Source organism: Peromyscus maniculatus, chromosome 9, assembly GCF_049852395.1.
Source record: "Peromyscus maniculatus bairdii isolate BWxNUB_F1_BW_parent chromosome 9, HU_Pman_BW_mat_3.1, whole genome shotgun sequence".
Lineage (NCBI taxonomy): Eukaryota > Metazoa > Chordata > Mammalia > Rodentia > Cricetidae > Peromyscus > Peromyscus maniculatus.
The window spans coordinates 76643200-76881149 of NC_134860.1; the positions used below are offsets into that span (position 1 = coordinate 76643200).

Sequence of the window (237950 nt, forward strand, 5' to 3'; positions counted from 1 at the left end):
TGAGTTTTAATCCAAAGATTTAAAGTTACTCTTTAGGAAGGGGAAAATGTGTCAGAAATATTATTTTAACAAGACAATTTAAAAAATTCCCCACTCCCTCAGATAAGGCCATTTTAAAGGCTAATTTAGAGTGCTTTTTGAAATGTTTGCAGCTCTCATGATGATTAATTGAAACAGCTGCTTGGTGTTGCTAATTTAGATGAACAGAGGGCTCAACTCCAGCATCCTAACATATTAGCAGGATCATAAATCAGCCCGACTTACTCTAGCAGGCAAGTGGCTGTGGTCCCTTGTGCTAGCTGTGCGGAGTGCTGTGGATGTAAAGTAAAAAGAAAATTTTACTTTATTTAGTATCTATCTCCTACAGTGTCCCTAGTTCTTAGATTCTTTTAAAACATCCTACACACACACACACACACACACACACACACACACACACACACAGAGTTTTACTCCAATATAATTTACATGCCATACAATTTCATGTTTTCTGTATATTTGCAGAACTGTGCAGCTATCACTGTAACCTAATTTTCAAAATAACTTTGTTCTCCCTTTTTAAAAAAACCTGCCTATTAGCAACCAATAATCCCCTATCTCACCCTCAGCCCTGAGCAATCGATAATCTTGTTTCTATAAACTTGCCTAACCTGGGTCCTTAATATTAATGAAATTAAATAGTATATGGCCTTTTATGACTCGATTTATCCTCTTAGTGCACGATTTTCAAGGGTCATCCATGGTGTGTCATGTATCAGTATTTTATTTTATTGACAGATGATGATTCTATTCTGTGTATATAGCATATTTTATTGATCCTTTTATTAGTTGACATGTGGATCATTTTCACTTTGGGCTGTTATGAACAATGTGCGTTGAACATTTAACCACACATTTTGTGACAGATGTTACTTCCCATTCTTAATTTTAAAAAATATGTAACATGCCAGATGGTGGTGGCGCACACCTTTAATCCCAGCACTCAGGAGGCAGAGGTAGATGGATCTATCCGAGTTCAAGGACAGCCTGGCCTACAGAGCGAGTTCCAGGACAGGCTCCAAAACTATACAGAGAAACCCTGTCTCAAGATATATATATATATATATATATATATATATATATATATATAGGCTCCAAAACTATACAGAGAAACCCTGTCTCAAGATATATATATATAACACATTATAGGGTGGAAGAGATGTCTGAGAAGTTAGAGCACTGGCTGCTCTTCCAGAGGACCTAGGCTTGGTTCCCAGGACCCACATGACAGCTCACAACTATTCATGACTCCACTTCCAGGGGACCCAATGCCCACTTCTGACCTCTGTGGGCACTGCATGCACCTGGTGCATCTACATGGATGCAGTGAAGACACATAACAAATCTTTCTAGAATCAAAAAACACATAAATGTATCTAGTTACAAAGTCCTTACTTCCAGTCCAAGCATGCGTTCTTTGTTCCTATGGCTTTTCTTTTTTAGCCTACTCTGTTAAGCATGTTTAGTCTATTCACAGGAATATTTGTCCTCAGGCCGTTCACATCTGACCATGTCGTTCACCTGCTCACGATCCTCCTGATGGCCTGCCTTGATTTCTTTGCTCTCGATTCATTCTCCCTTTCAGAGTCTCAGAACAGGACCAGGCTCTGCCTCAGACCCTTCCCTCAAACTCTGCCTTCAGCATCAGTATTTTTTCTGTCTACCCCCTCCATCTATGACTGCCCAGCATCCATGGTCCTTCAGCTCCGCTGTCATTTCTGCAGGAACTCCTGCCCTGACTCCCTCCACGAAGTGCATTCCCCTTTACGGACGACTCTGCCTTCTCTCTGAATCACTTGTGTGATTACAGCTAACACCTGTCTCTTCAACTAGACCAAAGGATCCAAGCAGGAGTCACATCTGCATTTCTTAGCAGTGCCAGGCACACAGTAGGTACTCTGTAACTACTCACAGGAAGGAGGAAGGGATGAGGTGGGGAGAAAAAAAAACAGGTCTCTTCCATGACGGTTCTAGGTTCTATTTCTCGACCTAGAAGGACCCATTATTAAAGTCTGGGTAAAAATTACAATCTAAACTTAAGTTGGGCTAAGGGCAACTAATGCCAAGGACTGCTGTAGGTTTGTTCTGGTACAAAGAAGAATCCAAGTGTCCAACCCCACAGAAAAGGAGTGAGAAGGAGGCCAGTGTACAAAAGACCCAAGACAGCAGGCTGCCAAGTTACCGAACACACTCTGAGGGCACCTATGATAGCATCAGAGAAACCCTCTTCTGGCCATGGAAAATGTTTACCTCTTGCTTTTATTTATTATAGCCCTGGGAATTGAACTGAGAGCCGCAGGAACACCAGGCAAGCAGTCTTAATGCTGGGCTATGTCCATCCCCAGACCTGTTTTTATTTTCTAAGACAAGAGTCCCACTAAATTAACCCCAAATGGCCTGAAACTCACTCTGTAGCCCAGGCAGACCCTGAGCTTGGCATCCTCAGGCCTCAGCCTGCTGAGTAGCTGAGATTACAGGCCAGGCCTGGCTCCACAGGGATATTGTAGTAGACTAAGTTTTCAGTAGTCATATTGGTAGTGTCTCCTCCACTGTCTTGTGATTAATGGAAATGGAAATGGTGCTTTCACTTGTAGACATGGTCCAGTGGAGCCAAGATACTTGGGTGAGAGGCACATAAAAGAATTATCCCCAGCAACATTGAATGATCTGCTCTTGATCACATCCGGCACTAAATGTCATAGCTCATGCTAAAATCAACTAGTATGGTCTGGTTCTGCCTTCCAGTGAAACTGAGCACATTACACAAACTGACTCCTGACTTAATCCTGCAATGCCTTTCTGACTACAAAGGAAGGCATCATCTTTCCCCAGAAGCTTTGGAGCTTTACACCAACTACCTCAGACAGCCAAAGCAGATTCCATGTTGCTTCCTGTTTGAAAACTTGACTCTCCCCTTGGCTGAGTGGCTGGATTCCTCCCTGAGCCATCCTGCATGAGTGATGGACCCAGCTGTCAGTTCACTTGTGAAAAAAACAGGACAAGTCCCCATACACATCCTTCAGTTCTTCTATTTGGTTTATGTTTTGTTTAATGGGTGTAAGTTAACACATACTCATTGTGGTGAAAATCCAAGAAAGGACAGTGAAACCCTTTTGTATAGTGGCCGCTTTGCATGCATCATTACTTGATAACAAGCCAATGTAAGGATTCTGTAAGAAGAAAGATAAAAATTATATAAACCATTTCAATACACTGAGTGCTTTTCAAATTGAAGTGATGAAGTTCTTACAGCATTTTTGCTTGCTCATTTGTGCTTTCTTTGAAGTGGTGGGGGGTCCAACCCAGGGTCTTGTATTCTACCACTGAGATAGCCCCTTAGTCTCCATGCCTTTGTTTAAAGAGTGTTTAAAAGTGTTAGTTTTCCATTGTTGTGATAAAATACCATTCATGACCAAAAGCAATTTTAAAACAAAACATTATTTCAGCTTACAGTTCCAGAGGGCTAGAGTCCGTGAATGGTGAAAAAGCATGGCGTGGTGGCAGGGGCAGGAAGGAGATCACATTTTGTCCACACACAGGAAAGAGAGTGAAAGCAAGAAGTGTGGAGTGAGGGATGAACCATCAAAGCCTAGTGTGTGTGTGTACATTTCTGTATGTATATATACTTGTATATATATATACATATATATATATATCATACATACATATACATTCATATAAATAACATACTTCTTCCAGCAGGACTCCACCTCCTGACCTTTCCATAACCTCCCCAAACAATAGTCACAAACTGAGAACCAAGTGTTCAAATAACTGAGCCTATAGGGTAGGGGGGCATTTCTCATTCAAACCACTATAAAGAACATATATATCACATCACAACCTATTATAATGTGTATAACTTATACAGCTAATTATTTTGTAGCAAGTCTCTGCAACTGTAAAAACACAACTGCACCATTATTAGAATATAATACCTAGTAATGTTTTAACATATAGGAAGAGGTCATGAAATACTCAAAGGATTCTAAAACCATGACTCTTCTTACCACTTGTGTGTAGTCATACATGTATGTGATGTTTACAGAGGCCAGCAGAAGGTATCAGATGGTTGTGAGCACAATACATGAGTGCTGGGAACCAAACCCCAGTGCTCAGGAAGAGCAAGCACTCTCCAGTGCTGAGCTGTCTTTCCCATCGACCATGACTGTATTAACATACAGCACAGGGACTAATTTAGAAGTGCTGCTCCAGGTTAAAGCCTTCTTGACGAGAAAAAACCTGAAGTGTTATTACATGTCATACTCAAATATAATTCTTTGATTAAATCATCAGAGTCTTAGCTAATTTGTAACTTCTAATGTATAAGTCAGGTATACCTTCTTTTAAGAAAATGTAATGTGCAATTGTCTGAAATTCAAAAACAAACATTCTTGAAAGGATGTACTCAATGCAATTACTTAATAAGATGGTTTATTTAATTATTATTGCCCTGGTTACTTTAAATGGACAGTATATATTGTAGTTAATTGTAAAATAGAAGCACAAAGCCTTATAAAGAGATATTTTTAGACATTACAAATTCAAAACATTATGAAGGTCACCAAGAACTCTAAGAGGACTTAGGGATATCTAAATGGAAAAATAATTTCCAATTTTCCATTCAGTTTTTCAAATATGGCTTCCTCAAAGGGTGAGATAAACATCTTCATCATGTGACTACCTATGTTTATTATAAAAGATTCTAGGTCACTCCCCTTAGATTATAGGTTTATAAGTCAAGGGCAGTTGATTTGTTTGTTTGTTTTTTGGCATGCTCTTGAAGCTACATTATGAGAAGAGCTACAAGAACAGATCGTAGAGCGGGATGTTCCTGTAGCCACCATTCCCAGTCCATGCCAGGAAGAGCCTCTTCTTTCATTAGTTAACAGGCAATGCCCACACGAGATGAAAGCTTTCCTTAGTGCTCATGCACATGAAAGATGGATGTTGTGTGTACCCTCCAGTCATTGGACACTATGGTAAAAGTCTAGGGCAAAAGGAGCAGAGCTTGGAAGACACTCCGGCTTTAGGGAGTCTCCGTTCTCCTCAGAATGTTAAGCCATTAAATTATACTAGACAGGGTTAGCCTGGCTCTACAGCATGCTTTGTCCCTGTTTTAGAGTCTTTGGAGACATCTAAAGAGATGTGGCCGCTTCCCACAATGGCGTTTATGAAAGCCAGTTTTATAGCCAGCCTTTATGAACATGAAAGTAACTACCATCACTGGCCTGCGTCATTCCATGGTGAGTCTAGGCTCTGTTGTCTGAAGGATGTGGCTATGGGGAAAAGAGCTGTATGGATGTTAGTGTCATGCTCAGAACAAAAGAGGTATAGACTCTGGTAGTCTGAGCTAGTCATTCCTCACATGAACCAAGTGAGCTAATACCAGAGGAAACACGTTAGATACAGATTTTGTTTAACCTATCCAGTGGAGGACCCAGACAGCTCACATACACTGAAGCTGAAGGGCCATCGTTCAAGAAATGCCCGAAGCCTCTCTTCCTCTTCCAGGGGAAAAAGACATTTTCAGCCCAAATATAAGGTGAAAAATAATAATTAGAACTATCTTAAAATGGAAGGGGTAAACTAGGCTGGCCCTGAACTCAGAGATCTGCCTCTACTTCCAGAGTAATAGGATCAAAGGTGTGTACCACCAAGCCTGGCAGAATGGGTTGTTTTTATGAAAAATGGCTTATCAAAATTTTTTCCAAGACAGGGTTTCTCTGTGTAGCCCTGACTGTCCTGGGTCTCACTCTATAGACTATGCTGGCCTTGAATTCACAGAGATCCTCCTGCCTCTGCCTCATGAGTGCTGGGATTAAAGGCGTGTGCACCACTACCACACAGCCAAAATACTTCTTAATATCTATAGTTTTTAAAATATATTCTTTGTAGAGTCCAAGCTTATAGGCTCTTCCTCTATTATTCTGTCCTGTTCTGTTTTTATTTCCACACTGGTTTTAAAGTTCTTCCTTTGTATGTCCTTATACCACGTTTGATGGTGCCAGTTGCTGCCCTTCTCAGTTGGTGTAATAAGATCCCAGAGACCTGTTATCTGTGGCAGAGTAGAATGAGTGTAACACGATTCCCCCAGACCTCTTGTTTAACAGTCAAATACCTTGTAAGTGTTCTCTTCCCTTTGTAGATGGCCAGCAGCTGATCCGAAGTCACCATGTAAACTCCAGGGGGGACTGAGATCTGCAGTAAACAAGGTCTCATTTTTATGTCTGGCTGGAAGACGTGACATTCTCAAATGGGAAAGAAAGGTCGCTGTTTCTAAGGCGTCCCTTGAGCTCTAATGTTAAATTCAGTGCCTTCAAACTTTGCTACTAGTTGACATGTTCTGTAACTTTTAAGAAAAAGTCCCACATTTCTTGTTCATTTCATCTGTGCGATTCCGCGATTTCCCCAGCAACTAAGTTCCAAGAATCTGCTCAACTGATCTGCCCAGTTTCCCGTTATCCTATTAAGTTTGTATTATTATTTCTTTTCCATCCTGGCATCCTTGGAAGCACCTACAGCGCTGGCTGACCTCTAGCGGTTTGGTCAGCGCTGCTTTTTGGAACAAAAGCCTCTCATTTGGACGTTACCAGTGCCATTTTATATGTGGGTACCCCTCTCTGCAGACACGACACTCAACTTCTTAAACACCGTACAGCACAGTGTAGATGCCAGTCATTTCTCTGAGTGTGTTCTCCTCCTACCCATGATGAGCCGAGTCCTCCATGAGACACAACGTCTTCTGTCACTCCGGCTTCATGCTATGATTCCGCTGGCACTGCTCTCTTGGTTTTTGGTTTTTGTTTTGTATTTGTTTTGAGACAGGGTCTCACCAGGTAGTTCTGGATGTCCTGGAACTCACTCCATAGACCAGGCTGGTCTCTAATTCAGAGACCCACCTGCCTCTGCCTCCTGAGTGCTGGGACTAAAGGTGTGCGTCACTACATCCAGCTGATCCTCCATGTTTTTCACTCAAGAATGACAACAATATATCAAAGCCAAACCAGTTCTTTGCTTGCCCTGGGTCAGCAGTTCCTCTCCAACGCTTGCCAGTCGTAGAAGAGGGTCCCGAATCCCACCCTCTCTTGGTTTGTTCACTCCGGTCAACTTAATCTTCTACTTTCCCCCCAAACATCTGACAATTCCAGTTCTTAAAGTAATGAGATGTAAAGATTTACAAGCCATGGCAAGGACAAAAGCTGCTGTTGAAAGCTTTCTGTGCTCTGCTCTGTGCTCTGCATTCAGCTTCTCTGAGCTACCTTTGTAATGGATTCTTCACTAAGCTGATTCTTAGAACCATCGAGCACCTCTGTAGCTATTCCAGGAACACAAGGCTCACTTCCTCTTGTACCAGAGGAACACAAAGGCATCATCTGAGTGGTCACATGGTTCTTCTTGAATGCCACCAAGTGTGTCTGCTATTACTCAGTGCACTTCTCTGAGGACAACCCTTGTATTTATGTTCAAGGAGACTTTGTACTCTGTTTGGGCACTACAGTCACAGACATTGACTGTTAGTCCCTCTCTTCTTTCTCAAAATTGAATCATTATGGGAGAGAAAGTATATAGATACTCTTAGGAAGAACTTGTTTTGAGGCGGTCTGTCAAAATGTCTTAGGAGACCACGGCCAAGATGCTGGGCCACAGAAAAACAGCCAAACCTCAATATGTATCATCACTGCCTCTTTTCTCTCACCAAGATGACTAGTCACCTTCCTCCCTTCCATCTAACTTGCTTGTTTAAATATCACCTACCCTTATCTCACAATGTCCATCACCTACATTTCTAAATTAGTGGGCTTAATTACCCTTGTCAGTGTTGGTAGCTATAGAATACACTCTGGGGAATTCTAAGGTAACAGGCATATTTTCTCAAAGAAGTTAAGAAGTTCAAATGGTGTAGTACCCAAGGACAACCCCAAAGAATCTTGATCCTCTCAATGACATCTTGGCAACTGCTCTCTCTGCAATTCTTCACAAAGCTTCATGTGTGGTCCATCTTCTTATGACAGTCTCACTGATGACTATGGAAATGATAGACTAAAAGGCTAGATTATTGAATCTACTTTTTTTTTTTTTTGGTTTTTCGAGACAGGGTTTCTCTTGTGTAGCTTTGCGCCTTTCCTGGAACTCACTTGGTAGCCCAGGCTGGCCTCGAACTCACAGAGATCCACCTGGCTCTGCCTCCCGAGTGCTGGGATTAAAGGCGTGCGCTGCTGCTGCTGCTGCTGCTGCTGCTGCTGCCGCCGCCGCCACCACCACCACCCGGCTTTTTTTTTTTTTTTTTTTTTTTCCTTTGGTGAATCTACTTTTAAACCAAAGAAGAAACTACTAGTCTTAAGTACAGGTTTTACAGGTACAGGTATGGATTTTGGTATATCGATACAAATTTAAAATTAATTTTGTTATGCTGAATGTATGTTTCTACTTTTGTTTAAGTTATTTTGTTTAAACTGCTCAATTAAAAATGTAATGTATAATTAAGAAATACAGGCATCTATAACAGTCAAACTTATAGTCATGTTAGGTATGTTTTCAAGGTTAAACAGATATATTTAGATAGAAATATGATCCTCAAACACTTAAAAGACCTACAGAATATGGCATTTAATATGTTTAATAACCTAAGGCTTTTCATAACAGTGAGACATGTCTGCTCCTGGCAGGCAGCATCAATCTACTTCAGGGAAGATGATGGGCATTGAAGAAACTCTGTATGGAGTTTGTTTTCTTTATGGCAAAAGCTAGCCATGTGGGCAAAGAAACTTCCCTTGCCTCAACTGCTGACAGTTACTGTCCAAGCAGGACCAGCAAGATGTAAGAAAAGTAACTGCTGAACTTTGCCAAGACAAGGTCGGATAGACCTTCAAAATTCTGTGCTTCACAGGAAAGTCTGTCAGATGTGGTAGGCTTGTAGGCCAGAGTTGGATGCCTCAACATTGCAGAGGAACTTGAGCTGACTGTTCAGACAGCCTAATGTCCCTGTCATTTCATTTTTCTGGGGTCTGTAATGAAGTTGAAGACCTAATAGTTATACTTATAGTTTCCCTTAGCTATAATAGGAAGTAACTTAAATACAAAACTTTAGACTCACCAAGATAAGATAGATAATTATTTTTCTCTAATTTTGCCAAATACAAATGGATTGGATATTGTTACTGTACTTCTTAATAACTGTTTTTTTGTTGTATATAGTTTTTATTATATTAAGGTTAAAACCTTCCTTTTTAATTAGACAAAAAGGGGGGAATGCTGTGGAACAATCCTTTTCTACACTATGAATATGTATTACTCTCATTGGTTAATAAAAAGGTGACAGGCTGGTAGCTGGGCAGGAAGTTAGGTGGGAAAGCCAAACTGAGAATGATGGGAAGAAGGAGGGTGGAGTCAAGAGGAGTCACCAGTCAGATACAGAGGGAGCAGGAGATGAACATGCCATGAAAATAAAGGTGCCGCCATGTGGCAGAGCATAAATAAAGAATATGGGTTAATTTAAAATGTAAGAGCTAGTTATTAATAAGCCTGAGCTATTGGCTGAGCATTTGTAATTAATATAAGCCTCTGAGTGATTATTTGGGACCAGGTGGTCGGGATAGGAAAACTTCCAGCTACAGGTGATAGGTTTCTATAGTTCCTGATGCCCTCCAATTCTGCAGTGGACTGCATCAGTAGTCTCTGCTTAATCCTGCCCTATTCAACTCTTCATACTCATCAAGAAGACACAGTTCATGTCATAACAGAATCCTGAAGCCACTAGAAGCAGACATGCTTCAGCAGATACAATCCAAACACAGATGCTAAGAGGCTGACACTTCATCTCTGCAGGCCATCTGGAGTCTTTGGGCACTGATAGAAAAGACTCAGCATGGTGGTTTGGATAAGAACCATTCCCCGAGTGGACTGTCTACGCTCTGGGCAGCCAGCCCTGAGGCCTCGGCTTTCTAAAGAGGTTGGACCAACATGGCACTCCTAAGCAGGACACAGACATACCTGCTGTGCTACATCCTGTTACCACCTGGTAATATGAAACCTGGTTCGTTTTGGCCAAAATGATAGCATATTGAATTGTTGCTGGAGAGCTTCTCTCCAGATTCCACCAAGCTCCACAGTCCCACAATTCACATATAAAATAATCACTCAGGGGCAAGATGGCAGAGACAAGCAGACGCAGGTAGGCCTGTGGCGGCAGCCCGCGGAGGTGGACGGGCCCGGCGGCTGCGGCCAACGGGGACATTCAGGCCCAGAGGCGGCCCACAGAGGTGGACAGGCCCTGCGGCGGAGATAAGCAGACGGAGGTGGACAGGCCCGGCGGTGGCGGCCGACAGAGACATTCGGGCCCGGCAGCAGCCCACAGAGGTGGACAGGCCACGCGGCGGAGACAGGCGGACACAGGTCGGCGACCTGCGGAGGTGGACGGGCCCAGTGGCAGCAGCCGACAGGGACATACAGGCCCAGCGGCAACCGGCAGAGACATACAGGCCCGGTGGCAGCCGGCGGAGACATACAGGCCCGGTGGCGGCCCGCAGAGGAGGATGGGCCCTGCAGCAGTGACAAGCAGAGGTAGGTAGGCCCGCGGTGGCAGCCGGCAGGGACATACAGGCCCGTTGGCGGCCCGCAGAGGCAGACAGACCCAGCGGCAGCTGACAGGGACATACAGGCCCGGCGGTTGAGACAAGTGGACGCAGGTGGGCCTGTGGCGGCGGGCCACAGGAGTGGACAGGCCCGGGGACGGAGAGGGGCGGACGCAGCTTGGAGCGGGGACGCCCCTGGCCCCAACACCTGGGGAAGAGGCTATCTCCGTGGGTCGGAACCAGGGCGAGTCTGGGCACTCTGTCTGGGGACAACCCAGGGCCCAACTGCTGATCCTGTGAAACCCAACAACTTGGAGGTGTTTGTGAGACTATCCTGCTCAGCTGAAACCCATCTGGGAGAGGATTCAGATGCCTACAGTTTGAAGTCTGAAGAAACAAGATCAGCTGAGGAGTTGACAAATGAACAAAACGTGACCTGGGAACACAGAAGAAGGCGCTACCCAGCCACTAAACCAGATCACCAGAATCATAAGTATAATTCACCGACTGAAATCAGCTGTCCCTGAAGAAACAGCCCAATAGCACCAATTTAACCAAGAACCCCTACTAAACCAAGACTAAAAATTAGAACAAGAGAGGCACTCTCAGACACAGACACCACCTGCACCGCACAGAGGAAGAGATGAGTAGACGCCAGTGCAAAAATACAGGCAACAACATAAAGACCTACATGGCAACATCAGAACCTAGTGATTCTACACCTGCAAGACCTAAACATACCATGACAGAAGAAACAGAAGAAATCAACCCTAAAAATGACTTTAAGAAGATGATAGAGGCCCTTAAAGAAGAAATAAAACATTCCCTCAATGAGGAAATAAAAACTTTCCTTAAAGAGGAAATGAAAAACTACCTTAAAGAGGAAATAAAAACTTTCCTTAGAGAGGAAATGAAAAACTCTCTTAAAGAGGAAATAAAAACTTCCCTTAAATAGGAAATGAAAAACTCCTTTAAAGAGGAAATAAAAAACTCCCTTAAAGAAATGGAAGAAAAAATGAACAAAAAATGGGAAGAAATCAAATCAAGCCAAGAAAAAGCAATTAAACAGATGAAAGAAACATTCCAAGATCTGAAAAATGAATTTGAGACAATAAAGAAAACACATGCTGAGGGAATGTTGGAAATAGAAATCCTGACAAAACGAACAGGAACTACAGAAATAAGCATAACCAACCAATTGCAAGAGATGGAACAGAGAATCTCTGATACTGAAGACACGATAGAGAAAATAGATTTGTCAGTCAAAGAAAACACTAAAGACAAAAAAGTCGTAACACAAAACGTCCAGGAAATTTGGGACACCATGAAAAGACCAAACCTAAGAATCATAGGGATAGAAGAAGGAGAAGAATACCAACTCAAAGGCACAGAAAATATATTCAACAAAATCATAGAAGAAAACTTTCCTAACCTAAAGAAAGAAATACCTATGAAGATACAAGAAGCTTACAGAACACCGAATAGATCCAAAAAAAAAGTCCCCTCGCCACATAATAATCAAAACACTAAACACACAGAACAAAGAAAAAATATTAAGAGCCGCAAAGGAAAAAGACCAAGTAACATATAAAGGTAAACCCATCAGAATAACACCAGACTGCTCAATAGAGACTATGAAAGCTAGACGATCATGGACAAATCTCATGCAGACACTAAGAGACCACGGATGCCAACCCAGACTATTATACCCAGCAAAACTCTTAATCACCATAGGCGGAGTAAACAAAATATTCCAAGATAAAACCAGATTTAATCAATACCTGTCTACAAACCCAGCCCTACAGAAAGTACTAGAAGGGAAAATTCAACCCAAAGAAGCTAAACACATCCATGAAAAATCAAGCAATAGATAATCCCACACCAACATACACCACAGAAGGACAACACAACACAATCACAAAAAATAACAGGAATTAACAATCACTGGTCATTAATATCCATCAATATCAATAGTCTCAACTCACCTATAAAAAGACATAGGCTAACAGAACGGATAAGAAAACAGAACCCATCCATCTGCTGCATACAAGAAACACACCTTAACTTCAAAGATAGACACTACCTCCAAGTAAAGGGCTGGGAAAAGGCTTTCCAAGCAAATGGACCTAAGAAACAAGCTGGTGTAGCTATCCTAATATCTAGAGAAAAAGGATGTTTCAAAAGAGAAGAAGTCTTGTGGCAATGCCTCAGTGGTCCAGGTAACTATCAGAACTCGGAAATCCGCGACGGAGACTAAGGCAGCAGAGATCTAGAGTGGAGTGCTGAGTTCTAGCAAACAGCTGCATCTTTCTTCCAGTAAGTACCTGAACAGGGCTGATGTGAATTATGTACAGTCCGGATTTTAAGAATCATACTCTCTCAGGGATCTCCACAAACTAGTGGGTGTCCTCCCTCACTGCCCCTGTGAGACAGTCTCTGTACGGGAAAGGCCTCATGTGACTTTGTCTCTGATGTTCCTCTGGGGACATCTGTGTGAGAAACTGTATGCTCCAGAACCAGCTCTTGTGTCCTTTGGCCAATGCCGGAGTGTGAAATAGTCCAACGTGGGAAACAAAAGATGATCCCAATCGGGAATCGTGACTTTTTTTTTTTTTTTGGATGATGGTCATGTTCTGTTTTGAAATAACCTCTGTGTATTTCATTTATTTTCTTTTACCTGGCGATCTCTGAGCAGGCTTCAGATTTTGACAGTTGATGAAAGATACAACAAGCATTAATGTGTGGGTGAAAAGCTTGGTGAAATTCTGAGTGAAGTTTTAGTTAAAGTTGGTTGAACTTGGGATTGACTGGGAGGCCAAAGATTTAAAAAGCAGAAGATTCTCTCAAGACACAAGTTGTGTGATAATAGTGTGTTTTGTGTGTGTGAATGAGAATTTGTAAATGTTGAATTCTAGGCTTCGACAATCATTGTCAGTGCAGATCAAGCTGCAAGTATTTTTTCAAATATCTTAAGTTATATTTTCTTTTTCAGAGCTGCTTCTTATTTGGGGCTACTTTTTTTTTAAATTGAGGCGTAATTCATAAAAGGGTATATTGTTTTGATGAGACTTTTTACAACTGTGGCTGGATGTCTTTCTTTAGTCTTCCAAGAAGGGCCATTTTACTTTTTTAGAGTTACTTTTTAAAGTCATGAGGTCAACAACTTGGACTACTATGCATGTAAGTGCTAATGCAAATTAAAACCCAAGTTGACCTCCAGCAGCAGTTCATTCTATGTTGACAGTGAGAGAACACTTTGCCTGTTAGGATACTGTTACTCCTGGACTGAAATGCTAAAGAAACCCCTCCCCCTATTTTGTTTTTTGCAAAAATCAAGGTATATTCTAGGGTTTCCTGGTTGACCTCAACAGATAAAATGAGATGATAGTCTTAGTTTAGAAATGATCTGAATGTAGATTTACAGTCTATGTGTACAGCTGGCTAAGTGAGATCGCTTTCACAGTTCTGCATGTATCCCATTGGCTCCCCATTAGTCACTGAACTCTTAAAACTGGTATTGTAACATTATCACAATGTTTTGCGCCAATTTTATAAACTTTACAGTGCAATATGTGTTCCTTTTCTGAGGCAAACCAAAGGTATATTTCTCAAGGTTCTGCTGCTAACAGCAGCGTTGATGGAGGATTTTTTATACATTTGTAATAGATAGAAATAAACCAGAAAGAAAGAAGAAAAAAATAGTGGTGGAGGAAAAGGTGAACATTGCAAGAATACTCAAAAGGGCTGAGAGTTGCAAACGCCAAGAATGGCTTTGCATAGTAAATGGAATAGAACAGCTCTGAACTATAGCTTACTTTTCCTGGTTTGGTCTGACAGAATGATTGAATGCTTTTGTATAAAAATCAGAGCCTTAAAAACAAGGATTTGGTGAGATTGTAAAATGGTGTGCCACTTTGGCAAAACAGTTTGGTGGTTGGTCAAAATGCAAAACATTGTTACTCTGTTACTCAACAATTCTACCCTTAGGAATAAATCCTCAAACTACTGAAAATGTGCACCTATGAAACATGTACATGAAAGTTTACAGCAGTGTGTTACTAATAGTAAAAAAGTTAAAACAACTCAAATAGCTATCAAATACTGGAGAGAAATAAAATGTGGCTTATTCATACAATAGAATATTATTAAGACATAAAAATGAATGAGAAACTGACTGATTAAATGACTTTGGTGAACCTTCAAAAAAAAAAAAAAAAAGAAGAACCATTCCCCTTAGTCTCAGGCATTTGAACACGTGGTCCCCAGCTGGTGACAGTGTTTGGGGAGACTTAGCTGGCCTTTCTAGAGGAAGTATGTCAATGGGGGCAGGCTTTGAGAGTACATAGCCTTGTTCTTCCAGTTCAGTCTTTCTGCTTTGTGCATGCAATAAAGATGTGTGTTCAGTTGGAACCTAACCCCTGCACGATCCTGAAAGCCCCATTCCTGTCTCTCTTTCCAAACTCCACCCACTCGGACTCTATGAACAAAGGGAAGGCACCAAAAAGCCCAATTCGACAATCTTGGCAGCTACTACAGCTTCCTCCCCTGAAGTTGCTGCCGCCCAAGTCCTCACCTAAAGCGCTCAGCTTTTGACCATACTTGGGCACAAACTCAGCTTGTGGTGGACATGTCATCAACCCTTGCCTACAACCTATATAATCTCCCTGCTTTAGTTTGGGTAGGTGGCCTCTCTGGCCTTAATTTCGGGAACAGAGGTCCCACCAGGGAGTTGCTTTGCTCAATATGCCTGTTGTTAGACTTTTTCAATTTGGCTTGATCTGGCTTACTGCATTGGCAAAATGCAAATGGACTAGTCATTGTTGATGTATTTATTGCCTGTATATATTATATATAGTTATTGTACTTATTGTATATAGTTTTTCTTATAACTTTTTTTTATTTTAGACAAAAAAAAAAAAAAAAGGAAATGTGGTGATATTTTATTTGTGCTCCAACAAATAAAGCTTGCCTGAAAATTAGAAGGAAGAGTTAGCCACTAGTTAACTATAGAGGTCTAGAGGTCTGTATAGACAGATAGGAAGTGATAAAGCTGGGCGGAGAGAGGAAGTAATAAGGCTGGGTGGAGAGAGGAGCTCACTGTCTTTTGGTGGAGGATTTCGTAGGGGTAAGAACTAGTGGCTTGCTGCTCTGCCTCTCTGATCTTTCAGCTTTTACCCCAATATCTGACTCTGAGTTTTTTATTAATAAGACCCTTTAGCAATTTGCTTTCCATCTGGGGCAGGGGATGGGGGGAGTGGGAGCAGAAACTTATTAATGTGGTCTCTCAGCTCCCTGCCCCTGCCTCCTTGCCTGAGGCTTGCTGCCATGCCTTCTGCCATTGACTCAATCACCTCTCCGGAAGAGTAAGCCCAAATAAACTCTTCCTCCTAGAAGTTGCTCTGGTCAGGCCATTTTATCACCTCAACAGAAAGCAAAGCTGGAATTTCCACTGCCTTTGGTCTCCAGAGAGTTCATTACTCATCGCCTTCTATGCTCAAGGCTCTGATTCTCCTCAAGACTTCCTAAGAAATTGTTTGTTAGGAAGTCCACATGAGATAAATTTCCCCTAGACTGTGACACTGGTTAACCTTCTATTTTACTCATTAGCTTTGCTTCTACAAAAGCAATCTGATCACCTTGCCACTTAAATGCAGTCAGAAATTGAGCCTTCTTATCACTGATACCAGGATCTAACACAGAATTGGGAAACAGGCATTAACCGGAGTCCAAGTATATCTCCACTGCTCCATAATATCTTCCAATTCCCTCTTTTCATATGCTTTCTGGAGTCTCCCTCTTTTCATATGCTTTCTGGAGTCTCGGCCTGCAAAACTGTGACCAAGCCAGGAGCAGACAAGGAATGTGACACTGGGGTCCTGGAGAAAACAGGACTTCCAGTATGATGTAGTCCAGTTGCTAAAGAAGCTAAGTTAGGTAGATATGAGCGGTCTGTGATGGAGTAAGTAAGTAAGCTTGGTGAAAAGCAAGAGATCAATTTAGTATACAACCAGAGAACTCTTCAGGTAACAGAAAAGTCAAGTTCATCCAATGCAGAGCTGAAGGCAACAATATGCCGTGTCTCACAAGGCAAGGAGCTTTGGGTGTGCCTTCTCGAGTGCAATTTAAAGGACACATGTGCCTCGATCATTCAAGGCAGAGGGTTTCACTTCCGAAAGGACTTCATCTCTAGATCTACATCATTTAAGAGGTACTGAGGGACAGCTGTGTCCTAATAAAGTTTCTATTTTCAGAGTCTGGCTCTCAAGAGCGCTTCATATGATTAGTCTGACACAGGTTAGGACGGAAGTTTGGAAGCTTAGCAAGTTCTGCGAGCTCTACATTTTCTTTGCTCTTATCCGGGGCTCTCTTGCACACTGCACTGAGTGGGGACAGGTTTCAGGCAACAGAGCTAAGTGAAAATCCAGGCTGAACCGGCTCGGAGTGCCATATCCCAAAGATAGCACACAAATGCGGCAGGTGACAAACAGTTCAACACCAAGTACGAAAGGTGACCCAACATGCAGACCAAAGGGGCGCCAGGGAATCTGGGTTTAAGACACTCAAAAATACAGGACAGTTGGACTTTTGACAGAGGTGACAAAAAACACACATTAAGAAAAGGACTCCAGGTGGATCTCGGTGAGTTTGAGGCCAGCCTGGAAGCACATTCCAGGATAGCCGGGACTGTTACACAGAGAAACCCTGCCTTGAAAAAGAGAAAAAAAAAAGGAAGAAAGAAAGGAGGGAGGAAGGGAGGGAAGGAGGGAAAAGGATGCATTTTTAACAAACAGCACTGGAAAGCTAAGAGTGAAAGATCTCCATCTCTCACCCTGTACAAAAATGGATTAGAGGCACTGATGTAAGACCTGAAACTCGGAGAATACTAGAGGAAAAGTATCATGGAAACTCTCTAAGGCATAGGCATGGGTCTGCTGGGGACATGGCGCAGTAGGAGAGTACTTGCCTTTCATGCACAAGGCCCTGGATTTAATCCCTGGTACCTCCGAAACACACACACACACACACACAGAGAGAGAGAGAGAGAGAGAGAGAGAGAGAGAGAGAGAGAGAGAGAGAGAGAGAGAGAGAGAGAGAGAGAATGAAATAACAGAAATGATAAATGGGCTTACATCAAATTAAAAAGATTGTATAGCAAAAAAAACAAAAAAACAAAAAAACAAAAAAAAAAACCTCAGTGTGAACAGACAGCCTACAGAATGGGAGAAATTTTTATCAGCTATTCAACAAAGAATTAATATCCAGACTATATAAAGAATTCCATAAATATATTGAATTCTTTATTCAGTAAAAGGACATGTGAACTTAACAGACAATTCTTATAAAATGCAAATGGGACCCCCTCCTGTAAGAACCTGGAAGGCTCCATTCCTGTCCAGAATCATGGAGAGGACTGCATGTTCAGGAGGCTCCAACACAGGCGTGAGAGCACACTGTGCCCAGAAGGCTCCTCTCACACCCATCACATGCACAGGCAGCTGGGAGGCCCTGTGCCCACCTTCACTGCACTGTGCACAGCATACCCAGGAGGTTCCAGCCCGGCCCGTCACCCCAGAGAGAACTGCACATCTAGGAAAGTTCAGCCCCACACACGGGCCTAGAGAACACAGTGTGCACAGAAGGCACCACCTGCTCACAATCCCAAAGAATAGAGCACGCCTCTAGCTTAGACATAAGTCACAGATTAAACCCATCCCAACAGTAGTGGGAGACTTCACTATCTTACTGTCATCAATTGACAGCCCAGGGAAAAATATATCAAAACCAAATGACATCACAGACAAGTGTGGGAGCCCATTTTCAGGTTCCTCGTGGCTTTACCCAGCAGGTCTGCATAGAGAGGATGATTGGACCATGGACCTGAGTGCAGGTGTCTGAGATGGTCTGCACTTGGCTGTGCTGGAGGGAGGTCTTTTGCTCCACCCCTTGGCATTCCTTTAAAAGCCCTTTGGCAGAGACAGTCAGGGCCCGATGGGTTAGGATCTAGGCCCTCTCGAAGCTATCCTGTATTTTCTATCTGTTTCTCTCTCCTCTATACTTCTAACTAATATTTCCTGCTGCTTCTACTCAAGAGTCCTCTGGGGGGAATGTGGGGGTGGTGGGATAAATCCCCACAGACAAGTGAATTTATCAGACATCTACAGAGCATTCTATCTGGACACTGAAAAATACACATTTTTCTCAGCAGCTCATGAACATTTCCTAAAATAGATCTGACATCAGGATACCACACAAGTCTTTTTATGTATGTATGTATGTATGTATGTATGTATGTATGTATGTATGTATTTGTTTATGTTTTTTGAGACCGGGTTTCTTTGTCCTGGAACTCACTCTGTAGACCAGACTGGCTTCAAATTCACAGAGATCCACCTGCCTCTGTTTCCTGAGTGCTGGGATTAAATGTGTGGGCCACTACACCCAGTTTACAACATGAATCTTAAAAAAACATAGAAAAGGAAAATAATTCTTTGTATTTTATTTGATCACAATGGAATAAAAGTACAAATCAACAGCCAGAGAAACTATAGAATAATCATAAACTTGTGGGGATTAAACAACACTATTGGATCGTGAATGGGTCAATGAAGAAATCAAGTTCCTTGAGATGAATAAAAATGCAAATACAACATATTGAAACCCACGGGATACAATGAAAGCAGTCCCAAGAGGGAATTTCATAGTTCTAAGGGGCTATCAGGAAATCAAAGTGGGGGGGGGGAGAGCTTAGCAGCCAAAGTGCTTGCTGTAAAACTAGCAAGAACGAGGACCAGAGTTCCTATCTCTAGCAACCACACAAACACCAAGTAGACAAGCCTGTAAATCCAGTGCTTTGAAGGCAGAGGCAGGTGATCTCTAGAGTAAGCTGGCTACCTATATAGGCAAGTTGTGGGTTAAACTGAGACACCATGCTTCAGCAAATAAGATGGGAAAGTGATTGAAGAATGCTCTGAACATCATACCTGGGCCGCCCCATTCATGCAAATATGCATATATGGACATGTAAGAAAAAATCAGAGAGACCTTGAATAAATTAACAGCATACCTGTAGCATGAATCTTAAAAGTTCTTATTAATGAAATCAAACCTAAGGCCAGTTATTGGGGTGAATGCTGGAAGATCAGAGAAACAGAACAAGCCACAGCTTCCTCACCTCGCCAATTCCTCAGCTGATCCTGATTCCTCAGACTGGAAGCTTCTGTGGTTTGGAGCAATCACAGTCTGATAAACATGTCTCTTGGAACCATGAATGTTCTTCCCTAGAAGGGAAAATCTTCACAGCAATTTCTCCCCACCATTTGTCTTGCCAAACTTTTCCAAACTGACCTTTGTCGATGATTTCTTGTAACATGATGGTCCTGACAATTCTTCTCTGAACCAGCAGCAGTAAACCTTTTGTTCCACCTAGCAGCATCACCACAGTCACCAGAAATGTAATTTGTGACTGTATATATTGTACATATTTATTGGATAGTTTTCCTTGTATTAGTTATAAGTTTTTTTAAATTTTAGGCAAAAAAAAAAAAAAGTCTTCAGGGAACCATGACCACACCTAACAGCAACTTTGAAATCTTCAAAAAGATGATGGGACCCTACAACGATTTCACAAAGACTATGGTAAAGCCATTAAGCTAATTAACACCACAGAAAGATTGACTTTGGTCTACAAACTGCTCAGGACAATTTTGAGATGGCTAGCTGAGATGATTGAGCCTGACAGACTACTTGAACAAGGACTTGAAACAAGCCCTGCACTTTCTCATTATGCAGAGACTGGACAAAAGATACAGGACTTGACAATTAACCCAAAATTTTCTTTTTGGGATTCCCTAAAGATGTCTTCACCCCCAGAAATCAGGAAGTAATTTTAAGAAAACAACATCCACATTCCCAAGAGGTTTTTGGTTGTTTAATGAGTTATGGATATTGTCATTGTTTATAATGATTGGTATTGAGATTAAAGGTGTGTGTCGCCATACTGGTGGTATCCTTGAACACACAGAGATCTGCCTGTCATGTGATCGGGATTAAAGGTGTGTGCTACCACAGCCAGACTTCTGCTATGGCTTGCTATCAGCTCTGACTCCCAGGCAACTTTATTTATTAACATACAAATAAAACCACATTTCAGTGCAAATAAAATATCACCATACATACCTTAGAGCCTTAGAATATCAATAGGCCAAGTCCCAACTCAGTAGACAGGAAGAAATGATAGATAAGGGCAGAAGTTAATGAAATGAAGAATTCTGACCTACAACAGAGACAGCGGTGCATTCATGTTTGATGTTTCTCTATTCACAATAGCTAAGAAGCAGACTCAGGACAGACACTCATCATCTGATAAAACAGTTAATAAAAATGTGGTATACACAATGGCATTTTATTAACCCATAAAAATGTGACTATGATTTTGCAGAAAAATGGACGGGACTGGAAAATACTGTACTGAGGTAAGCCAGGCCTACAAAGACAAGCAATGCATGTCCTCACCCGTACGTGGTTGCTAGCGACAGCTCTATAAATTTGTGTTGAAATTGAACAGAGTGCCTGCAGAGGAGAGGGAGGAAGAAGGGCACCACGAGGAGGCAGAGGCCTTTCAGTAGGGTGTGGGGGAGTAAAATACGTGCTATAGGAAGCAGGAAGAGAGAATACTAGGCAGGGAAGGGTTTAAATGGAGATAAGGATGTGGGGTAAGGTGGGGTAGCAGAAGGGTAAACTGAAGCTAAGTATGTTTGAAAAAGCCCTAAAGGAGCATACTACTCTACAAGCTAATTGGACACACACACACACACACACACACACACACACACACACACACACACACACAAAGTTTAAACTAAAGTTCCCTGCATGCATGGCTAAAGGTGTTCCCAGAAGCCAGGATTTTTAAAATGAAAATCTCAGTGCCAAGTTATTGGCCATGGAGGTCCCAGGAGATCCCAAGACACCATAGGCTATGGACATTACTTCTGGTTCCCAGCAAGAACCAAATGGTAAAGACCCCTATTGCTGAAGATACCATACCACTGGGTCGCAGAACACAGAGCAATTAAGATACACCTGAGCTGGCAGCTCCTTTCCTGCTGGCTAGATTTCGTAGTCCTGGCAGTTACTATGCAGCTGCTGGGGTGAGGGGGCCATCAATGAATGGCCTTACCCACCTATGGACACTGTGTGCTGCATGTTGAGCAAGCTCTGCCAGCTCAGGTAAGATATGCTATTCAAGAGAGACCCACTGCCAGATAAGATAGACCCATGGCACATAAGATATGCCCATGGCACATAAGATATGCCTACAGCAGAGTAAGATATATCCACTGACACAGAGTGCTGCAGCTGCTTTGGGGGTAACCAACCACTGGGGTTGGCCATTTAACCATTGAGCCCTGCTCCTTAGGAAGGAAGTCACACCTAATACTGTAAACCTGTCAAAACCCCATGCTCGGGTGGCCCTAGGTCCAGGGAGGACCCTCCTACTGCTGTATTACTAAATGGACAAATTCCAAACTGCCCTCTACATATTTGTGTTCATATATACAGATTAATGATGTCTTCAATCTTAAACAGAGGAGCTGCTTCTCCTCCTCCTCCTCCTCCTTCTTTACAGTGGACAGTGGTTAATACAGAGACTCATAAGTGCTCAATGCCAAAGTGACCGCTGAGCACTCAGTTCTAAATAGAATACCCATTACACACACACACACACACACACACACACACACACACACACACACACACACGAAGTTAAAATGGAGTTACCCCAATAACAGGAAAACACTGCCCCACTAGATACCAGAAGAGAACAAATAAAATGATAATTATGGTAAGTATAATAATAATTATCACCAAAGACACCACATATTTGAGTCACAGAAGAGAAATCAAGCTGGTGCTGACCTGGGAGCTTCGTGTCTGCTGTCCAGCTTTCATAGTGCTAGAAGGTGCAATGCACAATATCAGAGAACCAAAGCAATCGTCAGTCCTACCCAGCTGTGAAGTGTGAGCTATGGTAACGACTAGCCTGGCAAATGACATAAACATGGGAGTAACCAACCACTTTCAGACTGGATTTAAGTCCTACTTGTGGTGGTATTGTGTTCCCCAACATATTGTGCACCCTAATAAGCTTATCTGGGGTCAGAGAACAGAGCAGCCCCTAGATATGGGGGCCAGAAAATGGTGGCACGCACATCTTTAATCCTAGCATTCTGGAGGCAGAGATCCATCTGGATCTCTGTGAGTTCAAAGCCACACTGGAAACAGCCAGATATGGTGACACATGCCTTTAATCCCAGGAAGCAATGGCAAGAAGCAGAAAGGTATATAAGGCGTGAGGACCAGGAACTAGAGCCTGGTTAAGCTTTTAGGCTTTTAGCAGCAGTTCAACTGAGATTCATTCCGGAGGAGGACTCAGAGGCTTCCAGTTTAAGAAACAGAGTCAGCTGAGGAATTGACAAGGTAAGGAAGCTGTGGCCTGTTCTGCCTCTCTGATCTTTCAGCATCCACCCCAATACCTGGCTCCAGGTTTGTTTTTATTAATAAGACCTTTAAGATTTGTGTTAAACCTATTCAACAAGATGAAATCACACCGGGTACCATTTTCAGACCAAGAACCTAGAACTAGACAGTTCACAGGCCTTCAGAGACAACCTTCTCCTATTATTCCGCCAGATGGACATCATATTGAACTGATTTTTAATGACTTATCACTGTACCCATAGAAGAATGTATTTCTTAACTTTTCTCAGAGAAGCTTTTATTTGCAGTAGATGGTGAGTAACACAGAGAGCCACAATTTTGCATTTTACATGTCTTTTATCAGGAATTTATATTTTGAGTTTTAACTTTTTCCCCTCCTTAATTAAAAACAAAAAATATGTCTCACTATGGAACCCAGGCTACTCTGGAAGCCGCGACATAGCCCAAGCTCACAGCATTGCTAAGTGCTGGGATTAGAGGAGTGAATTACCACACCTGTTGTAAAGCATCAACTTCCTTAAAGTCTGAGGAACATGCTTATCCTAGCCCTAATTTAGCGATCCACATACTTTAAAAAATATTTACTTTTTATTTTTAATTACGTGTGTGTGTGTGTGTGTGTGTGTGTGTGTGTGTGTGTGTGTGTCTGTCTGTCTGTGTGCCATGTGTGTGGGAGTGTTAGAAGGGGGTGCAGACTCCTGGAGTTACAGGCCATTGTGAGCTTTCCACGTGCATTCTGGGAACTGAACTCAGGTCCTCTAGAAGAGCAGGAAGGGACTTAATCACTTTCTAGCCCCCTCCCCTCACATGGCATTCTCTAAAATAACATAGTGATATTTTACAATCAAAACATCCCACGTATTTCTATAGCAGAGAACACTGACCAGATTCAGTGAAATAATGGAAGTCATTGTTTCCTTAACCTCCTGTGAGTTCATATGCTGTGTTTTAGAACAAACATTCTAGAAAATATCTCGAACTTACAGTGTCCGCACCCAAGAATTTTTAAAAGTTATTATTCATAAAAAAGGAAATAAAATTTTACCGAGTGTCATGGTGTATATCCCTAATTTGAAGGTAGCTCAGTGATAAATAGCTCACATTCATGAGTGTGAATCCTTACAAAAATAAATCCCTATTCATGTTCACAAAATATGACCAACCTGCTAAGTATTCTGTGGTGGATATGGAGTAGGTTATACACAAAAGACCAATATAATATCATGTTTATAAATGACAGCTGTTTTCTCCTAGATCAAGGCTTCTAAAAACCCCTTTTCTACTTTGGATCCCTTTTTGCCAGAGGAGATTTTATAAGACCTTATACACGTGGCTATGTAAAACAGGTATTCTAATAAAACATTCGCTAATGATAAATCACAAAGAAGTCTATTCCTTTACTAACATTATTTACTTCATTTACATAAAGTGGATGTTTTGAGACAAGGTCTGTTGTATTCCAGGCTGGCCTCACATTCGCTATGTAGTCAAGGCTGACTTTGAACTCCTGCTCCGTCTTCCTGCCGGATCTCCCAAGTGCAAGAATTTTAGCCATTCTCCCTCACACCTGGCTTCAAACTATTTATTTTAAAACAGGTAAAGCCAGGAACCCAAAGAATTTTTCCCATGTTACTTTATATGTATGGGGGTGCTTGCCTACATGTATGTCTGTGTATCACATGCATGAAGTGTCCAAAGGGGCCAGAAGAGGGCCCGGGGTCCCCTGGAACTGGGGTGGCAGGCATTTGATTGCTGTGGGTGCTGAGAATCAAAGTCGGGTCCTCAGGAAAGTGCTCTTAACTGCTGGGTCATCTCTCCAGCCTCTCCAACACTTAAAAAAAAAATTAAACGTCCTAACACAATAGACTCCAAATATAAACTAAATACATACTAACATGCCAAGGAAAGCAGGAAAAATACTTTGAGCCTTTGTTTTCTGTAACTAAATCATGTTTTCAGAAGAGAAGATTTTGTAGGTACAGTAAGAACACTATCATGCAGAACACACTGGAATTTGAGCTGGGCTGTTTCTGGAAGCTTCTATCAGCACCACACGGTGTGAGAGCATGCACACGACATGCTACGTGTACAAAGCCAACACTGCAGTGAAGTGAGCTGCAACACAGGTGAGCTCTGCCCGAGGAACATCACATGTTTAATTCTGATTTAATGGGGGGGGGTGCTGCACACTCAGACACCTTATTGCTGCCATGTGGTTCTTGACGTGCACACTCAGTTACGTGTTTAAGACACTGTGTAACTATGACTATACACTGGATTATTCAGAACAGTCTAACTATATGGCCCAATGCGAGCCTCGTGGAATGGAGTAGAGTAGGGATAATTTATAGCACTCTGTGTGTTCACACATGTGTGCATGTGTGCAGTGGAGAGTGAAGAACAAGAAACAGTTCAGGAGGAGAAAGTCTTAATGTTCCCTTCTTTATTCGCCTCAGTACACAAGGGAAGCAATACAATCAGTGAATATTTAAAACACTATAGCTAACAACTGTTGGAGACTGAAGAATAAATGTGAGCAGGAATAAAAAGGAACTCGAAAGATGGATCTTGGGTTTTGTTTTTTGCCTGTCTTTGAGCCCATTTTCACCCATTGTGTCTCGACAAACTGAAGTCTCTAAAATTTGTATTGTGATGATAATAGAACCAAATTATACTTTTAAAATTAAGAATGCTTCAGGCAAAAAAAAGTTGACACATTTGTCAGCAGCTGTAATCATTTTCAAACCAGCAGATAGTCTTTAACAATTTGATTTCCAGTTGGAACTGCATAGTTCATCAAATTATAATTAAACTAATGAGAGTGTTACATGTTAGTGGGTTTTGTCAATTGAAGATTTGTCATTCTGGAGTAATGAGCCTTCATACATTTCACCCTTGAGATGCTTAATCTTCTTACTATCAGTGCAGGGGCATTGGCTTCCGTCCTTTAATTAGTTATGAACAAATTCTGAGATGAGCTACGTTAAATTTCAGATTTCTCGTTAATATTGCTAGTGGACTACACTGTGCTTAGAATCTCCAGTTTGTATGTCCCAGATTCTTAATACTTTTTCCCTTTCATGCTGCTGAGGAGTGTGCCTTAAATTTTGTGCATACCAAGCAAGCGCTCTATTTATTTTTATATCTATCCCTTCTTTCATATTTTTTGTTGTTCTTTTGTTTGTTTTGAGATAAGATCTAAGTTATCCAGGCTGGTTTTGAACTCACTCTGCAGTCAAATCAGGCCTCAAACTTGTGACCCTCCAGCATCAGCATCCCAAATAATTTTACATACACATATACGCAATATGTACATTTATGATTAATATTAATGGTCAACAAAACAGCACTTATTTTCATGCACTGTGCCTTCATTTCCATTCTGTTTTTCTCTGTGTGTATGGTGTATGTGCATGTGAATACAGGCACGCATGTAACGTGTACATGTAGATGTGCCTATGGAGGTCAAAAGTCAACATTGAGTTTTGTTTCTCAGCTTGTCCACCTTGTTTTTTTTGAGGCAGGGCCTCTCATTTGAACTAGGCCTTCACAGTTAGGTTAGACTGGCTGGCCAGTGACCTCCAGGGATCCTCCTGTCTCTACCTCTCAGTGCTGCATTAGAAGCATGTACCCCCTGCACCCGGCTCCTTTAGCATGAGGTTCTGAGGATTAAACACTGGTCCTGATGTATCATACTGACTAATAGCTAGGGTTTCTATTACTTCGAACAGATACCATGACCACGGCAACTCTTATAAAGGTAAACATTTAATTGTGGTGGCTCACTTACAGTTCAAAGGTTTAGTCCTTTATCATCATGGCAGGAAGCAAGGCAGCGTGCAGACAGACATGATGCTGGAGAAGAGGTTGAGGGAGGGTTCTGACATCTCAATGCACAGGCAACAGGAAAGTCTGAGACACTGGGCGTGGCTTAAGCATATATGGGATCTCAAAGTCCGCCTCCACAGTGACACACTTCCTCCAAGACCACACCTACTTCAACAAGGCCACATCTTCTAATAGCACCACTCCTTTGGGGACCATCTTCTTTCAAACCAGCACACTGCCTGAGCCATCTTCCCAGCCCAGAATTTTAATTTTTGCTCAGAGTAATAGTAAAAAATAACAAACTTCAAAAGAAATAACATGAGGAGGAACGTGACCTCTCTCACTCATGGTCTTGCTCAGTGACACCGTGTTATGTGAGTCGGATAGTGAACTGCATCAGGGGTGGAGCTGCACAGAGAACATGGTCTACTTGATTGTGATTTTTAGAGCTGCTTCTACCTATTAGTGTCACTCTCCCCAAGGACAGTGCCCCAGTGCCCACTTTTATTAAAAAATATCATCACATGGACCTGCCTGGACTGAGTCTACCAGGTCAACCCCGGTCCTCGGGGGAGACCTTGATCAGGAGGAGGTGGGAATGGGGGGTGGGCTGGGGGGAGGGGTGGGCGAGAGGGGGAGAACAGGGGATTCTGTGGCTATTATGTTGAACTGAATGGTGTTGTAAAATAATAATAATAATAATAATAATAAAACCAAAAAAAAAATATCATCGCTAAAGAAACACTAATGCCATGGTGTGAGGATGTTCAAATGGGTCTAACACTAAAGTCACAGTGTTATGAGGACTCGCTGTAGACATAATGTCATAAACTGAAAACTCCTGCACTCTGCTAGCATGCTACTGGTTTCTTGTTTTATTTTTCGTTGTAGCTTCTCATTCTTGCATGCAGCCATTGTCAGATTTTGTGACTGCACCAGTGGTGGCACCAGGCAGAACAAACACCGAGGCCAGAGCAAGGAAAGGAAAGATCCTAGGGCGTTTGAATGGCTCTTGATTTCCTCATCGGGAACCTCAGCTATAGTTAGATTTCCTGCTGCCCTTAGCAGCCATTAGCTTTTGAAAGCAGGATCTGGATATGATGATTATCCCCGACTTAGAGCTACACAAACAGATTGAATTTGTATGTCAGACAATATAATTTGCATTTGGAAGTGACCTGATGTTATGATTAGAAAGTCCAGGAGAATCAGATGACACCATGGGATCTTCATGTAGATGCATAGCTAATCATGATTTATTGTTAAAGGGATAACTAGACCACTCTTTGAGAGTTTAAGTTCTGGTTCATCTATTTCCAAATGTAGTTAGGATGCATATTTTGTGTCTATATATGATCAAACTGTAGAAATGAAAGACCTAAGATTTGACACAATCATTTCCAATTTAATCAGCTAATTAACATGTGCTTCATGTGTCGAGCAATGTTCTGCACATTTGGATAGATAAGAAATGGTTCTTTTCCCCATATTCTCATGGGTAGGGTAATGGCTAATCTTGGTTATAACTTTGGCATACCTGGGAAGAGAAAAATCTCAATTGAAGAATTACCCCATCCTGATGGCCTGTGGATGTGTCTTGGAGACATCTTCTTGGTTGCTAATTGATGTAGGAGGGGCCAACCCACTGTGGGCAATACCGTACCTAGGCAGGTGGGCCTAGGCTGCCCCACAGGAGCCTGGGAGAGCCTGGGCAGCAGGATGGGCTCTTGTTGGCTATTGTTGCCAGCATCGATCGGTGTGAGTTCTCATTCAGGCTGAGGCAGCTGGCTCCATTTCCTACCGTCTTCCTCTAGAACTGTCAGAATAATCAGGACAACACCCTCTCCTCCACATCTAATGCTGTGGACTCCCTTTCTGTGCTCACAAAGGTCTTTTGGACAGCTTCACTCTCTCTTAGGACTTCAGCTCACCAGAGGTTGACCTTCAGATCTGTCTTCCCTTTAGTAACTCCCTCCAGTTTTGTTTGCTATCACCATCCTATAGTCACTTTAACCCCATGGGAAAGTGACCCAGACTTCTTCTCGAGTTCATCTTCCTCATTCATCTATTGCCCATCTCCAAGTCCAGGCCGTAACAATGAAGAATTCTTTATTGTTCCCTCTTGTCCATCCCACTAAAACTGACCTCAGTACCCTCTAACTGATCGCCCTGTCCTCAGCCCTTTTCAAATTCATTTACCCATATTCAGGGTGGGATCCAAACTCTACAGTTATTTCCCTACCCACATCCCCCATGTCTGTCTTCGGCTTCTCCCTGCGGTTATGTCCTAGTCACACACTACACTGTCTTCCCCACTGCGCTGTTTTGCGTTCTTTTTGCGATTTTTTTTTTTTTTTTTTTTTTTTTTTTTTTTTTTTTTTTTTTGTGATATATATTTTTTATTTTACAATACCATTCAGTTCTACATATCAGCCATGGGTTCCCCTATTCTCCCCCCTCCCACGCCCTCCCCTTACCCCCAGCCCACCCTCCATTCCCATCTCCTCCAGGACAAGTCCTCCCCCGAGGACTGTGATCGACTTGGTAGACTCAGTCCAGGGAGGTCCAGTCCCTTCCTCCCAGACTGAGCCAAGTGTCTCTGCATAAGCTCCAGGTTTCAAACAGCCAACTCATGGAATGAGCACAGGACTTGGTCCCACTGCCTAAATGCCTCCCAAACTGATCAAGCCAATCAACTGTCTCACCTATTCAGAGGGCCTGATCCAGCTGGGAGCCCCTCAGTCTTTGGTTCATAGTTCATGTGTTTCCATTCATTTGGCTATTTTTTTTCAATAATTGAGTAAAACTGAAATTTATTATATGCCACAGTCGTCCTACGGACCTCCATGCTATATATATATAGCCTCTATGGTTCTATGGGTTGTGGTCTGATTGTTCATTTTATATCTAGAATCCACCAATGAGTGAGTACATACCATAACTGTCTTTCTGGGTTTGGGTTACCTCACTCAGGATGATATTTTCTAGTTCCATCCATTTGCCTGCAAATTTCATGCTTTCATTGTTTTTCTCTGCTGAGTAGTACTCCATTGTGTATATGTACCACATTTTTTTCATCCATTCTTCCGTTGATGGGCATCTAGGTTGTTTCCAGGTTCTGGCTATTACAAATAGTGCTGCTATGAACATAGATGAGCATGTATCTTTATGGTATGTATCAGCATTCTTTGGGTATATGCCCAAGAGTGGGATGGCTGGGTCTTGAGGTAGTTCGATTCCTAATTTTCTGAGAAACCGCCATACTGATTTCCACAGTGGTTGTACAAGTTTACATTCCCACCAACAGTGGAGGAGTGTTCCCTTTGCTCCACATCCTCTCCAACATTGGTTGTCATTGGTGTTTTTGATCTTAGCCATTCTAACAGGTGTAAGGTGGTATCTCAGAGTCGTTTTGATTTGCATTTCTCTGATGATTAAGGATGTTGAGCATTTCTTTAAATGTCTTTCAGCCATTTGTAGTTCTTGTTTTGTGAATTCTCTGTTTAGCTCTTTAGCCCATTTTTTAATTGGACTGTTCAGTGCTTTGATGTCTAGTTTCTTGAGTTCTTTATATATTGTGGAGATCAATCCTCTGTCAGATGTGGGGTTGGTGAAGATCTTTTCCCAATCTGTTGGCTGTCTTTTTGTCTTATTGACTGTGTCTTTTGCCCTGCAAAAGCTTCTCAGTTTTGAGAGGTCCCATTTATTAATGGTTATGCTCAGGGTCTGTGCTGTCGGTGTTTTATTTAGGAAATGGTCTCCAGTGCCAATGCGTTCAAGAGTGCTTCCTATCTTCTTTTCTATTAAGTTTAGTGTAACTGGATTTATGTTTAGGTCTTTGATCCACTTGGACTTGAGTTTTGTGCATGGTGACAGATATGGATCTATTTGTAATCTTTTACATATTGACATCCAGTTATGCCAGCACCATTTGTTGAAGATACTTTCTTTGTTCCATTGTATAGTTTTGGCTCCTTTGTCAAAAACCAGGTGTTCATATGTGCATGGATTAATGTCAGGGTCTTCAATTCGATTCCATTGGTCCGTATGTCGGTTTTTATACCAGTACCAAGCTGTTTTTATTACTATAGCTCTATAGTAGAGTTTGAGGTCCGGGATGGTGATGCCTCCAAGGGTTGCTTTATCGTATAGGATTCTTTTAGCTATCCTGGGTCTTTTGTTTTTCCATATAAAGTTGAGTATTTTTCTTTCCAAGTCTGTGAAGAATTGTGTTGGGATTTTGATGGGGATTGCATTGAATCTGTAGATTGCTTTTGGTAAGATTGCCATTTTTACTATGTTAATCCTACCTATCCATGAGCATGGGAGATCCTTCCATTTTCTGATATCTTCTTCAATTTCTTTCTTTAGAGATTTAAAGTTCTTATCAAAAAGGTCTTTCACTTGTTTAGTTAGTGTTATCCCAAGGTATTTTATATTATTTGTGGCTATTGTAAAGGGTGATGTTTCTTTGACTTCTTTCTCAGCCCTTTTATCATTTGTGTATAGGAGGGCTACTGATTTTTTTGAGTTGATCTTGTATCCTGCCACTTTACTGAAGGAGTTTTGCGTTCTTTTTGCGATTTTTTTAAAAAAGATTTATTTATATCAGACAGTGGTGGTGCATGTCTTTAATCCCAGCACTTGGGAGGCAGGGGCAGTGAGATCTCTGTGAGTTTGAGGCCAGCCTGGTCTATACAGTGAGTTCCAGGACAGCCAGGGCTATGTAGAGAAACCCTGACTTGAAAAACCAAATATATATAATGTATATGAGTAACTCTATCTGCATGTATGTCTTATGTCAAAAAAGAGCATCAGATCCCACTCTAGATGGTTGTGAGTCACCTTGTGGTTGCTGGGAATTGAACTCAGGACCTCTGGAAGAGCACTAAGGACCTCTTAACTACTAAGCAATCTCTCCAGCCCCCACACTGTGAACTTAACAAGTACTTTGTAGTGAACTTCAAGGGCTTATTTCTGTAGGGGTAAACCAAATTGTGCTTTTAATATTAGTAACTCGACCACATGGAATATTATCCATCAATAATTAAAAATTAAAATCCAAAAATTAAACAGCTCCAAAAATCCACACTGATATGTACATTGTTTTGGATGTATCTTGGGGATAAATCAAAGTCACACATAATTCTAATATAATGTACTTGAAATAATAAACGTTTTGGAATGGAGATGGATTAGCAGTTGCCTGGGGTTGGGAACTGGGTGACGAAGGCATAAGGGAAGTAGATGTGTTCACAAATGGGCAGCAAGAGAAGCCTTGTAGTGGGTCCTTGGGGTGACTCAACTGTTGAACAACTTGACCATATCAGTACCAGCATCCTGGTTTTGATGCCGTCTAGACTATTCCTGTTTTTCAAGATGGTGTGTGGACGTGGGGTCAGTAGTGGTAGCTAAAGGTACAAAGGACCCCTTTGTACTGTTCTGAAAATCATCCGAATGAATTCCCTCCAGAAAAAGCGCAGACCTCACACCTTCAAACACAGTCTTTTTTTATTTGAGAAGGTTGCTCTGAAGGCAGTGCCCTTTGGGAAAGACGTCTCTCATCATGTACACCAACCATTACTCTCAGCAAAGTACAAAAATACACACATCAGTGACTTCCTTACAATAAATACATAGTCATGCACCCCACAATCGAAGGCACCGAAACTGGTCACTTAGTAGTCATAAAAATTATTAGCTACGTTAACAAAGCCACCCAAATTATCTGTACAAGGAAATGTAACAATATATTCCAAAGGTGAAAACACATTCAAACATCTTTAAAATAGTATGCAATAAATATCTCAATTGTCATATAGATTTTAAAAATTATGCCATTGTAAACAGCATGTAAACAAACAAAACTCACGTCTTATCATTATTAAAAGTAAGTAGAGCCAAAGTTATAACCTCTGCTCTGTCAGGTATATTTCAATGGCAAGTGTGCTAAGCAGGTAAAAGTTTCACTCTTTTCTGTAGCAAACAGAGCCCATTGTGTAATAAATAGGCAGACTTTATCTGCATCTTTCAGATATAAGGATTTAGTTTCAAAACGGACTACCAAAATGTAGTAAATTCTTAGCTATAAATATGGCAAGACTAAATTAAAACTATCTTTTTTAATATACAGAGGAGAAGGAACTACGCTGTTAGGTTTCTACCATGATGGTAACAGGAGGGAAGTTAGTTCTGATTATCTTTATTGAAAGTGAAATGAACGCGCTGGGCAGAAGGTTACAGTGCCCAGCCTTCCTTGTCCAGTTCCTTTTTAGACCTTTTACAAAGTTGAACTAAGCCTAAAGTTATCAAGTGGAGACCTTTCTTTTGCTAAGGGACACAGAAATGGTTGGTATTTTATATGATGGGAAATAGTGATATCAATATATGCTTATCGAAATGTGAAAATACAAACCAACAAAGCCCTCCCCTCGAAACCTTATCGACAGTAAAGATAAAGACAGTTTATTCATTCTCATAAAGGAAACCTATAGCCTACCCATCAATAAGTACTTAGAAGTCAATATCATAACTCAAACGTTTGCTGTGTCTCATCTACATATCAGAACCTTGTGGTGTACAAATACTAGTGTATTACTGTATGCCGAGATACATGTGCTACCTGTTAAATGCCATTACTTTCTGCTCTCCATAGCTAAGGTGCTAATCTAAGGTGCTAACACCAACCTGCAGCTTCAAACAGAGCTTTTCCATCTCCAGGGAAACATGACAGTGCGACCTCCATCCTCCCCTGGGGGTTTATAATGTTGCCCCTCATGCATTTTGCTATGAATGTCATGAATTTCTGCCTTCCCAAAATAAACCTGAGATTCACCCTTTTCTATAAAGGGGACACTGGAGTTCCAGCACAGCTCCTCTAGTGGCAGAAGTAGTGTAGTGCAGGGTTAATGAAGCGTACACTTGATCAGTCACGGCCCGGACTATGGCCGACATGAACATTTAACAGCTGTAGAAATAAAAATGGGATTGCTTCATGATGACTCAGATTTGGTTAGTTTTGGAGGATGGTGGGGAGGAATTAGACTCGACTGAAATAACCTGAGGAAAAAACTTTTTTTTTTTTTTAAATTCCTCCTCATTTCTTAATACAGACTGTAGGAAAAGCAAATTGAGAACAAATTTAAACTCTACCAGACAGGAATCCTGTCTTATTTTTCCATCTTCAGCATCTAAGTGAGTGCCAAGGTTATAGCAGGTAGGAAAAGTTTACCAAGTGCCTAGAAGAGAGCATTGCACTTTTATTATATGCACTGACTAGTGTTCGTTTGAGAAATTTAACTTGAAGAGCGCTGTGCTAACTTTTATCATTATCTGGGTGCATGGCAGAACAGCTTCAGAGAATCACAAAGGAAAATGGGCCCAGAGGTAACAGCAAGGTTTTCACTCTCTATGTCTTAGAAGGGCAATGGCAGCCACAGATCTTCCTCTACTTGTAATACAATAATCATTAATAGTAAGTGGCTTGAAATCATACAAACTTCACCTCTGCCTTCTTGAGTGAACATCGCTTTAAAATTTTCACTTTTATTATTGTTTTTTATTCCTTTCCAAGTCTCATCATCAATATATATATATTTGTCTGTGAAGATTCTAAGTATTGAGTGCATAGAACAGAAAGACAATCTGTAGGGCAAGTGTATGAACACAAGCAAGACTCTGGCAGCAACGTGGAAATTTATGTCTCACTTCCGGAAACAAGAATTCAGATCTGGTAAATACTTCTGATGTAAAGACACGTGATTAACAAATGATGATCCTTAATAAAAAAAACAATTGCTTTTGCCTGTTGACGTTCTATTTGTCTGCTCAGAGGGCATGTGTCTTTGCTAACACCAGACTTTCACCGGTGTTCTGAGCTTTTATTTGTGACAGTATAAAAATATAATTCAAAAACATTAGTCAAAGTCCTATTATGTACTAGCTAGACTCTGGGACTACAAAAAGAATAGAGAAATTCAGCGGGAGAGGTGTGTCTGTCTGGGTATGTGTAACTAAGTATGATATTAATAGAAAAACTTTGACTATACATGAAGCATGGATGAAATACTGGCCCGAAAAATTAAGCTGTCATTGAGGTGGATTAACAAAAACAACTAATAAAAACATGCTATAGGAAGGCTGAGGCAAAGCATTACAAGTTGGAGGCTATCCAACAGTGCTTCACAGAACACTGACTTTGCACAGTTCCTTGGATGAGCTGACCTGTGGCATGCCACTATGCCAAGGGACTGAACCCCCACACTGGATCTCTTCTACATTCCTGGGCTAAGAAAGGTTAACGAAGGGTGGAGGATGCCTACGGGGTGGCAGGGCAGCCAGCTCTGAAGTCACTGATCAGCCCTTTGCCCCCATGCAGCATGCTCAATAAGCCATGCTTGAGGAGAAGTCCAGAGTCCATGCTGCTAAGGGACAGGAAAGCCTACTCAAGGACTTTTAGCAAAGAGAAGACAAAACATATGTGTGTCTCTGTACTCTGGGAAGAGAGAATGCAAGCAGGAAATTGGGTTGCTGAAGAATTAGCAAAAGAACAGGAAAGAAAAATGGTGAAGACAGAGACAAGGCAGTGGAATTATTACTTTAGTTCAACTAGGGAGACAGAACTCAAGATGCCATTTGAATTTCTGGGATGGTAAATATATATGTATGTATATATATATATATATATATATATATATATATATATATATATATACATACACGGCTGCAATAAATACCAAAAACAACCTATAAAATAATTTACTTGCATAATCAAAACCTCCATTAGGATGAAGCACTTGTTTTGTTCCATATTTCATTTTAAATTTCTTGTCAGAAAAACACAATTTGCATAATGTTGTCATCAACACAGCGTCATCTTTCTGAAGGCTTTTCAAGTAAAAGTGGAGGGAACAAAAGAACTGTGGGTCCCAAGACCTGCCCCATTTGCACATTCAAACACGGGGGCCTCTCACCTGACATCTGTAACAGGACACGTGCTGAAGTTATGCTGAATATCAGCTGTAGTGGGGTCAACTCCAGGGCAGGTCTCTGGGGGAAACAAATTCCCAGCAAAAGACTCTCCCTCCGTGAATGTACCAAATCTTTCTACAATAATCACTTAGAGATCAGCCATCATGAAAGTTCATGAAAGTCATTATTGTGATAGAGAGAGGAGGCTGGGCTAAAGAGTTACAGGTTGGAGGTTATCTTGAGCTACATAGTGAGTTTGAGGCCAGCCTGGGATAGGACCATGTGTTAAGACCATATCTCAAAATGCAAATAAGCTCAAAGAAAAAGCATGCAGATGAATTCCAAGTTAGTCTTTTTCCTTATGTCATATAGTGTTCACGTTTCCAGAATCCCAATTTTGGGGGAAGGGAGACCACAGGAGCTCTGAGGCACCAAGCTATGCTGTTAATAAACTGCCATATTGGACAAAGAACTTTCCAGAGCAGAAATCAGCCAGTATGGCTTCTTCACCAACCGGCTAAAATCAAAGGAAAAATTAGCTAGTCATTACATCAAAATGTCCTATGAAAATAAGCTCACACTTTGCTTTAACTGCAGTGATTTCTAATGGATTTCTCTTGGATTTCCACTGTGGCAATGATTAGGACATCTGCTTCTGTTTCTCTGTGGGATGTTTTTGGAGGTACACTGCACAATGGAATACTATTCCAAGTCAGAGAAGGTAGGGACGTGGCCGTGCTCTATCTAGATCAAAGATGCCATTTTGGAAGATGTTGAAATGTCAAGAGGGTCTTAGCACAGGGAAAGCTGGCAAAGAATCCCGTTGCTTCACTTCTAAGCTAGAGCCTTCATGAGGTCTCTTCTTGGGGTAATTACCCTAAGGAAGTCGGTGAAAGCCTTGCTGAAAACTCTATTTATCTCCATAAAATAGACACTTAACATGAACATAGAAAACCTGAAACTACCCTAAATGTTTGAAGATTTCAGGAGTGAGTTTCTAGCTGAAATGAATGTTATATAGATTAAAAGACCCATGACCTATTCCGGGCAGATGTTACTCATTCAACCTCACTTTATTTGGGGGGGGGGTTGTTTGTTTGTTTCTACTCTTGCAATGTTGGAATTGAATCAGGGCGGCAAACTTGCAGAACAAGCTCTCTACCACTGAGCCACCTGCCCTTCGTGTCCATGTCTAAATGGAATGTCAAGGGTTACTAGGGTTTTTTTTTTTTTTTCATGTTATAACTGGGATGCCTTTCTTTATAACTAAAATGACACTGAGAAAGAAATGGTAAATCAACGTAGGACTCATGCTGATATCTGTCCTTTCTTATAGCAGAAAAATGATTAATTACTTGTAACTGGCAGTGTGGGGCAACTCTTTGAACTGGGAACCCAAGGCATCAAAATATATTAGGTGTACAAAAGACCACGAGCCACTGACAAGGTGGAACAGAATGACCCTCTTCAGGATCCAAGAGGTCAGTTCTACATAAATACTATAAATAAAAAGTATTAAGGAAAAGGTATCACAGCTAACACATTTCAAGGCTCAGCGAATTCAGGAAAATTTCTTTGGTGTTTATGGTATGGACTGAGTCACCTTTATCTTGTCCTTTACAGGAACCATCTAAACCCCTGTGACTGGTTACCACTGCATCTATTGCTGAGTTGAGAAAGCACAGACATCTCTACCCTGTGAAATAAACATTTGCAGGAGCTGTTCCAAATGTCATGGAGATTAGGTCACCCCAAGTGCCTCCTAACTAACCTATAAATTTCTGCAGTAAAATGGGCTCCCTGGAGAGTTAATTAGCTAACTTCTAGGAAGGATTTCAGACATGACCAATAGGGCACTTTCTGAGGTTCACTGCCCACCATGTCACACATTTCATGTGTGCTCTGCCCTACAATACAGCATGAAAAATGTGTTCAAACTCTTTGTTCCTAGGCCTTGTCAAACTGCCATAAGTTCCTGAATTATCTATGCTTCTAACATATTCTCATTTTTTCTATCCTCAATAAATGCATCTACAACACTATAATACAAAGCTCTGTCATTAAAAGCAAACTAATTCTTAATTTCCTAATAGGTTTAAATAACTTACAATTTACCTGCTGTTCACATCATAAATAGAAAACAGTTGTATTTAGGGATTAAAGTGTTTTCTTTGATTTACAACTTTCAGTGCGATTATTGAAAACAGAAATCTTTGTTTCCTTCCCTGAAAACAAGTGATTTTATTCTCCATGGTATGTTGTGCAAATGCATTTGGAATGTTTGGGTTTTTGAATAGTTGAGTCAAGAATATATCCAAATGGGAATCATGAAAAACTTAGTTAAACTTTCTCGTTATTTGACAGAAATAAGCAAACAGTATCCATGGATACCATTTGCAGTATAGCCCCAAATCACAGGGAAACAGATTTCAAGCACAGACTTTGGAACCAAAGGGTAGACATTAGAGGTGTGAGGTCTTTGGGAGGATTCAAGATTCAATGCTTATTGGAATTGGCCAGTGCAATCACTGACATGTCCCCACCACAAAAACTAAAAATTCACTACAAGAAAAGACTTACAGAATGAAGACATGACATATATTGGGCAAAATATAGCTTAACAGATCTCTTGACTATGTTATTCATTTTCGTGCTTTCTTTCTGCTTTGTGCCTTTTTAGATATAAAAACCATTTTGTAGAAAAGTTCCTGTGACTGTTCAGTTACCTAAGACAGGAAAGAAAATAAGGTTTTTTTTTTTTTTTTGGTTTTTTTTTTTTTTTTTAAAGAAGGAAAACACTGGGCATCTGTTTGACAGAAATGAGCATTTCAAGTATATAAGTCAACCATTAACAGAGCTATTACACTCCAGGCAACAGCAGTAAAAACGAAAGGAGCTCAGATACGGATTCTGTATAAAGAGTACATTTCACAACGTAATAAATAAGGGCACTGATTTATACAACCGGTTCTAAGGAATACTGCCTTTAAGGGACGGTGCTGACGTCAGCACTGTCCCACAGAGAGAAATTCAAAGGTGCAATGCTTGCCCCTAAAGCCACAAAATATACAAAGCTTTTATATCTGTTTGTTATTAAATATTTTATCTGCCAAAAGTCTTGCAAACTCAAATACATCTTGGCAAGGTTGAATAACCAGCATGACAATTCTTTTGGTATAAAAAGGTAAGAAAAAGTTGTAATATGAAAATCAATAATACCAGTAAAGGAGACAGTTGTGGTACAAATAGATTGAAACATACAAGTGACTTTTATCCCATTGAAAGAGAAAAGTCAATGCAATTTACTTGAAGGCTTGAAAATAATTTTCATATTTACCAGCTCTAGATAAATATATTATTCCAATGTGTTAGTCATCTTCAGTATACAATATATACCTCACAAAACTGGGTGTGCTGTGATACCCAAGCCTTTCACACCACTAGCTAGCTCCTATCAGCACTGTAGGCAGCCTTCGGCTGCACGTCTTTAGTACTCAGATGTAGAAGTAGGAACGGCTAAGCTGTGTAGAACAACAGTACAATCAACTATTAAGGGTCATAAAACACATTCTCCTTCCTTGTCTGCTTATATATTTAACTGCATTCACCTACTTTGATAGCATCAGTTGAGTATGAAATGTCTTTATTTTAATGCACTTTATAAGTAACCCTGTGTTCTGTTGGTTAATTTACTCTTGAAATCTAGATAGTAAGAAATACCCAGACTATTCACAAAGTCTTACACAATTTGTAACTTGTAGCTAGAAGGAAATATTTTTATGTGGATTTTTAAATAAGTTTAAAGCTGTGGCTTGGTTTTTATTTCCCAGCTAAAACTTGGAAGTGCAAAAAATGAGTATATTAAATAATGTAAATACAATATATTAAATTACATAAAAGGACGTGAGTTGTTCATCTATAATATATACACTGTGGAGCCTATCTTAAGCATTGTTATTGAGTTAATACAGTCTCGGCTACTCTGTCTAATGGCTCTACCTGAAAATAACAGACAACTACAGAGAAAGGCAGGTACAGTCCAGCTGTCTTTAGCTCTCCGTTCCCTGTATCGACAAACCTTTATATATTTTCTTCTAACATAAACATCTCTAAACAAAACCTGGGAAAATAACAATAAAGAAAAATAATGCTTTGCTTATTATAGGAAAACAATAATTATCACTCTCTAAAGTTCTACTTGCATCTTTGTGAAGGAACCCTATTACTAAGGCATCGTTACCAATATGAGGAGATTGTAACACAAAAGTCCACTGAGAACACCACAGCAGGAACAACCTAGAGGGAGGGCTCACTACGCTTGGGGTGGGGTAGTGGCAGGGCAGCCAGGCAGCCGAGTTGGGGAAGCCGCTGGCAAAGGCTATCCCACGAAGCAGCAGTCCCCTTTGAGGAAGTTTCATTTCTAATTCCTTTTTCCCCACCTGTACTGGGGAGAGTCTGGTATTTGAAAAATCAACTTCCACCTACAGAGAATGTGTCCATTGGGGTGGGGGAGCTGAGAGAGAGATTCTAGATGTCAGAGTTGAAAAGGAAGTGATTTTACAGCTGAGTTAAAATAGACATTCCCCCAGGAATTCATCCTTGGAAAATGAAAGTTCACTGGCTCAGCTGGAGCTGGAAATGGTTTGCTCTAGAAGTGATGCACAGAGGGATCGATCACCTTTAATTTCTCAGTTCATAGCTTGTCAATTCATGTCAAAACAACCCATGGAGTCAAAAACAGTAAGATTCTTGTATATCACAGTAGCTAGGAAGCTATGTTTGAGTAATTTATATGAAAATATAAAAATTAAGGGTCAAATTCCTGGCAATAAATCACTGGGAAAAGATCTCATTATAGAATTGAACAATTTGAGTTTGGAGGCCAAGAACATATTGTTTTTCAGGAACTATTTTTAACAGATTATGAACCATGTGAAAATCAAGATAAGTTAGCATAAGACAAAGAGATCCAAACCTAGCAAAATATGCCTGCTTTCAGGCATATTTTTATGTTTAAAGGACATTTACTTTTCTTGAAATCATTTGGATTCTTCATCCTTTTTTTTGTACACCTAATGAGTCATTTAATGTGTGTGGGCTGCTATGAGCCTTCAAGCATGAACTATGGCAACAGGATAATCTACTGATACAAGAAAATGAAAATGTGCAAGTTGAAGGAGACTGCCTAATCTTCATCTCAGTACATATTCTTCTGGAATGTTCAGTGTGAATGAAGTCATGAGCAACTGAGTGTATCACCTGAATAACAAACTGAGCAAATGTGGGTGGCTCAGTGGTAGCTTAAAGTCTCTAAGGGCTGGAGAGAGGCCTGAGGGATATGACTGAAAGGAAGATTTGAATTCAGCAGACCTGGAGTGGACCTGAGGTTCTCCAATCAAAAATTGCATTTATTTATTATTGTGTATATATGCATGATAATATGTGGGTGAACATGCCATGGTGGGCATAGTGAGGCCAGAGGACAAGTCTATAAGAGCTTTCCCCCCCCCTCCCACTTTTATGTGGCACCTGGCGTTAAACTTGTTGCCAGACCCGCTGAACCATCTTGTCAGCTCCAGGATTCTGCAATTTTTTGTAAGCTCCCAAATAACAGTAATGCTGACTGCCCATGGACCACATTTTCAGTAGCAGTGACCCAGGCTACTGCTGTCAAATGGAGTATTTTTGCAATGGTGAAAATGTTCTACATCTGTGGTTACAGGGCACTCAAAATGTGGGTAATGCAACTAATAAATGAAGTTACTGGTAAGAATAAACTTAAATGTAATAGCCATAGGTGCCCAGTGGCTGAAATACTGGAGAACACAGATCTGAACATCCACAGAACATCTCTCCTCCACCACAGCAATATGTCTCCAAATGGCCTAACGTTTCAATTATCTAGCAAACTGAAAATGTATTTAATTGTCCCCAACATTTTGCTAAATGACCTGTGACATTAAAATAAAAATCAGGGAGGTGAAAGGTTTCATGGGGTAATGGAGAAAGGGGAGCAGAAGGCAGTGAGAATTTGGGCAGACCTGGGGTTTTACTTAAACTTAACTCTCTTCCTTTCCTTTGGGGGTGGGGAGGACAAATGAACATTAAATAATTTGGAGGAGAGAAGAGCAAGCTACAGGCAGGTGCACAGGAAAGCGTCTCTTTCCACTTAAGCAAGGATCAAAGACACATCCTCTGCATCCCAGATATGACTGAATCTTAGTGAGAGGCATCCCCCACTGTCTTGTTTTTGAAACCCTACCTCGGATGAGATGGTTTCTTTCTGACACTAGCAGAGACCGATGGAGTCTCTGAGAGCACACTGCTGGTAAGCTGAACTCACTGGCATCCAGCCCTGATTCATGCTGACATGGATTACAGAGAAAAACATTCACATTGGACAAAACCGCTCATTCAAACTGTCATCTTGAAGGATGTCCGTCTTCCCAAAGCCATTCTACTTAATGAAAGTTTTCATGAGTTGGGATTTTACAGAACACATAAAAGGTGTTAGCAGGAACTGGAAAGATTACCAAACAAAGGAAAAGCCAATCACTGCCCACCCCTAGGGAAGTAGCCATTAGAACTTTTTTTTTTTTTTTTTTTTTTTTTTTTTTTTTTTTTTTTTTTTTTTTTTTTAATGTGTGTTGATAGAGATGTATTTGGGGGCAGGTGAAAACCCAGTAATGGTTTCTATATTAACACAGGCCTGGAGTGGTCTTTATGCTGGAGTCCCTCCCCACCCCCAGCCCTTTCTCCTGAACAATGATCTAGGGAGACTTCTGGGAATGTGGCCTCTGATAATCTGGTTTCACAGGAAGTATTGGCAGGGCACTCACCAGGCGGTATACAAAAGAGACCTTCTACTTCACAGGTGTGCAGAACATCAAAATCACTAAGGGATTGGCTGATCGTCAGCTCAAAAGCCTCGATATGAATTATCTTTGGAAAATTTCCATTGTGCACAACTTAGGTAAAAAATATATAGTCAGACATATTTATATGGTCAGGAACCCTTCAAGATTGTCTGTAGAATTTTTTGTTTTTGCCCTGCTGTGGCCAGGTCCTCATTTATTTTAAAGGTATCTAAATTTTGTGATATTTTTTACTAGTAAATACCCAAGTTAGAAATAAAATGTCAAACATTGGGCAAATGATTGTCTAGAAAGTATCAGGGATACTGTATCTCAAGACAACATGTGAGTAAGTGCATTTATATAGGTAAAGGTATATGGGCATGTAAGTGTACACGTGTGTGTGTGTGTGTGTGTGTGTGTGTGTGTGTGTGTGTGTGTGTGTATCTACTGGGCACCTAGCAGATTACTATTAAAACTGTATCCGCTGGATCAACAACCTGCTTGCTTCTCATATCTCATAGAACTTCCAAATATTCCAATTGATTTTTGGCATATAATGACCAGAAAACACTTATAAAGATAGTTGTACTTTTTTGACATATATACCTTTGGCTTTCAAACTTGGTAATTCTATTGAGCAACACAGACATACAATGGTTTAAAAAAAGGAAAATAATTTCTACCTGGTAGACTATCAAAATGTGTGTGATATAATAATACAAAAAGCCCTTAAGAAGCAAAACTAAATTTCTTCCATTGGGGAATTCATGTCAATAATTGCTTCAGCTGGTGCAGATAACTCAGGGTGCAAATCTTAGCTGAGACTTTGGACAATTCCTAGATGTCCACAGTTTTACAAATTCAAGCAGAAACTCAAAATGGTTATTAAATTGAAATGAAAAAAATGGGAACAAAATGTGAGGATTTGAGTTTGGAAAGTTGTAATAAGTTCTGTTAGGCAACAGAACATGTAAAGCTTATGAAAATTGCCCAACAAGTCTCTTAATGCATATACCCATGGTTTGGGATAGGCAAAATAAATTTGGTTTGCATAAGATATATATCATTTGCTGATCATGGCACAGATGAATGTTCACAGAGTCTCAGTATGGAATCTTTACTTAAAAGTCCACACTGAAGAAAAGTGCCCTTAACCAACAAAAAGTGCTTGGGTAGCTGGGTGGTAATAAATTAAATTTCATTATAACAGACATTAAAGCTATTGAAGTACTACAATAATATATATGACATGCAAGAAAAAAGAAGGACAACTCAGGCAGGAACATCGTGCATTAAATTTGCATCATTCATAGTATGTGATGGGTTGGTCTCACCACATTCTTTGACCAGTGGATACTGGGAACTTAGGGTGAAAAGACTCAAAACCCAACTCCTATCTTCATCTCCTACCCAGAGGTTTCTAGGAAGGAGCCAATGCCTTCACTAAGGAAGCCTGAGAAGTTTCAACTGCATACCGTCAACACAGCTGCAGGTGCACGAGAGAGCCTCCGGTCCGTCAGCCGGCTCTACGGAGAATGGACAACGAGCAAGCAAAATCCACCTTTTAGACAAGGCAACTGTCTCCAGTCCTTCTTCCTCTTTTCACTGCTGCAAGAACTTCCTAGCATGTCAGGTTTGCCCAACAAGAAAATGGCTTTGTGGAATGGGTTGAGTTGGGTGTTTGTTTGTTTGGGGTTTTGTTTTTGGCACAAAAATGATTTTGTAATACCTTAAATCAAAACTTTCACCCACAGCAAAACATCAATCCAGAGAGGTGCTTCGGTGGTGCTTATCTACCAGAAAATCACAAGAACAGCCAGCGGCTTCCAAGAACGCTGTATTGAGTCCCGAGAACTCCTCTTCCAGGAAATAGCACCAGTGCGACCACACCTCAGTCCAAGTTGGGAGGGTTCCTTTCAAGCTCTTTAATTCCCTGGAGAATTCGCTTCATATGACCCACTTTCGGTATCCCCAGGTCCTAAAAAGAAAAAAAAGAAAGAAAGGAAAGAGGGAGGAGGGAGAAAGGAGACCAGTTTACCAATAAGACTAGAAATTAAACTATCAACTAGTAATTAGCATAATTAGCACTTACTTTATCCATTTTATTAACAGTTTATATTCAATGGTTCTAGAAGTGATAGCTAAAAAACTAAGCTAATAAAACAGAAATAGCCTAATACTGGGGGGGAAAAATGACCAATCAATAAAAAGATACCATACTCCATACAAATCCTCTTGGTATCTTCATGGATTATGTACAGCTAGGAAAACTGTTCAAGAGTCAAAACTAATATGGTTTCTTCCTCTCCCTTTTCATTTTTAAAGACAAGCTCTTTTGTGAATTGAGGCAAATGATGAAGGATAGCTGGGCTTTTAAGGCACACGCTTTTTTCATGTACACACACACACACACATATTCTTCTTATTTTGGAGACAAGGTCCTGTTGTCTTGTTCAGTCTACTCTTGAACTCTTTGTGATTCTCCTGCCTCAACCTCTTGAATAATGCACCACACCCACCTTTTGTGCTTAAAATTGTGGCCTGCCAGACACAGTGGCACATGCCCGAAGGCCCATGACTTAGGAGACAGAAGTTGGTGGATAAAGCACTCAAGGCTGTCCTTGGCTATATTACGCTACAGTGACCATGTGGAGGCCTTTCGAGGCAAGGAAGGTGTCTCTTGTTTCAGATCCTTTTCAGTGCAGCCCAGGCTGGCTGGGCCCAGCACGTGTGACCAATTCTCCTGTTCTTCTCTCCCGTCTTTCCCAAATCCCGCCCAAAAGTGAACTACAAGATGACTTGTTTACAAAATGGAAACATTCTAAGAAAGTTCACTCAGTTCTATAATGTAAGGGCTGGTTTTACTTATAAACTTAGAAATGAAGCATATCAAACTGATTTAAATCACACACATGGAAACAGCATACACTATCTCTCTCACACTTTAGAGTAGTAATCATAACCATCGTTCTAAATCCTCCTGGAAAACAAGTTTTCCATAGCTAGTGCTATTCAAGCTTGGGATCATTTCAGGGTAACATTTTTATCAAACTTAACTGACCCAGAAAAACAAATGCTCTCATGTGCTACCAGGGTAAACACAATTAGTCCCAAGGCTCTACACATTTCTTGGGTATGTGATAAATATCAACTTGAAGGCAAGCCCAAATCCATGTCAGCTGCATAAATTTGGAATGTAAGTGAGTATTTCAATGGGGCTAGGGAGATGGCTCAGTGACTACGAGAGCTTGTTACTTTTCCTGAAGACACAGGTTCAATTCCTAGCACCCATGTCAAGTGGTTTACAACGACCTGTAACTCCAGCTTCGGGATCCTACGCCTTCTGCGGGCCTTGTGGGCACGGTACACATGGCTTATATTGACACAGATGTACACATAAATAAAAAATCATTTTCTTGCAAAAAGAATGTAAATCTACACGTCAGAGTTCCCATTCAAACAGAAGACTTGTTCTTTAGACTTTGTAATAATCTAGTACTGTACTTATAAAATAGATTTCAATATCAGACATCTTCTTTTAGGCCATACAAACACTGCGTTCTCCAGAATGCAGACACTTTGGGGATTCTACTCAGAAGTACTGCGTTGGTACCATGAGAGGAATGTCTTCCAGAGGGAACGCAGTTACAATGGCTTCTTAGCTCCCTGTCTTTCCTTGGACCAACTTCAGTATCTACTTGTCTCCTGTTGTTGGGTTGTAATAAAAGATTTGCTTTGACATTTGATATAGCTGCCATTTTAGCAGGTATCGTATGCATGCATCATTGTCTATTTAGTTTTTATGTGGGATGTGTTTGTGTGTGGATGTATGTGTGCAGACAGGTGTGTGGTTTGTGTGTGCATGATCTAGCCAAAGATCAACACAGTGTCTTCTCCTTTTTTTTTCTTTTTTCTTTTCTTTTTCTTTTTTTAGGACTCTGGTTCCCGGCCCTCCAGGCAGTGTCAGGGGTGGGCTCCCTCACGTGGCATGGGTCTCCAGTTGGACCAGTCATTGGTTGGCCACTCCCACAATCTCTATGCCATCTTGACCCCAGCACATCCTGCAGGCAGGACAAATTGTAGATCGAAGGTTGTGTGCCTGGGTAGGTGTCCCAATCCCTCCACTGGAAGGAAGCCTTGAGTCGTTTTGAAATGGGGTCTCTCTGAACCTGGAGCTCATTGATTTGACTAGATTCCTGCCCAGTCTCCATCTCTCCAGACCTGTATACTTATTTTATTGTATTTATCATACCTCATTTCTAACTTTTTGTTTCTTTGGATGAATAGACACAATTTTGCCAAAGACTCCTGTGCAGATGTTGAGTTATCCTTCCGGGTACCCACACACACCTTTCAGAATGTGGGAGGGGGGAGCCTTCACTGTGTCTTTTCCATCCTCTCCAGCATCCCTCCCCTACTGTGTCCCAGCACGGGAAAGGTCACTGCCGGCTTCCTGCTCTGCTAAAGCATGTTAGAAATGTTTCTCTTTGCCAAGTGTCTTCGGTTGTTTAGTAATCTCCAGTGATAAGGCAGGGACATTCTGGCCAAGCCCTGGGAAGGAGCTAACTGGGTGAGGGGTAGTGAGAGAAACAGGCTATGAGGACACACCCTTAGGGTCAGTAATAGTAGTTTTAAGCAACTGAAAGAAGGCCAGGGTGGATGGGCCAGGGGCCAGTGATAAGAAGGTGGATTAAACAGGCAGGGCCTTTGGGCCTCCACAGAGATGGACGCCATTGTTCTCCCAAGAATGAGAAGCTGCTGGAAGATTTGAAGCAGAAAAACAACATGCTTGGTTGAAGATGACATCCTCGTATCATGGTGATTCAACACGAACTATGGGCTGGAGAGACAGAGGACCAGTGACAAGACCAAGACGAAAGCTACTGATCTTCCACAAGAAGGTGGGATGTGGGATGCAGTGTGGAGGAAACTCCTGGGAAGAACTGGAGAGCAATGATGGTAGAGGATCTACTGTGTCAGAGTTTGGCTGGGATGGCGAGATGGATCAGGAAGAGGGAGGTGCTAACTCTGACTCTGGGTGTCTCTGCTGCCGGGCACCCGAAGGGCGAGGGGCATAGCTGAGAACAGAGCAGAGCCGGAGAGGGACAGAAGATCAGAGTCCCTCTTGGGACGCGGTAAGATCTCTGCCCTCTGTGATACTCAAGTGTCCGGAGCCAGCTGGCAACAGTTAACGTTCACTAATGAGGCCAAGGGCTTCGAGGAGACTGAGAATCACTGACATATCCAGGAGGAGGAGCTGAAGCAATGGGACCATTCCACAGTCGGTGGTTCTTCCCCAGTGTCTTTGAACCAGTCTACAGTCTGCTGCTCCTGACAGGAAGGCACAGAGGACAGGGAAGCGGCTCTCCAGTCTCACGGTTTTGTTCTCTAGAAGGCTCTCTCTGTAAAAATGTCCTCTCCCCATAGCCCGCACCCTATTTTAAAACCAAAAGGGTTAAGTGGTGATGCAAATTTCTAAAGGAAAGTATCAAGGGAGAGAACATAATTGGCCTTAAAAACACAAAGAAAACAAACCCAAATCATGAGACGCTAATGAGAAAGTTTAGCAAATTACTTCTTAATCATCTCCTTTCTTCTCTTACTTTCTTTTTTTCTCTCTCTAATTTGGCTTCTGTGTATACATGAGCTTTAACATTTGGCAAATCTTGCTACATTCAATATATGTGTGTGTGTACATCTCTGTGTTGAGTATATATCTGTATATGTAGTCACATAACATGAACATGTATGTATCTAGGTGTCCTTTAACATACACGAGTTCAGCATATGTATGATGTGAGCCTCTAGAAGGCAAATGACACAGAGGGATCCTAGAACAATCCATTAACAAGCAACTGACTGTTCAATAAATATTGCAACCTGCCAATGTTATCAGACGCTACATAAACACTAGCTATAAAAAGGTCCTATAGTCCTGTGTATATGCCATGTGTGTGCACATGCGCATGCATTCATGTCAAGTTCTGAGGTCAATCTTTGCTTTATGAACTTAAACACAGTATATTCTAAAGTGCATCCATTAGGACACACAGAATAATTAAGCTACTTTATTATTATCACAGCTAACAATGTTTAGAAAGGAACAGCATTCTCCTTTTGATCTGCTAAGGTACTGTACAACTCCTTAATAAAGACATGAACTTTATATTATCCATTACTTGGACCAAGATCTCTGCTAAATTGTGCAGATGAAAGCACGAGAGTTATAAATAAGCTAGAAAAGTCATCACTCCGTACACTCTAGAACATTATCTATCAGTAAGGGATTGTTTCAGCAATGTTATTTATTGTAGTTGTAAAATGGCAGCATGTAGCGAGCAAATATGATACAGTAAACTCCTACTGTGCATGCTTCTCTGTGTGTGCATCCCTGTGGAGGTCCGGAGTTGACCTGTGCCTTCCTCCATCACTCATGACTGCATTGTTTTTGGACAGGGTCTCTCACTGAGTTTAGAGACCATTGGTGAGGTTGGCTGGCCAGAGAACCCTCCTGTCTCTACTAAGCCCCAGTTCTGAGGTTTAAGAAATGCCACCATGCTGCCGTTGTCTGCATGGGTGATGCGGATTGACCTCGCATTCCTATGCTTATGCAGCGGGAGCTGACCGTATCTCTCCAGCTCCTGTCTTCTGGTCATATATCCTGGACAGAATAATCCTGCCTTGGCTGTTCAACTGTTGAGTATGTACCCAAAGTAAACCAGGGTATTACCGCACATCATCAATGAAAGGATTTCTGGCTTTGGCATACATGACTGAGAAAGCAGCTATGCATATTTTAAACTCCATTTACTAAATAATAATAATAATAATAATAATAATAATAATAATAATAAAAGTTACTTTTTTTTTAAATTTTTTTTAGATTTATTTATTTATTATGTATACAGCATATATGACTGCAGGCCAGAAGAGGGCGCCAGATCTCATTACAGATGGTTGTGAGCCACCATGTGGTTGCTGGGAATTGAACTCAGAACCTCTGGAAGAGCATTCAGTGCTCTTAACCTCTGAGCCATCTCTCCAGCCCGTTACTTCTTTTTGAAACTAATAAGACATCAACTATGTGTCATGGAAAGGGAGTTTTGATTTACTGGTCTAGTTATTCATGTGACCTCTAGAGTCCAGCTGAGAAACAGAACAAAATCCCAGGACTCAAAATTATCACTGCTGTCTCAAATGTACTTTCATAGACTAGAAAGACTTTCTTACTGGTATTTTACATTGATTTTTAGTTAACCTTATATTCAATTCATTTTCAGTCTTTTCCAACAATAGCCATCACCATCCATGCAGCCCCAACACAATGAGATGGTAGAAACAGGTCGCACTTGGAAACGTTAGGGCAGTAACAGCCACACCAGTGGCTACAGAGAGAAGCTATCAGGTGCATGCTGGGCTTCAGCTATGAGAGTCAGTCAGAGAAGGGCTCTGACAGGAAAATACTGCTGATGTTCTCACTGGAAAAGCACACAAGGAAAGTCAGAGCACAAACAACGAATGTGTGAGATGACTGGACATTTGCGTAACACAAGCCAAGCTGAAAGCACGTGACAGAGGACACACGGGAGGAAAGAGTCTATGTTGCAAGAAATGGTCCAAAACCAAAGCTCAAAAAAAAAAAAAAAAAGTATACCTTAAGATCTCGTCTTTCCAGATGCAAAAGTTCCGCCCCTCTGATGTCATGACGGATGAAGATTTCTTTGTACTCTCCCAAATTGAGCAGATCCAGCCAAGCAGCAACTTCCTCTGTGCCCCAATTCTGAACTACCAAAGTTAAGAGCAAAACCCCCTTAATTTCTACATGCGCAACGCATTACAAAGCATGGGTCGGCCATAGAAGACGCAAGACAGACAGACAGCAGCAGCAGCACTAGCCAAGGGCGGGTGGTGCAGTGGTTCTTCACAATGCCCCCCGCCCCATGCAGGTTATAGACTGCCAAAGGACTCGAGGAGGATTTGACCATACAAAGATGTGCGCCAGATGTGCGCACCTATGCCTCCAGCTCTAGTCCAGCTTCTCATGTAAACTACACAGCGCGCATTAGGGCATTAGCTTTGCGCCATTAGAATCCATGATGCAAAAACCATCATGAGCTCTGATGCCTTAAGGCCACAAGTGAAAAAATGTTTAGTTAGAAGTGAGCTATAAATGTTCATTAGAATCTGATCTGGGCTACTTGGTTTTACACATTTTTCTGCTTGGGTCTTGCTGACTTCAAGTGTTGGCCTCTATTGACTGTACTGTCATGGACAATTGCAACAATAAATGGCTAAAGATCGCTTTAACGTCATCTAAAAACTGTTTAGGCTGCTACCAAGACTAGTTGAATTATTCTACTTTTCAGTATGGATATCGTTCTTTCAAACCTTTTATTCAAGATGATGAGTTAGCATAATACAACCCTATTTTTTTTTTTTTTACTGTGTTTGGTTTTTACACACATCTAATAACTCTCCTTATAGATGTAAGGTTTTACACCACTTTTTATAAAGACCATAGGACTAACCCAGAAGAATCAATGAAATTCTTCTAGAAATTTATAAAGCTATTTCATTGCGAAAGGCAGATCTAGACCCAGAACTCCCAAGGTATTAGCACAGAGAGCATCAAGTTCAACTTGGAGGGAGGGGAACCAGGAAAGTAGCAGGGCGCAGGAGAAACGTGCACCTGTGTTATCAAAAGTGGAGTACTGTCCTTAAAACCAGGGAAAAAGAGGATTTGTAACTTCAGTGAAAAAAGACAGTTAGCAAGCAGAGTAAAAGAAAATGTCTATGTTCCCTTTATCAAAGCGATTTGGCTTTTTAACTCTGAGAAGAAAACACAGTTATACACTGATGCCTGAAGCAGCTGTTGAGAAGAGAGAGACCCCTTTGAATGGACACACTGACTCAACTGGACAGAACCAAAAGAGGCTGGTGACCCCCTCGTCCTCTCAGTCCATGTATAACACCACATTCTCATCAACAACAACACGTTGGGTATGATATGACTTGTATGGTTCCATGTACCATTTTAACCATTCTGAAGTGTACAATTCAATAATATTTAGAGTATTGACAGTGCTGGGCAGTGCTCGCCGCCGCCGCTACCTAATCCTAGCACACTCCCCCCATCCCCTCACCGATACCTTTCCAGTGAGTTATTTTCCCCCCCGCCACGGGACCACCTACCGGGCTGTGAACTTGACTTCGGTTTCTGAGCCTTTTCCTTTTTAAACTTGGGCACGATACGAAAGACTGTGCTTCTGCTGTTTCTTTTGGTGCAGTCCATAGGAGGCTCCTGTTCAAATCAAGAAAAAAAAATCACTATTTTAGGAGGTTATGGGGAGAAAACACCATTCCGTTAATGGAGTTAAAGAACAGTGTCCTAATTAGGGTTTTCTATTGAAGGAGGGCTGCTTACTGGCTTGCTCCCCATGGCTTGCTCAGCCTGCTTTCTTATAGGCCCCAGGACCACCAGCCTATCAATCACTAATTAGGAAAATGCCCTATAGGCTTCCCCACAACCCAACGTGGTAGGGGCATTTTCTCAACTGAGGTTCCCTTTTCTCAAACAACTCTAGCTTGTGTCTAGTGAACACAGAACCAGCCAGCACCACTGGGTTCTGAATACTCAACATGTACCACTCTACTAAACGCCCATGTTCACAGAAAGGCCCTTTCTCTCTTAACAACAAAAACATTTCAAAGTAGTACTCAAAATTCATTTCCCTGAAATGTCTCTTCTTAAGTCCAAACTCTAAAGTCGCACGGTCTGCATTCGTCAATGGGCTGAGTTTTCCATACCTCGTCCTCATTGGAGCGGAGGATATAATAAAGCCAGGGGATCTCCGTTAACTTCTGCAGCTCCACCTCCACAGAGTGTAGGGCACTGGATACCCGCTCTTCGTGGGGAGACTCCAACTGCTAGTCACGGGCAGGGGGAGAAATCGAAACAGAGAGAGATTCAGCGACCAACTTCACAGAACAACAAGGTTACTCTGAGCATCCTTCCCTCTGATCATAAGCTGTCAGCTTTCCTTCTAAGTCCTGATCCCGAAGCTGACACACATAACTGGTGCAGCTGAGGAAATCCACCCCCCCCCCCCACCAGAAGTACTGCTTTTGGTGTTTCTTAGATGTGATATCCTTCCCTTCCCCATTGTGACTTCCTCCTTCACTGCTTCCAAGCACATTCTCTGTGAACTGTCATACCTGGGTCAAAAATTCTTCTGACTTAGAGACTTTGGTCCATGAACAAATAAGTTTTAAAAACTCATCAAATACCTGTCATATAAAAAGCACATCACACACACACACACAAAAAAAAAAATCTAGAAAATCAAAAGAGCAAGTTTAAGGGAAAAACGAATCTCAGAAAAATTTGTGATGAAGAATGAAGAACTATTACAAAAATCAGGATTAAGCCAAAAGCCAAGGGGCTGGTAATCTGGAACAGGATGTAGATATTTTAAAGAGGATATAATTGTCATTTGTTATTTCCATAATAACTTACTTAAGGCAGTTATTACAATTCATAGAACTGGAATGCAGAAGATGAGATTCTGGTCATGGCTTGGTTACTAACTATACGAAGTTAGGAAGGGTACTGACATTGGACACCTTAGTTTCCTCTGTGTTAGAAATGGCACCATGTGACTAGAACATTTCTGAGCAATCTCTCCGCTAACCAATACCTTTAGAGACCATTTAAAAACTCCACAGTATCTACACTGATGTTCTCAGAATATTAGAAAGAAGAGTTCTGAGATTATCCTTATAGCTTATTATATAAGCATCTTTTTGTTGTTGATTCTCTGTGATACTGCAAGTATCTCCCAGTAGTTAATAAAATAAGATTTTTCCCACCCTACTGTATTAGATGGTTTTTCACATTTGTTCTATAAAATGAAAAATAAACTTCAGCTGTTCTCAAATACTATAAATTCCTTATTGTCATACCACTTATTGTTAAGAGTATGGGCAAAATTTACCGGGACATATTTCAAATCAAGCATGAACATTTGAGAATCAAAGAGAATTAGAAATGGAGGGGGATGTTCTTATATTTTAATATAATCACTAAATATAATAAATTAGAGCAAAGGAGGTATTTTGGTGTAAAGGACAAAGTTACGCTTCTATTTCTTATTATAAATGACCTTAAAAGTCTTTCAAGTGACACACAAAAGCCCTTCTCCATTTAAAAATTGGGACCTTAATCATAGCCCACAGGATTTCTGATAGGCTTATTTTGGAAAGAGCAATAGAAGATTCTGGTTAACAAAAGTGTGTCAATGATAGCCAAGAAGGAGCCTCCACTGATCTTACCAACACGTAACCAACGCTTCTTCCTACGACTTCTATATAGCAGGCGTGGTGACAGCCACCCTGCGGCCTGGGAAGCTGTGTTTCAGTTCCTTAGGAGGTGGCGAAGAACACTGGCCCTAAGGAAGCCTCGGGGTTTCTTAAGCAGAAAGGAGGCTCCAGTGGCAGCATGCTGCTGGACCACAGCCACGACCCAGCAGGAAATCTAATTCCCCATCCCACCGCTTCAAGTACTATGACATGAATGACTTTTATCATTTTATTTAGGCTTATATTTGCCCAAACAGATGAAACTACTATGGAAAGAAATTCTTTGAGATCATTCAAAGGGATGTAAGGAAGGGGAAGACAGCTAATGTGCTGGGCCTCCCACATGCCTAATGCCACAGTCCAGCCACAGGTGGTGACAAGAGTCAATGCTAGAATAGTCAAAAGCCACTCACGTGTTTTTAAAGAACGGGTTGCTCTGTACTTATGCTCCGGGCCTGTGGGCTTTAGCCACATTCACACTTTCTTATACTTGATTTCCAGGGCCAAATGAGTTAAAACAGAGACAGTGCTTGAAACACAATGTTTATAGAGCAAATTTGGAAGACCATGCCAATTCATATTCCCAATATTCACTGGGAGAATGAAACTGCAATTTTGCCTAAATGCGTGCATGTGCAAATAGCTAAGAAACGTCTACTCTACCTAATCCAGCTCAAAACTCTCAAAGCTTGTCCAGGGAGAGAGGAGTGGCATGAGAACATGACGGCATGAATTAGTATAGCATTGCTTCAAGAAGGCAAAAGGAAGGTCAAGAATGGAGGTCAGAGGTCTGCTCAGCACACGCTCACTAATGAAGCAAGGCTCAGGTTTTTATGTCACAGTTAAGCTTCAGGTGTCAACTGACACAAACCTAGAGTCACATGGGAAAAAGGAACCTCAAGTGAGGAATTTCCTTCATCAGACGGGCCTCTGGCATTTCTGGGGGGGGGGGGCATTTTCTTAATTGCTAATTAACAAAGGAGGGCCCAGCCCACAGGAGGCAGTGCCATCCCCAGACAGCTGGTCTGAGCTGTAAGACAATGGCAGTTGAACTTGAGGATGGAAACAAGCCATGTTCCTCCATGGTCTCTGTTTCATTTCCTGCCTCCAGGGTCCTGCCCTGATGTCCTTCAGTGATGGATTATGACCTGGGAGTTGTAAGATGAAACGATCCCTTTCCTCTCTAGTTTGCTTTGGGTCACAGCGTATCACAGGCAAAGAGGGAAACCGGAACAGGTAGAAGCCGTTTCTTCTCCTTACCAAAGGAACCCTGCCAACCAGCAAAGACTCTGTTTCATTATAGAGCGCCTTGACATTGATGGCTATTTCGGTGGCGGTGTCTCTCGTAAGACTCTGGAAAAAAGAGTGACAAGGACATACATGTATTTCTCCATGTTAAATGAGGATTCCATCTCAGTTAAGGAAAGTGTAGACAAACGTAAAGGGCACTATGAAATCATAACTTGGTGAAATGAACCGCAGGACGGATTTTACTAGTGGGACCATTTTGGCTGCTTTCTGTTGCCCTTGTGGTGAGCTCACGTACTGACGGCATCCGCTTAAAATTCCACAAGACACAGCTTATCGCTGCCTGACCAGTTATCCAGGAAATTGTGTGTTGCAGCGAAAGTGTTCTCCCATGAATCTTGAGTATCTTTCACCATATGCAATATATAAAATATACATGAAGGGGCTAGAGAGGTGGCTCAGTAGTTAAGGGCACTGGCGGCTCTTCCAGAGGACCCAGGTTCAATTTCCAGCACCCACATGGCAGGCAGCTCACAATCATCTGTAATTCCAGTCCCAGGGGATCTGATGCCCTCATCTGGCCGCCAAGGGTACTGCATACAAATGGTGCACAGACATACATATTCAGGCAAACTCATACATTAACATAAAATAAATCCACATAATATATAATGCATACACATAAAATACAAATAAGTGAAATCGTTTAAAGTGTGTTAAGTGACTTTTAACATCACTGGTCACCAGCAGACAATTATAGCAGTCAGGCTGTGGGAGAATCAAAGGTTATACACAGATTTTTCTACTGTGCAGAGAAGGCGGAGTCCCTTACCCCTGCGTGTTGTTTCAAGGGCTCACTGCAGTTCTCTTTTCACTTGGTAGTTCCAAATACATTGACTTTTGAACTTTCATCATCAGTAATACTATGTAGTTGAACATTAGTTTGGGTAGTTTCAAATGAAGAATTAAAAAGAATAAAATGATGGTATCAGCGTTCCCTAGACTACCCGACTGTATAGCAGGTCACACTCCAGGAGTTACATTGTGTCCACTCCATTATCAACACCTACGCTGAAAACTACGGAAGCATCGACTCACAATTTGGCAAAAAAGCGAAGCTCAGTGTCAGAGCGCAACCAAGAAATGACTGAGCCTCTCCAGCCAAGCGCATGTGGTCAGTTCGAGGTTTGCTTTTGTCTAAGATGCAGGGGAAGAGGGTAGAGGAAGAGGAAGAAGGAAGAGGAAGAAGGAAAGATGACAGCAGGTGGGAGACGTCAGCCCGTGAGATGACTCAGCAGGTAAAGGTGCTCGCCACCCAGCCTGCTCACTCAGTTCAGCCCCCAGAACCCACATGGTGGAAATAAAGAACAAGCTCTTGCAAGTTGTCCTCTTATCTCCATGTGTTCTGTGGCTGCCCTCCATCTCCAGATGAATGAATGAATGAATGAATGAATGAATGAATGAATGAATGAAATGTAATAAGACAGTAGAAAGACTTGAAAGGGGATGTCAAGTGATTAAAAGTGAAATAGAAGTAAATTTAAGAGCAGAAATTACAAAAAAAAAAAATGTGCAGGAACAGGCCAACAAAATTTGTGGCCACAAATTTACCCTACGCTTCTTGTGAAACTCATGAAGAACCTGTGCTGGTTATTTGTCAACTTGACACACGCTAGAGTCTTCTGAGAAGAGCAAACCTCCATTGCGAAAATACTTCCATCAGACCTGCCTGTAGGCCAGTCTGCTGGAGCATTTTCTTGATGGATGATTGTAGTGGGTAGCCAGTCCAGCTTTGACCTGGAAGTGCCACCCCCATTGAGGCTTCTGTAACGGTCACGCCTATAAGGCGGAGCTGAGAGAGGACCCCTGAAGACCCAAAATCCGGATGGGCCAGCTCTCTTGGTTCCTGCATCCTGGACGCTGGAGGTAGACCGAGCAGAGTTCTCCAGAGAACACCGCCAGACTGCGCTACGTCTTCCCCAGACCCTGTTACTTATCCCTTCACTTGTAAGTTACCCCACAAAATAAACCTCCCTTTTAACTACGTGAGTTGCCTTAATATTTAAACTAATAAATGATTGCTGTGGGGGGCCCAGCCCACGGGGGTCAGTGCCACCTGGGGGAAGGTGGTCCTTGGAGGTCTAAGGCAGCTAAAGGTGAACCCGAGAAGCAAGCCAGTAAGCAGAGTTCCTCCATGGTTTCTGCTTCGGCTCCTGCCTCCAGGTTCCTGCCTGAGTTACTAAGCTAACTTCCTGATGGACTGTCATGGAGACCTGTACGTCGAATAAACTCTTTCTTTCTCAAAGTGCTTTTGGTTAGCATTTTAATCACAGCAACAGAAGGATACTGCTGTCTTTCACAGAGAGGATCTCTATGGTATTTTACAGTAGTTGAAATACCAATGGAATCTGTGGAAAGAGAATTTACCATCAAGTCCTCACCTCCGGGAAGCGTGGGTTGGCTTTGTTGAGGGCGTGTGAGCATGCATTGACTGCATGCGCCAGTTCCTGCTCCAGGAGACAGTGAATCGTGGCTGCATCACAAATCCTAAGGGTAAAAATGAGACGAACGAACAATTTAGGGCATTGCTGAAGGCCAGCCTTTTGAAGAGTCTCCCTTGCCTGGCGACAGCAGTGCTGACAAGTGAGAAAGGCCACAAACGCAGTGTGGCTTTCAAGTCTCTAGGACATCCACTTGCCTGCTGGTTTACTGCGGGGCTGGGTTGTTGAGCCGAGGGCCCTGCACACACTAAGCTGGTGCTCCATCAATTACACCCCAGTGCGGAAATTGCCAACGCAATACACCAAGGGACAACTTGACCGTATTTATCGTCTATATGCTAACTGTTTTTATATGTGTTATAGAATTTACTCTTCACAGCCTATGATGATAAGTCTTCTCAAGTCTGCAGATGAAGACACGGAGACAGAGACTGAGTATGTGTACAGAGCCACTAAGTGGCAGGCTGAGAATTCATCACTCCCACTTGGGAGGCTATGTTAGGTGAGGAGGGGTCAAGGATCTGGTCGCAGCCTCTCTTCCACTCTGAAGAGCGCTGCTGTGGTGATTTTTCTATCTTTCGTTTGTTGGTTTTGTTTTTTTCAAGACAAGGTTTCTCTCTGTGGAGCCCTGGCTGTCCTGGGACTCGATCTGTAGACCAGGCTGGCCTCAAACTCACAGAGATCCGCCTGCCTCTGCCTCCCGAGTGCTGGGATTAAGGGTGTGTGCCACCACCACCTGGTCAATTTTTTATCTTTTATGTTCATCAAACTCATGTTTTTAAAGATCTCTTCCCTTTCTGTCTAGAAAGATAACTTACATGTGGTCTCTCAATCTTGGTGTGTGTTGCTAGAAGTGATGCTACAACTGTTTATTCAGTCTCGTGACCCCTTGTGGGAACATGGTTCATGTTCTGACTTCTTCCAACATCTACCCACAGTGAGTGGGGCAACACGTGAGTAGCTAGTACAGAAATACTAATAAAAACTGCCCTGTGTGGCAGGGCAAATTCACCATCATTTCCCAAGCTATGTAAGATATAGATTGCAGAGAGCATGTGTGGAAGACCTGATAAAGGGGTGAAACATGGCTGAGGCCCACAGGAGGCAGCTAATGAAATAAGCGAACACATCCCTTAGTAACACCCCAAGCAGCAAAAAACGACCCTCAAGAGGAAAACACAACCGGCTAAGATCGGAGTTCTCCCAGGCAAAGCTCCCGCCGGAGCACTTCACCTCGTAATGAGTTCCTCTGCAGCCTGGGAGCAGAGCCGCATCTGCGACAACTCTTCTGTGGCCAGGTCCACAGCGGGATGGATGTACAGGTTGGTTCGGAGAACTGGCTTACTGGAGTCACACTTCTGCTTGTCTTCCCAAGACTTGAGAGTGCTTTCAAAGGCCTGTTCAAACCCAGGATTGCAAGGAATGGTTGAGTTAGAGCTCAGAGACTAACACAGCTAACTAATTAACCATCTATCTATCTGTGTGTGTGTGTGTGTGTGTGTGTGTGTGTGTGTGTGTGTGTGTGTGTGTGTGTATTTGAGACGGTCTCACTGTATAGCTCTGGCTGGCCTGGAACTGAATATGCAGGCTGGGCTGCCTTGAACTAACAGAGGCCGACCTGTCTCTGCCTGCCACATGCTGGAATTAAAGGTGAGTGCCACCACGTCTGGCAGTTAACAACCAATGTGTTATCAGATTACCAACTGTAAAAACTGTACCGCTAGTGCAAAATATCAATAGTAGGAATTTATGTGTTCTGGGGTAGAAGGAAAGAAATACATAGGAACAGAATTAGAGTTCTATGTACTTTCTGCTTAATTGCTCGGTGAACCTACAAATTGTAAAAGATAAAGTATTTAATTTAAAATAAAAATGAGTAAACCTTTGCTTATACTTAAAAATACAATGAGCTAAATGTTGCAAATGGGCTAAATGGCATATTTAAGAGATAATTTAAATTCCTTTCAATGTTTTCTAATTTTTGGGGGTAACTTTCAACTTTTAAAAAGAATTTAATAAAATATTTGGAGGACAGAAAGATGGCTCAATGGTTAGGGCACATACAACTCTTGCAGAGGACCCAGAACTCACATTAGATGGATCACGATCCCTTCTAACTCCAGCTCCCTGGAGATGCGCTACCCCCGCCTGACCTGTGTCGGTGCTGAACTCATATGCACAACACTTGCCCCAAGGTACACACAATTAAAGGTTAGAGTGAAAAGACTGTCACGTACTCTGTCTCTGGTTAGCATCTGAGCTCTGTTTTTGTGCACAATTTTGATGATCCCTGGAGGCTGAACCCACGCTTCACCATCCACCTGCACCGGGACTCCCTCATCACCAAATATAGTGATCTTGACTGTACGGCACTGAAATAAAGCCAATATGTCATGTGAGAATCCAGATCAGCCTGAGAGTCTCTGTGGAACAGAACGTTACCCTTTACCGTTGCAGTGAAACAGTGACATTAATAGTGCAGTGCTTTACAGTTTATGTGTGCAGTGAGAGGCAACACTTTACAGTTCATCTGTGCAGTGAGAGGCAACACTTTACAGTTTATGTGTGCAGTGAGAGGCAACACTTTACAGTTTATGTGTGCAGTGAGAGGCGGTGCTTTACAGTTTATGTGTGCAGTGAGAGGCAGTGCTTTACAGTTTATGTGTACAGTGAGAGGCGGTGCTTTAAAGTTTATCTGTGCAGTGAGAGGCAACACTTTACAGTTTATGTGTGCAGTGAGAGGCGGTGCTTTACAGTTTATGTGTGCAGTGAGAGGCGGTGCTTTACAGTTTATGTGTGCAGTGAGAGGCAGTGCTTTACAGTTTATGTGTGCAGTGAGAGGCGGTGCTTTACAGTTCATCTGTGCAGTGAGAGGCGGTGCTTTACAGGTTATCTGTGCAGTGAGAGGCGGTGCTTTACAGTTCATCTGTGCAGTGAGAGGCAGTGCTTTACAGTTTATGTGTGCAGTGAGAGGCGGTGCTTTACAGTTTATGTGTGCAGTGAGAGGCGGTGCTTTACAGTTTACGTGTGCAGTGAGAGGCAACACTTTACAGTTTATGTGTGCAGTGAGAGGCAGTGCTTTACAGTTTATGTGTGCAGTGAGAGGCGGTGCTTTACAGTTTATGTGTGCAGTGAGAGGCGGTGCTTTACAGTTTATGTGTGCAGTGAGAGGCGGTGCTTTACAGTTTATGTGTGCAGTGAGAGGCGGTGCTTTACAGTTCATCTGTGCAGTGAGAGGCGGTGCTTTACAGTTTATGTGTGCAGTGAGAGGCGGTGCTTTACAGTTTATGTGTGCAGTGAGAGGCGGTGCTTTACAGTTCATCTGTGCAGTGAGAGGCGGTGCTTTACAGGTTATCTGTGCAGTGAGAGGCGGTGCTTTACAGGTTATCTGTGCAGTGAGAGGCGGTGCTTTACAGTTCATCTGTGCAGTGAGAGGCAGTGCTTTACAGTTTATGTGTGCAGTGAGAGGCGGTGCTTTACAGGTTATCTGTGCAGTAGTCATCTGGGACCGCTTCCTCCTACGCTCCATGACCCAGGACACAGTGCGCCTTGCTCTGGAAACCCACCTGTGCTATGCGGTGATGCTGAAGTTTGATGACCCTGGAGACCGCCATCTGCACACTGTCAAACACGGCAACAACTTCCAGAATCTTGTCATCAAATGACGGTGCGGCAAATATCTAGAGGGGAAAAGGGACCCCGCTCGTTCCCACCAACGGATTAGGTAGAGCGCCGCACCAAGCCCCCAACCCTGCCTTACAGATACCAAAAACCTGAAAACAGGCAGTGAAGAGGTAAATATCAGAAAGTAAGAGCCCAAGGAAGTAATCACCGAAGACAGCTTAAAATAAACATACTTCCAAAAAGGGTTTCAACATCCGGAGGATAGTCAAACGTCTCATCTGGTACTTTCTGGACTAACACCATTCCTAAATATGTCATCTTGGCATGAATGTGGTAAATACTTCACATATAATTTGTAGACATCTTGATAAGATGACATATAATTTTTGAAAATCCACAGGGGCCCAAAAGTTGATGCCGAGAAACATGCACACCATGATCTTGTGCACTTGGCATGTTTTAAAGACATTCTTTCCAAGTGTTCTAAGCAATATACATTTGTGCTGTTATCGTTTTTGAAGATTATTGTTTATTTTTTAATTATATGCATGTGGGTGTACCTGCATGTCAATATGTGCAAGTGAATGCAGACCCAAAAAGTGTGTTAGTTTTTATCGACTTGATGCAGGGTCACCTGGGAAGAGAGAACCTCAATTGAAGAATCACCTCCATCAGACTACCCCCAACAGGTAGTTCTGCCTTGTGTAAGAAAGCAGGCTGAGCAAGCCACGGGGAGACAAGTCAGTTAGCAGCGTACTCTATGAAGTTTCTGCTTCGGGTCCTGCATCGAGCTCCTGTCCTGATTTCCCTCCATGGTCAACTGTGATCAGGACATGAGGGCCAAACAAACCCTCTCCTCCCCAAGCTGCTGTTGGTCATGCCGTTTATCACAGCAATAGAGCAAACTAGGACATGTACCCAGAAGCTGCAGTTCAAGTGATTGTGCGCTAGTGCTGGGTGCTGGCAACTGAGCCTGGGTCCTCTGCAGGAGCAGCCGGTGCTCTTAACTGCTGAGCCATCCCTCCAGCCCCGTGCCTGGTGTCTTAATATAACAACTTCTTAGGGCGTTTGTGAGCAGGGAAACAAAAAAAAAACCTCAAGGACAAAAACTCCTCGGGAGTACTCTGCTTTTATGTGAAATGCAGATGTTCACAAAACTGATTCCCAGAACTGAAGTTCAATGTCGCTCTGTTCCTGTTACTTTCTCGCTTACTATATCATAAACAATTATGACTGAAAAATACTCACCCTAAAAGAATATCCTAATTAACACCTGTATGGAAATGCCAGCCCACGCACTTGCTGACACTGATAATTTGTTATCAAACCACCTCGAGTCAAGTTGCTCCTCTGTTAGCAACTGTGGAAACTTTGTCTCCAGTTTTTCAAGGCTAAAATTAAGAAGTTACAGTTTGGGACTGAGGATGTAGGTCAGTGTTACAGGGGTCAACTAGCATGGGCAGGGACCTCACTTCTGATTGCTGACACACACAGCAATGAACATAAAGCTCTTCTGGGGGCCTGGTGGGTGTTCAGGAGTGCCAACCTGATCTTACTCTCACTGATTTCACATTTCAGAATATTTGGCAGAAAGAATGGGTGACTCTGTCGTTACACTTCCAAAGAGCCACAGTCTGTCCACAACGTGAACATTATACCTTGTATGTTCATTTAAGCCTCAAACTGAAATCAGGGTCAGACTCTTCTGGATCACGACAATACGTCACTCTCCCTGGTACGCCCACCTCAACAATTGTTCTCTTTTTCATTCTTTTTAGAGCAACTGCAAACACCACACAAATGTGACTGTGTTTCTTTTTTCTTTCATAATACAAAGAAAACAGAAATAGTTCCAAACCTTGTCAGGTGTGGTGTTGCATAACTTGAACGCCAGAACTCTGAAGGAACTTTAGAGTATATCCATGAGACAGAATGTTGAAATAAGATGCTACCAATCTACCTCTCACCCTCCAAACATTTGTCATGCAAATACTGACATGAAGTTAATATCATGAAGCACATTTCAGAAAGTTAGACAGACTGGTAATTTTATGACCGTCGGGGAAACAAACTGTAACCCCATTGTGCTACTTACATCATCCTCTTTGGTTCCGCCCCAGAAGTTGGTGCCTCCGGCATAGCTAGGGATGTTCAATACCGCTATGCCTTGTAAACTGGGTAGAGGAATATACTGCCCATCACACTGCAAGGTAAAGAAAGAGCTGGGAGGTTAGAACGCCTATAATCCCAGCACTTGGGAGTGGACACAAGAAGAGCAGAGGGGTTCATGGACATCCTCATCTACACAGCAAGTACAAGGGCAGCCTGGGCTACATGAGACCCTATGTCAAAAATAAAAAGCTTAGAGGTCAGAGAAAAAGAGCAAAGCTGTTCCTTCGGGGTTACTGGGACAGGAATGTGTCCACGGCGCTTGCTTTCATGTAAGGACACTCTTCCACAATCCACAGGGTGAGCTACAATGTAATGCGTGCACAGTACCACCTTTCTGCAGACAGACTCAAATGTCACAAAGGCCTTCACCTTCCTTTTTTCTTAATGAAACTTTTTAAAGTATTAATAACTTCAAGAAATGCTATGGAGTAGTGGTGCACACTTTTAATTCCCAACATGAGGGAGGCAGAGGCAGGCAGATCTCTGTGAGTTCAAGGCCAGCTTAGTCTATAGAGAGAGTTCCAGGACAGCCAGGATAATCACACAATGAGACCCCTGTGTCAAAATAAAAAATAAAAAACAAAAAACAAACAAACCAAGGGGGAAAAGTCTATATAAAGAAGAAATTTTCATAAAAATTGAATTAAAAATACGCTTTCCTTCGCGGTTCCTCCCAGATCAGGCAGTACTTCTCTGATCTGTGTCCTCAGATCACTTATAAGATTCTAGCCCAGCGGTTCTCACCCTTCCTACGGCTGTGACCTTCCATACAGTTAGCTCTCCATGTGTGGTGACTCCCTAACCACACAATTATTTCCTTACTACTTCATAACTGCGATCTGGCTACTGTTACAAATCGTAATGTAAATATCTGTGTTTTCCGATGGTCTCAGGCGACCCTGTGAAAGGGTTGTTCAGTCCCCAAAGAGTCACAGCCCGCAGGTTGAGAAGTGCTGTTCTAGCCTGTATGGCTGAGGCCTCTCTGGGCTTGTTTTGGGCACCCTGCTGAATTCAGGCCCTGTAAGGGCAGGCTCTGATCCGGTCCATCACAACTGGGCACTCGCGTGGGTTGGTAACTAACCAGCAACCATCTACACTGAAAGCTGAGTGGGGGTGGATGAGTGGGGGTGGATGGTTAGGTGGGTAAAGGCGCTTGCCACAAACCCTGACAACCTGAGTTCAATAGGCGTTCCGCCTGTACACCTGTACACGAAAAGAACAATTTCTTCAAGTTGTCCTCTGACCTCCCCATGTACACTTGGCACACTTGCACATGTATGTACATACACACACGTGTGCATGCACACACACACACACACATATACTCTCAAAAATTTTAATCAAAGTGGTGTTATGTAGCTAGATACAAAGGCAATGAAAAACTATGCATATTGAATCGCACTGTACACTCCCACCTTCTAATTCAACTTAATGAAAATTAAATTACCACTTAGATGGGAAACGCGGGTTATGACTGTTACAGTAATTACACATAGTAATTACTGAGTAGAAGCAAACTAGCATTTTCATCAATATTGCTCCTCAAATGTATTTTGATTTTTTTTTGTTTTATTCTATTTATTCATTCTTAAATGCAACTTAGTTAGATACTGAGATGGACACAGCAGTTAAGGAATGAAATGTCTGAAGAGACAATTATGTCTGAGCACTACACCATCTATAATGCACCAAAACAACACCGGTGCCCCATAAATCTGTGTGTCAAGAATAAATTTTATGTGTCAAGAGTATTTCATATTATTTTAAAACACCCCTTATAATGAACATAGTTAAGTATTTAAACAGAGCCATATGAGGTTGATGGGGTTAAGCCATCATTTCAAGAGAAAAGTGCTTATAGATGCCATATGTAAAATAGATACTGTGTCTCCAAATTTCGTAATTCTTACATTAAGACATATTCATCAAAAACTACATTTTAATGCCCAATCAGAACTATTGCTAATCTTTAAAACAAATGAAGACTCGGTATGAACCAGTTTTTCCAAAGTAAGCAAACTGAGATTTCATATTTAGTAAAATATGATTTTACTAAATATTGAGTAACTGAGTAAACTGAGTAAACTGAGATTTCATATTTACCCATGTGCCTATTCAGGGCCACATGTATTTCTTACAATCATTTTCTTTACCATGAGGCCATAGTGCTAACCATTAACCAGGGAGCTTATTTCTCCTTCAAAGATCCATGCTGCTTCCTAGCACTCAGGAACACACCTGGCACTTGGCTAGTACTCAATGTATACCTTGAATGGAAATTTGTATTAATCATTTAGCAACATGTTTAAAAAAAAAAAACCAGCCATCTTTACTTGAGAAAGTGCTACTTAAAGTCACATGACTAACTTAAGATATTTTAAAATGCTAATTTTGTAAACAGAAAAGAAGTCTTTTTGTCCTTTTTTGTATTTTTAAGACAGGCTCTCACTCTGTAGCCCAAACTAGCCTGGAATTGACAGCAATCCTCCTGGCTCAGCCAGCCCCACAAGTACAGGATTACAGGTGTGTGCCACCACACACAGTTTAAAAGGGCTTTTTGCTTTTTTTTTTTTTTTTAAATTAGGAGAGGGTTGGGGCTGAAGAGATAGCTCAGTCTTTAAGAGCACTGGCTGCTTCCAGAGAATTTAGATTCAACTCACAGCACCCACATGGAGCTAACAGCCATCTGTAACTCCAGTTCCAGGGAATCCGACACCCTCTTCTGGTCTCCACGGTCCCTGCATCATGCATGTAGTGCACATACACACACACACACACACACACACACACACACATGTACAACACCCACACACATAAAATGTTTTTAAAAATATGGAGATGTGCTTAAAGGTTTTACAAATGGATGTAGTTTATTTGCATCTACCAAAGATGAACATCCCCCCCACACACACTACTGAATATAACATATGTGCATTGGACATAAACCTCAGAGTTATGTGCACATCTCTATTCCACAGAGTTCATGAGAAAACATAGGCAGTACGGATTTGATAAATTAAGACTACATTCTGAAAAATGTCTTATATTCTGGAAAAGCTTCAGGAAATCTGTGAAAACTAGGAAGGTAGGAGAGTCTCTGTAGAGTGGGAAGCCCATGTCAGGGTAAGGATTACTTTGCTTAGGATTTAGTAGGTATTCAGAAATGGGGTAAGTTACAGATTTGAGTCAGAACTCAGACAAGTTAGCAGGCATAAATATTTGTTTCTCATTGCCTTTGTCATGATGAATTGCATTTTTCCACTTATTTATTTTTGTTTACATTCTCTTTGTACTTAAAGTACACAAAAGATTGTCATGTCGGTCAGAAAGCAAGGCTGCTTCTCACATGCAATAGACAAGTCACCCTTGATTATAGAATTTAAATTGTAATGAAATCTCTCATTTATACTGCCAACATTTTTCTATTATAAAGAAGCAAACACGGTATGATCCTATCCCGGAGTTCCCATCATTGGGACAGGATCATAAACCTCCCATGACGCTCTGAAAGTTGGGGTTAGATGAGCACCCGGATGACGCATGGGGTGTTTACACACGCACCTTGCTTCTCAGTTTGCGCCGTGGCTTCAGTCTCACTCAGTGAATTTGCACCAAGCACCCTTCCACCCATTTGCAGGCAGAGAAGCCACCGTCTAAGCCTTCACTGGCACAGACTCAACCACCACACATGGAGTCCATCTCCTTCCATACCAAAGAAGAAAACTTACCTGTGTGAAGTGATGAACACCAACAGGACTAGCACACAAGGCAGGCGTCTCCTGGGAGACTCTCTACCCTGCCTTTATCTCACCCACACCATCACCAAGGAGAAAAACCACCAAACAGGCCCTCCACGCTCACACTCTTAGAAAGTCTCACTTTTCCTTACTTTAAAAAAATGGCAAAGAATTCTGAGGCTTTCTATTTCACTTTTTTAATATATATATTAGCATGTTTTCATTTATCCTATTTTACTAATTTTAGTTTTCCTTTCTATCATTTAGCATATACTTTTCTTTTCTTTCTTTTTTTTTTTTTGAGACAAGGATATGTAGCCCAGGCTGACCCAGGCTCATGATTCTTCTACCTCCACATTTCAAGTGTTTTGATTATAGGTATGAGTCACCAGGCTGACCTAACACATACTTGTAAATATAAGTTCTTAACTTGAGGTTTGAAAATCTGGGTCTATGGATAGACTCAAGGAATGGAAACCTGTTCATTAAAAAAAAAAAATCATCTTTTTATGTCCACCAACTAACCTATGGACTTAGCCTCACCCTCTGTTCCAAGTGTAGGCAAGAAGCCAGATATGACCTGTGATTGCATCAACAGACATTCAGACTTTGATATCAAGGTAGAGATGTAGATAGCATTGGTCTTCATTTGTATTATACTTGTTTGAGTGTGGGGGGGAGCATGTCTGCATCACGTCACGTGTGTGTTGGACAGAAAGTGACTTACAGGAAGGAATCGGTTCTCCCCTTCTATCATGTGGGCCCCAGGGACTGAACTCGGGCCATCAGGTTTGGCAGCAGGTACCTTTACCCACGGGGCCACCTCACAGGCCTCTCATTTGTTTATCATTTGAAATATTATATTTATTAGACACCCTATTAGATTCTTCTTTGATTTGGTAATAATGAAATATATATGTTAGTTTAACAAAAATATTTAACTGATTTTCATACGACTTTCTGTTATGTCTACATATCTTATTTAATATATTAAAAACTTTATACAAGTGATCCATAGTTTCAACAGAAAGGGTCCACACCATCAGCGCCTTTTAAAATGGAAAGGAAAAAGCTCTAGGTAAGATGTCTTCTTCAAAATTTGGGCTAGCAACAAAGACCACTTCCAGTGACAAAGACCTTTCGGCCACCGAGGCTGACAAGTAGCCATTCTGTCTTTCATTTTTTGTATAGCACTCTATAAACTTACATGAGACAGTCGACACTTCGTTACAAAGCAGCCTTTGGATCAGGACATCAACTATGGGCCAAGGAAGCATCTGAGCATGTGTGAGGTTGGCAAGCCCTTGATAAGTTGTTTAGAAGGTTAGCTGAATCAAATGGTTTTGTAGTTGTTTTGTTTGTCTTTTAAATAAAGGGTCACTCTATGCAGCCATGGCTGGCTTGAAACTCCAGACCTGAATGTGGGCAAATGCCCTGTTTCCATACCAGAAGAGCTGGGGTTACAGGCATGTGACGCCAAGCCTGGCTCTAAATGTATTCTTGAGGCCTCACCTTCCCCCACTAATGTATGATCAGACTCATCTGTAGGAAGCAGAGGAAGCCTGGGTGAGTGAAACACAGAGGGAATGTATGTTGTTGACACAGGTACAGACATGTCAAGGACCCAGCAGCCTCAGGCTCAGAGGCATGGTAAAGGCTCAGAAGGCATGGCCCTCCTCAGGGGACCAAGTGCTAATAGAGACTGTATGTGCAGAAAATATCCACCATAGCTTTCTGCCCCCTGGATGTTTACGGCCTGAAGACTGTATGCTTACAGAGCATGCTCCCACCAAGGTTAGCTGAACCTGTCTCTTTGATCCAGCTGTTTACCATCAATCCCACCTCCTTGTTTATCAACATGTAATAACCATGCCTCCCTGTTCAACTCTATATACTGCCGACCTCCTGGAGTGCTGTCCTTCATTTCTTCATTCCCTCATGCCTTAATCAAGTCGGTCCCTAGAGCCATGCTGGAAATGTCACTCATCATAAATTGAGGAGCATCTTTCATACTAACTTATCAATTCACTATCTACTTCTGCAACAAGACTGTGTCAGCTACTGTGTTACACACTAAGGTTAACAACAATGACTATAGCTCTCTACCTGTTCTTAGCGAGTGTGGCCAACTGGGGACACGGAGCAAAAGTGAAGGAACACATACAATGCAGTACATACAAGGGCACCTAAATGGACTTGGGGTGGGACTGCAGAAGAGAGCCTTGGCGAAAGGTGGACCTTCCTGATTTTGTAGCCACTCACCGAGTAGTGTGTAGTGTAAATTTACAAGCAGCCAGGAATCAAAGCAGCTGATCACCTAGTGATATTTTTAGAGTGAAAAGGACCCATGTGCTTATCTTTATGACATTTAGTTGGTAGTGACTGACTCACCTGTTTAGCTTACGCCCCAGTGTTAAGACAAGGCCAAGAAAACAGTACTCAGCTTAGTTTATTTACTCAAGTATTTAAACCTTAAGAGTTATAAATTTCTCTGTATTAGTGTATTAGCATTTTAAATAGAAACTGCTCTGATCACAAAATGAAATGAGGTAGAAAATATATGCCTTGGACCAAGGATAAAAGAAATCAAGTTTACAGTAACTGATAGACTCCAAGGATTCCCAACCATCTTTTCCCTGCTGCTGCAAGAAATTAAATAACTTTCATTGTCTGTAAGTTTCTACCCCAACTAGAAAAGATTGTCAAAATCCTATTTTTAACTGACTTGTTAGAAATAATTGGCTCAAAATAAATTATATTTTAAATTAAAATGCATGTACTGCAAGTACTACTTCCAAGGACTTTATAAAACTTTGGGCATTGTAGAATTGGAACACTTAAGTGGAGAAGTCCACTATTAAAGACACTGTCCTATAAAAGTCCTTACAAGGCTTCATGTTGGTAGCCCCAGCTTCAGAAATGAATAGGGTGATTTAAGGTTAAGCCTATTGTTTATACACAGGGTTGACACTACCTTTAGAAAACATTTAATCACTAAGAAGAAATCACGTTAACTTAGCTCTACAAATTATCTACGTAGAATACACTAAATTGTCTTTGCTTCAAGATTAACTCACCTCAAGCTGAACCCTTTGTTCCAGATTCTTGTATGATCTCTGTAATAACTCCCGGGTCCCAAGGACTCCATACCACATCAAGTTTTTAGTTCGGCTTCTAAAAAACAAATATTGTTGTGCAATCTCAGGAAATGTTATTTATTTACTCCTTAAAGCAAGAGAGACAATAAATGAAATTAAAGTAAAATTACCTTCACGTAACAACATTAGACCCATTATTGAAATTACCTGCATTTTTCAGGGTGTTCTTCTCTCTTATTATTAAATTCTAATGAAATTTTTGCATCTAATCCAATCCCAAAGTAATTGTTCATGACACATTTTTCTGAGTATCCATCTCTAGGACAATAAGGGAAGGTAGATAAAAGTCAATTTCAGGTTCATTACAACATGAACAGTTTATTGACAGTCACACTTAAAACCCCTCAAGTGCCCATTCTTTCTAGAGGACTGGAAAGCACAGGTCATTCCCCACATACATGCCGTCTGCACAGTCACAGGGCATGTGCATAATTTGTGGTCTGAGGCAAAGCAAACGGAGACAGTTACTGTCTTGTTTTCTATTTAAACTGACGGCCGTAAGCCTTCTGTCTCCACCTAAGGCGCTGACCACACAGGCCCACTGATGCCGGCCTCTATGGGAGGCCTCCGAAGTCAAGTGCCATAGTCCTCTTTCTTAATCGTGAGAAAGTCTCTGCCTCTCAACCCTTAAAAATGGACCAAGAGTAAGGGAAAACTTCTGATTTCAATACATTATTATAAATATTGTGAATACTTGATTTTATTTTTATAATTACGTTTTTATAGGGTGGGTGGGTGTTTCACACACGCCATGGTGTATATATGGAGACCGGAAGACAATTCGAAGGAGTCAGTTCTCTCCTTCCACCCCTGATAAAGGTGCTTGTCACCGAACTTGACAACCTGAGTTCATTCTGTGGGATCCACATGATAGAAGGAAGAAACCGATGTCTGCAAGATGTCCTCTGACCTCCAGATACATGTCATGATATGTGTGTGTACACACACACTCTCTTAAATTTAGCTAGATCAAAAAAAAAAAAAAAAAAAGCTTGGTGGTGGTGGCACACACCTTTAATCCCAGAGCTTGGAGGCAGAGGCAGGCAGATCTCTGAGTTTGAGGCCAGCCTGGTCCATAGAGTGAGCTTCAGGATAGCCAGGGCTACACAGTAAAACCCTCTCTCAAAAACAAAAACAAAACAAACAAAATAAAAGGAAAGTATTTCCAAAAATAAAATAAAATATACTAAATGCTGCCCTTGAGAAAGGCCAATACAAAAATAAGATTTAAAAAGAAAAAGCATCTTTGAGCTAGGGAGATAACTCAATGGGTAAAGCGTGTGTGGTGCAAGAGCAGGAAGACAGAGTTCAGACTGCCAGCACCCAGGGAAATGCCCAGTGGTCAGGGCAGCCAGTCTGCAATCTTAGGACACAGGAGGAAGAGACAGGGCTACTGCAAGCTGCCTACATAGTCTCGACTAGCCGAGCTGACAGGCCAGCTCTGGGTTCACATGAGAGACCCTGCCTCAACACACAAGAGGGGAAGTGGGGGAGGAAGACTCGCAACTTCAACTCTGGCCTCCACACATGTACATGCAAGGCACCCATACACACGTGGATGGACACACATACGCATGCATTCACAAAGCAAATTTTAAAATGCGAACAAGAGTGAGTCTATCTCATGCTGCCAAACGTGTTTTTAGGGAGTCTAGAAAGATGAGATCTATGTGGGTTAGAAGCTGGAAACCAGGAAACCGTTCAGCGGGATGTGGAAAGATCGGGATTAGTGGACTGAGACGAGAAGACGGCAGGGGAAGATGTAGATACAGGTGCAAACCAGCACTAAGGTAGACCTTCCGGGAGAGAGAGAGGCAAGGAGCACCGCACCAGAGAGTGGCCGCTGAACAGCCGGTGAGAAAGGGACCTGTCTCAGGGACGGACCACAGCACTGGGCATTATCAACTTCGGAGCATGCTCACCGCCCTTTCTGCAGATGGAACCCAACACTTTGGGACACATGCAAAACGTCAGGATTTGAACCAAACGGACAAAAAAAAAAAAAAAAAGGTTGAAGCGAAATAAGTACACAAGTGTTTCTTACAGTGAATCAGGATCTGGGTCAATAAACGGAGTCGCACCAAAAGGGTCGATGTTTGCCAGCAACATTTTGTTGATGATAGAACTCCCAGCGATTGAGGCGGCAAGTCCTGCTCTTAAACCTGACAGACATACATCAGGATCACATTAAGAGAAAGGAGAGACAAATCCGGGCCACTCAGAGCCTGGCCTTGTCCCAAACATCTTGCTACCAAAGCCTGTGACCACTCAGTAGCCAAAACTCAAAGGATGATACTTAGAAGTGTGAAGCACTTCAATATTTTCAAATGTTTGTATGTTGTAATAAAGAATTACGGAGAGAATAACATGAAAAGCAGCATCTGTGATATTTTCTCACTTACCATTCAGCAATTCTACAGTTTGTAGTTTTCAGTGTTTCAATTCCTGGGTTAAATTCATTCCTAAGTGTTTTGCCATTTTTGATGCAATTTCAAGTAGAACTTTATTCTTAATTTCATGGTCAGGTGGTTCAGTTGTGGTGTATAGAAATATGATGACAAAAATGTGATTTCTGTGTATTGATCATTTACTCTGTAATCTTAGCATACTCCCTTATTAGCTTTAGTGGTTTAGCTTACTTGTGTGCATGTATGAGTGTGAGTGCACATGTGTGCGTCCCTTGGGGTTTTCTACATGCAAGAGAAGTCTGGGAAGGGACACAGTTGTCTTTCCTTTTCCTTTTCTCTTACCCCTTTCTCTCCCTGCCCCACCCTTTTCCCTTTCCTTTCCTTTCCTTTCCTTTCTTTTTCTGGCTTTCTGAGACAGGGTCTCTCTATGTAGCCCAGCCTGTCCTAAAGCTTGCTCTGTAGACCCCTGTCCTGGAACTTACCCAGATCTGCCTGCCTCTGCCTCCCAAGGCATGCGCTACTGCCTGGCTTTTCCTTCTAGGATTTTATTTTATTTCTATTTCTTCTTGAATGGGATTTCTAGTTCAAGTGTTTTTACACATTTGCCTGTTTCCTCTGGGTTCATAGTACCATCATAATCATGTATGTTTCTCCAAGCTCCATAATGATGCCTCACGATTTCCTCATTCCTGATTTTAGGGATCTGAATCCTCACTCAACGTCTTTTCATTTTCTCTACTGTTTTTCTTTTTAATTCTCTTATTTATGTCCACCCTCATGTTTATTATTCTCTTTCCTCTATTAGCTGTCATTAGTCTGCTCCCGTCCTGGTTGATCTTGGTGGGTGTCAAGGGACTGACCCAATGATGGATGAACATTTTCAAAGCAGCATTTACAGTTACACACTCCGCTTTAAGCACATTTCAGCTGCATCAGCTAAGTTTTAGGACAGTGCATTTCTGTTCTCACTCATCCCAAAGTATTTTCTCTACTTTACTAATTATTATTTTCTCTAATGTATTCCCCTCCATGTTTCCACAGTTGTGTACCTGCCCAAACCTCATTCTCTCATCGGCTCTTCCATTCCATTGTACTGAAAGGAAACAGTCATGAGATTTTGATCCTTTTGATTTTATTTAAGAATCGTTTGTGACCAAATTGGCTATGGTCTGTTCTAGAGAATGTTCTACATGCTCTTGAGAAGAGTGTGTGTTCTCCTGTGGGTGGGGGTTCCTTAGATGTTGACTGGGTCCTACTGTTTCATGTAAACCTCCAGGGACTCTATTTCCCTGATCGACTGGTTGTTACATCACTATCGAAAGGGAGGAACAAATGTCTCCAACCATTATTTGAATTATAGAGCTCATTTTTAAAAAGAAATTCCACGAGAAGCTACTTTTCAGGCTCTAAACGGACTCCAGCATACTATGAATGAAGACCGAAGGAATTTTGAAGCCACCATAAATTCAGGAAGCTCCGAGACACGTGTTTTTCTCCTCCAACTCCTCCCTGTAGTCTCTGGTGTCGACTTGTATTAGTCTAATCCAAGGGAAACTGGTTCCATCAAGGCTGGAAGAGATACTAGGCTAAAAATCTCTGCCGAGAAAGCAGTGGCTTAAAAGAACAAGGAAAGCTGTAGAGATGCTTGGAGGTGACAGACAGGAGGTGAGCTCCTGAGCTCCAACCTAGAATACGTTTATCACTAAGAACGCCTTTCTACGGCTCATGAATAAGAGGAGTTACATTATTTTCAGAGACATATTAAAACATATACCATGTCACACGACTGTACTACCTGGGCAGATAATTCTGGTGTTGAGCACAGGGAGATTTTCTTTGGTGGTGGCCACAGCTGAACCAGTGACAGAATCAGTTTGGAAATTGCCATGACTTGCCTGGGCGTCAGGAGACTGAGATGTGGATTTGGCTGTTGACAAAAAGTCCAGATTAAAAATGGCAAATGAAACCAGTATAAAATTAAACAAGCTCCTATAAACTCAAAACACACAACAACAACCAAATGCCTATTTAAATCAATGAATGGATCTGAAGATATTAATTATATTTACCTACATTTATCATTTTATTTTCATTTTCTTGGGATATTTGGAGAGTATCTACCAAGGGAGATACATTGATCTCTGGCTTTGAATAGGTGCTATCAGAACATAGATATCTACCATCATTAAAAGTCAATAATATAAAAAAAGTCAATAATATGCTTAATTTGAATGTGATCAACCCAAACTTGGTAAGTAGAAAACCTAAAGCCTGAAAACCATTATGATGCATATTACCAACATTACCTGTTAATCTTGAATATTGGGTAAATGATCATATTTAAGTGATATGACTCACAGTAGAATATATGAATTCGTGTGAAACAAGGGTTAATATAGCCTTCAATTAGTGGAGACACTTGGCGGGGACTCAGATCAGTGCATCATTTAACCCTCACCAGAGAAGCTTCTTCTTGCAGTATATGGCAATTGACACAGAGACCCACAACTACACAACGTATGGAGAGTGAAAGACTGTGGAACATTCAGCCCTAAATGAGATGTCTTTATCAAACTCCTCCTCTGAAGACTCAGGGAACTATGCAGAAGAGGAGGCAGAAAGATTCTAAGAGCCAGTGGTGGTGAGTGGCTCCAAAGAAAAAGTGTGTTCCAGACACACGAAGGCTGATTACACATGAACTCCAAAGGAGACATCATCTACAAGACTACCATGAGTTCAAATCAGGCAAAATACCAGGATGAAGAAGAGGAAGAAGAAACAAAGTCCAACTTCTAACCAAGAATTTGTTTGCAATGATACCTGGTAGGAAAGAGGAAAAAACAGTCTTCTCCAGTGGAATGTCACTGGGTGTATCAGCCACACTCCAGGGCAGACCCAGGCATAGGCGGTCAACACAAAATAGAACCTCGTGTGTGTGTGTGTGTGTGTGTGTGTGTGTGTGTGTGTGTGTGTGTGTGTGTGTGTGTGCTTTTTGTATTTTGTTCGTTTTATTGGTTTGCTTGTTTTGATCTTTGTTTTTATTAGGTGAGGGAGAGAGAGGAAAAGAGGGAGATCATGAAATCAGGTTTGCAGGGAGCTGGGGGGATCTGGGAGGACCTGGAGGGGGAAAGAATATGATCAAAATATGTTGTTTGTAAAAATACTTTTAAGAAAAAAAAAGAAAAAATAATATATGGAAAGATATCATTTATCTTCCAATAAAACCAAAGTATTTTACCTGCCATCATTTATTCAAATGATGATAAGCTCCAAATGGTTTTGTTGTATTCTTGTAAAAGCTCAATACATTTGCAATATTCAAGAAAATAACAAAAAGGAAGATTTAATTCTAATAACATGAAGCAAGTTAGTAATGGAAAAACAGTACCTTAATCTTATCAAAGGCCATTAATAAGTATTAAAAAAAAACCAACCAGTAGTCATTAAATTCAATTTAAAAGTACTCTAAAACTTAATTATCTTCACTCTGCCTCAGACTAATTACAAACTTAACTATATTAATCTTGCATGCTATTTTCTCTGATCAAACACTGTCCAGCTGCACAAAACTAATAGATGTCACTCTGATGTGTGTGACAGACACCACTTCTGGGGTGAATCTCTGACACAAAGCAACTTTTGATGTTTACCTCTGCTGAAAAGCAGAAAATGTACTAACGTCTAAGATCGATGCTCCACTGCAGGTAATTCAATCAGTCCTTCATGTTTCTTCCTAAATAAAGCATTACCTTGAACACATTAATATACTGTGTTCCTCACATCTAAGACATTAATTGCATAATTTAATAATGACACAATATAGATGATTCAATAAAACCACTGAACACAGGAACACTTCTATTGCCAATGATTTTCAGCAAGTTGGATTACAGCCCAAATTGGCATCAAATGTGGCAACGTTAAAGACTTTCCTAAATCTATGCTTGCCTCTCTACAGAGCACTCTAACAGTATCTTTCAGTTTCCTTTCTAACTAATGGGAATGTTGAGTTGATGAGAGTATGGTAAAGCGGAATGCTGGCTGGTTGGAAGCCATGGGCAATGAGCGTATACATATGGAAGAGAGCAGATGTATGGACAACCCACTGTAGTAAGTAGATTTTAACAGATAACAATTTCAAAGGCCTAACTACCAACTTCACAGATAAAGTACATTGGAGATGACAGAAGAATTAAAAGATTTTAACAGGTGGAAGTGATAGATCCAAATAAAAAAGATGAAAGGTTATAAAGATGAGGGAAAGTTATCGCAATTAAATCCGAAAAGAAATCCAGCAGTTTGGGCAACAACAAAATGTGCTGGATGAGCAGCATGAATATCTATGTTCTTTCCTTACTGGAGTTTGTTCAAAACATTTTAAGACAGACAACACTCACCAAATGGATGCAGCCAGAAAAACAAACAACTCAAAAATCATCAAATTATAGGCAGTGGAGGAAGCTATGAGACACCAGATAAGGAGGAAGACATCAGATGTAGCAAGGAAACATGATGCTGTAAAGGCCACTCACAGCTTGATTTAAGGAGTGCTATAGAGAAGGAGGGAGATACAGCCACAGAAGACAGAGTCATCTCGGCACTGGTGAAATACCATGTGAGGAATTAGGCCAATCATAAAAAATACCATACAAATACCAACATCATAATACATAAATATCCTCTATCAGGGGTTGAATTTTAAGGCCGAAAAATGAAGTTCATCATAAAGAACAGTCTAACAAGTCTACTTCTAACAATTACAGCCAAACTTGAGAAAGAAATGTACTAAAACTGAATGGCCTGAGAGAATCAATGGCCATTTGTGAAGAAGAGAATTTCAGAACATGCCTGTAGATATATATGCCGAATATCCAACTTTACAGAAACTAATTTTGATTTTCTTAAGAATTTTAAGTACAGGAGCCGGGCGTGGTGGCGCACGCCTTTAATCCCAGCACTTGGGAGGCAGAGGCAGGCGGATCTTTGTGAGTTCGAGGCCAGCCTGGGCTACCAAGTGAGCTCCAGGAAAGGCGCAAAGCTACACAGAGAAACCCTGTCTCGAAAAAACCAAAAAAAAAAAAAAAAAAAAAAAAAAAAGAATTTTAAGTACAACCAAATTTTTCTCAGCCAATAATAATAATATATAACAATGGTGATAGACAGCAAACATTTATAAAATACTGCATACCAGACTCTATTCTGGGAACTTTGTTACTGTAAATTAGTCAGCCTTTACTACAATCCAATTAAAATGGCATATTATTATCTTCATTTTTACAGATAGGAAAACTTCAGAAAAGCTTAAAAACAAATCAGTCCAAGTTTGAAAAGAAAATCTTAATAAACTTTAAGAAGGAACAGTTCTGATACATTATGCTGACATCTCTCGAGTATATTATAATTATATTCATACTACTACATATCATTAATATTATACCTTGTGCTTATATTATCCAATGGTAATTAGAAACTTTTCACTTATATGAAATACTAAAATGACAAATTCATTTCCTATTGAAAGCCAAAAGGCAGGGAAACAGTTAACAGTCTTCAAGCAATAATATAATAATTTCTAGGCAAAAATAATTTGGTAAAGAAAGGGTTGTAATTAGAAATCTTGTGACTTTTAAAGCTTAATTTAACAACAAGCATTGGCCAAACAGCAAAATATAAGGGACTGTTGAATCCCTCAAGAGCCAAACTTGGTGCGTGTGAGGCCAGCAATTTCCCAAGGAATCAGAATGCTATGTTAGGCTAAAACTGGGAAATGTGGATGTTTCCTTTAAGGTACTTAATCATATTAATCCCATAATGCTTAGTTTATTGTTAGTGTCTAGACTACACACGAGAGATGAGAATACTTGACAAGCCAACCTAATCTGTTAACATTATTATTTTAGTGCTCATCAATAACATAAACTTCCCCAAGCCTTTGGAAGAATAAAAATTCAACAGTTCGTCTCAAACAGAAAAACTAAGTGCAAAGTTAGTTGTGACCGATTGTGATACCATCACAATTTCCTTACCTGCTGACGAATCTTTCGTATCATCGTCCTTAGATTCATCTGCTTCTGGGGTATCATAGTCACAAGGCTGACTAATCGATTCACAGGACTGAACTGTCTGTTCATCTATAACTTTAAGCAGTAAGAAGGGAAACAGATTTGCATTAGTGAAAAGAAAATGAACTCATTAAGATATGGCTAGGAAAGAAAAGCTGAACTGGGTGTCAAAAGCAATTCTACATTCACAAAGAAATGTCCTTCAGTAACAATATTGGGAGTGATGTCTGTGGACGCTGGAGAGTACAAAAATCAAACACATTTGTTAAGATTATATATGTACCAGAATAAAATTACATACCAAAAGCAAAATACAAAGCTCGATTACAAGTTATACACCTGGAAGGTGATTCCCAACATTATTCGTATTGCAGTCAGCTTTTATCTAGGACTAAAATTCTAAGCAGCATATACATTGTACTCATATAAAAAATGAAATCTAGGTGCCGGATACACGGCTCGGTGGCTAAGAGCACACACTGCTCTTGCAGGGACTCAGGTTTGGTTCTCAGCATCCACACCGGGCAGCTCACAACTGCCTGTTAACTCCATCTCTGAGGGTCCAGTGCCTCCTTGGGCACCTGTACCGCCATACACATATCCACACACAGACACACACGCATACACAGAATTAAAAATAAAAAGCAAACCTTTGAAAACACAGATAAAGATTTATATACTCTTAAACATCAACCATGTTAGGAAACCAATGTTAAGAACTTATTTTCTCTATTATAGGCAGCTACGGGGTTGATTTTAAGAATTAAAGACAAGCCCAAGAAGTAAAAAGATTGAAGTTTTTAGACTTGTTCTATCAGCGCTTTTTGTACTTAAGCTGGGACAGAAATATTGCAACTTAATGTACTTCTGCAATCTTATTTTGTGCGTCATTGCTATGCTGACTCTCACTACTGAAAGCACAGATAGGACTAAATTCAAATCTCCCTCTACTGAACATATTGTCTTCTACCATGCCACGAGACTTTTTTTTTTAAAGTGTACTGAATCCGAGCATTACGCACACTGGTCACGCTTGCAGCAGGGATGTTGCCGGTCTCTTTAAAGCTAATTTTGTGAGTGTGTACCTTTTCCAGCCTCTTCAATGACTTGCCTCACCGCTTTCTTTAGACTGTTGGCCCGCAGCATTATCTCCCTGGGCTTCGCGGCTTTCTGGGAGGAGGGTTTGGCAATGTCATTCACGAGCTGGTCCTTGCTTTCACCCAAGGACTCTTCACTGGACGACTCCACAACATCTTCTTCGGGAATTGGAGGGCCAACCCCTGGGGGAGCTCGACTGGACTGAGCGTCTGCATGCAGGGCTTGGAGCAGCTGTTCGAGCTTCTCATTGAGGACTGAGCACTAAGAAAACCAATAAAACATCAATGACGGTGACAAGAAAATAAACAAACAGCAACAACAGTGATGAGGAAGAAATTCAAGTCTATTAGATTGGAAGACACAATGTTAAGATCGGTTTTTATGTAAGACAAATCTTGAATGATTCTAATCACTGGAGATGAAAACACCAACATTCAGGTAGCTATGGTCTTTTCTTCTGTAGATGTTTTGGGTGGAGAATACATCCACTTTCAATTTAGTAACAACAGAAAATTATCTTAATAAAATAAATAAAAAAAAGAGTGGCTTTTAATGTACAGAAATGCTTACTAATAACTGACAGATAAAGCCCAACTGTATAAAAGACTGAAAATGTTTACAACTCTGGCATCTATCTGTTGATTCATACTTCTGGATCACTCAAATTCTACCTCAGGGTTTAAAGTCTTTCTAGAACATTTTTTTTTACATATATGAGAGTTTTGCCTTCATGAATGTATGTATGCACACCATGCATGTGCCTGGTACCCACAGGAGCCAGAAGAGGTTCTCAGCTCCCTCGGGACAGGTGTTATGGATTGTTGTGTGCTGCCACATGGGTGCTTAAAACCAAACCTGGGTCCTCAGTGTTCATAACCACTGAGCCATCTCTCCAGCCCTTACAAGTTCAAATTTTTACAACCTATGTCAAACTGCTGTTCTTTCTTAGAATGCAACCGATGCTAAGTCGAAGAGATATAGTACACAAAACACCAGGCTTTCTTTTGAAGTCACGGACACAGGGCACCCTTAACATCGTGAGTTGCAGGCATGGCTGAGCTGAAGACCTGTGAGTGTCAACAGCCTTGCGGTGACCAAGAAAGAGCAAGAAGGAAAACGCACAGGACGAGGGTAAAGGGAGTGTGTGCAAAAGGAAAAACAGGCACAGAGCCCCTCTGCTTTTCTTCTTTTTTCTACACGTGAAGAAACATTTGGGATCAAGACTGTTAATGCTATCACCAATGCACCTTCAATCGCCACAGAATTCTTGGTCTCGCCCCTCTCCATTTCTCTGTCTTTGATGAAAAGCCAAGACAGGGTCACCGGGGAAGGACTTCAGAGCCAAACACGTGGCTAAGAGAGAGTTCCTGCCTTCTGAAACGCCCCATAGGGGAGGAAATGACTGGAATACCTCAATGTTTAGTTCAGTGATGTTGTCCTTGGTACACAAGAAGGCTACTGGATTTTATGTGTTAGTTTTGTATCCTGCCACTTTGCTGGAAGTTTTCATCAGCTCCGAGAGCATTTTGGTAGCATCCTTAGGGTCTCGTGTAAAGAATCATAACATCAGGCTGGAGAGGTGGCTAAGAGCACTGGCTGCTCCCCGAGAGGTCCTGAGTGGTGGCTCACAACCATCTATAGTGGGATCTGATGCCCTCTGGCATGCTGGCATAGATGCAAATAGAGCACTCATCATACATAAAACATATAAATAAATATATTTAAAAAAAAGAATCATAACATCTGAAAATTGGGACTGTGAATGGTCAGCGGTGGGTGGGACATTAACAGTGATCCCACCACAACCCCCAAGGCTCAGGGAACATGGCCAACGAAGAGGGTAAAAAGAATCTAAGAGCTGGAGGACAGGGAGAAGCAGTATGAAACGGTGGCCTCTAGACGTGACATGGCTGTCACACACATGAGCTCAGCAGCTGTGGTTACCAACACGAGACCTGCATAAGACCAACAGTTACATGTCCCAGCCTTGAGGAGAAAAGGGGTTCCAGAGGCCTCAGCCCCAGGCTAAGGAGCTATAGGAAGCTGATGACTTCTTGGGGAAGGACGGTCAGTTTTCTTTAGGACTGTGGCCACTGATGAATTTCCCCAGTCTCCAGAGGATGACCTCACATCCATGTCCACATGAGCAGCACTAACTGAACTCAGTGGGATTTAAAAAAAAAAAATTATGAAAGGAAGAAAGGAGATATGGTGGGGGTGGGGGCCCGAGAGGAGTAAGGGGTGAATATAATCAAGATACAGTGTGTATGGTTATGAAAATTTTCAGACTAAATAAAAATTTAAAGGAAGAAGGTTTATTTGCATTTTCTTTTTCTTCCACTCAATCCACTAGCTACAGCATGAACTTTAGGGGGAGAAATCCTTCCCAAGCCCAAACTATCCAAGCCTTACGTCAAAAGGCCCTCTCGTGAACTTTAAAAGATGCTGGTTGTAAAAGCAGTATGCTATTCTTAGCATCAGAAAGCTCATAAAGGGAAGGAAAAAATCTGTAAAGGCAAGAAATAAATAGAACTTGGAAGGAGACGAGGACTGCCCTCTAGAGAATGGGGGACTCATGCTGGGAGGGAACTGGATCACCAGATTTTGTCTGACCTGGAAAGCCAGGCCTCACCCAACTGGGACCACGGGCCCCATGGCATCCTCCTGTCAGGTTGACTGCATGTCCCTTTACGATGTCAATCACTGAGAAAGGGATCTGAATCATAAAATTTGATTGGCTGAATACTCTCCAACAATGCAGCTTTTGTGCACATTAGAGGATAACCATAAACTAGAAGGTGTTTTTTATAAATCCTCATATATAATTTTAAAAAATCATTTTAGATATTTTGGCAAAAGCACACCGAGGCAGTCTTTAAAAATACAACACAGCCGGATGGTGGTGGGTATGCCTTTAATCCCAGCACTCGGGAGGCAGAGACAGGCGGATCTCTGTGAGTTTGAGGCCAGCCTGGTCTACAGAGCAAGATCCAAGACAGGCAGCAAAACTACACAGAGAAACCCTGTCTTGAAAAAACAAAAAAAACAAAAAACAAAAAAAACAAAAACAAACAAACAAACAAACAAAAAAACCACAACGCACTGCTCATAATGTCAATAAACACCTCCCATGCCCCTGGTGTGTCCCCTTACTTTACTGGCCACGGCTTCAGCTACTACTGTATTTTCCAGTGTTTTCTCCTGTGCCTTCTCCACTTTGGCAACGAAGTCCCTCACGGTTTCACAGAGTATCCTTTGAGGAAGAGAGATCGCACAGTTTAGTCTGTAGGCTCTCGCGTACAAACGCATTTATAAGTAAGTACAAGTAGGCAAACTCAAAATACCCAGGATCATTTTTACATAAGACTACACACTTCCATCTGTGTTAGTATATCTTAGATACACTTAGGACTTCCTAACTGAAAAATGTATGCACGAATAAGCCTCGTTCTCCATACTTATTATAGTAAGATTGCAGTGAACTAGTCTTGAATGCTTAAATAAGCCTTAGAGATAATACGTTCAGATCCCCTAGAAATAATGTAGTATCTTCCACAGCTTGGACAATTTTCTTCATGTATAACAAACAGACCCAAGTTCTCCATCATCTACAGGATCTACTGGACCTACTAGTCAGCAAGTGGACAGCTTGGTAGCACATTGCTCCTAAAGAGGAAAAGAGGTTGTGTATTGTTACCAACCAATCAGACACTTGAATTGAGTTATGTTCTCTGTAAACCCATCCATTTTTCCCCCTTAAGATAACCAATACAATAATACACAAGCCTAATCCAATTGAGATCTCATTAGTGTCAGCAATATATGGTTTACTTGTTTGTTTCTTTTAATTACATTTGGTGTCTTTGCAAAAGAAATGAAATAAAAGAAAGAATAATTCATAACGTATCTGCCTCTCAAAAAGTTGTGTTAAAAAAAAAAATGCCCCGCAAAATGGCATATGAATAGATTGGTTTTGGCAACATGTGTACATTGACAGAAACTTCTTGAATGTAAAGCATTTCTATCACTGATATAGATTAAAGAATTTAAAGAAAAAGAGAAAGATGTTCCAGTAAGGTTTTATTTCTATTAAGTTTACAACTTTCTCTGGTAAGCAATGGCAGCTTCCAGACATTTCAATGTTATGAAAATTGAACAATGCAATAGATACATGGAACATGTATATGCACCCACATAGACTCCAAACTATTGAATTGGTCACCCAGGTGTATTATTCCTAACAATTTTTGTTTTATTTGTTGCTTAGGGGTTAGATCCACCAGCCATCTAGCCTTCAACCTGCTTCCTGATGTCAGGGATAGAACCCAGGTCTCCCACATGCTAAGCAAACACTTAACCACTGAGCTATAGGCACAATTCTCTTGGCATTGGCTGACATTTTAAATTCTAGTTTCTGTTCTCTATTTTTCTTTAAGATTAAAAAAAAATCTGAGTATGTGTGTTTGCATGTCATACATGTACATGTACAATATTCATGCAGTGTCCAGAGGAGTCAATAAGAAGGTGTCAGGCCCCCTGGAACCGGAGTTATAAATGGTTGTGAGCTGTGTTTTAGGATCTGGGAACCAAACTAGAGTCCTTAGCAGGAACAACAGGCTCTTACATGCTGAGCCATTGTGCCAGGCCCTTAAATCCCAATATTTAAGGGAATTAAGAGAATCTAGCTTACCATTTATTAGAGACTCATTCATGTACTTCACATATAATTTTTACTCTTTGTTAATATATACTTTTATAGAATTTCTTCAAATATGATATCAGGCTACCATGAAATTTCTTGTATGAAGCCTGAAGGAAAAACCTGATCCTATATACACCTAAAGGGCTGATGGACTGATGTGCAATTTAGGAGAGTGCTTGATGCTTAAACTGTGGGACTAATCAGAAGAAATGTCCCGCCTCGTGCTCCTGTGGTTCCATATTACAAAAGGAATAAAGGCTATTCTAGAGGAATGAATTCATCTAAATAGTGAATTTATAGCGTTTCCATGGTGAAATCTATACTTAAGGTGGGCCAGGTGGTATAGGTCTGTGCTCTTATCTACTTCATGCAGGAGGATTCCAGTTTCAGAGACTGTCTGGAACACAGTGAGTTCGAGGCGGTGTCCTTTTAAGTTTTCTACAGACAGACTTTTGATCACAGAGCGAGGCCAGCAAAGCCAAATACCTACTGGGGCCCAGGAAATAGTAGGCGGGTTGAACCCAGGACAAGAGAGGCGCTCCAAGTGTTGAGGCCTGAGCAATCTGAAAAATGTATGCCTTTCTGTAAGCAACACCGTTCATTAAATCAACACAAACCAGCCAGTGGCTCTGCTCACTGTGCTACCCATCTCTCTCCATCAGCCACAGTGGTCCATTGCCTGAGGCCATTTCTCTTTCCTATAGTTCAGTGCAGTTTCCTGTTCCGTGGGGACACATCCTCAAAGGCAGTCGTTAGTACATTTACACTTCTGTTTGAAGGAAACTTGTCCTGTCCCATCCCCTCCCCATCCCCCACCCTCCAGCTGAGGACCGAACCCAGGGCCTTGCGCTTGCTAGGCAAGTGCTCTACCACTGAGCTAAATCCCCAACCGGAAACTTGTCCATAATGACTTTCTTTATGTTTCTTCTTCATTACAAATTAAGTATGTGATAAACTGAAATTTGCATTTTCCTTCTCGGGTTTTCTACTTTCCATCAGTTCTTCTACCCCATCCTTTCCCTCGGTTCCTGCATAATGGCAATATAGTCACTGAGCAGAATCTTAAAAAGCATCCCCTCACCTATGAGCTGAAAATCTCAGCTGGCACCACCCCCTTCCCCTAGCTGACCTCGATGAGAGCATAGGATACTTCAAAAGTAAATTTGAAATTCCACATTTGGGATAACAATGTAACAGAGCTCCAGCTCCATGTACGAAATTAACTAAAATCTGATAACTTTGAACTAAAATATAATTATGTAATTTAAATATGTTGAGAAATGTCATTTTGAAGAATCTTATTATTTTCCTTTTAGTGATATAAACAGTTGCTAAATAGAAATGTGTGTACAGGGAATAATAAATAAATTATAATGATATAGGATTTCCATGTTATAATTAATCATTCCAAATAGACATTTAAACTCAAAATACTTTTTTACAGTTTCCTGACAAAAGCCTTTCAAAATAAGCAGCAAAATCTTCTCCCTCTGAATAGACTCCATGCAGATGCTAATGTGACTAAAGAAACCAAGTTCAAGTTGCTCTATTTAATTCCTTAAGTCACTTCACACACATTACTAAGGAAAATCAGGAGAGATGGTGTCATGGCCAGGAAACACCCTTCCCTTTCATGTTCTCACACAACTAAGCATTTCTTCACTTCAGCCCCACAACTCACTTGGCAGACGATATGACCACTGCATGTTCATCGGAATTGAGGATTTTCGTGAGGTGATTTGCAACAGAGTCTTCATAAATTGTCATCTGGAAAAGAAAACCCTATACTATATGATTGTCGTTGGTGTCGACACAACCCAGTTACGACTGCTTCAGAAAAACAAGACTGGGGGGCAAAGGCTGTCATGAGAAGTGTGGGGGGGCAAAGGCTGTCATGAGAAGTGTGGGGGCAAAGGCTGTCATGAGAAGTGTGGGGGTCATTATTCAAAAAGTGTGTGTGGGGGGGGTCATAATGCAAAAGAAAACTTCCTCTGACTCCCATTTTCAGGTTCTGGAGTGCTTTACATTTTTAGAAAGTCCAATTAAAACTCCATATTAATTTTTTAAAAATATATAAACGAATTTTATATATATATATATATATATATATATATATATATATATATAATATGATTATAAGAAGCATTATTAACATGAATACAGTAAAAGCCAGACTAGAGCATATAAAATAAGGATGAAAAACCTAGAAATCCAAGTGGAATCACCCAGTGAGTGACTCAGTTTCATCCTGAACCTGGAGAACGCACACTGAAACCACACACACAATGGCTGAACTGCCAACAGCAGCAAGCGGAAGCTGACAGCTGGCACAGCGTGATGGCAATGCAAAGCTCTCCTACAGAAAACCTGATGGGTTCTGGGAAGCCACTGGACATCGTCCGTTAAAGATGAACACAGGCCAGACACCAGAGGACCAAGAAACTCGAGTCTACACAGACAATCCAAAGACACAGATGTTCACCAAAAGTCGTGGACTAGGTGGAATGTACTCACAGGGCTAAATGCATTTTATTTGTGCTATGGATATGCGACAGGACACCGGGAAGGAAAGAGTCACCATGACCCCACAGTACAGATGAGTCTGACGAGCTTCGTGCCGGGTAGAAGGAGCCAAAGCAAAAAGCACGCAAAATGATTTCCATTTTATATTCTATTTTCCCATTTTCCTAAACCAGACAGAATTAGTCTAGGCTGTTAAAAGTCAGGATGGTGATCATCCATGAGAAAGGTGTGGAGGGCAGGAGAGGGGCCTATCAGACACTGAAATGTCGTCTTGTGATCTGGGTGTCAGTAACATAAGGTCTGCCTAATTTGTGAAAACGTCCCAAGCTGTACATCTAAGATATGCACACTTTTCTGCCTACATATTACACTTCAGTAAAAAATGGTTTTTAAAAATTCAATGGTGTAGCCATGTGAACTGGTAAGGAACCACCAAATTATGTAAGTAAATACTTCTCCTAGACGATGAAACACACTACATTCCCCAGTGCCCCAACTCCTTTTCTACTGGACTCAAACCTTACGTGCTATTCAAAGAGCCCATTCTCTCGATATGTAAAAATATGCACACTATTTAAACAGCCTTATGCACAGAGTCTTCTGCCAAGTGTCCTTCAAGGGCACTCCCCGTCATAAACTCAGAATTTTCCAGTAGACCTCACCTCCTTCAAATACAGACCACACCTGCAAAAGCAATTTCACACCAGAGTAGCTACAGGTCTCCCAAGTCACACAGTATTGCACTGACCCTCTAATCGCCTGGTTTCAATACAAAAATCTGTATCGCGAAAGATCAGAACAGTGGAAACATAGCTTTTAAAAATGCAAAATAGGGCAATACTCTTCAGAGATCAGCTCATTCTCTTCACCACAGAGCAAATAATATATGACATGGCCAGCATTTGCATTAATTAATTTATTAGTTACTGTCGTTTAATTGATTTGTCATTTGCTACTTGAAGCTTGTATTTATTTTTCATTACAGATATTCAAAGACAAAAATATACCTCTTTCTGAAGAAAATAAATAAGTTTATGTCCAAGGACAGAATTTATAGATGCCACATTTTAATCTCCTACAGTGTCACTTAGCAGGGTCACATGACTTCTTTCCTCATTTGGGGAAAAAAATAATAATAACATTTATAAAAAGTTACTCCTGAGAAGATTGGCTTCTAGAAAAACAGCCATGACGGGTATCATCAGAGAGACTAATATTACGATTGAAAGTTTTGCTATAAATTAAACAGTAAGTATATTAACCTCAACAGTGAGTATCTCTAGGTGACCCGGCTGTACATCTTTTCCGTTTTCCATTTCAAATGATTTACTACTTTTTCAAGTTTTAGAACACTTTTCGATACTTTCGTATCTGAAAAATATATTCGTCTTCTCTAAGGAATGCCCCGCGTTTCTATTTGCCGTGCCTTGCCTTAGTTTTGACGAGATAATAATTTTCTCAATGGCAAAACAAAGATTTCAGGCCTGAAGACGAGAATTTTCCTAGAGGGAAAAATACACTGTTGTAGATCAAAAGGTCTCAATAAGTCAGAGATAATCTCCTGGAAGGCCAGACTGTTTTAAATTTCCATTGCTCTGAGGTTTAAATCGGTTTGAAAATTTTAGACATTGGTGGCCCGGAAGAGGGGTAGAAGGGGTAAGCACAGTGTTTCTTCCCTTGCTTGCTCAGGATCAGTGGGCTTGACATGGGACTGCTGTCCATTCAAAGAGCAGACTAAGAGAAACACTGCATGAGCTTCCAGCCAGGAATCCTGGGATGTGGGTGGGAACGTGGGTGGGAACGTGGGTGGGAGGGGCTTACAGGAGCTGGTCTAGCACCTACTAGCCAAGCAGGCGCTCAGGACCGATGCAGAGGATGCGTGAACACCTACTAACTAGAGGGTGCTATCTGCTGGCGTTTTGGGTCATGAGGACCAGACCTGGCATGCCTGGTGACTTATACACATCTGCATCTTGAAATCCTCACAGCACTGTGGCCTGTGTTACAGACAAAGTGGTGAGGTCCACGGAGGCCAGTGACTTAGGGTTCATGGTCACAGAAGGATTCTAACCTGGATCCTCAGGATTCTTTACTCTGAGGGAGAAGACGGGAGGCAGTCAGGGACACCACGAAACAAGCATGCCGCCACTGACATCTCCCCTGTCCCCAGGATACCCCGCTTCAAATGGTCAGTAGACAAAAAGAGATTAGTCTTACATAAAATCCTTCGGACGCTTCTGTGGGTTCAGGAAGTAGAGACGTCTTTGCTGGCAATTTGAGTTCATAAGTCATTATACTCCACCTGATGAGAGAAAATCCTTTGGTCTAAAATTTCTTTAAATCTTAATAATCTATTTCTATCTTATATATATTACATATATATACATATATTTGTGGCCTACAGTTTTAATCTATCTTGAACCAAGGATGGAACAGAGACAAAACTGTGATAATCCCATAAAACATTGGATTCACAGTTTATCATTTTCACATCCTACCATTTCTCCAGTTAGCAGCATCCAAACATGCCAACACCAGGTCAGAGCAGGAAAAGCTGGTCATCCCCTGACTTACCACCCTTTTTTAAAAGTTATTTTTATTTTGTGTTTATTGGTGTTTTGCCTGCATGTATGTCTGTGTGAGGGTGTCAGAAGTCCTGGAACTGGGGTTACAGAGAGTTGTGAGCTGCCACGTGGGTGCTGGGAATTGAACTCAGGTCCTCGGCAAGAGCAGCCAGTGCTCTCAACAGCTGAGCCATCTCTCCAGCCCCAACCTACTGCTCTTGATGCAATACGTTTTGGCTTTTTCTTTTCTCCTCTACTTTCTAAATCAGTCAAGTAGTGACTAAATTATACATTATTAATGAACCAAAGTTCTAAAGTGATGTCTTAAAGAAATGCATATTACCTATGAAAATAAACCATTTCACATTCATCGACTGCTCCTGGCAAAAGAAAATGTGAGTGAGTGAGTGTGTGTGTGTGTGTGTGTGTGTGTGTGTTTGTGTGCGTGTGTGTGTGTGTGTGTGTGTGTGTGTGTGTGTGTGAGAGAGAGAGAGAGAGAGAGAGAGAGAGAGAGAGAGAGAGATGAAAATGTTGTAAATGCTCCTTAATTTAAGAAAGAGTGATGTAAACATGAGATGGAAGAAAATTATTTATGGAAATAAAACTTAATTCAAGAAAACTTATTCCAATTATTAGTAATTGGAATAAGTTTTCTTGAATCATTTGAAAAAGCAATCAATGAGATAATTCCAGAGTAATATTTAAAACAATTCCAAATTTGGGGAGGGGCTAGGACATTAGTACAGTCTAACAAAATGAGAGATAAAGTTTTTTTTATAGATACAGAGCATTATAAAAGCACACATACACACACATGCATGCAAAGAAAACATTACAAATAAAATTATATAATTCTCCATCCATCCGTACAAGAGATACATATATTGAACATGCCAAAGTGAAAGGCAGGGTCTAGATCCACAAGAGTGGACAGGCCTCCGAATGAAGCACATATGAATGAAGCACAGAAACTCGAAATCACGTAAGTATTAGTGACATCCGCAGAGAAGTAAGAGAACACAGCAATCAAACGTGGAAGCCAAGCTCCTTGTAGCTGAACGACTTCTCTAGCCAAAAGACAAGAAGTGGGGAAGGATTCCACCCCAAACCACAACCTTCCAGACGCCATCTCCCTCCTGGATAGGGAATTCCGGGGGAACAGGGAGAAGGGGCAGCAAAAGTGGGGGCCTGGGTGAGCGTTAGCACTGGCTATGAGATGCTCCAGGGCATCTCTGCGGAGGGAGAGGCTGGACTCTGTTAAAGTGCCAGCCCCACAGCTGACTGGCTACGTGACTCCGACCACGTCCAGCACAGAGATGACAATATTAGCTCATTTGGGACGGTAGTGTCGGCAGCATAAAATGAGGACAACAGAAGGCCAGGCAAACGGTCTGAGCGGTTCCTACTCCCACCGTCTCCAGAAGTCTGTGTCTGGTCTATGTAAAACAGTCATAATGAGGCTTTTACGAACCAAGTCCCAGTATAGCTCTAAAGATCAAATAAATATTATTGAAAAGCCTACATAAGGCAGAAGATTAAATTGATTTCTCATCCCTTTTTTTCTATGGGGCCAGGATCACCTGTTTTTCACAAACAGTAACGTTACAAAGAAAACAAAATGGTTCTAATAAAGATCCTTGGCTCCCTTGTTTTTGGCATGCAAATAGATGTCAAGTGTGACCACAGGGGTGCTATCTCTCCGCTAACCACTAGGGGGAGTGGGTTTCTAGAGCGCATGTTCCAGGGGGCATCAAGCCCGACCTTGAAATCTGTCTCAAAAGGCAGCGTTTCAAATACTCCGTGCTGCAGCTGGTAAGGTGGTTCGGTGGGGAAAGATGCTGGCACAGAGACTGATGAGCTGAATTAGATCCACAAGAACCACATGGTTCCAGGAGAGAACGAACTCTGGAAAGACCTCCACACTCTCCATGGGGCAAATGCAAAAACATGCACACGATTAAATAGTCAAAAAAATCTTTAGTAAATACTCTTGAGTTGTTTAGTAAGCACAGCATTGGAACATTTAGGAATTTCTTCCAGGCTCGCTTCCAGGCAAGCGCATGTTCATGTCTGTGAGTTCAAGCACGCATGTGCCACAGCCTGTGAGTGGTGATCTGGGGACAACTCAGTGTGTCGGTCCTTTCTCCATCTTGTCGGACACTAGGGCTCCGGTTCGCTACTGTACGTGCCAGGCAGCTGGCTGCCAGCCTCTGGGACGGCTCCTATGCCTTCCTCCCTTTTCACGTAAGGAGCACGGGGAAGACGGGCAGATGCCACTTCCCTCAGCTTCGAAAGGGTGCCGGGAACTAAATCCAGGCTTGGACAGAAAGGGCTCCACTCACTGAGCCACTTCCCCAGCACTCCCTTCTTATTTCCCTTCCCTCCCTCTCTCTTTTCCTTCCTTCCTTCCTTTCTGACTTCCAGACTCTTAGGGACTGGAGATTCTGAATCTAGCCCCAGCCCAGATTATAAATCATTATGGCCCAACTAAGTGAGTGTCACCTTCATGCCATTTTGGATAAATACAGGCTAAGGTTCTACCGCCCAGCTCTATTTTTCAGTATGCTGTCAGCAAAGGAATCAGGCCTCACAACATTACAGTATGACCGACAAGGTTACGGTACTGAGGTTATCGCTCATCTTAGGATAATTACATTTTTGACTGGTGGCTCCCTGATGCGATTTTGTTTTCAGGAAGAGTTCCACAGACGGCTAATCCTATCAAAGTTGTTCTGACTCATGCGAGCTCAAGTCTGTAATGATATTTTGATATTTGTCTTGTGCTCTTGGGGGCGGGGTAATTACGGCTTACTGAATCTTCTTGTTCCTTAAACTCAAATGCTAACTGCCTTCACCCCAGCCGTCAGGCTACAGACGCTGTGAGTTCTGTTTTATATATGACCATTCGGAGTGGGGGAGGGGAGCAGAGGGAAGAGGGGAGGGGATGGCAGGGGATGGGGAGGGAATCAAGGATGGTGTAAACACAGTGACAGTTCTTCATCTTCATGTGTGTTCCAAATAATTCCCTCTGTCTCTGACACAGGATTCATATTCTGTCCGTCCTTCGCCCCCCCCCCCCCTCTGCCCAGGGCAAACACTCTATCATTGAGCTATAGCCCCAGCCTGGGCAGGGTTCTTTTATCTTTTTACTATCCAAATAGTGAATGAATTAATGCAGAGAAGACCTTGTAGCAAACAGAACTTGACAATGCTTTTCTTAGGTTCTGGAACCACAAGATGGTGGGTCTTACTATTCCGTTCATCAGAAGCTCTAGCTGCAAAGTTCACTTTTGAGCTTCCTAACTTGAACACTGATTAAAAGTGATTGGCATCCCCGGGCATGGTGGAACACCTCTATAATCCTGTCACTCCGGGACGATGAGACAGATCTCAAGTTGGAGGTCAAGCTGAGCTCTGCGTAGTGAGATCCTATCCCCAAACTACGACAAAACAAAGACTAATAACTCCATAATCATTTACATTTAAAATAATGAATTCACTGGAACCATTTTTCAGGGGTTTTGTTGTTGTTGTTGTTGTTGTTGTTGTTGTTGTTGTTTTTGTCATTCATCCATTCATTCAAAAGCATCTTTTATTGAGTGTCTACTTTACACAGGCTCTATTCAGGATCTCAGAAATCAATAAACAAGACCTGGAAGTTTGGACTTTCAGACTTATAGTTATTGAGACAGAACACATCAAATAACTTGAGGTTGACATTTTCCAAAGGAGATTTTCTTTTACCTGTCCAGCATCTTGGTGCTGGCTCGTTCCAGCTTCTCTAGGATCTGAGGGAGTTGGGTGTCATCGTCATATGAACCTCCCCAGCCAAGAACTCGAGCAAGGTCATTGCCTGTACCCAAAGGCAATACCCCAAGCTGGCACTGCAAAAGGACGCAACAGTGATACTCTGAGAGAAGTTGGGAGACAAGGACCCGGGTTCGAGGCTAGCTTAAGCTACACAGCAAGACCCCAACACCCCAGTGAGCACTTGCCTGTTTATTCAAGTTCAGTTTATCGATCTCTGACAAGACCCAGCCTACACTTCCATCTCCTCCACAGACAAGAATCCGGAAGTTGTCAAACTTCTGAAATAACCTTAAGCTGAAAGTAAAATGTCTATTTTTAGTGTAAATACATAAAAAAAACACTTTCTCCAACTACTGTTCATTTTATAGTCATTATTAACACATTCATATTGAATATAAGAATTCTTGCATAAAAACTAACTTGAGTGCAATAGTTGACTCAAGGAACTTTTGAATAAAAATGTGTTATAAGCAGAAACGAAGATAAATTAAAAGGGGAAATTAAAAATGAGAAAAACAAAGGTGAAGCAGAATCAGGAAAGCAAACTGAAGGCAAAGTAGACAGCTTCTCCATTACCGGACATGCCATTTCCTGAGGAATTACAAGCCAAGGGAGGAGCACCTCAGGAGTGTGGGGGGGAAACTGAGGCTGTAACTAAAGACAGCTGCCAGCCCTCGCCCGCCCGTGCACAGCTCTCAGCATCCCCCACTCTCCTCGTCTCCGCCCTTCCTTTTATTTCTGTCTCCCTTAGAAGACCTCAGGTCCTGTGCAACAGTCTCACAAGGAGAGACGCTCAGAGATTTAGCGAGTGAACGGCCCCTTCATGAGAAGAAGGAGCATCGGCTCCACAGAAGAATCACACACGGGCACTGACGGAGGATGAAGGACCCCAAGGCATACTCCCCCCAGTGGAAATGCCAGGTAGTCATGTTCATTTGGGGACTTTAGGGTACACAACCCCACAGAAGCTCAAGGGACAGTCAACCCAAGTCCCTTATCTCTATCTGAAGTCGGCCTGAGATCCTTCAGGAACGGCCCCTGTGGGCCTAGACGGAACCCACTTTGGCTAAGTAGCTGACTATGTGCATTGATATAAACGAATCTTAGTTTTTCATGAAGGTAATTCTCTACTAGCAGTTTGTACTTTACATCTATGCACGGTTCTCTTGCCTACAGCTAAGCGTTTGTTTGAGGTAAGACACACACTTAAAATCTTTTTATGCACATTTTAGAATTTGGAAGTTTTGATAACAAGTTTGGAACGGATATAAGGAAGCTGAATAACATCGGAACGGTTGTGTTAAAATGTGAATGAGGGAGCACATCTTTAATCCCAGCGCTCAGGAGGGAGAGACAGGTCATACCCTGTGAGGCCAGCCTAGTCTACGCACAGCTCCAGGTCAGCGTGGGGCCTCATAGTCCTGTCTCAAAAATAACAACAGCAAAAACACCCATCACCACCACCACCACAACAAAAAACCCTACAACAACAAATAATTAGAACTCACGCTAGAGACATAGCTTAATGACAAGAACTTGCCCCCGGTGAGCACATCTAAAGGTTCAATGACCAGCACTGTGCAAAAGAACAATGCAAAACCAAAATCTGACAAAGCTCGGACGAAGGCAGGAGTGAGAGATGACACCAGAGATGTCCACAGAAACCGTAATTTTCTGTTGTTTTGTTTGGTTTGTTTTAATAAGGGTTTCTCTGTGTAGTCCTGGCTGTCCTGGAATGTGCTCTATAGACCAGGCTGGCCTCGAACTCAGAGATCCACCCGCCTCCGCCTCCTGAGTGCTGGGATTAAAGGTGTGCGGCACCACCACCCGGCTTGGAAACAGTAATTTTCGCGGGGGGGGGGGGGGGGGGGGGGGGGGGGAAGGGCCAGACACAGCTCACGCTTAGAAGCGTATTTTACTCAAGTAAGATTTATCCTTAAGGCATTACCCTAGGTGTGGCCCTCCGTTCATTAGATCAAACACCTGAGCCGGGTTGAGCAGCTGCTTAAAGCGACGGAGGAACTTGACTCCCTGGTTATCTCCGCTCTTAGAATTGACGAACACCAAGAGAGGGCTGACACAGAATGAAAACGTTGCTCTACAGAAACCTGAAAAACAAACCCAGGACAGCATCAATATGGAGATTTTTCTCTCTTAAATGACTAACAGACATTTAGAGAAAGTAAGAGAAATGGGCAAAAACAAGGAACCTTTCTTACTGCTGGCACATCACTATAATCTAATCCCCCAGTGGAGCTAAGGCTATGATTTACATCCTAGCCATATAAAACTTTCATTTCAGAACATGCTCTGCAGTGAAAAATCACACCAAAGACAATGAAAACCTCAATCACAGAGTATTTGAAATGGACCACCAACCTTACCAATATTTATAAGAAAAGCAAATCTAGACTATGGCTTCCCAGTTGTCAAATAATCCATGTTCAGACTCGGTATTTTAAAATACTCCAGTTGTTCTTTTGCAGAGGCCTGAGAAAATACTTGATGATTCATAATAAACCAAAGATCTATCCGGGGTGGGGAGAACTATCAGGAGCTCATCCTTCACACTTTCCATCCATATATTCTTGTATCAAGAATCTGCACATGAAGTGTGGCAGGGACCGGAATGACACACTGCAAAAGCCATCTGTGACATGGCTGATGGGAAAGGAAGTAATGAATGTTCCTTCCCAAACTAGTGATGTTAGGAAGTTTCCTCAGCACTACAAAGAGCAAATGCATTTAGAGGACCACAAGATCCTGCAATGAAATTACAGGAGAACAAATTTTAATAGGATCCCATGCTGATGGGCAGTTTCCACTATGGTGAAAGAACACACATAAATGAACCTTTTAGTACTTCAGTAAAAAATGATAATCTTCCTTCATCCATTGGGATGCAAAAAAAAAAATCTAAAAGTCTTATGTATGGTGATATGACTAATGTGTTCATGGTTACACTACAACTTTCATTTCAAAATATTCATCTGGGCTGGGTATGTAGCTGAGTGTTTGGACACATGCCTAGCTATTCAAGATCCTGGGTTTTTTTTTTTTTTATTCCCAGCATCACAAAAAATTAATTAGTTAAACAATCAAATATGTCTCCCAGCATTTATAAAAACTGACCAGAATAGCAAATTACAGTTTATCATAGAAAATTAAATATGTCAGAAATACACATACTTACACTACTGCTACGTACCATCAGAATCTGTGCTATTTAGTGCAATTGGAGGTATGATAGATACTTTACACTGGCCAAGTGGACAGACGGGATGGTACAAATCTTTGCAGGCGGTGTGTACCTAATCAACAAAGAAATTTTCGAGAATCATAAAAAGAGTAAACCAATGCTTTCCTGTGTTATGAGCTCTATCTACAGACCTGCTCGTTCAGGATCAATACCATCACAAAACGTTCAGAGATTAGTCAGGCCCTATAGGCACATTACCCTGCCGAGGGACAGGCTAGCACTGTACATAAGACTGGCCTGAGCAGTCTGTGCCTTAGGCTGTCTAGAAGAAGTAATATGTATTCAGTGGATGCCTGGTGAAGGAAAGGAGAAAGAGATAGGGTGTGGGAAGAAAGGTAATGGGGAGGGAGGGAGGGACAGATGGACAGAGGGAGGGATGGACTGAGGGGGAGAGGAAGGGAGGGGAGGGGGAAGGAGGGGGGAAGAATGGGAGGGTGAAAGAGACTATCATAATATCATAGCCATAAACTTTAATAACGGTAAATAAGACCTGCAATGGGCCAGCTCTTTCGGCAGTGATCCTACAACCGGCCAGTCAAATTGATCTTAGTTTCCTTATGTATTTGCATGTGGTGTTACATGCACACCCCTGACTATCTCCTCAGCTAGAGCACTGCCCCACAAGACAGGAGAGGAACAGAAGACTCAAGCCCACCCGAGACATTCTGAGTAAGAAAACCCAGGGCCAGTTCACCGTGGAGGAGCCTGGCTGCTCGGAGGGCTCTGTGCACCTATGTGTTAACTAAGCCCCACCTTTCCGGAGGAAAACTAAAATTGAATGGAAATTTTCATTCTCCCGATGACAATTTTCAATTACGACTTATAATAATAACACAAATACATTTTAGAAAAATGAGGGTGCACAGGTAGTTTTTTTGTTTTGTTTTTGTTTGTTTGTTTTGTTTTGTTTTGTTTTGTTTTTTGAGACAGGGTTTCTCTGTGTAGCCCTGGTCGTCCTGGAACTCACTCTTGCAAGCCAGGCTGGCCTCGAACTCACAGAGATACACTGGCTTCTGCTTCCCAAGTGCTGGGATTAAAGGCGTGCTCCACCACCTCCTGGCCAGACAGTTTTAAAGGAAGAAAGTGTGAGACTCGTGGGGCAACACAGAGAGAGAGATCTGTGACAATGTCGCCGAGAAAAGCCGGGCTAAGTGCACAGGCACTGTCCTGTCAATTGCATGCTGAACCTCCAGGGTGGTGGAATGTCAGGCTTTGGTGCGGTTCTCACTTGCTTTGTGTGGCCCTTTGGACTAGGTGACGGGAGGAAGCACTGGCTACCCTCCAGCACCAGCTCAACCATCTAAAGGCAAAACAACAAGCACACCAATAAAGGATAGTGGAGGAAGGATGAGACCAAAAGAGCTGCCACAGGGGGTCGGGGACAGAAAACGGCGTGTGTAACTGACACAGACTGGGGCAGGAATAATTAGGGTGAGAGTTCAGCTTGCCAGGGAATAAAAGGGGGAGAAAGACCTCCCAGAGTGCCGCCATGCATCATCACCTTTAACAGCCACACCATTCTCTAGAACTGACGCCAGTGCAGTGCAGAACGTACCCTCAAGTACGGTCTCATCAGCTCGCACTGCCAAGTACCTGCCGAAAACTAGTGAGTCATAAAAGTAAACGCATAGACACTGCAGACCAGGACAGCCTCTCTCTGTCGCCACACAGATGATGTGCTTCCCTTGCAAAAGGTGAGACGTGAACAGCTAAACCCCAGAGGAGGGAAACAGCAGTAAAGACGCGGCGGCTAGGGACAGCAGCAAACGGGAGGCGTGGCGAGCTGCCCCCCGGACATGGTAGCTGAAAGGACGGTTTTAAACGACATCTGTGCCGGGAACTGGAGAGATGGGGAGTGCCTGAGAGCACGTGCTGTTCGGTTCCCGGCACAGACAGAGTGACGTACAACCTTCCGAGGATCTGGCACCGTCTTCTGGTCTCCATGGGTACCAGGCGCACGTACGCGCGTACACAGTGCACATACACACATTCAGGCAAAACCACTCAAACACATAATACATTTAAAAAATAATGTTGTTTGTGTGTGAGTGTTCCTTTAAAACAAGGAATAGTGTGAGAGGGCTTTGGGGGCTAGGGGTGTACTGAGATGGAAAAGACACCCGTTACAGTCTACACGTTATTATGATGTTGTGCTGACTGGCTTTTTTGTGAGCCTGACACACACTATGGGCATCTTGGAAGAAACCTCAGTTGAGAAAATGCCTTTGCAAGGCTGGCCTGTAGGAAAGCCTGCAGGGCATCTTCTTGATTGATGATTGATGGGGGCGGGGGGGGGGGGGGGAGGCACGCACGTGGGAAGTGGCACCCCTGGGCTGGTGGTCCTGAGTTGTATAAGAAAACAGGCTGAGCAAGCCACGGTGAGCAAGCCAGTAAGCAGCACTCTTCTGTGGAATCAGCCTCCTCCGCCTCCGGGTTCCCTTCTTAAGCTCTTGCCCTGGCTCCCATCAGTGATGGATGGTGATAGACCCTTAAGCCAAAGAAACCCTTTCCTTCCCACCTTCATTTTGGTCATGGTGTCTTTATCACAGCAACAGAAAGCGAACGGTCTGAGACCACAGTGAAACAGAAGGAACAGCAACACACTTACGGTTTATAAGGCAGACCGATGAGAAACGCCACCGCGCCGGGACAAAGGGAGTCATGGCTAATTTAAAAGCTGGGAGGAAGCACGGCTCAGCTATCAGACCTGCCTGAAACGCTGCAGGGTCTGCTCTGCTCGGAAGTCAGTCTCCTTAATTATACCATTGACTCACCGGCTCACATCCCTTGTGCTGTGTGCTGATCTGCTTCCCACTTAAGAAAAGCAGTGGGTTTTCCCCATTTTAAAGTGTGTGTGTGTGTGTGTGTGTGTGTGTGAACTTCCAAATTTAAAACACCAACATGAAAAAGACTGTAAGACTCAAAAATACCGCCAAACAAATCTACCCCCAGTGGAAGGCAGTCGCTGCCGTTTCAGAACAACACAGCCAACGCTAGGCAGAACTGCACACAGCTGCCCGCCCCGGCTCTGTCCACATGACCCCTTCCTCACACTGACTGTCCTCATTCAGTCAGAAACCCTGTCCTTACAACAGCTGGCGGAAATGAGACAGAAATGGGAATCAACTCCTTGATTCACAGGCAAATTTTTTAAAAATATTTACCTATATAACACGCCTATAATTCCAATCGCATCAATGCGTAGCCTATGGAGTTTGGTCTGGTGTCAGGGGACAGACGGAGGGCTGCAGCAAAATTATTCAGATATCAGTGATAACCTGGGAGCACACTGGGGCAGGGCTTTCTGAGGGCACCACGTAGTTTGGGGGGGGTGGTTGGGGGAGTGTACTGAAAATAAATTACAATGTGATGAAATCAATACAGAAAAACAATTAGCTATGAAAAGGGGATCCTGTGATGTAAGAAATATCTGAACACAAGCAACTACTATAAATGGGCCATTTGAAAAAAGACCCGGGCAGAAGTGAGAAACGTGCGCGCGTATGCACACACGCACGCACACACGTCATTGTCACACATTAGAGGGAATACACTTTAAAAACATAAATGAGCACTATTACGTCACAAAAGGGTGGTGTGCACAACCAGGGTCTGCTCTTCGCAGGAATTATTTGCTTTGCCCCTGGAGCACATAGAAGACCAAGTTAGAAAAAGAAGCTAATTTAAAGGCACAGAATCATTCCAAGCCCTCACCATTGTCTTACACCAGAGGCATTTCCAATCTTGCAGGCGGAGAACACTGCCGCACGTCTTGTCGCAGACCGCACACTTGGCACTCACAGGCAAGTTGCCTTCAAGCCATTGGTGAGGCATGGCGACCTATGGACAGGAGGAAAGAGTGGTCAGAGCGAAGCCTGAGGATGCCATCCTCATCCTGCGGAAGATGGGGAATGGCTTCCTACTCTACAGACTCCGTCATGTGTATGCTGAGAGTCCATCACTCATTTTCTCCATACCTATGGACCGCCTACCATGCCTGAATCCTAAAGGTATACAAAGAGAAGACAAAAGGCTCACCCTCTGAGATTCAGCAGAAATCTAGCTGAGGAGAAAGGCGTGCAAAGGCTTTGGAAACAGTGACCTCTAAAGGGTTCACAGGCAAGAGACAATGGAGTCCAGGTTTGAAGGGGGTACTGTGGAGAGGAAGCCCAGAATCCGCAGAACGAACATCTCAGCTAAGGCTTGAAGACCACTGAGTTTGTCAGACCAAGGTCCTTAACGGCAACCCAGCCAAGAAGCCCTCCCAAGTCTTACTTAGAACAGATTCCCCTACAAGCAGAGAACTGAGGAACGCCATGACGCCATCAACTAAAAATCAACACTTACAATCAACGAGCACTTGACATCTAACCCAAAGAACCCACACCCCCGTTTCACTCTCCGCCATTAAGTTCTGCAAGAGCAGGGCATGAGAAGAGTTGCCAGGGAAGGGGGCGGGGCCACAGCAGCTTACACCATCCTCGTCCTCAATGATATCCTTCCCGATGGAGGCCAGCGTGGTCCATTTGCAGTTATTAGTTGCCCTCACCGCACATCTTTTGTGAGCCTTGAACTTACACACTAAAAAAAAAAAAAAAAAGTAATCATAAAAAGTCAGGGGTTTCCACGTGAAGGAAGTTAGAGCATGAAACTTTCAAAGGGGGGGACTTGGGGGATGGAGGGGAAGTGGGGGGTGAAGGGGAGGTGGGGGTGGAAGGAGGCAAACAAGGGTCAAAGAAAAGGTGTAAGCTCCAGAAGCGGTAACTGAAATCTTAAAGGTTAAGTGTCTTGATATTTATGAAGCCGTTAAAATGTAATATAATAGATTGCCGCTAAGAAGAGAAATTAAACAAACACAGAGAATTGGTTCTTCAGAAAAGAAAAACACAGACACGCACCCACGCTCAGAATAATCCAGTAACAAGAGTACTTGTAAAATACCACTTCTCGATCTAGGTATAGATTGGATGTGTTTAATTTGAGAAAATTCACTGAGGTCTGCATTTGCACTGCTGTGTATTTACACTAATGGTTTGAACCTGTCATAAGGCAAAGGTCACCCAGCAATATTTGCAAGTTCAAGTACATGAAGAAAACCATCAGACAGCATGGGAAGCAGTCACAAGGACGGGAGAGTAACAAGCTGGAGCTGGGCCTGTGGCGCATGCCTTTAATTCCAGTACTGGAGCTGGAGGCGGGTGGATGCCTAGGAGTTCAAGGCCAGTCTGGAATATAGTGAGTTCCATGCAAGGACATGCAATATAAGATGTCAAATCCTTCATTACTTCAAAAATCCTGCCATGAAATGAAACAGCTCGTTTAAAACAAGCAGCACACTTTATAATAAAATGCTGCGTGAAATAGGCCTTGGGACTAACAAGCCGCAACGCAAGCAGTGCTGGGAAGCCAGACTGTTGCTATGGTCACCAGGAAATGCAAGTGACTTTTCTGCACCTACATTTTGTTAGGCGGCAACTGAATTTCTTCTGAGAGGGATGGAAAACAGCGAGTTCCATGGCTAATCATGTCATTAACTAAAACCACAAAACTTCACAAATACTGCGGTAAAATTAGGACTTTTATTCCAATGTTTAGTCTTTGCCATGCTGGGTCCTCCTAAATATTAAACAGTAGTTAAGATAAGTATCCATATTTATACATTTGATATTATCGATTTCCTGAGATTACCACTTAAACTTGTTTCGTTCAGATACTATTTAAATAATTGTGAAGGGTAATTTCTCCCTAGGATGGTACTTAACATTCTCAATGAAATGAAGAAATTATGAAAAGTGCTGTGTTAATTTTTTTATAGTGAGTCTATGCCTGTCTGACTTCTGTTTACATGTCTTAAATGCGGTCACAGTCTGAACTGGCGGGAGAGGAAGAGGGTGCCATTGCAGAGCTCCATCTCGACCCGCAGACTCAGAGTAAACAGCTGATCCAAGGCCAATCCCAGGTTTTTCCACCTGAAAACCACTAGGAGTGAGATTCTATCACTACTTTAACTTAAACCCTAGCTCCGAGTGCTCAAAATCACTTAAGATGCGGCTGCATTTTCGAAGCAACTGGTATCGATTCTATACATGGTTCAAAGATAATACCCAACACTCTCTGTTCTTCGCCACCGAAGAGGCACGAGCTTTCCCTTAGGAGCCATTGACTGATCTGCCTTTGGTACTCACAGTTCCTAAATTAATAACTCACACATCTGATAATTAAAATTATAGCATTTTAAAAAAGAAAAGAAAAAGAAGCACTAGCATGGATGTAGTGATACTGTGTCCCTCAATATATTGTGCATCCTAATAAACTTATCTGGGGTCAGAGGACAGAACAGTCACTAGAAAGAAGACACAGAGGCCAGAAAATGGTGGCACACGCCTTTAATCCTATCACTTGGGAGGCAGAGATCCACCCAGATCTCTGCAAGTTCAAGGCCACACTGGAAACAGCCAGGCATGGTAGCACACACCTTTCATCTCAGGAAGTGATGGCAGGAAGCAGAAAGGTATATAAGGCGTGAGGACCAGACAAGTGCAGCTGAGATCCATCAGAGACTTTCAGATTGAGGAAACAGGATCGGCTGAGAAGTTGGTGAGGTGAGGTTAGCTGTGGCTTGTTCTGTCTCTCTGATCTTTCAGTGTTCACCCCAATACCTGGCTCCAGGTTTATTTTTATTAATAAGACCTTTTAAGATTCGTGTTACACATGGGCCTTAATTTTAAAGAATCTTAAAGAAGTTTTAGTTGGCAGTAGGAGGATGAGATGGTGTACAGTGTTCGCCTAATGTACACGGAGCTCTGGGTTCAATCCCCAGTGTCGTGCAGAACAGAGCAGGGAATAGCAACAGAATATCCATTTAAATGAAGCTTAAGTAAAGGAAAATATTTCAAATAATGCAATATAAATAACCATTAGGAATTCTGCCAACAAATGTACACTCATCTCCACAGTCAATTAGAACAAAGAACACTAGAATGTTACCAAGCTCAAGGGATTTTTAGATAGTACTAGTTTTTTCAAGAGAACATGGAATTTTGACATATGCTTCCTTTCAAATGATTTCTGTTGAGCAACAGTATTTCCCCAAATCAGTCCCACGTGTGTAGAGCCCAACACTGAACTAGAAGAAAACTTAAGTCTTGATTTAAATAAACACATCTCCCAGGCCTTGCCCCTCACAGTGTTTTTCTGCAGTCTGTCTGTCTGCTTCTTTCATGACCATGCAGTACCCAGGATGAGGTGTCTACGGTACTTCGGCTGTTGGTAGGGCATAAATGCGGAACACTACGGTACCTTCGCAGGACAGGCCATGGGAGGTAACTCCGGAGAGGCTCTCTCTGCACACGTTACAGAAGGTAGGCCGGGCATGGGAGCAGGCATACCAGTTATGCATCCCTGAGAAATGTTCCACATTAAACTGAGCCACCTAGAAAGGAAATGTTAGGTCAGAGTTGCCAAACAGGAGACCAAGGCTAGAGACTCATGACTATCTGCAAAATTCATTCTCCAGCGGGGACCCAACTATCGACCCATTACTCTGAACAGCAAAGCACTTGAAGTAAAAAAAAAAAAAAAAAAAAAAAAAAAAACGAGATCTACACAAGTTCTAATAAGCCTGCCAACACTTCCTTCGGCACAGGCTAGCTTGGGCTGTGGCAAAGGACATGAAACAGGTACTTTACCTCATAGGGTTCTCTGCTCTGTACTGACTTCAGAGAGCTGATCCAATCTTCCATCTCCTTCCTGTTCTCAGCACATAGCATCAGCCTTCTGAATGGAGTGATTATCTGAAAGGAACAATTCAGTCTAGTGATTATGAATAACCAACAAGAGGGATTTTGGAAAGCCCAGCCTCTTACAAGGCAGTTCCGTCTCTTCCCGGGTCTTTATTTCCTCGATGAAGGAGGGGTGTCTGTAACACCGAGGAGTCTCGTTCCGTGTGACAGAGTGTGTTCCAGGGAAGGATGGCACTCGGGACTCTTGGCCCATCTCTGACTCTGTTGCTACTAACCAGGCCTTTTAGCTCTTTCTAAAGATGACTCCCACAAATAAACAAGCATTCTTACTGTACAGAATGCATCTTGAAACCTGGTTTTAAAATACACTTCAAAGTAATTTGTAATGAATGACACAGAGCTTTCAAAATGGAAAAGAGTTTTAAATTGAAAAGGTAGTCTTAAATTTCATAACCGACTGACTATGAGATTTCCACTACCTGTGAAAGAGTCCTATGAAGGCTTTTTCCTCTCACTGTGTAGAAATTTATTGCACTACTTTTTAGTCAGAGCGAAGTGGGAGACAGCATAAAAATTCAAGAGGAAAGAAAATATTTGTGATTTTCATTTCTTTTTTTCACGACACTGAGAAAAAGCAAATTAACTGTATTAAGAACCTTAAAGAAAGTGGAGTGGAACTCAAGCGATTTTAGCACCAAAGGTGCTTCAGAATAAGCTTCCAACTGAATTCTGCTTATCAATATAGCCTAGCGTGGCTGCTGCCTTGAGATCACTGAAACCTAAGCACTCACAGCAAAGAAGGGCCCATTTCTGGCCTGCCAGATAACAGCAAAATACTGCGTTCCTCCCAAGAAGTTACTTTCAGATCGTAAATAAGAGATCTATTTATACAACAAATATAAAAATTGCCTGAGTCCAAACTCTTGATCAACTAATAAACTAAGTATCTTACCATATATATATAGCAGATATCATGAGTGATTTGGAAGAAAAATCATCTATAAGAAGAAAGGGGCCCATTCCCTAAGAGGGAACTGGTGGACTTAACCACCCCTGATTTAAGCGCGCAAGTCTACCGCACAAGCAACAGAGAAAGGATCCCGTCTGGGCCACTCACCAGCCACTGCCGCCTCATTAGACTACACCATCTTCCAGAAGCCCAGCAGCTTTCACTACTTCTGACAGGCACTCGCACTTAAATAGAGCCAGCCCACCGTCACATGGCACAGGGGGGCACCAACCGCGCGGCTCTGCCTCTTTGTTAATTGCACATGAAATCGAAGACAGCCTCACTTTCGAATTTTCTTGTTTCAAACGACCTTCTTTGGGTAAAGCTTATTAGCAGTTGGTCACTTCTCTTCCTGAATAAATAGTTAATGCAAAGAGCAATGCCTCTCTCATTACTTGGAAGCCAAATGGATGCTTTATTGCTTCAAAATGTTTTTCTAGGGCAGTTCATCAAATGTGGCAGAGAGGTACCATTAAATCATAATATACTCCTGGCTCTGGAGGCTGGCACAGCGTCCAGAAACCGCCATGTTCCGCTGGCTCACTAATGTTATCTGAATAAGTATTGCCTCTATCATTTATTTGACTTTAGCCATACGACAGGGGGTAAATAGAAGGGTTCCTTTCACCTGTCATTCCCTTCTTTCATTTTGTTCTTTGTGAAATTCTAGGCAAAGCTCGGGACTGACAATCAAAACTAAAGAAGCTTTTAAAGCCATCACAAATTTAAAAGGCAGGGGAACAAAAGGCAGGCGTTGGCTTCTAAATTTTCTTAGAGATTTTGGAACTAGACAGATACTTCACTTCTACGTGATTCCAGCAAGACTGCATAACTCACTCACGGGCACACCTTACATGCTAATGAAGAGTACATATTTGCGATTTCCACTTTTGAAGCAAGACTTGCTTAAAGATGAGCAGTCATGAGCAAGCGAAGATCATCATACACAAGAATTCAGACCCCAAAGTAAGTTTTTAAAGGCAAAAAGACAGTAGAAATATTTTGATGGGTAGGCCTTGTGATTAATCACAATTAAGAATCTACTAATTGTTGCCGGGCGGTGGTGGCGCACGCCTTTAATCCCAGCACTCGGGAGGCAGAGCCAGGCGGATCTCTGTGAGTTTGAGGCCAGCCTGGGCTACCAAGTGAGTTCCAGGAAAGGCGCAAAGCTACACAGAGAAACCCTGTCTCGAAAAACCAAAAAAGAATCTACTAATTGCAAAACCACACTCTCAGAAGTCAGTACGAAAAGAAATCAGTCCTTCATAAAATGTTGTGGAACAGAGACAGCTAGCTTTGTAGCTACAGAGCTCAAGAGACCAGCTGTCCGGGCTAAGTCAGGCTCTGCTCGGCCAGCAAACCTGCAGCCTGCAAGCCTTGCCTCTCCCCTCCAAGCTTCCACGTACTCGGTCTCCTCCCACAGCCATAGGGCTGACACACAACACAGGCCCTGGTTATTCTCCAGCTGAACTCCATCACTACAGCCCTGCTTCTCACCAAATTTTATATGGGAGAGGTAGGAAGGGCAAGTTCAGAAAAGCATTTGCTTCTTAGCTGGCAGTGTATCTGCCTCGGACTCTATTATGTTCATAGGCAGCCCCTGGCCTAAAGGGGGAGCAACAAGAGCTCCTCTCACACACTGGGGGGCTAGGGGGAGAGCTATCTTCCTACATCTGTTGGGGCAAGTCCAGGAAGTTTCTGGAACCAGAGGCTGTGCTACCCATCCTAAGATCTGAAGCTTACCCACCCTAAAGTGTTCCCTATCCCCTATCTGTAACTCGCTCTTCCTGTTACCCCAATTATCATTGTTTCCACGCACATCTGAACTAGTAGTGTCCTTGAACGATGACAGCCCCCGGGACTCTGGAGCACACACATGTGTTCACCTGTCGTTCACTAAGTATGTGCACACTCTGCCAAAGCCAGAGAAAACACTACAGGGTTGGCCACAGGAGTCTGTAAGGGGGCAGAGGAAACCACCGATTTACTTGTCTGGAAAAGTGCTAGGGTACCAGGCAGTGGCATCTAAATTGCTTTCCTAAATGGTACCTAGGAAAGTAGAAAAACTTCCATTAGTAGAATGGTTAACAGTGAGAGTCACTGGCAAAAGATCAATCCAACCACACTATTACTCACTTCCAAGGCTCAAGAATCTCCCAGTCTGGCTGGGTAAGGAGACTCTCTTACCCAGAAATAGGGATGGCTGAGGCAGAAAAATGTTTGAGGCCTTCCTGGACAAGATAGTAAGTTCCTCTGCCAGGCTGGGCTATGTACAGTGAGACCCTGTTTCAAAACACCCGCTCCCAAAAATTAACTCAGTCTGATACAGCATTAAATATAAAATCCGATGGAACTGGGACACCAAAGTTAGACTGTAAATATGCTAATGTGTACAGAAAAAAAGACACAAAAACAAAACCCAGATATATAGCCAAATGCAATCAAGAGATTAAAGACCAATTTAATTTTTTGTTCATTTATCTACAGTTTTTAAAGCAAATATATAGTGCTTCAGTGATAAAAACAATTTGATTTTTTTTTTTTTTTTACTGACAGAAAGATGGGCGGTTTAGAATATAAAATTGTACAGGAAGGTTTTGGTAGGGAGAGGGAGGAGAGGAGAGGGAAGGATGAGGGAGCCAGGAAGAGGGACAGCTAATACTAAAGATGTTTGGCAAAGCTATGTAGAAACCTACTGTTTTATATGATTCCTAAACAGTTTAACTGGAGTTATCTTCCATGAGGGATAAAGGTTGTCAAATAAAAAGTCCAGGGTCAGTAGTGGATACCTGGCCTCCAGGTGTTGATCACCAGTGTTCCAAAGAACACCACCACCACCACTACCACCACCACCACCACCACCACCACCACCACCACCACCACCACCACCACACATACACAAACAATACAGGTTACTTCTGTTGCTCTTGGCTGTCCATCAGAGCTTCATGTCAAGGCCCTATTGCTGAAGATGCACCATACACTTTCGTCTCAGGACATGGAGAAATCAAGTTGGTTTTGACTGGAAATCATCCCCTCTGCTGGCTAGCTTTCATAGCACTAGAAGGAAAGCACTATGCAGGGTGCCTGGGACAGGAGCCAGGGAGAGGGGTGGGGGGTTCACAAACAATCTTACCCGGCTGTGAACGTTGTGAACTAAAATGATGGCTGGTGTGGCAAGGTATACCCACAGGCGGCACAAATGTTACAGAGGTAACCGACCATTTTCTGATTGGACTTTAAAGCTCACTCTATAGGAGGAGATGCCTGCTGGTACTGTGACCCTAGCCAGGAATCCATGGTCGGAGAGTTCATAAGTCCCTGGGTGAACCCACTACTGTTATTCTGCTAAGCAGGTACAATGTCAAACTGAGCTTTAAGGACACATCTCCAAAACCATACATTAGTGCAGACCTCAGACCTCATCGCAAAAGTTTCCTTGTAGCAACGGATAGTGGTTAATGCAGAAACCCACAACTGATCAAAGTACAGAGAATAAATATCTGTGGGATGCTCAGCTACAATCTATATCACTCCACCACCGCCACCCCATAATACCCCACGCAGACCCTTCCACACTGAGGCTCAGAGAAAATGGAGGAAGAGGGGATAGAAAGTCTGTAAAGCCAGTGGTTTGGAGAGGTGTGGAGCAAAGCAGTTCTTCAGATGCAATGTAACTGCGCTCACAGCCGCTGTGGTTCCCTGCACAGGGACCTGCACGAGATCAAGACAGCGAACAGTATAGCATGGTACAGGAGGGCTCGTGAGTTCCCATGCCGGACTAAGGAACTGCTGGGGAAGACAGAGTCAGTGTTCCTCAAGCGTGTGACCCCTAGTAGACCAACCACGTCGCAGTGGATGGCTCGACACCCAGGAGGAAGTGAGTGGCACAAACTGGACTGTGGAAGGGAGAGGAGGAGGAGATGATAAAGACAAAAGTTGGGAGGGTGTGGAGAGGTGGGAGCTGCATCTGGGAGGAACGGGGGGGAGAAAGGCGGGGGATGAATTTGATCAAAATATACTGCGTGAAATTTTTAAAGAATGAAATTGCGTATGTTTTAAAAAGAATAGTAAAAGGTAGGGTGGACCTAAGTAGCACCCCTCAAGCTCTTCTATAGCTCCCAATCACCTGGTTTGCTTGCTTTTCAAATCCCAATTATAAGCTACTATCCTCTCATCCAAAGAAGGCATGGGTACCAATTAGTGAGAAAGAGGAGGGTTTATATGAGCGAGAATTGTTGAAACCAAGGTTGGATAAAGCACAGGGACAAATAACCAAACAAATGGAAACACGTGAACTATGAACCAATGGCTGAGGGGCCCCAAACTGGATTAGGCCCTCTGAATAGGTGAGACAGTTGATTGGCTTGATCTGTTTGGGAGGCATCTAGGCAGTGGTACCGGGTCCTGGGCTCCTTGCATGAGTTGGCTGTTTGAAACCTGGGACTTGTGCAGGGATGCTTGGCTCAATCTGGGAGGAAAGGACTGGACCTGCCTGGACTGAGTCTATCAGGTCGATACCAGTCCTCGGGGGAGACCTTGATCTGGAGGAGGTGGGAATGAGGGGTGAGCTGGGGGGAAGGGGAGGGGGCAGGAAGGGAGAGAACAAGGGAATCTGTGGCTATTATGTAGAACTGAATAGTATTGTAAAATAAAAAATAAAATAAAATATATATGGAAAAAAAAAAAGAAACAAACAAACAAAAACCCCTCCAGGTGATTCCAAAGTGGAGATAAGTTTGAGAACCAATGTCTACTGGTAATTTTCATTCTATGCAACAATGTTTGAGCTCAAAAATGAAAGGAGTTTCTAAAGAGCAGTGAATCAGAGGGAATTGTCTGGCGTCAGGGTAATCTAGCCTAAATTCCGCCAGCATCCTCTTTTGTCTCTGGGGCGGAGACGATGCTTCTGAGCCTCAATGTTTCTGAAGCTAACTAGGGACAGAGCGGTAGCTCAATGGTGGTCCGGGGCCCATTGATGAGACGATTCAGGTTAGGCTTCACTAAAGGCGGTCTGTCTCTCACCACTGACGGAGACTACACCTGCACTGTCATCTACAGGTTTCATACTTATTCCTTGTATTTGTGGTCCAAGATGAAAGTCAGGAGAGCTCTGATTAAAAATGGAGGTCTCTGCCAATAAAACCCCAAGCCTAGTAAACTAACATCATCAGAATTATGATAGTGACCTAGTGACAACCTCCTTGGACAAAGAAAATAACCAACAAATTAAGGTTGGGGGGCAGGGGGGGCGCGGGGGGGGGGATTCTTCTATTGCACTACACCCAACCTTACCTAAAGCAACAGTGGTGAATGAAGAAAGCATGCAAAGATGAAGAGGTCAGAGTCCCTGTACAGCGAGAGAATATTTTAACACGCCATTGTTACTATCTATCATACCTAAGCTATAGAAGACAGAGACTTCCTTATTTTAACTCAGATATCCGGCTCTGCCATAAAGGACATTCTCTGGTCATTTTCCAAGTCCAACAGCTTTTTCTGTTAGGAAACCCTTATTTCTGATCTAACGTTCTACCTGACTGCATCCACTCTGCTCGGGACAAGCTGTGTTTTAATCTGGATCCACCTTGCTGCAATATGAGTTCACACAGAGTGAGAAGTCTTTCCTGGAGAGCGGGACAGCAGGAGTTGTAATTGAGCTATAATAACTTTATCATCATATTTATTAGAATTTGACTTTCTCCACAGACTAATCAGATCCAAGGGTGAGCCTTTTTAACACTGGCTTTGCTATCCCTGTAGACTGACGTCTTAATATACTTCCATCCTTCCTTATGAAATCTAGACCCAGCTCTTTAATTATACATGGTGCCTTTTTTCTCATTCTTTTTTTATGGCATGAAATAATTCACTTTGACAACTGAAATGTGCCAAACTGCAATGTGATCACGCATCTTAAGTGACTATTTTAGGAACAGAGATGCCCCCATTTTTTCAGAGTACACTGGGGACCTTTGCTGCCCAAGAGCACAGACGTGCAAAAGCACAGGTGTGCACCTTCATCCAAAACGAGCCCATCCGAGCCCCAACACGACTCTCAGAAGCGCCATCAGAAAGCTTCGAAGGAGGTGAGGATCATTTCAGTTGCAATTTTGGATGTGCTCTGGCACAGCCACCTAAACGATTCTGTCACTCACCCAGGTTATCAACCATGAGAGGTGATTTAAGTGCCTAACTTTCCTATCAGTAAAGGCAGTGCCTGGTCTCAACGATGTCAAAAAGGTTCTCTTAACCTTCCCATTTCTCTGTCTCTTTTTTGGCATCCTTCTGATCCCAGACCACAGGACTCTGATCTGCCTGCAACATTACTCCTTTTGGGGTCACCAGCCTAACAGAGCCTTCCATGCCCAACACCTCACATAATACACCACGAGACTATGATCTCTAATGTCTTGTTTGACTCTTCTGTCTAAAGTTGGTACCACAGTCTTGTTTAATATACATTGAAACCAGAATTTAATAGGTAGAAAGACAAACAGCTAAGGTCCCTATCTTTCACCTGGCCAATTCATCAGCTTCTAATAATACCGGTCCCTTTGGGGATGTGCATTTGAGTCTTAAATTTAGCTTCCCAAGTAGTCTAGTGTCTGGGGTCAGTATTTCGCCCAATTGATTACCTCACTGTTCAAGCCCATCTGTTTTCTAAGATGACAATTATTTACCTATTTTTTTTCTGGGATATTAATAGATAATAGAGGTTTAAAATACATTTTCTTCCAAGGTTGCTTACATTTTAATGGAAGATATGACATTATAACATTAGTAGTACAATACATTAGTGGTACAGCACATAATGGAACTGAAGTGTGACATAATGTCACCGCGAGTTCATTCAGGGCACTTTGACCAAGGAAAGTGCCCTGAGCATTTTCAGCTGACAGTAAATTTAAGTGAGCAGAATTTCAAAATAAGAACAAGCCTTACAATTCTGGAGACATGGCTTAGTGATTAAAAGCACTTTTATCCAGGGGGCCTGGGTTCAATTTCCGGCACCAAAAGGATGGCTCACAACCTCCTGTTATTCCAGCTCCAGAGGATCCAGCACCCTCTTCTGGCTGCTCTGAGCACTGCATGAGTGTGGTGCATAGACACATGCATGTAAAATACTGATAAACATAAAAACAAACTTTAAAAAAGAAGACACATTTATCAAATTGATGGAATGTACACACATTCATTTTTTTTCTGTGTGAACACTACAGAAGCTACACCGAGTGGTCAAGGAGGGGAAAAAAGTCCTCAAACACAGATTTCACCATATCCAAGATGAAATGGAATAATTTATAAAGACATTATAGAGCTCTGATAAAACTAAAGCTGACTTACTTTAAAGTAAAGCACACACATACTTCATTACTAATTTACAGATGAAATTCACTCAAAAATTTTACGATGTAGGCAACATACTATGCAAACAGGACTCTCGATCATTCCTTATGGAACATCAGCACAGAACCATGTTTATATTTGTACATCAAACACATGGACGCATGCGTGCACGCGCACGCACACGCACGCACGTACACACCTTTCACTCTTAAAGCCCTTTCAAAGTCAATTTGCACTTCCGTTCTGACAGACTCTCACTGGTCAATCACGTTAACTGAATAAGAAACAACTTAGAGATCTCTGGTGGGCGGGGGGACGATGAAGGGGGGGTCCTGTTATGGAGATTTGTAATCTCAAAAGTCAAAACAGCCCCCAGAGGTGCTGAGAATAAAAGGGTGGGCTTGTTATGAACACAAGGAAGTCTGTGCCATCCATGCCTGCCAAGTTTTCTGGCATGGAGAAGCTGTGTACCTTCGGGATGTAATATTGGTTTCAACAACTGAACTGGAAATCGAGTAATTACCAATACACAATGACACTGATCTAGGAGAATTCTACAGCAGAATCAAACACATGACTCACTTGTGGCAGGGGTCGGTGAGGACAGGAGTCAAGTATTGAAGAGTAACTTCTGGTGGGAACTTTAGAAGTACAGAACACAGTTACTCTAAGAAGCCGCTGAGTGACAGAGTCCATCCTTGCCAGGAGTGTGCCTCTCTTCCTTCTTGTAGGAATACCTGACTCCTGTCCTTGGCAGAAAGGCACTGACTCCTCCCTTATCTCACAATTAAGTATGAATTAATTCTGTACAACATATTGCCAAAAAATAAAACCACTAAATGATCTGTCCACAATTTGTTGTTTCTTACGTAAACATAAAAATAGCAATGGTATACTGTTCTAGCAAGGAAAATGAAGTGATTTAATATTCCTTCACCATACGACGGTGAACTGCACAGCTGTATTCAGCTCAGCCTTTCCCCTTCACAGCTGGAGGGATGGTTCCCAAAGAGTGTGGGGGTGAAGTGTTCTGCTGCTCCAGCAATATTTGGGGTGAAAGTTGGGTAGGAGAAGAGCGAGAGCCTCCCTGTGGTAACTGAGGGATGTTTCCCGGAGAGTGTGGGGTGAAGTGTAATGAGTGAGATTTGCCTTTCCGCTTCAGATGAAACAGGCAAGTAGCACGAGGAAGTAATGAAATAAAAGAGGCAACAAGAGGTGGGTAGGGCAAGGGGTAAGTGGCATCCAGGGCAGAATCATCCTAAACGCTGGTCATTTTGAAAGGACTGTGATGGCTAATCTTGGATGCTAACTTGATACACTGAGCAAGAGGGACCCTTGAGTAAAGAACTGCCTCCATCAGACTGGCCTATGATCATGCAGGTCTGTGGGGCATTTTCTTGACAGTTAGTTGGCACAGAGGGTCCAGCTTACTGTGAGTTTTTAATGCCCCTAGGCGGGTGGGCCTAGGCTGTATAAGAAAGGCTGCTGACCATGAGCCTTGCAGTAAAGCCAGAAAGCAGCGCTGCTCTGTGGTCCCGCCCTCTGCTCCTGCTGCCCTCCCTGCCAGGACTCCCCTCAGTGGTCAACTGTAACCCAGAATTGTAAGCCGAAGAATCCCTTTCTTCCCGCAAGTGGCTTTTGGTCATGTGTTTATCACATCAACAGAAAGCACACTGAACGAGCACTGATACGTTTCCCAACCCCAACCTCGACTCTTTAAAGGCTAGGGTGAGGGACTTGAGAGTCCTGGTCTCCCTACACGTGCTAACATCCTAAGCAACGTTTGGCCCTGAACTCAAACAGCCACCAGGCCAAGTGTCTGGCCTCCTACCTCCTCCTCTAAGATCAAACCCATATTTCTCAAATAATGTCATCTTCCTTGTCCAGGCAGTAAGTGTGCGCAGAGGCCCACAAGTTAAGGCCTCTGAGCACCGACCGTAATGGGAAGGGGGTATTGACGGACAGTAGCTCTCAATCCCACTGCCAGAATTCATGAGTGTCAACGGTTTTTCCTAAGACAAAGTCAGCGTGGCTCCCTCCTCACACAGTCTCCTTGGAGCCAGGGGTGGAGCTCAGTGACCTGGTGGGGTTAGCATTGGTGAGGCCTTCAGTGTGATTTTCAGCGGGACAAAACCGAATTTACCCCGAATTCTTGATTAAGGAATCGTGGTTTCTTGACAATGTCACTTTCCATGTTAACCTGACTCCCATATACAACTGAAGTTATTTTTTCTAATTGCCTTAATGTAGAACATAAATTCTACCGTCTATTTCCATGAAACAAACAAACATGGATCTCAGTGTTATCTCTCACTGCCAATAAATATTCCCTCATAGTCTCTCAACTGTGGGAAAGGCAAGAGAAGACACGTTAGGATGCAGGCGGGCTGCTGTGCCTGGATCATTCCATTAAGATCTGAGTGTGTGCTAGAAGTGAAAGGCATTTATTAGCTACTTCGGAGGCAGAATTAATGGCCTGGAACACAGCTTCAAGTTCAGATAGTTCTAGTGTGGATGTTTAGAATTTTATACATCCAGATATTATAAGTAGCTATTTATGGGATCATTGGAACAGGCCAGGAATATATTCCTATTGTATAATATGTTGGCATAACTCAAAAAAGTAACAATCTGTTTTCCTTGCAGGACCATAAGGCTCAAGGGTTTTCTAAGTCACCAGGGCCGTGGACGAGATTTGAACTGAATTCTTCCCGCCTTCCTAGTCACCTAGTACAAAAGAACGGGAAAGACTGTGCTGCCCATTCTGGAAGGCCAGGCTGGTAGTCCACACTACTCATTTGTTTTTTATTTAAAAATGATGACGAGAGGAGGTTGGAGAGTCGGCTCAGTGGGCAGGATGCTGGCCTTGCAAGCACGGGGACCTGAGCGTGAGTCTTCAGAACTGAAAGCCAGGCACGGTGCTGTGTGCTTATCCAGGTCTGGTCAGGGGGAAACAGGCAAATTCCTGGGACCTTCTGGCCAGGCAGCCCAGTCCACTTGATGAGTTCCAGGCTAATGAGAGACACTATCTCAAAAAATAACCTGGTGAGTGGGACCTGAGGAACGACAGCCAAGCAACGATGTCCTCTAGTGTCCACACACACGCACACATGCACACACACACACAGGCACACAGGCACCTGTACGTAGGCAAACATATACACAGTGATCATAACTCAGCTATAAGCAGCACTATCTCAACCCCACAGATATATGCGTGCTCTTTGAAGATGAACAACAAAAAGCATAAGAAAGGTGTTGGCGAAATGAACCATAATGATCACAATCCGCTTCGTTCACTCATGGATAGGTCACTGGAAACCAGGCACCCTCGGGAAACACAGCATTTACACAGTACATACTCTCGGATGGCGTTGTGTCCAGGTATTACACTGTACGTGAGAAACAGGATTTTCTGCATTAATTGTAATGCTGAGGAGCATGGTGTATCAGAAATTATTTATGTCGGTTGTTGCAGACACACCCACTGTAAATTAGTGGTAATTAGTTAATGAGCACATTAAAAGTGTTACCATTCACTTAGCATTTTCAGAATGTACCGGAGATCGGAACAATGCATTAGCCTCGTTCCCTTGGCACAAGCTGTTTGGTTTCTAACTGTAAATGGCTTTGTACAAAATACATAGGCGATGGGAGATTTCAAAACAAAATAATCATCTTGCTTTGTACTGCTCGCTACAAAATGGGATGCTTCTAAAACTTAAATTTCCCATTAGTCCATGCTCAGACTTGAGTAGTGGAGAGGACACTTGGCTTTGCTATGCACTTAAAACAAGCCATGGAAATAACACCCTCCAATCACTTTAATAGAGTTGAACACACCTCTCCAAGTGCCTGCTCGATGTTCCCAGGAGATCTTACAATTACTTGAAGTTTATATCGTCCAGGACTTAAGTCCCATTTTCACTTCTTGCCAACCTGCGTTTGTATCTATTTCCTACTCTTGATTCAAGTACTACTTACACCCCAAATCCAGTTCTACGTTAGCTTCCTCCTCTCCATCCCCCTCACTCTGACCACAGCCCTCGAGCCTTCTGCACAAGGCCTCCTGTTTCTTCTTTCCTTCCTTCACATGGCAAACAGCCAGGCCATCCTCCTATCAGGCTTCCTTTGGATGGAGCGCTGTTGCCCAAGATGCTTCTCATGCTAATCCCTGACTCTTGTCAAGTGCACCAGATGGGAAGCTGCCAGAGAGGGTCGGGAATACATAATTCTTGATAGAAAATTCAAAACACTTTTAGAATGGAAATGTCTGCAGCTTAAACCTGCCCCAGTTACCAGCTTCCTTTCCTAAAGATAAACACTGGTCAGCTTCTTTGTGTATCTCTCCAGAGACAGTCTATCTATATGTGAGAACTGTGTGCTCCCTTGCAGTTTAAACACACAAAAAATGCATGCATACACAAGCACACAGTAATGTTAGGGAATCTTAACTGTTCTGTAGCTGAGTTTTCTCATTGAATAAAATCAGCCTGTATTGTTTACACACGCACATCTAATTCAAATGGCTGCATAGCATTCTGCTGTGATGTGTTTCATAATTCAATCGTCTCCGTTTGACATATCTGGGTTCTTTCCAGTCTCTTGCTATGACAATGTACAACCGATGCCTCTATTAGATAGATAGATAGATAGATAGATAGATAGATAGATAGATAGATAGATAGATAGATAGATAGATAGATGTGTGTGTGTGTGTGTGTGTGTGTGTGTGTGTGTGTGTGTGTATCTGCCTATATGGAACGGTTCACTATCCTTCCTGATTCCAGAGGCTGAGGCAGTGAAGACTCAGATCAAGACATGCAGCAATCTCTTTACACTCTTTCCTGTGAAGTGTGTGTCCTGCTCATAGCAACTCCCTGGTTAGAATCTGCCAGAGATTTTTTTTTTTTCTACAGCCATTGTGAGGTTAACAGTTTCAGTCCTTGCTAGTGGACCTATCTCTACCCATCATGAAAACGTTGCTAAGTACAGTCACACGAAAAGTTACCAAGGCTCCAGGAAGGCACAGCTGCTCTGCAGCGGCCAGCACAGTGGCCCCAACAAACACAGTGGCTTTTGCAAGACCTGCCGGCCACCGGGTCACTCTTACTTGTTCACGGGACTCCGGCACAGAAAATGAACAAGGTTTGTGCAGAAGCTAGAACACAACTGGAAAGACGCCTCAGCCAGTAGTGTGCTTGGGGGTCAAACTTCTATCCCCAGGGCTCACATCAAAAGCTGAAAGGGTGCTAGCTTCAGCAGCCCTGGGCAGGTAAGAACAGGAGGACCTCTGGGACCTGCTAGCCAGGCCAGCGGAAGAGTAAGGAGGAGGAGGCGTGGCCACATCTGGAAGAAGAGAGTAACTTGAGAAGACAAGATGTAGGATGCATAACTAAGCAGTCCTGGCTACATTGTGCTCTCACCTGCTCTCTTTGCTTTGGCTCCTGTCTCTCCTGCAGCAAGGTGCTCTGACAGGTTGTCAGAGCTGTGTGAGATCTCTTTCTTAAAGACGAGTTCCTCCTCTAGCTGGCGCCAGGCTTCCACAGCGTTGTCTCCCAGCATAAGATTCCCAGGGAAACTGCAATTTTTTTTTTTAGGGATTACTCTTTCAAAGACATCTCTCATGACAGGTGTACTCTTGGTTTCTTGTGACTAGCCTGTTTCCCCTCAAAAATCAAAAGACTAACTTCTGCCTAGAGTTCCCTGCCAGTGGGAACAGTGTACCAGAAGCTTCTGAGAGGGCTGGCTGACCCTCAACCCTGATTAGCTAATGCAGTCTGAGTTTCAGGACTGACCCAAACCCTTTAGCTCTAGCTCACCTACCAGCCGGTGTCAACGGATGAAACCAAGGAAAATGACAAGTCGCCAGCTTGCCTGCGCTCCACCTCTCGGCCACCAATCGGCGTCCAATCTCACTGGTCCACGACAGACTGGGCTATCGGTTATCCTTCTCGAACACATACCTATCTCTGTCATCATGAATCAAAATCTAGTTTGGACCAAGTGTACACTGAGTCCAAAGACTATGAAAATGAATAAGGCAACAACTACTAAACTGAAACCCTCTTTTGGGCAACCTCTAACTTAATAACTTTATCAGAAAACTCAATTATTACCTGAGACTAAAAAAAAAAAAAAAATACCGAGGAAGATTAAAATGTCTATTCCTCACTTGTCCAATGAAAACAGTCAGCCTAGCAACCAGCATAAGAATTGGCACCAGACCATAAACAAGTACTCTGATCGTTACTAACTGGTATCCCTGTTCCACCCTACTTCCTTCTTGCTTACCAAGGGGTGATGCTTCACTATGAATGGCCAGATCTGAACACATTCTACCAACAATGGTGCTCCTTGGAGTTGGAGAAAGGGCCCAGCATTAAGAACACTGGCTAAGGTTCAGTTCCAAGTACCCATACGGCAGCTCACAAAATCAGTAACTCCAGTTCCAAAGGACTGGACACCCTCTTCTGGTCTCCATGGGCACCAGGCGTGGGTACTGACAAAATATTCATAGACATAAAATGACATCTTTCAAAAGGTGATCATTTACCAGGTTGCTACCATCATATGAACCTGAAAATTCTAATAGGCCATTCATTCTCATGGAACGCACTCAATATTAAAATATTAGTGATGCCTTTAGATAACTACAAAAATGTACCCAAAGTAAGTTCTCTGAACCCCAACCCCTTTAATCTGACTTCTGGAAGGAAGAATATTCCATGGGCTAATTGAAATAATCAAGTGAGATATAAAATGAGAAGCAGCTACATACTCACTATTCATTCTGTTTTATACAGCCAAGAGGTTTCATAAATAAATTTATTGCTTTCTGCCTTCAATCGCTAAGATCTTGTAAAAGAACAGGCTTTCCTTGGTGCTATTTAATTTTTTTAACATTCAACATAAAAGAATTGTTAAAATACATTTTTAAAAACTAAAAGGTTGATTCTTGAAGTTGTCCAATGAAGCTATTATCTGTGAGGTATAAGGATGAACTCTATTCCCTAGAACATGTCATCCAGGATGCAAGGCTCCACAATTCAGAGTTCTGCTGCTTCATTCAGATGAATATCAGCTAGCAGGCCCTCTTTAGACATACTCAGATATTTAATATTCTATTTTTAAAATTGTTACTCTGACCAGTAACTCGTTTGCCCACATTAGGCCCCTATTCCAGGCATTGGCATGAGGCAGGATACATTGACCTGAGTACAGAGCCCTAGAGTCTGTACCGCCAATGGGTATCAGAAATCAGAATTCACCTACATGAATACGGGGCCCAAGCACTTTTGAGTGAACCCTTCCTCCAAATAAATGCACTAAAGTTCAAGTAAAACATGCAGCCCTTTCTCAAAGAATGCATCTGCATTTGACTGAGACTGTCAGTGACATGCTGCCTGGACATTTTTAAATCCTCTGCAAAGCAGGATGATTGGAGAGGCTGTAGCCCCGCCCTGGTTCAATATCTGAGACAGGCACCCTTGCCCGTTTTCATGCAGAAACTCTACGGAGAAAAGATGGGTTCTTAATGGTTAACTAACTGCATATAGTTACAAGGGACAACTGGGGGCCAGGGTGACAGTGATGTAATCAGCTCAGAACCTTGTATTTGGAACCTGTGAAGGGCCTTGTACATGAAATATCTACAGAAAGTACAGATTCCTCATTTGTCCCAAGACTCAGTGTGGCAGGCTGCCATTCACTGGGCACCACAATATGGCAGAAACACTGGGGAGGTCAGTCCTCTAAGACAGTCCGCCAAGGTTCAGGAAACTTCATCTCGACAGAAATTCTCTATTGGTCTTGCACAAAATGGCTCAGACTAAAGGCCACCTAGGACACCAGCTTCATAAAACCCTGGCAATGGGCCCAGTGATAAGAACTTGTTTGTTTGTTTGTTTGTTTGTTTTTTGGAAGAAAAGGAAGGCTGGCCTGGAACTCACTATGTGAGTTCATAGCAATCCTCCTGCCTCAGCCTGTAAGTAGTATGTTAACATAGAGTCATTTTAAAGTATTATAAAATATTTGAATCAACATAGACATAAAATAATTAGACTGGCTAAAATAATTAGACTAGGTTCCTAAATATTGTGTAATCAAAGTCGAGACCACTACAATGATTCATAAGAGGCAAGAATCATGTCTGTAAGACTTATTGCTTTAAAAATAGTCTGAGTCACTGCATATAATGTAAAAATTTCATAAAGATGCAAATATTTATGGAGATATGAAAAACCAAACATCATGGAGGAAAATGGGAAAATTCTGTGCCTATGCTTAAACATGAAAGGCTGCAGTTTTCCCAAAGGAAAAAACTTCATAAATATCACTCATTTGTTGATTCAACACAAGCACTGCTTTCATTCATTTGACAAACCCAGGCTATTTGTCAAATTAGCCTTGGGCAATGAGCGAAGACACAGAATTTAAAGCTGGAAGGACATTTCTGTTTCCATCAGCACATCTCACTGCTCCTCCACACTGACACCAGGTCACTGACCCCTCCAAGCCCTCTGGGGAGGTCACTGATTCTTGCTGAGTGGTATCATCCACAGCACATGGGAAGGGTCGAGGCCACCGTGAAATCAGCCACTCCTGTCCATGCTTCCTTGACTATCCCAAACCAAAGAGAGCCCCACATTTACACAGCTCTTGGTCTTCCAACCTTGAGGAGTTCATGTCGGCTCTGAACCCGGGCCTGTCCTGAAGGCTCTCACAGCCCCTGTCAGCTACAAAGCAAGAAGATAACTGAAGGTTTCCAACAATGGGCAAGGTCATTACCTCACAAGCGGCCTGTTCTATCACATGATTCTAGTTAGAAAGTTCTTTCATGTTGAGTTGAAATCAACCCTGTGAATTCAACCACACAAACCTATTGCTGCCTCTTCTATGTAATAATTCCTCAAATATCCCAAAAACTTTAAAATACCGTCGTCATCATCATCATCATCATCATCATCATCATCATCATCATCAGGATGCATATGTATGGAGTTCAGAGGACATCTCTGTGGATTCAGTCCTCTCCTTCCACCTTTATGTGGGTGCTGGGGCTTCAACTCAGCTTGCCAGCCTTGTGTGACAAGATCCTTAGCCTGCTGGGCCCATGTTGATAGCCCATATTCCCAAACTTCTTTAATTTAAAAAAAAAAGAAGAAGCCCTTACATGCCATTCAATCTCAGGATTCCCAGACAGTTTTAGAATATTGATCACCTTCTTCTGTGAAATCTTTTAGCCAACACTTCTTTTTAATATCTAGTATCCCAAATGTACTGTAATACACACGATTTGGAGTGTGACCAGCATGTGCTTGCTATGTGTCTGGTAGTGAAGCCTAAGATTCTCACTGACTTGATGTAGAAAAGACAGCTGAACACGGGGCCAATCAGAGGATCACTATCACAGTCACGTCTATTTAAACAGCCAGATACAGAGGCAGGCCAGCAGAGTAGTCAAGAGTGCAGACTGAGGCTACATATCTGACATGGGTTCCCATTTCAGAGGCTTGCTTCTCTGTTTCCTTGTCTATCTAATAGCAATAGCAACTGTCTTGCCTCCCTGGATTGGTATAAAAATTTAAGTGAGATATCAGGGACAGAGTGTTTAGAACAAGAATCGGTATTGGTAACTAGGGTAGGTAACTTGTTTAGCTACGGATCATTCGCTCAGGTGATTATCTATGTACCCTTTACATGTCATGCTTTTCACAAATCACATGGGAAAAAGGCAAGTTTCAGTCATTTCCTTAGGAATTAAATATTGAGACATTGCTGGATGAAAGCAAACTGACACTTTCTTAGGTTCAAAGGATGTGCTATCCCTCTTCAGAGAGAGACAAGCTGAACTTTGTCGAGTGACAGGAAGCCAAGGGAAAGCAGAATAAACAGAAATCGACTACTACAGAAACAAACTCCCAGGGACATCTTTCCTTCCCATTAAACCCAGCCTGCTCAGTCAAAGATGGCATGGATGCAGAATTCCTGGGGTTGTAAGGCCCACCATGGTATATTCTCTTGGCTTACTGGTTTCTTTGAATGCAAACACTTTAAACTCTCCTGCCAGAATCATAATCAAATGCCATACTGGTGTCTTTTCTGGCCACTGTGACCAAATGCCTCACAAGAAGCAACTGAAGGGAGGAAGGACTTATGTGAGCTCATAGTTTGAGAAGAGAACTCACCACAGCAGGCTGGACAAGGCAGCAGTGTGCAGTCAGCTCCATGGGTGCAGGAACAGGGGCGTGAGCCTCCCCCATCTCCTCAGACCAGGAGGTGGAGAAAGGAGAAGGCTAACACTCTTTAGGCTGTCGTCTCTTGTTCAGTCTAGGCTCCCAGCCTAGGGGATGACACCACCCACATATACAGTGCGTCTTCCCCTCCTGGGTAAACCTCTCTCTGTTAATGCCCTCAGACCAAGAAAGGTATGTCTCCCAGGTGATTCTAAAGCAAGAGGAAGTAGGAAGAAGCAGCTTCCAGCATACCTGCTTGAGCAAGTAACCCTGGGCAATAAAAGCTCTCCACTCCAACACTCAGATCTAGACATAGGAGCTTCCGTTCACAGGGTGCCTGCATCTGACCCAGCAAGGAACCCTGTGCACATGCACCAACAGAGGAGCTCCACACACAGCTCAATGAGTACTAAAAGATGCTAAGGATGGCTAAATTAACCATGAAATCTTTGCATGCCCTCTAAGCACAACAAATAAGCACACACAAAAATTCCATGCTGCTTGCTGTCTGCCATCTATTACCACTAGCTCCCAATGCTGGGGACTGGTCCTAGGCCCCCCTACATCCCCGATAAGAGTTCTCTCACAGACAGACAGCCTCCCGCCACTTTTATTTTACATTATACTGGGAGACAAGGTCCTACTAAGCTGCCCAGTTTAATCAGCCTTGAACTGTCCTGCAGCCAGGCTTGAGTCTTCTGCCTCAGCCTTCAACTGGGATTATCTAGGTCTGTGACACAAAGCCTGGCCAGTTATCTCAGAGGAAGATCTAAATACCAATACAGCTTCTTTAAAATGGTGATTCATCTTCCAGATACTTCTCAAAGAAAGGTAGGATGGAATGTTTCCTCAAGGTGGAAGTCATCTACATCACCTTCAAAGTTCCCACACTTTCAGAAATTGGCCATATACTTACTGCCAATCGTGAGGGGGAAAGATGGGCACTACATTCAGGATAACAGCCACTAGCACCTACTAAACTGCACGTGCTCCTTCCTCCCTGCCCCAGGTATTTAATACGTTACCACATTCATTCGATACTGAGAGCCCTAGGGAGCAGGACCTCCACCACTGCAGGTCTCTTTCAAGGGATTAACTCATATGGCCAAGGCCACATAACAGGGCTGAGCCAGGATGTTTGACTTCAGAACCTAAACTCGTAAGCTCTGCCCATCGTGGCAAAATTTACACTAGAAATAACTTAATGAACACCAACCTAATTTACTCATCAGATAGTTACACGGATATTGAAAGGAAGACTTGGAACGGGACACTATGTTATGCCCAGTGTACTCAGGTCTTAAGCCACGCCCACAATCCCGTGGCTCCACGGTCTTGGGGCCCATGTGCCTCAGTGGGACTCAGACACTGAATGCAGAGGTGATCTTGAGCTGCTTCGGGCATAGGCCAGCAGCTACCCCGCACTGTAGGACACTCACTATAGAAACCATCTTAGCAGAGCATTCATTTGAGCATTCATTTTCAAGCAAAGCGTACGTTTTCCATTTCCCATCAACTATTTATAGATTGTCCATGCACCACCATTTCTTGTCAATATATTACCCTTAGGGACTTCAGGAAGACCAAACTTTGGCCACTCCTGGTCTCCAACCGCAATCCCATCACACGGCACCATTAACCTCTGACACCAACCCGCTAAAAGAGCGGTGTCAGTAGCCATCAAGACGATCTAGGGAGGCAGGATATTTAAATATTTAAACAGGAGGATTGCCAATTACCACTTGAAAACATGCCTTTTGCTCCATTTTATGCTGTGGAAAGTTCTACCAAGTAGTAGAACTTTCTATTGCAGTACAACGCGAAGCAGCCTACCTTTTCAGCCTCTACATCTCTAGTCTAACAAACTTCAGAAAGACCACGTCCCCTCATGCTGACAGACACTTTGATCTTAGGAGTAAGGTGCTATGAAGTGCAAAGAGAGACCCAGTCCCTGTCCTCCGGGAGTCATGATAAAAATACAGACTCACCTAAGGCAAGTCCTCTTTACACCAGGGGTAAACAAATGCAACTGGGGGGCAAGGGACAGTTGCATGGGTGACCTGCATAATCTCAGGCTTTTCCAGGTCCTTTGCCTGTATCTGCCCTAAGCCCCTCCCCCCAACCTGAAATTATTCTAACCCTTACACTGTAAACTTTGGGACCCTCCTTCAGATTAACTGTACGCACACACACACACACACACACACACACACACACACACTTGTTTGGGACCCTCCAGATTAACTCTACACACACACACACACACACACACTTGTTCGCTCCCAGAGGAAGGCAAATGGCTAGTCCCACCGGTAAGACTAGCAAGGTTCTTTCTGTCTTACCTAGCCCACCCTCACTTGGAGGATTGGATAACAAGCAACAATTCAGGCTTGGAAGCCCCAAGGTTCCTCGTGTTTATCGGAGGCTGCTTAGATAATAGCAAGGCTATTTCTGCCTTTCCGCTGTTTTATCCTCCATCACTGAGCGCAGAGGAGGCGAAGCTATAAGCTACTGACGTTTCAAGCGTCCAGCATTACCTTTACCCCTCTGCCCCAAGGCCTTATAAACCACCGCTCTGGATCAATCTATTTGCTTGCTCCCTATTAATTTAAAGACTATCCTATAAGCACAGATTGGATGGACATTACAAGCCAGTCTTTAGTGGACATAGTTTACAGGTCCCTGATGGTTTCCACGCCGTCTCTCCACAGAAGCTATTCTCAGCCTTCCCAGGCTCCCACTCAGAGCCTCGCAACCTGGTCTTCAGTTTCACTGAGAAAATGGTACCATTTGGGCTTGAAATACGCATGCTTGCTGCCCACACCTGCCTCCCTCTCGGCTCTGCGCTCTGCTGTGCCCTGGTTCTTCATCCATCGGCTCACTCGGCAGTCTTGCCTCATCTAATAGCTCTTTCCCTTCCTCACGCAAACAGGCTCAAAAGCACAGTGAAAAAGAACAACCAAACCACGATGCGGTCGTTACGCAAACACCCCCTGTCAGTCTGTGCTCCCGACAGCCGAGCCTCAGGAAAGAGCCCGTGGTCTCACTCTGAGTTGACAGTGCAGCCTAAGGCATGCCAATCCACCCGGGAAACCACTCGCGGCCACGTGACCACACGAACCCCAAGTCCACAGACCCAAGTCACCTTCTCAGTTCCTCCGGGACTCGCCCTCTCCACAGCACCTGAGGTCTAGCAACTTCCATCTTGAAACCCTCTGACTCCGGGGGTTCCTATGACATCACCGCCTGGTGATTCCACTTCTTCACGTAAGAACGCTCTTTCTTGCTCAGCCCTCTGGTCGAAACCTTACATTTTAACATTTTTCCCAGGATTCTATTCTTGGCTTTCCTCTTCTCAAACTAAACTCTCCCCGGGGAGAAGGAGCGGAGAAGCACTGTTTACACTATGAATTATCCCACATGCCCATAAATCAATCAGACTACATTTGAATCCATTCGCTTCCTCTCCCCACTCAGCTCCACACCAGAGCTCACCTCTGGCGTGGTCCTCTCTGTGTGCTTACCCGGCTGTCTCCCATGCTCTGTGCACCCAAGGGACAGACACCGGTGTCAGTGGCGGCGACTTCCTGGTGTGAGGGCTGGGAAGTGTGGGTAGGTGTGACTTAGGGAAAGCAGTGCATCATCACAGGGGAGCTAAGGAGTGTGCCACCGCAGGAAGAACCACCAGAGCTCCCAGAACTAGGGAAGATCTAGAGGGAGATTTACATATGCAAATCGATGATATAGATACACACATCTACATCTCCTTTGCGGCATTCCTCTGCTTTATCATAAATGCCAGTGATATAATGGGAAGTCAATTTATATTTTGATTTTGTACATGAAAGAAGCGGAGGGATGGGGGAAGGGGTAAGATTTCGGCAACCACAGGTAGAAGGAAATCAGTCAGGGGGAAACAGGAAAGCTGGGGCAGAGCGAGCTGGGCTGCAGGGTGGAGAAGGTCAACATCCGGACACTGAGAGGCATCATACAAGATCTTTTTTTTTTTTTTTTTTTTTTTTTGGAGTGGAGATGCAATTTGTAGGTGATGGCGAACAAGCTATTCCTTTAAGTAATGCAACTTTGATTAGTACAGAACAGAAGGGCCCTCTTTAAAAGTTCCCTGATGAGTTGGAGAGAAATGGAAGCTTGAGCTACAGCAGCTGCCTGAACAGCAGCTGAAATGAAAGTACAAGGAGAAATGTTGTTTTCTAAGACTGAAGATAAATAACAAAGGTTCTGAATGCTTAAGAACAATAGAATTAAGTGAAGGATTAATTTAAAGGAAGTACAAACTTTAAAAACACAAAAATGAAAAAAAATGAAAAGGAGCTGGGCAGTGGTGACACACGCCTTTAATCCCAGTATTCAGGAGGCAGAGGCAGGCGGATCTCTGTGAGTCAACTGGTCTACAGAGCAAGTTCTAAGACATCCAGAGCTACATAGAGAAATCCTGTCTCAAAAACCAAACTAAAACAACAACAAAAATAAAAGCGAAAAGGAAAACAATCCTTTTTGTTTGTTTGTTTAAAACAGTTTTTTTTTTTTTTTTGGTTTTTCGAGACAGGGTTTCTCTGTGTAGCTTTGCGCCTTTCCTGGAGCTCACTTGGTAGCCCAGGCTGGCCTCGAACTCAGAGATATCCGCCTGGCTCTGCCTCCCGAGTGCTGGGATTAAAGGCGTGCGCCACCAACGCCCGGCTGTTTAAAACAGTTTTACTGTGTAGCCCAGGGCTGCCCTGGAATTCATGGCAATCTTCCTGCCTCAGCTTCCTAGGATTTCAGGTATGAGCCACTGTGTGTGTGTGTGTGTGTGTGTGTGTGTGTGTGTGTGTGTGAGAGAGAGAGAGAGAGAGAGAGAGAGAGAGAGAGAGAGAGAGAGAGAGAGAGAGAGAAAGAGAGAGAGAGATGTATAAACATATTTAAACGTACATATTCAAAAATATATATTTGAAAAACACATTTAGACTCAAGTTTACTGAGCCAATAACTGATCATATATTTGTTGTTGGAATGTAAAACATATTGATTAGAGTTCATTGTGTCAGTAAGGACTGAACTAAGCACCTGCACATGCTTAAGAACTGCCACCCCACAGCCCTGGGACAGAGAACATAACCATACCGTAAAGCTGTTGTTGACATTTTTGGTACTTGCTTCAGCGACGCTGGCATCTGAGAGGTCAACTTCATCAAATATCAAGGACTGTTGATAAACAAGAACACAAACGCATTATGTAGAAAGCCAGCTCTTCAGTACCTTTTCACTCTCAGCCCACGACGACGAAAATGATGTCAAGAATTAGGAATCAAAAATGAACTCCAACTTAGGGATGCTACACAAGTCTGCCTCAGGAAGAATGAGTCCATTCAACATGGCCACCCTACACAACTGACCGCTGTCTTCTGGAAGCCTGTCTGCTATGGTTAGAAGAACCAACTGAAGAACCAACACACACACTCACCCTCTCATACCCTAAAGCCTGAGGCAACTCGGTGGGCAGTCGAAGGCATTGTTGCCCACAGGTTTGTTGAGTGGAGACCGAGAACTAGCCCTGGCTCAGATCACGGTGATCTGGACCTTTGAATGCTTTGGACCTTGTCCTTGTCTATCAAAAAGTGTCCAAATAAGATGGTGACCGTATTCTGCAAACAGAAGACCGTGTTTCTCTCATGCTCTTAAACATTATTTTAATCAAAAACTGGTGAAAGCTGCAGCAGGAAAAAATGGGACTTCTTTCAAAGGACAAATTAGGCATTAGGAAGTATGAGCACATGCATGCATCTTTCCCATTTTTAGTGAGTTGGTCACTGCTCAGCTTTCAAGTCAGTGAACTTCCCACACAAGTGGAGTTCACCTCCACAGCTGCAGAGAAACATGTCTCGCCTTCCTGATAGCTTCCACTCTCCCAAACAGGGAGTTATACTAAGGGGGTTACATTAAGTTTACTGTATCGTTATTAGTTTACTTTAATTCAACTAGGCTTGCTCCCAAACTGGAAGGGGTGTACAATGTGGCCAGTACATGAAACAGACAATGTTCACTGCAAAGAGGACTGGAGTCCCAGGGAAAGGCTATGCAAAGTCACCAACAGTTTTCTCAGCAGAAAACAAATTCGTCATCTCATATATGGGACTATTCGAGGGGCACCTTCACAGGGTACACTGCCACAGTCACAGGTAACCAAGAGGTCGATGTTTCTACAGAGGAATGTGCAAAGACACCATGGAGCCGCAGCAGGGACAACAGTCAACATTAGGCTTTTAAAATAAGATTACTGGATTTTGTTATTACTTTAACCTGAGCATTCAGTTATTCAGTTCGACTGCTGTTCCACAAACCAAGAATTAGGTTTGCTGACTGGTTGCATTCTCAGCTTCTACTAATGACTCTACTGATTATATCAGGAACATGCATTTTTAAAAATGGAAATGATTATTCCTCTGGCATCCTAATGATTTCTTTTCAGGCAACATTAAAATATCAGTTTTAATAGGGAATCTTCTTCCCAAACGACATTATTATCTCATGCAACTGTTACATAAAAATTACTTTAAGTCTCAATTTTATTACAATGTGATTTTTTTTAACTCTTAATTGCTACCATAATGAAGAGATTATTTGTGCCCAGGACTGTGAAAGCACTCAGCATGTACATTGTCTTCAGACTTCTCTCGGTAGCACATGATAGCCACAGGCACATTGTGGACTGTGCATGCGTTGGGCTATGAACTTACATCTGCCCACAGAATGTACATTTCTAACAGCTACAACCTCTCACTTTCTTATAGTCAGAAGAAGATTTAAAAGGGAAAAAAAAGGAGGAAACCCAAAGTTTTGAATTCATTCTAAGTTATTTATAACTTATTTTAATTAGAAGAAAAAATCAAAACCTATTAGGCTAGCTGCCCCTATGCCTCGATAGCTCCCCCTTGAGGTGGAGTGCAAGATGACCACACTTATAATAAATCCCTATGAGGGCAGCTAAGCTATAACGAGGATCCAAGACATGTGCAGCTTGGATCTAGGTTTAGATCTAGTCATGACACACAGTGCTTGGGGTCCGTCCCGTGGAGTTAGTTACCTTTGAGTCTTTTGCGTAATAAAGTGTCCGGCCTCGAAGTTTGAAGTATCTCTTTTTCCACCTTTGGAAGGAGCTGGTTTGCTTCAGCAGCTGTCCCTCTTTAATGCTGGTCTGGGGACAGAACAGAGCACAATGACAGTGTGAAAACCCAACCCAGAACCAAATCCCATTCAGAACCCGGAATTCCCAACACCGTGACGCACATCTTACAAATGCCAGGAGCAAATGTTTCATTCACATCACAGGCCAATCAAGAGAATGCACATAAAGCACCAGAAAGTAAAAGTGAATTTTGCATGGTTCCCAAAGAATTTGCAGGTGGAATCGGCCACTGATCGACTGTGGGAGACAGAGAGTCACTGTCTTCAGCTGCGTACCCACTGGCGAATCCACCAGGCTCCCCTGGACAGTCCCAAACCCAAGGCCACACAGACAGCCCCAGTTAAACTCAGTGGGCCACCAAACAAAACAAAAAGACATGAATGTGAGAAAGAGACAGGGGTGGGGGCAGGGTAGAGAAGGAGATAAAAGAAGGTTGGGGTGAGGATAATCAAAATTCATCAATGAAATTGTCAAAGAACAAATTTAATGAATTTAACAAAAGCATCCGTAGACAGGATGAAAGGCGCACGCACACAAACTAACATCTGCAATGGGTGTGACTTCCGCACAGCTTATATAAGGTGAGAATGTTAGAGGTGCGGGTCTAACCTCTGGAGCAAATGGCCTCTGGAGCCAGACCCATGTGTAATTCCTAGCTTCAGTACAAGTAACTGATGAACTTAGGCAAGTTATTAACATCTGCATATTCCTTTGTACAAAGGGGACGTCAGCAGGATAGAATGGACAGGCTAGTGTGATAAACAACAGACGCTGTTAGACGTTAGTTATTACGGCAAACACATACACAAAGAACTGTGTGTGGTAGCTCAGACAGGAAAGAATATTTCAGCCAGCCTAAGTGGGAGTCAAGGAAGGACTCCCTGAGGCAGCCTCCATGGAAGGCCTCCATGCAACAACAACAAAAAGCATAGTTGGGGTATACAAAGGTTTGGATCTGAAGTGCCCCTGAAAGGCTCACATGGTAAAGGCTTGGTCACCAATGTGTCTGTGTTTAGAGGCAGAGGTCATTCATGAGGGCTTGGACTTCACTAATCCATTGATCTATTGCTAAGCCATTAGGAGATGGAAGAGTGGGGCCTACCTGAAAGAATTGGGTCATTCACTGGGTGGGGGGAGAACAGCAAATGGATACATCTGGTCACCAACCTCTCTCAATCTCCATGTCCCCACACCCTGATACCCGGAGATGAGCAGCTTGGCTCAGCCATGTGTTCCTTCCCACAATGCTCCATTTTACCACAGGCCACAAGTAATAGAGCCAAATGACCACAGACTGAAACTTCCAAAACCGTGAACCAAAACAAAACCTTCTCTTTCAACTACTCTCCCCACGTATTTTGTCCCAGCAACAGAAAGCAGATTGGGACAGACTCAAGACACCATAGACACCTGGGGACTCTTCAGAGGGCATTCTGGAGCAAATATCTAGAAGCGTTTCCAAGGGAGACAGCGGGCGATGTGCCTGGAGAGGTAGGAGGGCCTCTGTGACTCCGGACTGGATTCTGCTGAGTGCTTTATAGAATGTCAGTTCACTCCCACTGTCCCCAGCAAAATCCTCCAAGCTCTCAGACCCCACCTAGTCTTTGACTCTCTTGGACCCTTCCATCCACAATTACTCTTTTTGCTTTTAATTGGAAAAGCGTGGCTCAGGCCTAGGTACTGGCTACTGCTCTTCCCTCATCCGGTTAACTCTCGCACTTCAAGTCTTTGGGCCAGGGGAGGATGTTCATTTCTGTCCTGATACAAGTCCTTGATGCATGCACCTTGATGTGTGCATGTGAGTAGAGGCCAAGTGATATTTGTGGGTGTCATTCCTCAGGCACCACCTACCTTTAAAAGATGGGGTTTCTCACTGGCCTGGAGCACACCAGAGAGACAAACCCGGCTGACCACCGAGCCCCAAAGGTTCTCCTGTCTCTGCCTCCCCGACCCTGGGATTACAAGGGCACACCACCAGGTCCAGCTTCCTTCAAACCTTGATCTCAGTGAGACTCATCTCAATGGCCACCTGTTCGATACTACAGTATGTTCTCATTCTCTGTGCTTCCCCACAAAATATGTCCACCATGGAATTCACCTATTTTACAACCTGTATTGAAATACTAAGTCCCTGAGTTTATTATATGTAGTAAAAATTTAATGTTTCACTTTAATTGGAAGAAAAAGAGAAAGGAAAGAGAGAGGCAGACTACTCCAGAGCCTATCTATAAGACTGTCCTCAGGAGACACATCATAACACTGTCTTCAAGAGGGGTCCAGGACAGCTCACACTTATTCTGAATTCAGTGCCAGAATAACAATACTACAGTGAGCCTCCAAGGCAAAAAACGGTGCGGAAAACCAAAGTTAAAAATTGTCCCACTAGACTGCCATGGGGGTATCTCAAATGCCCAGGACATTACCTCCCACGTGCCAATGGGGCCTGTATGAATGGCTGAGATGAACCTTGTGTGATATCAGAGTTCATTTGTAAGTTTGATAATAATGCCTTATATTATCAATAAGCTAGAAAATCTGAGAGAAGTTTCTTGTTCGGAAGGTAATGAGGTCATGTTGATGTTTACTTGGAGTTTCAGGTTCACTTTGCAGTGTGTTCTGAGAGCGTCCACCGGGAAATCACTGCAAGTCAATGGTAACAAAATACTTCTGAAACTTCAGTACCAGAGAACAGGCCTAGAATCTTGACTTCAAGCCAGGCTCTACAACACACTAACAACATGAATCCAGGACACCCCACTTCTCTATGGCCACATTTCCTATCCAAAAACAGAAGGCCAGAATGGCAACTTTATAAGCTTATTGCTTTAAAGTTCATGATACAGTGCATCTGGAGAGCACTTAGAACAGTATTTGGCCTACAGAAAATCTCAGTAAGTGGCACCAAGTATTATTACGATGATGATTTCATTGTGCTATTAAGTTCAGAGAGTATTTTCCAGGCATGAATTCTAAGAGCTTCCTGGAAAAGGTAAGTAAGTGTTCACCAGCCACTGTCAAGGCAAATAACTGCCAGAGTGGATGGAAAGGATCAAGACATGAAGTTGCAAGAGATGAGTCAGGATCTGCCAGCCACGAGGAGGAACCCGCCTTTTACTGTAAGTACAAAGGGCTGGTGAAATGTGTGAGGCAGGAGAGGCGCTTCTACTGAACATGCTGGACAGCCAAGCCCAGGAGACTTCATCTCGTACAGCTAAATGCAGAACACTCGTGAGAACAGGGTGGTAAGCTGGGACGGGGGTGGCGGGGGGGGGGGGGGGGGGGGGGAGTAGGGGGGTAAAGGGGGGGTGGGAGGTAGGCTTTGGAGAAGCGCAGCTCAAAGATCCATCCTTACATTCAGTGAGGAGTGCCATGGAAAGGCTACCACGCTACAGTGAAGGGTGAAAACCACGACTTCCCTCTGAAGTCAAGACCTCCCAGGAGCAGCTCTGACCCGCGCTCTTGGAGCCAACAAGGCAAGACCGGATAAAGTGGGGACTACCCACCAGGGTTACCATCCTAATAGATCCGACCAGCCCACATCCTGGCACCTTCCTTGAGTTGTACAAGCAAGATGGCTCATCCCAGGGCGGCGGCGGTGGTGCACGCCTTTAATCCCAGCACTCGGGAGGCAGAGGCAGGTGGATCTCTGTGAGTTCGAGGCCAGCCTGGTCTACAGAGCGAGATCCAGGAAAGGCGCAAAGCTACACAGAGAAACCCTGTCTCGAAAAACCAAAAAAAAAAAAAAAGATGGCTCATCCCAAAAGCTCGCCCAGGACCTAGATAAAATGCTACAAATTATGAAGAGCCTCTCACTCCTTAGGCCGCATGATGAGATGTCACAACTCACATGACACCACATGGCACACGTCCCCTCTCAGTCTCCCGCCTGCTCTGCTTTCTTCCACCTCCTAGCTTCTCCTTCCAGTCAACCAAACAACGTACGCTCCTTCTGCTGAAAGCCTTCAATCCAACTGCAAAGAGCTGTCACCCCTCGTCAAGAGCCCGATCTGGTAGCAAGGAGAAATTCTCGGCGTGCGTGCCGGATGTTAGAAGGTCTGATTAGGAAGGTTTCAAACAAACGGTCACTAGTCGTGAGAAGGTCCTTCTTCACCCTGATTGTGACAGCTCCTCTGGGAGAGACTCCATAGTAGAGGCAGAATCCCAGGTCGTCACCAACCACAGAGGGCACTGGTGAGGCGCCAAGGCTGCAGCCCTGTGACCCAGGAGCCTCTGGACCAAGTTCACACTGAGGGCACATCTTCCATGACCTTTATGATCGAGTCCTCGGGGAAGTCTACCTTGTGACTGAATCCCGGGGTCCTCTCTTCTACTGGACCCTTAAGAGCACAAGGCTCTCCTCTCCCCCGCCTTTGAACTGAAGCTCTACTTGTGAGAGAACTGACTTTGATGCAGCTGGACAGGTCAAGATGGAAGGATCCTCGAGGCTCAGTGGCCAGCCAGCCTAGCCAGTCCGCAAGTTCCAGGTTCACTGGGAAACTCTGTCTCAAAAACTAAGATGGAGAGCAGCTGAGGAAGCCACCTGGCACTGACCTCTGACCTTCACACACATGTACACACACACCTGTACACACACACACACACACACACACCTGTACACACACACACACACACAGAAACAAAATTTTCACTCTGTGTTTCCTATTCATCCTAGCTTACTTCAAACAGTAACTGGCCAGGTGGAACCATCTTGGTGATGTGCTTATTTTAGCCTGAGACTACAGAAGATCTTACTTACACCTTAATAACTTCCAATAGCCGAACAACAGTTTCCTATCTCAATCTATTCGGTTTCATGGCTTGGAGCTTCAGAAAGTACACACTTGTGAGTCACAGAAGGACAGAATGATAAAAAGGTTAAGAAGGAATGAGGGAAGAAAGGTGTTCGACACAATAGTAGGGTGGTGATTTGAGGAAAACGGTTGAATGCTTGGTCATCCAGGAGCGGCATTATGTGAAAGGATTATAAGGTTCGGAAAGGGTGCCCTTGTTGGAGGAAGTGTGTCCCTGGGGGTGGGCTGTACGGTTTCAAAAGCCCACGCCAGGTCCAATGGTTCTCTCTCTCTCTCTCTCTCTCTCTCTCTCTCTCTCTCTCTCTCTCTCTCTCTCTCTCTCTCTCTCTCTCTCTCCTTGTGGATCAGGTTATAGCTCTCAGCTATCCTCCAGCCGCATGCCTGCCTGCTGCCATGCTCTCCGCCACGCTCTCCGCCATGACGACAATGGACTAAGCCTCTGAAACTGTAAGCCAGCCCCAATTCAATGTTTTCTTTGATAAGAGCTGCCATGGTCATGATGTCCTTTCACAGCAGCAGAACAGTGACTGAGACCCTGGGGAGGGAGAATCAGTGACCACATTTATGAAAGCTCCGATGGGTGATTGATGAGTCAGTTATTCTTTTAAAAAAAAAAATCTGAACTCAGCATGTATGGTTAAAGTGGAAAAAGTGGCCCTGCAGCTGAGCGGTTTGTCTGTTTCCTGAGCTTTCCAGTGGACACATCTTGTTCTGCTTCACAGTCACCCATCAGCGTTCCCGCAGCCCACTGGCTTGTACATTTCCTTCTTTGCTCACGATAGGAGCTAGAGCCTTGTCTCGGGTTAAAGGCAAAACGCACAAAAATAAATGCTTTGCAGCTTACCTAGAAATAACATGAAAAATGCTGTTGTCACTTGGGTGAAGAGAATCGATTTTGCTTAGCTTATTTCCATACCTAAAAACTCTCTGATCTGAAAGGCATCTGAGGTACTAGCGCATTAACAAAAAGGCTGCATTGTGCAAAAACAGAGGAGGGTCCTGGGGTGGGGGATCCGACCCCTCACTGTTTACCTTACGGACAAATTCAGGGCAAGAGGAGAATCATTGCCGTTAGCTGTATACCCCGATAACTGGGCTCCAACGGAGAACCCCAAGTCCAGCAGCCACACAGAGGGCTCTGATTCAGCGGGAGTCACACACCAAAACTCAAGGCCGGAATGGGGCTACTAGGGAGGAGGGGGCTTTGGTGGGGTGGGAGAAGATGAGAAAGGATTAGGAAGAGAGAGGAACCGGACACATTATATACATGTGTGAAGCTGCCAAATAACTAACTAAAGATCATATTGCCAGGCAATGTAACTATACCAAACACCACTGAAATGTGTATTTATAAGCAGCAAGGAGGTAAAGTTTTTCTTTTTTTTTACTTTTTTGAAAATAAAAAATATTTTTTAAAAGAAAAAGGTATAAAACTCACTAATAGACCCAAAAGCCCTTGGAATAAGGACAAAATATTCTTTAAGAGGGGAGTGTGGTGTCTTTGAACAAAATCGGTGATGGGACAGAGAACAAAACCACAGTGAGGGTCAAGGGTCACCTCTCTCCCCAGTCCAAGTCTAAACACTCACCAACGGCGCCTACCGCAAGGCTGCCTTTCAGACCCGACAAGGACCACTGTGGAGCCCACACGGAAGCAGGCCTCAGCCACGATGTCCTGTGGCATTGGATTAGTTACTGTCAATCTGGCCTCCTCAGATAGTTGCTGTTTCTCTCACATGCATTGAGAACAGCCATGCCCCTCTGATAGAGTCTACTTCAAGACACTCTGGGGAGAGAGGCAGGGAAATCCTTCAGTTACTGCCAAGGGGTGAGGACAGGAAGGGGATGCAGGAAGTACCGCCTTGCTGAAGCATCTTAAGTCGCTTGGGGTAGCATCCTGGACTCCTGAGGTGTAGACAGCGTTAGGTCCATGACAAAACTCTAACTTGTCCCAAGAATAAATCATTGGGAAATTCAAATGACAGCAGTACATGTATCAGGACTTTCCCCCCAGCATAATATTTTTATTAATTATTTGGGAACTTCATACAATGGACCCCAATCACACCTGCTTCCCATTCCTCCCAGGTCCACCATCCCACCCTTGTGCCGCCCCCCAAAAAAAAAAGAAAAAAGAGGAAAGAAAACCAAAAACACCAAATCTAATTTGTGTTGCCCATACACTCATTGAAGCATGGTCAAACTTCTAGGGGCCAGGCCCTTAAAAAAAACTGAGTCCTTCCCCACCACCCTGTTCAAAGCTATCAACTGTGGTCAGCTACTCTTCAGCATCTCTATCACAATTTTTAAGGACTCTCTTCCATAGTTTCATGTCTGGACTGTTTCTTTGGGTGGTGCTAGCAAAAATAAGGCACGCATCACAAATTTGCATGTCCTCCATGCCCTGGGCCATGCTAATCTTCTTTGTATCATTACAATGTTAGGATTCGTGCCACCAAAGCGAGCATGTGTTTGGGGATTTTTGTAAAGTTCTGTTTAAGATCATGAAGGGTTAAATAAAAACACATAATTGAAAGTTCTTTTAAACATAACGAAGAAGAAAAAAATGAAGTTAAAATGTGGATCTATTTCTCTTATACAAGCACTATTTTAAGAAGACACAAATAACCTACACTTCAGCCTCCTCACGGTTATTAAGATTCCTCTAAAATGAAACCCTAAATAGTTTCGGCCTTTGCTCCCTGCACTACCAAATCCACACCCCCATGGGCATCACCAAAGACCGGGTGTGATGTTCTCGGGCCTCTTTCCTGTGGCTTCCAGGCTCCCTTTGCTCTAAGCCTCCTCCCTTCAGTTTGTCTGTCATGAAAGCTGTTGCTCTCGCCCTTGATGCAGCCCCACGGCCTGCCTGTATAGGCTTCTCTTCCCTGGAGGATGCAATCACCCTCCCCACGCTCTGCTTCCCTAATTCACCCTTAAGCTATTCTTGATAGGAGCTCTTACTCTAAATGGCACGATCATCCCCATTAAGCTGGGTCAATTGTCTTACCCAGAGCTGGGCCCGGTGCATGCTGCAATACTAACCTGCCAAGCAGAAGTGTCTACTGATGCAATAGGGGTAGAGCTGTTACAGGATGACTAACTACTTTTTGGTGGGATTTGAAGACTGCTCCACAAGGAGCAATTTCATGTCTGGTGCAATGATCCTGGTCAAGAGCCTGTGGCTGGGGAGGTCATAAGTTCTAGGGTAGAACCTAAATGGATGCTGTCAAACTGCCTTCTAAATATGTATGAATATACCCATAGACTTGGGCTGCTCTGGACCTTAGTCAGAGAAGCTTTGTTTACAGTGGGCAGCAGTTCAGTGGAAAGATGCATGCCTGGTCAGAGTGCGGAGAATACTCTGTGGTAAACAGGAAGTCTTCATTATCTCCCCCAACACACACGCACATGCACACGCACAGGCGCACACGCGCGCACACGCACGCACGCATGCACTAGGGTAGGGGTAAGACTCAGAAAACATCTTCAAGAGGTAGAAATAATGTCTGAATCAGAGAATGGAAAGGAAAGCTGTGAAATGTGACCTTCTGGACATGATGTGGCTGTCATAATTATGAACTCCCAGCAGCTATGGTTACCAGCACAAGACCTGTAAAAGCCAGCCAAATTCCCAGCATAGATGGAGTAGACATCTCCAGGCCTCACCCCAGATAAACCTGTTATAGTACACAAACACAATTTATTTAAAATTATTGAAGAAAATAAGAAAATAGGGGGAAAAATGCTCTTTGTCCTCTGCGGGCTGTGAGTTAACAAGATTAAAAGGGGCCCAGTTATTCACGGGAAAGTCAGTCCTCAAAAGGAAACTTCTGTGCATACATGGCTAAACACAGTCCTTATAAAAGGAACATGACAAAAATGACTAGGGTCACAACTCTAGAAAATATGTCCATGTGATCAGTATGTGGTTAAAGAAAAAGAACACGGGGTGGGGGAGGAGTCCTGCGGCTTCACAAATAGTGAGTACAGAGTAAAGAAACAAGAGTCCGTTTTGAAAAAAATCACACAACTATATTCAATATATTGAGCTAGAACAACAGATAATAACAAGTATAGAAGATAATCTCGATCAGAAAGTTATGGTGACAAATGATGAAAACAGAGCAAGCAAAATGGCTCAGCAGGTAAAAGTGCTTACAGTCAAGCCTTGATGACCTGAGTTCAATACCCAGAACTCGCATGGTGTCAGGAAAAAAACCGACTCCCTAAAGCAGCTTTCTTCTGACTTCCAACAAGCATGCTGTGACACATACATGCTCTTGAAAATGTGCTCGCTGGCGCACTCACATGCACATGTACACACACACATACAGTGTGGGAGCCCATAGAGGTTTCCTAGTGAGATCTGAGCTTGATTTACCAGCAGGGCTGCATAAAAGGATGGTTTGAACCATGGGCCTGGGTACCAGGTGTTTGGAAGAGTCTACACTTGGTTGTATCTAGCAATAGGGAGGTCTTTTGCCTCGTTCCTTGGCATTGTTATAAAAAGCGCTTTTGAATAAAGTCCAGGGCCAGTGGATAAGGATCCAGGCCCTCCGAGGCTATCCTGTGTTTCTGTCTTTCTTCTTCTCCACTAAGCCTATCATTCCATCTACAAGTTCCTTATTCCTCTCTCCTCCTCGCAGGAACCCTGTAAAAGGCAGAGGCTGGTCCCCCACAATACAGACAAATACACACATAAGTAAAGAAAACAAGTATCATTTTAATTGTGTTCTCAAGATTTGCAGGATAAGAGATAACCTTAGCACTCAGGAAGCCAAGGCAAGAAGATAGTGAGTTTTAAGACAGCCTAGACTACAGAACAAAACCCTGCCTCAAAAAAACAAAACAAAACAAAAAAAATCATTAAAAAAATGTTTAAAAATTTCATTTGTATCTTGCTGGATTTCTAAGACTGTTTTTAGTCCAATGTCAAAGCTGTGAAATTGCTCATTTTCCACCCCTTGCTTAGAGCAAATAAAATTCTTTGTAGGAACTGTGCATGCACACAGACATCCTAAGACTAAAACTGCATTTCAGAAGTTTATGTCTGAGATTCAAATTTAGAGATTAAAAAAAAAAGGAGACATTATAACAGACGTTGAGGAAATTTGAAGAATCATAATGGCACACTTTAAAAATCTATATTCCACCAAACAAACTGGAAAGGCTAAAAAAACTGGATATGTTTCTTGATATATACCACCTACCAGTGTTAATTGGGATGAAATCAATAACTTAGCAGATCCATAACCCCTAGCAAAAAAGTCACCCAACTACCAAAAAAAAAGTACAAAATAGATTCAGGAGAGAATTCTATGAGACCCCCAAAGAACTAATGAAAATACTCCTCAAATTGTTACACAAAATAGAAACTGAATAAACACCTTCCAAATTCTTTTTACAAAGTCACTATTACCCTGATACCAAAACCACACAAAGACACAATAAAAAGGGAAAAAAGAAAGGAAATCATAGATCAATATCCCCTATAAACATAGATACAAAATTCTCAATAAAATACCTGCGAACCAATCAGGAACACATCAAAAAGATCATACACATTAGTCGAGTTGGATTTATCCCACAATTCAGTCATGGGTCAACAAACAAAATCAATAAATGTAATTCACCACATAAACAGGATGAAAAGACAAAAACCACATGATCATCTCATTAGAGACAGAAAAGGCCTTTGACAAAATCCAACATCCTTCCATGATAAAAGTCCTGGAGAGATCCTATAAAAGTCCTATAAGAGATTATACTTCAACATAATACAGTCAATTTACAGCAGGCCCACAGCCAACAACAACCTAAGTAGAGAGAAACTCAAAGCAATTCCATTAAAATCAAGAATAAGACATGGTTGTCCAGTCTCTCCATATGTATTCAATATAGCACTTGATGTTTTAGCTAGAGCATTAAGACAACTGAAAGAGGTGAATGAACTACAAATAATAAGAAAGAAGTCATCCAAGTATCTTTAATTGCAGATTAGATGACATAACTAACCCTAAAAAGTCTACCCAAAAACTCCTGTAGCATATAAATATTTTCCGTAAAGTAGCAAGATACAGAATTAACACACAAAAATCACTATAGTGCCTTCCAATATACAAATGACAAATGGACTGAGAAAGAAATTGGGGAAACAATTCATTTCACAATAGCCTCAAAAAAAAAAAAACTCTCAGGATAACTCTAAAGTAAGTGAGAGACTTGTATGATAAAAAATTTAAGACACTGAAGAAAGAAACTGAAGAAGATATCAGAACTAAGAAAGATCTCCCATGTTCATGGATTGGTAGAATTATTATTATTAAATTGGCCATCTTACCAAAAGCAATCTACAGATTCAGTGCAGCCCTCATCAAATTCCAACACAATTCTTCATGGAAATTGAAAAATTAATCTTAAACAAAAAACAAAAACCTAGACTACCTAAAACAATCCTTAATAATAAAACTACCGCTGGAGGTCTCACCATCCCAGACTATACTACAGAGCTACAGTAATAAAAACAACATGAAATCGGCACAAAAACAGACACATTGATCAAGGAAACAAAATTAAAGACCCAGACAGAACTCCATATACCTATAGGCACCTGATTTTTTTTCTTTTTTTTACAAAGAAGCCAGAAATACACACTGTAGAAAAGACAGCATCTTCAACAAACAGTGCTAATCAAACTGGATAACTGCACGTTGAAGAATGAAAATAAATCCATATTTAAACAGGGTTCCCAAAAGATGAAACACAAACAGCTAAGAACCACTCTACATAAAACATCCTTGGACATCAGGGAAATGTAAACGAAAACTACTTGGAGATTTCATCTTACTCCAGTCAGATGGCCAAGATCAATAAACAAATGATAGTACATGTAGGCGAGGACTAGGGTAAGGGGAACACTCATTCACTGCTGGTGGGAGTGCAAACTGGCAAAGCCACTGTGAAAATCGGAGCGGAGGTTTCCCAAGAAGTCCGCCTGGAACGGGGCCCATGCTCACCTACATTTGCCACCGTGGGACCAGAACTTACCACTCAGCTTGGCCTTATCAGGAGCTTAGAACAATTATTCAATGAGCAAGAAAGTGAGTTGAAGACTGATATTCAAACAGCCGTTTGGTAAAACCAGAACTCTGGGCTGTTTTTAGGCACTGTTCCAGGCAGCCTGGGCAGGAAACTTGGCTCCATTCTGAGGACTAGAGCCAGGAGTGCCTCCCATAGTCAGCCTGTCTTTTTCATGTGCAAATGCCACTGTGGCCAGTGTAAGCACTCAATTGTTGGATAATGTGGAGTTTGCCCCTATATTAGGAACGATTCTGGTTTTTTGTTTGTTTGGTTGTTTTTTATTTTTTTTTAATAAATTTATTTATTTATCTTACATCCTGGCCTCCTGGCCTCCTGGCCAGGAGGAATGTTGCAGAATATCTGTACACTGTACGAAGATGTGTTGCTGTAACTGGTGTAATAAAAAGCTGAATGACCAATAGCTAGGCAGGAGAGGGTAGGCCGGACTTCTCTGGGGAGAGAGGAAGAGGAGGAAGAATCTAGGTGTAGGATTTTGCCAGAAGACTCAGAACAAGCCAGACATGCATTACTAAGAGGTAACCAAGCCACGTGGCAAAGCATAGATTAAAAAATACATGTTAATTAAATTATAAAAGTCTAAGCTAAGGCCAAGCTTTCATAAGTAATAATAAGTCTCCATGTCATTATTTCGGAACTTGGCAATCCAGAAATAGTCCAACAAGAAACTTGCTACAAGAGCATTTATTGCTCTTCCAGGGGATACAACTTTGGTTGACATCCTCCATGTTGGGCAGCTTGCAGATCCTGATGTCTTCTCCTGGCCTCTGAGGGCACCTACATACGTAGCATCCATCCACACAGACACAGACACAGTTATACACACGAATAACAATAATAATAGATTTTTCAAAAGAAGTCTGTCTTCACTACAAGTTTGTGCCTTGGTGTATCATAGTATGCGTCTTTCTCTGTTCTTAGACTTGCTCAATTTTTCTGTGTGATGATAAAAAACACACCGTGGCCCTTTGATCTCATTTTAATTCCTCCTGGGAACCTCTCTCATAGCCACCTGTGAACCTGCTTTGTCTGGCTCTCCCTTCCCCCTCTAAATCTGCTCTCCACTTCTGATTCCACACCCACTTCACTTTGCACCTTGGAGCCTTCTCTCCCCTTTGAATTTTTATCCTGCTATGCATGTCCTGCTTTAAAAAAAAAAATTCAAGCTGAGGACGTGATTCAGTGGCAGAGCACTTGCCTAGCATGCATGCAACCCTGGGTTCAATTCCCCAGTAATTAATAATTAAATAAATAAATCTAAGCCTCCTTATCAAAATAAATAATATGTATAGTACATTCAGTCCTATTAAATACAGTAGTTCAAAATCTTGCTCATCGCTACAAGGGGGACTTTATAAATACTAACAAATCTTACTTCACCTGGTAGGTTTTGATTCAATAGGTCAGTGTAGGTCACAAGAACCTACAGGTATTAATACCTTTCGAGTCAGGCCTGATGGCTCAGGTCTGTAATTCCAGCACTCAGGAGGCAGAGGTAGGAGGATCACAGGTTGATAGCCAGCCTGGGTGAGCCCTGTAAAAGGTATAGATAATTCAGTATTGGGGGGTCCTTTTCTTTGTTATTCAATACATGCATTTACTCTCACCTAGCTTTCAGCATTTTAAAATTTCTGTCTGGGGCTGGAGCGACGGCGCAGTGGCTAAGAGCACTGGCTGCTCTTGCACAGGGGCTGGGTTTGTTTCCTAGCATCCACACGGTGGCTCACAACCACCTGTAGCCCAATTCCAGGAGATCCAATGCCCTCTTCTCACCTAAGTGGACTCCTGAACACAACACACACACACACACACACACACACACACACACACACACACACACACACACACACAAATTAATATTTAAAAAATTTTAGCATTAAAAAACTTTTGACAAAACACATGCCTAGAAAACTACTGTGTCTCTTCACTCCTAACGTCCCTTTCCCTGTGTGGAACTCTAGACTCTAGTCTATGCCATTCTGCCCCCCCCCCCCCCATCACCACCAGTCTGATCCCAACCTCAGAACGGCAGAAGGGCAACTGGGCTTAATAACTGAGCATGCTCACTGGCGGCAACTCTTCCCTTCCTCCCCTTGAAGGCCAGCTGCCCACACTCACCAAACTACGCCCACCTACAAGCCAGATGGACGCTGGATTTCCCAGCAGATGAAGATGACCAAGACTTGTCCTTGAGGCAGGAAGAGCTACAGAGGGGCACATGTGCTCCACACCGCCACCCAACGCCAGGGCTGGCAGCAGCTTGCCCCAACCCAAACTAAAATGTCCCTCCTTCCAATTCGGAATTCACTTCTTTATCAAAAAACAGCACAGCTGGAGGAAGACCTGCAGTGAGGGGTAATAATAAACCCCACCCCTCCCACCCCCCACCCCACCCCACCCCCCACCCCCGCTCACAGAAGAAGCAGCATGCAGAGAAGTTTCTGGAATCCATGCCTCATAAAAATGGAGTCCTTTGTCATTTACAATATCACAAACATTTCCCTGTTTATAAACTACATTTGGTGCAGTACCCTCAAGCAGTTTTGTGTATCGGAACAATATGGGGTGCTTTTCCAAAGGTCTATGGACAGACACTTTGGAGGGATGAGATCATAGGAATTCCCATAGCTAGGAAAACCCACGGAGCCACAGGCCATCACTTGTTTTCCCCTTGCTGAATCACCCTTGTGGGAGCTGCCCTGGAGGGAGACCGACTGCTGCAACCCCGAGGTGGCCAGACCACAGCTTCCCGTCATCACAGCCATTGCAGAGACCCAGAGTGGGAATGTGCACATTGACGTGTGCATAATATGTGAAAGTGAGCAGTTATTTCTAGTAAATTGCTTTAAAGAGTGGTTTTATATTTTTATGTATATGAAAAAAACAAAACGATTGTGAATATTAAATCTTATGTCTGACCCTTTTGAACTCTGTTTGCACAGAGATGTAGAATCCTAGGTGGTGTGTCCTGTGCAGGAAACCTGAGCTGGCTGGCTGTGACCTCATCTGTATGTAAGGAAAAAGTTCAGTTTGCTAAAAACGAGCCAATTATTCAATAGGCTGAATAAACAAGGAGAGGGAAGAGTGGGGAATACCTCTCCCAAACTGGAGCCCAGGACGGAGAGCGCCTCCCAGCACCGAGGGGACTCCACACCTCTGAGAAGATCCAAAAGCTCTACATCATTGTCTATGAAATACTGTAAACTATTAGGACATTTGTGCTTAAATGCAAATTAACATGTTCTAAAGCAAAACAACAGTGACTATATAATGTAGTCTAATTATCCTTTATACCAGATGCCCAGTAATTTCTAATGCATTCTGTTCCTTATACTGGTTTATAATTTCCTTAAGAAAAGCTATAAAAGTATAATCACTTTAAAAAGCAATTATATTCTGTGAATACTTATTTAATAATTCCAAATGTTATACATTCTGTTTTTAATTCTGTATTCCTTCTTTATAGACATTCATAAGCATAAATTTCTAATTAATATTAGAGAGATTTTTACTACATGATATTATACAGGGTTATTATATTGAGAAGGTATAAAATGTCCCTGTCTCCTTATAAACGTCATTTCTTTCATAACTTACAATGAACTGCAAGATCTCACCACAAGGTGGCAGTGGTGTCACACTAATGCTCAGTCGCGGGAGATTGGTGATCTTTCTGTTACATAAATCCTTGCCTGTATTTCATGCCTGGCGTAAAGGGGGTTATAAAACTTCAGCTAGGTGTGGTGGTGCATGCCCTTAATCCCAGCATGGGGGTGAGGGGCGGGGAAGAGGCAAGGGGATCTCTGAGTTCGAGGCCAGCCAGAATTAAATAGCAAGATCCAGGGCAGTCAAGATCAGATAGCCCTGTCTTTAAAAACATAAAAATTAAATTAATAATTTTAAAAACCTCTCCTTCTGATTCTGAATTAACTTCTTTATCAAACACCCCTACTCATTTCCAAGAATAATCCATTTTCCCACACATGACATTTTGATGTAACCACTTTCCCATGTGGCCACAATGATAAAGCTACTTTGACGGGGGCATTTTGATGGAGCCCAAAATAAACTAAACACTACGTCTATTTTTTTTTTTAAACTAGTAACTCATGCGCAAAACAGACGACTCCACACCATTCCTGACCCTCAGTATCCCGGCAGTATCCCAATCCTGGCAGTCCAGGGCTCGGGAAGGACTTGGGGTCACTTGGGACCACTGGTGTGGTCAAGGACGGGGTGGGAATGCGTGAAGTTCAAGCAGCCAGCAGACGAACCGCGTGTAGCGCCACGAGTCACATTTTACCATCTACACCGATATCAGGAAGGGTTGGTCCTCTTTCTATACAAAAGATGAGTTGATTTTCTGGTACTTTAGACATGTATTCAATATTCTCATGGTTTCCCGTTCTTCCCCAAGAGAATATCTGGATCCTGATGACACGGGAATTTCTCATTTAGGTATTTGCCAGCTCGCTGAATTCAGAGTCACAGGCAAATTTACACACAGACAAATACACAGACTTGGCCAGAAACTCCACTCAGAGATGGTTTGCATGGGCAAGATGATACCCTAAAAAGATAAGCTAGTTTGGTTTGGTTTGTCTTTTTAAGTACCATAATTGTGCTCAAGAGTGTGCGCATGTGTGTGTGTATGCGTGTGTGTATGTGTGCTTCAAATGCCAGAGTTGCATCTTTCTTGTGGCCGACCACACGCCGCTGTATCCTTGTACAACTCTCCTCATACGAAAGCAGGGCTAAGACGGAATTCTTAAGATTCAACCATGACCTTGCTGAAGGTTAACCATAACCAAGGGTCATCAAGAAAGCATGATTTTAGACAACAGACCAAAATACCCCTGGTCCCCCATGCCTGTGAGCCCAAAGAGGGATTCTAAAGGCTCCGATCTTGGGCTCTCCACTAGGGCCATACCAGGGGTTCTCCAACAAGCCATGAGTTCCTACGGACACCATCCTCGAGGCCTACAGAGCAAATCCAAGAAAACAAACTCTCTTGCTCCACTAATCTGTAGCTGGTCCTCGCTGCCTGTCCCTCACAGAGCTGTTTTCCTGAGTGAACAGGCCTCACTCAAGCCCTACTACCCCAGAAAATCCACCACTGCTCTCAAAAGCCACACGGACATAAACACACACACACACACACACACACACACACACACACACACACACACACACACCAAAAAAAAAAAAAAAAAAAAAAAAACAAAACTGTAACTTCCTTACCAAATATGCCCTGCTCTAATCAGCTCTCAGAACTGTTGCCTCCCTCCAGGTCAGCTTGCAACACCGGTCCTGGTACTAAGGCTGCGGGCCACACAAAGCATGGTCTCTTTGTTTCTTGGGCTCTCTGTCACTGCCTTTCCACAGGCCAGAGTGCTCTTCCCTGGGGCTCCTTCTTCCTCACGGCCTCACTTACAAGCTTGGTTTCCATGCCTACTCTTCCAAACGTCACCCCAGCAGAGCTCACCCATCTGCGATCCGTGCTCTGTGCAATCCACACGCTCCCCATTCATGACAGATATTAGACTCTTAGAAGTCACTGGCACACAAAGGGTGTGTTTACCCTAGATAGAGACTTATGCTTTCAATCATATCCTCCTCCTCTTCTCCTGCCTCCCTCCCTCCCTCCCTCCCTCCCTTCCTCCCTCCCTCCCTCCCTCCCTCCCTCCCTCCCGTGAAAAGCCAAGAAATCCTCTCTGGACATTTCTCTTGGAAGGTGGAGTTAATAAAGATTATTTCAACTGGATGCCTAAGTTCGGCACATCCATGAGAGCGGAAGGAAAAAAAAAACAGGTTTGGTTGCTACTCATGAATGTGCTGTATGCTACAGCTCCATAGACACATGCATGCCAAGTACCAACCATAAGGTAGGAACCGCTCAACCCTCAACCTAGAACCATGCACAGGATGCCTGACCCCACGGATGTAATGAGAAATTAGAGGTTATAGTTGGGATGCTGAAAGATATTTTTAACATCTAGATCATCTTACCTATGTATAACCATTACTCGTTTAGAGGTGTGACCAAAAAATATCTGGAAAGGCCAGGTTGAAGAATATCACCACAGGCTTAAGGCTACACAGCAGTGGCACCCAGGGAACAGATTTCTGTCTACACAGATACTTCAGAACAACAGAATCAAAGTCCACCTAGACTTTGAGAAGATAATTTGTCACTCACTTCCAAAAGGACTTCTGGTTTCGTTTCCTTTGTTTTTTAAGTCAACCCTCAGGTCACTGCTGTGATCTGAATATTCCCTCCCGGACTCCTGTGCGCCCAAGTTCACAAGCTGGAAGCTTAGGGTCCTAACAGAGCAGTGTTGGGAGGGTGAACCTCAGTGGCGGTGCTTGAGTTGTGAAGGTTGTGCCCCACGGATGGACGGATGGATGGATGGACAGATGGATGGGTGGATGGATGATAAGTGGGTGGGTAGGTGGATGGATGGATGGATGGATGGATGGATGGATGGATGGATGGATGGATGATGGGTGGGCGGGTGAGTGGATGGATGGATGGATGGATGGATGGATGGATGGATGGATGGACGGATGATGGGTGGCTGGGTGAGTAGATGGATGGATGGTGGGTGGGTGGGTAGATGGATGGATGGATGGTGGGTGGGTGGGTAGATGGGTGGATGGATGGTGGGTGGGTGGGTAGATGGGTGGATGGATGGTGGGTGGGTGGGTGGGGAGATGGGTGGATGGATGGTGGGTGGGTGGGGAGATGGGTGGATGGATGGATGGATGGATGGTGGGTGGGTGGGTGGATGGATAAATGGATGCCATCATTCCACCAAATCTTCTACTACCCTCCTTCTCCAGTCCTCTCCTATTACCCTTCAACAAAAGAAAGGTATTTGCTAGTTCTGGCCCTACATGCCGATCTTGAACTTGCTAGCCTACAGATGGGTGATGACTAGCTTTCAACATCAGACTCAACTCTGTTGAATAATGAAGTCCCCTTATGCACAGCAGAGAGAAACCTCTGTGAGGAAGAAACTGCTACCAGCCCACCATAATTCACTCTTTCCTGCCCCCTGAACTTGGCCTCTTGGTAGCAAGCTCCATTTCCTAATCTCCCTTGCTGGTGGCCATGGGACACTACCTCCCTGGCCTACTTTCCACTTTCTGCTGCCGGCAATGATGATGACTTCTGTGAGTTCAAGACCAGCCAGGGCTGCATGGTGAGACCTTCCAGATACCTTTTTTTTTTCCGAGACAGGGTTTCTCTGTGTAGCTTTGCGCCTTTCCTGGATCTCACTCTGTAGCCAAGGCTGGCCTCGAACTCACAGAGATCTGCCTGCCTCTGCCTTCAGAGTGCTGGGATTAAAGGTGTGCGCCACCACCGCCCGGCCCTCCAGATACTTCTTAAAAACAAAAATAATTTGGATAGAAATAAAAAAAGAAACAGCATCCATCACTTCCAAACACAAAAAATAGGTATGGGGGTGGGGGTGGAGCCAGGGGCTGGAGAGATGGCTCAGCACTTAGGAGAGTTTGCTACTCTCCCAGGAGTTCTGACTTCAGTGGCTTACAACCACCTGTTGTTCCAGAAGATCTGCTGCCCTCTTCTGGACTCGGCCAGCACCTGACACACACGGTACACACACATACATGCAAGCACTCGTGAAACTCACATGAAATCAAAACAAGTAACTGAAAAACTATCAGAAGTCCTCTGGTCATCTCTAGTGGCAAAAACATTTACCTTTCAAGGGCGGGGGAATTGGGGGGGAGGGAATTTAGACTTAAAACTCAGGACTTTATTGGCCCCGCCCCCACCCACCAGCTACTCCACACACAGCAGGCGTCTTCTCTTGACACTATCAGCTTCTCCCTTCACGTCCTTAGTCAAAGGATCTCACTCCTCATACAGGGCCTGTTGTTGTTTGGGCAGTCATAGGCTGTAACTCCAGGGTTCCAGAAGGTTCTCCCAACCATCACTGAGCACGCTGCCTCTGCCTCTGATGGGCTTAGCCCCAGCACCCTGTGCCGGTCTCACTGGACTTGGCATGAAGGGCTCACCACCAGGCCCTCCCTGGTTCATGGAAATCAGACTGGGTTATTAACAAAAACACAGCTGTGTCCCCTGCAGGTGTCTCTCCCGCAGGCAGGCAGGTGTCCCTGCAGCTGTGTCCCTGCAGCTGTCTCTCCCGCAGGCAGACAGGTGTCCCTGCAGCTGTGTCCCTGCAGGTGTCTCTCCCGCAGGCAGGTGTCCCTGCAGCTGTGTCCCTGCAGCTGTGTCCCCTGCAGGTGTCTCTCCCACAGGCAGGCAGGTGTCCCTGCAGCTGTTCCCCTGCAGGTGTCTCTCCCATAGGCAGGTGGTCCTGCAGCTGTGTCCCCTGCAGGTGTCTCCTGCAGGCAGGCAGGTGTCCCTGCAGCTGCGTCTCCACAGGTGTCTCTCCCGCAGGCAGGTGGCCCTGCAGCTGTGTCTCCTGCAGGTATCTCCTGCAGGCAGGTGGCCATGCAGCTGTGTCCCCTGCAGGTGTCTCCTGCAGGCAGGCAGGTGTCCCTGCAGCTGTGTCCCTTGCAGGTGTCTCTCCCGCAGGCAGGCAGGTGTCCCTGCAGCTGTGTCCCCTGCAGGTGTCTCTCCTGCAGGCAGGCAGGTGTCCCTGCAGCTGTGTCCCTGCAGCTGTGTCCCCTGCAGGTATCTCTCCCGCAGGCAGGCAGGTGGCCCTGCAGCTGTGTCCCTGCAGGTGTCTCTCCTGCAGGCAGGCAGGTGTCCCTGCAGCTGTGTCCCTGCAGGTATCTCTCCCGCAGGCAGGCAGGCAGGTGTCAGGCTGCTACCATCTGTAGTCTGGATTCAGTGTCTCCGAAGCCTCCAGAGAATGCAGATCAAGTCAAGAGACTCAAGGGATCTTCTTGTTAGCCTTCAATGCAACTCGAGCCGGAATCATTCCCGTCCGACTGGCCCTCAAGCCTCACCTTGGCCTCTTCGACCCTTATGTCATCTTCAAGGTGTTGAGCTGGGCCTGTGTCTAGCAGTGGGTTCCTTCCATCCCAGTACGGGGTGTGGGGAGTGTGTGTTGGGGGTGGTGGTGGCATCATGCTAGGGGCTGCAAGCCTTTGCTAAGCAGTGTGGGTGTTGCTACCACACACTGTTCTGTCTGCAGCATTTTGGGACCTCAGCCCAAATTGAGGCAGCATGAAACCTATTTCAACACATCCCGTTGCAGTCTTTTTCTTCCCAGCATCCAGTGTGTCTACCTCCTCCTACATATCCTTCTTCCCATGTCTAGAATAGATTCAGTCTTTCCACTTCCACATTTTTTTAATTTGCCTTGAGGAATGCTCTTTTCCTCCTCTGTCCTCCCCCACCCCCGCTCCTCCTCATTCTCTCCTCCTCATCTCCCCTCACTTGGCTGTTCCTGTCCCCTCCTGCCTTTTTCCTGCCAGCGCTGGCCTCGAAAACCAACAGTACATACTCAACAGCACTCTTCACGCATCAAGCCACTCTTTCTGAAGCTCTCCATCATCACGCTGCGTCAAGGCCTGCCCACGAGGTCTTTCTGTAGCATGGAGATGATCCTTATCTCCGCTGCTGGAGTGAACACTGGGGATCTCGAGGGGTGACACAGAATCTGAATTTTCCGATGCACTCTGTTCACTGGTTTGCATTTAAACAGACACACTTGGCCAATGACAGCCATGTTCTCCGCTAATCAATGCCTCAGCCAGCTTCAGTCCACCTTGATGCTGAATTGTTCTTCCAAGGAATTGTCTCTTTTGTTTGGGTTTTTGGTTCTCTGAGACAGTCTCACTGTGCATCCCAGGCTGGCCTGGAGCTCACTATGCGGCCCCAGCTGGCCTCAGACTGTAGCAATCTTCCTGCCTTGGCTTTCTGAGTACTGGGATTACAGGGGTGAGCCACCGTGGCCAACTCTACGAGGCTTTCTTTAACCACACATTCTATAGGACTGTCTATAAAGAATGTGAAGAATTTAAATGAATGAACTAAAGAAGACAATCTGGACTTGGGAAACAATATGCATATATTCAGAGCATAATTAATCAGCAAAGTATATGTACACTAGGGATGGGAAGAGATGGGACCGCACAGCAGGAATACACTCCAGCAGAGGAGGAGAGCAGGAATCGGTAGAGGTGAGGGGCTGTAGCAGGAGCTACAGGAAGATCCTAAAAGTTAGGGGCAAAGTGACAGGGGTAAAAATAGAGCACAAAGAAGTCAGTGACAAGAAAGTGCAGGTTTGTTTAGCATCAAAGCTCTCTGTGACAGTCACAGCTGGTGTCTAGGCCCCCTTTCTCCAACGACAGGGTCAAGGCTGAAAGCATTCAGTTCAACCTTCAAGAAGAGTCTCTCCTTCAATCCCAGCACTCAGGAGGCAGAGGCAGGCGGATCTCTGTGAGTCCGGGGCCAGCCTGGTCTACAGAGTGAGTTCCAGGACAGTTTTAGACCACTAAACAAAAACAAAAATGAGTCTCTCCAGTAATGGAATGTCAGTGAGAGGAGAGAGAAAGCCAGAACGTGGTGAGAAAGCAACAATGATAATCTGAGAGCAAAAAGATTTTCAAATTAGTTTGGCATCGAATTCTCCGTCTATGAGATCTGTGAGATATTTCGGTCAATTCCTCTTTAGGTTAAAATGAGTCAGCTCATCCTTGCAAAGTCAATCAATACAAACAAAGCTGTGTTGAAATCTAAGCCTTTGCCCAAACATAAGCTACACAGTGTCACAAATAAGTCTGCCATGTGGGTGGCATCCAAGTATGAACTTGTGGCTGCAAGGTTTGCCCGTGATCTGTTCTCTAGTGCTTTCAAAGCATACTAAGAAATGCATTCCCAGCCTAGAGTGGTGGCGCCCACCTCCAATCCCAAGAACTCGGGAGGCAGAGGCAGGTGAATCTCTGCGAGTTTGAAGCCAGCTTGGTCTACATAGCCAGCTCCATGACAGACAGACAGCACTACAAGAAGAGACAATGTCTCAAAAACATATACATAATAAAACAACATAATAAAATACATTTCCAAGTAAGTGCTCCCAGACCCCATGACGAACTTCTGTAGCTTCTGTGGCTTCTGGGAAAATCCTTAAACTTCAGATTAGAGTCAAAGGCCCAATTCCACCAACCTGTCTGGTTGTCCTTTTCCTATTCAGTCAATACCTTTGACCATGCACCATCAACATATTTGTCTAGTTAGGGTCCCTACCTATGAAGGCAGGGATTTTCATATTTTGGTCATTTCTATATCCAGTTGCAAAACAGGTTGTTGGCACATAGTTGACCCTAATAAATATTTGCTTAATAAATAAAACATAATGCTTTACCCTTGCTAACAGAGCTGTTTCACAAACAGTGAAGCTGCCCTCAGCTCTAGCATTTACACATCAGTGTTATTAAATCACAGCCGGCTATTGTCTGCTGTCTCAGGTGGTCAACCCAAGTGTGTACTGGCCAATCCTTTAGGCTGCCCTAGAATCCTGGGTGATATACAATACACGTAGCACACAGGAGGGTCTGAATGAAAGTATGGAGATGCTAGAAATGGATGCACAGATTGGAGACATTACAAAGAAGTCGTTAACAAATCTTGATAAAAGGAATAAACACACACACACACACACACACACACACACACACACACACACAGACAAATGAGATAGAAATGGCCAGGAAAGAGCCAGGGACACAAATACCTTTAAAGTTACTTACACATCTGTCATTCTATGAACCAGGGGGGATGAAAAGATGAGGAGCTCAATCTTAATACACATTAGTGACCAAAGGCGACCTAAGAAGGTCCATCCCAGCCCACAGTAGCTTAATGCAACCATTGCTTCCACAAAGACATACTACTGAAAAGAATCAGCAAATTGTTTAGACTGATGAAATACTACGTGTAGATCACAATGAAAACAACACCAAGCTAAAAATGGATAGAAACAGGAGACTGGAAGAGCCACACTCTTATTTTGGGGAGATGTTACCCAAAAAAGAAAAAAAGTCTCTTAAAATACAGCACAACTGTAATCACGTATTACCAAATTGTTTTGTTTTTTGTTTTTCGAGGCAGGGTTTCTTTCTATACCCCTAGCTGTCCTGGAACTCACTCTATAGACCAGGCTAGCCTCAAACTCAGAGAGATCCACCTGCCTCAGCCTCCCAGTGCTGCGATTAAAGGCGTGCGCCACCACCGCCCGGCAGCAACTAGATTTTAACTACTAATGTTTAACTTACGATATTAATTCACAGTATACTTTTAATTTTTCAAATTCCATATTTAAAACTTCTGGGTTCTCACAGGTTTCTTTGCTCTATGGACGCCCATGTCTTCAAAGTTCCAGTAGAGAGGTTTCTAAAAAGGCATAAAATTTTGAGGCTCAACAAAAGCGAGAGAAGACCAAAGCTGCAACATTTCCAAGTGACGAAGCAGATGGACAAATGTGAATCGACTTAGTACAGCCATACGGCGGCAGTGGGAATCGCTGAAAGCCAGCCCACTTGAGCAGATGATCCCCAAATGGCAAATGGCGCGAGAGCTGGCGGCGGCGGCGGCACCAGCGGCACCAGCGGCACCAGCGGCACCAGCGGCACCAGCGGCACCAGCGGCACCAGCGGCACCAGCGGCACCAGCGGCACCAGCGGCACCAGCGGCACCAGCTACCTCTGAGCGGCTGAGCAGGGATGAAACAAAAGGCATTGGGTGAAGATCTGTGTCAGAACCTCCGTCCTCCTCTCCCACCCCTCCTCCCCCACCGGCACCCGCCATCCCCACTCCTCCTTCTTCAACTCTGTTTTGCCCCAGAGGCCTCTCTCCCACAGCAGAACAAGACTGGGGGCTTCTTCTGGAGAGGGTCGAAAGGAGACCGTCTAGAATGAAAGGCCCAGAAATAACTGGAGACAGAGAAGGAGCCCTGTGTAAACTTGAATAATGCCAGTTCCCTAGACTTGCTATGCAACAGATCTCCACGGGAAATACAATTTGCCATTGGAAGGTCCTTTGCTGGGGACCTGACAAAGTTGTGGGCGGGGGTAGGGGGTGTGTGTGTGCAGATGTCAGAGGTTGTCAACAAAAACCTAGTCAGGTTACAGAATAAAACACAGCTCACAGCTGACAAACCTCATCTGCACAGAGAGTCCAAGCAGCTTCAGGAGACTCTTGGTCTGGTATCCTCGTGTGTGTGTGTGTGTGTGTGTGTGTGTGTGTGTGTGTGTGTGTGTATGTGTGCGTGTGTATGTGTGTGTATGTGTGTGTATGTGTGTGTGTGCTTGTGTGTGTGTATGTGTGCACGAGTGTGTGTATGTGTATGTGTGTGTGTGTCTGTGTGCGTGCGTGCGTGCGTGCACGTGTGTGTGCACTTGCATGCCTACGTCTGTGTGTGTCAGTGGGTTCCACATTCATGGAATCAACTGACCTTGAATTGAAAATATTCTGGAAAAAGAAACATTTTTAACACAACTTAAAATGCATGTTTCCTTCGTGGCACTGTTCCCTAAACAATACAGCACAGCCACTACTCACATAGCTTTCACAGACACACTGTGCCAGATATAAGCAATGTAGAGATAGATGAGCACGAGTTCCTAAGAGGCTGTGTGTGTGTTGAATGCACACAGGGGCTTTCTTCGCATCCCCAGGGAGTATTAAAACAAAGTCTACATAGATGCTGAAGTATGATAACCCATCACAGGAAACGGTGTGTACACACACACACATGTTTACCTATTTACCCAAGGGAAGTGGAAAGAATAGAAAGGTTGCGAAATAAAGTCAAGAAATCTCTTAGGAAGCAAAATGAAAAAGACAAGATGCTAGAGTCTGGGGGGCGGGTGGCGAGAATAGGAAAATGAGAAGACAAATATGAAAGGAGGCCCAACATCCAAGCAATGAGGGTACCAAACAGGATGAGTGTAGCACACAGAAGGAAGAAATAACTCAAGACGATTTCCCAGAACCCAAGACGGAACGGGAGAAGCCCACACAATAGATGAAAATAAACCCACACTGTGAATTCTGCTGTGAAGTTACAGATCCCTGAGGAACAGGGGCGATCCTGAACACTTCCAGAGAGAAGGGTGGGGGAGGCATTCCACAGAGCATCCCAGACGCAGACTGCAAGGGCTTTCTGGGTGCTGGGAGCTAGACAGCGGCAGTGTGGTGGCTTCAGCGTTCTGAGGAAAAGGCAGCTTCCCACTGCGATGGGTTTTATCTGTTTTGTTTTGTTTTGTCTAACAGTATGCTTTCAACTTCTTTCTTGCTCTTCTTCCCCTTTTTTACTGGCATACATATCATGATGGGCTCCATGGAGACAATTTCTTTCAAGTTTAAAACCCAGTTGAGAGAACAGTCCAGTGTGAGAGGAAACAGCCATCTTCAAACATGGAAGCCCACACATGGAAGCTCCCTCTTACTAGAGGCTCAAACCATCACAACGAAATGATTTTTGCACACTTCCCTTTCTCAGATAATTCAACTTCACCAACAATGAGTCTCTACCTTAAATGGCCCCTTCTCAAAACAGGAACCCTCTCTCCCAGGAAGACAGCACATTTATTAATCTCTGCAAACAGCCCAGAGCCTTGCAGAATGTGCAGTGCCTTGCTTTAGGTCTCTGAGTAGACATAACAGAAGGGAACGAGCAGGCAAGCCTGGAGAGACAGGGAGTTTACCCCATGAATAAGATGCAATTAGTTACTTTTCTATTGCGGTGATCAAACACCTGGGAAGAAGCAATCTCGGGGGTGAAAGGTTGTCTTTAGCTCACATATGAAGGAATGCGTCCATGCCACCAGGGCGGGCACAGCAGTGGAACCTTCACAGGATGGCGCGCAGCCCCCACAGTCAGGAAGAAGACAGGAAGTGGGGGCAGGCTATGACTGCAAGGCCCACCCTAGAGACCTGTTTCCTTTAGAGAAGCCCCACCTCCCCAGGTTCTGCCACTTCCCCCCCCTCCCCCACAGTGGTACCAGCGGAAGTCCCGGTGTTCAAATACACACAAATGTTCCCGTGGGGAACATTCCACATTCAAACCACAGCAGGATCTGAAGTAAATCTGAAGTCTAAAAAAATCCTTGTGATCTCAAACTATAGAATTAGCACAAGTAAAACCTTAGTTAGTCGCAAAAATAGAAAATTCTATTCTGAAAATAATGGAACATAGAAATAAATGTAATTTCAAAATAAGCACGGCATTTACAGGTGTTTTCCTCTTCTAACTTGAGGCAGGGATTTGTCTCACGGGGAAAGGTTTTATACGGGAACAGTGACAGAGGCATAATGGCCTGTCAATCACCAAATTGTCATGTCAAAACCTTAATTAAGCTGCGTCAGTTATGGGAATTATAAGCTAGCGGTTATACACAGATCCTGACCTACACACAAGCTTCTGGGCCTTCTGTTCTTTCCCAGCAGTTTACACACCCATACCATGCTGTTTTCAAAGATTCAGCATTGTCCTAGCTTTTGATATTAGAAAGTATCAGACATCCAATGTAGCTCTTTTCAAGATGGTTGTCTATCTGGTATTCCTTGAGAATTTACACAACTTTCGGAAGAAATTTTTGTATTTTTGCAAAAGATGCCACTGGAGTTCTGATAAAGCTTATATGACTCTGTAGATCACTTTTGTTCTGACGGGGCTTGTACAACTCTGTAGATATCACTTTTGTACTGACGGGGCTTGTACAACTCTGTAGATCACTTTTGTACTGACGGGGCTTGTACCGACTCTGTAGATCACTTTTGTTCTGACAGCTTGTACCAACTCTGTAGATCACTTTTGTACTGATGGGACTTGTACCAATTCTGTAGATCACTTTCAGTGTAGTAGTCTCAACAATATGAAACTTCCCAACCTCAGACCTAAGATATCTTTCCTGACTTATGTTTCATAATGTCCAGCACACACAAACATTTTTATATAGTTTCTGAGAAAGTATCATTAGGCATTCCACAATTGTGTGTTCAGCCCATTTCTACTTCTATTAACTACTTCATAGTTTCCTACATGTTTTCTACATAATTAGGTTGTCTCTGAATTTCTTCCTCCCTCCCTCCCTCCCTCCCTCCCTCCCTCCCTCCCTCCCTCCCTCCCTCCCTCCCTTCCTCCCTCCCTCCCTCCCTTTTGGTTTTTTTGAAATAGGATTTCTCTGTGTAACAGTCCTGGTTGTCCTGGAACTCATTCTGTAGACCAGACTGGCCTCGAACTTAAGAGATCTGCCTGCCTCTGTGTCTCGAGTGCTGAGATTACAAGCATACACCACCCCCGGCCGGCTGTTTTCTTTCTTTTCAAACAGTATGCCTCTCCTTTTTTAGTTACTGCACTAGCCAGGATGCCCAGCTGGTGAGCAGAAATAATGAGGACACATTACAGGCTTAATTCCATCTGAGGCTTTATCATTCAGAGCTCACCAAATCCATTTGTTTACTGTTTCACGTATGCTGCTAGAAGACGGACTCCCAGGTCAATACATCGAGCAACAAGTTGCACTGGTTTCTCCCATCCCTCACTGTCAAGGTAGTGGAGAGAGAGGCCCAGACAGACGCTTCGGTATGCAGAAGTCTGTGTTACTCAACAATGAGTGGTGGGTGTCCACAGCTTTACAGCAAGCACCAACCCAGCCTCCTCTGTCCCACAGAGGGACATGATCACATACCACACAGTTGCTCCCTCCAGCCTCCAAAAGAGACCCCGCTTTGCTCATATGTGATTTTAGCCTAACGAGACCCAATCTGGACTTCAGACTTCCAGATCTGAAAGATAACGTATGTGTTTTATGTTAAGCCATTAAGTCTGTGCCAACTGCCACCATATCATAAAAAATGAGGACACTAAATACAGTGAAACTAGTTTATTACCAGAATATATTCTCTGCAGGGCAATGGACTTAAAAACAGTACCCTGCCATCAGGTTAAGTGCTCTGCAATTATCAGTTAGTCCAAGTTCATGCAAGATGGTGTTCAAGTCTTAATGTCTTTGCTATTGTCAATTGGGAAGGGGGTATGGAATTTCACAAACACAGTGGAAATCTACCTGCTTCCTTCCAATCTGTTTCCTCTGTGTACTTTAAGGCTGATTTAGCTGTCTATGCAGACAGGACAGTCTTCCTAATGGATTTCTCATTATCCCTGATAATAACCTTTTCCTGAATCATTTTTTAAAGGTTCATTTATTTTTACTTTATATGGATGAGTGTTTCACCTTCATGTGGAATATGCGTACTTTGTGTATGCCTGAGGAGGGTGTTGGATCACCTAGGACTGGAGTTGCAGGCAGTTGTGAGCTGCCTGGTGTGGGTGCTGGCAACTAGACCCAGATCCTTGGTAAGAACACCAGAACTCTTCACCTCTAAGTCATCTTGTCCTGACTTAGCATTGGAATGCTGTAACTTCTCGTTTTATTTTATTTTAACTATCTATCTATTTATGTATTGGATTTTTCAAGACAGGGTTTCACTGTGTAGCCCTGGCTGTCCTGGAACTCACTCTGTAAGACCAGGCTGGCCTTGAACTCACAGAGATCCACCTGCCTCTACCTCCCTAGTGCTGGGATTAAAGGTGTGTGCCACCACCATCCAGCTCATTGTTTTATATTTAATATAGATGCATTGATAAATTTGAAATAATTTCTCATAAGATAGCAATAATTGAATTGAGCTGATGTACCCAGCCTAACAGGTCATTCAAAAGGGAATGTCTTTTTGTTTTGTTTTGTTTTGTTTTTTGTTTTTTTGAAACAGTTTCTCTGTGTAGCTTTGGAGCCTTTCCTGGACCTCACTCTGTAGACCAGGCTGGCCTCCAACTCACAGAGATCTGCCTGCCTCTTCCTCCCAATTGGTGACTGATTGGTTAAGACATTCCCTTTTGGCTGGGCAGTGGTGGCGCACGCCTTTAATCCCAGCACTCGGGAGGCAGAGGCAGGCGGCTCTTTGTGAGTTTGAGGCCAGCCTGGTCTACAGAGCAAGGTCCAGGAAAGGCGCAAAGCTACACAGAGAAACCCTGTCTCGAAAAACCAAAAAAAAAAAAAATTAAATAAACTATCTTTTAGTATTCAATATTGTGATAATTAGGGGTTGTTTTTTTTTACATTTATTTATTTGTGTGTGTGTGTGTGTGTGTGTGTGTGTGTGTGTGTGTGTGTATGTGTGGACTGGGGCATGCATGTGCCATGGTGCACATATGGAGTTCAGAGAATAACTTGCAAGAGTTGGTTGCATTATCATATAGATCCTGGGACTCAAACTCAGGTCATTAGACCTAGTGGCAGACACTTTTAGCCATGGAAGCCTTCTCACTGGCCCTGTGATGGTTAGTTTTAATAGGCAACTTGACACACTCTAGAGTCACCAAGGTAGAAAGCCAGTGGTCCATTGTGTAGACCAGGTTGGCCTACAGCCACTCCGTAGAGCAGGTTGGCCTATAGCCATTCCATAGATCAGGATGGCCTATAGCCATTCCATAGATCAGGATGGCCTATAGCCACTCCATAGATCAGGATCTACTGCCACTCTGTAGATCAGGCTGGCCTACAGCCATTCCATAGATCAGGATGGCCTATAGCCACTCCATAGAGCAGGTTGGCCTACTGCCACTCTGTAGATCAGGCTGGCCTACAGCCATTCCATCGATCAGGATGGCCGACAGCCATTCCATAGATCAGGTTGGCCCACAGCCACTCCGTAGATCAGGTTGGCCCACAGCCATTCCATAGAGCAGGTTGGTCTACTGCCACTCTGTAGATCAGGTTGGCCTACAGCCACTCCATAGATCAGGTTGGCCTACAGGGATTTTTCAAAGTTGGCTTAATTGAGACGGGAAGACTCACCCTGGTATGACATCATTTCATGGGTGGGACCCTGAATATAAAGAGCAGAGAAGGGAGCTGAGCAATAAACACGTGTGCACCTTCGTTCTCTCTGACTAGCTGTGACCTGGAAGTGTATAAACCTTTTAGCCTTAAAGTTGCTTTCATCAGGGTGTATTCTCAAAGCGACAGGAATGAACCTAGGATAAACATTCTCTCCATTCCTGGCTCACTGGTCAGACTTCCGGCTAGCTTACTCACCTTTTCTTTCTTTTTTCTTTCTTTTCCTGGCTCACCGGTCAGACTTCCGGCTAGCTTACTTACCTTTTCTTTCTTTCTTCTTCTTTTTTTTTTTTTTTTTTGAGGTTTCGATTTTTCAAAGAGATTTCGCTATGGTTTACCTCATCCGTCTCTTCAGTTTACCACAATGTACACTCCAAAAGGACTTTATTTGCGTGGACACAGTGGTAAACATCCATTTCCTCCAACACCCCACCCCGCCCACTCCTTTGTTCTATTGTTATCTCAGATTTTATTTCCACTGTTTTATAAGTCCCACAGCACACTGTTAGTCTCACTTTAAAGGTTGACTATCCTTTCATTTTGAAAATAATCAGAAAAGGTACTCTGTATGTACCCACAACCTCGGGACTGACTCTCTCTACTGGTCTGCAATCCTGTCTGCATTTCCAGATCTTACCTGGTACAGTAACCATTCCTTGGCCTGGAGCACTTCCCTTAATATCGCTTTCAGGAAAGGTCTGCGAGTTTTGAATTCTCTCACATGTCCTCTGTTTGAGAGTCTTCATTCACTCTTCCGAAACTGAACTACACTTACTTATTGCTTGTGTGTGTTTGTGGGGTGGGAGGTGGGGGTGACCTCCACAGCACTCCTGTGGAGTGCAAGGACAATTTCCAGAAGGTTCTGCTTCCACTCTGTAGGTCCCAAAGACTGACCGCCTTATCAGCAGGCATCTTAGCCGCTGAGTCTTGCGGCTTCACCCTCACCCTCGAGAGACTTTTGTTGGGGATGTATTCCTACTTTGAGAGCATCTACCAGCAAATTTCACTTTAACATCTGTCTGGCTTACTTTCTGCTGAGGAATTTGCCTGTTGTTCTTATGTTTGCTCTACACGTAATTTACTTCCCCGGCAGCACCTAGGGCTGTATCCTTCCTTGCTCCTGGTTTTCAGCAAGTAATTACTGATGTGCCTTCATGCTGATTCCCTCATTGACTGAATAATCTTCCTTAAAGATATGCACGTATAGGTATCAAATCTGGAAAAACGGTGGTGGCCATTCTTCCGCTTATTTGAAGGGAAGGTCTCACATATTCTAGTCTGGTCTTAATTTGCTATATAACCAATAACGGCCTTCAATTCTTGATCCCCTGCTTCTACTCTCCCAAATATCGAGGTTACTGATGTACAACCACACGTCCAACCTGTTGCTTCTTAAGCCCATTGTCTTTCTATTTTTCTTTTCTTTTTCCTTTTTTCTATAGGGACTCCAATTACTAATGGATATATAATTGTGTATGACACTGATTGAAAAAAAAAAAAAGCAAACACCAAGCTTCCCCCTCCACAGGACTGAGGACTAAATCCAAAGCCTCACGCTCACTGACCAAGGGCTCTACCAGTAAGCTATGGTAAGACAGTCCCACTCTGTCTTCAGCCTTTGCTTTGGGAATAGGTCTCACTAAGATGCCCAGGCTGGCCTTGAAATGGTTCATCCTTCTCCCTTGGCCTCCTGAGTAGATGAGATTACAAGCACTCACCACCCCCGAGCTGGGTTTTTATTGGATGTTTTCACAGTCTATGCTGTCTAATTCACTCTATTTTCTTCTGCAGTATTTAATCTACAATTAACAACAAACAGCGTCTTTCATCATGTAAGGGAGTACACTGTTCATCACCAGATGTTAAACTGGGCTGATTTTCTGTGTGTACGGCGGATGTGTGTGTGTACATGTTCATATGCATGTACATGTGCATTCCCGTATATGTGGATGTGTGTGGGTGTGATTGTGGAGACCAGAAGTCAGCGACAAATGTCTTCCCAGCACCCACATGGCAACTCCCACCTATCGGTTACTATAGCTCTAGGGGATCTGATATCCCCTTCTTCTGGCCTCCAAAGGCACTGAACTCACGTGGTTCACAAACATACATTCAGGCAACACACACATACACACTAAATAAAATAATAAAAAACATACTAAAAAAATAAGAGAATCAGTGTGATTTTCAGGCCTGTTCTTCTGTCAATATTGGAACACTGCAAGAGAAGAGACTGGAAGAGAGGCTTGCCCATGTCATCCATTAACAAACACTTTTTAAGTATCTGTTTATAACTCAGGAAATGCTCAAGGCACGAAGACCAACACAGAGATGCCTGAAAGAGCCTCTTCTTAATGCTCTTACAGGAAACTTAAAATCTGGGCAGTGAGATCAAAATATAGACATCATAGATTCAGAATGGCATATAATAAATATCATTAGAAAGGTTTTAAGTATTATGGAAAAGGACAGAACAAAGAGAGCTCTCAGACATGCACGTTAGGTATACCTGAATAATGCAAGAATTAAAGTCATTTTTAAAAGCTATTACTTAAGCTTAAAAGTTGAAGCTACTCCAGCCTCAAGCAACAAGCACAGGACTATGTCTCAGATTCAGTCTCTTTGAAAACACTGATTCTAGACTGGAACCCGGTGGACCACATCTCTAACCCCGGCACCCAGGAGATGGAGAAAAGAGCATCGGGAACCTACGTCCATATTTGCCTATATATTATTGTGCATTCCAGGCCAGCCTAGGCTATGTGAGACCTCGTCGCAAAAGAAAAAATGTTTAATGCTAGCTGTGCTTGTTTTGATTGTCCCCTTGAGACATTCCACCTCACATCAACAAAGTCATCCTCTGCTGCGAACCTGCCAAGCTGGGTGACTGTCCGCAGCATTTCAAGGTGTGCCCGTGCTAGACAAGAACAGCTTTGTCGCTTAAGGACCATCAGAGGTTTCAAACTGCCTGTGGCCACAGACTCCAAACCACAATCACAGCTTACCCTTTGCATCCATGCACCTCTGGATGCACATGCTGCTGTGGCCGTCCTGAGGTTTAGGAAGATGCTCAAAGACAAGATGACCATGGGGTGGGGGTGGGGGTGATGCTAAGGGAGAAATAACGGGAAGTCCCTGAAACGGGATGCTGCTGGGCCACATTTCACAAATATGAAAATTATTAGCACCAACATATCATTGTCATATCCTCAACCGCGGAGGTTATTTTAATGTTTGTTAAGTTTGAAAAAGTATTTAATCCTCTACTGTGTTAAAGCCCTGTAATCACATACATGTGCAACAATATGCTTTCCATGTGGTTGGGGAGACGGCGGCTCAGTGTTTGCAGAACAAGTGTGAAGGTCTGAGTTAGGATCTCCAGTGTCCGGCAAAAGCCAAGCACGGCCGTGCTCATCTGTAACCCCAGGCCTGGGGCACTAGGGGTAAACACAGACACAACCCAGAACTCACTGCTCAGCCAGTCCAGCATGAAGCAAGCTCCAGTTTCAGTGCGAGATCCTGTCTCAAAACATAAAGAGACGAGCAAGGGAGGAAGACACCGGATATGGACTTCCGGGCTCCACACGTACATCCTCACACGTGTGGGCAAAGATTCATACACACCAGAGGCATACCTACACACTAAAACACAGTTTTTGGTAACTGCGTCTTATATTTATATAAAATGACCCTTAGTGCCCATTTTTAATTATGAAACTCTTAAGATGAATAAAGCTACTGCGAATAAACCCCTCCCCATAAAAAAAAAATCCCATTGTTTTAAATATTTACACCTCAGCTAAAACCTCACATGCACTCTTATACACAGCATTGAATAGCAGATGGGATCATTTCCTATGATGCAGTAGCTAAGAAAAAAAAGAACAAGCTGGTCTATTTATGTTTGGACAGCATAGAATAAACAGCAAAGAATGCCCAATAGGTACCTGTGAATAAACACAGCCGAAATAAACTGTTTCTTAAATCGCTTTATGCCTCGAGTATCTGTAAACACATAAAGAACACATATGTACACACATCTTCATGCCACACATTTAATATGCTGACCTGGACACAGACAAACGAGAGCTCTTTTATTACTAAAATCACATCTACTTTGGGATTAAGGTTTATGAGGCATCTGCAACCATGACTCCACTTCAGTTATTTGGATTCGTTCACTTCTTCTAGCTGGAATGCCCAGCGCCCCTCCCTATCTCCCTCATACTTCTTGGCACTAGGTTTAAAGGCTGTTTGTTTGTTTGTTTGTTTGTTTGCTTGCTTGCTTGCTTGGGTATGTGTGAGAGCCTGTGAAAGTTTATATGCACATGTTCACGCAGGAGGAGCTCACGGAGGCCAGAAGAGGACATTGGATCCCCTGGAACTAGAGTTACAAACGGTTTGTGGCTGCCGTGTGGATGTTGGGAACTGAACTCAGGTCCTCTGCAAGAACACGAAGTACTTTTAACCACTGAGACAGCTCTGTAGCCCCTTCATACTGGGCTTAGCATCAGAGCCACCTTAGTTTGTCTTGAATAATTCTAAAAGAAAAAAGTGGTTGGCTATAGGGCATTTTTCTCTCTTTTGAGAGATGGGGCTGGGTTTTGTTTCATTGTTTCAGTATTTATCTTAAGCTTTTCAAGACTGTTCTAGCAAGTCAGGCTCCCTGAAAAAGGTGTCCAAGCAACAAGGGGGAAAAGATAAAAACAAGGAAAGGAAGCCAGAAAATAAGAGGGTGTGGGTAGTGGTACAGGCCGGGGCTTGCAGGGGCAGTCAGCTGGCGAGTGATGGAAGACACGGAGCCCGCAGTTCAGCTGCAGAGTAAGGGCTGGGTGCTCTCCCTGGTGATGCCAGGGTAGGTAAATTGCCCTCCCCGACAAACAGCTCATCCCAGTTCCTTCCACAGGGCAGCTCCCGCTGGCCATGCCCTGTGGGGTGGCTCTGTGAATCTGTGCTGACCCCCTGCATTCTTGCATAGCTCTCCAGCCGAGTGTTACAGATGGAATAAAACAGAAAGGAAGAGTGGCCTGTCAGCATGTCACCAAAGGAAAGGTGTGCCCCTGTCCTCTCCCATCTTATTGCGACTTCCTGGCATCATCGCCCTCCTTCACAATCAGGCAGATCACTTCGGATTTAAGTTGCGAGTTCCCTGAGGTATGGTCTCCATCCCTCTTGGGTGTCTGTTTGTTTCATTTTGATTTTGGGTTGTTTACTTTTGTTTTTTATTTTGCTCAAACATCCCTAAATGCTGACAACTGGCAGCATATTTACTGAGTGTCATCATTAAAATAAATACCCAACTTGAATTCATTAATCTTTAAAATTCCTGTGATCTGAACAGTTTTTGTTTTTACGGAGTCCTGAAGTAGTGCATATGTTCCTGAAATTACCACTGTTGCTCTAGCTGAAGTAGAAATTTCTAGACTTTACTTCCTAAAACCTGAAATAGAAAGAGACTCTCAGCAGTAAGAGCCCCTGGCGTAAATCCTTTTGTTTTCCCATATTCCCAAAGCTCTAGAACTCACTATTCATGCCCACACTCTTCTTCACAAGACTCAGAAGTCCTGTGCTGGGCCCTGGGGAGACTTAAGATAGTGAGTACAGTTTGGAGACTTTGGAGCAAAAACAAATATAAGCTGCCAGTGTAAAGAATATGGGAGTCGGGGTGACATTCCCTTGAGAAGACCATATTGACATCTGTGTACATCTCATTCTTTCTCTCTCTAAACACCTCTGTATCTACCAACCTCTGTCCTCAGTCTATGTTCAAATTTCCTTTTCAGAAACTCAAGAAAGAGAGAGATTAGGGGGAGGAGAGAGAGAGAACAGAAACTTGTATGGCTGTCTTTAAGAAGGGCATCCAGTGCCCTCTGAGAAACGTCAATATTGGCTGCCTTTCTCTGAGCAAAGTAAACAGTAGTCTAAAACTAGATAAAAATGATTATTTGAAAATATTAAGAGCCACGTGTGGCGGCGCACACCAGCACTTGGGATTCAAGGCCAGAGAGCCCAAACACCCAAGAAAGTAATGCTCTGAAAGCTAACACGAGGTTGCAGACATTAACTTTGCTAAAGGAGAAGGAAGCTTTGAGATCCAGGCATGTACAACCTCAGACACAACCACGGTGCCGTGAGGTTTAAAAGGTCTCTCTCTGCTTCAGAAACAGGGTAACACAGGAGGGGAAGGTCTCCCCCAAAAGAACAGAGCTGGGGCTGGAAAGATGGTTCAGTAGTTAAGAGCACCTGTTGCTCTTGTAGAGGACCGGGGTTCAATTCCCAGCAGCCACGTGGTTCACAACAGCCTGTAACTGTGCTCCCAGGGAAATCCAGCACTCCCCTCTGGCTTCCTCAGGCACACAGATGGTTCACAGACACAGATGCAGGCAAACACGCACACACATAAATAAAACTTTAAAAGAATTAAAATGCGGAAGAAAGGAAGCAGTCACAGAAGACTCTGCCGTAACTAACACGGAGAGCGGGCTTCTCCTTCACCTAAAATCACTCAGCCTCGGTAACCTTCCCAGAATGTCACTCTCGGGAAGATTCCTGGAGATCGCTATCCAAAATGAAAACAACTCCTCTCTTCCATTACATCCACCATAATCGTCATCCACAGGGTTTTATTTGTATGTTGCCCATGCACGGGCTTCTGAAATCACAGTATAAATGTCAAAGATTGGGAACTTAGGCCACCTCTCTGGAACGCCTATCTCCCATCAAGCACTCACCTACCTCTACAACGGGAAACTCAACCCTTTCTAAGAACAGAACCTGGCCCCAAACTGTACCTTTTAAGGCCACCCCCCCCCAACACACACACACTAAATCCCTCCATCTGGTCTGAAGCCATGAGCCGTTCTGTGGACCGTACCCTATCAACAAGCCTTCAGTAGTGGGACACAGTAAGTAAGCCAGAGAAATCTAAATTATATCATGGAACAGCACTTAATTTTTCTATTTGAGTTAAAAAAAAAAAAAGACAATAAATTACCAAATTTCAAGGATAAAGAAACACAATATGGGGGAAATTAGGCTGACCTAGCAATTTTCAACAACAACAATAATAAAAAAAAATACTAATAGACAATGGAACAAAACTCAGAGGGAAGAAAAATAAGACAGGAATGGGAGGGGGCAGCAAGCTATGACTCAGTGGCTAAAGACACTCGCCAACCAGTGGCGGGGTGCTCACATACCCTTCCTGAAAGTGTTACTGGGCAAGTAATTAAGAACTGAGTCCAACACCGGTTGTGGTGGCTCACGCCTTTAGCCCCAGCACTCAGGAGGAAGAGGCAGGCAGATCTGAGTTCAGGGCCAGCCTGGTCTACAGAGTGAGTTCCAAGATAGCCTGTGCTACACAGAGAAACCCTGCCTGGGGGCGGGTGGGCAGAAGAGTCGAGTCAAAAATAGCTCAAAATATACAAAACTCGGGAAAAGAATGTATAGTAAGTGCCAGATGCAGTCAATCATTTTACAAGTGTGCATGTTAGCATAAAAGCAAAGGGGAAGGTGATTAAAGGCCAAAGGTGTCACAGAGTTGGAAGGTGGTGACGAGGGAGAGGTGTGGCCATGAGGGAGGAAACGGCTCACCTTTCCTAGCTGGGGTCAAGGAGCACACCTACATATGAACGGTGGCAATGGGCAGAAGCCACGTGCAAACAACTGAGACGCTGTGCTCCCCGTTCTGAAATCCACCTGTCATCTATCCATCTATCCATCACGGGTCTATCATGTTTCTATCATGATCTACCTATCATCTATCTATCATTATCTATCCATCACCTAGCTGTAACATGAATCTTAAATGGTCTTATTAATAAAAAAAAAAAAAAAAAAAAAACTCAGAGCCAGACCGGGCAGTGGTGGCCCACACCTTTAATCCCAGCACTAAGCAGGCAGAGTCAGGCGGATCTCTGTGAGGTCGAGGTCAGCCTGGTCTACAGAGTGAGTTCCAGGAAAGGCGCAAAGCTACACAGAGAAACTCTGTCTCGAAAAGAAAAAGAAAAAAAAGAAAAGAAAGAAAAAAAAGAAAAAGAAAAAAATGAACGAACAAACCCAGAGCCAGATACTGGGGAGAAAACTGAGAGATCAGAGAAGCAGAACAAGACACAGCCAACCTCACCTTGCCAACTCCTCTGCAGATCCTGTTTCCTCAGACTGGAAGCCTCTGAGTCCTTGCCCGGAAGGGATCTCAGCTAACTGCTGCTAAAATGCCTCTAGTACCTGATCCTCACACCTTATATACCTTTCTGCTTCCTGTCATCACTTCCTGGGATTAAAGGCATACGTCCTTCCCAAGCACAGGAGATCTCAAGTGCTGGGATTAAAGGTGTGTGCCACCATGCCTGGCTCTGTTCCCAATGTGGCCTTGAACTCACAGAGATCTGGATCTCTGCCTCCCGAGTGATAGGATTAAAGGTGTGTGCTACCAGTGTCTGGCCTCTGTCTAATCTAGTGGCTGGCTCTGTCCTCTGATCCCAGATAAGTATTAGGGTACACTATTAGGGTACAATACATTGGGGCACACAATATATCACATTTTCCCTTTTTTGTCTAAAATAATAAAAGAAGGTTATAACTAATAGAAGAAAAACTATACACAATAAGTATATACAATATATATAGACAAGAATTACATTAACAATGTCCAGTCCATTAACATTTGACAAATTCAGACAAAAAAAATTTCATTATTTATCCTATTTTGGTGAGTCCAGTACAAAATTTGTATACAATACACAAAAATCCAATCCAATGTAAAATATTTAAAACAAGTAGTTCTTTTTTAAAAGATTCAATAATCTACCTTTTTATCTTATCACCTATCATTATCTATCATCTACCAGTGTCTATTATCTATTTATCTATCTTATATCTATCATTATTCATCTAGCTATCTATTCATCTGTTTATCTATTCATCTACCATCTATCTGTATCTATCTGTCTATCTCTCATCTATCTATCTCTAAGAGAAGGGGCCACGAGTATCTGGATCAGGGCACTGAATGTTAATTGTAGTTATTGAGGAGCAGATGCTAAGACTTTTTGAATTTTTGGTCTTCTGCATTGGTTGAAGACAGTTGGCAGTCAGCATCCACATGCATGCCCTGTTTACCCTGCACAGCACATGAGCTGCAACGCTAAATGATGCATTTCTGTGGAGGCTCCTGTAGGTTCTGCCAGTCAAAGGTACTACGCTTGAAATATGTAAATGAAGGAAAACTTATGTCCCATAGATGTATGTCTGTGTGCAGTGACCAAAATCCACAGTCTGGACTCTAGAGCAACCCTGTAGCGGGAGGCAGCTACGCCAGAGGTAGATGTACCCTCGGAAACAGCAGCAGCCTCCTGACCCCTGGCTGGTGCTGGAACCCTGCCAGTCAGCCCAGGGGGGTAGCCTCCGACCTGCACTCATCTAAGCTTCTCAAGGATTTCGTAAGAACACCTAAAATACTTTGCATCCTGCATCGAAACTTCACTGAGGCCATATACTCAATGGAATCCTGTGTACGTTACAAAAAAGTCATTTTAGCTTAAGGAAATAAAAGAATCAGAGCAAATCTAACAAGATGGTCATGCTTTTTAATTCTGAACTAGGAAACTGTTCTGGGTCTTCTATATCATGTTCCAAAACTTTTGCTTTCACAGGAATAAGATTACTTTAGCCACAGAAGAAAGCAAGCCCGAAATCATGCAAACCACTTAGAGAGCTGCTGTGGTAACCCCAGACTCCCCTTGTAGCCCACATTATAACTGGGTGTTTTGCCCTAATTCTATTTGGCTGAAATGGAAGAAGACTACATTTAATGTGGGTGCTCAGTGGTCCCCGCCATCTTTAGATAGAACAAAAATGTGTTCCTTGAACCAAAAGACAAAGTTGTGCACCGTGTCTCTCAATAGGCTGACCTAAGTCACCCCAACATTCTCATTAAACAGATAAAAAAGGCCAAGACCAGGGCCAGTAAGTTACTTTCCAGCTTCAATTCTGCCGTTCACGAACAATATTCAACACCGTATCTGTCACCCATTTGGATGAACACACCCTAAGGCTCTCCTGATTTTTCTTATGTAAAAAAATTTCACTCTTTCTTGGTCTGCAGCTAAGCCAAACGCCGCCAGTCATCAGCGATGCCCCAGTGTCCTGATGCCTTCTCTGATGATGTATTTCTCCTCTGAAGTTGGCAGTGCTGTCCTTGGAAGCAGGAGTCTCTGAGATCTAACCCACCGTAGAAAAACGTGTCGTTGTTTTAGAAATGATAAACTCGCAATGTAAGCCGAATACTAAAGCACCTCTGAGTCTTCTATATCCTGTCCTGTTTCTCCAGGGCAAGGTTACAGAATTTATTAATGCTCTGGTGGACAGATTATTACAAATGCGTTTTAATAGCACCAAGAAGAATCCCTAAGGCAAGCTGCAGACGTGAGTGAATCAGCATGTGGAAAACGTGATGAATAAATTTTTCACTTTCTTTTTAAGAAAATTTATCTAAAGTTGTTTTATTTTTTGAAAAAAAAATTAAATACATAGTTTAACATCCTATAAGATATCATATAGGAAAGCCTTGAAGGCTTTTATTTTGGTGGAATAAAAGGCTCGGCTACAATTTATAAGAAGTATAGAAAAGATGTTTTTCTTTCTTTCTTTCTTTCTTTCTTTCTTTCTTTCTTTCTTCCTTCCTTCCTTCCTTCCTTCCTTCCTTCCTTCCTCTCTCTCCCTCTCTCTCTTCTCTCTCTCTCTCTTTCTCTTCTTTTCTTTTCTTTTTTTCTCTCAAGATGGTTTCTCTGTGTAGCCCTAGCTGCTCTGGAACTCTCTCTGTAGACCAGGCTGGCCTCGAACTCACAGAGATGCCCCTGTCTCTGCCTCCAGAGTGCTGGGATTAAAAATGTGGGCCACCATGCCTGGCTTTAGAGAAGACATTTTAAAACAAACAAACAGAAACAATGTAACAACCTACAATTTCTTTCTTGTTACTGTAAAAGGTAGGTCTATGTCAAAGTCCACTAAGTAGCCCTAAGCAATTTCCCTGGGATGAACTGTGCTATCAAATCTGTAGCTAAGAAAAATCTGAACAGCAGATTTAAAAAAAAAAAATCAATAATCTGTTGGTAACATATTCTGGGAAGAGCCACATGACACTTGCAAAAAGAAATAATTAAGAAACCAAAATTCTAATGTTAAAACTCTATAGTCACAGAGCCAAATGTAACAAAAAAAATTAAACTGAACTTAAAGAGTTGTAAGATTTCTGGGGAAATGGGAAGTAAAAAAAAAAAACAAAACAGTTCTACTGCTTTCTTACAAAGCATTACTGATACTAGCGAGGTCTCTCTCCCTCCTAGGCCTATGATGGAGGTTGAGTCCCTTCTCCTCGGCTGGTCACCGAGTAAAAAGTAAGCCGGGCAGGCTCCCAAGACCAACTATACATCAAAACACCCACACACGAAATTCTATGGTCCGTCTTTCATTGTTTGGTCCAACAAAAATTCAGCCATCTCTCTTGTTGTTTTGTTTTATGTGTATGTTATACGTGCATGTCTGTCTGTGCACCAAGGGCATGCGGTGCCCTTACAGGTCTGTAGGGCATACAGATAGATGGCTGTTAGCCATGTGGGTGCTGGGAACTGAACCCAAGTCCTCTGGAAGAGCAGCCAATGCTCTTATGTGCTAAGCCGTGTCTGCAGCCTCAGCTGATCTATCTGCTCTCCAGTACTAGAGTCTGTCACACAGGCAGAAAACAGCAGGAATAATAATTTAACCTGGGGTTGCAAGCAAGCAAGCAAGAGCGCGCGCGCATGCACACACACACACACACACACACACACACACACATACACACACACACACACACACACACACACACATGCATGCACGCACGCACGCACGCAGATACACACATGCACACGCATACACACGCACGTAGGCCGGAGGTCAACATAAGATGTCTTCCTCTATTGCTCTGCACTTCATTTTGGGGTAAGGGTCTCTCATTCACTGACTCTGGAGCTCCCCATTTCAGCTCAGCAAGACCCCAGAATCTGCCTGTCTCCTTTCCTCCCAACACTAGGGCTACAGGAACACACTATACACCTCTGATTTCGGCTCCCCCCACCCCTGCTGTAGGTTGCTGGAAATCCAAGCTCAAGTCCTAACATTTGCACAGCAAACACATTACCCACTGAGTCCTCTCCCCAGTCCCAGTCAAGAAATATTTTTAACTTATTTTAAGTCAGTGTCTTGAGACTTTTTTTTAATTATAAACTAATTTTTAAGAATTTTATTTACAAAAGGCTTTTGGCATGGTATTTATGAACACCAACCTGGAACTCCCCGTACAAGACGCTAAGAGAATTGCAAGGGATGATGCAGGATGTAAAGTGGAATTGCACTACGAGTGGCCTCGTGTTAAGCAGAAAAGCTATGATTGCATGAGATTTAAAATGATGTAAAATTGCTCAAGAGATTTGGTTCCTTCAAAAAAAAAAAAAAAAGAAGAAGAAAGAAAATAGGAAGTTTCGGTTAGAAGCACAGAAATCAAGGGTGGGATGAGGTAACACTGGTAGAATGGAGGTGATGAGTTTGTGAAATGAAGATAGTCCAAAAATAGGAAAGAGTAGGAGGAAGCTGCTGAAACAGGTAGCAGCCGGGACTTGCCATGGCAACCATGATCAACAGATGAGCATCCATCACAGCATGAGGCTTCAGAGAGTGCCCATCTGCGCCATACTCAAATTTCAGTTTGTGGGTCCAGCTACCAGTAGACATTAATAAATAACATTGAAGTAGACTAAACAGCCTGGTAGGAGCAACACGGACTAGCGGACATATCTGTTATGAGCTAAACTGCAAAGGAAGATCTGCAAATGAAGAGAATGACCGTGTTTTATTTATGGGCTAACAATGGTGCAGAAATAACGCCGGTGGAAGCCGAGCCTGGGATTTATAGCACTTTTACCCTCACATCTCATAGTCATTGATGTCCTCGGCCCTAGGAGACGTGCTTTGGGGATGAAGTAAATATTTTAGTTACAGAGTTCTTTCCCTTTAGATCAGTGAGGAACTATGAAGCAGCGTGGCCACCACAAATCTGCCAGCACAAAATTCATATTCTGAGGGCTGTGCCAAGTCAGGGGGATTAGCGCACTGTCAAACACCACTAGTCAATTTATACTCCAGCATAACAAACGGCACAACTTGACCTGAAGCAGGAAAAAGTGCAAAGGAGACAGCAAGATGGACGCTCGCTCAGACTCAGTTCCTTGGATCTACACAGCAGCCTCAGAGGGTGAATCTGAGGACCTCGGTGTTCGAAGGAGCACGCAGTGAGGCAGAGGTTAAACAGGGTTCCCCTTCTATCACACAATTCCTGTCATAAGAGGCAGAAGTGAGGCCAGGGCATCTCAGGCCAGCGGCAGAACGCTTGGTTGGCATGCACAAGGCCCTGGGTTCAGACTTCAGCACCGTACCTAGGAAACTTTAACAAGAGGCAGAAAGGCAGTCTGCCCCAAGCACCCTAGCAACACCGGTTCCCATACACCGAAACTCTCAGTTCCAGCTCCACGACAAAGGCCCAGGCTATGCCCACTGCCCGTGGCATTTACTTGGAAGTAGTTCATTCTACTTTTACAGAATTGTTAAGTAAAACTGTGCACTCATTAGAAGCAGGTCTATTGCTTTTACAGACACACCAGCTAGTGAACAGCTAAAATGCAGACAGGAAGCCAGGCATCGAAGTGTGCACCTGAAATCCCAGCAAATAGGGAGGGTCGCTCCAAGTCCGAGGTGAGCCGGAACCGTTTGGTGAGACTTTGTTTCAAAAACAGATCAAAGACTTAAAAAGCAAAATGCCCAGATGCTTTTATCAATCTCTGCGATTCCAGCACATATATAAAATCTAAGTTCAAGATGTTAGGAGATGAGGGTATAACCAAGTTGAGGGGCGGATGAGTTAGGGTAGACAGATGTTTACTGTACGGAAACCTCTGGGTGTCATGTGTTCTGGGAACCACACAGATGTACTGTATACACCACGGAGGAGCAAGGGCAGCTTTTAGTACTTCCATACTATCGGTCATTTCAAGATATACCTTAATATTTTAAGTGTGGCAGTGACAAAAATTTTGCAAATGTTACCTTTATTTAATTTAGTCAAAGGGGAAAAAAAGACAAAGGCTAGATGCTTTTCACAACTGATGCTGGGGGAACTGAGTGAACTTTCACAATTTCAGACTAGAGATTAATAAATAGAAAGTGGGAGGAAACACACTGTAAAAATAATTGGGTTTATCTGTGCATCCATGTGTGTGCAGGTGCCCCTGTCCGCCCATGTGTGTGCAGGTGCCTGTGTGCCCATGTGTGTGCAGGTGTCCCTGTGTGTCCATGTGTGTGCAGGTGTCCCTGTGCGTCCATGTGTGTGCAGGTGCCTGTGCGCCCATGTGTGTGCAGATGTCCCTGTGCATCCATGTGTGTGCAGGTGCCCCTGTGTGTCCATGTGTGTGCAGGTGTCCCTGTGTGTCCATGTGTGTGCAGGTGCCCCTGTGTGTCCATGTGTGTGCAGGTGCCCCTGTGTGCCCATGTGTGTGCAGGTGCCCCTGTGTGCACATGTGTGTGCAGGTGCCCTGTGTGCACATGTGTGTGCAGGTGTCCCTGTGTGCCCATGTGTGTGCAGGTGTCCCTGTGCATCCATGTGTGTGCAGGTGTCCCTGTGCATCCATGTGTGTGCAGGTGTCCGTGTGCCCGTGTGTGTGCAGGTGTCCCTGTGCACATGTGCTCACAGACACAGACGAAATTGCTTTTGTTCCTTAAGCCACCCACCTTCTTTTTCCTCTGCACACACAGGGAAGGTGCTTTATTGGAGGAAGATTCTTTTTCCTCTGCTTCAAGAATCCCTTGGCTATCATGGTATCTCCCTCCCCGCCCTCCCACTCTGTCCCTGCTCCAGCTCAACCCTCCCATTTCCCTGTGTTCTCATCCCCCACTCCTCGCCCTCCGCCACCCCATGATAGATGAGGACATCATGGGAATAGGAAGAGGCAGGGTGCTGGGGAGGCTCTCAGGAATCCACAAGGATAACCTCACCTGGGAGTGCTGGCAGTGGTCCAGAGAGTGCCTGGACCTGTCTACTCTGGTGACTGGTCTAGCAAATAACCCAGCTGTCATCATAGAGCCTTTGTCCAGTGACAGATGGAGGCAGATACAGAGATCCATGGCCAGGCACGAGGCTGAGCTCTGAGAATCTAACCGATAAGAGAGAGGAGGGATTCTGCAGGCAAGGGACATCAAGATCATGATGGGAAGGAAGGCATGCAGAGATGACCAGCCACACTAGTGGAAGCCCATGAACTGTGGACTGGTGGCTGTGGAGCCCCCATGGGACTGGACTAGGCCCTCTGGATACGGAAGACGGTTGTTTGGCTCGAACTGTTTGGGGGGCACCCAGGCAGGGGGCTCGGGATCTGTCCCTGGTCTATGGGCAGGCTTCTGGAATCCGGTGCCTGTGGTGTGACACCTTGCACAGCCTTGGTGCAGTGGGAAGGGGCTTGGACCTGCCTAGGCTCAGTGTGCTGGGCTCTGCTGACTCCCCATGGGAGACCTTGATTTGGGGGATGTGGGGATGTGGGGTGGCTTGGGAAAGAGGGCTGGGGGCTGGGAGGAGGGAGGAGGTGGGATCTGTGGGTGGTATGTAGAGTGAGTGGAAAATTTCTTAATAAAGAAAAATGAAAAAAAATCCCTTGGCTAAAGCCATAATTATGTTCTATAAGATGGTGGTTATAACCAAAACTCCACACGCATCATTCTGCCTCAGCCTTCCCAATGAAACATCACAATCTGGCAAACCATCTAAAGCTAAACTAACAAGAACCCACTGCTTACGACACTAGGCACACTTATATTTCTTAAGTTTTTAGTTTTTTTCAAGACAGGGTTTCACTGTGTAGCCCTGGCTGTTCTGGAACTCACTCTGTAGAGCAGGCTGGTCTCGAACTCATAGAAGTCCATCTGCCTCCGAGTGCTGGGATTAAAGGCATGTGCCGCCATCCCCCGGCCGCTTATATTTCTTTGTGAAGGCAAGCATTTCCTTTCCTGCTTAATGTGATTCAAGTTTGTTTGAGGCGCTGAGTTTATTTTAAACGGTGAACTTACCGTGGCACAGCTTCTGTTTTCTTTCAGCATAAACCTAACAAGTGACCAAGAACTACCGTGGACTAGCCACGCTCATAAACACCCGTGCTGTTTAAATACTCATGACCCCGAGAGAGACACCGTTATTATTCTAATGTTAAAGATAAGTCCTGTGGGCAAAGTCACGTGGGAGACACCTGAGATGTAAAGCCAGCCCTCTCTCAAGCAATTCACCCCACCACCTTACTCACAGCACTCTCCTGCCTCAGTCACACTCCACAGCAGCAGTTCAACATGCCTGCTTCGTAACTGTTCCAACAGCGACTCAACTCCAAAGGACAGCTCAGGACAAAAGTTGTTCTTGCCATATAGCCACTACACAACTGGAGCTCACAGAAACAAAATACAGCCTCGATTTTTAAAGACCATCTTGGGAGTCTACTATATAAACACAGCAAGCAGTGACACCGGAAGGATCCCTGTGACAGGGAAGAGAGACCAAATGTACTGATGGAAAGGAAAGGAAGCTGCACCCTCCGGCCTCTCAGAATATTTCTGGTCTCAGACGTGTTCCACTTACATTAAACCACCGACATCTCAATGAAATCAACGTATTATTGATTGCTAGATCGGTTGTAGCAACAATTAATAATTAAAGCCGATGATTAAGGACTAATGAAAAATGTTGGTGCTAGCACACACCCTGATAGATGCTTGTCATCTCAAGCCTTTCTGGGCTTTCTGGGCTAACAGCCATTTTTCTACTCCGTGACATAAACAGGTTACGTCAAAGCCAAATGTGTATTTAATGTTGAGGAGAAACGAGTCATCTTAATGAGCAATTCTGTGTTCCATCTTCAAAATTCTTTTTTAAGTACGGAAAATTAGGACACTCAAGCACAATGAAGAATAACTAAATTTACTATACTGCCAAAAAGAATGTTTTGATGTGATACTCTGATTGACAGGTTCTGAAGTAATGGGTTTCAACACACATACTTCTACAACTTTCTCTTTCAAGTGGTTTCACAGACGACTGGTTCATGTTATTTGCTACAGTTGTGTTCTATAAAGTGGCCGCATCACCGAAGGAACAGAATAGGAGCTAGTGGGGAATATTCTCTCTTAGAACAGTAAATCGTCCCTGAAAATGCCTAGTCACAATTTTTACCGCCAATCTAAAACCTTCACACATGCTTTTTTTATGAAAGAAAAAAATTATATATTTGATTCATAAACATTGAACTCGGTGATGAAAGTGCTGTAACTCAAGCCTGAGGAAAAACCTCATCTTATTCACATTTTCTGCATATGACGCCTCACAGCTTCTTGATTTTAGGAGCACAAAACACACGTTAGCACTACCGGGCGGTGGTGGTGCACGCCTTTAATCCCAGCACTCGGGAGGCAGAGGCAGGCAGATCTCTGTGAGTTTGAGGCCAGCCTGGTCTCCAGGAAAGGAGCAAAGCTACACAGAGAAACCCTGTCTCAAAAAACAAACAAACAAACAAAAAAAGCAAACAAACAAAAAAAGCAACACACATTAGCACTAAACTGGGGGTCATCTGAAACAGCAAGAGTGTTACCAAGATGCACAAAATGCGATCACACCGGTGAGATGGCACAAGGACCCGTTTACAAAATGACAGATGAAAGGGAGGGTGGGCACCCTTCGAGCATGCGCGTCAGTGAGGAGAGGGTACACACAAGGCAACTCAGTTTTCCTCACTTTCAACATGTCCACCAACGGTCGGGAAAACACAAGCATCGACTCTGTAGTTACAGTCATCCTTACTGAGAGGGTGAACTGGCAAGCTGGGAAGACAAGAATGAACGATTAACTGTGTAAAATGTCAAGTACATCCCCATAATGTTTATAATTATATGAAAAACTCCACTAACTAGTGTGCCGAATTCAGTAACACAGGCAAACTGTACTACTGAAGGGTACCTAACGGGGCTAAGGAGACAGCTTAGTCGGTAATGTGCTTGGCTGTAAAGCCTGAGCTCCTGGCTTCGGATTCATGTAAAAAGCCAGGCACAGGGGCTCGAGAGACGGCTCAGCTAAAGTTAAGAGCACTGGCTTCTCTTCCAGAGGGCTTGGGTTCAAATCCCAGCACCCTTACAACTGTTCGTAACTCCCAGGGAATCAAACGCCCTCTTCAGGCCTCCACAGGCACTGCATGTACACAGTGCACAGACACACGTGCAGGCAAGAGACCCATACAAATAAAAACTACTGATAACAACAATGAAGTCCAGGTATAGCGGTGCTAGGGGAGGAGGCTAGGGACACAGGGTGGTCCCTGGAGATGGCTGGACAGCCAGGCTAGCCAACCAATGAGCTCCAGGTTCAGTAACAGATCTAATAAGAAGAAGGAGGAGGAGGAGGAGGTGAACCACTAAGGAAGACACACTCAATGTTGGCTTCCAACTTCCAGACAGCCACCCCATCCCACAAGACCCCACACATGTGCAGAGAGAGAGAGAGACAAAGACAGAGAGAGAGACCACCAGAGAGAGAGAGAGAGAGAGAAAGCACCAGACCCCTGAAGGTATGACTTCAGTAATGCAGAAGCATTATCTCACTAATATTTATTATGTGAGAAAAGCCATCATTGATCTGGGTCATGTACTTCATCTTTAAAGTCAAAATTCACTTCACTGGTTTGTGCAGAGAACCATTTCTAAGAAACACATCTGACACTATTTGCTGAAAGGAATTTTTAACACAAAAGCACATTTTACCAAATCTGCCTTTATCAGTATCCGGCCAATACATTAATGTTTGATAAGTACTTTTTACACAAATAAATCTACTGCCAATAGCCAAGGCTTTCTATTGCAAAACTTTTTTTTTTAAGAATTAAAATTCAGGTGTTTTTGTTTTGTTTTGTTTTGTTTTGTTTTGAGACAGGGTTTCTCTGTATAGTTTTGGTGGCTGTCCTGGATCTCGCTCTGTAGTCCAGGCTGGCCTCAAACTCACAGAGATCCACCTGGCTCTGCCTCCCGAGCGCTGGGATTAAAGGCGTGCGCCGCCGCCGCCGCCGCCGCCGCCGCCGCCGCCGCCGCCGCCGCCGCCACCACCACCACCACCACCACCGCCCAGCTAAAATTCAGTTTATTAAAGACATAAATTGTGTCTATGGTCCTGCCCAGTGTCCAGATGTCTTGGACCAAGCCTAGGTATATGGTACCCCAAGGACCTGACCCTGGGCCCTGATTAAAGGTTATCCCACCAGCTCTTGGCCAGGTGTATGGGGCTCCCCTGATTCTAGAATGGCAACCTCTCTATAGGCCAGTGGCTGGGACAATGTACAAGGCTCATGCTCCCCACCATGGCTACTTTATTCTGACAGTCCCAGTGGAGAAGAAGCAGAGCAACCTTCCCATAAGCACAGCTCATGAGGTGGCCGCGCTGAGGATGCTGGAGGCTTTGAGCACCCCAAGGATGTCTGGCTAAGGGATGTCTGCGGCTACTTCTGGAACTGCCTCAGATCCAAGCACCCTAGTGTGTGAGCATGCGGACCAGAACAAACGGGCATATACGGACAAGGCATACCCACTAGGTTATGCCCCTCGAGACCATCAAGGATTTAATGCACTCGTTTCTAAGAGGTCTAGATTTCCTTCACAAAAATTGCATAGTACACAGAGATCTGAAGCCAGAGAACATTCTAGTGACAAGTGGTGGGAGAGCCAAGCTGGCTGACTTTGGCTCAGCCAGAATTTACAGCTACCAGATGGCCCTTACACCTGTGGTGGTTGCATTCTGGCGCCATGCTCCTGGAGTTCTTCTGCAGTCTATAAATGCACCGCCTGTGGACATACGCAGCGATGGCTGTTACCGTTGCGGAGATGTTTGTCAAAGGCCTGTCTCCCGTAGACACCCCGAAGCTGATCGTTGATCTGATTGCGCAGCCTCCGGAGGATGACTAGCCTAGAGACACATCTCTCCCCAGACCCTTTTCCCCGAAGGGCCTCGGCCAGCACAGTCCGCGGTGACAGAGATGGAGGAGCCCGGAGCACAGCAACGTCTGGAAAGGCTGACTTTTAAACCACATAAGCGAATCTCTGCCTCTCAGCCCGGCCGCACTCTGGTCTACACAGGAAGACTGTGATGCAGAGAGCAGTGAGGTCCCTGCAGTCCTCCGTTCTGTCCACTTTTGTGGAGAGAGCCCCACCGAGAAGGCGAGCTCTGCCTTCCTCCAAAGTTGTGGAGACTCTTTCAACGTTTTACATCTTTAAGTGACATCCCCACCCCTCCTTCTGAGGCTCATCTCTTGCCCTCCTATGTCTGGACACTACAGGCTGTGTGTGCCCCTCTCTTCCTTATATCGGGTCCTTCTTTTTTTTTTTTTTTTTTGGTTTTTCGAGACAGGGTTTCTCTGTGTAGCTTTGCGCCTTTTCCTGGAACTCACTTGGTAGCCCAGGCTGGCCTCGAACTCACAGAGATCCGCCTGGCTCTGCCTCCCGAGTGCTGGGATTAAAGGCGTGCGCCACCACTGCCCGGCGGGGTCCTTCTTTTTTACAGGAAAGGAAAACGAGACAAAGAAAAAGGACGCACACCTAAAACACAGGTCAACCTTGAGGTAAATTCCATTTACAAGTCAGGTGGCTCTGTCCACAAATAACTGATAAATCTCAATACGCTCTTTTAGAAACTATTGATTCTATTACCAATATCCAACCCTTTACTCATAATTTAAAAAATCAGCTATACAGACTAATTTCAGCTCTAAATACCTCAATACCGTCTTTTCTTATTAACAGTCTGATGAAGCCCCTAGGAACTGGGATCACAGGCATGAGCCACCATACTTGGCTTCTCTACGCTTATTTTCCCAGAAACTATGAAGTAGTGAATTAGGGCCAGCAAGATGGGGAGTGGGGGGGGGGGCTCGGGCATGTGCTGCCACCCTTCACAGCCTGAGCTCCATCCCGGGGGTTCACTTATCTATTTCCTGTAGGCCGGCCTCTGACCTCAGAATGCCTGCTGTAACGTACCCCTGCGCACAATAAATAAACGTTAATTTTTCATTTTTTTTAAACACTGAATTACTATTATTCAGGTGTTCTTTCATGTAGAAATGGAACTTAAGAGAGTGTTGAACAATTAACACCATTTCTCATTATTCCAACAAAAATATTTTATCCCCCTCTAGAAATATGAAGTGCCATGTAATCTAATTATTAAATGTTTTATTAATACAGACAATTTGTGTTCTTGAGTGGATTGTCAAAATTCAAATTTTCTTTCTGCATTTTGGCAATATAATGAACTATACCCAAATTTAAAAGCTAAATTTTTCTTATAAAAACAAACATGTTTCCAACCCAAAAAAAAATGGAAATTTGCAAAGAAAAGTAAAGAAATAAATGATAAATACTTCTGGGATTAGAGATGGTTCCAGTAGCAAAGTGCTTCAAACATAAGCATAAAGACCTAAACTGAATCCCCAGAACCCACATTTAAAAGTAGGGAGACAGAAGCAGGTGGATCTGTGTGAGTGAGAGGCCATCCTGGCCTACAGAGTGAGCTCTAGGCCAGTCAGGGCTACGTAATGAGACCCTGTCTCAATAATGATAATAGAAGGAGGAAGAGGAGGAGGAGAGGAAGGGAAGAAAGAGGAGGAGAAGAGGCAGAAGCCACAGCAGCAAGACATGGTAGCCTGCACTTGTAACCCAGCACTGGGAGGCAGAGGCAGGAGACTCCCTGGCGCTGGCCAGCTGGCCAGCCTGCCCAGCAAGCCTCAGGTCCCAGGAAGAGACTGATGAGAACAAGTGGATGGCTTCTGAGGAATGGCACCTTAGGTTGACCTCTGGCCTCCAAACACACCAACACCCAAACACAGAACACACTCCTCCCAGACCTTTCGCAGTGTCCATATGTGGACACGTATATTTCAAAAAGAGGAGCCTTGGAATCTCTTTTTTCAAAGATATAAATTTTATCTTCTATATCAACATAATATAAGTAAGTTTATTATTTCAATTCTCTAACTACTGAACACCTTCAATCTGTGATGCATTTGATTGAATAATAAGACTTTTTTAAGAATGTACATAATTCAGCTAATCGATTCTTTATTATTGGATACTTTTACCATAAACAAAAAATGATGAATACTCTTCAGGTTAAACGTTGGAAGAGCTTGGAATTTATTGACTGTGTAATGGGTTCATGATAAATTTTAGTGTCAGGATGTAGTAAGTTTTTGATTTTTCTTTTTTAGTGTTGTTTTTAAACTCCCTGCCTGAAGTATGCAAATATTTCTCTTTATAATTAAGCTAGTAATTTAACAATGCCATTCATTACAAGTCTGATTATTAACCCAACTAAAAATTACATAGTGTGAGATGGGCTTTAAATGTTTAACTAAATAGTGACCTAGTTGCCAATTATTTGAAATAGTTTACTTAAAATATACATTTGTGCAGGGCGGTGGTGGCACACGCCTTTAATCCCAGCACTCGGGAGGCAGAGCCAGGCAGATCTCTGTGAGTTCGAGGCCAGCCTGGTCTACAAAGTGAGATCCAGGACAGGCACCAAAACTACACAGAGAAATCCTGTCTCAAAAATAAATAAATAAATAAATAAATAAATAAATAAATAAACAAACAAACAAACACACACATCTGTGAGCACATTCTTTTCAGTTATACTCATCTATTTCTTTCCATATCCAAGCCAAATTATTTTTTTACAATCTACTTTTTGGGTTTTCTGTTTGTTGGTTGGTTGGTTTGCTTGAGACAAGGTCTCACTGTGTAGCCCTGGCTGTGCTGAATCTCACTCTGTAGACCAGGCTGGCCTGAAACTCACAGAGATCCACCTGCCTCTGCCTTCCTTAAGCACTGGGATAAAGAGCTTACGCCTCCACACCCAGCCCTACAACCTTTGGCTGTTTGATTATATCTGGTTGCTAAGAAACTCTCCATCACTCTTCAGTGTGTAACCAGATATTATTTTATGGCCTTTCAATTCATTTTAGTAAGTTAGCTAAAGATTTTTTTTATCACATTTGTTGGGGAGGGGCACTCACGTCACAGTGGGCATGTGGAAGTGATAGGACAATTTCAGGGAGCTGGGTCTCTCCTTAAAGCATGTGCTGCAAGTATCTTTACCACAACCACATCACCTGACCTGCCCTAGCCAGGTGAAATTCTAACAGCCATAATTATACAAAACTTACACATCAACCAGACAATATGCGCAGCATATTCATTCAAATCCATTTTGTACCTCAGTAAACTTCTGGCTTAATTTCTGTACACTTCTTGAGTTTATTTTTCCACTTTTTACATCACTATTGAGTGTACAGACAGCTGTTTCCATTCTTACACTTTTATAATTTCTAGGATACATTTTTAATTATGGAAAATACACCTAACAAAACTGACCATATTAACCATCAGTAACTACGCCACTCAGGGGCACAAAGCATACTGCTGGGCCGCCACCATGACTACCCATCACAGAACTCTTGAATCTTGCAAGTGAAACCCATTAAACAATTACTCGCTACCATTGCCTCCCCAAGTCTGACAACCAGCCACCATTCTTTCTGTGCCTATGATTACGTCCTAACTTGCTGTTCCTTCATGACTAGGTTATCTCACTTGGTCTAAGGTCCTCAATGTTCAACCGCAACGTAGCATATATCACAATTTCCTTTCTGCCTAAGTCTGAGTGATATCCCACTGCCTGTATTACCACATTTTATCTATTCAATATCTATCAATACACGCTTGAATTATTCCTTTGGTGTGTGGAGGGGGGGCAATGCTGGGTAGTTTTATGTCAACTTGACACCAGCTAGAGTTGTTTAAGAAGAGGGAACCTCAATAGAGAAAATGTCTCCAGAAGATCAGGCTGTAGGCAAGCCTGTAGGTCACTTTCCTAATTAATGATTGACTACTGCACAAATCCTAAATGGTTTTATAATAAAAACCTGGAGCCAGATATTGGAGTAAATGCTGAAAGATCAGAGAGACAAAGGAACAAGCCACGGCCACTTCTCACCTTGCAAACTCTACGAATCCTCTGACTGAATGCCTCTGAGTCCTCAGCCGAAAGGGCCTAGTTCCTGTCTCCTCACGCTGTACATGCCTTTCTCCGCCCAGACATTTCACTTCCTACCTCAACCTTTCTAGTGCTGGAATTAATGCAGTGTGTGCTTCCCAGATACTGAGATTAAAGGGGTGTGCCACCACTGCCTGGCTCTGTTTCTCTCCTAGACTAGATCAATCTCATGTAGCCCAGTGTGGCCTTGAACTCCCAGAGATCCAGATGGATCTCTGAATCCCGAGTACTAGGATAGAAGGCAGGCACCACCGCCTGACCTCTGTGTTTAACTCTGTGGCTGGCTCTGTCCTCTGATCTTCAGGCAGGCTTTATTTCTTAGATTACAAATACCGCCACAATTGATGGGAAGGGCCCAGCCCATTGTGTGTAGGTACACTCCTGGGCTGTTGGTCTTGGGTGCTATAAGAAAGCCGGCTGAGCAAGCCATGAGGAGCAAGCCAGTAAGCAGCACCCCTCCATGACCTGTGCATCAGCTCCTGAATCCAGGTAACTGCTGTTTGGGTCTCTGCTCTGGTTTCCCTCAGTGATGGACTGTGCTGTGGAAGTATAAGCTTAAAATAAACCCTCTCCTTCCCAAGTGGCCTTTGGTCAAGCTGTTTCATCACAACAACAGTCACCCTAACTAAGACAGGGGGTCTTACAAGCAATGCTTCTGTATGCATGGAGTTTGAGCATTTAGCATGTCACATGTTTACAGTGTACTAAGTTGCTCTGGCTTTGTCAGCCTCTAGGTAATCACAGTGAAGAAGCTATTACTCTTCTTCACATGGAATCCCATTCCTTCTCTCTCACCCAAGTATCTCCCGGGAAACATCTCCCTCAGATGGACGCTCACATCCGCCATCTCCCTCACCTTCCTACTGCTCAATGGAGCCAAGAACCTGCGTTGCCCTACTTGGTTCAGCTTCTCTATGACCTCATACACACGGGAGTCTTAGAGAACAATGCCACCCAGTGACTTTTTAGTGTCCCCCCACCCCGTCCCCACTCGGTTATATCTAGTCTCCTTCCCATTCCACAGGAGGAATGAGCAGCGGCAACAAGCAAAAGTGACTTGTACTTTAAGAGAAGGGCCGTGACTGCTCGGATGGCTACCAGTGCGGCCCTTAGGACCGCTGTGGCAGAATGGATGAGGACAAGGTAGAAGTGTTTGTTACTACAGAAAGGTTGGCTTTCCTTCAGCATTCTTCTCCTCTTACTGTGGCATATTAACCACCTCTGTGATAAAAAAAAAAAAAATCTCTGTCTACTCCTCAGATGAGGCCCAATCTACAAAACAGGTTTACAACCAAAAATCCCTGTTTTCTGGCTTGTCCGAGACGGGAGAAGAATTCTTTCCCCATGACCGTAAGATTTCATTACAGCTCAGTCTGCTGTGGCCTTCTTAAGATAGAGGGCACCCTACTGGGAAAAGTGCCATTCACATCAAGATTCCTCAACCTGCTACCGGCATCTACTGTGTTCTAGACATGAGCAGAGGGCCTTATCTCATCTGCCCACAACAGCCTACTAGGGTTTCCTGTGGGGAAACTGAGGCTTTCAGATATTATGCAGCTTGTCTAATAAGAGTTGGAACCAGAGCTCTGTGTGATGATGCGTGCCTACAACCACACCCCTCGGGGGACAAGAGGAAATGCATTTGAGACCGTCAAGGGCTGTATGGTGAGTTCAAGGCCAGACACACACACACACACACACACACACACACACACACCATTGGGACCAGAATCCACTTCACATTATTTCAGGGTTTTGTGTGTATTTTTTTTTTTAATTCCAAACTAGATGTTTGTTTGTTGTGGAAACTTTCTCTTTCATTTCCTCAGTAAACTGTTCTTTGGATTTTCCAAAAGGAGGTATACCAAACTCCACATACACAGTCTGGGGATTTCTCCCAGCAAAACCTATTATTAATGCATCTCTAAACTATATCTAAAATAATTGAAGCTATATAACTCCTTTTAATAGTCTTTCATTTTTCTTTTTTTAAAATTTGAATAGCTAATGTTTAATTCTTGTGCCTAATTCCACCTGTTTTCTTCCACTATTTCTCAGGCTCATAGTCATTCGTGTCCAGCCTAACTTCCAGAGCTCACTCTTGTGACCTCCCATTTGTGGGATCTTCCCTCCAGTCTCCTCATCACCTCTTGCCTGGCCATGCCTAGACAACCTACATGCCACCTGTCTACTACAGCTCTCCATTCACTCTGTCCCGGCCACTGATCAGGGTCCCATGCCAGGCTGACGGTGCCTACTTGACATTCTGGAACACTCCCCTCAACCTGGTCTTCACACTGCATTCCCCAGCCCTTGGCTTCCACTTTCCAAGTCAAGGATTCCCCACCCCACCCCCATCAACTAGCCTTTCCCACTCTCCAGATCTCCACTGGCATCTCTTCCACCTTGATTCTCAGTTAATAACTTAGCTTCCTATTTTAATGAGAAAAATCAAAACTATCCAAGGACTTCCGGAAGTATCCCTCCCCCATCTTCCTCACGCTGAGGCTAAGCTGATGGCGCCTAGGAAAGGCCATCCCAACCTTTTTGCAAGACTCTGTGTCTTCTCTCTTTGTCGAGGATACTCTTCCCATTCAACTGGATGGTCCCTCTTGGTTCACATAACTTTACTTCTGAAAAAAAAAAAGCCCAGGCGGTGGTGATGCACACCTTTAATCCTAGCACTCAGGAAGCAGAAGCAGATGGATTTCAGCAAGTTCCAGAACAGCCAGGGCTACACAGAGAGAAACTCTGTCGGGGGTTGGGGGACTGGAGGGGTGGGATGACCTGTTTTCAAACAGAAGAGGTGGTTCAGGAGTCAGGGCACTACTGTGGTTGCTGAGAAACCAAGTTCAGTTCACAGCACTCAAGTCAGGCAGCACACGACCACCTGTAACTCCAGTTCCTGGAGATCTGCACAAACACACACACACACACACACACACACACACACACACACACAAATTAAAAAGAAATCTTTATAAAATAAAATGGTCTCACTCAAATAAAGCCCTCCCTTGACTTCCAAATCCCTCTCCAACTATTGCTTCATTTCTGTCTTTGAGATTTTAAAGACTGACTTTATTTTCAAGATCAAACGTGCTAGCTTGGAACACCAACTACTCCTTCTACATAAACATAACAACTTGAACCTAAACCTAATGATGTGCTCCCACGGTGCTAAGCTGTCAAGGACAGTGTCTCCGAAGCCTGTCTGCTCAGCGCTACCCACTGACCTCCGACTTTTTCCCTGCTACTCAGCAACCCGCCCCCACACACAGTGCTCCAGGAACCCCAGCCGCACAGCCTGCTGGGTAGGGTCAGATGTGACCTCACAGCTTTTCTTTGCATCCTCGGTTCTTTCTGCTTGCTCTCTAAGTTCATAGAACTAAAAAGAAAAAGAAAAGAAAAATCCACATACATTATAGTAACACAGAATGATTCAGGGGTTCATGGGATCAATACTATTCTCACAATAATGCCAAAATGTATTCATCATAAAACTGTATTAACATGCTTTCAAACACTATTGTAGAAGGGTCTCACCTTTTTTTTTTTTTTTTTTTTTAATGAAAGCCATGAAGAACTGTCAGATTTTCCTCTGCACACTAACATACCATCCAGCCCATACCATTTTGACTGCACAGGAGTATGTGAATAAACCCAAGATAGCCTGAGTTCTGCAAGAGATCCCAGTTTAAAGAAAGGGTACTATCAAATTCCTGATACTTACTCAATCTTCAGAAACCGTCTGGAAGGTGGGAGTGGGGGTGCACGCCTGTAATCCCAGTACTTGTGGGGTGGGGGTGGAAAGGACCAGGGCTAAGAAGCCAAAAGAATAAGAACGACTTAGACCTTTGTGCCTAAAGTTACCCAAAACCAAAAGTACCCCGTTCAGATCCCCATGAAAGAGCTGTCACCAAGCTGAAGTTTAGGTTTGTATCTGGACCTTACAGGTGAGGGTGGTACCAGGATTTCTTCTGAGTTTGTCATGACACATTGATGAGAACATGTGCCTCGTGCCTCACCAGGGCTCTGGGAATGTCCGTGAGAACACATGAGCTGTCCTGCCCCCCCACCCTGAAAGACACCTTCTGGAAAGCTTTCATCCACTACACTTACTTGAGAGCAAATTGACTATTCTCTTTAACTCTGCCTACTTCACATATATTATCCACTAACCTTCCCCGTCTCACAACCATCCATCCATAGTTTACCAAAGCCTGACATAGAGTGTGCAATGTAAGAAAAATAAACGCACGCAGAAATAAGTCAGTGAGAGAGAGAGAGACCGCGGGCCATCTCAAGTGGACAGAATGACACAGACGCACGTTTACGAAACACCTGCCTTGCTCTGGAAACAAAGAAGAGTCTGACAGGACTTGCCAGAGGATGACAGGGGCAGAAACCCTGCCGGAACGGCCTCGGCACCCGGGTACCTATACAGCTCTCATCATTTCTCTGAGCTCTATGTGGATGGATTTCTCATCTATCTTTTCTCTTTTGTGCCCTAGAATTTCCTCTTACAAATCAATGTTTCAGCCTCTCTGTGAGCACGCACACAGACATAAAATTAAAAAGGCCATCCAATGCCCGAACACAGGGATGCACAGAGTTCCATCTAAGACCTCCTCAGGGTATCTGACTCTGTTCACTCACGTCTGACCTTCTACATGCTCCCCATATTGACCTCCTCCCCTGAACAGCCGCTGCTCCTCTTGTATAGAGGGCCCTTCTGAAGGGGGACACACACAGCGCTAGCGTAACCTTCCGGGAGAGACCGCCTCCTTTAACTCTGCCCACTACGCCCCACTACTACGGCACTTTTATCCTCTGTGGTCCTTCGCGTCTTCGCGTATGTCGTGCACTTTCCCCGTTTATAAGCTCATAAAGTCTCCCTGCACTGGTAGTGTCTATCTGGCTTCCTGCTCCATCCCTGGCACCTGCCTCAGCCCTGGAACTGCTGTATTTTTAGAATTCATGAACTGAGGTGTGACCAAGATTAAAAACAGAAGGCACACACAGGTGATGCACGGTGCAGAAAATGTTCTCAAGTGAATGTGGTGGCTCTTGCCTGTAATCCCAGCACTCTAGAGGCTGAGGTAAAATAGTCACCATTTCCAAACCGCCCTGGGTTAGCTTGAGTACGCGCGCGCGCGCGCGCGCGCACACACACACACACACACACACACACACACACACACACACACACACACTTTTATGCACTTATTGCACAGCCTATATGTTTGGGGGTTTTGTTGTTGTTTTAGGTATGGAGGGGTGTTGCTTGGGTTATTTTTGTATTTTTATGAGGAGATAGGGCCTTGTTATGTTCCTCATTCTGACCTAAAACCCCTGGTCTCATGCCATCTTCTTGTCTCACTTTTCTGAGTAGCTGAAACTGCAAACACACACCACTAAGTTTGGACATTTCAGAAAGATAAAGATACCTTTCTACCTAGCATTTTGTCCACAAAGCAGGGGACCTTTGGGTTTTATTTTGTTTTTTGGGATTCGGTCTCCCTGTGTGGCCCTGACTGTAGACCAGACTGACCTTGAACTCAGAGATCCACTTGGCTCTGCTTCCTGCATATTGGGCCTAAAGGCATGTGCCACCACGGGACCAGCCAACTGGCCTTATTTAACAGCTGGATTAAATTACCTAAATTTTCAAGTGAAAAAAACTGAATGTGACATTAAAATCAAACTGCTGGATTAATGGTAGAAGAAGACCTCCAAGCAGGTCTTCGGCCTTCTCCTCCTTATCCTTGAGCTCCAAGGACTACGGTTCAGGCACTCCGGTGGCTGGCATTCCGGCCCCAGAGCTCCTGGCTAGGAAGCATTGAGAGACAGCATACACTCATGAGGACCTGTGGTGGACTCCTGGCTTCTCTCTACCTCTCCTCCTTCCTCCTTTCTCCTTCATCCCATCATTGCCATTGATTAATATGTTAAACCTGTGATCCTCTCTCTCACCACGTTTCAGACTTCATGATACCTTGCTGCAAACAAATCCTGGTTTTTATTAATAAGCATGAGCAACCATTTTCAATGTAGATTTCAGATTTAAATATTTTTAGCTGAAATTTCCATGAATTCTGAATAAAATTAATAAAACTCATCGAATCATCTTGGCTGTTTTGTTTTGTTATTTTAATCCTCAGAAGCACTAATTGAGAAGAAAAGGTTTCTAGGTACCTAACTTTTTCAACAGGTTTTGAAAGAAAACTTAGTTTCACTTCTATAAGGTATGATGGTGTTTTTAAAAGGTCATGGTACAGCTTAAAAGAACCATACGAAGTAATTTTCCACTTGGCCTATTAAGACATATTTTTGGAAAAATATGAGTAAAATTTATTTATAACTAGGTAAGGAATGAAAAATGACAGGTTTTGGAGGCCAGTTTTCACCCCCTGACTATTTTATCTAGAAAAGAAAATGTACGGGAGTCTGTTCCTGAGCAGGCATGCCATTTTAACTTGGATTCTTAGTGCAAACTTCTACACCACTTTAAAATTCTGCAATATTCTAACATCTGACACATGTAGGAATAAGTCCCAACTCCACCGCACGTGACACAGTAGCAAAATGGACACCCAGGGGTCCAGTTTTAGAATGAGAATGTTTTCTGTTCTTTATCAAAAGACAAGATAGCATTCTGTAGCCCAACCAAGCTGGTCAGGAACTGGCAGCAATCCTCCAGTCTCCGCCTTCCAAGTGCTGGAATTATAGGCACGAGCCGTGATGCTCAGCTTTAAAGAATCAGTGACACCAATGATATCGTGGTAGTCTGGGAGTCCTGGTGCTCGGCTGACTCCCTGAGGTCAGACATTCTACGTCCACAAAGGATAAAGTTAATCACATTTTCTTGATATAAAATAAGACCTACAGTCTCCCAAACATCATCATAACCAAAGGCACGAAAGGGATTATTACTGCTTATGTTCATTAGAAAAGAAAAAGAAAGAAAGAAAAACAATACAGGCTGTAGACATGCTTCACAGTTAAGAGTGCATAGTGAAAAAAAAAAAAACCCAAAAAACAAAAAACGAAGTACCTAGTGCTCTTACAGAGGGACTGAGTTCAGCTCCTAACACCAACATTTGGTGGCTCACAACTTCCTGTAACTTCAACTCCAGGGGATCTGAGGCCTTCTTTTGGCCTCCTTGGGCATCTGTACTCAAATGCACATATCCAAACACAGACACACACGTATATACATAAATAAAAACACTTTTTAAAGCATCAATAGCTGGGCCAGGTCACTCACCCCTGTAATCTAACTACACGGGAGGCTGAAGCAGGAGGATTGCTGAAAGTTTAAGTTCCAGGTTGCCTGGGCTACAGAGTGGGACCCTGTCTCAAAAAGAAAAAAAGAAAAAACTTGTGTAAAATTGGGAAAAAAAAAAAAGAGTACATTTAATTCTAAATTAAAGCTGCGACCAATAATAACTACTGGCCATCTTAAGCCATATGACCGAATATAAATATGTCTCCAAATGGCTAAAAAGTCACAGAGTGAAACCACATTTGTCAAGGGCAACTGTAATGTACTAACACGTTATGGTTTTTTTCAAAGTCTATTCTTAGATGTAAAACAAACTCTCTTTAATTAAAACCTTCCCTTATGAACACAGTTCCTAAGTAAGTGAAGTGTAACAAATCCAATATCAGCTGCGCCAAAGGCAGCCCAGCACTTTCCTCGCCCTCCATCCTGCCCACCCTAACAGCAAACACACAACCTGCAACTAAGAGAAAGAGTTCTAAATTTAGATACGTTGAAGCAACATATCTTAAACTTTATGTAAAGGTTATTTGTGTCTTTTATCTTTAATAATGGGCTATCATGTTCTACTCGTAATCAAAATGGAAAGAGCGCTGTTATACTATATATTACTGTATCAGGAGTCAGAGTTTCCAGGCTATATTTAGTTCACATTAAAATGGAAGCAAAGACGCAAACCAAGCTAAAAATAAAATGTTCTACAAAGATGAGATTTTTTTTTTCAAATGGATTGAAATTTAGCTTTATTTGGTGCGTTAGATGCTGATATTTAGCAATGCTTTAATTCTGCATCGCTTTGGAAGCCAAGCACCACCATCTCCATCGTCTATGGCAGAGGCCAGCCTTCGACAGCAACAGCCCCAGGCCAGGCCATCCACCACATCCTGCTGCCACTTGATTTCACACCGCCAACAAGTGAGAAAGGCTTACATATTTAAACAGGTTGGTTTTGGGGTGTGTGTGTGTGTGTGTGTGTGTGTGTGTGTGTGTGTGTGTGTGTGTTAGGAGTATTTTTAAACCTGAAAACGTTAAATTTTCCAATTCCAGATCCTTACATGAAGTTTTATTGGAGTACAGACTCACTCACTCACTTCAGTACCGTCAACACCATTTCACACTTGAGTGGCAGAGTCCACTACTCGGCTGGGGTGGATTGATTGGCTTGTCTGTTGTCCTTTTTCTTCACTATGGTATTGCTGACAAAAATTGTAAGTTGATGCCTTCTGTGGAAGGGAAAGTCAGTTGAAGGGGGTGGCCCCTGGTAGGGTTAGCTTACTCCTATGGACGGCCCATCATATTTGAGTAAATGCGCAGCACAAACTAGACACAGGAGATTGTGGAGGAGGAGGGGGAGGTAGAGGTGGAAGGCGTGGAAAGATGAGGAGTACTGGATCTGGTGACAGATAAGGGAAAGGATGGAGTGAATATGATCAAAATGCACTGTATGAAATTCTCAAAGAACTAATAAAATATTATACTAAAACTATAAGATGATCATGGTAGCTCATGACTCTAACCCCAAACTACTCTGGAGGCTGAGACTGGAGACCGACAAGATGGAGATCAGCCTGGACAATTTAGGAAAACCCTATTGCCAACAAAACTTGAAAAAAAGCAAGGACCAGTAGCTATGAGCCTACCTCAGTGGGCAAGTAATTACCTAGTGTGCTGGCTAATTTTACGTCAGCCTGATGCACACTAGGGTCACTTTAGAGGAGGGAGCCCCAAATGAAAAAATGCCTCCATAAGAATGGGTCCTAGCCAGGCGGTGGTGGCATACGCCTTTAATTCCAGCACTCGGGAGGCAGAGGCAGGTGGATCTCTGTGAGTTCGAGGCCAGCCTGGGCTACCAAATGAGTCCCAGGAAAGGCGCAAAGCTACACAGAGAAACCCTGTCTCGAAAAACCAGAAAAAAAAAAATGGGTCCTAGACAAGCCTGTATAGCATTTTCTTAATTAGTGATTGATGTGGGAGGGCCTAGCCCATTGTGGGTGAAGCCATCCCTGGGCTGGTGGTCCTGGATTCTACAGGCTGAGCAAACCATGGAGAGCAAGTCAGTGCGCAGCACCCCTCCATGGCCTATGCATCGGCTTTTGCCTCCAGGTTCCTGCCCTGCTTGAGTTCCTGTCCTGACTTCCTTCAGTAATGGACTATGGATGTAGAAGCATAAGCCAGATAAACCTTTTCCTACCCAACTTGCTTTCAATCACAGTGTTTCATCACAGCAGTAGCAACACTAACTAGGATACCTAGCATGCTCAAGGCCCTAGGTTCAATCCCCAACACCACAAAAAAAGCATATATTTATGTTAAATGATATGATATGTCATATGCACAACAGAGTGAAATGATTGAATTAGGCTTCTTATCATAAACTCTGCATTTTTTTAGTGTGAACATTTAAACTTTCTCTAACTTATAGCAAATTTCAACAGATAACTGTTATTCACTATAATATAACAATATATAATGATAGTTACAATAGAACTTATTCTATGGTCCAGACCTTACCCAATCAGTCTGACTGAAATTTTGTACCCGCTGACCAATGTCACTCCAGCCTCTCCCACCCCCTCCCTGCTCCATCATTCTCAGAGCTGAGTAATTCTGAGGGAGTCCTAAGAGCCCAAAACTTAACTTTGATCGTTAGAACAGTAGGCAGAGTTCTGTCCCAGATGTTCACAATGCAGCTGTTCCTCTTTGCCTCCAACCTGTCTGTGGTACTCTTCCCACTTCTCTCTCTCTCTCTCTCCATCTTATTTGGGTCTTTACTTGATTCCAATGTTTCCACACAGAACAGGGGCTAAGGATTTTTAATGATATCCTCTGGTTTATTGTTTCTATTTTAAACACTGAAGAGAAACCACCATGACCTCCCAAGACACTGCCACTTGCAATTTGAGAAACAGTGAACAAGTGTCCCCTGGTCTCCTCCACCTAGAAATCATTGTTAAAATAATAATAATTTTTGGTGGTAGAGTGTTTTTTGTTTTTGAGACAGGGTTTCTCTGTGTAGCCCTGGCTGGCCTGGAACTCACTCAGACCAGGCTGGCCTCAAACTCACAGAGATCCACCTGCCTCTGCCTTCTAAGTACTTCGATTAAAGGCATGCACCACATCAGACAATAATGTTTTAACTGCAGAAATTATATCACATAAAGCAAAGCAAAAGAAAAATCCACATCACCTCACCATAAAGCCACCATAAAAAAAAAGTTTATTTGTGATAGCTTTCATGATAAATTAAAACCATGATACTCATCAGCTGACCGTATTCTGTACGGAGGTACTTTTTTGCCAAATTTAGAAAATAACTTATAGCCATTGGAATTAATATATGGATACATATAAATGTCAAACAAAATGAGAACCCAATTACCTAATCAGGAGGTATTTTTGACACACAAAGCTTCCTGACCTTGGCCGAGATAATTCAATGGCTGAAAGTCATTGGGACTGTTCTCATCCGTTGGCACCACTGAATGACAGTGGACCATGTTAGCCTGCAAGCTGAGCAAGCAACCTCTGACCATTGATGCGAAAATCCAAGGTTACTGCACTCCAACACCAACAAAAGGCCCACACGTTCTTCTTCATGGTCAAAAGCTAACTGCTCAGAGTTTATGTTAATGTCGTTTCAGACCGTCCCTTTGTGGGCTCCTACGAAATGCCTGTGAAATGCTCTACAGCACCAAGCCTAAATGGAGACTCACCCCACAGGGAACACTGGGGACGGGTAAAGAGGCAGCAGAAGGAACCAGAGAAGAACCGTACTGCTCCCATCCGCCTTTTTTTATCCCAACATCACTTTCACTCCTGCAGAGTTTTTTGCCCTGGGGAAATTAAGTTGGATACACAATTACCTGTTTAGCACATGGGAGCCTAAACTAACTATCTGAAGTCCTACTCAGCTGATGGGCGACAAGATCCAAGTGAAAATAACAAAGAGGACAAAAGATGTACTAAGAACCCCAGGAGGAAAATGGGAAACAAAAAGCGAACAAAAAACATACATCCAACAGGGGGAGGCGAGGAGGCCGCTAAGACAGAAGACCACTGTTAAACCACATTCACCTTTAAAGGACATTCTTACTCTTGGGCTGGGGCAGGGCAAACGGCTAGCATGTGAGGTTCTGGGTTCTATCTTCAGCGCCGCCCCCCTCTCTCCTCTCTCTCTCTCTCTCTCTCTCTCTCTCTCTCTCTCTCTCTCTCTCTCTCTCTCTCTCTCACACACACACACACACACACACACACACACACACACACACATCCTAGAGTCTTTATACCAAAAGTCAGCATATCTGCTACAAAAACAAAAAAAACTTAGATTAACATGCTGTCCCAAAACCACCCATTTGCCTTCCACAAAAAGCTGATTAATTACATGATCACAATGATCACATACCAACGCTAGGTTCAGCCAAATGAAACTTCCTACACTTTGCCAATTTTGAACTGCTGAGAGCATTTCATACAGCTCAACTGAACGACCTACCATCACTAAGAAGAATGAAGTAAATATGCAGAAGGCCATTGTAGAATAATCCCAGTAGCAGACTTTAGAAATAGGTATATATTTATATGTGCAGTATATACACTTATATACAATATACTTATATGTATGGATATCTATGTATATTAAAATAGTGATATTTGCTATGTATTTACTTTTTGAGAGAGGGTCTCACTATGCTACACAAGCCTTGATCTTGAGACAATCTTCACGCTTCAACTTCCCCAGTGCTGGGATTAAAGGTGTATGCCATGACAGTTAAAGAAATGTATACATGCATTACCATATTTATATACAGAATATATACTTATATATCCTTACATGTATGTTGTACATATATAATATGCAACACTTGTAAGTGTATAGAAATTTTCTGGAAGCATCCCAAGAAAATGTCACCTATGACTGCCTCTGAGAGAGAAACCAGAGGTAGATGATGAAATGGCATTTACTTCTCATGACTATGACCCCTTCACTGTATAGTCTCTTGTATTGTTAATATGTCTCCATCACTGTATCATCTCCCATCACTGTAGAGTCTCTTGTATTGTTAATATGTCTCGATCACTGTATAATCTCCCATCACTGTTGAGTCTCTTGTGTTGTTAATATGTCTCCATCACTGTAGAGTCTCTTGTATTGTTAATATGTCTCCATCACTGTATCATCTTCCATCACTGCTGAGTCTCTTGTATTGTTAATATGTCTCCATCACTGTAGAGTCTCCAATCACTGTAGAGTCTCTTGTATTGTTAATATGTCTCCATCACTGTATCATCTCCCATCACTGTTGAGTCTCTTGTATTGTTAATATGTCTCCATCACTGTATCGTCTTCCATCACTGTACAGTCTCTTGCACTGTTAGTATGTCTGACTAGATGCATGTATTGTTGTAGTTTGGAGACGGGGTCTTACAATGTAGGCCAAGCTACAGTCAAATTTACCTCTCTCTTGCCTCAGCCTCCTAAGTACTGTAATTAGCACACCCATTGCCAGCTTGTATGACTCTTTGAATTAAGGAATGTCTAGATACTTTTCAAATGTCTCAAGTAACTTAATGTCCATTTTAATAAGCAAATCATTTAAAATATTAAAAAGTATTTAGAATAAGGACACTTCAAATAAGGCTAATTACTTAAACTTCAGCCTTTTTTGTTTGTTAGATTTTTGAGACAGGGTCTCAGGTAGTCCGGGCCAGCCTGGAACTCCCTATGTAAATGAGGATGACCTTGAACTCCTGATCTCCCTGCCTCTACCTCTGGAGTGCTAGAATTACTGGTGTGTGCTAACACACCCTGTTTCTATGCAGTGCTGGGAATTGAACCCAGAGCTTTAAGCATGCTGTAGGCACTCTACCAGTGAGCTATTTCCCCAGCCCAAACTGCTGTTCCTCACCCTCAACTGCCTGCCAAACAGCCTCATGTCCCTGAGGATCTTAACGAGAACAGAGGTTCGTGTTAGCTGTGTCTCAGTGACAATATTCAGAGTACAAGTATTTAATAACTATGCAGTCATACATGGAAAGACATTTGTGTGCATGTACGCACATGTGAGGAGGTCAAGGTCAGATGTCTTCTTTAATCACTTTGCTCCTTAATTTTTGAGACCGGGCTGCTCCCCGAACCTGGAACTTGGTTGGCCTTGACTGGCTCGGCCAGTAAACCCCAAAGATCCTGCTGCTGTCTGTGCCTCTCCAGCACCTGGCTTTTTCAAACATGGTGTAGAGGTCTACATGAGAACATCCCCCAGTCTGCCGAACTTAAACACTCGGTCCAGTCCAAGGTTTTGTTTGAAGAGGTTTCGGAGGTTTGGCCTTTCTGGAGGAAGTACGTCACTGGGGGCAGGGTTTGGTTTAAAGCTTCACATCACTTCCACTTCGCTCTCTCCGCTTCATGCTTTCACTTCAACGTGTAACTGACTCCTGTTTCTGCTGTCATACCTGTCCCTGGCTGCCTTGCCTCCCCACCACGATCATCTCTTACACCTCTGGAACTAAAAGCCCAAAAGAGCGAGCTTCTGTAAGCTGTCTTGGTCACAGTATTTTATCAGAGCAGCAGAGCGGTAACAAAGACACCAGGGTAGTGGGGATCCCACTCAGGTCCTCTGCTTCTACAACAAGCACTTCACAGACTGAGCCGCCTCCCAGCCCTGAAATATCTTCATCTTCTATGAACAACAAACTCAATCCACTTTAGGCCATGTCTACCTACACATAAACACTCAACCAGGAGCATACTGACACATCCCCATGTAAGCATGGCTATGTGTATAAGGGTGAGAACTAAAGGCACTATTAGTCACCCTTACCCATCATACTTAGTGTTTTTTATGCACATTCAAGACATACGAGCAAGAACTGTGAGTACTGTCTCAAGAACAGCTAAGCTTTGAGCTAGATCTGGGGCCCGAACCTCTCCTCCAGCCTCTCCCATCTCACACCCCTGTGGAGAAGATGAGGAAATATCTACATTTTTCTAAGGCTGCCTGTCTTCCTGGCTGGGTAATACCCATGGTTCCCTTTAGTCAATTCTACTTGTACTAAGTCCCCCACTGACCTCAAATCCTCCCTCAGAAGCAGTGTAAGTGATAATAAGAGCCACAGTAAAGAGGTTTACAGCGCACGGTCCGGTCTGGTTTGCAGGTGTGGGGTGTGAGGCAGAGACCCACTAGTGTTGTGAACTTAACGCTCTGGCCTCAGATGTCGGCATCCGAAAATGTTTTATATGAATATTAACGTATGAGCAAGTATAAAATGCAGATTTTTCTGATATTCTATTATGAATGAATATCAGAGGCAGTATTCCAAAGCTTGATAATTAGCGATAATTATGGCAGATATTTATCAAAAAGTCAAACAGAAAACAAAAAATTAATATGCTTTTTACATTTATTTTATTCTTCCTAAAAATTCTTTACCCCAAAATTAAACCATACACTCTTAGCTATGATTTCAAGTTCATTAAACCTACAAATTTTAGTAGTACTTCCCAACAAGTTGTTCAACTTTACTTACTCAGCTCAACTTATAACCATCCCTAAATTTTCTTTCCAATGGCATAAACCTTACTAGTCAAGCTTGATATCAAAATGCATGAAATCTGGACCATTTCAGAAAAGTATATGATGTGCCATTTTTAAACCTGCCATTTTTCTCATTAACCCAGTTACATGGGTCTTTTTTTAAAATTAAGATTTCAAATGTTAAAATCGTTGTTAGTAAAGTCTCTATATTGGTCAGCTTTAATCTTTGAAAAATACTCTAAATTCTAAACTATAGCAAATGCTGTAAAACTCAAAAACTATCTCTATTAAAAGCAGTTCCAAGATGTGTGAACAAACCGAAAAAACAAACGGGGCGGACGCAACCCTTGACTCTTTAGTAACTGTATCTTTACAGCCACTGCACATCCTTAATTTTAGAAATCAGCTGACATTAAAACAAACACTAATCCACAGGCAAACAGTAAAACTGCTTCCATGTAAGACTCCCATAAGCCTTGGGAAGCCAATTTTCATGAAAATAACTGCAGAAAGAATTAACTTTTACAAATATATTACTAAAGGGAGCATCCAATGATTTCATCGGCTCCCTACTCAAATTCCTCTGCTAAGTCCCCCATAGACAACAGCCTAGGCGTGAAGACTTTGAAACTAAGATAAAATTTAGAATACACAAATCCGTTAATACTCAGTAGCCCCTGCCTTATGCATGTTCATCGTCAAATAAAAGTTCAACTTTGAGATGGTCAACACAACTCCACAAAAGCACCACACACATAACCAGAAGAGAGAACTTGCGATGAACCACCATGAATGGGCAATCTGAGTTCTGCACTGTGTGGGAACCTGCCACACAGAAGCCTAGCCAACCTGCATGCACAGCACACCAGAGAAACTGACTGGAGTCATCTCCTATCCATCTTCTTAAGTGGCGCCCAGAAAGGAGCAAGCAGCCTGCCGTGTGTAGGAATGCAAGGTGGCAGGCGCAATACAGGTTCCGCGAGTCTTCCAATGCAAGCAGCTCGGAGGGTGGAAAATCAAACTCGCTTTAAGTTTCCTAAGTGGGAAGTCGCAGCGGGGCTTCAACTTTCTCCCATGCTCCCGCCAAGCCACTGGCTCAGACTGCTAGCCCAGCATTCTGGAACACACCCTGGAAGTCTCCAAACCCTAGGCAGGAATCCCGGGCGCCAGGTCCCGCCCTTGAGCGAAGCCCCGCCCCAAACAGGCCGCGCCCCCGCGCCCCTCCTCCGGATCCCGGTTCCCGGGATCTCCCTGCGTGTTCCCTCCACCCACAGCTCTCCTGCAGGCCCCCAACCTAGCCTTACCTTGGTCCGGATCTGCCCAGAGGTGGACACTTTGCGGATCAGCTTCTGGGGTCCCTCCTGCTCCGCTTCACTGTCGGACGAATCCTCTCCCGGTCCCGCAGCGGTGGGGGAAACCGCGCCGGCTCCAGCGGCCGCTCCTGCCGCGACTCCCGGAGGGTGGTGCTGGCTGCCCGCCCCAGCCATCCTCTCTGGTTCCTGCAGGGGATACAACAGTGCCCCGAGGGGCTGTGGTCAGCTGCTGGGCTCTGCCCGAGCGTCCAAGCCCCGCGCCTAGCTGGCGCCATCTTCCGCGGTCCTGGCCGCACGGCTCAGGGGACCGGTGACCGCACGGCGCCCCTGTGGGGACCGCCGGTTCCTCTGCGCGCTTCACGCCTGCGCACCCAGACTTGGGATGTTCTAGGATTGCTGACCCAGGATACGACCAGCACCGGATGGAGGTCTCAATAAGGCTCGGACAACCTTCCTCTTACTCCTTCTAGGGTCTGGGGGCCTAGAAGGAATAGAGGGCAGAATTGGGCAGGAGCGCACCAGCAGGTCGGGCAGGGGCGATGCTCTTCCCCTGGTTCTAGACAGCAGGACTGAGGGGAAGGCTCCTGCGGAAAAAAAGGAACATGGAGCTTCTCCTACGCCCTGGGGTGCACTCCTGGACCCCGAAACTCCACACACTCGGGCCTCGTGGCACTGTCCCAGCTAAGTAAAAGTTTCCTCTGCCTGGGATATGGACTGGATCTCCGGGGACCCTCAGCACCACTCCGAGGACCTTACCTCTCCCGCCTCTGCCAGGGAGTTCGGGTCCTTTCGGCCTCCTCTACGGTGATGTTTAGTTTTGGGCCCACCCCCATCCGGCGCACACGGAAGAGAAGAGCATTTTCCGGGAGGTTCAGCTCCGCTCTGGGAACTTTTCGTTCAGAAAGAGCGATTCCCTTTGGCTAACAGGAAGCTGGGAAGGGCGTGGAGAAAGCGCAGAAACAAGAGAGGACACGCAGCCCAGGACGGCAATATGCTGAAATAAATGTCTAAGCTCAAGCGCTCATCCTGAATGCCTGGAGGAATGCATTCAGCCACGTGAACAATGTACTAACCAAAGAATATATATACATTCACATGAGAGAAAAAGCGCCACTCACTCCCTAGCCCGGACTAGAGCCCGAGGAAAGGGGATCCACAGGCTGTCGCTTCAGCTCTGGAGGCGTCCCTAGCCAGCTGCACGGGCAAGAGCAACCTCGCTGCACTGAATGCACACTCAACCTCAGAAGTCCTGTACTGGTGGGGAAGGCTGAGGGAGACGATACTAAAATGACAAGTTTCCTGCTGTCAACCAAAGAACTTCACACTGTTGTCAGCTCTGTTTTTTCAATTAAGTAAGAAGTCCCTAGCCTACCCTAGGGGCTCTCCTTGATAAGAGCAATCTTTTTAGCCCTTGCCCTTTGGGTTCCTTTCCTATTTGTCAGTTGGCCAGGACCTTGAAAGTTCCTTGAAACTAAATTTCTGGGTTGTTATTTTCCTCTAGGTGCACCCTTAAGCCCAGCAATTACTCGGTTCTGTGTTAGAGCTGCGAGCTTTAAGGCATTTTAACTGTACTAAAAATGGGAAATGCGTTTCAATCCTTCAGCGTAAGAGAGTGCTGCCATGTTACGGGAATACAAAGACAACCTCTCACGCTTCAGTTATTTCCTTTAGTAAAGGAAGGAGTGGAGTGAAATGGACTTCAAGAGTTCTTATGGCCCGATAATATGAAATTCTGTATCTACAAGAACATACTGCTGGGAAGCCGTTAAGAGACAATAACATTAAATAATGGCCTTGGCTGGGGGCTATAAATCAGTTCTTGCCCAGTGTACAGAGGCCCATCACAGCCAAAAACAAAATAATGCCCTTTTAATGACCTTTATGCTGGTCTGGCTATTGGATCACAGATAAGTCTAGTGATCTGGCAACACACAGACCCTTAGTAAAGGGGTCTTTACATAGTTCAGACTTTCCTTTTTAACGTAAAAGACACCGAGGTCACAAGCTGGGACCAAAGTAAAAAAACACGTGATTACGATTCTAATGTTCTCTTCACCACACTATATATAGCTAAAGGTCAGTTTGGCCGTTATCACACACTTCAATCTACACATTAAGCTTTCAAGTTTTATATAGCAACATTTTCCAGAATCCAAGCAAGGGTGATTGAACTGAAAGGTGGTCTAACGCCCATGCCTAGTTTGTGATCCTTGGAAGAAGATGGATTACATTTCTCACTCTTTGAAAGGATGCTGATTGCTTAAAGATAGTTTAAAACAGCGTCCTGTCCAGGAGCTAGGCAATTAATTCCTCAAAGTCCGGGTATTTGTTACTTAAAAGAACTTAGCCTTGCAGCCAGCTCTTTCTCAATAGAGAGTTCAACAGCAAGTTTCTAAAGCTTGTAATGGTGACATGACGGCAAAGCCAGTCCAAGCCTCCTCAGCTCAGTAAATGACGGCAGCGCCACATCTGCAGCTGTGGAGGAGACACAGCTGAGGGTTGAAAACACTGTAGGCAAAGGAAGAAATGCTGCCTCATTTCCCACAAAAGGCAGCTCAGGAAAACCCCGTCGGAGAACCATCTCTTCTGAGAACCTTTCAAAGAATCCCCAACTTAAAATAACAGCTGACCTACTAACTGCTTCTCTGATCCTGGGGGTAAATGTCCAAAATGGATATCTAATCCAGTTGGAATGCACATCACCTTTCCTTTGTTTATTTTATTTTATTTTATTTTATTTTATTTTATTTTATTTTATTTTATTTTATTTTATTTTATTTTATTTTATTTTGAGATAGCCTCACAGCACACCTCAGGCTGGCCTGGAGCTCATTCCATAGCCCAATCTGACTTTGAATTCATGGCAGTTCTGCTGCATCAGCCTCTATATCTCAAAATGGCTATTGAAATTTCAAATATGTAGCATGTTGCCTTATTCGATTTATAAAAAGTTCCTTGACTGTTTCTTTAGTGTTTTAGATTTTTTTTAATAATTTCTTCAATGCTGCTTATGTATTTCTTTTTATTACTGTTACTTGAGATCTATGCTAGGTGGTGGTGGCGCACACCTTTAATCCCAGCACTCAGGAGGCAGAGGCAGGTGGATCTCTGTGAGTTCAAGGCCAGCCTGGTCTTCATAGTGAGTTCCAGGACAGCCAGGGCTACACAGTGAAACTCTGGGGCGGCTGGGGGTAGAGGGTGGGGGTGTTCCTTGTAGAACATATCACCAAAACTGTTTAAAACTCGAATATGGGAGGTTGAGGCAGGAGGGCTACCAAGAGTGTGAAGCCAGCCTGGGGTACATTGAGTTAACAGGCCACCCCCAAGCAAGACAGCAGGATCTTGTCTCCAAAGAACAGCATCAACAAAAATTCTACAGATGTTACAGTCAGAATTAAATGCAAACAAGTTAAGCTGACCAATAAATGGTTTTTGACTTACTAACGTGTCATACTCCATTAGGAAAAAAAAAAGTACTGAAGAGATGTAAGTCAACACCAGACATGTGGATTAAAACTTTATGAACACTATGTTGCTATTTACAGAGGTATTTTAAATCAATCAACTACTAACAACAAGGCGATTGATAGTCACTTGAAGTGTTTAGCCCCGAGTTCTATGGTTTTACATTCAAATTTTGATATAATGTGATGAGGGTTACATGTCATACGCTGAAAATCACAAGTAGGTACTTTAGGAAGCATGTTCTAGAACTCATGTTCCTGTTCAGCACAGAATCAAGAGACTGCAGACTGAACGAGCACAGGCCTGGGAGGCCGCCGCCGTGACTGCAGTGTGGAACCATTTCCATAATACACTGCTTGTTCCGTATTCGGAAGCTAACACTCGGAAGGTCTACCCTGTTGAAACTTTCTTAGCTGTTATCCAGATAACAAAACATTCCAAGAGCAATGGTGCTGTAAATTACAGGAACATACTGTGGTCCTGGCGCACACGGCAAAGCCTCTCATCATCCTGGCATAAAGAGCAACTGTGCAACCTCTTGTCTGCATTTGGGTCTTGTTGCTTTGAAACCTTTCCCTTTCCTCGTGCCCATTTATCCTGGATTATTAACTGGTATAACGTTAACTAGTAACACTAACTGGTACAAAACCACTTGGAAATAGAAACCAACTTTAGAGAAAGAAGCATATTTAAGCTTCCCACAACTAAAAAAGGTATTTTGTAAATACCCCTGCATTTTTGTTTGTTTGCTTGTTTTTTCGAGACAGGCTTTCTCCATGTAGTTTTGGTGCCTGTCCTGGATCTCGCTCTGTAGACCAGGCTGACCTCGAACTCACAGAGATCCACCTGGCTCTGCCTCCCGAGTGCTGGGATTAAAGGTGTGTGGTGGCGCCACAGCCGCAGCCTCAGCCGCCACCACCACCCGGCTATCCCCCCACATTTTTAAACTGAACTAGAACTCTAACCACCTATCTTCTACCCACTCCCACTCCAGATTAGAGACAGCTTTGCTAAACATCTTCCTACCCACTCATTCCCAACAGCAAAATACTTTGATTCTGTTTATTTGTTTATTTTAGTGAGAGAAACCCAGGGCACTGCATAGACACGTGCTCTATCAGGAACCTACATCTCAGCCTCCAATTACTTTCTCTAATTGGTTTTTTTGTTTTTTGTTTGTTTGTTTGTTTTTGATACAGCGTCTCAATATGTAGCCCGTGCTGGCCCCAACTCTGAGCCTTCCTTCCTCAGCTGATTGGCTGTGATTACAGATGTGCAGTACCACACCCAATTCCCCCAATACTTTTTTTATTTGAAATTTAACTGATGCCTCTATTTCCACTAACACTTGACTATATTCCAAAGCTAGCATCAAAGAAAACAGAAACTTAAATGATAGCCTGTATCTTCAAGTTCAATACTTAGCCAGAACAATGCTAAATGAAGCTAATAATGTATCCAAATATTCTGAGTTAGCTAAATAACTTAATTTCACCCTGTCACAGAGAGAATGTCATGAAGTCCCAGAAACTCCCTTAGCACCAGACATTGGTACACTTTGGCCAAGAAGTACTGTTTCTTTTCAGGTAGCCATATAATCTCCAAGGAATCCTTTGCTTTTCTGTCTGAATAATAGAAACCATACCATCATGGTTTAGGCTCCATCAGAAAAAAAAAAAAGAGAAGGGGGGGCCGGGGAGTGAACAAATTCTCACATGCATGCTGTTACATGCCATAATAATACAGCAATCCCACTTATTCAACACGGGTCTTTTTCATAAATGTAAACTTGCAAGCCTGTATGGTAAAGTATTAAAATGCCTATATTTAAATTTTTTTAAAAAGGTGTTTAAAGAACTCAGCATTGGAATCCAAGTGAAAACAGGTTTGTTTTCTTTGCTGTTGTTTCATTCTGTTTTAAGAGAGGCTGGATTTATTTTGGCTCAGAGGATAAATGTATCTTGGTGGGGATGGCCTGGCAGCTGGGGCTCCACCTGTGGTAGCCAGAGCATGCACCAGCTGCTTGCTCTGCGGTACCTACAGGAAGCACTGGGGGAGGCAGGTATCCTCAACCTGAGAGTCCCTGAGCGCGCGCGTGCACGCACACACACACACACACACACAGACTGGATCTAAGGAAACCTGTGACTCCACTAAGTGTGTGTGTGTGTGTGTGTGTGTGTGTGTGTGTGTGTGTGTGTGTAAGACACTGGTTCCTCAGGCCTACCAAGGCTAGAGTAGTTAGTTTTCTAAGTATACGGTGTGCTGCTTGACTGTATGTCATATAGGTTCATTCTGAAGGAAGCCAGAATTCCCTTCATTCCGATTCTTGAGATCACTGAGCCAAACAAAGTTAAAGAACATGATTTTTGAGAATTCCATGATGCCTGGAATCCTAGTACTCTGCTGAGGCAAGGGCGTGGGAGGGAGTCCCAGGCCTGCCCGGGCTACCCAGTAAATCCCAAGCCAGACTGGAGTACAGTGTGAGACTCTGTCCCAAACATAAAGAAACAAAACCAATTCTGATGGACCCAGTGTTCCTTCAAAACATATTTAGATTAAGTTAACACCAATCCGTTTGCTCCACATGTCAGAAATATTTAACGTTTAAACAGTTTCGCTCCAATGAATTTTCCTTTCTCGTGTACACGCTCCTTTTTTAGTAATGCAGGTAACTCAACTTTCTTAAGGAATTACATAAAGATTTCCTTTGAAAATGCTTAAATGTTGTAGTCATTACAGAAGGTTCAGAATAAAAGCACTAGCGATAAACGTTTTATGACATACTTGAATATGTTTCACTCTTTGGCTAGAAGAATGTAAGCTTCCTGGGGACAAAACTTGCCTGAGTGTTAGCAGCTTGCCCAGCCATCACAGAACATGATAGGTGTTGGATAAAAACATCTGCTGAACAAATAAAATGCCTTAGCCATTTAAATCCGCCGACTTTTTAAGAGTTCCGAAGTCTAGCAAGTATCACCGCTCTCACAACTCTGTGAAGGTTTTAGTTTTAAAAGTTCATGTCGGGGGGACTAGTGCTGAATACTTTCTGTGAGAATAAGAAATCACTTTGGTTCTTATCACTTCTGAGAAGAAAATGGAGGTCTCTAATTTTCTAACTGCAAAAGTACTCCTGACGTTTATCACCCAAGAAAACACTATCACATAACTCAGGGTTTCCCACTGTGACTGGTGTAGGCTGACAGGACTTCATATAGTAAAGTTCAAAACAGGCCATTGGATTTAATTCCCAGTGGCCTTAAATGTCAAAACTGAATGGTATTCCTAAGCAAGCACAGCTTACCACCCTGGTGGTGAAGGCAATAGAACATGAGCAGATGGGCTACCTAACGCGCAAATTCACAAAAGCAAAAGCAGCCGCAGAGGGATAAAAGTCGAAGGACACTCCTGAAAGGTCAGGAAGCAAGAGGCAGCGGAACATACCCTGGCCAAGGGGCTGGAAGTCTACCGGTAGCAAGACGGGCACCTGACCTACAAGCTCTCAACAGGCAGAGGGCTCGCCTGAGCAGACTCAGGAAGTCCCTGGGAAAACATCACCCGAACAGCAAGCGCCCGCAGCAGCACGGATGAAGCTAGAAATTTTGGACCAGGCTTTTGAGACATGTTCACAATGTCAACCAAAAATGAGTAGCAAATACACAGGCAGGTCGTGCAGAGCCAAAATTCATTGCCCACTCAAGAGTACCGGGGTCTGCGTGGGATGGGTATTCCTGGGAGGTATCTCTGGAGGGATTGATATCAGAGGGTTCTGTTTGAGATGCAAGAAATAAGTTAAAGGAGTTTAGGGAACAGATTCAAAGACCCCCAACTCTCCTCATCTTCGCAACACACAACACATGCACCACTCTGGGGCCCTAAAATGACTCAACCTCCGCGTGGCGTGTGCCGTGAAACCCAGACGAAAGCTTAAGTTGACTGGTCGCTGGATCCCGGACCAAGTCCCCTGGTCCCCCGGAGCAGCCCGGGGCAACCGCAGCCACCCGAGTCGGAGGCGTGGCTCTGGGCTTCAGGCTGCTACTCGCCTCCCCAGGCGGCGGTCCTCGGGAACCTGCGCGCCCAGGTGACTGCCAGGGCGCGGTTAAGAGGTGAGCCCCGTCTCCTCCCGGCGCCACCCGCTGACCGCACGGCCCCGCCGCCTCCTCTCCCCGGGCCGCCGCGCCACACTCGGGAATGAAGTGCAAAGTTGGGAAGCGGATGAAGCGCGGAAACGGTCCTCGAAGGACCGTCGCCAGCCAGATGCCCCTCGGGGAAGAGCTCCAGCCGACCGGACAAAGGCGCTTCGGGCGGCGCGCGAGGAGGAGCCCGGGCGCCGGAGGAAGCGCTGCCCCGGCTGGGAAGCAGCTGGGGACCTCATCCCGGACCGCTTCCTGAACGGAACCCGGGCCGGGAGGGGGGGGGGGAGCAAGGAGCAAAGACAAGCGGGAGGGATGGGCGCGGGCGCGGTACCCACCGGTTCCTCCCAGGCCGGGCTGCGGGCTCCGAGCGCCGGGCGCACGTGCTGCGGCTCCATCGCGCCGGCCCGCGCCCGTCGGCCGCCGGGGCGCACGGACACGGGCCCCCGCCGCCGCTGCCGCCGCCGCCGCCGCCTGTGCCTGGCTCGCCGCGATCGCTGTCGCTGCCGCCCGGGCTCCCGCCCGGAGCCAGCCACCGGCCCTCCCGCGATCTCTGGCTTCCGCCGCGCTCGCCCGCCCCCGCGCCGGTCCCTTCCTCCGCCGCCGCCGCCGCCTCCGCAGCCGCCTGCGTCCCGCTCCCTGGCGCGGCCGCGAGCGCTCGGCTCCCGGAGCCGCCGCCGCCGCCGCCGCCGCCGCCGCCTCCCACGGCCACAGAATCCGCCCCTCGCTCCTGTCTCCGCCCCCGACTCCCTCCCCTTTCCTCCCGCCGCCCGCCCCTCCCCCCAGCCGCCCCTCCCGGCGGGCGGCCCGGGACGCACGTGACCCCCCTGCCAGTCCTTATAAGGCGCGGAACCGAAAGCGGCCACCGGGTGGTCACGGGCACCGGGCGGTGGCATCGCGGGGAGAGGCGGCCTCCCCGAAGGGACCGGGCTCGCCGGGAGCCTCGGGGGAAGTCGGGGGCGAGTAGCTCGCGCCGGGGGAGCTCGTCCTGGCATCCCTTTCCCTTGGCCTCCCTTGCTCCGGTCTCCTGTAGCCCCCGCCGGCCGCCTCTGGAGCAGAGGCTGGAGCATTTCGCCCAGGACAACGCCCGGCTTCAACAGAGCAAGGCTGCGCGCTTCGCACCCCTGAGCAGCTCCCCAAGCACCCCTGCCAGGGGTGGCCTACTCTGAGCTGCTGGGATGACTGGCTGGTTTGCCATCTGCAAGAGAGGTTAAGCTTGGGGAGCCCTGCTTTTACTCATTTTCTGTGGCTAAACAGTTTCGTGGAAAGAAAACCAGCTAAGGAGCTGGTCTGCGGTCCGCTGTGAGCGCGCCACTCGAATTAGGGGCAGGGACAGTTAAGAGAGACCTTAAATGTCAACTGTCTCCTCCTGCTGCTTTCAGAGAAAAAGAAAACGAAAATTGCAACTAGCGTCTCAAATCATCTTTACTGGCAGTGAAGACGGTTTCCATCTAGTTCCAACAGAGCAGTGACTGCATTACATGGGTCATTTCCTCTCGTGGACTTTCAGGCTCCTGCCAGCATCCTCTCAATGCCCCCTGGTCTGGTAGACAGATGCATTCACACGTTTTGAAACCGAAAAATCAAAACACTTACCTGATCCAGCATGCTCCCACGTCATTCTAATTTCCGCGGCTAATATTCCACTGGGGCTGATAAAGGTCACCTAAGGTCTGTGGAGAGAGCCTAAACCACTGGATGTTTCCCAGCCCTCGCCTTCTATAACCTGACGGGCTAGATTGGTTTTTCCTGAATCTCTCCTTTAAATTAGCTCTCGATAGTTGGGTCTTCTTGTGTTCCTGACCATGTTTTGTTAAGTGACCTCCTACCCGCTGAGGTGCCCAAGTTGCCTGCTCTTCATTTACTTCTAGTGAGGGTGGGGTAAAGTGAATGAGTGGTCGGTCTCTCGGGTCCTGCCATGCCTTGCTTTTAGTTACCAGCCAGGTGAGGACAACTCAGATTTCCATCATTTCTGATCAATCCGCCTTCACCCCCGAGCGCTAGGGTTACAGCTGTACCCTGGGGCTCAAACCCAGGACTTCAATCTACCAACCAAGCTACGTGCCCAGACCGGAAGCAAACTTTTTTTTCAAACATATTTTTCAACTTCTCTACTTTTTTTTTTCCTTACATGTATGTGTCCGTGTGTGGGTTTGTGCACATGAGTGCAAGTTCTCATGGAGGCCAGAGGCATCTAATCCCCCTAGAGCTGGACTTACAAACCACCCAGAGTGGGTGCTACGACTCAAACGCCCTGTCCTCTGCAAGAACAGTGTGTGCTCTTAATGGCTGAGCCATCTCTCCAGCCCAGAAGCCAGCCAGCTTCTTAACCAGAAATCTCTACCTCTCTTCCCCCGGCCTTAAATTCAACCTGTCTAAAACAAAGTGCTTTCCTGACAGCTGATTTCTCTCTCGAGTCTTATGTAAATGTCACCACAATTCACTTAGTCATGCAAAAGAGAAGGGAAAAAATATTATCCTAGGTTCCTCCTCTCTCACTGTTCTCTTCCTCTCTCTCTCTCTCTCTCTCTCTCTCTCTCTCTCTCTCTCTCTCTCTCTCTCTCTCTCTCTCTCTTCCCCCCACCCTGGCCTGGCTTCAGGGCCCTGGTTTCAGACTCCTGAAACTTTGCATTCCTTTCTTATTAATTTTGAATTTTGTATTATATTTTTATTTATTTATGTGTGTGCCCATGCACACGTGTGGAGGTCAGAGGCTAACTAGCAGGCATTGTCCTCTCTTTCCACCACCTGAGTGCTGGGTATTGAACTCAGACCGTCAGGCTTGGCAGCAGGGGCATTTACCCACTGACCCGCCCCTTCAGCTCCACTTATTAGCTGTGTTGCCTCTAAATGGTTGAGATGCCATCCCTCTGGCTGTGACCAAAGTTAGCCTCCTAGCGAGTCAAGGTTTAAGTCCTAATATCTTAGCTAGAGCCGACCTCAACAATTCTTTCCAATGCTCTGAGTTCCTAACAGGCAGCTCCCCCTCAGGCCACCTGTTTCTATGCTGTGCCCTCTTCTGGAATGTTCTTCCTCTTACTCAGCCTATAAAACACCTGTTCATCTTTCACTTTTCACCCCGAGGGTTACCTTCCTGACCTTGCTGCGTGGTAAAAACTGTCTGCTCCCTCTACACTGACTACATGCCACCCCTGACCACCCCGTCCTATCATAATGCCTTAGAAGACTTTTTAAGTTAGCTTTTACATATAATTTTCCTGGTAGGAAATATTATAATTGACTTGCTCCATCTTCCTGGCTCCAGTCCAGTTCTCAACATGTGTTTCTCAAGTTTGTTGAAAGAATTGTGATATAGTCTGGGGTATATTTTTGAGGTTCTAAAAAAAATAAAATCAATCTCCCCTGCATTGTCTCATTTCATTCTCACAGTTCTCCATAAGATGTGTGAGTGCCTTTCATAGGAAGCGACAACTCCCAGAGCCACCTGGTAGAAGGAGTAACCTTACTCCCAAAAGTTGTTCACACACACACACACACACACACACACACACACAGAGTAATATTTTAAAAGAGAACTCACTAAAGCTGGAGAAGAAGAAGGAAACAATTTGCCGGAGGCTGTCTTGTGTAAATCTGAGAGCCAGGCTTACAATCCAGATTACGTCTTTACCTTGGCTACATGTGCAGCTGTTTCTGTGGTCTGAATATTTATGTCTCCCCATCCCTGTTGAAATCCTCACTTCCTTGAGCACTTAGGGAAGTGGTTTGGTCCTGACAGCAGATACTGTAGAAATGGGATTGGTGTCTTGTAGAGAGGTTCAGGGCGCTGGGGAAATAGCTCAGTGATTAAGAGCACTCAGTGGTCTTCCAGAGAACCCAAATTCAGTTCCCAGCACTCATATTGGGCAGCTCACAGCTACCTGTAGCTCCAACTCCAGGGCTACCTGCAGCTCAGCTCCCTGCATAAACACAGTGCACATATAGGCATGCGGACACACAAACACACATAAAAGGATTAAAAAAATAAAGCAAGAAAAAGAATACCATATCAGTTGTCCTCTCACATTAAATTCTATTTTGTATAATACAGTGTTGTTGGGTTTTATTTTTTGGGTTTTTTGTTTTGTTTTGTTTTTTGATTGGTTTTTTTTTTGTTTTTTGTTTGTTTGTTTTTTGTTTTGTTTTGGTTTTTTGCTATTGATGACACAGTATAACTACTTATTTTTCAATTGTTCCAAGTCATTGTGCCTTCAGGGTGTCTTCTATATAAACAGGTTGATCTCACCACTATCTGACCAGTCTGAGGGCCTGGCTTTTAGCGTTCTTTTGAGATCTATTTTCATTCATAGTGTATATGAATCAGAGTAAAGGGCACTTCACTGCCACCGCCCCTCCCCCACACCGTGGTTCCTTCTCACGGAACAGTACACATTAGTAGGTTGTTGGGTGTGTCCTCTGTTCCACATTACCACCCGCCTCCTAAGGCTTTGCCCTTAATGCAGAGGAGGGAAGTGATATGGCTCCTGATGCAAGAGGAAGAAGAGGCAGGGAGGGGCATATGCTTCACAGATCTCTACCGACATCGGCACATGTATGGCTGAGAATGTTCCTTTAAGTTTCTTTCTCCAAAGGCCTGTGAGTCTTCTGTTTTAATATTCTCCTGGGCCTGAATCACAGCTTCATTGTCTATGGAATTCTACAATGAAAGGGATTAACACCAGCATTTGAAGTGCCTGACCACCTTGGCATCTAGGGCTGGCAATAAGAAGCCTACTCTTGGTCTCATTACTCTACGGATATCTTTCTGTCCAATCCATTTTCATATTTTCAGTTTGTGTTTGGATTGATTTGAATCTAAGTGGTTTTGGGTTTTAGGTTTTTTGTTTTTTGTTTTTTATTTTTTTAAAATCTTGATACTCATTTGTGGTGGTACACGCCTTTAATCCCAGCACTCGGGAGGCAGAGCCAGGTGGATCTCTGTGAGTTCAAGGCCAGCCTGGGCTACCAAGTAAGATCCAGGAAAAGGCGCAAAGCTACACAGAGAAACCCTGTCTTGAAAAACCATAAATAAATAAGTAAATAAATAAATAAATAAATAAATAAATAAATAAATAAATAAATCCTTTGGATCTGAAAATATTTTATTTTCAAGGGTTACTTTTCTTCATTCCTGCTCTGTGGAATTTTCTCTATTTTATGCTTCTATAACTCACACTAGATATGACTCAGAGTTTTTCATATTATCCTCCAAATCTTGGTTTTTCTTTCATATTTCTCTGCTTTGCTTTTCTTGGCTAGTCTTGGGAATTTTTCTCAGATGCATTACCCAATTCCCTAACTTTATTTGCAACTAAGTTTAGTGGGCCGTTCCAGCGTCACTTCTTTGACGAGACAAGGCTTTGCTGCGTACCCCTGGTGGCTGTCCCACCACTCTCCACGTGGACCAGTCTGGCTTCAAACTGGCCGCAGTCCTCCTGTCTCTGCCTCTGAAGTGCTCTATTTAGCCTGCTTCATGACCATTAAGTTTTCATTTGTTTATTTTCCTAGCATTTTCATCTCATCCTTTTTAAAAGTCATTGGTACATTTTCATGCTTTGTTTTTCCTTTACCTTATTTATCTTATTAACCTTGTGTTTTGTTTTTGTTTGTTTTTGTTGTTTTGTTTTGTTTGTTGTTGTTGACGATGATGTTTTGAGACAGGGTTGCCGTAGAAGTTTCTCTGTTCACACCTGGCCCTGAGGTCCCATAGTCGCTTATAGAATAATCACTCAGAGGCTTATATATTAATTACAAACTGGATGGCCTATGGCTCAGGCTTCTTACTAGCTAGCTCTTTCGTCTTAAATTAACCCATTTCTATTAATCTATGTATCACCATGTGTTCCGTGGCTTTACCTGCGTCCCATTACATGCTGCTCTTGGACAGCAGTTTGACGTCTCTCCCCCTCTCACCCCACTCCCCCACTCTCCTTTCTCCTCTCGTTATCTCTCTTAGATTTTCCCACCTGGCTCCATCCTGCCCTGACCTAGGCCAGTGCAGATTTATTTACTAACCAATGGGAACAGCATATATTCACAGCGTACAGAAAGACACCCCCAGCACAGGGTCTCTCTACATAGCCTTGGTTGTCCTGCCCCTCACTCACAGGGTTAGGCTAGGGTTAGACCTCAAACTCACAGGTATCTACCTGCCTCTGCTCCCAAGTGCTGAGACTCAAGGCATGTGCCACCATGCCCAGCATGTCATTAAACATTTTAAGCATATTTATTTAGAAATGTCTCTTTTTTTTAATCTTTATTAATTACTTTAAAATTAAAGTGTAGCCCAGGCTGGCCTCGAACTCGTGATCTTCCTGCCTCTGCCTCCTTCAGTAAATCCTACCAGCATGCACCGCCACCACCACCAGCTAGAAATGTCTCTTTCATTTATAGTTGCCAGACTAAATTCTCCCATTTGTGCATACATGGGCCACATTTGGGCCCGCTTGTTTCCTTGCATGCTTTACAGTGTTTTCCTGGGCAATTCACTTCAGAAAGACATGGTATTTGCTTGTTTGTTTCTTTGTTTACTTGCTTGGGGGGGGGCGGGGCTTAAAGTATGCATTATGGAGGTGTCTACCTGGGAGAGCCTGATCTTGATTTTGCCAGATTTCCTTGGCTCACTAGTGTTTGTAGTCCTTCACGCTGCCAGACTCAAGCAGCTGAAGACTGGTTCAGCTAGGGCTTCTGGGTATCTGTATGTCTGAGGCGTTTCAATCACTCATCCCAGCATGCTGAATTCACAATAGTGGAATGGATTTGTTTTACACGTAAGGTCAGGTGTCCCAAAGTGTATGTTGAGAGAGAGAGAGGGGGGGGGGAGAGAGAGAGAGAGAGAGAGAGAGAGAGAGAGAGAGAGAGATGCAAACTTCATCCTTTCTATGAATTCTCTCTCAGAAGTCATATAGTATCATCATCACCAGATGAGTTAGTTGGACCTGTCACAAAACCCTTCCCAGACTAAAGGACCAGAAGATAGACCCTTCAACAATGAGCGTGTGGATGAGGCACACACACTATACATACATACATACATACATACATACATACATATATACACGTATATATATATATAATTGTGCAGTAGTCTTTAGAACAATGAATCACAATGCTCTCTATATTGATAAGTTTTGGTATTCATGCTCTAGGCAATCAGAGTCCATTCTTTGCATAGACTATAAATTTAGGCTGTTTCTTTTCTCTGATGCAGCACCTGGAGAACATGGCGAGTGCAACCCTCCAGAATAAAGGCATGTATGCCTCACATTAGAAGAACAGTAGTGTGCTGGGAATGTTGTTCTGCATGCTGTGAATACGTGTGGTGCTCTGATTGGTTGGTAAATAAAATGCTGATTGGCCAGTAGCCAGGTAGGAAGTATAGGCAGGATGAGCAGACAAGGAGAATTCTAGGAAGAGGAAGGCTGAGTCAGGAGACGCTGCTAGCCACTTCCAGAAGAAGCAATATGTAAAGTACCTGTAAGCCACAAGCCATGTGACAAAGTATAGATTTATAGAAATGGGTTTTAAAAGCTAGGTAGCAAGAAGCCTGAGCCATTAGGCCATATAGTTTAGAAATAATATAAGCCTCTGTATGTTTATTTGGGTCTGAGTGGCTGCGGGATGGGGTGTACCGGAGAAAACTCCAGCTACAGTAGTGTCTACTGCTCCAGCTAGACCTCAGTGGAGCACACCGGAGACTAACACGTTCCCACAGAAATAATCTGATAAAGACTTTCACATGAGGACTGCCCCTGCAGGAAGCTCATCAACAGATTGCATCTTAGTAATAATACATCCGAAGCAAGAAACGGGGACTCTGGTCTTGGTCCCAATTTATAAAGCTCCCATAGAGCAGACAAAAGAGGCTCCACAATATATATTTCAGTCATGTGGGCTAAGATCATTCCTATGGCCTTCCTGAGAATGGCCTTCTTGGAGCAGAATGGGGTGATGTGCTTTCTCTTGGTCTTTCTGTCTTTCCAGATGCTGGGATTACTGGTAAGTCATGACACCTGTACCAGATGCACTCTGTTACTTACAGCTCACAACTCAGTGTGCAAATTCTACAAATGATTTTTACTTTGCTCTATTGTCCTCATCTCACATAATATCAAGAGAAAAAACTAAAAAATAATATTTAAAAATTTAACTTGGCCTCCAAAGCTACAGAGAAACCCTGTCTTGAAAAAACCAAGCCAAAACAACAACAACAAAATCTAAAAATTTAGCTGGGCAGTGGTAGCACATACCTTTAATCCCAGCACTCAGGAGGCAAAGCCAGGCAGGTCTCTATGAGTTCAAGGAGGCCAGCCTGGTCTACAGAGTGAGTTCCAGGAAAGCCACCAAAGCTGCACAGAGAAACCCTGTCTTGAAAAAAAAAAAAACAAAACAAACAAAAAATTAACTTGGATATTTCCTATAATGTAATATAGGAAATATTGACATGGTAAATGTTGAAAAATACACTTGAGTGAAAAGCAGATTTTTTTTTTTAAGCACAATGTAGGGCTGGTGAGGTGGCTCAGCGGGTAAATGCACCTGCCACACAAACCTGGTGACATCAGTTAGAACCCTAAGTACACATAAAGGTGGAAGAGGAGAACTAAGTGCAGGGCTGTCTCCTGGCCGCCACATGTGCATGTGCATGGTGACATGCACGGGCACACACACACACACACACACACACACACACACACACACACACACTCATATTAATAAGATTATTATGCCTTTTTTATCTGCACAGTTGCTTAGGAAATGATTAATAATTGCCTATGATTAGGTTAACAAAGAGATCAGCATAGAAAAAATATGAAAAAAGATATTTCGAAACTTCGGGATGTGACTGGTAACTATGCAGAGGAAAGGGTGAGCAAACAGGACTCTCTACAGAAAAAGGAGAAACAATCGAGCCTAAAATTAATATAAAATGTTACCAATTTTATTTATTTATTTATTTATTTATTTATTTATTTATTTATTTATTTATTTGTTGGGTGGGTGGGTGGGTGGGGGCTTCAAGACAGGATTTTTCTGTGTAACAGCCTGGCCATCCTAAAACTCACTCTGTAGACCAGGCTAGCCTCCAACTCACAGAGAGTACGGCCTGCCTCTGCCTTCAAATGCTGGGATTAAAGGGGTGCATCACCACTACCCAGCAACAGATTTCATTGTAATTCAAGAAATGGCACATTGGGGCTGAAGAGATGGCTCAGTGGTTAAGAGCACTGGCTGTCTTCCAGAAGACCCAAGTTGGCTTCCGAGCACCCACACAATGACTAACACCTGTCTGTAACTCCAATTCCAGAAGGTCTGACAACTTCTTCTGGCCTTTGTGGATACTGGACATTTGTGGTGCAAAGACATATTTTGCTGGCAAGACCCTCATACACATACAATAAAAGTAAACTTAAAAATAAGGTAAGAAAAGAAAGAAAGAAAGAAAGAAAGAAAGAAAGGAAGGAAGGAAGGAAGGAAGGAAGGAAGGAAGGAAGGAAGGAAGGAAGAAAGGAAGAAAGGAAGAAAGAATTGGAAAATGTGAGGTTCCCTCCACACGTGCAGGAGAATGGGGATGCCTTTATGATTCCCTGAGAACACTTTGTACAGAACTCCTCTAGACAGTGGTAGGAGCCAGCCACTTCAGATTCTAACTTAGGGTTTTAAATCCTAGACACAGTGCTGTCAAGAACTGAATAGAAAGAATCGATCAATAGCTGGGTGCTGGGACTCAGGAGAACAGTCATGGGGGAGCCTAAAGGTGGCTGCAGGCAGCTCAGTATCCAGTGTGACATCCACCAGGGAGAGGGGAGTGCAGGAGACTGGGAGAGGATAAGGGTGCAGGGGTCCCTGGAGGCCTTGGAGACCTGAGGGTCAGGGAGGGCACTTCAGCACAGGCCTCCAGGTTGAAAGACCACCGGTGGTTAGTGGTGCTCTCGGGAAGGGCTAGGAGAACTTTTCTTTTGATGAACTATACACAGAAGAAATGAAAGTAAGAAGAGGGAGGTCTAGCCCTTGATCATTTAGGTATACTAATCCACCATGTAAAGAACATCAGATGTTCTCTGTTAACAAGAACTGTGTCCAAATACCTGCTTTCGAAGGCCTTGGGAAAGTCGTTTGTTCCATTTTAAAATGAACATAATATAGTCAGGCATAGTGGCCTAAAATCCTAGCCTGTGGCAGATGAAGCAGGAGGACTGAAAGTTCCAGGCCACCCTGTGCTACATCGCAATGGCAGTGATGAAGGAAGACACAACTCAACACTGGCAACTGGGTCACCTGAAGAGTTCCTTCCGGAGACTTCTACTCATGGGAAACTGAGACTCTTAACTTATATCACAGAAAAGAATTTTAGGACGAGTTTGTATGAAGCCAAATGGAGTTTATTGAGAACAAGGTCTTAAAGAGAGAGAGCATAGTTAAACACAACCAAAGTGCTTGTCTTAGTTACTTTTTTATTGCTATGAAGTGACACCATGACCCAGGCAACTTTTAGAGGAATGTGTACTGGGGCTCATGGCAGGAACGGGTCAGAGTCCATGACCATCATGGCTTGGACCATGGCACCAGGCTGGCAGGCATGATGCTGGAGCAGAAACTGGGAGCCTACATCTGATCTACAAGCAGGAGGCAGAAAAAACTGTGACCTTTTGAAACCTCAAAGCTCAATCCCAGTGACATACTTCCTCCAACAGGATTACTTCTAATCCTTTCCAAACTGGGGACCGAGTATTCAAACATATGGAGGCCATTCTCATTCAAACCGCCACAGTGCCCACAGACTGCTCAAGAAAGAAAGTCACACACACACACACACACACACACACACACACACACACACACACGAGTGAGCTTTTTTTTTTTTTTTTGAAACAGGGTTTCATGTAGCTCAGGCTGGTCTCAAACTTGCCATGAAGTTGCGGGTGTTGAACTTCTGCCTTGATCTCCCTTGTTCATGCTAGGCAGGTACTCTGTCTACCAACAGAACCAAATGCCATTATACCAAACCTTTTATTTATTTATTTTTCCTTTTCTGAGATGGTGTCTTATAGCCCAGACTGGCCATAGACTTGTACTCTTCCTGCCTTCCCTTCCTTAAGTCACATCTGACTTAAAGAAGTTTTCTTTAGTCAATGAGATTATAAAATGGTTTTTGAGGTATATTGTCCTTGTTTAAAGACTGGTAAGAGAAACACAGGTCACAAAAGGTTAAAGGAATTCCTGTTCCACTTAAGTTGCAATGTCAAAGCCTGTTTGGTGTGTGTCTGTACCTGTTTGTGGATGCATGTGTACAAGTGTTTGAATTCATGCAGGTATCATTCCTCAGGCACCATCCTCCTTGTGTTTTGAGACAGGGTCTCTCACTGGCCTGGACCCTACAGCGCAGGCTAGGCTGGCTGGCCAACAAGGCTCCACAGCCCCACAGGACCCACCCTCCCCTTTTAATGCAGATTCTGAGTATCCAGTGCTGGCCCTTTTGCTTGCAAGACCAGTACTCTAGGGACCGAGCTAGCTCCCTAACCCAGGGCAGGTGTTTCAGATGTAAACATGGCTCATAACCTTGTTTGTGAGGTTTTTCTCTCTTTTGCAAGCAATTTGGTCTTGGTTGCCAAGGGACATAAACCAGATTCCAAGACTGAAGGGAATTCTTTTCTGTCTCATGTCTCTTTAATCTCCCTGGGCTTTCTATCCTGCCTCAGTGACACCATTTGGAGAATCAGGATGGAATGAATGGTGTGCTAAAAATGCCTACATATATGCTTTTTCCAGACTAAGGGTACCAGAATTAAAGAAAAGAGACTGTGCTTTGGTTGGGGTTTCTATTGCTGCAACAAAACACCATGCCCAAAAAGCAAGTTGGGAAGGAAAGGGTTTATTTCACTTACACATCACTGTTCATCATCAGAGGAAGTCAGGACAGAAACTCAAAAAGGGCAGGAACCTGGAGGTATGAGCTGATGCAGAGGCCATAGAGGAGTGCTGCTTACTGGCTTGCTCCTTATGGCTTGCTCAGCCTGCTCTCTTATAGAACTCAGGGGGTGGCACCACCCACAATGGGCTGGGCCCTCCCCTATCAATCACAAATTAAGAAAATGCCCTACAGGCTTACCTACAGGCTTATCTTATGGAGGGATTTTTCAGTTGAGGCTTGTTGTAGAATAATCTATTTGTACACTGTGAAGATGTGTCTTTGCCAAGGTGCCTTCTCATTGGTTTAATAAACAATTAACTAGCCATTAGCTAGGGAGGATGTATAAGTGGGAGAGCCAGACAGAGAGGACTCTGGGAAGAAGGGCGAAGTCACCAGCAGACTCAGAGGGAGCAAGAAATGCTAGAGGACAGGTAAAAGCCACGAGCCATTTGGCAACATGTAGATTGACAAAAATGGGTTAATTTTAGTTGTAAGAGATAGTTAGTAATAAGCCTAAGCTATCAGCCAGTCTTTTATAATTAATAAGAAATCTCTCTGCGGTTAACTGGGAGCTGACTGGCAGGACAGAAAAATCCACCTACAGAGGCTCTCTCCTCTCAGACAACTTTAGCTTGTGTCAAGCTGACATAAAACTAGCTAGGACAGATTGTTAACTTTTTATTGCACAGATTAGCTGGGATCAGTGCTCCTCACGATAAATGAAGTCATATACATTTTGAAATTGTAATGAGGAAGCCAAAGATTGACATTTTCCACATAAAGCTCCATTTTAAACGAACAACTTTGGAATCATGACAACAACCACGTGATATTATCATTATCCCCTGTCACAGGAGAGAGTATGGGAGTTTGGGGACCAGGCAGCAGGGTGCCCAGGGTCACAGCACTTAAGACACAGTGCTGGCTTGTGGAGTTTTGGGCCCGTAAAGACCCTATGAAAGACAAAAAAAATCAGGAAAGGAGTCCGGTAAAGCAGGTGCACGACTAATCTCAGCGCAGAGGGGGCTAAGGCAGCAAGATCATGAGTTCAAAGCCAGCCTGAGTTACACAGGTAGACAGTGAGACCCTTCCTTGAAATAGAGATTGAGATGAGACGCTCCCAGGGAGGGTCGGGGGAGGTACACAAGAAGGACAGACAGCAGGGGACATTTGAATGCCTTGCTGGAGTGGTGGAGTTACTGTAGGGACGACCATTTAGTCATGTAGGGACACAAGTGTTCTTTACGAAAGTAAGAAGGTGAGAAAGAAAACCACAGCTCCAGAGGGGACTCTGAGGAAAGGGAGTGTCATCAGCACAGGTTGAGAAAGATTTTAAAGAAATCTGTTTCTTCAGAGCCAAGAATAGAAAAACAAGGAAGACACACCCACCACACTGTAAATGTCAGCAGTTGTCAGGACAGACGGAGACTGGAATCCAGGTCTAACTCGTGTTTTCTCTGCGGTTGCCCCAGGATACAGCCCCTGCCTCCAGGACAAAGGTCTTAAACTGGCGAAGTGCAGCCTGTTCCTCCCTTCTCCAGCCTCTGCACAGGACACCTCCTTTCTAGGACTCTCCTATCTGCTGGCCCTTGGCTCTGTTTCCTACGCACAGGGCCTGGCAGGTCTCCCTGGCATGTTCCTCTCTCTCCTTTACCTCTTTGCCTGTTTAACCTGGACGGGAACCTGGGAGGCCGTCCACAGATGGGCAGTAACATGACCCGACCCAATTGGCATTCCTTCTCACCTCTGCTACAAGTGGGATCCAGCTGTACGAGAGCCCCAGACTAAGCTGCATAGCATGTCATCTGCTCCGTCCTGCTTCACCCCATGCAGCCTGCACCCCTAGGACATTTCGGCAGAGAGTCTACCTGGTGGAGTTGGGGTAGGGTCGGGGACTTTCTTCCTGTTGGAGAGTGAGCACTGCACTCACCAGCCGGAAGCCACGGAGTACAGCAGAGTGTCACAGACTTGGGCTGTCAAAATCATGTCATTGGGTTTCTGCTTTTCTGTGACGTCGAGAAAGTTCCTCGACATCTTAAAGTATAATGTCTTCACCAGGAAAAAGTTACTGGACACCTACTTTGTGGGAATCATTAACGTTGCCTTGCTCAGAAGTTGTGCCCAACAGTTTTCATAGTTTGTCCCTCCTGGTAGGATGAGAAACTTTGAGAGCAAGACAAACTGTGACACTGACGCTAATGTGGTCATTCACATTGTGTTCTCTTTCTATAATTTATTATTTTATTATGTGTATGGATGTTTTGCCTGCATGTATGTCTACATAGGTACATGTGTGCCTGGTTGTGAGCTGCCATGTGGTGCTGGGACTTGAACCTGGGTCCTCTGGAAGAGCAGCCAGTACTCTTAACTTTTGAGCCAGCTCTTTCAGCCTCATTCTTTCCATAATTTAAAAAATTGTGCTAAAGGAGCTAGGCGTGGTATCCTATACCTTTAATCTGAACATTCAGGAGGCAGAGGCCAGTCTGGTCTACAGAGTGAGTTCCAGGACATCCAGGGCTACAGAGTGAGACCGGTCTCGAGAAGAAGGGGGATGGGGGAGAGAACAGGAGGACTGAGATGATGAGGAGATAGTAGTGTTTTGGGACAAAGTCTCATTAAGCACCTAGGTTGGCCTTGAATATGTGATACTCCTAGTTCACCCTCCTTGCCAATCAGACTTGGCAGCTATATATTTCTGTGGTACAATGGGTGCCAGGACATGGAGAAAGGATGTCTCAGGGGTAAAAACCCCTCACTCTTTATAAATACCAAGAGGTCCAAGAGAGCTCTTCTCTTCCTTACAAGTTGTGATATATTAATAAAAATACAACTTTTTAATGTATAATTTATATTATCTATAATTTTACTTATACACATCCCAAAATGTGATATGATTATTACCCACAGTATGAAGTGGTGAGTGTAAGGAAGGGCAAATGAAACCACTGAACTGGATCCACCACTCTGTAGGAAGAAAGAACTGACTGCCCAGACTCTCGGGGGGAGGGAGGGGGAGGGATGAGTGAGAAGCAAAATGGCACAGAGCAAGCAGATTTTATGTGACTGTGAGGAAGGTGGGGGATTTGAGATGATATAGGCTGTTAGGATTGACAACAACCAGATGCCTTTGCGGAGGTAGTTGCCCTTTGGGGGGATAAAGGGAGGTTCCTGGCAATGAAGAGAGAATGCATTGGGGGGAGGGGCTTCAGATAGCAGCAAAGACGGTTCCCATCTTTAATGTAATGATAATAGTGAGTATCGAACTCATCATTTGATCCTCATAAATTCCAGCAGCCGAGTGAAGCTTATGACCACTTATTCTTTCCTGTCTTTAATACCTTGATATCATGTCTTCAAAACTAAGGTATGTAGACACCGTTTGAAAAATGATGTCTCTTTCTTCTCTTTCTCTTCTCCTCTCCTGCTCCTCCCCAACCCCACCTCTCTCTTTCTGTCTTTATGGGAAGGGATGGAGAATCGCAGAAGGGATGTTGAAGAGGGGAGGCATTTTGAATAAACTTGGACGTCTCTGACTAACCAGTTTAGCTTCTAAAAAGGTCTAGAAATAACAGTTTCTCCAGGGTGGAGTGCAGAAGGCAAGCCAGGACAGGCTTCACCATTTGGGGATGGTTTGGGGGATGGGGTTGGGAGCTGAAGTCAGGCACGATGTTTTTTGTTCTTTGCCTTTCTAAGCAACTGCTTGGCCTAAGGAAATGAAAGGGACTAAACAATTGCAGACTCAAACTAGCTCATTGTTAGAAGAGGATATTCTAGCCTCACAGCCCATAAATTATATTATCTATAACTAGACATCAAATGAATGTGCATACCAAATGAACTTTTCCTAAAGAGAAATTTCTCTTTGGAATTAGTGACTAGACCGCAGAATTAGTCATGTTGTTAAATTTGTTTAAGCATCTCATTAACAAGATTGAAGCTTTCCAAAAGCTCGGTGTGAAGGTAAAGGGTCATGAACATTAAATACACATGCAAAACATGATTTATAAAATGAATATATTAGTGAGTTTGAGGCCAGCCTGGTCTACAGAGTGAGATCCAAGGCAGGCACCAAAACTACACAGAGAAACACTATCTGGGCGTGGGGGGGTGGGGTGGGGAGAATATATTAATGATTTATTGTTGGTATTAATATAGTGGCAGGCTATTTCTATGGACTGTGATGCCCGCCCCCCAAGATTCCCCTAAGATGGGGAGAGTCCAGAAAGGAGCAGTGAGTCTTTGGACTGTCTTGGAGACAGTGGTATGATGCACTAGCTGAGCTGGGCTGAGCTGGGCTGAGGAGCTGGGCTGAGCTGGTATGGCTACTGTTGGTTAAACAGCGTGTGCTGCTTGTGGCTGGGTGGCCATGCCGGAGCAGGAGAGTGCCGATTGGAAAAATCACAGCCATGGTTACCTTCTTAGAGCTTTATTGGGGGGGGGGGCGTGAGAGAGAGACAGAGACAGAGACAGAGACAGAGACAGAGACAGAGACAGAGACAGAGACAGAGACAGATCGGACAGACGGAAGGAAGGAGTGGAAAGACAGGGACGCACAGAGGGCCCACCCGCTTTTTAGGCTGGGATGCCGTCGCAGGCTGATGATGTGATTAAGGACAGAATCCTTACAGCTACCCTTGCTTTCTCTGTCTTGGAAGCAGAAAGGGTTTTTCTTTGACGATTCCAATCATGAAAGAGCAGCCCAAAGACCATAGTCACCAGCTCCCCTGCCTTCTTCCCTCTAAGCTCTCTGCACCCCATTCATCACAAAGTCTCTATCTCTTTGCAACCATAGCAACCAGGCTTCCAAAGGTCACCAGCATCCTTCTGGTTCCTAGACCCGGTGACACTTCTCAGTACTCAACTGACATAACTTTTCCACACTAGCCAACACTGTTGCCCTGGACCACTCCCTCACCCTTAACATACTTTCTTCCCTTGATTTCTCTGTTTACAAAGAACGGGGAGACTGTAACCATCTCATGTTCCTCATTCCTCATTGGCATCCTTCGCGGACCCCTCAGCTCAATCTTTGAATATTTATGTGACCCAATGCCTAAGTTCAGGGCTCTATCTTCTCTGCCTATTCTTCCGGGTTCTCGCATTGTCTACAGTTGCACTCCAACTTCAAGCTAACGTGACCTAGGTTTCCAATCCTCTCTTTCTCCACCCTCCCTCCCCAGATAGCTGATGAAAACAAGAGATAGAAACTGGTCTGGCAGTTCAGAGATAGGAGGCAGGAAATGTCCTTGGTTTTGTCTTGGCCAGAAAGGGGTTTTGGTTCCTGCTCTGAGATCTTATCTCTATTCTCCTTGTATACACCGAGATGAGCGCCACTGCCTGGGAGCTACGTGTAAGGACGTGACTGAAATTGAGGCAGGTGGACACAGAGTTGGAGAGCCAACCGGACCGGCCAGCTCACCTCCCTGTGCTCACTAGCTTCTGCCACAAGTCCTTTACGGGGGGGCCCAGAGCAGCAGCTGGTTGGCAGCCCATTTCCAGGACCCCATTCCCCGCCACCCAGGAGCTCTGTTTGCCAGCACTGCTTACCTGGGAGCCTATAAGTCCTTCCTAATATCCACCCTCTGTGGTCTGTGAATTTCATTCTTTGGATACAGGAGGCAAGAACTGATTCATCTAACACCTCACCCCTCCGAGCTTTGTCTACCTAAGATGAGGGAGCCTCTGTTGCTCTCAAGGACCCCTGCTTTCCCCCTGGTATGCGTGACATCTTTAGTAAGTGTTATACCCAGATCGAGGGGACCCCCAAAAGACCACCAAGGAGACCGTGTCCCATATGTGAAAGCAAAGAGCCTTTATTTTCAAGCTCTGATGCAGTGGTGAGAGCAGAGAGCCCAGAGCCCATGTGGGGTTGGGTTTTTATCATAGCAGAGGTTGGGGTGAAGGAATTTCCAGAGTTCAGAACCCCGATTGGCTGACAATTGTCTAGGGGTATCTGTAAAACATAAATAGGTGTGTGCTAGACTCAGGAACATCTGCCACCTTATCTAACGGTTGGAATGTTTGGGGTGTCAGGTACTTCCCCTTGGATTTAGGCTCTCCCCAGGTGGGGTCAGCTTATGGCTTTTCCTGGGTCTGGATGTTGCCTGCCAGTAAGCCTGTCACAGAAGCTGTGCCTCGGCCTCTAAGCCTGTCATGGCAGCTGTGTGGTCAAGCTGTTTGGGGGCCCCTCCACAGTAAGACAATAGGGACTTAAATTCAGCATGCCTTAAGTCGATACCCCCTACAATTCATTTCTCAAGTTCCCATAGCAGTAAAATGGATCAGGCTGGTGAGGAGTATTAAGCAAGGGAAGACACTTGCCATCAAGCCTGGGGACCTGAGTTCAATCCCCGGGACCCCACATTCTCACAAGGTGTTGTCTGACCTCCACACAAGCACTGTCACACACATACATTTTTACACTATTAATACTCTCAATATTCAGACAGTAGTCTAAAGTCAGAGACCTAAAGCCTTTTATCTTCAGTCCCTACATCCACTCCGAGGTGGGCTACACTGGTATAGGGAGGGAGACAAAATACACAGTGGCTCGGGGCTGGCGCAGCCTCAGAGCTGTGATGCGGCAGGGGCAGCCAAGACCAGCTGGTAGCCTCGTGGTGGACCAGACAATGTCACTGCACTTTGCTTCATGGCGCTAGGCCCTCCATATCATTAGCTTTGCAGGACTGCCCGCTCCCATCGCTCACTGAGTACGTGCCGTCTGAAAAGTCCTGTAAGAGGGCAGGTGCCAGTGACGCTTCAGTTTTCAGCTGACTTGACCTTTCCAAGATAGCTGACCTACTTCCAGGAAAAGCAGACCTATTCCTGAAATTCCTCGCCTTCCCTGGCCTGCCTCCTTAACTCGTGACTCATCCTCCTTCCATTAAAGTTTGTCCCTGGATTCCTGGCAGCTATCACTCTCCTAGACGCTCACCCTCGCTCCTTGAGTGCGCATTTCACCCTGTTGTAACTCCCTCCTGATTCCTCACTTTGTGCTGTATCTGAATTCTCTATCTTGTCTTGACAAAAACCTGGAATCCTTAGTTGAAGGCCTTAGTCTGGTATCCCTGAGACCTCCCAGCCTTAACTCCTGGCAATAAAGTCACCAGGAAATGTTACCAACTGTATCTCCAAGTTGGGTCTAGCCACTCCAATGCTCTCACACTCCACGAAGGTCGGAGTGTTAGGATCCTGCCCTCATTCTGGCACATGCACAGCTCGGGGTCTTGCGTCTTACATCATGAACGGGCGCTGGAGACTACGAACATGCTGCGTGGTCACACCATCTGCACCTTAAAAAGCCAGATGCGGATCCCCACCCTCTCTCTCTGTTCTCTGCTCTCTCTCTGCTCCCCGCTTCCCTCCCCCACCAGGCCTGGCTCTCCTCTCTTTCCCTTCCTCACCCCTTTTCCCTCCTAATAAAGCTCTAAAAACTAACAGTGGGGTCGGTCGTGACTGTGACCTTTTCCACTGGTAACCAGCACCACCAACCAGGCCACTTACCTCCCACGGAGTCTCCATTCTGTTCTAATGAACTAATGTGTCTATTTCCTAACTGGGCTTCCTCGCCCACTATTGTCTGCCTCCTTTAACATCCATGATCCACGTGGCAGTCTGCCTGCACAGTCGATCCACTGTGCCAATAAAGCAACCTTGAATCAAATGATGGAGTCAGAGATTGGCTGATGGGGATTAGCCATAAAGCTCCTGGATGATTTAGGAGGTGGCTGGAGGGGACAGGAAGTGAGGAGGAGGAGGAGTCTGGGGATATTCTGCTGCTGGAGAGAAGTTCAGCCAATTGCTCCGCTTTTCTTGAATTTTTCAGGTCTTTATCTCAGTTTTTTGACTCCCAAGTTTTTATTATACTAGAGCAAATTAGGTAATTGATATATCTGGCAGCCACACCATGAAAGCAGCAGCTTTTTTTTTAATTTATATGAGTGCTCTGCATGTACACCTGTAACCCAGAGGGCATCAGATCCTATTGTAGATGGTTGTGAGCTATCATGTTGTTGCTGGGAATTGAACTCAGGACCTCTGGAAGAGCAGCCAGAGCTCTTCATCTCTGAGCCATCTCTCCAGAGCAACACAGCAGTTTTTATAAAAGAAAACCGTTGTAGAATATTATTTTAAGATGTGTTACATTTGTTTATGCTGTGGAACATTTGTTTAATGATGCAAATATGTATTGCATTCTTTTATGTTGCATTTGTTTAACTCTGTGAAGCTGTGTTGCTTTGCCTGTCTAAAACACCTGATTAGTCTAATGAAGAGCTGAACAGCAAAGGCAGGAGAAAGGACAGATGGGGCTGGCAGGCTGAGAGAATAAATAGAAGGAGAAATCTGGGAGGAAAAGAAGAAAGAGCAAGAGAACAAGGAAAGGAGGACTTCAGGGGCCAGCCACCCAGACACACAGCCAACCACAGAGTAAAAGTGAAAGTTAGATATACACAAGTAAGAAAAGGAAAAAGCTCAAAGGCAAAAGGTAGATGGGAGAATTTAGGTTAAGAAAAGCTGGCAAGAAACAAGCCAAGCTAAGGCTGAGCATTTATAATTAAGAATAAGCCTCCACGTGTGATTTATTTGGGAGCTGGGTGGTGGACTCCCAAAATACCAAGAGCCAAAGAACAAAGAGTAAGAAAACAACCAACAACAGAAAACATTTAATTAGGGCTGGCTTACAGGTTCAGAGATCATGACAAGACACATGGTGGCACACAGGCAGACATGGTGATCTGGATTGGTAGGTAGCAAGAAGAGTGAGCCACTGGACCTGGCTTGAGCTTCTGAAACCTCAAAACCCACATCCAGTAACACACTTCCTCCAACAAGGCCACACCTCCTAATAGTGCCACTCCCTATGAGCCTATGGGAACCATTTTTTTTCCCCAAATCACCACATTTACTAACATTAGCATTTCCTAACCATTTAATGTTTCTGAGATTATCTGAAATTCTTCCATTATAAATTTCTCCAGATCTGTCATGCTCCCTCCCTCCCTCCCTGCTCTGACCTTATCACACACACTCTCCATTCCTGTACTCTAGTCACAATGCCTTTTGTGTTCCACACACATGCCAAACATCCTCCTGGCCTGGATGTGGTACAAGCTGTCCCTTTGCCAGGCAGGCTCCCTCCACAGCCTCACTGGTTGCTCTTTTCCATTCAGTATCATTTTCCTCAGAGGCTGTCTCTACCACTCAGGTTAAATCAGTCATTCTCTACCACTCATCCCTTTTTTATACTCTCTATACTATCTAATACTATGTTATCTTCTTGCTTATTCATTAGATTAACAGCTTCTTCCAGTGCAGAATGTAACCCCCACATCAACAAATGCTTGGCTTTGATCACTGCCTAATTCTCAGTAATCCAGTCTGGCAAAAGCTCAATAAATTACTGTTAAACAAATACTTTGCACCATTGTCTCAACCATTGCTTAAAGAATGTATATAAATGTGTGTGTGTGTGTGTATACAATCCACAGGAGGCAAGAAGACAGTTGGGTCAACACAACTAAGTAATCAATGTTGGTTCAAACTTTTGGAGTCTGATTCCAAGTAGTTTATTGCTGGGGATGTCTTTCTGTATGCTGTGAATGTGTTGCTCTGATTGATTGATAAATAAAATGCTGATTGGCCAGTAACCAGGCAGGAAGTATAGTATAGGCAGGATAAGCAGAAAGGAGAATTCTGGGAACAGAAAGGCTGAGTCAGGAGATGCTGCCAGCCGCTGCTGCCATGAGAATTAAAATATAAAGATACTGGTAAGCCATGAGCAATGTGGCAAGGTATAGATTTACAGAAATGAGTTAATTTAAGATGTAAGATCTAGCTGGAAAGAAGCCTGAGCCATTAGGCCATACAGTTTTAATTAATATAAGCTTCTGTGTGTTTATTTGGGTCCAAGCAGCTTCAGGACTGGCAGGTAGAGAAATTTGTCCTGACCATGGGCCAGGTGGGACACAGGAAAACTCCAGCTACAATTTATTTTAGGCATTTTTTAGGCACAGTGTTTCTCTGTACAGCCCTGGCTGTCCTTGAACTCACTCTGTAGACCAGGCTGGCCTCGAACTTGTAGGAATCCACCTACCTCTGCCTACTGAGTGCTGGTGTTAAAGGCATGTGCCACTACCACCTGGCTTATTTTAGACATTTTTTAAGCATAGCACAATTTGCTAAAAACTTTAACTGGTGTCTTAGTTAGGGTTTCTATTACTGCGAAGAAATACTATGACCAAAAGCAAGTTGAGGAGGAAAGGGTTTATTAGGCTTATACGTTCACATCACTGTTCATCAATGAAAGAAGTCAGGACAGGAACTCCAACAGGGCAGGAACCTGGAGGTAGGAGCTGATGCAGAACCCATGGATGGGTGCTATGTACTGACTTGCCCACCATGTCTTGCTTGGCCTGCTTTCATATAGAACTCAGGATCACCAGTTGAGGAATGGCACCACCCACAGTGGGCTGGGCCCTTACCCATCAATCATCAATTAAGGAAATGCCCTACAGACATAAAACTACACAGCATACCTGGTGATGATTAACTCAATCCTGTGTGTACAATAAAACATACATAAATCTCCTTAAGGAACAATATAAGCTAAATAAAGATCAAATGTGACCACATTGAAACACTTTGTAAATTACACGTGACATTTTCCATAAAGATGGGTTCTATAGATTGGCTGAGAAAATGGTTAGGATAGGGGTCTGGGGGAGGGTCTGGTGTCCTCTCCCACCACACAGGTAGTGCAAAGGTCACCAGGCTAAAATGTTGAGCCACTCCCAGCATTCTGGGTGGATAATAGGTGATGCATTCCTTCCCTTGAGGGAACCACCGCACGTGCTAAGATTCCAGGTCCCCCTGGTGCTTATCTGTGAGCACAAGGACCTCCATGCCTCCTACCGTGCATGCCTATAACCTCAGCACTTAGGAGGTTGAAGAAGGATCACCATGAATTTCAGGCCAGCTTGGGTTACACCATTCTGATTGTGCTTTAAAAAAAAACAAAAACCTCCAAGTGCACAGGAGGGTATTTGTTCATTCCCACCATTTTCCAACCCCAATGGGAATGGGGAACTGAGAACAAATGCCAGTATTCCATTGAGAGAGCTCCATGCTGCACATCTGAGCGTTTATCTCAGGTGAGTCCCCAGGACCCATGATGGATTGGTTGTTTCTGTCCATGCAAGCTGTTACAGCCAGACAGCACCAGGAATTGATTTCCTGCAGGTCCTGAAGCTGAAAAGTCCAAGATCACAGCGGTTTGGTGATTAGCAGGGGATGGCTCACCCCTGCAGTTAATGTTGCTCACTGTGCCTTCCAGAACAGAAGGGATGTGGAACATCCTTGAACCTCCATGTAAGGAAGCGAATCCCATTATGAAGACTGCCTTTTCTTAGGGCCCTTTCTCTACATACCACCACAATGGAGACTTCCAGCCAACATATGGGTTTGGATAGGACACAAACATTGAGAACCTAGCAGGAAGACTCTGGCACTTAGGGGTCCCAGGTGACCTTGTGCCTTTGGCTACAGGATTCATAAAGCACTTGCTATCCTTTTTGGGGAGCAGGGTTCCTGTCAGCAAGGATTCTACAAATCCATTCTCTGAACCCTTCTGTCCACTTCTACTCTGTCCTGAAGTTACATACTGCCAGTCCCATGGGAAACATTGACTCTTCACTTCTCTCCTGTGGCCCTATTCTGACCTCTATGACCTCAAGTCATTCATTCCCTTAACCCCCTTCAATTTCTGGAATCATCCACGCTGGTTGTTAAACAACGGCCACTGTCTATTTGTATAGCCTTGGTTGCTCTGCTGGGCTGCCAGATGTTACATGTTTCTGAGTCAACTTGACAAACCAAAGCCCTCAGGTCCAGGTGTGCATGTGAGTGTGTCAAAGCCCTTCAGGCACAGATGTGTATGTGAGTGTGTGTTTGGCTCTGTCATGCTTGGATTTCCATCTAATTTCCTCTTGCCCCTTCCAGAGAAGAGATTTTTGTCTAGATCTGCTCCCTGCTAAACTTCAGCACCCCAGTGTAATATCAAATACGCGTCTTTTCTATTAAATACCGTAAAACTTGTGTTGAGGACAAGGAATTCAATCTTTGTATGCCCTCCTACCTTGCAAAGGTTTTAATCTCCCCACCCAGTACAACCTTTGTTTACATCAAAGTCCACTGCTCTGTTCCAGGAATTTGATGGCCTGGAGCTGCGACCCCTTTCTTCTTGGAGCGGAGACCCCTTTCCCCCCACCTTCGGTTCCTGTGTGTGCGCCAGTTCTTGTTAGACTAGCCAATTAAATCAAGACTGTGGAGTCAGACCCCAGCCAATGAGGAAGAGGCGCAGTCGGCATCTGAGTTAGAAGAAAACCCCAATGCACTTCCTGACTCTGGATTCTCTCTTCCCAGCGTGCCCTCTTGATCAAGAGTGGAGTTACCCTGACTCTTTAGGCGGAATCGTGATCTCTTTCTTCACGATCTCGAACCTACTTCTAACACCAGGACCCTGCGATCCCCAGCTACAATCTAGGTTTACACAACACCCTGGGTCTCTCTAGGAGTCCTGCTGTCAAACCGCAGGGACCGCTACGCCTGTCTTTTTGCTTCCTTCTCTGACTACCTTCCCACAAAATTACAGGGAGCAGAACGCTGTGACTGCAGTCAACCTGGGCACATGGAGTCAAGAATCCGGAGGCTGCCGGTGGCCCACAGGCCTTCCCACAGTGAAACACCACCCTGGCTCCTGTCTGAGCCCTGGATCTGCTCACGATGTTGGCAATGATGGGAGAGCAGTAAGAAGTATTTATAGAAAGGAGCGTGGCCTGGGGCAATAAAGCACAGCTACCAATTAAAAAGCCACAACTCCCCTCCACGCTGACATCTGAGAGAAGCTGCTGTTAGTCAACTTTCTGCTAATGTAAAATAAAAAGACCCAAGATAACCAACTTCTCTGTTTGTTTTGGCTCACGGTTTGGAAGATGTTAGGTCATCACCAAATGGCTCTATCGCGGCAGCGCACTGGTAGCGAGGCAAACCTGCTCACCTCACGGCTGGAATGAGAGACAGAAAGGAAGAGCCTGGGTTTCCATGCCCTTCAAAGGGACACCTGCATTGACCTACAACTCCCTGGAGGCCCTACAACCTTGAGGGTTCCCTACTGTTCCAATACTGCCTTTTTTTTTTTTTTTTTTTTTTTTTTTTTTGGTTTTTCGAGACAGGGTTTCTCTGTGTAGCTTTGCGCCTTTCCTGGAACTCACTTGGTAGCCCAGGCTGGCCTCGATCTCACAGAGATCCGCCTGCCTCTGCCTCCCGAGTGCTGGGATTAAAGGCGTGCACCACCACCACCGGCCCAATACTGCCTTTCTAAGTAACAAGACTCGAACATCTAAGCCTTTGTGGCTTAATCCCAGCACTCGGGAGACAGAGGGAGGCAGATCTTTGAGAGTTCGAGGCCAGCCTGGGCTATGGAGCGAGATCCAGGAAAGGCGCAAAGCTACACAGAGAAACCCTGTCTCAGAAAACAAAACAAAACAAAAAAAAAAAGATCCAAACTGTAGCATCCCCTTCGGTAGCTGGGTCGAATTTCACCACTTTTTTTTTTTTAAATTGTGCCTGCTATCTCTTTCTTACTCACAGCATTCGTTCTGACATGATCTTTCCATGTAGCATAGGCAGCCAGCAGTAAATAAAGCTCAAGCAGGGGAGGCAAGCCTGCAGGAAAAAAAAAAAAAAAAAAAAAAAAAAAAAAAAAAAAGCAAAACCCCAAACCCAAAAACTATCTGCCTGCGGGCACAGATATCACCATGTCTCACTCTGTCTTCACAGGGGGCAGGGTCCTAGGCGTTGGCATGTATCCAGTCAAATTTTCTTCTTCCCCCAGGAAGCCCTATCACCTACAGAATGGAGTTCAAGCTCATGCAGGTAGTGTGCAAGACCCCCAGCAATTCAACGTGACTCCTTCCGTGTGTGTGTGTGTGTGTGTGTGTGTGTGTGTGTGTGTGTGTGTGTGACCCTCAGCAATTCAACTTGACTCCTTCCATGTGTGTGTGTGTGTGTGTGTGTGTGTGTGTGTGTGTGACCCTCAGCAATTCAACTTGACTCCTTCCGTGTGTGTGTGTGTGACCCTCAGCAATTCAACTTGACTCCTTCCGTGTGTGTGTGTGTGTGTGTGTGTGACCCTCAGCAATTCAACGTGACTCCTTCCGTGTGTGTGTGTGTGTGTGTGTGTGTGTAAAGCATCAGGCGACTTTGAGGTTTTCCTTAATCCCTCTTCCTTAGTTTCTCTGCCACCTTTCGAGACAGTGCCTCTCACCAAACCTGGAGCTCCCAGATTCAATCAGATTAGTGAACCCCGGGGGTCACTAGGCCTCATCTCCTCAGCACTGAGATTATAGGCTGCCTAGCCTGCCTAGCTTTTTATATGGGTACTGGGAACCTAAATTTGGATCCTCATGCTCGTGTGACGTGGTAGTCTAGAGGAGAAATGTCCCCAGTAGGCTCACGTATTTAAACACTTGCTCTCTAGTTGGTGGAGGAAGTGCGATCCTGGGACCCGGCTTTGAGATCTCATACCCAGCCCCACCCTACTTTCAGGTCCTAACTTCTCCACTTTCTGTGTGATGAAATGTATTTCTCTCTCAGCTACCCGCTGCCATGCCTTCCTCGTCATGATGGACTTCCCTCCCTCCAGCTGCTTTCGCCGTGGTTGACCGCAGCAACAAAACCTAACTCACACACACAGCAAGCTCTTTACGCAACCAGCCAGCCAGCTGCCCAGCTCCTTTTAAAGATTTGTTCATGGACTTCCCAGACCCAGAAGGCTGCTGTGGTGAGGGGCCATGGCAGGCTTTAGTCACAGGGATTTAGAGGCTCCCTTTTTCGTCCTTGTTTTCCATAGATGCTACAACTTCTGTCCCAGAGACATTTTTTTTTTTATTTGTTTTTGTGACCTGAGAACCAAGCGTAGCACTTATTCATGGAATGGACTTCTTTCTTTCTTTCTTTCTTTCTCTCCCTCTCAAGTGCTGGGATTAAAGGCCTGCGCCAGGCAGGATTCAAACAGCCAACTCATGCAACGAGCCCAGGACCTGCCTGGACTGAGTCTATCAGGTCGATCCTGGTCCTCGGGGGAGACCTTGATCTGGAGGAGGTGGGAATGGGGGGTGGGCTGGGGGGATGGGGAGGAGGGCCAGAGGGGGAGAACAGGGGAATCTGTGGCTATTATGTGGAACTGAATGGTGTTGTAAAATAAAAAAAATAAAAATAAATAAATAAATAAATAAAGGCCTGCGCCACCACCGTCCTGGCTATGGATTTCTTTTGATAGCACATCCTCCCAGAATCTTTTACTTGGCTTTTCTTCCTCACATAGGAACACATAATTTGCTCTTTCATCCTGTCATGGGATGTCCACCAGAGGAGACTGCTCAGTAAGCCAATAGAAATTCTTTATTAGCCAGCCAGCAACTGCACTAAGTGTTTGGGATTCTAATCCCAAGCCTTTTTAGAACTTTGAAGCACAAAAACCATATCCTGGGTTGACACACTTCAGTTAACAAGAACAGTTAACCAGAAGCAGAACTACAGAAGCCAAAAAGCAAGGTTGGTACATTTAGAGACTTTCCCAGAACCATGGACTTTGATGGATTAGGTCTTTGTTTTCATTTTGGCAGGTGGTACTGTCTACATTTTATGTCTTAGTTTTATGGCTTGAATGGTACTTTCATCATGGAGTCATTTCTGTTAAGGTCTGGGGGGGGGTCTGTTACAATTTTGACAAACACATGACAATTGTAGATATTTTGGGGGTACAGTGTGATGTGTCCTTTATACACCCTGTACTGATCCAGTCAGAATCATTAGTCCTTCCATCACCTCAAACATCTACCATTTCTTGGCAGGCCTTTCCTCCTGTTATCTGATCTTCCCTGAGTGTTTCATGGTCCAGCTTTGTAGACTTTAGAGACCCTTAGAGATCTCTCATCTTTGTCTGCTATTGTGCATAGATATATTTTCCAACATGATGTCAAAGTTTAACTGGGATATTTATAATCTACTTTGACAGGTGCTCTATAAAGATCATAAATGTCCTTACTTGGTGCATATGTTTGTAAGTGGCTTTACCACTTGTTGGAAGAAATGGAAACAATCTGTCTTCATTTCATTCTACTATTTTTCAACTGACTTCTATACATGTCTTCAGCTTTTACCCATCAACAACCAGGAGCTGCAGCTCTCCAATGGGTGTGGCTAGCACATCACTGCCTTGTTTGAATACTGCTCAGAATAAGTTTAAGGCCTTCCTCAACAAATGTAATTGTATACAATCGTTGATTCTGCACCACTACTAAGATCCAGTGTTAGGTGAGGTGGTGCCTCCTGCCTGTTGTCAGCACTGACGAGGCTGAGAAAAAAGATGCAGTTTGGGCCAGCCTGAGCGTCATAGTGAACTGGACACTTTCCCAGGCTATTTCGAAAGACCCTTTCCTAGAAAAGTAAAACAAAACCAAACAAGAAGATACCGGAGATGATAGCTGAATCTGTGTTAGATTCTCACACTCCACCTTCTTTGGAGGCTGTCTCAAAGATCAGCTCGACAGACACCCTCGCAGATCACTGATTCAACCCAACAGTCAAAACCACCCAAGGTAACGGAAAGGAGCTGCAAATGGCATCAGGACCAGTAAGGACGAAGGATTGGAAGGATGCAGAAGACCCTGCTAGGAGGGAGTTGTTAATCCAAGTACATGTTTTCTTCCTCCCTCCCTCCCTCCCTCTCTTCCTTTTCTTTCTTTCTTTTTTCTTTCTTTT

At 43.8% G+C, this 237950-nt stretch overlaps 1 protein-coding gene, 1 non-coding gene and 1 pseudogene across 13 annotated transcripts; 1 reads left to right on the forward strand and 2 right to left on the reverse strand.

The window, feature by feature from the left end:
* Positions 1–43156: 43156 nt before the first annotated feature.
* On the reverse strand, positions 43157–209709 carry Dgkh (diacylglycerol kinase eta). Of its 12 annotated transcripts, none has more exons than XM_076545425.1 (31): positions 209557–209709; positions 201612–201806; positions 130414–130524; positions 128454–128534; positions 104682–104786; positions 104293–104425; positions 101468–101574; positions 100708–100833; positions 96943–97045; positions 95683–95842; positions 93920–94028; positions 93669–93808; positions 89578–89662; positions 86519–86604; positions 83289–83388; positions 80123–80396; positions 79002–79112; positions 74771–74902; positions 72612–72729; positions 70715–70825; positions 70487–70583; positions 63596–63703; positions 61443–61556; positions 60114–60248; positions 59110–59273; positions 57817–57922; positions 55388–55480; positions 52577–52696; positions 51962–52070; positions 50424–50554; positions 43157–44747 (listed from the first exon to the last, which is right to left on the reverse strand). In XM_076545425.1, exons 1-31 carry the CDS (start codon positions 209614–209616, stop codon positions 44661–44663), a joined length of 3711 nt encoding a protein of 1236 aa, XP_076401540.1. In that variant the 5' UTR covers positions 209617–209709; the 3' UTR covers positions 43157–44660. The 12 variants fall into 12 exon arrangements, with proteins under 12 accessions (XP_076401540.1, XP_076401541.1, XP_076401542.1 ...); XM_076545426.1 differs by lacking the exon at positions 209557–209709 and adding an exon at positions 202377–202394; XM_076545427.1 differs by lacking the exon at positions 50424–50554.
* On the reverse strand, positions 137689–137794 carry LOC121832514 (U6 spliceosomal RNA). The gene has a single exon (XR_006076157.1). It is a non-coding gene; the product is annotated as a U6 spliceosomal RNA (small nuclear RNA).
* LOC102905935 (cyclin-dependent kinase 4 pseudogene) lies at positions 180868–181522 on the forward strand (annotated as a pseudogene).
* Positions 209710–237950: the final 28241 nt, after the last annotated feature.

What these genes read in the sequence shown, in the direction of transcription:
- Dgkh (XM_076545425.1), bottom strand. Translation starts at nt 209,616, where the DNA reads ATGGAGCCGCAGCACGTGCGCCCGGCGCTCGGAGCCCGCAGCCCGGCC. An exon ending in CATTGAAGAGGCTGGAAAAG is followed by an intron (nt 79,113 to 80,122) that starts GTACACACTCAC and finishes TACTGCTTAAAG; the next exon opens with TTATAGATGAACAGACAGTT. An exon ending in TCCGCTCCAATGAGGACGAG is followed by an intron (nt 52,071 to 52,576) that starts GTATGGAAAACT and finishes TGATTTGAACAG; the next exon opens with GAGCCTCCTATGGACTGCAC.